The sequence below is a fragment of the Calidris pugnax genome, unplaced genomic scaffold (assembly GCF_001431845.1).
Source record: "Calidris pugnax isolate Ruff unplaced genomic scaffold, ASM143184v1 scaffold188, whole genome shotgun sequence".
In the NCBI taxonomy this organism is placed as follows: Eukaryota; Metazoa; Chordata; class Aves; order Charadriiformes; family Scolopacidae; genus Calidris; species Calidris pugnax.
This window is the reverse complement of record NW_015091257.1, coordinates 8,943,453-9,194,099: the sequence shown is the minus strand read 5'-3', so window position 1 is coordinate 9,194,099 and position 250,647 is coordinate 8,943,453. Positions and strand designations below refer to the sequence as shown.

General features: G+C 40.0%; 2 protein-coding genes across 3 annotated transcripts; one reads left to right on the top strand and one right to left on the bottom strand.

Moving 5' to 3' along the window:
• Nucleotides 1–16,751: 16,751 nt before the first annotated feature.
• On the top strand, nucleotides 16,752–30,051 carry GPR143 (G protein-coupled receptor 143). The gene is made up of 8 exons (XM_014960216.1): nucleotides 16,752–17,366; nucleotides 19,037–19,146; nucleotides 22,076–22,170; nucleotides 23,148–23,240; nucleotides 23,727–23,836; nucleotides 25,183–25,291; nucleotides 27,818–27,935; nucleotides 29,379–30,051. Exons 1-8 carry the CDS (start codon nucleotides 17,123–17,125, stop codon nucleotides 29,676–29,678), a joined length of 1,179 nt encoding a protein of 392 aa, XP_014815702.1. The 5' UTR covers nucleotides 16,752–17,122; the 3' UTR covers nucleotides 29,679–30,051.
• Nucleotides 30,052–44,871: 14,820 nt separating this feature from the next.
• On the bottom strand, nucleotides 44,872–189,951 carry TBL1X (transducin (beta)-like 1X-linked). 2 transcript variants are annotated; one of them, XM_014960319.1, is made up of 16 exons: nucleotides 189,874–189,951; nucleotides 139,182–139,289; nucleotides 104,968–105,075; nucleotides 84,787–84,932; nucleotides 81,814–82,063; nucleotides 74,753–74,885; nucleotides 65,369–65,510; nucleotides 62,445–62,508; nucleotides 62,244–62,341; nucleotides 60,607–60,667; nucleotides 56,303–56,424; nucleotides 54,796–54,870; nucleotides 52,428–52,555; nucleotides 51,099–51,264; nucleotides 50,610–50,711; nucleotides 44,872–49,218 (listed from the first exon to the last, which is right to left on the bottom strand). In XM_014960319.1, the coding sequence occupies exons 3-16, from the start codon at nucleotides 105,023–105,025 to the stop codon at nucleotides 49,192–49,194; spliced, it is 1,572 nt and encodes a 523-aa protein (XP_014815805.1). In that variant the 5' UTR covers nucleotides 105,026–105,075; nucleotides 139,182–139,289; nucleotides 189,874–189,951; the 3' UTR covers nucleotides 44,872–49,191. The 2 variants fall into 2 exon arrangements, with proteins under 2 accessions (XP_014815805.1, XP_014815806.1); XM_014960320.1 differs by lacking the exon at nucleotides 189,874–189,951 and adding an exon at nucleotides 158,999–159,248.
• Between the last annotated feature and the right edge of the window lie 60,696 nt (nucleotides 189,952–250,647).

Below are 250,647 nucleotides of genomic sequence, written 5' to 3'. Positions count from 1 at the left end.
CCCGGCCGCGCGTCCCCGCCGCCCAGCCGCTCCCGCCCGCTCCGCAGCCCCACGTCCTCCATGGAGCCGCCAGCGGCGCCCGTCGGGGCGGGGGGGGTGCTGAGGGCCGGGACTCGCCTGCCTCTCGCCGGCCTCTCCCCGCTGCGCGCCAGCCGGCGGCAGCCTGCGGAGCCACCTACCCGCCCCGCAGCGCCGTCCAGCCCGGCCCCATCGGCGGGGAGAGAGGGCTGCTCCCGCCCCCCCCCTCCCCTTCCTCCTCCTCCTCCTCTGCAGCCCACGGTATTGTCTCACGCCGAGGCCAGACCCCGGCGGCGGGGAAGGGAGGCGGGGGGGGGGACACGGCACCAACTTGTGGCAACTTGGCGGCGGGGCAAACGCCGCCGAGCAACGCGGGACGCCGGAGCCAAGCGCCCCCCGCCTCCCTCTCTCCCTCGCCCCGAAAAAGAGGGCGAAACCCGCTTGTCCACCGCCGGCTTCCCCCGCGGGAGAGCCGCTCGCCCCTCCCTCAAACGCGGGCAGCCCCGCAGCGCGATCGCCCCGGGCGAGGAGGAGGAGGAGGAGGGGGAGAGGAGAGCAGCCTGGGGCCGGCCGCCAGACAAAGGCGGCAGCGAAGGGGGATTCCGTGAGCCCGGAGCCACCCCGGGGGACCGTGCCCCCGGGTCACCACACGCCGGGGGGCGGCCGCCCCTCTCTGTCACCCTCCCGATCCCCAAACAAAAGCGGCGAGCAGGTGGAGGAGAGGGGAAGGGGACAGCGGGCAGCCGGGGGGGCTGCGGCCTGTCCCCCGGCCGGGGACGCCCCGCCCTGGCGGTGCCACAGGGGACCGGGGGAGCGGAGGAGAGAGGAGGGCCGGCTCTCCTCGCCTGGCCGCCGTGTTCGGGATGGAGGGGGGTGGGTGTGAGGGCGACGGGGCGGGAGGAAGCCGGGCAACATGGAGGGCAGGTCAGGGGGCAGCCGGGGGAGGCGCTTGGTCCCAGCCCCTCCCGGCCGTTCCCCCCCTCTCTCGCCCCGACCGTCTCCACCACCTGTAGGGCGGGAGGGGCCCCAGCGTGGGCCGAGCCGGGCCGGGCCCGGCCGCCTCCCTCCGAGACCCTCTAGCGGCGGCCGGGGGCGAAGCGGGGACGGGCTGAGGCGAGGAGTGAGCCGGGCCCGGGGGGGCTGGTGCCGCCCGCCTCGGCGCCGGAGAACGGCGGGGCCGGAGGCCTCAGGGGTCAGAAACATGGCCAGGCCGGGCGGTGGTAAAGGCAGGTGAAGGCAAAAAAAAAAAAAAAAAAAAAAAGGCAAGCGATTTGTTGGCACGGACAGCCCCAGACACAGGTTCAGCTGCAAAAAGACGGTCAGAAAAGGTTTGACGGATGAGTGTGAGGCAGGACTGGAAGTGCTGGCTTTAAGGCAAGTCTTCGTTTATGGATGGGAAATAAACGAAGGGTTTGGGGTTGCCCGATGCCTTCACTGAGGTGGCGGTGGGGCTGGGAGTGAAATGCTTATTTCTTGCTGGACTTCTTTCTCTCAGCTGAATTGCATCACTTTATAGAAAGGTTTCAGTGGCTTAAATCAGGACCAGATTTGGGCTGGAGTACCCGAGTACCAGCAGACAGGCCTCCTTTGCTTTTCCCTGCCATGCAGGTGGAAGTGTTGCTTGATCTAAGACACAGGAAAATCTGTATTTTAGTTTCTGAAAGACTAGTGAACCTCAGGGTACTTGGTCCCATGGAGGTGCTTGGTACGTGCAATGGGATTTCAAGGTTTTATATATAGGGTGACGGTTCACATATTTTGCTTCCGAAACTGGCCGTTACGCCATTCTGATTATGTACTCTGACCCTCAGACTCCTGTTTCAGCTGGTTTATTCCTCAAAAAACTCACCTGTCTTGCACTAAAGCAATTTGTTTCTACAGTACTTTCAATGTCACCTACAGTACTTTTCTCCAGTACCTAAAGAAAACTTTGGTTTCAGGATTGAGAGCATCTGAGGTCATCAGTCCCAACAGCAGATTGGTGGACGTATAGAGGTAGGAGAAAAGTATTTGATGAAGATGAGTGTTTTTCCCTCATGATTAAGGGACAGAGGGAACCGTGGAGGGGGCACCCAAACTTACAGATACGTCTATGAGAATCCTGCTAAATCAAACCTTACACCAAACGTATTTATTGTATCAGGTTATTTAAAGCTTTTAATGACTTGCAGATTTCTTCTCTAATTCTTTTCTATTATATAGACAAGTTATAATTGTGACACAAATAATTAAAAAAAAAAAAAGCACAGGTAAAGGGAAATGCAGGTAGTTTTCTCCATGTCCTGTCTTCAGTTGTTTTTGGAATCTGAGAGAAAGTCTTCAGTTATGTTTGTGTAAGGTGTATTGGGTTGTCTACAAAGCAATGCATACTCAATAACTTATAGCTGGAAGTTTTAAAGAGCTGCAGTATACAAGTCTGTTGTTTGTAAGCATGATATTAAAAGAAAGATCCAGAGTAACAGTTTGAACTTTAGTGTATCCCCAAGTATGTACATTGAAATGAAACAGAAATAAAACAGCTTACATCATTAATGAGAAGAGCAAATTACGCTTCCAAAAATGTCTTCTCTGTTTGTATCCCCTCCTTTTTCAACTGCCAAACATTCATTTTTCTTCATCTTGAACTTTTTGTTGTTTGTAAGAAACTGAAGATTTACATTACTGTTCTGGCTTTTGGAATTGATCTTATAAATTCCCCACTGAAGAATGATGCAGAAATCTGAGCACAGATTTTAAAATGGGAGTATCTAGAGCCAGGAACCAGCATCTATATTAAGAAAGCCAAGTGAAAACCATCAAACTGTAATTACATCAGTGGAAGATGTGGACATGTAGCTTTCGGGAAAGCAGTTGCCTAAAGAAAGAAGATCTGAAAGCTTCCATGCTCCCCATTAAGAACAATTTTCTAGCTGATGCTTGCTTGGAGCCTGGTGGTCTGACACAGTGATCAAGCAGATCCTCAACTTGTGGCTGACAGTTCAGAAATCAGACTTTTTTATTTTGAATGACACCTTTTTTGCCTTTTCTACTTTAATGTTACTAATGGAAAGCTAAGAGACCACTATGCCAAGTTCCTCATGCATGTAAGTTTGACAAGCCAAAGCAAGACAGGAATTCTCTTTTGTTGTATCGGTCACATTTCTCTTCACATCTTTTGTATCCTTCCTCTCTGTGGGATTTGAGGCTTGTTCAGAACTCAGCTGGAGACTTGTTCTCGTGCTCTTCTTAAAATATTGTGATAATTTTATTACTTGAATTTCTGCAGCTTCTGCCAGCCTTCATAAGGATTCAGATAGTCCTAAAGAACAAAGGATTTAGTAAATGTATTCTAAAATATTGGTTTTCTTTTGTGTGATAAGAAAAACAATGATTACTGTATTTGTCTAACAAAAGCCTCCGTGATCAAATCGTCAGTTTTCTTCCTTACCTCTTGTTTCATGTGCCAAGTGTTGTCTGAGTATACAGAAATTAGCAATAAAAGCTAGAAATGCAAGATACATCGGGGTGCCGTAAATGTATCACAGGAACTAATAGACTTTTTCACACTAAGGACAGAGAATGATGCTGCTATGACCAATGTGGTATAAAGTGTTCCCTTCTGTAATAACATCTGCCATTAATATTATCAAAGATACTTTACAGTGGTAGACAGAAGTTACCCAGACGCCGCCTCCTGCCATGCAAAAGGAACTACCAAACTTTATTAAGGGATTGTTCCCACAAATTCAGTTTATAAGCCCCTGCCCTGTAACAACAAAAGCTTTCTGCAGCAAACCAGACTTCTTCCACAGTATTTCATCTGTCTTCCTACCTTGGTACTTGAAGCTTAATTAACAATTTCAAGTGAAATTTTGTTCTACAGAATTTACTTGGCCTTCATTCTTTCTGTTGCACAGATTGCGTACCTGTTCCCTACTTCGTCACTGAGACTGCCAAAGCTGTGAATAAATTCCTCTCTGGCAGGATTTTGTTCAAACACTGTTAGGCACAGTGTGCTGTTAAGGCACAGCCTATTTCACCTTCGTGGCTGTGCACCACATCTCTTTTCCTTAAGACACCCTGCATTGAACTGCACAGGGTACCTGCAGAATGACCCTAAATTGGGGCATTTTACTGTCAGTCTAGACAGCATTCATTGTGCTGGACCTTATGATGCCAGTGGGACTATTTTTTTTTCCCCAACAGCTGAGACATCTGAAAGAAGTAGAGGGTTCTGACTCATAGTCACAGAGTAAAGAACTGAGGTGAGTTAAACCTTTACAACTTCCCACTGTGTGTTACCACTCCTTTCCTGGAGGTAACCACCAAACATCACAGTTCGGTGAAGAGGCAAAGTGCTTCTGCCTCAGCCATTTGAAATAAAAAACAGATGCCCTGGGGCATGCATAGTTCATCAACAATTTAAGTTAAGATGCTGTGCTACGAAATGGAGCAGCTGATCTGTGGCACACATTCTGCTCTGTCAGCGCAGTTACAGCAACCTCCGGCAAAGAGGCAGAGCAGACTCGTGCACATCCTCAGGGGCATTTGCCAAAATGACCTAGCTATTTGATAGTTGTACCAATGCAGCTTCTCCTATGTAATCAGCTGCCATATTGCTGAAAAATACCATTTTAGTCACCAGTGGCGAAAGAAATGTTGATAGATAGAAATGTATATATAGTGTGAGCTCTACTGTCATGATAAAGGACATTTCCTGAAAGGAGGTTGTAGAGAGGCAGGTGTTGGCCTCTTCTCCCAAAGGACGAACGACAAGACCAGAGGAAATGGTCTGAAGTTGTGGCAAGGGAGATTTAGATTAGATATTAGAAAGAACTACTTTACTGAGAGAGTGGTCAGGCACTGGAACAGCCTGCCCAGGGAGGTGGTGGAGTCACCATCCCTGGAGGGATTTAAGAAACGTATAGACATGGCTCTTCAGGGCATGCTCTAGTGCCCAAGGTTATTGGTTTATGGTGAGGTGTTGAGTGTGGGGTTTAGTTGGTGGGTGCGGTGTTTTTGGTGGGTGTTTGGTGTGGTGTGTTTTGTATTTGTTTGGTGTTTTGTTTTTTTGGGTTTTTTTTGTTTTGTTTTTTTTTGTGGTTGGACTCGATGATCTCAGAGGTCCCTTCCAACCACTAAGATTCTGTGATTCTGTGATTCTGTAAAAGGATTAAAAACATCCTTTTCTGAAGACTAGAGTTTTGTGAGTTTGTGAATCCGGTGAGAATACCGCCAGAATTCCGGGTGAACATTAGTTACAAGATACAAGTTATGGACTTGCATATCTTGTTCCCAGAGAGGTCTCTATAGACCTCAGTTCCATTAGACACAGCCGTCTGTTGAAAATCTGTAGGGCTTGTATGCATGTATTGTATGTGGAGCAAAAGTTAATCCCACATAGCGTTTATGGCACATTTAGCAAAATAAGTGAATCATAGAAGCACAGAATTTGGGTTTGGGTTGGAAGAGACCTTTAAAGATCACTTGAACTTCAGGAGGTTCACATGGGCCCACTCCTGAAGCCCGTCAAGATCCCTCTGGATGGCATCCCTTCTCTCAAGTTAATCAACTGCATCACCCAGCTTGGTGTCATCCCAACGTCTATGTCACTGGTGAAGATACGAAATAACATTGGTCCAAGGGACCCTTGAGGGACACCACTTGTTATGGGTTTCCACTTGGACATTGAGCCATTGACTATAACTTTTTGGACATGGCCATACAGCCAATTCCTTATCCATCTAACAGTTAATCCATCAAGCCTATACCTCTCCAAATTAGAGGGAAGAACATTGAGGGAGGGAACATGTCAAAGGCCTTATAGAACTCCAGATAGATGACATCCATAGTCCTTCCATTGTTCACTGATATGGTCACTCCATTGTAGAAGGTCACCGCGTTAGTCAGGCACGATACGCCCTTGGTGAAGCCATGTTGGCTGTCCCTAGTCACCTCCCTGACTTCTATATGTTTTGACATGTCTTCCAGGAGGATCTGTTCCATGATCTTACTGGGCATGGAAGTGAGGCTGACTGGTCAGTAGTTCCTAGGATCTTCCTTATTACCCTATTTAAAAATGGGCATGATGTTCCCCTTTTTCCAGTCACTGGGAACTTCACCTGACTGCCATGACTTTTCAAGTATGTTTGAGATTGGTTTGGCAAATACATCAACCTGGTTGATGGCCAACATAACTGCAGATGCCCTTCTTATTCTTTGCGTCCCTTGCCAAATTCAGCTCCAACTGTGTGTTAGCTCTCCTCATCCAGGTGTTGCTCCTGTACTCTTCCCATGATACAGGTCCCTGGTTCCACTACCTTTGTATTTTCTTCTTAGACTTTAGTTTGGCCAGAAGGTCCTTATTGAGCCACGCCAGTCTCCTGCCTTCTTTGCCTGCTTTCTTAGACATGGGAATCAAGAGCTCTTGCACTCTAAGAAAAATGTCCTTAAGGAGCTGACAGCTCTGTTCAGCTCCTTTTTCCCTCAGGCCAGTTTCCCAGGGGATGCCATCCGCTAATTCCTTAAACAATTGAAAGCTTGTGCTCCTAAAATTCAAGGCCCTGACTCTAATCTTCACCTGGTCCACATCCCTCAAGACTGTGAATTCCACCAGGACATGATCTCTGCAAGCCAGGCTGCCACCAATCTTGGCATCTCTAATTAGTTCATCTGGGTTTGTGAGCAACAGGTCCAGTGATGCTTCCCCTCTGGCTGGCTGTATATCACTTGGATTAAGAAATTATTCTCAATACTCTCCGAGTCTCCTTGACTGTTTACAGCTCGCTGTGTTGCTTTTCCAGCAGATGACAGGGTGATTGAAGTCCCCCAGCAGCAGGATCAGATGCTGGCACCATGATGCTTCCTGTAGCTGAAGTAAGAATGCTTCTTCAACATGCTCCCTTTGGTCCGCCAGCCTGTAGTAAACACCAGTCGTGAGGTTTCCTTTGTTGGCTTGATCCCAAATTTTTACCCATGAGCTCTCAACCTGTTCATCAGTATTTTTCAATTTCATCAGTATTTTTTCACCTAGAGGGTAACCCCACACATACACACACACTCTTCCTTCCTTGCCTGTCCCTTCCGAACAGATTATAGCCATCAAGTGAAGTGCTCCACTTGAGTGATTCGTTCCACCACGTTTCAGCGATGGCAATAATATCGCAGCCACTAGCTGCACAGTGTCCTCCAGCTCCTTCCTGTTTGAAAGTCTTGTGTCTTTGAAAATAACCATCACAAAGACTAAAGCAACTGAAATAGTGATAAGAAGTTCCTGTAGCAGAAGTGGATGGATTTTTTGATCCAGTAATTCAAGGGTTGGCAAACTGCTGACAGTTTATTGTGGAGTCTGAGAGTCCTGAGAACCTGGAGAAACAGGTTGGGTAGCAGCCCAAGAGACAGACATCCTGGCATGGCTGGGAACCAGGAGGCTTTACTTTGGAAACCTGCCATGTTGCTTGTGATGGATTCAGCATAATCATGCTCTTCTACAAAACACTTTGATTTCAACAAATTATCTGTTTTCCCAGAATGAAAAATAACATGTTGAAGAATTCCAGCTGGATGGCTTCTGTGTGATTTAGGCATTTTAAACACCTTTCCCAAGTGTGTCTTGTTTCTCCTGTACTGCAAATAAGGCTTCATCAGCTCATAATTAGTGCTGGAGAAACCCTTAGAAGTTTTCAACCTTTCAGATAAACACTCAAATATGTGTTGACTTCTTCAGTTCCTCAGGACCAGGAAAAGCTTCTGTGTTCTTTATCTAGGCCTTTTTATAAAGCTGAAATTTCAAAAAGAATAGCATTTCATATGATACTCTGGTGTTTCTATCCCCATGAAGGTTTTGATTGAAACTTTGTTCAATTCTTACATATTCTCACAGTATCACATATGCTTTGTGAGCAATATTGTGAGGGTGAGAGCACTCACTGTGGAACAAACTGTGGCTCCAAGTGACCAAGAGAAAAAAAGCTAATGATAATATTCTTGGCTCAGATCTTGAGACCTGTTAGACCTGTTGACAGAGAAAAAGGAGATAAGTCCGACACAGACTCCTGTAATACATAGCCCTCTTTGAGGATTTGTAGTTTTCAAGATTTTGCATGATAACAAGATGGGAAGTCAAAGAAAAGGGCAATAGCAACTCCTCATGTGGTTGTGGAGTCAGAAGACACCATACAGTGTAAGAAAAGGAGGTGAGTAGGTAACCAGCTGTCCCTGGGGATGGGGTTTTCAGCTGGTAGTCAAATTCAGGCACAAGTTAAGTCGTGCCTTGGGCCGTAGTCCCTCTGGTGTCTGTATACCTGCTCCTTATGCAGTTCCTGCATTAGGGCCCTGTGTCAAATTGCATTACAACATCTCAGACTGCCACTTTACAAAGAAACCAAAAAAGCAGAGTGAGAGAATTCAGGTTGAAGCACCAGTATACGGCAGTCCATGCTCCGTTGTCAGCAAGCTAGCTAGGCAATGCTTGGGCACAGTCTGGGGGCCAGTGCCTGTTACTATGAGACAGTATGGATGAAGCCACCCTTTTTTAGTTGTGGAAGAGAGTTCAGCAGTATATGCATATATATATGCACTATATAGCTATATTTGGTCATATGTATGTGTGTCACAACTTCATTAACCTGGCTTTTGTTTTTTTTGCTGCATGAAGTTCCATCATTTCAGTGAAGCATCATTTGTAATATTTATTCTTACTGCTGCATTTCTGATGGTGGTACATTAGGGAGTATTTTTCATTGCCCATCTTCTTGGATAACACACCTTATATGACAACATTCTCTATACAGTCTGTGCTGTGCCACTTGCTCTTATGTGCCCAAACCCAGGCACTGGCCCATTTTAATTACACGGGGACTTAGCCTCAGAGGCTAACAACAGTCTTTAATGCATTTAAACTCTGATGTCACAGCATGTTACATCTGAATTGTGTACTTGATGAAGATGATCACTGGAGCAGGGGTGATCAGAGAAAATGCCAAAGGGCGGGTTTCAAATGCTCTTTTTGCAGATAGTACTGTGAACGCTTTTAAAAGGGTAGATAAATAGCAAGAGGCCAGGCTACCCATGAGAGCAGACAAAAGCTTTGTAATCTGGTATTTTTCATTTGGACTTTGTCTTCATTTGCTAGCTAACCCCAAACAGACCTTCCTTTTTCTGCCTATCAGCAATGTGTAAATAAATCTTTCAGTGCATTCTATAAATAGACACAATTCCTTCATTACAAATGACCTTTCTACTCTCAGCTTTGTTACACAGAACATGGACCGTGTCCAGGTGGAGGTCAATAGGGTGTAGCATCTTGTGAGAGTCCACCTAAGCATGCATGCAGCGTGAAGTAAAGGTTCTTTTTTTTTTTTTTTTTTTTGCAGTGCTATAGCAATTTCCCCTACAGCATCAGGTATGCACAAGAGGCTATGGTCCAGCAGTGCCAGACCTGTGACATTATATGAATTTGGTGATATTAGGGCTGATAATAGGGCTGGGCAGAAACTTGAGTGTAAGAAGTTCCACTTAAAAGTGAGGAGGAACTTCTTTACTGTGAGAATGGTAGAGCACCGGAACAAGCTGCCCAGAGAGGTCGTAGAGTCTCCTTCTCTGGAGACATTCAAAACCCACCTGGACAAGTTCCTGTGTAACCTGCTCTAGGTGGACCCGCTTTGGCGGGGTGTTGGACTAGATGATCTCCAGAGATCCAACCCCATATGATTCTATGATTCTAGGATAAAAGGCTGGTCTGAGCATGCCCAGGAGTCCAGGGGGGCAGAAGTTCTTTCTGTGCATGCCACCTCCCCATAGACTGCTACGTCCCTTTATACTGAAGGTACAGAGGTGATCTCCCCTCTCAGGAGACCAAGGCGGAACAGTTAACAGTTGATGGGACATTTGAGGGAACCCTGCCGAGTCATACAAATGAGAAGAAATGCCAACATTCAGATTAGCTTTTCTTGGCTTCTGTTGGACTTAGAAAGGATAAGGCTGTGGGAGGTACTGCTTCATTAGCCTGACTTTTGTGTAAAGCATACTCATGTCAGTGGGGCGTTGTTAGTAACATCCTGAGGAAACAGCGTCAGGGGATGGGGAGTTTATTGCCCATCTTCTATGATAACATAGATCCTGTTACAACCCCAACAGTTAATTTCTTTTGAAACTCTGAATTATGGAGTATTAAAGGTACGCAGAGGATTTCTTTCAGAACACTGCATTTTCTGAAGCAGTTTTAGGACCAAGCAATTTCCTGGAGTTATGCTCCCAGGATGCTGCCTCAGGGGAGTAGCTGAGGTAGCCAAGCTATAATATAAATGTATAGTGTAGTGGTGTTGCTCACCTGAAGGGCATATCCAGTAAACTACTTTGGATACTGAGGGGTTGGTCTCATTGCTTTGTCCACCCTGGACCACAAAGTCCACCTCTGACAATGAGGTCATGATCTTTAGTCCTGAAGAACAGCAAAGTCAAAACAGTGGATCTTAAGTGCTTCCTGCCCTGTAATGTTTCTGCTGTTATTACTGCATTTCCCCTTGGTTCCTTGAACCAGCTAAGCCATGCTCTCGAGTTTTCTGCTCATTTCAGAAACTGCCAGACAGCAGTTTGTGGAGCAGAAGGTTGCAACTTTCCTTCACCCAGTCCCTGCAGGACTGACTGCTGGCCGTGCAGCCACTGGAGAGGAAAGAAACCCAGTGGTGCTCATGGGAGTTCAAAGGGGAGCATTGGCTGGTCTTTGTGGTCTGGACCTGGACTATACGCTTTTTCAGAATTCCCTTTGATACTTGGCTACAGAACAGGAGTGCAACAAGACCATCTAACTGGCCATGGTACACTGACATTTTTAGCCATTTAGTTAACAAAGCCTTGGAGAGTTCTTACGTTGTAAGAGCTGTGAAATTAGTGCTGTAATATATTTTGATTTGGTTATGTTGACAGGATCGGGAATAAAGGTTTTATGATATGATTTTCTAGTGCTAATGGGCTGTGAAAATACAACTTCTGGGTGATGGGAGATATACTCTGACAAGATTCCACAGTCTAACAATCTTAACAAGAATATAAGAGTATCCTATATCCTATAATTTCTCCTGAGGGAACCAACGAATGTAACCTCTAAAAGAGAATGCTAAAGAAGTGGGACCTAGGATACCTTTGGAAGATATTGGGGACAGGATAGACGTTCAATATCTTGTAGACCAGGGTACTGTCTACATGCTCACAAACATAGAGGTCCAATTTTCTATATCACTGTGTGTGGAGAGGATAATATTCTTTCTTTTCACCATCTTTTGCATCTGTCAGTTCCTATGCAAACTGTGTCTCATATAGTCTGTGTAGGTGTGGGACAAGGTCTCTTTATTACATGTATGCTGAAAGGAAGGTATCTTTTTGTTCTGTAAACTAATATAATGATGACTATGATTAATGGTGGAATTTTTCCAGAAATGTAGCCACCAAATCAGTTTTAATGCAGGTTCAAAGATGGCAATATTCTCAGCATTGGCATGGAGAATAGGGGATTTTTTTCTTTCGATCCCTAAGCAAAAATTGTTTCCTCCAGTTTATGGATGCATTTTTCTACTCAGTTATTTTGTACTTCAACCATATAAACCTTGTTTACTAATTTAAATGTGTAATAGGCTCAGTTTCAATAACTAATTTGTGTATGTTTCTTCACAAATGTCAGGTAGGATAACATTTCCCTGGAGAAAGTATATAAGAAGTCAATAAAATATGTGTAACATGATTGCATCAGTCAGATACACACAATTATTGAGCTGTTCTAATACACACTCATTTCATGTATTGATGTTTTCATTCTTAAAGAAAACAAGAAGAACTCAAACATTATTATTTTTATGCAAAGGAGATATTAATTCTCATCCTTTTAAATATATGTTCACCATCCTTAAATGTAAATTAATAATTTACAAGTCTATAATTATATTCAAATCACTGAGGGAAGGGAAGCGATACCTCTGCTTTTCTTCCAGTTCTTTTTAATGGAGTCTGTAGCTGTTACAATCGTGACAGATGTTACACTTTGAATGTCACTGTTGTTCCAATATCCCTGCCTAAAGAAAACTTGGAATAGAAGTAATAGTGCTGTGAATTTCCCCATTCATTTTAGTTATTCATTAAGTGAAATACCAGTTTAAAAGTAGTTTTAAAAATTAGTATGGATAATTAGGGGAAGGACGTATAGTTTCTTCAAAAGTAAATCTAATTGCAGGAGTCCTGTGTGGATAAAATGAAGAACCATGCTAAGCGTAGATAAGATTTGTATGTTAAGACCTTTAAGAACATATTGCAGGATTTGTTTGGGAGATCATAACTGGTTTTATTGCATCCATTTAGCTTGAAGACAGACCCAGCTTTCATTACTTTGGGAAATGTTATGTCAGGTAATGTGTAAAAGACTAGGAGATCATGAATCGTTGACAAAATGCAGTTTTTACATTTGTAAGGTAGATAAGATCTTCATTGGGAGCTGTAAATTCAGACAGTGATGCATTAAACTGTACAGATAAACAAAAATAAGTTCTTGTCTGTCTCTATATCCATAAATTTCCTTCTCCTTTGCAAACCAGTGCTGTAGTCCCAGATTTAATTAAAACAGTGATTAAAGTATCTTGTAACCGCACACTCAAGCATAAGCTATGGCACACTCCTTAGCAGCAGAAGTGCATGCCTGTCATAGTTTTGTAAATCTGCTGCTTTCCCCAAGAAGCAGGCAAGCCAGTGTTTCGTCTTAATGATGATCGTGGAGTGGACTGAAACATTATATCCCAGGTCCAAGGAGAGCGTGAGTAGGTATTTCTAAAAGCTGTGTGTGTAAGGAGTACATGACTCTTCTACTCCTTGCAAGGAACACAGTGTTTTTCTCATTCTTGAGCACACTATTGCTAATGTACAAAACCAGGACTGGCATTTTCAGTCTTGTGCAATGCTGTGAGTTTGATTGATTGGTATTTGCAATTTTTAGTTGTTTTTTTTTTTTTTTTTTTTTTAACATAAATTTGTATGATGTGAATCTGCGTATTGTCATTAACTTCTACTGGATATAAAGCAGCTTTGCTCTAAAGTATTAAAAGTATTTTCTGTGCCAGTTTTTTAATCTTCTTGACAGCAGTACATACTTGTTTGTCCCTGTCCCATAAATCACTGTTTCTACAGTGAAAAGACTTCTATTCGGGACCTTTTTTTTTTTTTTTTTTTTAACATTTCTTGTATGCGTGCTAATGGCTGTCTCCAGGCTACACCATTTGCTTAATTGAGATCCTGCCTTGGTGCAGAAACGAGGCATACTGTATTTGTGGATCTGGCAGCAGTGAGAACTGTGTCAATAATTTCAGAGGGGAGGGAATTAGGACCTGTAGAACATTGTAAGTTTTATGGAATGCTAAATACATTCCTTAACAAGACAAAATAACTCTTCCCTTACTTTCTTTCATTACTTTTCTGTTTTCCTTTGCCTTTGTCCCCAGCTTTTATCCTCTCATTTTCATAATCATGAGAAGCCAAATTAATCTCGGGTATAAGAATGCCAAACCAGCTTTGAATTTCTTTGACTCTTCTGACTCTTTATACTTTGAGGCCAACAATGAGGGCCAGAAACTACCTAGATCTTACCAGCTGAGATACCGTGTGGCTCATTGGTTTGGCAGATCCATCTCCCATTCAGCCGCAGATGTCCACATGTGAAGACACATCTACTTGTATCATGGCAGACACCCATTCACTCATGAGTCACTGTGTTTTCTTTTTGTATTAGGTATGCTACAGGTCATACGCTTTGCTTCCAGTAAAAATCACTTGCTCTCTCTGTAAGTAACCGTGTGATCAAATCCTGAGAGAGTGGGAGGGAAGGGACCCAGATGAAGAGGTTAAAAATCATCCTCCACTCAGAGAAGTAAAGCAATAAAATAAGGCGCGCAGCTGGCAAAACTGTGGGGAGAAAAGCAGAGAAAGATAAAAAAAAATTAATCTCAAGAGCATAAGACTACAAATGAGGAATGAATGTAGTTTGAAAGTGGCTCAACAAAAGAAAGGGAAAAGTTGAAATAGTGAAATAGGAAGTCCACATGGGCAAGCTAGAAGATCACAGTCAGGATCAGTGAAAACAAATAATAAGCAGAAAAAGCAAGACACACAAAATATTCTTATGTGTAAGCCAGAACAAATGATCAGGGTAACAACGTGACATGCTTTTCAAATTTTTGAAGGAAGGAAAATGGCAACAGAAATAGTGAGGGGAACAGTTTTAGAAACTGATAGTGGAGATGAAAGGCTTCTCTTCAACAGTTTCTCTTTCTGTCTAGTAATCTAAAAGTTTTACTGTTCTAAGTATAAACCAGGCAATACAAATGAGAGCAAACATCATTTATTTTAATTTATGTGTATTTGCATGGTGTATGTGGTACATGTCGGCTTTATTTTAGATGGTAATCTGTCTTTGTGGAATCTCGTAATTTTTGTTCTTTAGTAGCCAGGTAGATTGCAATGCAGCATCTCGGCAGAGGTGGCCACTCGGTGGGTGCACCACTGCTCTAGCAGAGGTGGAATGAAGCCTGAGGAGTCCCTACCTTGTACTACTGGCGACAGAGCCAAGGTGTTCTCTTTTACCTAATGAGAGTTTGTATTTCTGGAGCAGATCACTCTGGTTCTCAATCTTGCTGTCCTCAGTATATTTTTGTGTACATGGTAGTAACAAATGTAGGCTTGTAACTTCCAGGTCACTCAGCTCTCCTCATCCATGGAGCAGGAAAATCTCTTTGTGCTGGAAAGCAGCAAAAACACCCAGCAAAACCATTCAGCTTCAAGTTCAGCTGCCTGGATTTCAGAGGCATTTTTGATGCTGAGTGTACACCGAAGTTCCCGTTGTGGGCACTGGAGCCTACTCAGCTCACCAGGTACATTTATTTTAGGAAGAGCCGATCAGCTCTCTAGACTGAGCCTGGACTCTACGCTTAGCTGCCTAAGGTCTTGATGGACTGTAACAGGAGTTCAGAGGCCTCGCTGGTGTTTGGACACCTGCATGGAGGAGTCTGAATCTGCAAGCTGACGTTCTGCTCCTGGGGTGCCGCAGCCTGGGCAGGGCCCCAGGGAGCCCCCCAGGAGCAGGCCGGGTGGATGGTTGTAGGGAGGTGATTGTCCCCCTGTACTCAGCACTGGTAAGGCCACACCTCGAGTATTGTGTCCAGTTTTGGGCACCTCAATACAAGAGAGATATCGAGGTGCTGGAGCGAGTGCAGAGGAGGGCAACGAAACTAGTGAAGGGCCTGGAAGACAAATCATATGAAGAACGGCTGAAGGAGTTGGGACTGTTTAGTATGAGGAAGAGGAGGCTGAGGGGAGACCTCATCACTCTCTACAACTACTTGAAAGGACACTGTAGAGAGGTTGGTGCTGGTCTCTTCTCACAGGTAATTAATGACAGAACGAGAGGGAACGGCTTCAAGCTGCAACAGGGTAGGTTTAGACTGAACATTAGGAAGGAATTTTTCACAGAAAGAGTGGTCAGGCATTGGAACAGGCTGCCCAGGGAGGTGGTTGAGTCACCATCCCTGGCTGTGTTTAGATGCGGTACTGAGGGATATGGTGTAGGGGAGGACTTTGTAGAGTAGGGTAGATGGTTGGACTCGATGATCCCAAGGGTCTCTTCCAACCTGAATAATTCTATGATTCTATGATTCTATGATGCATGACATGCCTGGCCGCTGGGGCTCCAGCTGCCACCCCAGCCCTGCCACCACCATCCCTCGCTGGAGGCTGCTCAGCCCTCACCAGCAGTCAGCAGGCTGGGGGGCTCAGTGGGGCTTGTTCTTACGCTGGTACCAAGTGTGTAAGGTGTCCTGGCGTAATGAGGAACTCGGCAGGTGCCATCTTACTCTCGTCTGGCGGCGGTTTTCTCTACTGAGGGCGAACATACTGACTGAGGCCTCTGTGTTTTATAGCCCCTGCAATGCAAAACATCCCACTGTCATTCACCAGGCCTTTATAATTTCTGCTAAAAAAATAAGCTGAGCCATTGGGGGGAAAAAAAAAAAAAAAAGAAAGAAAAAGTTAGGTCATTTGTTCTCATAAAGACTAATTATAAAACCCATGACTCTGTTATTTAACATTCAGTTCACTTTAAGTCCGTTGGCAATGCTGCCTCCTGTATTTCCTGAACGTGTTCCTACAAACTAGTTTTCTGGAGGGGTGAGGGCTGACTCAGAGAGTTTGAAACTCAGCTGAGAGAGGAGAGTTGCTTTTCATATTTATGATTGTATTTGCTGCTGTGTCTAATAGGACCCCGGCTTAAGAGATACTGTCTAGCTTATAAAGTAAAAACAAATATTACAGGTCAAATTCCTGATTTCGTATTAAACCCTTACAAATAAAAAAATAAAAAAAAAGAAAAGAAAAATATTCCTAAGAAATCAAGTGTCCTGGAATTTTCCACATCAAGCTGATCCAACACAGAGAGTACAGACTAAAGGGAATACTTTGTGGTTTAAATAGGATGAGGTTAATATTGCCTTCCTAAATATAATCTCTTACTATACTGATAGGATATGGTGTTTCTAATTTTAATTACAGGGATGAGTGGGTTGGATTGCTACAATTGAGATTTGGGTTAGGGTGTGGATTTATAGCCCTGCTCCTCCCTGTAAAGGCTGGGACTGCTTCTGTCTGAACTCATCTTTTCAATTAATTTTCAGTAATTAAAGGGTGCTGTGTGGGATGGGGCTAAAGAGAAACACAATTAAAATGTAATGCTTCTCCTCTGGTATCTGCATCCTTATTTATTTTAAACCATCTTCAGTGCTCTGATGAGTTTAAGTCTTCCTGCATCACATACTGTGCAAGCAGAAATATGCGAGTGAACTGTTGCCAATGGCTCTGAGCAAGCATTGGGCATGTTTCAGATTACACTGTGTTTTCTTGTTCAGATCTGATCTCCTTGCTAGGCGAGGCTGAGAAAGGCAGCTCTAGGGGATTTACTTCCAGCAGCAGCACATGATCCGTCAATCGCGTGATTCTCACCACCGAGGCCTAATGGGGAGGGTGAAGAAAAAGCAAAGGCTGCCTTGGGGAAGCAGCAGCAGTTTCTTCTGCTCGTGGGGCTCCTCCGCCAGCCGGACGCTTCATGGCTTCTCCCAGGTTAGAAACCTACTGCTGCCCGAACCGGGATGCAGCTACACAGCTAGTGATGAGCTTCCAGCCCGACGTCTTCTGCGGAGTTTGCGTTGGCAGCGCCTCCGTCAGCCTGCTGCTGACCATCCTGCAGCTCCTGCCGAAGAAGGGACAGAGCCCGTGGAAGATGCACAAAGCCTCCTCCTCTTCCACCATCCTTCTCCTTATCTCTATTTGCGACATCCTTGGTGGCTTAGGTAAGCACCAGCTTGATGTCCCTCACCCTTGCTGTAGTAGGGCTCTTGTTGCTTTGAGGTACCACAGCCAAATGGAGCCGGTGAGTGGACAACAGAGATTTCTGAGGGAAACATGCTGTATGTATTCATGGGATGATGGGCCTTTGCGGGAGGAAGGTCTCATTTAATAGTTACATTTTAGCAGTAAAAGCTTGTGATAAATATACACCAAAATCTCTACTTCAAAACAAATTAAAATCAGAACAGTGCCTGGCTCTCAGAGGAAGGCATAAAAGTGAAGGTGAGGCAGCATGTTTAAAACTAAAGCTGCCATCAAACACTTTGCTGATCTTTAGGAGTGCATTTGAAAAATACTTCCTATATGTCTTTAAATCCCTCAGACCAAGTTTGCCATCTTGTTCGTGTGCCAGGCATTTCTCGGCACACCGTGTCTGCTGCAAACGTGTTTGAATATCAGCTGTACACACATCATGCTGGACACAGGCTTTTGAAATGCAAGCGAAGCTCCCTTATCAAGGGCAACCTGCTGCCCGGCCCCTGGCTGATAGGCTGGAGGAGTAAAACAACAGAGAATAAAACAATATGTATGAGTCAAAATGAAACTAATGTGTCTAAATCTGTCCCATCAATCTATGGCATTTACTACCAAATTAGGTATAAATTACCATGTCACATGGCATGAAAATACAGGATGAGTTTTTTTTTTCTACAATAACACTTTTTCCCTCACATTAGATAACAGAAGTGGTACTGGTTTGTAGGTCTCTCTCACTGCCTGGGGAGGGAGTGGGATGTCAGGTCTTTTCCCCTTTCATACCTAGCCAGGTATGAAGTTCTCACGTTGCATAATAAGTACCAATATTAAAACAAGCAATTGAGGGGGAAATAAAAAAGGAGATGGAAAAAGTGTGTGTGCATTCACCTGGAAGAGGTTCTGTCAGTCAAATGAGGCCAGCAATAGATAAAGTTATTTCTCTCCCTTTCACTGACAAACTCTAATCCATCAGTGTCTTGAAATTAGACACACCTTTGTGGGTGGGAAGGTGTTCTCTTTTGGTGGGAAACCTGGTGGTTTGTTCTGCTACATGTTGGTGCTTTAATGCCTGTTCCAAGCAAACCCAGAAAACTGCACTAACAAAATGTAAGTTCATTTTAAAAAATGGGTATTGTTCTCGCCTAATTCCAAAGCCCTGCTTTATTCAGTCCTGTGGCAGAGAGGAAAAGAGCTGCTTGTAAAAATGAAGACAGCGAAAAGTGGGAAATATTTTTTTCTGCAATGAGGGACTAAGAGAGAAATGAATATTAGTATATGAATATACGCTTGTAAAATTGTAAATAGTTTCTGTTTTTTGTCAATCTGTTAAATGATACCCGATTTATTTTAGGGAAGTGCGTGACAGTAAGTAAGTGAGATTTTAATCTACGTAACATTTCAAGTCCTGGTATCTTCAGACTCTTGGGGCTACCTTCGCTGGACGATTATAGCAATGTTTAAATAGCACAGTTGTTCCTCCTCTGCAGCCGTAGCCTTCCGGTGGACGCACAAAATCTGGGCTGCGATGTGAAATATGTAGCCGGGGAGAAGCATGTGACTCAAATCACGCCAGCAGATTCAAAGCATTAATACTTTTTTTTAAAAATTATTATTATTTTTTATTTTTTTTCTTTAGGTATGATCTTCAGGTCAAGCGTGTGGCTAGGCTTCCCGGGCTTCATAGCTAACATTTCTGTGGCGAACGGGACCGACGTGTGGCCTTCTGCTTTCTGCGTGGGGAGCGCGGTAGGTGCAGAGATGGCCCCCCCCTTCCTCCCGCTCCCAGTTGACAGTCCCTCGTGGGGAGTCTGAAAGGCAAACCGCTGCATCCAGAAGGAGATTTCGGCTGTGAGTCAGAGCCTGGATATGATGGTTTCAGCCTCTGCCACACCCCTGCAAGTGTGTTCATGCCTCCTGCCGAAAGCCTGGCTCGGGGCGGGCAGGGAGGGCACGGGGCAGCACGGTACAGACTGGCCCCATGCTTTTTGTAGTACTTGCTCCTTGCAGAGCGCTGGGATAGTGGAGGGCAAATCCCGTACTAAAGTCAGGGGTATGGAGGTGTAAAGGTGCTACAGGCATTCCCAAATGGGCCCTGAAGCCACCGGCTGGGTTCGCACTGGCATCGCTGGTCCCTCAGCACGAGGGTGTCTGCCCACCTTCTCCGGCAGAAATTACAGCCCCTGCAGTGGCATACTGTGGGGGCTGACCCAAACCAGCAGCTCGGGTGGCTTAAATTAGCTTTTGCGGTGTGAGAGTGTGTGCTTTCGACACACAGGGACTGCAGGATAAATATACCCAAAGAGGCAAAGCTGCTGCGGAAGTTCCGTCCCTGCCGTGCAGGACTACGGTTCAGACTGCTGTCTGTACGGGCATTCAGAAATGACCACGTCTGGCCTAGTCTAATTAAGTATCTTCTGGATTAAAGCACATGGAATAAGAAAACGTAAATGCATTACAGAAGTGCAGATTGAAACTTGGTTTCAAATATTACAATCAATTACTGAGACATGTAGTTTGAGTATATTGTACAAGAAAAAGACGTGTTTTTTTTCCCAAAACATGGAGAATGACAAATAAGACAGATCACCACTTTACCCAAATTCAGTAGGAATGCAGGGTGCCCAGTGAATTAATACATGAGCAATAACACTATGAGCTTTACAATTTGAAGTTTACAATTTAGAAGAGGATATGCTGCATGTAAACAAAATTATTCAGCTCCAGTAGTTTTTAAATAATTTGTGCTAAAATGCAACTCCTTATACGCCTCTATAATGACAATGTCAGTCATGATACTCTTGTGCCATAGAAGCAAATAGCAGTTGTATACATCTATCAGTTCTCAGTTCCATCATACATGTTTAAGTTTTGATTATTAGATGCAAATATTGACTTTTTTTCTTTGAGGAAAGGGAAACCAGCAACATCAATATCTTGTAGCAAGTCCTATTCAAAATCCGTGTTTCCCTATGGCTTAAATTTCACTTTCTGCCCTTAACACAAAACAAATAATATTTTTAAACAGTGACAAAGATACTGTATGCACACTGTTTGTTTTTCATTTGGATCTCAGGTTAGATGGGGAGCAGCATAGCGGTCTACCACAATTTTTATTTTCCCTTTCTTGGGCTCCAGCAAAGTGCTGTAGTTTGAGTCACTTGCTAAATTTAGATTTAATTATATTGGAATGAAGAATAACCCTCCTTCCACTCACTTCCCCTAACATATTCTCATGTGAGTTAATAAAATGTTTCTGATTCTATTTTATTTTTCTTTTAGTGCTATTGTTTGTTTTCACTTACCCACAAGCCAATACAAACTCCAAATAGTGAGGCCTTTAGGCACGCTACTCCTTGGGTTTGCAGAGGGGCACTCTCCCAGGCACTGTAGCAAAATGTGTCATTTTTCATAAAAGTGAGGTAGTGTATGGAGATTTTGGGTTTAGGTGCATCTAATTTGTATTGTTGTTGGAGTCAGTCTTGTTTATGCTGGATTTTCCGGTGGAAAGACCCCACAGTTTATTTGTGTGTGTGTGTAGTAAATTGTGCATTTTATAACTGTAAATATATAAAAGTGCACACGAAGTTATATGCTGAGTGGATAAAGTGCATTACAAGGAAGCCTGGATTTTTTTATTTTCTGACTCCTGTGCACTAGCAAAATTTTAGTGCCCTTCTGTTCACTAGCAAAAAAAGTGCACTAGCAACATGTTTCAATTAGATACTGAATAATTCATGTCACAAATGACTAGAGGCAGGGTCTACACCCATGGAGGAAGGAAATATTTCCCAGCTTGATTTACCTTTTGGAGGAAGGAATAGTAGATCTCTATTCACTGACGTTTGGCTCAGTAACAAGTATGTTGGTTTCCAGCTGTAAAAGGATGCTACTGTGGGGCTGTAACAAAGGATATTCAAATAAGAAATGAAAGAGGGCTCAGAGAGAAGGTAATCTGAATATTAAAATAATTCCAGACTATTACAAAGGGCCATCTCCTGTGGGGAAAAAATTTGAAGTCTATAAACAGCAGCAAAGAAAGGTCACTCATCTTATATAGGCTCATGGGAAAAATGCATAGGGTCAGCTCACGAATGCTGAGGAATTTAACTTGACTTGAACCTGTTTCCTTTGGATTTTTATTGAAGAAATCAGTCAGGGAGTTCAGTATGGATAATGTTCCCAGAGAGTGAGTGATATTTTTGTTAATGACCTTTTTTTCTTAATAACCGTTCCTGAATTGGATTCTTGTCCATGGAGAAAATGCCCATCACATGCCGAAGCCACGATGCACAGGCACTCTGTGGTGATGACTGACCTCAGTTATATTTTCATGCCTCAGCTACTGAGAAACTACTAAAATTTTAATCTAAAATTAAAACTTCCTTACTATAAATTTCTTTGGGCTTCACTCATGACATTGAGGGCTAGGACTGGAGAGGTAAATAACAGGTTTTCTAAACAACAGAGTAAGTTGTGAGAGCAAATGCTGTTCAATTTACCTATGACTACAGCAAGGCTGTTACTGTGATTTTGAGTAAGATTTCATATTTCATGATCTCAGCTGGAAAATACACACATTTACAGAAAAATCACCAGGCTAAAGGTTTGAGTCCCTTCCCTGTCCCCAGTGGTGCTTGAGAAGCAGCTGTGACATTTGGCATTTTTTTCCCCGCAGATGTGGATCCAGCTATTATACAGTGCTGGCTTCTGGTGGTTGTTTTGCTATGCCATTGATTCCTACTTGGTGGTAAGAAGATCAGCTGGACTGAGGTACCAGAGTTAAAGCTCTGAATTTGTTATTTTTCCTTCCAACACTATATGTCCATGCTTGCCTGCAGTTGTCTAAGTGTATAAGTGAAGCTTGTACAATCGTCTCATGTTCATACAGTTACCAGGTAATGATATAGGTGAGTGGTGTGCTAAGTGCTTAAATTGCCGGGGCAATTTAAGATTGGTTTGTTTATGTTCAAATGGAATTTAAATGTAACTGAACTCATTTAACCTTTGGAAAAATAGGGAGCAGATCGGGGTCTATAAAATTTATTGCAGTGAGATACTATTTTTGTCCTTCCTCTGCACCTGAAATTGATTCTTGTGGCAAGAAAAGTGTTATCCTGAAAGTAATATACTCCGTCCCTGTTAATAAAAAAAAAATACCATATGTACTTGGGCCTGATTCTAAGATCAGATTAAACAACGAAAGACTTCTGATACACGGATCTGAAGCTCCCTAAGATGGGAGCAGTATGTGAGTCTGAAGATAAGTATTACCTGGTCTAGTGGGAGGTGTCCCTGCCCATGGCAGGGGGGTTGGAACTTGATGATCTTTTAAGTCCCTTCCAACTCCAACCATTCTATGATTCTATAATTATCTGCAAATTACAGAAGGGTCATTTATTTGACTATTCAACTCCATTCAAATCCCTTAATTTGTTCTCTGCAGGTGAAATGAAAGATGTAGGGGTTCCTTCTGGAGATTTGGGCATAAGAGGCAAGTTCTCCACCCTACAGGATGGAGGACATAGGACTTCTGTGTGCAAGCCTGAACAACTGCTTTGGCTCATCCTTTTTCTGAAGGCCCCCTCCATCCCATCTGCTTTCCTTAGTTTAATGTACTACCAATGTTGTTCTGCACTGTTTCTTATCTGTAAAGCTCTTTTTCAGTGAGGGTCCTGTTTTTATGTTGCACTGTGAAAAGTGTAAGGTTTAGTGTCTTTAATTACACCTCTCCTCTTTGGTGCCTGCAGTACGATTGTGCTGTACCACATGATGACGTGGGGCCTGGCGGTGATGCTCTGCGTGGAGGGAATTGCACTGCTTTACTACCCTTCTCTCTCCAGGTAAGCAGGGCTCTGGGAACAACCTGCAAAATCATAGAGCTCTCTGGTCATTTGAATGTCTTTTGCTCAGCTTTAGAGACAGACAGCCAAATGTTGGCCTTTTTTGATCTTTGACAAGCATGTCCTGCTGAGTCAGTGAGTATTCTAGAAACACCTGCCTGGGTTTCAGGGGGCTCTGAAGAAATATGCCCAGCAATATGGGCACTTGGGTGTTCTGCAGCACTGATACAGCTTCTCTTGTGTGCCACTGTTCTCCTACTCCTGATTTTAGCTTTGTATTTGTTCTTTTAAATTTAAGAAAAATACACAGACAATGCATGTTAATAAATTTTGTGTCCCGTGTGAACTGGTGTTGAAGCTCTGTGAATTAAAAGTATAGCATCTGTTTGCATCGGTTAATTTTTTACATTAACGGTGACACAGAATAGCCAGAACTGTCACGTCAATAAAAAAAACCCACATAAGCTGTTAATGATTTTTTCTCAGCTGTGAAAATGGCTTGGAGCATGCAATCCCACATTACATCACAACCTATGCCCCACTCCTGCTAGTGCTGGTGGTCAACCCCATCCTGTTTAGGAGGACAGTATCAGCAGGTATGTTCCTAACGGCCAGTATGAATCAGTATGGGTTATTTAGCAACGTAACAATACTGTAAAAATTCGTGCCTATGCATTCAGTGATGTGGGATAGCTCCTCATTAAATCATAAAGATACAGCAAAGGGTGGGAGGGAGTTGCCTATTGAAACAAAGATACCATCTTGATGGGAAATTTGCCCTAGAGACACACTCTGGTGATGTACTCAAGCTATGCTGTTATAAACCTCTGCTGCAGATTGGCAAAGGTGTTTCTATGTTACTCAATTGCTCTTGATTTAAAGTATTTGAGGCAGTGTATAGTGGATGCTTAACTCTACTGTAGTATCGGTACCAATCTGGATTTTGGAATGTGATTTATTCTGGTTTAAAGATAACGTTGGTGAGATCTGATAGTTGATTTAACTTCTTGGCAGCCCCGGAGCTAAAAAAAATAATTAAATATGGTCAGAATTTTGTCATTCCTGATTCTGAGCTTATGAAACAAATGGGGATTGTACATAACTGAGTTGGGATCTTGAACTTCCCATTTAATTTATTATCCAGTGTTTTGAAGAAATGAGACTGAAAAAAAGCCACAGATTCAATACATTCTTTGCATGTAATATGATCTGTGCTAGATGTTTGCAGCATCTGAATTCATGCTTATTGTCTACACATTTAATATATGAAAACAGGAACAGAAGACTGTATTCTCAGTTCAGTCTTCATCCCATCTGTCCCATCTACATTCCTCAGTAATACTAATTTTCAAAGGAACAATTGTTCTGTTAAAAAGTTGTTCCTATAAAAAGTTGCTTTTTTATGGGAAAATACACACAGTATATTTGTGTTTGTGCACATGTATATTCCTTGAGATATCTGAACAGCATGTGGCATAACTGTCTATTTTTGCTGACATTACACCTTCAGGTTCTAGAGGTGTAGCCAATGCTATATCAATTACACAATGAAATATAATGTGCATAATAGGTTAGAATGTATTCTATTTTAGTCTAGATAATAAATATATGATTATATCACACATTATATAGAAGTTACAAGCGCTGCTTTTTTTGTTAAAAAAGTATGTTGACCATACTACTTTCTATTTTCAGTGGGAGTGAGAGAAGAAAAAACAGTTAGTGGGATATCACTTATTTTAGGAATCTATAATGGATGTACTTCTTTTCCTTTGGTATCAGGCTTTATGTGAGATTTATGTATGATGGTCCTTCCAGCTTCTGAATTTCTGCTGCCGATAAATCTGTCTGTTCCCTCTTAGATACCTATCTTCTGTACCCTTGTGCCTATCACTAAAAAGATACACATATATTAATGAGCATATAATTGTATACTTCCCAGTTGCCTCCTTACTGAAAGGGAGACAAGGGATTTACACAGAGAATGAGAGACGTCTGGGGACAGAGATCCAGATCCGCTTCTTCAAAATTATGCTGGTATTCGTTATTTGGTAAGAGGTGCATTATTTTGGTTTAAACTGCCTTTCGCCCAGCTGGAGAAGCTAGGGGACAAGAATAGAGTCAGTCTGACGGGTTGCTTCATTTGTTTGTCTTTATGCTTGGAAGGGAAGGTGTCTAAGGAAGAAGTAGCTCTAAACTAGTTCACAGAGTAGCTGAATCACTCATGTAGCATCACAAGGCTGCGAGGAAATGATAAAAATGTTTAACCGACAGGAAAACAATGACCCCAAGAAACAATAGTGAAAAAATAACCCACACAGCATCGGGCATAGACTAAAGCTGTCTGGAGCAGCAGCTCCCCAGCACTGTGGGGTGATAGCTTTCTGTACCCAAAATTTCTCAGAGTCTCTTGTCACCAAGCACATCAGTGAAAAGCTGCAATAAATGTGTTTCTAAGATAGGCTTCATGGACCTGGCTATGATTATAGACGATTATAGCCACCTCTGTGGTTTGCAGATCCCAAGTGTGTGAAAAAAGCATGGATATTGACTGGAAATACAGGGTTATATGCCAGAAAAAAAAATCTCCATGTGATCGTGTGTGAAATTTCTAATAATTTAATCTTTTTCTTAATATTCCATCTTCATCTATGCAAATAGTACTTTGGGGTAGGAAAGGAAAGAGATAGGGAGGAGAGGAGGGAAGGAAAAAGACAAGTGGGGAAGGAGGGAGGGTACAAACCCCAAATCCCTGTACCTCTGCTTCAGCAGCACCATCCAGTGTGAAAGATTCTGGAGTGGTACTGGATGCACCCAGCAAAACAGAACTGAAATAGGACCTGATTTTGAAGGAAAAGTTTTTACTGCAATCTCACAATTATCCTACAGCAATAAAGGCAGCAGCAGGAGTGGTGATCCTCTCTCCAAGAGTCTGTGCAATGACCTAGCAAGGAGGAGTCACTGCTATGAAGTGTTTACTACCTCCATGGGTAATACAAGCAACAGTGGAGGGAGAAAACAGTCCTGGAGCACTGAAATGACTTGGCCAAACTTATCAGTCTCTACAACTACTTAACTTTTTTATCCACAGGTACCTTAATGCACGTTACATTGCTTTAAAAGGCTGAGCAGGGAGAAAGACTGCCTTTTAATCTTCTCCTGCCTGCTGTATACTGGAGTGCTCTGAAGTGAAATTACTATCTTTTCTTGGCAAGTAACAGAGTCTGCTTGGCTCAGGAGAGAGGTTTCTAGTGCGAAGGGTGAGGTAGCCAGCAGGAGACAGGGGGAGAGACAGCAGCAAAGGATCCTGCAGCATGGCTTCCTGGAAATTGTTGAAAATAATGAGGAGCAGAGATTTAGCCAGGCTTCCAGGGCTTTGGAAAGAAAGAGCCCAGAGGCACAACAGAAGTGTGTTGCAACCTAAGGAATGGTGGCCAGCTTGCTGGTCTGGGAGCAAGCATGAAAGAAAGGCCTGGTTCCCCAAGGACACAGTGGGGACATTTGTTTATTTCCATTCTGTCTCATTCTGGGTTTTCCTATTAAAAAAAAAAATAATTGCAGCTCTAGTTTTGGATTTTGTTCTCCTAATAAAACAGAAACTTTAGAGTGTAAAAACTCTCTCAAAGGTTACTGCAAGGAAAGACTGAGGCAGTCCCATCTCAGAAGCTTAGGGAAGATTCCCTGCCATCCCAGAAGTCAGATATGAGATGAGTTAGTCAAAGACAGCAGGTTGGGGCAGCTTGGGGTAGAAGACATGTCTGCAGATTTAGGAGTGGAGAGCAGGAGGACACGTATAAACCTTTATAGAAAGTATGACATGGATGCTGATGGTTTTCTTTCTGCAGCTGCAATAGGACTGTATAGAAATGCTGGTCTGCCTGTTCAGACATCCTAAGAAGTTACAGACTTTACTGTAACCTTTATTTAGTGTAGAATATACTCAGTTTCTTTCACAGAATGAGGTTTGGTTATGCTTATCCTTCTTTGGAGACAGAAGTTACCTTTATTCCAAAAAAAAGATGTCATTTTCAAGGATTTCAAAGTAGACTTTGGTTTTAGTTTGTAGTTTTTTTACATACATTTTGAAAGTCTGATGTAATCTAAGCCTGGAATTCTAACTCCAGCTAGAGTTTCAGCAGCCTTTTACAACACCCAAGCATATGTTTGGTTTTCTTATCTGTGAGCACTACTCTCTTAAGACACAAGCAAAAGAAGTCAGCATGCGTGACGTGCCCATTATGGATCCTAGTTTTTTATCAATTTTGTCCTGCAATTTACTGTTCTTCAGCAAGATCAAATGGTTGGGGTTTTGGGTTGGGGCTTTTTGTGTGTGTGTGTGGTTTTATTTTTGTTGTTGTTATGTTGATTTCTTTGTCTCGGCCTGTTTTAGCAGGTAAGTGTCTGGTGTTTGATCTCAGAGACCTACTGGTCCCTTGAGATTGAGACAACATTAAAAAAAATCTCACTTTCCTTATTAGTGATCCTAATTTCTATAATTTGAAAGTATAGCATATTTTACATACACATTCATATATATATATATAACTGTCTTGTTCTCTTCTTTATTCCTGCAAAAGCTGGTCATCCAATATCATCAATGAGAGCCTTTTGTTCTACCTCGAAATGCAGCCAGATATCAATGAAATGCCCCTGAAGAACATCAGAAGCGCTGCACTGATCACATGGATTATAATGGTAGGTCAGCCGTGACATTGCTTAGTCTTAGAAATCACTTTTATAAGGCTGGTGGAACAGCACCAGTGTAGTGACTTGCTTATGATTTTTAGGGATATAAACACTCAGAAAATCAAGGGAGAAAAGCAGAAAATAAGAGAGAGGAAGGAGTGGTCACTAGAAGTGCTTTTCACATATAAACTTTGCCAAAAATGTACCCAAGACTAACTCTAATTTTTCTTCCATTTACTGGAGTATGCCTTCTCTTTGTGAGTGATTGCTACCCGTTTTAAGATCAGACAATTACAATGATTTCTAGTCTAACCTTGCTAACCTCTGCCATAATGCAAGCTACAAAGTTTTAGCTCGTGATTCCTGAAGGGTTACCCAATAAAATGGGCATTTTCTGGTAATTTCTGGTAGTTCTTTATTATAAAGAATAATTGCATCTTATGTCATGACATTTGGATAATTATTTGAGGACAAAGGCATGAAAAATCATGAAAGCAATGCACCCAAAAATAGCTGTAAGATGCTGGCCTCTTACTCCTATTGGAATATTTGACAAGGGATTTTTCAGAGGTGATAGTGTAGGTTCCTTTTCCAAGAGTTTATTCTGGAGCTGTTAAATACCTGTAAGGCCTGAGCATGCTTTGTGTAGTTAAACCCTTGAACAGTTTTGTATTGAAGGGTTAAGTGATGCAACTGATTTGATACAACCTCCTCCTCTGGCAAGGAGTGAACACATTCAGTGACAGGGACCTTCCCCTTGCTCACCTGGAGAGCAAGAGGTCAGGTCTAGGAACTGAGCTTTTTTTAAAATTGGCTGTAAAAATAATTGCTCTTTTGTCATGGGAAAAATAGAAATAGCTAAAGCCATTTAGTTGCCAAGTATCCCAAGGCACTGGGAATAGAAACAATTTTTTTTTTTTAAATCACTCGGGGTTTTCTTTTTCAGTGTCCCTCCCCTGTTTTTCCATCCCACTTTGATGGACATTTTCACTGGCTCAGGAATCTGCAGCAATTCCAGACGGATCAATTCCTGCTATTTTTAAAAATTTGACTGTGTGTGCTCGTGTCTACTCTCATATATTTGACTTGGCTTCTAGGGAAAAATATAATATTTGCTTTTGTGAATAAAAAAGTCTAGAGCTTGTGGGGAAAGTTAAAAACACGCCAGGGGAATGACCAGCTAAAATTCCTGCTAGAAAACCATTTGGTGCTTAGTGTTCACCGGGATGGCCTCAGCATATTGAAACAACAGGTCGTGGTATTGTCATTTCACTCCAATTTGTTTGCATCTGCAATGGGAACAACATACATTTCTATTTGCATGCATATCACATCTTTTAAAGACAGCAGTTTTTCAGTGGAAGGGAAGTTGTTTATTGCATGCAAAATGTTTAGCTGGAGTTCAAAATGAAGCCTTGCTGGTCTAACTCCTGTTGCATTTCTCTTTCCTAGGGGGTTCTTAATCCGATGCAAGGCTTCCTCTTCACGTTAGCTTTCTATGGCTGGACAGGATGGAGAGTGGACCTGAAATGGCGAAAAAGAGAAATACCCTGGGAATCAATGTCCTCATCAACTGCGGGTGAAAATGCCTATCCCTCACCAGTGAACTACCCAAGCAACATCCATGATTCAAAGAAGATATCGACAACTGACAGCCAGCAGACTGACGAGGCTATAAGCATGTTGTCTGAAGGTAACACTAGTGGTGATGACAGATTAACCAGGAGCTCTCCCATCTACCAGGGCTGGTAGTTCACAGGCGCAGAGCTGGATCCCACTTCTCACATTTTCAAGACTCATAAAACCACGTCACTGTGTGAACCGTTGCATACTCTGAAATTAAGTTTGTGCCCAATGGCTTGATGGCATTTCCTATAACTTGTGTGTGTGAGAGAGAGCATGTGAGACGCAGAGAAATTATGGTTTATGTCTTCTTTTGCCTTATAGGAGATGTGTTAAAAGGTGTAAAAGCTGATCCTTCTTCAGCAGGAGTATATCTCTGCAAAGATCTGTGTTACTTATGATTCATTGACATCCATTTTGTTTTAGTTTGTCTTGTAACTTCCATATGGTAGAAGAGTCTTTTCTTTAAATAAATGGACTATTAATATGTTGGGTTTTTAAATGTTGCCTTGCTTGCCTCGCTCAGCATAAAATTCCTTACCCAGAATTATAGCTCTAGGATTTCTGAGACACCATTTCCAGCCTTGACACTCTGGTAAAACATTAGTGACAGCAAACTTTGACATAAGCACAAATATTTCCTGTTTATGTAGAATCTCACTGACATAGTCTTCTTTTAGCTTGTTTATATGGATTTTCAGTTTGGTTTTATCTAGGGAGCTGAAAGGCTTTTTAAAAAAAATCAAGCCCAGCTTAGACTCCATAAACATTTCAGAGTAATGGTTCCAGTTCACACTTGGTTCAAGCAAAAATAACCCTTCAAACTGTTCTTTAGTATGGATTCCATTTGATCCATATAGGTACTTGTCTAACAGGATTATGACTGCTAGGGGCAGGTGCATTAAGAGATAAAGTTTGCAAAAAAACCCCTAGATGATCTAAGTGCTTATCAAAAAACAGAATAAGTAGTATTGATAGTCCTTTCTCTGAGGTGTGCTCTAGTTTATGTATTCATCTGCTGAATGAAGAGATATTAAATCCATTCTCTTTATCTTCTCAGATACATACCCCTTTTGGTGCAGTGCCCTAAGTACCTAGATCCAAACAATTCCCGGGATTGGTTGAAAGTTAAGAAGAAAATGTTGTCATGTCTACCCCAGGCTTTCAACTTCATATCAAAAGAAGTAGTATGATTTAAGTCTGGCTGTGCTGGAAGCTGTTTACGACACAGTTTGACTGATGGCACGGAGGGACCCCCTTGAGCCCAGGGAACCTCCCACCCTTCCCTCAGCATGTGGCCAGGACCAGGTGTAAAACAAAACCTATTTTATAAACCTTATTCACATCCACTTTGGCTGAATTTCACTGGCTGTCCACACCCTTCTTTTCTAATCCAGTTCAGTCCCAGCTACAGTAATAAAAAAATAAATATATATAAAGACAGCTGAAAGGTTAGTGCAGTAATAGCATGAAGCTGTATTACTTGGGGGAGTCCCAGGATGGCTAGAGATGCAGGATCAGCAACTATACAGAAAAATATTGATTTGCTATTTTAAATAAATTTCCTTCTTGAACTAATTGTTTGATGCAAAGATGTTAAACAATGATGGGATAATTATTTAGGCAGACCATTACAGAGCTATGGTTGGTTTGTAGCAAATCTTTTACATTGTGCCCTGTAGAAACCTGTGTGGTTTTACAGCTTTGTATTTCAGTTCTAGTTGTCAGAAATGCGGTCAGATCACCAAATCCTTTCTTGTCATCACAATCATTTTTTTCCTAGCCAAATATGAAGAGAAAGCACAGGGACTTGGGAGCAGATTATATTGATCCTTTTGAAACAAAGGCCACATTTTTGGTGCAACACTCATCACAACTGGGTTCAAAAGAGGAAACAAAGGTGGAGGTAGAATTGTTGGTAAACCTTTTCAGATGCTAGGGTGTGGGCCAAGGTGCCAAACCCTAAAACCAAATAAACAGCCTCTGGCTTCACAGGAATCCTCATGTGGCACAAAAGCAGCTGGGAGGTGACAGGCTGCGGCAAGAGGCCCTGTGAGAGGACTGAAGAGCCAATCCCTCCTTCCTTTCCCTGCTCCAGGGCACATGTGGGACACCGTGCCCAAGCCCCAGCTCCCCGAGGCCCTGAGCAGCCCCTGAGCAGTGCCGGGGGGCTGCTGGTGCTGGAGCACCCCTGCCCTGGGGCAGCCTCCCACAAGGGCCATGCTTTGCTCCCCTCCTTTTCTTGTTCTTTCAAGGTGGACCTTGGGATGTGTGGCGTGCCTCTGCATTGGGGTGTCATCATGAAGGATTAGGACTCGTCTGAGAGCTTAAAGACAGCTAAACTAATGCTGATGCACTGAGAACATGAAATGGGGCCCAGCAGAGCAAACCAACAGCAGTTGTTAACTTGCAAATGAAGTAGGTGTGAGGAGAGTTTCCTTACATGCTGTTCCCAGCCTCTTGTGAATGTACATGAGACATTCCTCCACGGCTTAAAACGGGGTGATAATTGGTTCTGCTTGTGTGACACCATGACCACATTTGATTTCACCCCACACAGACCTTGTTCTTGCCTCACCGTTCAACAATTCAGGCAAAGTGTTATCTTCTGCAGGCATTGCCAGCTGCACCCATCTCTTCCCAGCAGGATGGTGCTTTTGAGGTGCATCTCCCGATTGCCCCTCACTGCCTGTACTTGCTGCAGGCAGGTCACAGGGCAGCCTCGGGCTTCATTTTGGGGCAAGCTAAGTGTGTGCTCCAAGAGTGAGCGAGGGCATGCTATAGACACTGTGTCCAGGACAGTATAGCTGTAACACCGACCTAAACACTGCCTTCTTAAGTGTGCCACCCACTCTCCACTGAGAACAACCTTGTGCTTACCAGCACATAGAAGAACATCCTAGTTTTCATTCTGGTGTCAATTTGTATCTGTATAGTCATCATAGTGTGTTAATTCCAGATTTCTATCCTATCATCTCTTCAAATACTCCTGTTTTTAGGAGCATGCTGGCAGATTGTTCTGGTGAATGTGGGAAGTGCTTGTCTCTGGCCTAAATATTTGTTTTCTAAGGTGTGTTTCAAACATGGCTTCGGTTAACAGGGGAGAGATCTTGTCAGTCCTGAAGTCCATAGATGCAGTCAGAGTCTATGGTCCTCATCTTACGCTGTCTGTGGCAGCGCCTCTCTTCCACGGTCACACAGCTCTTCAGTTCACCAGCAGAATGCAGCTGTTTCTCTGGAACAGCAACATGTGACTCAGAGGAAAAGTAAATAGGGAGCAAGATCAGATATTGTCTGATAAAACATATGTAGCTACAGTCCTGCTTTAGGAGTATAGCAGTTGTGAATTTTAGCTTATTTTGGATGTATTAGAGCACAACAAAGCCTTTCTGAATTTATTGAAGGGGAAAAAATGTAAATTTAAAAAAGTAGTTGAATCCATGCGCTGAAATAAAATTGCTGTAGTGGATAAAATGGGTATCTCTGCATACAGGGCAGTGCAGCTGAATTGACTCTATTTAACACCCTCCTCCCCTCCCAACCCAGCATATCAAATCCAACCATTCACAGTAAGGGTTCCCTCTACTCACCAAAACTTATTTTTAAGCCCTCAAAGATAAAATGAAAACTTCCAGGAAAAGTGTCCTCTCATATCCTGTAATACTTTCTTAAACACTCCTAGCTGTTCTCTGCTGGTGGAAGAGGATGTGTGGAACTGCCAGTCTCATACATTTAATTGCTATTTAATTTGGCCAGATGTTCAGGCTAATTGCAGAGCTGAAATATGAGCACTAGTAAAATCATAAACTACTTGAATAGGCAGACTTCTTGCATACCAAAGCTCTGCATTTATGAGATCCACCAGATGTCTGAATACCAAAATCCTAACTACACCTCTCATTAAGCCCTTCCTCTAGTCTTGTAGACCAAATCCATGGAGAAAGCTAGAAAGTGAAAAGCTAAATGTCATTCCCCTGCCCCCTCCATCCACTGTATAACAGGGCTTGACTTGTAATTCAGAAGTTGTCCTTGTGTATTCATGATGAAAAGTTATCTGATCTTCTAAAATTTTCTTAATTTTCACGGATTCCTCAAGTTTACAGTAATCCCAGATGGAGATCACTAAACCACGTGGTAACTAACGTCATTTTAATATAGGTCAGATGATATCTGGGTCAGTCATCCTTTGAGGAGCAGGCTTGCATCTGTGTGGATAGGGAAGCTGGCAGCTGAAGAAGGTGCAGTTTTCAGAGTGAAAGACAGTCTTTCAGTCCTTACTGAGAGAAAAGTAGGGAGCACAGTTAGATCCAGGGATGCATTTGAATCTGTTTTCCCAGGCAGTTTATATTCCCTAGGGTATGCTCTGAGCTGTATGGAAAGTTGGTTCTCCCAAACCTCTCTAAGCAAACTCTTGAACAATCAGAGAGCTAAACTCATTAGGAGATTTCTAGGTGAAGTTTTCAAAAGGCTGAGAAGATCTCACTGAGTGATGGTAGCATTTGAGTTTGCACCCGAAATAAAAGCACAAAGCAAACTGAAGCACCTTCTTCCATGCAGCTAACAAGAAGGGGTGGCTTTCTAGCTCTCTCCAGCTTCTGTCTGCCCACACTGTACAAGATTGAGAGTCATAGAAAAGAAATCAGACCATCATACCTGGAAAAAGAACCACTGTAGCCATCCCTAGACCTTTGATAGCCCCGTGGTTTAGAGTGCTCCCAGCTAGCCTACCCTTGCTCCTGCTTGGTATGTTTAAATGTGTGGTACAACAAGGACCTGCTGGCCTGTGAACTTGCATGTCTCATTCTACAGAAAGGACCAGCATGGGTGGGGATGGCTTTTTGTGTGCTGTGTAATTGAAGGCCTTGAGAAGACATTTTGCTGATCATGGCAGGGCTAGAGTGAAGGTTGAAAGGCCAAAGGGATGGGTGACCTTGCTGGAGCCCACAGGGTTGTGTGAATTGGGTCAATCGCAATATAATGGAAACATTGGTGGGACTCAAAGGTGGCACCCACACGTCGAGAAGCCCATGTTTCTAATTAATATAGAAATGCTTATGTCTCAGAGGTAGAAAGCTCAGCTCTAGATCTCAATTTTAATGTCTTCGGGATTAGAGACTTTTTAGAGCCTTGGAAATTATTTCAGGCTTCTCTGCATTTTACAGGAGTGATTATTTTGTGAAGTGGTTAGCTGATAACAAAAAATAAATTTGATGGGCTCCTTCAATGCCTTATATGTCATATGTGTTTTAAAAAGTTAGTATGGGATAAGGCAGGTACAGGCCAATTGTGTTCATTGAAGCATTAGTTAACATGATCACTTACAATGCCATAGACTTGACTGTAGTATGTTTTTAGCTGTATTTGCTTCTACAGGACTGTGCCTACATTTACCTCCTTTTTTTTCTTTCGAATACATTTACCTCCTTTTTTTCTCTTTCAAATACATTTTACGAGCAGAATGAGAGGTGAAAATGCAATACTGTGTTAAAGAACCACTAGAAAAAGTTACCTATATTAGTTACCTATATTTCTATATATCTATATTATAGTTAGCTATCTATATTTCAGTACATTCCTTTTATGCCCAAGAGACTATCATGCCCTTAGTATTAGAAAACACTATAATGTATCTGGGAAGTTGGACTGATATGATGCCAATCCATGGAGTCAGAGCTGGAGTCTGGCTGTGTACAAGCCAGAAGCTCCATAGTGCAGTGGAAGTAGCATAAATATGTAGGACATGGGAATGCCAGCTTGTGTGGGTGTTCACACTGAGCATGCTAATTGATGTTAATGTGGACTGAGGATAACAAGGAAGAATTCCCAGCAGGGATTTACCCGTGTAGAGTGAGGAAACAAATACTTCAGAGTGGAATTGTCCTAACTTTCCCTTTCCTCACGCCAAAAAGCACGGGCTTCTGATGAAGGTGAAATGAGGAATCCCACTGAAATAATTTCCTATGATGTTGAGTGAGGGATGTATTCTGGGCAACTTCCGGATAAGATTAGGATTTTGCAGACAGAAAGTCTCAGCCACAAGAAACTACAAGAGTCCTTTTTAGTCCTTTAAAAAAGGACTCCAAAACTTGCTTGAGCATTTGGCAGGCAGTAGAAAGTATTTTGCAGTTACTTAGCAGAGGTGTAGAGAAACAGCCTAAGCGCTTGCTTTTCTCCCAGTAGACACTACCTCTCCACCCAGCTTGGAGTTTCTCTACTACTACTTTTTTTTTTTTTATGGAAAACTGTCTGAGAGAAGAGTGACGCTTTTACACAGGAAGCTGTGTGGGGCTGGTTCAAATTCACATTTCCGTGTTGCTTGATTAAACAGGTTAAAAACCTGGTGGCTAGGCAAGGGCAAGGCCCTGTTTTAAAAGGCAATGGAGGGTTAAGACCTTCAATTCTCACAGCCCTGGTGTGAATCCAGTTTTACTTAGTGGGGAATCGAAACCCGCTGTCATCCAGTGACACTTCATTAGCTTCTCTGAAAACAGTGTGTAGTTTTAATTTGGCTCCCAAAAGGCAAGCATCCATTTTGTGGGAGCTGCCCCAGGGGCAAGACCTGGAAGCACCTGGGCCCAATGTCCAGTGCCTGTATCACCTTATCACAGCAACCAGCTCCAGGTGGCCCTGCTGGAGCAGAGGGTTGGACCAGGTGATCTCCAGAGGTCCCTTCCCACCTCAACCAGTCTGTGATTCCAAGCCTCCTGTGATCTGGGCTCTCACCCTTGTCCTGGTAGGTCTTTTGACCAAGTGTTGGGCACAGACTAATGGATGTTAAAGTTTGCTTTTTTGTTTCTGAGCTGGGAGCGTGCACAGAGGGTTTTCTAGTCTGAGCCTTTTGAGGGAGCCGGAGACTGAACTCACTCAGGAAAACAAGGGAGCGGGTGGTTTTGCTGTGAGTCACACGATGGCTGTCATCTCCAGAAAGGAAGTGAATTCCAGCTGGAGATGTCAGTCTGCTGTGCTTAGAAACTATTATTTCTAACAGCCGTGCATGTTAGCGTGTCTCTCTATAAGGCCTCTGAATGAAAGGCCTCTGTCATTTATAGTTACAAATATGAGTATGGTATGTTCTTAATCTGAATAAATTCTTAGAACAGAATTCTTTGCCCTGTGAAGCTTGAACAGAAGAAATTGGGTATTCTTTGCTTGTCCAAAGGTAAAAAAAGTATTTGTATACAAATAACACAATCAGTTTAAGCAATAATACTAGGAAAAAAAAGTCAGTATGCCAAAAAAGCCCACCAAGTAATTTGTGTCACCTTAATGCAACGGGAAGACAGCCGTGAAATCTACCTAAGCATCCATTGGAAAAGATCTATGAGGTATTTAAGGACTCTTTATCATCTGTTTATAAATGAAAAGATCTACCGTTAAAACAAGCCTAAGTCAGGTTTTAAGACCCCACTTCTCTTTGTGACATCGTAAGTGGGGATGGGTCTTATTGCACATTTTTCATTGGGCTTCATTACTTTGGCAGGGTTTATTGCCAGCAGTACCACTTTCCCATCCCCAGCAGCAAGGAGGAGTGGGGAACAAGAATCACAGAATCACAGAATGACATGGGGTTGGAAGGGACCTCTGGAGATCATCTAGTCCAACCCCCCTGTCAAATCAGGTCCACCTAGAGCAGGTTGCACAGGAATGTGTCCGGGCGGTTTTTAATGTCTTCAGATATGGAGCTGGGCAGCCTGTTCCAGTGCTCTGCCAGCCTCAAAGTGAAGAAGTTCCTCCTCATGTTTCGATGGAACTTCTTATGTTCAAGTTTGTGCCCGCTTCCTCTTGCTGATGTGGTGAAAACTATCCAGGGATGAAAGTGGTGAGAAGACTTTGTGATGCTCCTTCATCTCTTGGATGCTGGGTCTTACTGTATTTGGGGTGGCAGGAAGCCTCTTAAGCTTCAAGGGGACATTTTGGTGCAAAGCCAGCGCCTTGAGCTGGGGAGGCTGGCAGCTCATTATCACTTGTGGCTCTGTTGTGTCATGAGTGGCAGTACCCAGGGGGACCGTGGGTCTCTCTTTGTGTCCTGGTGTCATATCAGGATGAGATTCACCCTTCTGCCCTCATTTCTGTGGGAAGGAACCTGGGTCTTAAGGGGTGGAAAAGAGCCATGAGGGATTGAGATGGGTTCCCTCCCTCTGGAGAGCAGGGCCGACAGCGTGTCTCTTAATAAAGACAACTTTTGTCAGCAAAGCCTTGTCCTAACCTAGTTTTTCACAGCTTTCCTCTGCCTCCTGTGACCTACTGAACACTTTCACACAGCATAGCCGAGAGGGACACAGAGGGTAAATGGAGGCCTTGGATCCTTGCTCTCCAGCTGCCTTTGAGAGGTACCCACCACCGATCTGTGAGCCTCCTGAAAAGTCTTGAAAATGTCTAAAACCAAACACGGCCTCTTTTATCATGCTTATTGAAAAGGTACATTTTAAAGATACGGGTTTAAAACAGTTCTGAGGGGGTTTTTTGTGCAAAGTAAGGAACAAGCTGTGCTGGCTGGGTTGTCCTTGCGGTGTCCTCCCCGCTCAGAGGGCACTGAGGCTCAGGACAGCATGAGAAACGCTGGCAGCCGTTCATCACAGCTGCATCCACCTGACAGCATCTGCTCTGGTTTTTCCTGCTGCAGCAGAACTTGGTGAATTTCCTTCAGGAAAAGAGGAAAAATTAAAAAAAAAAAAAGCAACACCACAACTTTCTCCTTAGGCTAAAGCACTGGACCGAGCACCACATTTTATGTGGCAGTGGAAATGGCTTCCTCCCACCCTGGCCCTGGTCATGCGCCTCCATGTGAGGGGGAGCACAGCATTCTTCTCACCAGCCCGTTCCTCCAGGCACCAGGCAGGACTTGCCAAGGATCAGAGGCATTCCCCCAGCCCTGCCAAGCGCTCTGGGTGACAACCTGGCTCCGAGGCAGTCAGCCACCCCCTAGGAATGCAGCTACACCCAGAACCATTCAGCAGAGGCTAGATAAGGAGGCTCTCTCCTTATTTCCCAGGGGTTTTATAGCCTGAAAGCTGGTATACCCAGATTCCTGCAATATAAGGTTTGAATTTAAAATAATAATAATAAAAAAATCACATCTACATAAACAAAATAATTTTTGCTAAAGACAAAAGGCTTTTTAATGAATGCTTTTAAACGTTTTTTTCTCCTTTGGGATAGGACGAGGAAATAAGCACAAACTTGAATATAAGAAGTTCCACCTAAACATGAGGAGGAACTTCTTCACTTTAATGGTAGCAGAGCACTGGAACAGGCTGCCCAGGGGGGTGGTGGAGTCTCCTTCTCTAGAGACATTCAAAACCCGCCTGGATATGTTCCTGTGCAACCTGCTGTAGGTGGACCTGCTTTGGCAGGGGGGTTGGACTAGATGATCTCCAGAGGTCCCTTCCAACCCCATGTCATTCTGTGATTTGTTTGCTGGGCTCTGATGCTGTGAGCTCTATGACTTAAATGGTAACAAGGCCAGTGTTGACTACCTGGAAACCTGTGAAAGGCACAAGTGGTTGAGCTGAAGACACAAAGGCATCCACAAGTGTCTGAGAACTGTTCCTCTCTTCTACACAAGTTTATCCTCCCATGGGGTGGTGAGACACACAAGTGCTCATGCCCTTGCCATCACATCAGTCCTGCTCTTGCCTCTTGGAGCCCCCCCACTGCCTGGATGAAATTAAATCTTCACTAGGTCCAAATGAGGGGAGAAACTCAGACGGTGCTGATCTTACAGCCTGGTGGCAGGAGGCCTGTATTCCACCTCCTTGCTCTGGTCTGGCAGCGTTAATTTTTACTGGGAGCGCCCAGGGAGCCATGGCCCCATGCTCAGGGCTCCCACCAAGGCTGTGAGGGATGGTCCAGGTGCTGCTCCCGGGCATCAGTGCCTGTCAGCAGAGCTGCCTCACCACCAGCCTCTCAGTTATGGGGCTGTACAACCTTAAAAAGATTTATTTTTTTTTCATGGCACCTGTTTCGGGTATTAGTTTTATTAGTACATGACAGGGAGACCAAAATGCTATGTATTGTTTTAGTTTATTAGGAGATGATACCCAGTTAATGGCTTCATTCTGTTCCGGGGGGGATGCAGATCGTACCTATGAAACTGTGGGGTTGCCTCTTGTCCTGCTCCTGTAGACACTTGTGAAAGAAGCTGATAAATATTCAGGCGTAATTACACAAACAGCTCAGGTGTCAGTGCACACGTACATAGGACCACACACACGCTCCTTAGGTTTTAACATTATAATTTCATCGTTTCTCATGATGGGTAAACTACAATTTTTTGTTTGTTTGTTTGTTTTTACAGCTTTTTTGGTGGTTCTCCCTGAAATGTTAATGTCTTTTATTAAAAAATAACAAGCTCCCCAGAAGATACTACTGAAATGATAAACAAATATTCTATTTACCAAAACTTAAATTTTTATTGAAATACAATTTCAACATGCAATTCACTACTGCCTTCAAAACCTTCAAAAACACCATCAAAGAAATTCAGCAACATATTCTCATAAATTGCCATTGCTTTGTCTTCTTAGTGATTTTTTTTCAGGGCCATTTTCCATTGATGGGTGGGGTGTTTGTTTGGGTTTATTTTATTTCAACCAACTCAAGTAAGAATCTCTTACATGGGCCTCCAGGAGCCTACTGTGGGATATTTGCTTGGGAGAAGCAAGTCCAATGACAAAGTCCATCTTAGAAATGAATTCAGATACTCAGCTCGTGCTATCTATCTTTCCCAGCCCAAGATACACAGGGCATAACAAGGAGAAAGATAGTATTAATGAATTAGGTCCAATTAGTAGAGCAGAAAGCAAGATGGTCTTCATTTTCTTAAATGAATTTCATTTTGGGAACTGATCAGCTCATCTTTCCACCGAAGGAGGAATGAGCACCAAACATTTCGTGGTTCAGAATGGGGAAAGGGGTGAGCAAGTGACAATATGTAATAAAATGATTTTTTTTCTTTTCTGCTGGAGGTGCTGCTGTGAGTTCAGTTCCTGCTGGAATTGATTTGGCTCAATAAATGGATCAGGGTGTTGGTGGGTTTTTTAAAAGTAAATTATATGTAAGATTTGGCAGGGAAAGCTGTGGGACACCTTCTCAGCTTGAAGGCGTGTGTAGACTAATTCCTCTCTCCCCATCTGAGTGCTGATAATTTCTGCTCGCTTCTCTGACACTGCAGAAGCAAAAACCGGGCAGAAATGTGCTGGTTTGTATTGATGGGAATGGGTTTTTTTGTTGGTAAGTGGTCCTCAGTGATGTATGTGGTTAATTTTCTATTAGCTTCCCCAGTCTCAGGAGGGCTGGGGGAGCTTCTGCAGTGATTAGAAAGGCTGTTTTTTCCCCAACACCTTCAGTTAACAAACATCTGGAGAAATCCACCTGAATCTATCGATCTTTTGGAGACTCTGGCACCAAGTCCAGAGCATTTTTTTTTGTACCAACACATTTTTTTAACCATTTTATCATCTAGGAGATCTAGGATTTTCTGTTAAAAGCTGATGTTTCTTGTCTGTGAAAAGATTTTTTATAGATCTTACTCCAATCTTCAGCGATGGCTCTGCACTGAAGCAGGCCTGACTAGGAATGGCATTCTAAAAGTGAGTAGATTAGAAAGGTTTTATTTATATATTTTTTTTAATGGCTTTGATGTGTATTCCTTCATCAAGTCATGAGACCTGGACCTTTAATGTGGATATGAAAAAAATGGGTGCTTCTGCAGGCTGAATAAACCACAGGCTCTCTGTGTCATTCTCCACAGAGGAAACCAAGTGGATGGATGATGAGACAAGGTCATCTTCTTGCACAGGAATTTATCACCATTCTCCTCAAAGGAGGCTTTGGGAAAGAAGTGGATAAACACCCATTGTCCAGGACTTCAAAGATGGCAACATCACACTGTGGACCTTTAGCATCAGATTTCTGCTTTTTTCAGGAGTCTGTGATCCCATCCCCCTCAAGTGTCCTCACTGACGATATTTTCTGTAGGGATTTGACACCTCTTCCAGTCCAGCTGGTAGGACACGGTGGTTGTAAGGACTGCAGAAAGTCTCAAAAACCATTCTAAGAGTTTGATCTTTCTGTCTTGTCCTTGAAGAAAATATTCAGAATTTTTCAGGGACTACATCACAGTGTGTAGGAACAAGATGCTCACTTGACACCACAGATTTTTCAGAAGCCTAGTGAGATAATTCTGAGTTTTGGAACTGCAGAATGGCAGTGCTCGGCAACTAAATCCTGTCTTGATGTTTTGTGTTTTTTACTGTGCTGAATTACTCTGGCATAGGATGAGGACTCCAACTTTGTCCTCGTTATTTAATGGGAAGGATTTGGAAAAAGATGAGCAGAATATTTTCTTTAAATTTGTATTGGCATAGATACTAATGATTTATATGGTGGAGTCAAGGCTGCTTCTGTTAAAGTAGATGTCAAAAAGAAGATGTCAGGCCTTGCAGCAGGAGAAAAGGATATAGCTCCTTTCCTGTGGCTATTAGGTTTTGTATTCTTTTGGGTTTGTGAATATATTTAAAAGGAAATAGAAAAAACCTATCTCTAAGGAAGCAAAGATCTTCCTTCCTGTTGGGAAAGGAGTCAGGCAAGAACGATAAATTCCTTGCCAAGTGAGTCATTTCTTCACTTAAGAGACTTCAAAGCTTTAAAAATTACTTTTTGGGCCATGGAGCTTAGATATGAAGTTGTATGCTCTCTTAATGGGCAAAGCTGATCTTTCCCTTGACAGGAAATGATAATAGAAAGATGGCAAGGAAATAAGTGACTTTGAATGAGATGCTGCAATATTAGATCTTCCCAGAACAGCTCTGACAAATACCCTGCTATTGTATCACACGCTGGCAGAAGCGAGAAGCGAGTGTTTAGGGCTGCTCAGTGCTTCCAGTGTTAGTTGTCAAATAACGTACAAGCTAAGTAAATACTTACAGGACAAATAAAGGAAAGCCAAACTACAATTTGAGTTTGACAGTCATGCATTTTCTTGAAATGCCTGGGAATGATGTGATTAAAAATAGGATCATTGCATAGCATTTATTGAAGTAAGAGGTGAAGTGAGGGTTTTTACATAGCGCTACCTTCTAAAGCTCTAGCCCCGCTGTGGCAGCCTCCTCAGCTCTCAGGTTCTTAGAGAAACTGTTACCAAGACCGTTGGTGACTCCCGGTCTCATGAGAGTGGACAAATGTATTTGTCTGACTGCTTTCAACTTGTGCAGTTACAGGGAATTAATTGTACATTAACACTGTGCAAATTTCAGAGCATGAACTGAGAGAAGTGGCACGAAAGGGCATTACTTTCTCTGAGTATTTGATGGTGCAGTGACGTGCTGATCACCAGCATACTGGTTTTTCTAGCACTTTACCCTGCTCAAACGTTGTGTATCAATCCTAACTTAGGGTTGTAGGTCCTTAAACACCAAAAAACTCGATGATGGAACATGTAAGACTCTGCTCAGTAAGAACGTTAGTTCTGTTTGAAGGCTTTTGGTGTTTGCTGAGCCTTAGCTCAGGTGAATGCTCAGCGTGTTACATGTTCACAAAGCAAAAATCCCACGTTTCTTGTTGAATCCCCCACAAAGTGATGTGGGTACCACTCCGTGAAATAAAACCCAGCTAAAAACCACACAACAATCAACTTTTTAAAGGTAAAAAACCTCCACTGTCTCCTTTGAGGTGTCAGTGCCATGAGTCCCAAGCAGAGAGAGGAGCCATGAGATGGTGCCCATGGGAGCTCCCGCCAGAGGGGACAACTGCAGGAATCCCCTTTCCTGGCGCCAGAGCATCTGTTGGGGGACAGGGCACCCCTCTTCTCTAGACACCTTTGATGATGCCTAAACAGAAAACAAACTAAAACCTCATCATGTGGCCTGGAATACTCTGAAGTCCTTCCAAAACCTCCAGCTGCTCAAGCAAGGTTGAATTTTAGGCCTTGATAGCTTACAGAAAAATTAACAGTTTAGCTAGACCAATCTATGGTTCAGTTTATTTTATCTGGAGAAACTTCCTTTTGAGGAAATTTTTTAAAAAGTACTTCAACCCAGTCCTCCTCATATTGGTTCCATACCAGCTGTATAGATTTCCAATAAATGCATCACGGAAGGGGAGGAAAGAAACCGAACAATAAATATGTGAAGTGAGGAGCCGTAAAGGTGACCTGGCTAGAAGGGGACAAGCATCCAACAGATGTCTGCTGAAATACCAAGAGAGAAATTGCCTGCTGGGCCTGGGTGCTGTGAGCCTGGGAACCAGAAGTGTCCTTCAGAAGCACAGCCAGCATCTCTGAAGTGCAGCCGGGTACCTAGGAACCGGAGACATCCCGAGATACCCTCAGTAAGTGCACAACGGAGGAACTGTAATAGTAACTTACAATCTGAAAAGCTGCAAAATAGTTTGGAAAATGGAGAAAACAACCTGAGAAAGCAAGAATTGGTAGCTGCCATTGGCTGTTCTAACTGCAAGAACAGGAAAAGTCCTGGAAAATAAAAATTGGTCTGAGAAAACAGAAATCATCAGCATCCATTGGCTTCTCCAAGTGATGGTGTCCAACACCTTCTTATGCCTCTACGATATAAAAGTTACTTTCTATCCAAAACTGGAGCTTCTCTCTCTCTTTCTGTGCTGCACATACTTGTCCATTTCCTAAACAGGTCTGAGTGAACTTTCTACAAGACCCTGGACCCTCATGGGGACTCCGTGACATGGATCATCTTTGAAGTGAGACTCTGCCTCTCGTTTTACTGTTCCTCCACTGAGGCCACATCCAGGGCTGGTCTAGTTTCTTCTCCCACCTGTGGGATGGCTGGGCCCATTCCAAGATGTGTCCAACGTGTTTGGTGCCACATGTAAGTTAACTGTCGTAACTACATCTGCTGTTATACATCATTGATAGATTTGCTTCACTAGTAAAAACTTTGTCGTAACTGGTAATATTTTACATATGTAGACTTCATTGCTACTATTATTGGGTGCTGCTGTCATTGATTGTCGCTATAATTAATTGCTGCTACATTATCAAGTGTTGCTACACTACTGCTTGCGGATAATACTTTGTAATAGCTTGATATACATATTTGCTTTCTTAACCTTAAGTATACTTGCTAGTGGAGATTTATGTGCTATTTATGGTAAAGCCAAGGATAAAGTCTCAACACCCTCGTGTATTACAAAATCCTATGAACCCCCAGTTGTGATCTTTGTCCCCCCATGGGCCGGGTAACCCTTGAGGCCGTGACACCGTGTTACGAGCGCAGTCACCCAGCCCCAGCTCTTCAGAGCAGGATGCAAAGCAGCCAGAAAAGAATAAGGAACAACACGCACAGAATTCTCTAATATCAAAATATAGCAATTTATTCAAGACACTGAATATGATCTGTTGATTCTCTCCTTAAAACAAATGAGCTACAATACACAAGGTGAATTTGAAGAAAGTGTGGGTGGGGGGAGAAACAAAATAAGGGTTGATGTTGTTTCAACAGAACCTGGGAAATGCTGAAATGAGAACCAAGTCTGGCTGCAAGTCTGACACAGACAATAAAAACTGCAGAAGCCAGAATTCAGAATTTCAGTGAGTGGCTGAAAGAACATTTCTGCAATTGACAAAGAACCACATCTTTTAAAAAGGCAAAAGAAGGAAAAAAAAGGAGGAAAAATTAAAAAGGGAAAAAGAAAAAAGAAACCCAAAAACAAAGCAGACCCTTACATTTGACAAAGTGCACTTCACTTGGCTCTAAAATTAGCTATTTTTTTCTTTTTTTTAAAACAAATTAAAAGGAAATTTCTAAGATGTAGCATGGGGTTAATGTGTGTATAACCCTGTAAGTCAGGCCCTTTAGTGCCCCATAAGGGACCCAGTGTTTTCTACATAAAAGATTCAGTATCCTTCTAACCCACAGAGTCGAGTGGTTTTTCAGAAACTGTCTTTTTTTCACTTCAAGGCCAGTTCCAGACAGCCAGCAATGATACAAATCCAGCAAGCCCCTCGATGGGTTTCACAACCCTGTGTGCTCACATGGGTGTTTCAATTTCTCTTCTGTTACAAAGAACTATGAAGAAAACGACCAAAAAATATTGTATGAAAAAAACCTGCTGAAATCTGTCAGCCTCTTGCTTGGTGCCGTTCTGTGGCGGGGGAGCTGGCCAGGGGACACCAGCAGAGCAGTGGAGGAAAGCCAGAAGTCCCATGAGGACAGTTCTGCAGGTCTTGGCTCAGATGTCCACGCTGAACTGGAGCTTGGAAAAGCCTCTCTCTCCCCATGGCCCACCTCCTGAAGCAACCAGCCCGCTAGGCTAGGATTAACCTTTGCAACTGCATCTTCTGCCTTCCTCAGTAGCTGCCCTCATATGAGCTGAAAACTCTCTACTACAGTAGCTGTGAGAATTTTCCAGTCTTTAGCATCTCGGGGAGGGGAAGAAAAGTGAATTTTTTCAGCTTTCCACGTACGCTGCTTTCAAATCTGATGGTCTGTAGGGAAAACTCTCCGGAGCAGGAGCCTCTCTCACACGTAGGCTTTGCAATCCCACTGACTTTTAAATTTTGTTTCTCTTGGCTTCTCACCTCCACGGAGGTAGGGCAGAGGTAAGGTGATGTTCCGACAATTTAAAGAAAGGATAAAAGGAGGAAGAAACAGGCATCATGGACACTGCCGAGTCATCCACAGTAGCTGTCCTGGGAAACACGGTGAAACACGGGCTGTGCACCATCGCTCAGCTCAGCGTCAGCAGCCTCATCTCTTGGAATCCTGAGGTCTGGCCTGTTCAGGGGTCCCTGGAGCTTCTGTGTGTTATTCTCAGAAATGCCACCCAAAACCAGCTTAGGAAGTTAACCGTGTACATGCAATGATTGTAATTAAATCATTGACCCAACCGTGCTTTATAAATCCACATTTAACTTTTCTGTTCAAATTTAAGCCTCCCTTCTAACAGGTACTCTTTTTTTTTTTTTTTTAAAGTAGTGACTTTAAATTAGTAGGTACACGTGGTTATTATAAACCAGTGCAAAACTGTCAGGGGATCATCTACAGCCCATGCTCTTGGAGCAGAAAACTGAAACCAACACATAAATGCATTTAACACTGAAAAGAATCCTTGATACCTTCCAGTGTCCAATTCTTTGATATAAATTATAAATGAGCCTAACTGTCATTAATAACTAAAATCCCACAAAACTGTTTTTACCTCAGGACTGAGTAACCCTTTCAGCAGTTGTTTCTTTTCATTCTTTTCTCCTTTCCAAATGTGTACCTTTAAGAAATGCAGCTGCAGCTGGCAGTGGCTGGTTCCACTGGAAGGACTAAGATCCTGTGCAGATGCAAGGATAAAGAGAGGAAAACCCAGGAGAAAAAATGAAGTATGGATTCCACAATGCCATGATGATGCCACAATGATGCCATGATGCCTGGAAGGTCTTGCACCACCTGGTGCAGGAGCAGTAGGGCTCTGGTTTCGGTTTTGGTCAGATCACATCACCACATCAGCAGCCGTGGTCCAACCAAAGGGAAGCTGCTCTGTTAAAGAAATGGTGACTTTGGGCAGGAAGGTTCTACGTGATGTTGAGGGGATTCTCTGCTTGCTTGTTTTTCTCTCCTGCAAATCCTCGCCCAGCCTGTGGGCTAGAGAGGGCACCTGTTTGACTCAGCTGCCACCACCCCAAGGTTGCCTTACAGTTTACAGCACTTTCAGTAAACTCCGCCTGTGCATCCTTCTTTGCATCCATCATCTGCTCCGGGTGTAGTCTTCAGCAGACATCCCTGCAGATGTCCAGCTTGCAGAGGAAGTCATGTCCAAAGTGGATGGGTGGTGCTTTGGAAGTCTTTATTGTCATTCCAATCATTTCACCCATCACAACTTTATACTAGTATATATGTTGAGACAGAATTTATATATCCTTTATCATGTCCTCACCTAATGGAGAGTTCTACATTGTCTTCTGAGCGCTGCACTGAGGACACCCACAAAGCTAAAGCTCCCTGGGCAGACCCAGAGCTTTCCTTGTAGCACGCAGAACACAGATGGCTGAGGGCGACAGCAGCACCATAGACTGCCCAACGTGATGGAAGAGGTTCCTCCAGGTGTGTGTCCACCATAGATGGACAGCAGCTTGGCAAGAGTGTGCTCTTCAACAATGACAGATGCAGTCAATAGATCTTGGTCCAACTGGTCCCATTAAGTCAGCAGTAAAATCCCATTGACTTACTGGAAGAGAAGCAGCTGAGTGGGTTGAACAGTGGAGGACAGCACGCTCAGCACCATCACGGGCAGCCAACCCCACGTTCAGTGTGACATTTGAGCTACTGATAGAGGAAAGAAGATCCACAATCGGTTTTCCCTGGTCACCAAGGTTATATGAAAGTATGGACTTAAGAAAATGAATGCTGTATTTATAGTCTTAAATTTATGAATCCCTGTTCCTGTGGGTACATCACCAAACAGCCACAAAAATGAAACGAGACTGTATCAATGGCTGGCTGCTGGAAGAGGACTCTTAGTAAATGACTGGCATTTGTTGTATCAAATGGCATTTTTTTTCTTACAGCTCTTTTTGAGAGAGAAGAGAAAAAGGATACTGCACCTTTCATGTTCCTTGGACTCCGTGTCATTCTTTTTGCTTGAATTACACAACTGGTCTACATTTGGTGGCCGTATTAGGCTTTTAAAACTGTTTAACATAAAAAATATTTTTTTTCCAAAAATACACTGGGTTCTTTCTGTTAAAAGTCATCTTTCTCCTGTAAAAATCTTCCCCAGCACTGCATTCTTATATAAAGCACTTATTACACAATTTGCTGAAAGTGCCCTTGAGACGCTAAGATCTGAAGCATGGAGGATTTTTTTTTCTTTTCAACGGAGAGAAAGAAAGGAAAAGGAAGAGAGAGAAGAGAGGAGAAGCAGTCTGTCAAAAATTTTCATTGTCATGTCCACCTGGCTGCATCTACTATGGGCATACAGGGAAAAAAGAAAAAAAAAAAAGGGTAAGAAGAAAGAGGAGGAAAAAAAAGGAAGGAGAAGTTGGGAGTGGAAGGGAGAAATAAAAGGAAAACAAAAGTTTCATCCTAAGCCTGGGATCCTCCAGGCTGTAATATTCCAGCTGATAGAAAAACCACTGAACAAAAAAAGTAGTCTAGAAAATAGAAAGTGTTGTGATTACAAAGTTGAGCATTTCATCAGTACAAACTGGTCTTTGAACGTCCTTTGGGAGAGCAACTGTAGTGTCCAAATTGGAAGGAAAAAATACAACACCGCATGGAGGAGGATTTTTTTTTTCCCTTTTGGTTTATCACAGCATTTTTCTTTTTTTTTTTTTATTAATTTTTTTTTGGCACAGCTTTTTTTTCCCAGCCATCAGAGCAAGTTCTCAGACGCAAACCAAACAGTGCAATGCCTAGCTGGTGGCTTCATGCTTCCAAGGCTGAATGTTCCAGGTGGAAACCATTCCCTCCCCCTCTGAAGTGACTGTGTTTTTACTCCTTGATGAAGGTTACGGACAAAATACTAGACACCTGTGGCCAGGGAGAGTTGGTTTCACGGTACACTCTAACTTTGTTCAAGTTCGTACAGTTCTGGAGCTGTTAAGAATAGTTTTGAAGAGTGCTTCTCCCCACACATTCACTGCTGGTCCATTTGAAATTTCTTCTAAAACATTTCACTTTTACTTCCGCAGGTCTAGAACACAAACCTGGAGAGAAAAGACTCAGCATTAAGAACCATTTCTGAAGGTGATGTGGAAGTCCTATTCATATATGTCTCCGCACACAGGCTGACCAAGCCAGCTGCACGTTGTACTCCCCAGCATCAAGTCAGCCTGTCTCAAGCAGGGGAGCAAGGGAACAACCCGACATGGGAGAAAACCTAAGTGAAAACCATACATTTAAAATTTAGCTGGGCTTTCGTTGGATTACAAAGAACCATTTTGGTGGCACGTCCCAGATAAGACTATGGGCTCTATTTAGTTGCTTGAATACAGCGTCCACTTCCATTAGGACAAGAGGTCCATTAGGATAAGAGGAAATGGCCTCAAGTTGTGCCAGGGAAGGCACACAAAAAGAAAAAATGTTTACACTGAAAGGGTTATCAAGCACTGGAACAGGCTGCCCAGGAAAGGGGTAGAATTGGCATCCCTGGAGGGATTCAAAGATGAGTAGATGTGGTGCTGAGGGACATGGTTTAGGGATGGTTTTTGTCAGTGTCAGGTTGACAGTTGCCTCGATGATCTGAAAGGTCCCCCCCAACCTAGGAGATTCTATGATTCCATTTCTGAAATACATCCAAACTAGATGCAGAGGCCTGGCAGGCATGGCACAGGACCTAGAGCAGACACAGGCCCATTTGGAGCAGCTGTTGGAAGCCAGGCATGGCACTATCTCAAATGGCACAACTAAGCTCAAACAACTGAATCATGTTGTAGGTGTACCCCTTGTTAAAACCAGTGGAAAAACACCACTCTAAAGTAGTTATGCCAGCCAGCCACGTAGAAAAATTATTTTAAAAAGCTGTAGAGTGTGTTATAACATCTGTGCGTCCTTCACAAGCTGATCATGCTACAAGTGAATTTTTTCTAAAGTAACATTAATAGCAAAAATAGTAATGAATAATCATGATCTCTCCAGCAACATTTCTCCTTTACCACATGATGAAATCTTTGGGCATCATGCTGAAAACTTCCTCTTTTAGGAACTATTCAAGGGTAAACTTCTGTGGGATAATACTTAGAAATCCCCAGGACAACTGCTTATTAGTGAGTTGACTGCTGTGACCTGAACTTCATTAAAAATTTGCAGGTGAGATACATAATGACAGAAAATGTATTTAAAGCTGCTCCCATATTCAGTAACACTCACCTATTCCAAAAATGTTCTTCATTTACCATAGGAACACCATCTCCTGGTATTCAAAACCTTCCAAAGCAGGAGCATTTTTAATGTACCCCACAGAACTACTTATTTCTGCCTTGAGCTGCCTACTCTTCAGCACTGCCCAGAGAAGGCAGTAGGGCATGTATGGGTTTTTGTTGGCCCTCTCCAGAAGAGCAATCTCCACTCAACATTCACAATGTGTAAAGCTCCTTACCGATCCGTCTGATGCGCTTGCTCCCACTTTGTCTCCTCTAGCGTTCCAGCAGACTTCAAAGATGCCCCCGGTGCCTCGGTAGCTATGTACTAGAGTTCCACTCTACAAGGCAAAAAAGCAAGCAAATATTTGATATACAAGTTCTCCTTTTCTTACTCTGTCTTGTGGGACTAGATTAAAAAGAAAAAAGTGGTGGTGGGGGGAGGGCTATTCACATCACCCAACTATTAGTATCCAGAATTAAAGCTACTTTCATGCATGCTGGTGTCTGAGTATACAATGAAGCCTGAGCAGAAATGTTCTGGACAGTCACCTCACTTCACCCGAGTGACTCAACTGTTCTGCTGGGATTTGTACCAGCCAATACAATCGGGTTCACCTTGGCCGACAGGTCATACGTTACAGGGGCACATACATTTTCCATTTAAGCTTTTCCTATTCATGTGGCATTTAAAACAGATGTGCTTCACACGAAGCAAAAAACAGTACCTGAGTATTCCATATATGGACACATTTGTCAAAGGACCCACTGGCTAGATATTTTCCATCAGGACTAAAAGCTACACTGTAGACAGGCTCTTGATGTTTTGTTAACGTATGGATGCAGACTCCTCGGTCAACGTCCCACAGCCGAACGGTGGAATCAAACGAAGCACTGCAAGAAGCATTCAATCACAAGCATGTCTTAATTTGAGTGTTAATCAATTTCTAGTCTGATACTGTAAACATTTTAAGAGAATAACACGTTTTTTTTTCCTTGGCTAAGCAAGAAACAATGTTTCAGACAGAAAAGCTAATATTCACTACAGCTTTGTCAAGAACTATATCTACCAAATTGAATTCTTGTATGTGGAACCTTTGACTTTATCTCAGGGTGCTGTACACAGGATCAGATGACTAGCTAGCCCTAAGAAGGTCAAGCTCCTGCTTTTTGAGATTCTACCTGATATTACTCAGGAAGGTAAAATATATACTGTCATTAATAGGGTAAATGGTTCCAGAGAAATCTTATTCCTAATAGTTTTGCATTATTTAATGAATTAACATTCTGTAATTCTCTAGAACTGTGATTCTTTTCACTTTGTTTCCATGATGTTTTTTAGATGATCCATCTAAATCCCAAACGGTGGGCTTAGAAAAAGGCAAGGGAAATAATTAGTATTAAAAATAATATTAAATAAACAACTCCAAGAAAGCAAAGTTCTTCTTCCCTGTCCAATTCCAGACTAAGGAGTAAAATAAATAAACCAGCTTTGATACAACTCCTCCCCAAACTGAATACACCATGAACTGATTTGATAATCCCACGGTACTACCATCCCTTGGCATTCTATAAGTAAACATATTTCCTAAACTCAAAAAAGAATTTTGAACAGATTTTCAAATGGAATTTTAAATACTATCCAAGCTTTTGTCTGTTATTTAACAGGGCCATAAAAACTGTCAGTGTCTGGCCCAGGTGAGTTGCATGACCCTGGTTAGAACACTTTCCAACTGGCTGAACGGGCTGCCATCTGCCTCATTAAGTACTTTCATTCATAACAACCGAGTGTCAGATGTGGAGGTGCAATGCCAAATTTACAACACTTTCATCAAGGTGGCTGTTAAATATGACATGACTCCATTTTCCTTCTTTTTTTTCTTCTTTCTTTTTCAAATATAATTCCATCCCTTTTGTACCCATACCCCTGACTCACAAACACAGGTACTTTTTAACTGGAACTGTCTGCAGGACGACTGATGGCAAGGCGACAGTGGAGTCACATGTCAGAAAGATGATCCTTCTTCATAGGCAAAAGGAAGAAGCATATTTTTTACCTTGCTAACATGATGTTGGAGTTTGGGTTGCTGGTGCCTGGTCCTGTAGGACTCCATTTGATAGTATAAATCTCTTTGCTGTGAGCCTGAAGATCATGTACACAGGTATCTTGCTTCATACTCCAAATCTAAGTCAGAGTAATTATGAAGGGAAAAAAATGGCAATGTTACTAATCTTTTCTCAGCTGAATTATTTCAGTTCTATGTTACTCTTACCACTTGTTCATTTAAGATCTTGACAGACATGCATACACATAAACATAATTTAACTTTATTAATGCAGCAGTTCAGCATCTACAATGTGCACACATGTTAGAATAATCCCCTTTATGGGAAAGAGCTATATATTTAAAAGTATTTATCCAATAGATAAGAACAACTAAATAGTTGCTGTACTGTCCATAGTCTGAAACTGTATTTTCATACAGAAACATAAGCTACTCCATCTAGAGAAATTTAACTTTGTCACATATTGCAACAGCAGTCATCTTAAAGAACAAAGTTTCAATAACTGCTTAGAACTTAATAATTTTCTCTTATGACAGTCAAGAGCCACATCAAATTTTCCTTTCCCTCCTAACCCCATTTGTTTTGCTGATGTTTTTAACAGTACTAACAATGGAACAAGACCATCTCTTTATGCACTGTTGTGTGGCCAAATACTTCAGCGTGAGATAAAGATTATGCTCAACAGAGATGACAGGTAATTTAATAGATCTTCTCTTCAGCTAACTGAGAAAACAAGGTGGAGCTAATTCACAACAGGGATCATAACACAAATGTAGAAAGTCAGTTTCAGAGAGACACCAAAAATGTAGTAATGATTTAACTCACTTGTTATAAGTCTGCGCTATGAGGGAAATGATGTGCTCTCATGACGAATTTTCATCAGCAGACCTGAGTCTGCTTTTGGAAATGCTACACAAAGCTTAGCTGCGTGCTACAGCTAACAGGCAACATTTTCCAAAAAGTTGTAGGAAAATATAAAGAATTCCAAAAAAAGAGAAAGAAACTAAGCCAAAGAGGAATGATTTCCAAAGGAGAAAGAATAATAATTGCCTGAAAAGGATTTGTAGTCTCCATCATTGAAGATTTTTAAAAACAGGCGAGGCTGAGGATAGCAGAGGGGCTTTGCTGTTACAACATACAGCTATTTCTGTGTGGACATAGTCTTCATAAGAGTGAGAGGAGCCTGGGCTGTTGGAGCGGGTCCAGAGGAGGGCCACAGAAAAAATCAGAGGTATGAACTCCTCTGCTACGAGGACAGGCTGAGAGAGTTGGGGTTGTTCAGCCTGGAGAAGAGAAGGCTCCGGGGAGACCTTATAGCAGCCTATATAAGCTTATAAGCAAGATGGGGACAAACTTTTTAGCAGGGCCTGTTGTGAAAGGACAAAGGGTAACAGCTTCAAACTAAAGGAGGGTAGATTTAGACCAGATATAAGGAAGACATTTTTTATGAAGAGGGTTGTGAAACACTGGAGCAGGTTACCCAGACCTTTTTAGCAGGGCCTGTTGTGAAAGGACAAAGGGTAACAGCTTCAAACTAAAGGAGGGTAGATTTAGACCAGATATAAGGAAGACATTTTTTATGAAGAGGGTTGTGAAACACTGGAGCAGGTTACCCAGACAGGTGATAGATGCCCCATCCCTGGAAACATTCAAGGTCAGGTTGGACAGGTCTCTGAGTAACCTGATCTAGTTGCAGATGTCCCTGGTCATTGCAGGGGGCTTGGACTAGCTGACCTTTAAGGGTCCCTCCCAACCCAAACTAATCCATGATTCTAACTTCAGGCACCTAAAAGAGGCATGTACATCAGCAGTGTAGCTGCCTTGGGCTTCTCATACAGGGAATGCATAAAGACAAGGGTCTTCAGAGAGCAATTCAGATTTTTGGTGGACTCAATTTATATGTCGTCTCCCATTGCTTAGTCCAAAACTATAAAAAAAAATAAATATCAAATGGCTCCAATGAAATTATTTTCAGAAAAAAAAAGATTCCAAAGGGAAAGAAAACTTGATTTTTATATTCTTTCCAAAGGGTAACCGATAGACTGCTTCTTAGCATAGGGATTGTGCTTCTGCTGACAGGCAAGCAGGTCTATATATTTGCATATATTTAAACTATGACTATTCTGTGACCATGACATATCAGTCCCTTAACCCTATTTGGATAGGATGTCTCACTTTTCCCAGTGGCTGCTTCTCTGTGTTGAATCTTTCAGATTAGCTTTAAGAAATATGGGGCAAAATGAAACTGTTGCTCATGCAGAGTTTTAAGTGATACAGTACCATCATCCTGGAGAAGATTAAAAAACAGGCATAATTTTTGTTTTTACTTTCTGAACAGCAGGAATGGAAATGATATTACCTTTAATGTCATATCGTCGGAGCAAGATGCTAGTAGCATGCCAGATGGGTCCCATTTGATTGCGTTAACCTCGTTCTGCAATGAAGAGTGATTTTATGAAATAAATATCCCAGTTACCTGCGCTGTGCTGGGCAGCCAGCAGAGGGCACTCAAGGCTTACACATGCAGAAAGTTCAATCACAAAGTGCAGCCCCGGCTGCTCTATGGGTGAACAGAAGCGGTGCTGCCTGACGGGCTATTAACAGTCATTTAGGAATGGGAACCATTTTGTGTTTGTGAACAATACACACAGTGAGTCTTCTCATACGTGTTGTCCTACCCTTTCTTCATATGCTAGAATTTAAATAAACCCTCAAACAAGACAGATTGATGACACAGCCTCAGCTTCTTTCTAAAATCGAGATATTTCTTCGGTTAATATTCTGAAGATCTCAGAGATACAGTAGAAAATACTGGTGGGGTGTAAAGTTTTGTGGAGTTTATTAATCTTAGTAATGCAGCTCTACAACAACGCTGGCCTCTCTAAACAGAAGTGTATGTGCAAATGAAATCCAGCACGCAATATTGAATAGTTTACGATGCTTTCTCTATCAATCTTTCTAGCAGTTTGTAATTAACTAAGCCTAGTGTATCCCTTTGGTAATCAGTAAGTTCCCCGTGCTTTTCTGAGGGTCATACATATGGGGAAAAAAAGCATTTCCTAAAAAGGGAAAGATTTTTATTTTAAAAAACATAAATTGGCTCAGGGTCTCAGTGAAAATAATCCTGGAAAATACTTAGATTTTGCTTTATCCATTTTATATGTTTCAGTCATAATTAAGATATTTCAGGTAAAAATTTTGATCATGTGCAAAATGGTGTGCTTTATATAATCATAAAAAGCACCAGTCCGTTGGTAGGAATATACAACCCATCCTGAAATATCAGTTTAACCACAGACCAGCCAAAGGTCTCCAAACGCATAATTTTTCCGCAGTGGGGAGATAGCAAGTTCTGGAAGTTAATATCTAAATTAGAGGTCAGTATATGACAGCAGTTTTCTCATCAATGAAAGCTAGAAAAAAATAGCCTTTGACAGTCATTAAATACCACCAGGAAAAGAGGGGGGAAATAGATCTTAAATAAATTTTATTAGATTAAATTGATTCTAATACTGAACAATGACTGGAGGTAAATTGTTCTCTCCTTATTCATAGTTCTCATTTACTAAAGGAAATTAAGCCAACGGAAAAAAATTATGTTATTTATTAATGTGCCCTTAGTCTGCAGCTCATGCTACTTATAAATAGTCTCACTGTTTAAGCTGCAGGTTTTGCCTCCTACGGTGATGGAGAACAGTTTATCCCTGCTCACAGGCAGTGAGTCACTCCCAAGAAATATGGTTTTAGGGAAGCAATGGGATGTAACAGCTTTGGTGCTAGAACACACCCTGCAACCACATCATCTGCCATCATCGTAACGTGCTGTTGTGCCTTTACCTCTAGCATCTTGGACTTCTTAAACTTACTGTGTGTCCTTGGAAGGTTTTAACGGGACGATCACAGCCAAGTCTGCATACGTGAATGCACATGTCAGTGCTGCAGGAGGCAAAAGTAGTGTTGTTCTGCCAGTCTACATCCAGAGCAGGAGCTGTGAAGTACAAACAACGGAAGGAACATCAGGGAACACAGCTGAGAAACAGTTATCCCAAATCATTTTCCTCCTGTCACCCACCTGGATCAAACGGACTAAAAGCTAGTTCTTAGCCTATCACCTGCAACCACTTCCAGGGATGACAGGGACGGCCCAAAGGGCACAAATTATTTTTTCTCTTGCAGCGGGTGATCTGGATGCTTTGCCTGGCACCTATTTATTAGAATCTTTTTGGGTAAAGTTTCATAAGAGGCAGCAAAACAATCTGCCTCCCCCCCCGCCCCGCTAGACCCTTCTCTACCATTCATTCCTCTGTAAACCAGCTCAGCAAAGAACCTGGAAGAAAACTAATCCAGAAAAAACATGGATAATTTCATCTGGGTTAAAAAACCTGTTCCTGTGAATGCCAGGCACAACACACGGGAGGGAGAAGAAGCAGGTGGCCATCACCCCTTGCACTAGCTTTATGCAACCACCGATACAAACCTACTGTTCCGTGCAGACATGTGGATTAGTAATACCTATATTTAGTTTAATTTAGTTGGGGATTGATTTAAGATAGAGACATGGATAAAGCTGATCTGAAATTGAGAGGATGAGTTTCTGTAGAGGGTTTGGCATTAACTAGGATTAAAGTAATGAAACTTCGTACACAGGTAGCACGTGAACATGTAACTAGTACCTGTGTGCAAGACACACACTTTGCAAAAAGCGTGGAAAAAACCAAAAAACCCACCCTTTTACAGCATGTCACTGCAGACTAAAAGCATGTGCAGGAGAGGGAAGGAACTCCTGACATACAGCTTGCTTGTGTTTGTGTAATTGCTGCTTGGTTTTTTGCTCAGGAGAGAGTTTAGCTGCCCTCCAGAGGATGACATAAGACTTGCTAAAATACAGAAATCTTAATTCTCAGCACACTCCTGGGAGAAGCAAGTGTGTCAGAGTGAGACCAGCACACAGGAAGCAAAGTTGAATCTCTTTCTGGCAACAATACAAGTTTAGCATTTAAATGAAAGCAAGAAATGCCTTATTCAAATACGTTCAGAGACATATTTTAGTAATACAGAGGTGAAAAGATATCTGTGCTGCCAAGTCTCTTACATTTAAGTATGTTTTTTCCTGCTATAATTTTTATGAACTGCAAAATGAGATCGAACCATCTCATGTTCTAAATCATCAGGTAGCTCCCTAAATGAGAATGGAGGGCTGAAATTGTTTCGAATAAAAATATTTTTTAGAATATTAATGAAAAAGCTCAATAATTCTGCATGACAGGTAAGGGATTTCTACATTGCAGAAATATAAAGGAAAATTGTGTGAGGAAGGCAAATTACTTCCAAGATTTCCAATGAACATGAATAAGGATCATGAAACAGAAAAGGATTTTGTTTCTCTAACTGCCTGTTTGTCTTTATTTTTATGCTGCAAGCCTCGTATTACTGTTTCAGAGCAAACAAAAATCTATCTTCATTAATAGCAATATGCCTTTGGGGCTAATATCTAGTATGATACGTCTGAGTTGAAAAGTAATTTTCTGAGAGCTACTGGCACCTAAAGCAATGGATTTGCATTGCAGTGTAATTTGAATCATACAGTGTTGATAATTAATACTGATTCAGTTATTAGTATATTTAATCATATGTTTACTGGATAGGTAACTACAGAAAATGGTCTGGAAAAAACAACCAAACATGGTTTTTGATGTAAGTAATCAAATTGCCAAAGTGTCTCCAAAACCACAGGATACGAGCCAGTTGCATAAAAACAATTAGAATGTCATCTAATAAAAACTGCAACAAACCCTTAAGAAATACAGCTAAAATAAATACCAACAGTAAGAGTGTTACAATCATTATCAGTTAATTTAAGCTTTTTCTGATCAAATTTAGGTGTGATTCAGAATTAGGAGCTCAGAAGTGGAGAGAATTAAGTGTTTGCAGGGAGTGATCTGGATTACTTAGATGTCTAAAACTGGGTCACACAAATACCTCTTATTGTATCATTTAACTGATTTGTTCCTGCATGCATAGACATCAGTCTGCATCTATCAGTAGATGTGAAAACTGGATTAATTCCACTCCACTTTAAAGAAATAAGCTTTGCAAATGCATATTTTGATCAAATGTCTTATGATGACTCATAGTTTTGCAAAGAATAATGAAGCCCTAGAAGCTACTTATCCACTTACATATTTAGACAATAAAACCTTAAAGTTACATGGGAACACTAATGATAAAGACCTAGACAGAGGAGTCTTCCTTTACTTCCTTACTTTAACATGACAGTGTTGTCCATATGGCTGTAAACTAAACAAGTTGTAAAGCAGCAGAGAGTAAAAAATTTATGTTATTGCCAGGCTAACCATCTCTGGACTTCAAAGAAGTCTACAAAGAAGTACAACACACAAGTATGTGTTAAAGGAACTGTAGTCTGTCTAGACTAGACTCTTAATTGTTAAAATGCCACCTTTAATCCTTGTGTAGACAAGATTTTCAGATTCCAGATATGGAAGGAAATTACTGTTACTTTGTTCTGGTGAGTAAGTGATGCAAGAAGGACAAGGTCTTTGTGGCTTTAGATTTATGTGAGAACAAAGGGTCCAGCTGATCTTAAAAGGCTTATTGTTGGACGTACGCTTTTGGCCTATCAACGGTTTCCTTAAGAACAAACTGCTTTACTTCCCTGTGAAAACATGTATGAAATTATTTAAAAAAATTAGCCTCTCCACATCCCCACTTCAATCATGTCTTAATGGTCCAAAGACAAAGAGCAGATGCAAAAATTTTCTTTAAAAAATGTACGAATGTAGATGGACATTGGCATATTGCGCTGGAAGACATAATTAAGTTTTCAGCTTGCTGAAAGGGGAATGGCGTGGTATGTCCTTGATGCACATCACTGCTAAGACAGTCAGTGAACATGATTCTGAAAGGGCAGCCAAGTTCTGAATCTGCAACAACTTAGATCGGTAGTTAGGGATTAGAAGGCTTAAGAGTTTCATTAACTACATCGCTATACAGTGCAAAGTTTGCTTTTGTGGAACAGTTATGAGAGATAAATAAATGTCACAGTGAGAAAATCTGTCAGCAGACACTGACTCCTCCAAACTGACAGTTGAATTAATAAGCAAGAAGATGAGTGACAAAAATGCAGAGTATGGATCTGTTGTGTGCACGGACATACTTCTTGTCTTCTGTTCAATAACCACTTCAATTGCTCCTGCATATTAGTAACATATGTGAAAATGTGAGAATGAGAACAACTAGAAACTGAGTTGAAAAGCACGAGCAAATTAATGTTTTAAAATGAGAGGTAAAATACATGTTTTTAAACACCATTAAGCACCTTGTGCAAGCCTGCTGTATTAAAAAAATGATTAGCAACAGTGAGCACACAGGAAGAGGAACATTTCTAGCATAAGAATCTAGAATGTTTTGGTGGTTTTAAACTCAGTTTGACTACACCCCTTAAAAATACTTCACTGTGACAACTTAACCAGTTTGAATCATGAATTCAGTCATCATCCTACAAGTCTGGTCTCAGGCGAATTTAAGATTACGTCAATGATTGTGTATTGCTTAAGATTACTCAGTATCTGTGACATCTGTATCCTTGAAACAGACCAGATCTACAGATGACTATCCAAGTCAGGTTTTGGTGCAGCGAGATTTTGAAACTCAAAGTTGGCAACTGACTTCTGACAATCGGAGAAAGCAAATACTGAAGAACTTCAAGTCAAAATGAAACGCTAAGAAATTCCTGAGGCCCCTCAAGCTTGCAGTGGTGAATGCAAGCTGCACGAGAGATCTGTTTGCCTCTCAAGTCAGCTTCATTGCAACGGGAGCAGAAAGAGTGGAAGAAACACCAGACACCTCTTCATACATCACTGGTACTATTCAAGCACAGAGAAAATGACAGAATCATTCAGAATTTTGGTAGACGTGGCTGGTGTATAAATCCTTTCCTAGAATCAGTTTGACTCTCAAAGCTGATTCCCACAGAAGCCAATCTTTCTGAAAAAAGAATGAACCCACAAGCCATGATACACAGGATAGTTAAAGCACAAAAAACTTTGTTGAAACTTCACTCTGACAGATAGGTTTTTACAAAAGGATAAATTACACTGACATAATTAGAAACTGCATTTCATTTTACCAATAAGAGTTATACAGAAATTACCTGAATGGAAAGGAAACTGCTGTTTAGCTTCTCCTGTGTGAGCATCCCAAATTATTGTTGTCTGCATCCGAAGGAAGAGGGAAAAAAAAGATTAGTGACTGTTCAGCTCAGAGAAAACAAACAGAGAGCACCCTCACTGAGAAGCAATTCTAAAAGATGGACTGATAAAATTATTGACTGCAGAGAGCCTTGTGTGCTTAACAGCTGAAAAAACAGAAATCACTTCCAAACATTACAGAATAATAATCTAAGTGTAGATAAGGAAGTATCACCCCTTCATGAAGTAATATAACTACTAAGGATGGGCATCCTCTGTCTGAATAATGCTAGATGACAGCACTACCCATTTTTAACACGCATTTTCTTACAGCTGTTTCAAGTTCTCTTTGTCAAAGAAGACTTTTTCCCCTTTTCAAAGATGCAAATTGAATTCTATTCCAAATCTACATGATGCTCCATTTCTGACAATTAAACCACCAAGTGAAATGTTTATCTAGCAGCAGAGTGCATATCACTTCTTGCCACTGTGGTGGGACGGACTGAAGTGTAATTTGTTTACTACAGGTTTAATCCATACTCACAGCACACATAAGCAACTACCCTGTAGAGCTCAGTACCACCTTCGGAGTGAACTGTCAATATATTAGGAGTACACACTTCCAGAAAATAAATGAAGGCTGCCTCATCTTCCTGATAACGGATCATCTAAAGAATCGCTGCTGTTATTGGGAAGATAAGCTTGCCAGAATAATGGAACTACCATTGGGAGACAAGTGTAGCTGAATATAATCCAGTATTAAAAGGAATAAAACTAAATACTAATTTTCACCAGTATGTGAAAGTAGAGGACTTCATCTAGCCTACAAATCAGATGTACAAGCCTGATCTAGTTTCCCTAGAGTCCCTCTGTCAGTTGCTGGAGGGGAGCCACCATCAGGGCATCTCACTGCTACACAGGCCATACAACCCATCTTGGCCACACAACCCATCACTCGGAAGTGCCGTTTTTCTCTCCAAATTCTAAAAAGGAAGCCAAGGATGACGTACAGGTCTAATTTTTAGACATCGAAAGTCAGGCAACACGAATGCTGTGTACTTTCTGGTTTCAGTTTTAATGGATTTGTGCTCATCATCATCAGTCATCTGTTAATTTTAGTCTCTAATATGCACTCAGCTGAAACTACCATGTTTTGCTTGATTTGGAGTTCAGAACTACCATTTTTTGCCTATTTGCATAGGAAGTCATATATATTTTATTCAAATACAAGTGTTTCAATAATTAAATAAGCTAAAAGGTCAAGTATCTTTAATATAATTTCCTTCCTGGAAATAGTTAGTCAATAAAACTATAAACAGTAGTAGTGGAAACAGTTCTTTTCTTACTGAGAAACATTTATGATGCAATTTTACACAGGGGGGCAAGTGGAGTCGTTTTTTTTAAGAAAAATATTTTATGTAAAAATAGAACACATTTATGCAGCCTCAAAAATGTAATCAACACGCACTAAAACATATTAAAGAAAAGTAAACTCTCCAGGATGCCTGGAGGAGAACAAAATAATCTTACGGAATTCAGCAGCACAAGTTTACTGAGTCAGCACATTTATATATTAGAATAATGTATTTTTAAAACTCACTTTATCAACACCAGCACTTAAAATATAATTCCCCTTTTTGTTCCATTTCAGGGCAAATATTGGACCTTTATGTTGACCTAAGGTGCTTGCAAGGTTTCCTGGAATAAAGAAAAGGTTAATATTACAATTTGTTTACAAATTAGCCAAATTATAGTTCACTGCTTTTCGATGATTAAGAACAATAAATGTTGATTGACTTACCATCTTCTGTCCATATTCTTGCAAAACCATCATATGAGCCTGTAGCCAATAGTGTTCCATCACTCTGTGGGGATATACAAAAATGGCAAAGGTTGATACTAGATGAAATCTGGTCCAAGGAACATTTTCCTTTTCTTTTCTTTTCTTTTTTTTTTAAGGTTTGTGCATTGTGATTTATGGGAAATCTGAGTCCACACATTGAGACAGCTAATATTATGATTTAAACTACAGGTTTATTACTGCAGTCAGCAAAGAGGAAATAAAATCCTCTAACATACTGTGAAACACTGGGCTAAACCGTCAGACAAGAGTAATTTAATCAAAAGGATTAGAAAAAGAAAATAAGATGTAACAAATTCCATGGGGTTCTTCCAGATAACAAAAAGATACTACTTCTTAGACATAAAAAGCCTACAAAACATCAACAGATCGTCTAAATCCTGACTAAATCCCATTTCAGTGAAATTTAGGCACCTATACTTTAAAGAAGGACCTAAACACCTAAGTCACCTCCACTCACAGTGAACACCTCGAATGCTATCTGTCACAAAGAAGCTGCTTCCTACTTGTCTAAACACAGACTCCCAGACGTGATCAGAGGCACAGTACCATGCTGGATAGCTGGAGAAAAGCTGGATTCATGGGTCCCAATTAGGAGCAAAAAAGAGCCTAGGAATTGTAAGTATCAAAGTAGATGTATTCTGCTGGAGGGAGCCCTTTACTGAAGGATACCTCCTCTGCAGCAGTTATTGGGCCAGAATGAGAATAATTAGAAAGGAACTCGACTCTGCAACCTGGTGACACGGGTACTGTCAGAGCTGGGCCTTTAGTCTTGAAACATTTCAGGACCTGGATTAGCAGTGAGATTCATCCCGTTTATCTCCAGACATCCAGACGTTAGGAGTCAGTTGAAGAGAGTAACCCAGTCTCCTACAGAACTAACAGCATCACCCACCTCTAGAGCGTAATTAATGACCCCATTTGCTTTAGGCTCTGCCCAGACCAGTACAAGGGCACACATCTCTGCTTCTGCTGACTTATCGTCTACATGGTTAAATCTAAGGGAGTTGAATCCTGCCCTTAGGACCAAAGGACACAATCTGAATATGGCCTCCAGAAAGAACCTTTCTTATTATAAAGTAAATCACATAAACCAGAGAAGAACCAATTTAATATCACTAGTGTTAAAATTGCACAGTGAAATATGATTAATATTGTCATTCTAAATAACAATAAAGGCAGATGGCATTTCCAGCATCATGAATAGAAAATTAGGAAAAGGCATAAAATAATCCTTTAGAACATATGTCCACTCCAACCCTCCAAAAACAGTAAGTCAGAGCAGCTGTAGATTTAACTCAAACGTATAGTGATATAGGGGGAAAAATACCAAAACCTAAACCAACTTCCCTGTAATATATAGTTATCTGGATCACAGATTAGAATAAAAGTGATAAGAGCAAAAAGAGAAAAGCAAAGGAAAGCTCAGGGACTAGATGTACAGTTTATCCAAATTTGTTAAGTGGTAATTCACATTCTTTGGAATACTCAAAGTAAGTTGGAAGCATTTCAAGTGTTTAAATTAGGAACATTTCCTTACATTAAGTACTAGCATGGTGCAAGTGAAGTATAAGTGATCAATGAAGTCTTGAAAGGTAAGGAACTACTGCAGGAACTACTAGAGGATGCCCTGTATGTTTTGGACAACTTCTCTCATAACTGTTCTGCACCTTTGCATGTTTTCCTCTTTCAATTACTCTTTTCCTACTCCTCAATTCAGTTTTTCCCAACTATTTTTCTTCACCATGATATCCACAGGAAAGAAGCAATGAACGTTCTTGAATTTCATGTTTATTTGCTTTGTTAACCTACCTCTGCTTTCTGTACTATTCACCAAGTTCTTTCATTGTTTCAAATATAAAATACATAGGGGAAGCTGATTTATGCAATGACATTATCTTTTACTTTTGTGAAGCACCTAGCTCATCTGACAGACAATAATATTGCAGTAAAGATTAAGCAAATCTTTTTCTCTGGCCAGCAACTGAGACTGCATGTAACTTCTGAGAATTCTGGCACTTAATTTTTAATCTGTTTTCCTACAAAAACAAGACTAATGTGATCACACTGTCTCTACTAATACCAGCAAAGCAGACTGAATGCAAGTGATCTCAAAATTAATTAAGGTTCCTGCAAGGTTTTGTAAGTTCTTTTTAAAATGCTTGGTGGCAGAAAGGAGATGTGAAACAGATTTAGAGCCACCCAAAGATACTGCCCAGACACTGGGGATTCTTCATATCTCTCCTTTCTGCTCACTTCCACCTTCTCTGTGCTGGACCATATTATCTAAGACAGAAGGTTTTGCAGGATGAAAGTGAAAAAAGGAACAGCAAAACAGTCCCCTAGAAGGTGGGTAGGGAAAAAGAGAATGACTATTCATGCTCCTACCAAGATAAAGACAATAATGTGAACATGTTTTGCTTTGCACAGCATAATTCAAATGCGAGAGGGGCTTGATCTTGATAGTCCAGCCTCAGAAAAAGTATCACTGGTACTTATATCTCCTTACATGCCAAAATAAAGTAACTATGGGATGCAAATAAACTATTAATCAGGCTTCATTACTACATATATTGCTTGTTTAATTTTCATGCTTAAAGTTGGCTAAGTTTATTTTTACTCATGCTCCTAAAACAGAGATATAAATATATCATTATTAAGCTTGAAGATGGCAACAGTCCTGGAAAATTATAGCATATAGGGGAAAGTTCAGCCTATTATGAGTATTTGAAACAAGAGGTCAGTAGGTTAGGACAGAGCTTCTGGCCACCTCAGATACAAAAGATACAGAGCAGCAGCTGTAATTGCCTCTGAATTAAATTTAGACAGTTAAAAACCATGCACAGTCTTAGAAGTTAGCTTACATTCCAGTCCAATGAAGTCACATCCTTATTGCTGGGGACATCGTGTCCTCCTTCTCTTATGCAGTGCCTCAAAACTAGTTGAGTGGAACCGCTGTTGCTGTTTTCATTGAGATTCCATATTCTGGCCGTTGAGTCTCCAGATCTATAAAAGCAATCGAGCAGAGATGAAAACTCCTTTTGGTGTCGACCGAGCAAAAACCTCCATTTCTGTTTTCATTGAGAGAACATCACAGCCTTTATAAAGTAATTTTCCTTTTCAACACTTCGTGCACCCTGTATACCTTTTAAAAAAAGCTAATATATATTTAAATTAAACAATCATCTAAATCCACATCACCTTTTTCTTTATTCAGAAAAGTTCTACCTAAAATACATTTGCTTGCTCTCTACATTTTGCATTTCATACCTAAAGTTGATACCACCATAACTGAGATAGTCCAGGGGAACTCAACATTGCAAGAGTAACACTGGAGATCCCAATACGGACGGAAACACAAAGGCTACACCTACGTGCCTCACATAAAAAGGGTGCACAGTCCCATTAGCTCCCAATGACTCCCCGAGACGCTGGTGTTCTCCTGGAGCTGCCATATGCTCTCATCATGGTGGGATGGGACCCGCAGGGTCACCCACCTGCAGAGTCACCCATCTGCAGAGGTGCCGGGTGTCACCTCGGCAGCAGCCTCAGGGAAGGGGATCTCTAGCCACGGGACAAAGGTGCTGCACCTCCACCTCCCTGGTCCTGCCTGGGTTCCTCTGACAGCCATGGCAGGAGCAGGGGGTGACCTTAAGGCTGCCCTGAATTTGGCCATGCCCCTTTCATCAGGTACTTCTGTTCAGGACAGAGCAGAACAGAGCCTCTGATAGAGGCTGTTTGCAAAACAGCCTCTCAACATTAAATCAAACCAGGGAATCTAAAGATTAGGAAAGCAGAAAGGTAATTTAAATTAATTTTTAAAATTCATCTTAATTTCATTTTTTAAATTCATGTCTACAGGGTCCTTTGCTGTCTGTAGCTTGGCTGCTTAGCTGACCTTGTCCGAAAAAGTGGCAAAATAACTATTAACATTATAGAGCAAGACAGAGACACCATCAGGACTTTAATCTATCTTATAGGCCAAATATTTTCTAGGTGTTTTTATTGCCAACTGAAGCAAGACTGATTTTATCTAGAAAAAGTTAAGAGGAGGAAGTGAAAAGGTTATCATAATCTTCTTGTAAATAATATATTTATTTTCACTCTGCATAAATCTTCCAGTGAAAAATGTCTCTAAGGTCAGAAATCAATTTGCAACAGGTGGAAGACATTATGCTTTCTAGTTGATTGGGATTTGTCTCTTGCCCTCACCCCCCACCATCCTCCCCTGCTTTTTTTTAAAGAATCAATAACAACAACCAAAACAATCAAAGTACCCTGGATTGCTTGTTTTGTCCAGAGGGTAATTTTCATTTACATGCAGCAAGTACAATCTTGGAGTAGAATTAGGGTCTCTCTTATATTTCCAATAACTCATACAGTCAAGATGAAATTTCACTGTTGGATATACCTGATGTGTTAGCTTTTACTTTTTTTAAAGTAATGACTAAAACTTCATTTCCTATGCCCTAACAAGGAGAAAAAGTCTATCTTTGAAGACTAAAAACCCAAGATCCATTTTTGCTTTGATAACCCATGTTTTACTCAAAAGGAAACCCATCCTAAAATAATATTAAATTTTCTATGGGTCTTTCTATTTAAACTTTTTAATTATTTCTACTAAAAATACCGGGTAAATTTTAAACACATTTCTTCCAGTGCAAATTTTGACCAATTAAGTATCAAACTTGATTGATCTTTGCGTATTTTTTTACCAATAATTTAGCCAAATTTTACAGGAACAACAGTTCAGCTGTAAAGGCAACAACCTCACTGCCTGTGTCAGTGGCTCCGAGCTCTGGTGGGTCACAGCATGCCTGGGGAAGGTGCCCCCCTCTCCCCTGAGCCCTTTGTGTCAAGCTCAGATGCCATGGCTGGCCAGGGCTTTGCAAGCCTAACCACAAGCTACTGCTGCACAACCACTCTGGAATTTTTGGCACAAATCTTTCACTTCAGCGATTATAAAATAATTAAAATCAGGATAATTTTTGCCACCGGACAGAGCTGTGACTGTAATATAACTCCTTATTTTTCAGAGGTCTGGAAAACTGAACAACAATTTTGCACATGCTGGCCAGAAAATTAACAAAGTAAATCACAAGGCACAGAAGTTAAGGAACATTTTTACTTGTGATAATTTACAATAACGAGAACGGGAATAAGTCTTTCATAGGCTTGGGTTACTGGTTAACATGCTAAGTAGGAAATTCCTTGAGCCCTGGCTTCTCCACTCTATAGGACTCTGGGCCACTCCTGCCCTCATTGTTATAATCCAGTTTGTTATTGGACCCTGTGAATAAAGTACTCAGCCACTTGGCTATCAAACACAATATCCTACTTGCTAGTTCTAAAAGGGTTATGTTTTGTTTTTCAACAGTTTTATTTAGTCAGTTTTCTGGTGATGCTTGGGCAATCTTATTTTCCAGTATTTTAATTTTGTTTTTCCATTTTCTTCTTCCTAAGGCTACATAAGCTATTATGTGTCCCTGCAGAGAGGCTTTATAAGCCTACCAGTGTGTGGCAGGGGTATTTGTGTGTCTTCCCTTTTGTTGCTGGGAGAAAAAAAAAGAGTATTCTCTGCTCTGGAAAGTATTCTGATTTCTGTTGAATGATTCAGTGAACCCTGCCTTATTAGAGGACCATAGTTCAAGCACAATTCAGAAAGATATTTAATCTCCTTAGCCCACAGAAGCATTTCTATCTGCATGATAAAGCAGCTCATTCCAACATGCAAGTCATGAACACTTGAGTAATAAGTATACTGTTCTGCCCTAGGGTAGAGTACTGCCAAATTTTAGGAAAGCTAGTTCTGAAAGAATTTTATTTCATGCTCTCCAGTCCCAGCGTAATCGTGAATCAAGGTGGACAAATGTTTGTAGAATTTTATTTGTGACATATAAAATCCCCATTCCACAACTATCAGCAGAGAGGTTAAAACAGCTGCAGTTGGGTAAAAAAATTTGCAAGATGATTGTTGAACCTCTGTATTTCTAATTTTCAGCTGCAAATCTTATAATCACTGTTATTTCGATAAGCAGTATTTAACACTTCTAGCTCAAACAGGTTAGACTTTTTATTATTTTATTTTAAAAGAGATTAATAAAAGCATAAAGTGAATGAAACTGCTCCTTATAACGTACACACCTAACTTTTCCTTAAAAAAGCAGGTCTCTTAAAGTAAGCGCTTACGTTTCCTAGGCAGTCAGTAGAGGGAAATGCCTCCAAGGTATGCAGAGGGAGATCTCTGTCCCACTGACTCTACAAGATTGCTACCTACAACAGGTTATTCAACCAGAGCTCACCTAATAGCTGACTGCTTTGCATAAAGTGACTTGATGCAATGAGGAAGCCGGCCCCAGTAAAATCACCTGCTAATGAATAGGCACTTCCAGTTAGCAGAATTAACACCTGGCACTGACTGGGGGGTGGTGTCTGAAATCAACCCACTCAACCTAGTAATTCAAAAGGCTCATTCAGGAAGGTAATTCACAATAGAAACTAAACCACTGGTATGAGGAATACAGTAACTCAAAATGTTATATAAAACCCAGAGATGATGACAGGAGATGGCCTAAAAACATCCTTTGCTGCTTCTGAGAGACACAGCCACAACTGAAAGACCTTGGACAACAGCTTTTACGGCTAATTATTTTGCTGACTAGAGAGAGCGAAGGTGCACAAAGCACTCTGCAAGAGACAAAGTTCCCCTGTGTGAAAGAGGCTGGCACAGATCAGCAAAGATAAGCAAAGAAACCTACTGCTGAGGCTTGGGAATGAGGCCAGGTCCCTCTGCTTCACAGCTAAGAGAATTACTTGAAGGGCACGGCTGGATGTAACAGAACAGAGCACGCTCTTGGAAGCAGCAGCTGAACGTGCAGAGAGAGCATCCTAAATTCAGCTAATAAAGCTTTTGGAGTTTAAGCCTCTGGCAACCTTGACATTCACAGTCCATCCAGTTCCATACTGGGAAATTCAAGCATGTGCAGGAACACTCTGGGTCACTGGACCATGATCACCTACGGTAGCCAACTGATAGGTTATTCCCTAGCCTGTTTTAATTAGCACTCTTGCTCGGGGCCCTAACATTCTCTCTGAATAACTCCTGGGCATGGCTTGGTGGTTACAATGGTCCAGGGACAATTCTCAATGTGCAGTTTGTTTGGCAGCCAGGACAGTTTGCTAGCACAGACACTGGCCCTTCTGTGCCAGTTGGACTCGGTGCCTAGGAATATTCCCAGGCATGGTTAGTTTACTAATATGGACATAGCTGTAATGGGGTTTTGCACTACCCAGGGAACATAACCATCTGTAATAATTTACATGTGTCATAAAATTAAAACTTACATATTGGAAGATATCTTATGGAAGAAAGCAGTCTTTGAAGAAGAGGACAATTGGATTTTAAGAGCAAAACTGGAATTATGGCCAGGAATGGCCAAATCTTCACATTTAGCCAAGCACCTACCTTTTTTTCTTTTAACCTGTCCAAAACAATATACGCAGTTACTTCTTTTGGAATGTTGATTTCCTTCATAAAGGGCAATTAACGCTGTTATACGGCTGTATGTATGCACCTTAGCATACTATTACAAAGTTTCTGTTCCTAGCATCTCAGCATTCTTCTCATAAGCATTTGGTGACAGTCATGCTTTTGATAGCCTTTACTGCTATCTCTAGTCTCCTCCATATTCCACTTCAAGGGTTATGGGTGTGGTGGAGGAGGAAGAGCAGCTGCAGAATATATTTTTTCTGGCTATTTGATCAGAGAAATTCCTGTCTCCACTGTTTGGTTTGTTAAAAATAGTCCTTTACAAAATCCAGCGAGCAAATATTCCTGTGCCAGCCATCACACCCTAAAAAAACATAGCAATTAAGTAGTAGATGTGACATCAAATATCAAAATCGCTTTCTATCAGTGGGATACTCACTAAATCTGGAAACCAATGCTCTAGTTTTGGATAAATCATTCTACAAACAAATCCCCTTACACAGCTTACTTCAGATTAGATTGTGAACCTGCATTATTCTTTTAGTGCTTTGAAGATTACATCAGGTTGCCATCTAAACTGCTGCTAATTGTTAGAAAAAATTACTGCTTGTATAACAAGGCTTGAAGAAAATACTTTGCCTCAAATTGAGATTCGATTGTGCTAGGCATTTTATAAACAGAACAAACGTGTTATTTCCTTTATTTAATAGTGAGGTTTTTATACATATCTTTTAAGAAGACAACAGATGGGTACAATGAGGCAGATGGGAAAACAGAAGAAAACTACAGACTGGGCAGCACAATATGGCTATTATAGAATCTAACAATTCGGTGTTCTCACATCAGACTAACTGCAGTTTTCTTTTTTGAAATATTACTTTGTAAAAGGCAAACAGAACTGCAGCATACTGTGTATCTCAGGGAATTTCTCCCCCTTGCTTAACTGCTGCCATAACACATAGTTTACCTATAGATGTTAGGTAGCACTGTTATTACACCAGACATCTCAAATGCTTCTTTGTGCAGTGGCATAATCAGACACTCCACTCTCTTCCTTTGGTTTCATTTTCCTCTGTGCATTCTATGCCATTCCAGTCATGTAAGCCTCATTAGGCACTTGCTGCTGTATTACGTGAAGGCTAACTGCACCACATACTTCGTTTCCTGCGAGCAGGCTAAAATCTCATCAAGATGCACGGTTCTAAATTGTTTGCATTTTCATTGCATTGCCATTAGTCTGTATGAGACACAGCACCTGACGGTACTTTCTAACCATGCATGAATTTATGTGCTTCCAAAATTAGTAGCGAAGCTTATTAAGGAAGACCAATTACACTGAAGGGTAGAGCTTAATTGAAGGGATTTGAAGAGATGGTACTCTCCACTAGACACCTCACTAATGGTTCTGATTATCATCCTCAGGGTTTACCTGAAGCAGTGTAAGATATCACTGTCCCAGGGATCCACCTACTAGTGCTTAGCACCCTGCAGCAAAGGTAAACACCCACTGGTTCCCCCGTCACTGCAGCACACACTCTGGCTTATTAAATGGTCCTCAGTTCAAACTACACACACACGGACTGTGAACCACAGGTCCCAGGGAAGCACTATGGTACGGCAACAAAGAGTGGTGAGTCGATACTGGGAACTAGTTACCAATGCTAAAGCCAACAGATGAGGTGTGAGCACCTATACATAAGAGTTTAACTCCCTATGTAATGAGTTGAGAGATGTAGGTACCTACAGAGGGACACAGCACTTTAGATGCCTAATTTCAGCTGTGCAGATATTCTCCAGAATAAAGCAGCATCTTCACTTCATCCCCCATGCCACCAGGTGTCCCTAAAGAATAATTCTGTATTCTGTCTTTTCTCCCTGTCCATTTTTCTTTAGATAATGTGGGTGTGCTACCTGATCACCTGCAGACTGTTCTCCACAGAATTCAAATAAATACCACAATGGACAAGTTTACTATCAACAAGTACACTGTTTAAGATGACAGGGCTACAGGAGATCTTTTGTATCAACAAATACAGTCCCTTCATTTGAATGATCCTAAATAAGCTGAGCTGTGATCTCAAGACAGCCCATGAAACTGTACTTAAGTTTGCCCCCACAATGGGAATGCTCTGCCAGATTTTATGAAACTTTTTCTAGATTTTCATCTTTAATTTAAAGAAACAACTACAAAAACAATTTAATGAGGTTAACTAAACTCTCCTTAGTTTTTGAGGTTTTCTTCACTATTTGGTCACGATTATCGATGGATAGTCAAAGCGTTTAGACGTACGTTGAGAAGTTGAAGAAGTACAGGTGCATGTTCGTTCAGGATCATTTGATGTTGATATACAAATCATTATGTAGGCAGAAACATTTCATGAACATCACATTCTTTGCATTCCCTTGATTTTTTTTTTTTTCCTTGAAAATATCCTCTTGGATTTGGACCAGGACAATTAAAGAACGTGCTACATGACCTCCATATTTGTCAATACTAATATTGATTTATTTATACATTAACTAAATCTCTTTTTATGACTCAGCTGTATGCTGGGAAGAGGAAAACCTTCATGAAATAACTGTTTTATGCTTGCCTATTTAAATTGGAGATTGATCATAATGATCAGGTCTTCCTTTCTTAATAATAATCATTTGGATGGAGCTTTGCTAGGGATAAGTAATACTGCCAAGCAATATTGCCTGAGACACTACAAAACTGAGTGGGTAGAGGAATACGGTTAGCAGAAAATACAGCAAATGCATGGCGTAGGAGTGTGGCTGCTATTACTGCTCCTGTCTATATCATGGCATCACCCAGGGACCCTATCACAAACCAGAAGACGTTCTGAGCCTATGGAAAAAAAGAGCTGAATACCAAAGTTTTTCATCCAAAACCCCTACATACAGTTTTCTCAAATTCTAATGCTATATCAATTTGAAAGTAATAAATGAAGACACTACAGATGCTAAAAGTACTATTGGGCCTGGACATTCCAGAAACAAGGCATATTCAGAAGGAATCGGTTGTCTGAAAATCCAGTTTGCTGTCTGAAATCGTTCTTTGGAAACTGTTGTCTTCACACTCTTAGAGATCTTGGTGCTGTTTATCCAACCTGGCATTTATTTTCCCTATTTATTCTTTCCCATTTGCACTCTAATTCCTTCCTTTCTCGTCTTAAGTCAACAAAGACAAGAAGACTATTCTGATGACCTTGCAAAAAGTTGGAAGGAAAATAAGGGCTCTCCTCTTCCTTGTAAGAAATGTGTTCCTGTCATGGTTTCATCTAGGACAGAGTTAACTTCCTTACTTGCAGCTGGTGTGGTGTTACGTTTTGGATTTGGGATGGGAGAGAGGGTTGGTAGCGCAGTAATGTTTTCATAGAATCATAGAATTGTCTAGGTTGGAAGGGACCTAAGCAATCAAGGCCTTTTTTGCTCCTCACACCCCCCTGCCAGTGAGTAGACTGGGGGTGCACAAGAAGTTGAGAAGAGACACAGCTGGGACAGCTGACCCCAACTGACCAAAAGGACATCCCACACCATATGACGTTATGCTCAGTATACAAAGCTGGGGGAAGAAGAAGGAAAGGGGGGACATTCAGAGTGTTGGTGTTTGTCTTCCCAAGAAACTGGTATGTGTGATGAAGCCCTGCTTTCCTGGAGATGGCTGAACACCTGCCTGCCCATGGGAAGCAGTGAATGAACTCCTTGTTTTGCTTTGCTTGTGACTGCGTCTTAAGCTCTGCCTATTAAACTGTCTTTATTTCAACCATGAGTTTTTTCTCACTTTTACTCTTCTGATTCTCTTCCCCATTTCAGCTGGGGAAAGTGAGCAAGCAGCTGCATGGTCCTAGCTGCTGACTGGGGTTAAACCACAACAGTTCCGATATTGCTAAGAAACTTTAAGTGATGAAGACCCATTTCTCTGCTCCAGCTAGTATCAGCTTTCCTTCATGTTCCCAGCTAGACTTCTTAAATTTAGCCTTCATTTAAAGGTTTAACTTTAAGCATGGTCAAACATAGATTCCAACAGCGTCTGTATATAGTTCTCGGGGTATGTTAACACTAGCATTTTTGTTTGGATCAAAAGCCCTTTTTATAAGTCAAAGTCCCACTTGCCATGCTTTAGTTGTAATTTCTGAGCAGTCCTGCAGAACACAAACTAGACTCCTTTTCAATGTCACTAAACTAAAACATGCCCTCAAACCACTACCTAATGTTCAGCTCATCGGACAAAACTAAGTCCAGCCTGAATCCCCCCTATCCCACACAAACAGTGGTGACATAACAGTCCTTGCATAATAGTTTTTGCTCTACAATCTACTCCTTTTTGTGCACCACGCTGACGCAGACATAGCTGAAGAGAACTCTGGTTTAGAGTTGCCATACTTTTAAAAAGTAAACTTGGATGGTAAAGACTTTCTGAGATGCCAATGTGAACCATTAACTAAGAGCAGTAGGAGTAGATTACAAGAACTTCAAATACCTGAGAATTATCCAAAGTTATTTTAAAAACCTTTAAAAAAACAAAAGTGCATTCAGGGCCATAGAGTGCACATCTTAAATGTGCAAATGCTTCATATTCTGCGTCACCTTATAATTACTTAACTCCTACATAGGTACATTTCTGCTGAAGAAAACAGTTGCAGGCTGAAAAAACAGTCGAGAGAACACTCACTCATCTCTAGTAAACGCTCTCATGTTCTTACATCTCTAAATATACTCTAATTGCAGCAGCTGTTTTCAGTCATGGTCTTACCCAGATGCTAGCAGGTCACTGACAGGGTTCCAGGCACAGATGAACACCTCTGATTCATGGCCCCGAAGGACTGTTGCTTTGTTAGGAGGAATTTCAACATCCCCGTCTATTTCCATTGGCTTTGAATGATTATCTGTAAGGAGATATATCAGAATAAGTAGTTTGCAAGACGCCGTTAAGTTTGCTTTAAAAAGAGTTGGATACCCATGGCCTAAAGCTTAAAGCAATGTGTACATTATAAATAACATTCTGTGTTGTGTCACTGACCATATTACTGTTTTCTTCCCTATGAGGGTTCAGTTATGATATTTCCTTAAAATGTACAGCCTTCCAAAATATTTTGTATAAATGCACGTCACTTCTATTCAAAAAATAGTATTTATTTCAGTATAGGTTTTTTGAAGCTGGCTTCATTAAAAAATGATTTACAGATTTATTAAAATAACAGGTTGCCATATTTGAGAAAAGCTTTATACTGGTCTTTTAAAAAAGTTAGACACAGCACATACCTTTTCTTATACAGTGTCCTGTAAGTAATATGTGTTCTACTCTCAGATGAAGAATATACTGAGTAAGGGCCTCGTTCCCTGAGCACAGCAGTGAAACAATGAGAGATCACCTTCTCAAGGATATGCAGAGGTACCAAGGCATAGATATACTTAACCTGCATGCTGTAATTCTGGGGTTTTTTTAGACTGCAGTCTAAGTAACCTTGTTTTTATAAAGCTTTTTTCTTTCCTTAAGGAAAAAAAGTGAATTTAAAATGATGAATTTCTTTTAGTGGCAGCAATTCATTCCAATTTGCATCATGAACAATGTTTTCACGCCAGATTTTCACTGCTTCAGTATAAATCTTCCTCATTCAGCTCAGACTACGCTTCCTGGCAGCAGCACAAGATTATTATCCTCTGCAAGCATGGCACCAGTCAAGGACAGGTACGGCGCTGAAACACCAGACAGCAGATGCTGCACACAGAAGTGTGGCCCGTTTTGCAGAGAGCCCATCCAAGAGCGGAGAGCTGGCAGCCTCGTGTCATCTAATCAATGCCTTGGCCAGCTGATCTGCTCTGATTGATCAAAATCCAAGTTCTCATTCTGGGTTAAGTCGTTTAGTTAGTCATTCTTTGATCACATATGGAGATCCATAGGTTTGCGAGTGGAATAATTATGCTTCTTTATTGCCACATGTTTATGGCATTTAAAAACAGCCATCTGTCCTTATACTCCAGCTCTGCTGAGCTATTGCCCATCGACTGGCAAAACAGACTATGACGTTACACAACTGCCATTGGAAGGAAGATCTCCAGATTTCCACCCTTAACCGGGCTTTCAAATACCCCATTTTGCTCTGCGTAATTATGCTGAGTCACATAAGTAGCACTTCTCACTGCATATTTGGTTAGGTACCCTATTCACTATGTCTGTGCCATATCCATCCCATAGACAGAATGAAATGGAATTCACATGCAATTCAAGGAGTTCAAGGAGTATCAAAATTAGACAACAACAAACTGTAGTTTCACAGCTCACATTTCTAATTTAAAATATCTGTATTTTTAATTACACGTATTACCTGCATCTATGCTGAGTCCCTATGTCAAGCATTTTCCTTGATAATTCCTTAGGTGCATAACTGCTAAAATTAATACTGTCAAGTACTCAAGATTTAGCCTGCCACTAGCAGCTGTCAACTTTGATACGATATTCTGAGCAATGAGGGCAATGAAGAGCAAAGCAGGACTAAAACCCACCAGAAGATATGAGTCGGGAACTCGCAATCCTCTGTTTCTCAGCACAGCACAGAATCATCAAGTTTAAAGCATATTTTAATGAGAAAAAAAACAGTATGGTAATTGATCTGTGTCCCATACACACTGTGAGTTGGAAGCTGGGGGTAAATCAAGAAGTAAGATCTTTCAAGCGTTTTAATTTGAAAAATCTAAATGAGACACTGCTCTTACCCCATACAATCCTGTTACCTGCCTGGCTCTGATGGCAGAGCTGCTTTTCACCCTCAAATTATGACAGCTTGGGAGCATCATTGCTCCAAGATCCCAGAGTCATGAGGTGCTATCAGAGTAAGGCCATCTGATACTTAAAAATATTCTGTGTTTGTACATGGCCAGACGGAGGAACCTAGATACACACTTCTAATGTTATTAACTGCTGTGAAGAAAACCCAAAGTACTCATGCTGTGAAAAAGAAACTTCGTCTGGCTGATACCTGCTTTAGTACAGGCAAGACTGACTGGCCTCTGGGAGTAATGAAATACCTGCAGGATGATTTTCTATTGTCTTCATTAATGATTTTGACACTACAGCTTTGATGGTTCAGGAGAAAAGGGAGGGAAGGATGAGGATTCTTTCAGAAATTGTTTGCAAATGTTGATATTCTATGTGTTTCTTCCTGTCTTCATCAGTCAGGAACATTCGTATTTAGAGTGTTACTGTTAAGCACAAAGCTTGAAATGCCTCATTGAACAAACAGGAAAGTTCATGCTTCTGTGACACTGCTTCGGGCTCTTCTCAGATTCAGATCGACGCTAGCAATATAAGGGAGATACGATTATGATAACAACAAAAACCTGCAGAAACCCCTGAGCACAGGACGACCCCTCATAGAAGTGCTGAGTTCCCCACACAGCTGGAGCTCTTGTGAGCCCTGGTCTCCTTCGAAAGTTTGGCTTTCTTATGGATGCAGCTACAATGTGTGCATGGGGAATGAGGATAAGTAGATAAGTAAAACGCAGTAACCATCAAGAATAGGCTTCTTTTTATTTCAAAGTATCTTCAGAGCAGAAAGCTCTCAGTTAATAGCCCATTTGCACAAAGAACATCTCTGAGGGGATCTCTGAAAGAAGACAGTTCTACCAAGTGCAACAGACCCTCACAGGTCTTAAGGTCATATATTAGAGAACTCTGCTCTAATGTTTAACACAAACCATTTTCTAAAGCCCAGAGGATCTCTAGTAAAGTCTATGCCATGTTCTTCCATTTTTTTTCTCCTCAAATGTATTAAAAAATCAAAATAACTGGAAATTAAAAGTCATATTCCCCCAAATTATTATGACTAAGTTTTTTTCCAAAATATATAATTCTAACATACCAGTGAGTAATATTAAGTCTCTGTTTCCTCCAAATTAAAAAAAGATATATTTTTAATATCTTACCTAACCCTGCCTTTTCTCAGGAAATGTGTTTTTTTACTTAAATCTTTGACAGGCGTTTCACTGAAGTTGTTCTTTACAGCTGTAGTTATAATAAAGGAACTGGGCTCAGCCTTTTTTCCAGAGCTTTATTTTTCTTAAACCCAAGCCAATCCTTGCAAATATAATGAAACAAATGACACTAAAAATATTTGAGTTGGAAAACAATCCAAAGTTTGGCTCCATTTTGACATGCCAATTTTTATTTTTTTTACTAATTTTTAAAGCTGAAAACATTACTCAGGAAGCAGCAATAGAAGGCAGAAATTTTATTTATTTAGTATTTGAATCTGCCCTCAAACTGCTGTTATTGTTAGATGTTTTTCTGTCTCTCCCGTCCCTAAATCAAATCACCCTATCACATTATATTAATAATAATTTATACAAAAATATATCGTATTATATTAAATATATTAACTCTTTTTTGGGAAGACTTACAATGTCATGGACCATGTCAGAATAAATGCAAACTAGGCCACTTCACAAAGATAGCTCTTTTACCCACTCCCCCCATCCTGCCTTTTTATGACAGGCTGATGTATGTGTGACTTCCAGGTTATGACTAAGGACTAGCCCACTTGTCAAACCCATCCCTATATATGCCAGTTCTGTGCAATCCAACAAAAGTGAAAATAAAGATTTGGGAAGTTTCTCACACCTCTTTTATCAGCAGTCTTCTCTACCCAGGAAGTCTCGCAGCCTTGCCTATCCTATGTCCTATCCTAATCTTTTGTCCTATCCATCCTAAACCTTCTGTACTTACGTAAGCCATTTGATGTCCCATCCTAAACTTCTGTCCCATCCTACCCTAAACCTTTTGTTATAATCTAAGGTCTTGCCAGATCTTTCATCTTGTCTATCTGAGACTAAACAGACTCTCTGAACACAGTGATAAGGGAAAAGGTAAGGCTGGATATAGTTTGCCCTGCATAAGCAATGAAAAGAAAGGGTATGACCTTTCTGTTATTTCATTAATGTAGTTAATCACTTGTCGAATCACAGTTGGCTGTTCCTGGATGTCTCAGCAGCTTCTCTCCAAAGCCTCTTTCTCCTTAAATTGCAGACCTCCCCTCTTCACCCAGGATGATCAACTGGCACAAGAGCAGCTGCCAACAACACATGCCAGCTGGCCAGCTACTCCTCCAGGACTTTCCATTTTCCCATTGCCACTGCCCAGTTAACTGGTCTGTCTGCTAGGCTGATTAGCCCCACTAATGCTTTGAAATTTGCTGTCCGGTAGAGTATCTCATTGGTTGACACGCATCCTACCTCTGTGAAATTTTCCGGGACAACACAGTGTCATGTTCTTGCAGGTTGCTCCAGACAGAGCTACTGGATGATAATAAATCAAATATTAAATCATCCAGTTTCTTCTTAACACTCCAAGAAAGGTCTGCAACTGTTCATGAAAATCCTTCCATTAAAAAAAAGCTGTGAGAATTACTATTTTTTAATAATAAAATGGCAGATCTGAGAAATCAAGGCTCATACATGTAAACTGATCTGCAAGGCTTTCCTTTTATTAATAAAACAGTATGTGTGTTTCTTCAGATCAGAAGGAATCTGAGTGGTTCTGTATTAGTGATGAACCAATACTCAGTTTTCTACCTTAAGAATTTGGGTTTTTTTGGTCCTGAGACAGGAAGACTTTCCCCTAAAATTTTCACAAAGCAGCTGAAGGAAAGCATCAACAAACAAAATGTCAGAATTTGATACATTATAAAGTGTTTTCATTTCTGTTTGCACCCATTCATGTATGAAATAAGTTCAATTTCAAAACAAAGGGTCAGTTGGAAGAAAAACATAAGCAATCCATAGTCTAAAATCAGATTAATATTTTCAATTTTTTCAGAACTTTTTTACAATTGCTTTTCTCATATGAAAAATGTTATTTAAATCATTGCAGTTTTATTGGGGGGAAACTATCCTGTCTAACTGGAATTCTCTGAAGAAAAACCTGGTTTGAAAGCATTGTTCTCACTGATTCACTGAGGAATCTATTGAGATCAAAGAGAAGATGGAGACTGATAAAGGTGTCTACACTGCAGAACAAATAAAATTAGTCACATGACTACAGTCCTGAAATGCTACGTGTCTCAGACAAAGAGCTGTTGGGGCTTCCTACAAAACCTGCCATGCATGTTCCTCTAGAATTTCCTCAGGAGGCAATCAGGCATTAAGGTCTCATTTCAGAAGTTAGCCAGTGCCCTAATATGGCTTGCACACAGAAACCAGAACCATTAATCATATTTGCCCCGCAATGTTAGCACAGTCATCAAGATCCAGTTACACAAGCAGGTATGTCCCCTCCTTGTTTTATATGTCTGACTTTAGATATCTAAGATATGAGCACAGTCTCCCACTGGCACCAATAAACAAAAGTGAATTCAGAGCTCTTGAGAACTGACTGTTCCCACAGACTAACGAAATTTTGGGAAGGTAGGACCTTCACTTAGATATCTGCAGTGGACTGTATGATTAAGCATGGTGCTATTAAGTTAAAAGGTGAGGAATTCTTTCCTCTGTGCCTTCAAGACAGATTGGCTGCATCCAAGATCACAGAATCATAGAATTGTCCAGGCCAGAAGGGACTTCCAAAGGTCATCTGGTCCGACCTTCCTGCAGCCAGCAGGGACACCCCCAACTAGACCAGGTTGCCCAGGGCCTCATCGAGCCTCACCTTGAATATCTCCAGGGATGGGGCCTCAACCACCTCCCTGGGCAACCTGTTCCAGTGCTCCACCACCCTCACAGTGAAGAACCCTCTCCTAATCTCCAATCTAAATCTGTTCCCCTCCAGCTTGAAGCCATTGCCCCTCGTCCTGTCACTGCAGGCCTTTGTAAACAGGCTCTCCCCGGCCTTCCTGTAGGCTCCCTTCAGGTACTGGAAGGCTGCTATTAGGTCTCCCCGGAGCCTCCTCTTCTCCAGGCTGAACAACCCCAGCTCCCTCAGCCTGTCCTCATAGCAGAGGTGCTCCATCCCCCTGATCATCCTTGTGGCCCTCCTCTGAACCCGCTCCATCAGGTCCATATCTTTCCTATACTGAGGACTCCAGACCTGCACACAGTACTCCAGGTGAGGTCTCACCAGAGCAGAGTAAAGCGGAAGAATCTCCTCTCTGGACCTGCTGGCAACACTTCTTTTGATGCAGCCCAGGATGTGATTGGCCTTCTGGGCTGCAAGTGCACACTGCCTGCTCCTGTCCAGCTTCCCGTCCACCAGCACCCCCAAGTCCCTTTCCTCAGGGATGCTTTCTAATACCTCACCCCCAGATGTCTGCTGGGAATGGTCTTTGGCACCTGTGACCCTATATCCTGTGCTTGGCAATGCTTGGCAGAATGGATAGCTGGTATAGTCCAAACTGGGCCAAGGACCAGGCCAAGGCTATGGATGATCATAGGATAGTTGGCACTCAAGGCTGTGCTCTGGCCATGCTTCATTTACACAGACATGGCTTGTAGGTCTCAGCCTCTCAACCAATATCCCTCATAGTATGGCCAAAATGACCAACTGTGGCTACAGCTTGTCCCAACCTTAATTGACTATCTAAAAGCACCTACAAAGGTGATAATATTAATGAAGTCTGGGTAGCCTGCTCCAAGGAGAGAGTATACAGCTCCACTTCTTCATACTGTCTTCAACTTGCAATTCTGAAGATATCTGAAGCTTTTGGATCAGCAGTAAAACACAGCACTGTGATGTGAAACATGATTTTTACTCCTTTCTAGAAATACCTCGCCCTCCTGGAACGATTCCCTTGAGTTCTACCTCCTTGCAGACACCAACTAAGTACAAGAACATTACTGAAACTCCAATTGCCCCGGAGCGACAAGCAGCTGCAAGGGTTGGCTTACTTATTGCATGTGCCCCATTCTCCTCTCCATTCACAGTGGCTTCTCCGTTCTTTGGTGTGTTCTGCTGGGAAACAGCAGTCGTCGTTGCTCCCGCTGTTGCTGCCGTTGCTGCCGCTGCCGCCGCTGCGCTGGCTTGTTGCTGAGCTAGTTTCTCTCTGAATGCTTGCTGCCGGGTCTGTACAACATCAGGCATCACCGCGTCTATCAGAGACAGTGACTCTATGGGCCTGCCGTCAAATACTGTACCATCCTGCAGGGAAAATGAGCAGAAGTGAAACTGCAAGCTTAGGATATTCACCATCGAGGTCGGCAAAGAGGTAATGATATAAAGAAACAAAACTAGGTTGCGTGAAGATACTGCACTTTGACTTAACCAACAGTGCCACATCAGTAAAGACTGTCTCTCTCTGACCCATGATGGTGGTACTGATGTTCTGTTCGGTGAGTAAGTTATTTATTGGAATTTTATAGAAAATTCAGGCATACAAACTCTATTTACAGATGCCAAAAAATTATACTGTGGAAAAAAAAGAAGTCTGACTGATCACAGAAAGTTTCTCTTTGTTTTGGATTTGGAAAAAAGAGTCATGGTTAAAGCCACAACGAAGGCAAATAGACTCTGGTTGAATTGTCTTCCTGCACTTGCAGGGGCATAGGAATGGAAGCAGCTGATGCATAATGAACCTGAGGCAAAACAAGACGTATGTAAAAATTCAGTGGTTTCTTCCACGGCGGTCATCAGCCCAGCATCACCAATTGTAGCTGATTATACAGGACTGCTTTACCATTATTTTTCCTTTATTCTGCTAGTTTTATTCCTAATAGTTATGGCTTTCATTTTGATTTCTGTAAATTAGGCTTCAGGTTTAAAATCAATTGAGTTAACTTTTAAGGACTATTTTTTAAGACTTAATACAGACTCAGGTCAACAACTGCTTTATCTAATTAGCTTTCCTTCACTTTCACTTTCCTATTATCTTAAATATAGGAAAAAGGTTTTAGTAGCCTCCATAAAGTGCCATTTTACTGATCTTTTCCAAACTCCCTCTAATTCTTTGAAATAATCGAGACCCAGCAGTGAAAGATTTGTGTTTGAGGAATAAGACTAGGATATGGGTAGATGAAGTAGCTGGGAAACAATATAATTTTCAATAGATAACAATAACTAATAAAGAAAAATAGTCATTTGGCTGACTAGTATGCTTCTGTCGGACTATTCGTTGAATTACTGCTTACAACTACAGTATTAAGATAATACACATTTGTTTCCTCACAGGGAAGAAATAGGAGGAAAGAGTCATTCGAGAAGAAATACATAAGTGCTCTTTCTCCTCAACATTTTTTATGCAAATGTTTCTACCGACATTTATTTGAATTCTGGCTCAAGTCCTTGCTACACAATGAAAAAAATGTTTGCCAATGGATTTTGGCATCTTACACTTTTAACTTTAAAACTGCTCACTGGAGTATTTCCATGATGACTGCCATTTCACAGACCACAAACAATACTTTAATTTTATACACATTAGTTTCTAGACTCACCGATCACTCACCACCCTTAAGCAATAGGCACACATAGAGAAACCGTATGTAGCCATTATTGGCGGTCAGCCATCAGAATGGCCTTTGCTTTGCTGTAACGTACTAATAAGCACATATTTGAACAGAATCAAACCATGATGAGAGCAACATAAATCTTAACGGTGGCAATAAGCATATTTTGGATTATTCTCTCAACTGAGGCCAATTCTGAAGCTGGATGCGCAGTCGTCATAAGACCTGAACCAATAGGTCCTGTTCATGGCTGGAAGTTTCTAACTGTGTAGATCCAATTTCAGGCACAGGGCAAAATGTTAAGTAGCAGCAAATTGGGAGAGATTCCTAACAGTGGTTTGTTATTACAACTGCATCAAAGTAAAGCTTGGCATGAATGTCAAATGTCATTGCCCCAATTAAAAAATAACATATATACAACTCTTAAACACGGTATCAAGTCATAAAAAGAAAACCACACAGAATGTCAGTGATAAAACCAACTGAGTTTCCGAACTACACATTGCAAACAACACAATCTTTTATCTATTTTATATTCCTTTGTTCTCACCCATGCTGTTCACATGCTACATTCAGCTATAGAAGAAAAAGCAATAGGTTTTCATGCATTAATATTTATTACAGACCTCTGTCAATTACGAATATCTATGGTAAATATTTTGTAATGCAGTACTTGCTTATCTGTCATGCTTCACTCCCTCTCGAAGCACCATGCCTTTAAGGCTGGCAGGGCAAAAATGCTGGCTTTTCCCACATCCCCTCTTTGTTTTCTCTAGCAGTTCAAGGAGAACAGAGACACTTTTGTGGCTGCTCATGCAATCCCCACAGACAACCCGTGCCCCAGCCAGGGTCACAATTTACACACAACCATTTCACCATGTACAGGAGAAGAGGCTGCCTGGTCTTACATGATCTGAGGCAAAGTCACTGAAATCAGAGAGAATGTCTCCAGTGACCTCCATGGATTTTTGATCAGGCTTCTCAAGGCTTGCAAGCAGTGCTGCCTGCTAGCAGGTGTCAGGGAGCGAAGTTTTAACCTACACTGCAGGCTTTTCCTGCCAAATTCTGCTTGCGACCTTGAAAACGCACGACTGTAAACACAGATGCATTTTCTTATCTGCTCCAAGAATCTGTGCACCCTGGATCTGTTGACTGGGAGAGCGGGAACACCATAAAATCCATTTAAACAGCGCAAAGCCGGCCTCGATGCCACAGCTAAAAACTGAAATACGTTTCTACCTCAGAGCTTTTCAGCTCTCTGCTGGGGGTGGGGCAAGCGTGAGGAACAAAAAATAAACCAGATCAAGAGAAAGCTGGTTGCTCGCATCTCCGCCCAGGCTGTTGGGACGCACGGCCGGGCTGTTGGGACGCACGGCGTGCAGGCCAGCAGCGGTGGCCATGGTGGCCAGGGGTACTTACTTCGTTGATGCTGATCTCAGCCTCCACATACTGGAGCCCCTTCTGGAGGATGGAGATGAGTGCGGCAGGTGGCACTAGTGTTCCGTTGATGTTGGACTGGCTGATGTGGCTCTCGATTCCGAAGGTGAAGGCCGAGTGGGAGAAACCTGAGAGCAGGAAAAGGAAGCCATGACATGAAATCTAAATGCACCAGCCAGATACACCTTCACGGTCTAAAAATAATACTGCTCCGAGATCTGAGAGACGCTGCTGCGTAAGCAGAAGGACAGGGGCTCGCTGCACGGAGCCAGGGAGGTTAACCAGAGCCATCCTGACCACCCTGCCACCGCCCGTCCCCTGCCCCTGCACATATAGAAATGGAAAATGCACCCAGAGAAAAATAACCAGAGAACTGTACTAACTGAAACCAAAACCAAACACATAAAAAAATATCAGCTGCCACAAGGGCAAGTCCAGCTAAAGAGAAGGTGCCGCAAATCTTCATTTCCCTCACTGCGTTTTAGTGTGGGTGTTTTCCAAAGACAAATACTTAAATCCCTAGAAGTTGTATAAAATCAAGCCGTAGATGCAGCTGACACAGGGGAGCCATTCCCTTATGCCAGCGAGGAGATTTCAAATCCTCTGCTCATTTATTGCTGAGTACAATATGACGTGCAGAACATTGCCATTAAAACGTGGAACAACAGAAAGGCTGCTCCCGAAAGCCTATTTTTTGAAAGTGAACAGTAATAGGAAAAGTAATTAATTGGGATCTGCCAAACAGCAGACGACAAGCCAGTGCAGCGGCCTATCCTTTCACCGAAGGCTTTCTCTGCCCCATCTCATTTTTGTCATTGTCCTAGAAATAAAGAGTAATGAAGGCGATGGCACTGAAAATTAAAGAATTTTGCTGGACGCATTTTAAAGAAAGAGCTGTGCCTTAAATGCTGGCTGAAGCTGCTTAAAACTGTTGCTGGGTATGAAGGCGAGCGCCGCAGAGTGACTGTACGTAGGGGCAGATGAGGGAGGGGGAAGGGGGAACAGGATGTAGATATAACTGTAGGAACCCATTTATCACCACACTGTCTCCAGAGCATTAATCTAACATTAAAAGCCTTGGGGAAACCACCCATGCACCGTCTCAAACAGGAAGAGCCCTTGCAGTCTCCACCGACTAGACAAGAAAGAAGAAAAAAAAAAAAAAAACAGAAGAAAAAGAAAGCAGCTCTCAAATGAAAGCAAAACCAGAAAAAGCCTTTAAAATCCCCACCAACTAGAAAAAAAAAAAGAAAAAAAAAAAAAAAACAGAAGAAAAAGAAAGCAGCTCTCAAATGAAAATACTTCCGTTAAATATAGCTGTGCCTCTTCCCCTTGTCAACAGTAGTTTCATTTATAGCTTTGTCCGTTAAGGGATTTCCCCCATATCACTGCAATGTCCAATTGTGTGTGGGCTGGAGGATGGGATTTTGGGCTCGCTCCACAATAATGCTTTCTCTCTCTCACTCAAATTGTTTTCAAGATCCTTTTTGCAGCTAGCTCAATTATGATCATAGATAGATAGATAGCAAAAACAAGCCGAGAAACAGAATGCCTCCCACGTTTGAAACCAAGGTATGTATTTCTCTGTGATTCTCTCCCCCTACACATTTTATTCTGGCACTGTTTTTCTCCTCTTCCTGGTGACAGTCTCTATCATCTCCTCTCCTGACCCTACCTTCCTTTCATTGCGCTACCCCAGTTTTGAGGGATGCTTGGGATGCTTTGGATACTTTCTAGCAAGTGGCAGGTCCATCTATGAGCAGAATTACGCAGGATTAGAAGGCATAAAAATAAAGCTCAGCAAAAACCACCTGAAAACTGCAGTATAATTTCTCTAATCCCTGGGTCCAATTCTTATCCTGTATTGCTCTTTATGTCCTAGTCTAGTTTATGAGCTGCTGGACCTCCTGCTGCATCTAAAATAGGCTGTTAAGATCTGCAGGGCAGTGTTTTTCTCCTATTACTAGTTTTGTAGGACATCTAAGCACATTACTGGGCACCACAATGAGGAAGAACTCAAGCACTGAGCATACACAGCCTGTGTCTGAGAGATCTAGGGTTTGACCGCTGACCACTGAAATCTTTATGTATATATAAATACATGGCATGCAACTAACCAGAATTAAGAGTGTAGGATCCCACTCAATTTATATTTATAAATATTTAAATTAATCATCAACAACAACAATTGACAACATTCTTGAAAAGGAATGGACTTAAAAATGCATGATGGGTAAATCAGCAAATCTACTTAATAATGGAGAAAAATGAGATAATTAAGCTGTTGTCCAGAAGCACTGAACTTGGCAAAAACAGGGGCTCTGCAAATGAAGAACCTCCCACAGTACAAGATCAGGTTCGAGACCTCTTAAGGAACCTGAAGGTGCGTAAGTCCATGGGACCTGATGAAATCCATCCAGGTCCTGAGGGAGCTGGCGGATGAAGTTGCTAAGCCGCTTTCCATCATATTTGAGAAATCGTGGCAGTCTGGCGAAGTTCCTGCTGACTGGAAAAAGGGGAACATAACCCCGATATTCAAAAAAGGAAAAAAAGAAGACCCAGGGAACTATAGGCCAGTCAGTCTCACCTCTGTGCCTGGCAAGATTATGGAGCAGATCCTCCTGGAATCTCTGCTAAGGCACATGGAAAATAAGGAGGTGTTTGGAGACAGCCAACATGGCTTCACCAAGGGCAAATTGTGCCTGACAAATTTGGTGGCCTTTTATGATACTGCCACACGTTTGGTGGACAAAGGCAGAGCAACAGATGTCATTTACCTGGACTTACGCAAAGCGTTCGACACTGTCCCGCGTGACAGCCTGGTCTCAAAATTGGAAAGTCATGGATTCGATGGATGGACCACTCGGTGGATAAGGAGCTGGCTGGATGGCCACACTCAAAGGGTTGTGGTCAATGGCTCAATGTCCAATTGGCGGCCAGTGACGAGTGGTGTTCCTCAGGGGTCCGTACTGGGACCAGTGCTATTTAACATCTTTGTTGCAGACATGGACAGTGGGATAGAGTGCACCCTCAGCAAGTTTGCCGATGACACCAAACTCGGTGGGTGTGGTCGACACGCTGGAGGGAAGGGGTGCCATCCAGAGGGATCTGGACAGGCTGGAGAGGTGGGCTCGTGCAAATCACATGAAGTTTAACCAAGCCAAGTGCAAGGTCCTGCACCTGGGACATGGCAACCCCAGGCACAAATACAAGTTGGGCGGAGAATGGCTGGAGAGCAGCCCTGAGGAGAAGGACTTGAGGGTGTTGGTGGGTGAGAAGCTTCTACATGAGCCGACAATGTGCACTGGCAGCCCAGAAAGCCAATCGCATCCTGGGCTGCATCAAGAGAAGGGTGGCCAGCAGGTCACGGGAGGTGATTCTGCCTCTCTGCTCTGCAGTCGTGAGACCCCACCTGGAGTACTGTGTCCAGCTTTGGAGACCTCAACACAGGAAGGACATGGGTCCAGTGGAGGGCCATGAAGATGATCAGAGGGATGGAGCACCTCTCCTATGAGGACAGGCTAAGAGAGCTGGGGTTGTTCAGCCTGGAGAAGAGAAGGCTCCAGGGAGACCTTATAGCGAGTGGCCTTTCAATATCTGAAGGGAGCCTACAGGAGAGCCGGAGAGGGACTCTGTCAGGAAGTGCAGTGACAGGACAAGAGGTAACCGTTTTAAATTGGAAGAGGGGAGATTTAGATTAGATACTAGAAAGAAATTCTTTCCTGTGAGGGTGGTGAGGCATTGGAACAGGCTGCCCAGGGAGGTCGTGGATGCCCCATCCCTGGAGGTGTTCAAGGCCAGGCTGGATGGGGCTTTGAGCAACCTGCTCTAGTGGAGGTGTCCCTGCCCATGGCAGGGGGATTGGAACTAGATGATCTTTAAGGTCCCTTCCAACCCAAACCGTTCTATGATTCTATGACCGCTAAAAAAGCCAGCAGCTACTTTGTGAGTCAGCAGCTCAGAAACCTGTAACATGGTCTCTGATTTCAATCAAAGGGTGGATGGCATAAAAATAGTGACCAACAAACATCAACAGAAGACGTAAAAAAGTGGAAGATCACTACTGTGGGCCTACAGTAGGCTTAATTTTAACTATGACTTTGTACCTCTCAGTATTGCATTTGGTATCGTGCAGACTTTTTAGTTCACTGCTGGCATATATCAAGCCGTACCTTTGCCAGCAGATAACTGTGGCACACAGCTCACCTCTTTGTCCAGCACTGAGCTGCCACACCCCCAGAGAGCAGCACATCTCACCTGGCTGCACATGAGAGAAGGAACTTCTCAGCACAAACCCCAGTTGCGTTATTGCAATCAATCTTGTTATTTTACTGATGCTAATAAACTATCACCTAAACACCTGTTACATGAAGAATCACTAAACTCCTGGCTACGCTGTCACTGAAGAGCAATGTCACTCACACGCCTCCAGTAGTTATGACAAACTTTCCTAAAATCTTATCTGGTAAGATCCAAATACTGAAAACCAATGGAGCAAAACTGCGTAAGCGGGTGCTGCTGGACACAGTGTTCCTCACCCCTCTTGGAAAAATCCTCCCATACAATTGTAATTAAAAAGAAATACAAACACAACAGAAACGACTCAACCAGACCACCGACCAACAGCTAATTACCTCCCAATTTCTTGTACTACTGTAGTATTTATTTAAGACTCATATGAAAGTAGACTGGTTTTCAGAGTTAACACACACAGTTAACAGAATCCTGAATGAAGCTGTATCTGTGTCAGGTTTCTGATAACACTGAAAAATCACTTGAGCTTTGCTTTTATAGATACCAGATGTCATCAGTTCTCTTTGGGGCTCTGCGTGTTAGTCCGCTGAATTATATAGCAATGTTGCAGCTCTACAGTTCAGTCTTACAAAAAGGTGATTTCCATTAAACAAAGGCGAGTTTTTTAAATGCTAGCTCGTGTTACAAACGTTAACTTGGCCATCCTTCTGCAGTTCATGAAACCACACTGGGGAACGCAAAGCCAAGACACGAGCGCCTCGTCCCCTCCTCCAGTGACTCTGTGCAGGCTGCCAAGGCCCTTGGGGAGCAAGGGCAGGGACAGAAGGTGCTCTGCAAGTAGGGATCTGAAGAAAAGATGCCGTGGGGATGACATGAAATTACACTAGATCCAAACTCAAAATGCTGTAGTAGCATCAAAATGACTGAAACCCGCAAATCTGTGTCCACATGTATATTTCTCATAAATTCTGTCATTTTCGTGACTGTACTAATCGTTCTATAAAACAATAGCTTCTATTCAAACAGCACCAATAAATGAAATGTTAACGTAGTAAACCCTTCGAGGACGGATGCAATGAGACTATGAGCTTTTGAGGTTAAAGACACAAACACAAAGGGCAGAAGGGGAGAGAGCACAGCTGTGCACTGAACCGCTTTCATGGCACTTGTGCCATAACATGACCAGTGCTAAATGGCACCTTTTGGCAGACTTAAGAGAATGGCTTCCAGGTTTTTTCTGCCTCAAAGAAAATGGGAAAACATAAACCATCAGACAATGTGCAACCTATAAATACATTGTCATACATGAAAAAAAGTATCCAAACGAACAGTGCAGAACTTGGTACAATCACCTTAATGGCAGGTGACCTACCCACTGTGAAATAGCTGGTCTCGAAAGATTTCACAGAGTGTGAAAGCACAGAGTATATAATAAATGCAGAAAAAAATTACTTAAATGACACCCCTATCCCGCCTCCCCCCCAATTGTTACGTGAGTGTTTTTGACTTGAAAATACTGAAATTCCTCATTGAGAGATTCCTGCACTTTTTTGTACTGACAGTGATAACAGGTCCTGGTTCTGTGCTGTATCTTTTCCCACACCGAGGTGTCTGTATATACTCTCAGTGGTACATACACAGCCATTTGGGAATTCTTGCCCTAGGCAGTGCCAAAAAATGCATATGTAGGGCTATGTTTTGCAAAATTTCACTGATAGATTTTGCTGTAACTGCAAAAATGGAGATGATTGAGATTGTCTTCCCTTGGCTGCTCCTTTTTCAGTTAAAAATGGCCTCCCCTTAAAAAAAGATTTGTCGTCAATCTTAAAATGACTAAGTTTTATTTCATGAACATAATGCTGCTCTTTGTGTGCTTGTTTGATCTGCAGGCTACGTAGTTTCAATTGTTTTTAATATGCCTTTCATACTCAGGTGCAGAAAAGGGCACCGGGCAGCCAGGCAGCTTGGGCAATGCCTTGTCTTCTCCTGAGATGTGTCTCACCTCTTCTGGGAGTGAAGGATTCTTCCTTTGAGGCACACAACCAGGGTGCTGCCGAGTATTCCCCACGCTAGCTCATCTGGCAATCACAGCTCCAGCTAACTGACGTTCCCTAAGTGCTCCTTTCATTTCCCGATCCCTTTAGCGCCGTAAAAAGCAGTCTTGTTTAAACTGCAATCTCAGATTGTAACAGCTACGGCACCTACTGCTGCGTTTGCACAGGTGGAGGGAATGACAAAGAGGGGTCTGTGGAAGCAATGACTTCTGAAGTGTTTCAGTCTTTACTGGTTATGCAGGAGTTACCTCGGGGATGCCCTGATTAGCAACAGTTAACTGATCTATTGACCACTGTGAAAGTTCTCTGTTTGTGAACTAACTGGACTTAAGTTTTCCCTGTTAAATTTAACTAGCATACTGTTCAAATCATTTTTAAAAAATCAGATGGTCTCTAAGTTATTTGCAAATTATTCAGTTTAATTATTCATACTATGTGATTCTTCACTGAAACATTTGTTATTGTAGAATGGAACAGGGAATAAAGAATTATGAACATCAAATTGCCTTTCACACACATCTCAGGCGTCTTTATGATGAACAGCCTCTATCTCAATGCTGAGTACAAGTAACAATCCATTTGTACAAATCTTTGTGTAACTAATGCCTGGTGTGGCCCTCTGTCCTGGAAAATAGTGAGATTACATATGGAGGTCTGCGTCATTTCCTTAAATAAATTTTCCTGTTTCTTTAACTCAAGCAGTCAAGATTGAGGGTTTTGAATCCAGGGATCTTAGGTTCAATTTCCAGAAATCGCTAAATTAGTGATATTATTACTTCAATAGAAAGAGAGAAAAAAAAACAAACAAGGAGGCATAAATCATCTGATAACCCCTTCTTTTTTTCTGTAACAATTTAACCGTCTCCAGATGGAAATAATCAGCATTTCTTATTTCATTGATTTCTCCTACATGTTGTTGTCTTTCTTTTTGGAAATTCCCAATACCAGCTCTTCCAATCCTCATCTCTGAAGTAACACACTGTTCTCTTTGGAAGTATTTGGCAGGTACAGGATACAAAAATGAGCAAGGTTTTAGAAATTATTAAAACTTCTGGCTCAGTAGAACCAACCTACAACTGTTATAATGGCATCCACTGGCAATCTCAAGCTTTCTGGCTGCACCACTGCCTGTTTTCTTAAGGTAGTCTTGTACCTGGGACTACTGCTGAGACTTTGACATTTTGACATTAAATAAATGTAAAATTCACGCATGAAGGAAGGCACGTAAGAGCTGACCACAGCTGTACAGGCTGCAGGGACAAAAAAAGATGGTTGTGAGGAGGTAAAGGAAAAGTCATCTTTATGACCATAAATGAGTATACAGGCAAAAATTCCGGGAGATTTAGACACATCAAATAGAAACATTCCACAGCGTAATGAGTCAAAAGAAAATCACACGCAGGAGGAAAAGATGTCCCCATACAGCTTCACCATGTTACCAAACCCAAGTAACTCCAAAGCTTCCCGCCCAGCTGCTTGCCAAAGAAACCAGATGCAACCAGTGGAAAAACATCTTCCCAAGTTTGACGTCTTGGTCTTGGGAGTGCCCTCCAAACAGAAAGGCAAGAAGGGAAGTGTGGTGCAATGTGGTGATCTGAAATAAATTAGAGCCCCATCGCTGCAGTTTAAAAGAAATTCCAGTGAAGAGCAGTGAATTACAACCATTAACAAAATAATTTCCTCCAAAGAGTAATGATGTACAAACAGCATAGTTTACACTAAATTAAGACTTGTGTAGGTCTAGATTTACCAGTGTAAAGAAGCAAGGGACACGTATCACTAATTTGAATGCAATTTCTGTCTGCAAAACCAGAAGTAAACACTGTAACTTAGACCAACTGTATTTTCTTAATCCTGGGCCTAACATGCTAATCTAGTTCCTGAGGCAAATGATATAATTTCTTGCCGGTTGCCCAAGAGAATACAATGATGTTCTTCACCGTACTTGACTGCAGCTGCCATTTTAGAATATAGTATTTCCCCCTGTATATGATGCACTGAGTGAGAATTGAAAATGTAACATGGATTCCAATCCTTGTTTCTCCTTACATTTCTGTCTAAATGTAATTATGTATCCACAAAAATATGGACATAAAACCCTAGTGTATAAATGCAGAGGCTTCACAAAAAGGACACCAGTTTCTCCAAAATAGGTTCAGTTGCAGTTAATAAAAGTCTGGTGCTTTAAGCCACTGATAAGATTCTACAAACAGTTAAAAAAACAGGTGGGCAAAAATCCTCTACCACATCTTGTTTATTATTCACAGCAGACTGAGATTCTTTTCTAGCTGAGCTTTTTCTTCCTCAGTAATACATCCTAGAGTGCCTCTCTGGTTTTGGCAGTGTCTGCTTATTTTTGAAGACTTACCTTTGCAATTACATAAAGGGCTTAACAAGGACACACATTAGCAATTTAAAATAGAGAACTGCAGTTGAAATATATTTTTAGAAAAATCAGCTGAACAACAGGGCTTGTACATTTGTTTCAAGATTAGGATTGCTGAACGATTAAAATTATTTCCAGAACCCTGGGAAATGTGTCCTGTGTTACAAGCTCTTTCACAGTCCCTGAGAAATATAAAGAAAGGATTCCTAGCTGTAGCTTGTGTCAGCTGCCAAAATTACAGTGTGCCTGGTTACCCGAAGTTTTGTAGAAGCGATTATTCACTAATATTAAATGTTACGCCCTTTTTCTTGGATATCTGACCTGTTCACCTTCTGCCAAGAATTCAGAGTAAATGTCTGCTACCCAAAATTATTTTATTACGTGCCAAAGAATTTTTTGGCAGGCTTTTTTTCTTTTTCATGCAGGAAAATATGTTGGAAAAGATTAATACAACTTGGAAATGATCTTTTGATGAGCAGTACTTGGCACTCACTGTTTAAGACTTTCTGAGGGCTGCAAATTAACAAAAAGAGAAATATGATACAGACAGAAAACAGAACACGAGCAATGGAAAGAGGAACTTAACAAAAAATCTTTTGAAAACCAGGTCTGAAATAATCCCCTTTTTCACTCACTCTGTGTAAATTAGATTGGCAATTGCAAATAAATATCAACACAGATCAAGCAATTTAATACAAATATGGGTAGGGTTTGAAATAACTTTAAAAGGCCACAACAAGGAAAAAAAAAATCTTTTTCTTCTAAATTAATGGGATGCTGTTCTCTTGTAGTCCTGTCTGTGGAACTACACATCCCAAGCGACGTGCACTGTTTTATGGATCACATTTATAGAAGAGACTTTCACAGACATACATACTTCACATTTTTTCCCCGTAAGCTATGTTCTTCTATCAGTTCTAATACACACCTATAAGCAGTGGCAAATAGGACACCACAGCTGACACCCAGTGAGCATTCAGGAACTTCAACACCTGGATGGTTTCTGCTGATGGCGACTACAAAGGGAGTCCTAACAGAGCTACACCAGTTCGGTGTAAGGAGGGGTGATTTGTAACTGCCATTGCTGTGCAGGCAGAAAGTCCCCAGCATGCAGGTTTTTAGCAAAACTTGCAAAGCTGCAAGATACAGCTTTTTTCACCAGGCCTGGGGAATCATAAGGAAAAGCAGTAAATTGACAAACGTGTAGCACTTCACTGGTTCTACTAGCAAAGCCATCTTGACCTACAGATATCTGCCTTCCACTCAGCATCCTATTTTCTTAATACCCCTATAATACTGCATTTACACAAACTTTAAGAAACAGGACATGAAGTGATCAGAATCAAAATCCGTGCCGTGAAATAAATTTGCAGAGGTGTAATTGTTTATGTTTGTGTAGCTTAAAAATCACTGTGTTTGCTCAGTGTCTGAGATCCAACACTGTACGGCAACTTTCAGGCCAAAGAAAAATCAGAATAGCCAAGTTTAGAAAACTGTGAAGAGACCTAAAAGGAAATACCAAGTAAGTAGGGTTTAGCAAATGGCAAAAGAACAAGATACTCAGTGTATTTTTTTATTCCTTCACAGGAACTTACAAAATTCTGCACTAAGTGTTGCTTTTCTTACATGGCATTTATATTGCTGTTTGTTATGCAACAGGGGCAAAAGACACGGAAAAAGAAGTTTTCAAAAGGACTTCTTGAACTAACAAAAAAATTCAAAACTATCGCTTATACATATGTATATAAAGTAAATATCTGGTCACAAAACTCTAAGTCTGTGAATATAAATGTACATAAAAACGGCCCTCATACAGCTTATTATATTCTTCTGAAAATATAACCAGAACAAAGTATGACAAAACCAGTAACTTCTGTAGCTGTAAAGATATTTTTTCCTCTCCATTGCAGAATTTGGATTTTTGGAAGCTGACCATCAAATACTGCAGTAGGTATTCACTGCTCTACAAAAAAAAAAAAGTGCACAATGTGGTTTTGACTCACACATTGTTTCACACGATACAGAGGTGCTGTCAGCTCTGAAACCAATTTGCTTATCTTTAGAGGAAATTGGGAAAAGTATTTACCTTTAACCTATCAGCTTCATCCTTCCCAAGATCTATGGCGTTGATAAGTTTTAAAAAAATGGTTTTGGAACTGCAGCCTGATAAAACTTGTTGTCTTCTAATGCTACCGTAGTATTTGCAAAGAGACTAAATGATTACTAGCAGAGAGAGAAACGGTGGATAATAATACAGTTCTTATTTAAGAAGTAGATTTGTCTTTTCATCAGTCATCCATCCTCCAACTATGAACTATAATTTCAAATTAAGAGTCAGTTTCATTGTGTCTGGAATCATACAGTCACTTCCTCCCTAGCTTAAAACAAATAGAGAAAGTAGGGGAGAGATTAAAAAAAAAGAGCAGCAGTTCATTAAAATCTCTCATAAACCCTTTTGATAGAACACTCTATTTTTACTACATACATATTATGCTGGGGGGAGTTATATATATTATATTATATGCAATGTATATAGTTACAGATGGTTTCTCATTAGATAGGAATGTTCATTCTGGGATGACTTTGAGGAAAAACTTTTATTTAAGACAAACCCATTTTTGTTAAATTTCTCAAGCACTCTTATCCAAGAATCACTATAACACATATTCCACTCCTAAAACAACACCGTGGCTTTTATTTATCTCAAACAATTCATGAAAGGTCACAAATGTTGGTTCTATATTCAACTTCCAGCATATCAGAGATTTGGATCATAAGCTTAAGCTATTTTATTTTGAGTAGGCTGCCCTTATAGAGGATAACATACCATATAAATAGGGCTGCATGCTCACAAATCAGATCTGTGCTAAACCATGAGAATTAAAAATGGAGTTTGCATTGCTCCAAAGCCTAGCCATTGTACAGTTGAAAAGGTGAAAGAAACCCTGTCTTCAGTCTTAACACAGAATCACAGAATCTTCTAGGTTGGAAGGGACCTCAAAGATCATCTTGTCCAACCGTCAACCTCACTGACAAAAAAAACCACCCACACAACAAACAAGGAGCATCATCACTAAACCAGACCTCCCAGCACTACATCAACCTGTCTTTTGAACACCTCCAGGGATGGTGCCTCAACCACCTCCCTGGGCAGCCCATTCCAATGTCTGATAACCCTTTCAGTGAAAAAATTTTTCCTAATATCCAGCCTGAACCTACCCTGGTGCAACTTGAGGCCATTTCCTCTAGTCCTGTTGCCTGTGACTTGAGAAAAGAGACCGACCCCCGGCTCTCCACAGCCTCCTTTCAGGTAATTGTAGAGAGCAATAAGGTCTCCCCTCAGCCTCCTCTTCTCCAGGCTGAATAACCCCAGTTCCCTCAGCCTCTCCTCATAAGACTTGTGCTCCAGACCCCTCACCAGCTTTGTTGCCCTTCTCTGGACCCACTCCAGCACTCTATGTCTTTTTTGTGGTAGGGGGCTCAAAACTGGACACAGTGCTTGAGGTGGGGCATACTGAATACCATAGTATCCAAGAACTGGATACTATAGTTAGCATCTTGTTCATACTGCACTTAGACATACACATCCATCTATAAAATCACAAATAGTACTTTGAAATGATAATTTTAAAAAAGTTAAGTAGTGTCCCAGCACACTTGTAATAGACTTTCCTCAGAGGATTTCAATACACTTTAGGAACAAAAACTTTCACCATCTGCTGCGAGGTATAATACATAGTATTAATCTCATTTTCAAACAGGAATATTGAGGCACAGAATTTTTAAAGCCAGGTTTAAATACCCAGTTTTTACGTATTTCCTCAAAAAGTGTATTGTTTTATTTTTTCAGTAATACCTGTTCAGCACCCAGTTACACTAACACAAAAGTACCTGAGCAAATAGATGCTAGGCAAGTACACAAGTGTCTTTATATCAATATGTTGATATAAAGCTCAGTTTCATCTATGTTCCTCTACACCGCCGGCAGACTACCTGAAACCCAAGGGCCAGTGAAAAGACGTATGCAGACACAAATAATGCAGCCATAGATTGTTACTGAAACAACACTAAAATGTGTGCTTTATCTTTGGCTGGCAGGATGTCATTTCAAGGATGCGTTTTTCCCTCAGCAAACAAAAGGTCTCCATCCTTCCTATCAGAGCACAGCTATGTACACAGCTTCAAGAGCATTCCAGTGACTACTGTGTTCAACAGCACCTTTATGCGTACGCTCTTTAAAAGATCTTTGAGGCTCCCCAGCTTTCAGCAGGAGGCTGGAGTAGTTGAACGTGAGCCAGCAATGTGCCCTTGCAGCAAGGAAAGACAACGGCATCCTGAGCTGTGCTACGAAAAGCGTTGCCAGTAGGTCAATGGAGAGGATCCCTGCTCTCTACTCAGCCCTGGTGAGACACAACCAGAGGGCTTTGTCTAGTTCTAGGCTTCCCAGTAAAAGAGAGAGAGGGACATTCTGGAGTGAGTCCATTGAAAAGACCATGAAGATGATCACTGGACTGGAGCATCTGGCACACAAGGAGAGGCTGAAAAATCTGAGACTGCTCAGCTTGGGGAATAGAAGGCTTGTGGGGGACCTTATCCATGTGCATAAATACCTGAGGGGGGTGTAAAGAGGATGGAGCCAGGACCTGGGGGTGTTGGTCGACAGTCGGCTGAACATGAGCCAGCAGTGTGCCCAGGTGGCCAAGAAGGCCAACAGCATCCTGGCCTGTATCAGGAACAGCGTGGCGAGTAGGGCCCGAGAGGTGATTGTCCCCCTGTACTCGGCACTGGTGAGGCCTCACCTTGAGTACTGTGTCCAGTTTTGGGCCCCCTACCATAAAAAAGACATTGAGGTGCTGGAGCGGGTCCAGAGAAGGGCAACAAAGATGGTGAGGAGTCTGGAGAACAGGTCTTATGAGGAGCAGCTGAGGGAACTGGGGTTATTCAGCCTGGAGAAGAGGAGGCTGAGGGGAGACCTTATTGCTCTCTACAACTACCTTAAAGGAGGGTGTAGAGAGGTGGGGGTCGGTCTTTTTTCTCAAGTCACAGGTGACAGGACAAGAGAAAATGGCCTCAAGTTGCGCCAGGGTAGGTTCAGGCTGGATATTAGGAAAAATTTTTTCACTGAAAGGGTTATCAGACATTGGAATGGGCTGCCCAGGGAGGTGGTTGAGGCACCATCCCTGGAGGTGTTCAAAAGACAGGTTGATGTAGTGCTGGGAGGTATGGTTTAGTGATGATGCTCCTTGTTTGTTGTGTGGGTGTTTTTTTTTGTCAGTTAGGTTGACGGTTGGACAAGATGATCTTTAAGGTCCCTTCCAACCTAGAAGATTCTGTGATTCTCAGTGGTGCCCAGTGATGGGATCAGAGGGAATGGGCACAAACTGAAACACACATGAATTCCACTGAAACAAAATAAAATATTTCTTTAATGTGATAGTGATCAAGTATTGGAACAGGCTGTCCAGGGACATTGTGGACTCTCCATCCTCAAAGATATTCAAATCCCAACTTGACACAGCCCTGAGCAACCTGCTGCAGCTGACCCTGCTTTGAGCCGCGCCCTTGGACTAGATGATTTCCAAAGGTCCCTGCCAACCTGAACTATTCTCTGGTTCTATCATCTCCTGAGCTATCATCCAGCCTGAACTCTCCTATCATCCTAATGAGCCAAATTGGAAAAAAACCACAAAAAACAAAAGAAAAATCATTATCCACTGACTCTACTATCAGTAAACATCATTGGTTTTACTGTCACACTGGACAAGTGCTTTAATTGACCAAGTGCTTCATTCTTCTAATTAATTATTCTTCAAGGTGTAAATTTTAGTAGTTTAAGCAAAATTCATGCACTGTACATTCCCCTTCTACCTAGCAGCAGCCTTCCTACGCAAAGGAAGCAGTTAGCTTTGAAGCAAATTTAGCTGACCTATATATGCCAATATTTTATGCTATGCTTAATCTGAATTATTTTCAACATGCACTTTTCTCATCTGTGACTCAGGAACTCTGTGCCAATACACAGTTGTTCAAAATTCTCTAAACGTACCTCACATCCAGAAAAAATGTGGACTTCAGAGAATAATTATATAGGCTTATGTAAGTAAAGACTGTTGCATAAGGCACGAATTCAAAAGAACAGAATATTGATCCTCAGTCATTCTCTATTGCCTGAGAACTTACCCAAGCAAATTGAAACATTTACATTTTGTATAAAGTTTCTCTGTTAAAAAAGAAAATAAGATTGGATACCAGAAAGAAATTCTTTCCTGTGAGGGTGGTGGGGCACAGGTGAAGCTGTGGATGCCCCATCCCTGGAAGTGTTCAAGGCCAGGCTGGATGGGGCTTTGAGCAACCTGCTCTAGTGGGAGGTGTCCCTGCCCATGGCAGGGGGGTTGGAACTAGATGATCTTTAAGGTCCCTTCCAACCCAAACCATTCTATGATAAAGAAGATATGTTCCTTCAAAATTTGTTGCTTCTTTTTAAAAAAAGTTGTAAATAACATTGGAAAAATTGTAAACTACTACTATTCCAACTACTAATATCTAGCTGGACAACATCACAATGATGAAATCCCAGAAGCTTCAGAATATCCATACTTTGGATTCTCTCGTAATTTCTAAAGGCAGAATGAGAGTAAGATGCCCTGGGTGTAGTTAACAGGAAAGGCCCATGTTTGCACATGCCTAACTCTACAAAGGATTTTGTGCTGTGATTCATAGAAACGCCTCATGCTGTATGTGCCCTTGAGCCTGTGCTTAAAACCTGAAAGAAAATCTTATCCTTTAGGAAAACAAGGAAAATGTGTCAACTATAAGCCAAACAGACCAATGCGCTGCTGTCATCCTGAATCTACAGATGGAAAACAGCTACATTATTAGCTGCCTTAATTTGTACGGTTGGGAAGAAAACAAATCACAATTCTAAAGCATAATGGTAAATTGTCCCAAGTTAGCAGCTTAATATTTCATTGACATCTTTTTAGCAAAAGCATCCAGCTAGTGTTTTTATTGTCTTGGACATGGTACGGATTGTACACTGAGGAATAGTTTATCAAGTGTATGTCATAAAACATGGAAAAATTAAAACTGAACAGTAAAAGTACAAGCAAAAATGGAAACTATTACACAATCTTAACTCTAAAAAGTCATTGCCAGACATCCACTACAATAAATGCTCTACTAGAGAGCAGCATAAGCTGCAGACAGCTGGGGAGCTGATTTTCAGATAAGGATTCTATAGTGCAAAATGCATGTAAGTACTGGAAAAGGAATACAATTAAATTGATCAATGAATCAAAAATACCAAATCTGAAAACGCTTTAATAACGGAATTGACACGTCAGGCTGGGTAAGGAAGGTAATGTATTGTAGTATTTGGACGTATAACAGGATTTGTCACTCAGAACAGATGGCAGCACATTTTAGATTAAAAGGTATGTAAGAGATTTGATTTCCCTTGGTTTTGTCATCCCCTCCTCACCCCTTTTCAATTTTCCTTGGAATCCTTATTACTCCCATTGCATTCTACTGCTTTGACCATCATTACAAAAAACAAATAATTATCTGTTTCTCTTTTAGGCAGACAAAGCAGAACAGGAAAAACTCTATACTCTGAATTCTACATGGTTTTGTAGAAAAAGTTCTGCACGCTGAAGAAAACCAACAGAAGGACTATGTCAGCAGTGAAGATGGCTGTTAGCAAAAGTATGCTTCTCAGGAGTCTGAAGAGGTGCAAACCTGAACCAACATAATTTGGATGCTAGAACTGTGGCTTCCTTGGTATAGCTTGTTTCACTGTTGTCAATGCACCTGCTTTTTTAGTATAACTACGTTCATCACAGGAGTATTTTGTACGCTCCTGTCTCCACACTGGTAGTAGACTCATAGTACAGACATAACCTAAGCCTGATTTTAGTAACTGAGGCCAACCTTTTCACTTAAAGGCAATCTTTCAATCAAGACACCCACAAATAAATGTAACCTGACATTTAAAAGTTTGACTCTGAGATAAACAATACTTGGAGGTACTCAGCACTTTTAAGAATTGGGCCACTTAAACTGTGCACCAAAAAGCTCATATTCAAAAAGGAGCAAACTGAACATTGCAGGACTTAACTTCTGGATAGGAAGTAACAATCTTAAACTGAAATTAAACACTAGGTTTCTTTATTCCTCAGTGGAAGTGACATTCATGGTCCTACAATGGAAGTGACACCACCTAGTGACCTTAGTGGTGGAATTCCTATGCCATCAACCCATGGAGCCTCAATGGAAATCACGCCTGACTGCTTTGTTTTTCTGGGCATAGGAAAGCCCTGAGACAGTCACCTATGTGAAGAGGCGATTATTTACTTACTTATTTTAACACAGCTAAGCAATTCGAGCCTTAACTTTTCCAAGTCCTGTCTTGTGCTGGAGGGATTTAAGCATACTGCCCCTGGACCAGGCATCTTCTCCAGCAGCCGGCAACTCAAAGCAGTCTCCCTGGCTGCATTTTCTTCTGTTAAAACACCATGATCAGCCAGTATAACTCAGAGACTGCCACAACTTACCACTCACTTAATTCCATCTGCAAATGTACTTGAGAATCATTTTATATTTCCTTCCAGGTAACTGATAAAGCTATTGAGAAGTATCATGCCAAGAACAGATTCCTGTGAGTTCCCACTAGAAGCAACCTGTGAGATGAATATTCCCCGACTCTAATCACTTTTCAGGATGTTTCTGTTAGTCCATTTTTAATCCATTTGGTAACCCTGGATTAGACTGATTTTACACACTGTTCTTTCGCTTTGTTTTTAACCACAGTGTCAACAAGGCTAAGTAAATGTCATAAAGTAGTCTAAGTGCATTATTGTCAGCACAGTTATCTTTGTCAACTTCATTTGTGATCTTGGAAAAAGCAGTATCAAGTTTGTTTGACAAGACCTATTATCCATAAAAACTTGCTGGCTGGCATTAGGCATGCTGTCATCTCTTCATTTTTTGCTGGAGGTATCTAGTTTCAAACTTCCAATGACTTTGCTTGACCTATAGTTACCTGGATCATCTTGTTTAACCTTTAAAACTTCTGGCACAACATTTGCTTTTTCCAGTTCACTGGAACTCCCCTTGGTATGCCAAGATTTGTTAAAAAGCAACAATAATGGTTTAGACAGTTCAAGTCTCTTGTGCAAGTTTTCTAATCTGACATAGAATTAAGGAGGAAATGAAATTATTGAATTTCACTTCTAACTTCAATTTTAGATGAGCTGTATTTCTACTAGAATGACCTGCCAGCATTTTCATAATGAAGTGTAAAGCACCCATCAGTACCTTTGCTATAATGTTTCAAATAATCTCAAGTGCTTCTGTGCCTTACAGTTGCAAAATACTTGAAATATTATTGGGACAGTTTGCTTTTTACATAGTTGTTCTGCCCTATATATTTCCTTTTGTCATTTCTCTCTTCCTCCCCCCATTTGCCTACATTTTATGGGAAAGTCTCAGGTTTTACAGGATAAGATTAAAGGACAAATACCTGAAAAAAAATTTGAACTTTTGTACAGTCTTATAAGCAACCTTTATGGCTGTGTTTGATCTAATTTTTAGAAGCTTTGGGTTCAGCTAACGTTAATAAATAAACAACACAATAACTCTGGTTTTTGGCAAACTCCTTAAACTGTAGGGGTGTGAACTTAAACTGCATTTAAATACTAGCCCAGTAAATTTGGCATACATTATTTCTGAAACTATTGATTATTATGCTGTTGCATCTTATGGCATTTATACTAGCAGGTGAAAAGGCAAGATGCTGTATAACGGGTTGTCTTACTAGTCTACTTGAAAACACAGATACAAAAACTTCTTTAGAAAAAACAATGACAGTGCGAACAAAGATTAAAACTGAATATAAGAAGCTTTTTAAAATACTGTCTGGTATATCTACTAAATCATCTAGATTTCAATATGCTCAGTTTCAGGCGTATTTGACTATTTCTTCAAATATTTAACCTCAACTTCTACTCTCCTATAAGGGTAAAATACAACAGAAACAGTGGAAACACAATGTTTTTGTGAATGCCTTTAGTATGTGCGGATTAAGTAAGAAAAACATTTGGCCCTTTACATAAGAAGTCAAGAGCAGTACAAGCTGCAATTAATATCAGAATTTGTATGTGAAGTTTCTCCCTAAAACAGAAAAGTGATTGCTTGCTTGTGGGAGAGGGGTTACCTAAAAGAACTTTTTCCTGACATTTGGCTGATACCACCATTCTTGTTTGACTTTGTAAAGCCTCCTTCTGAATCATTACACAACAATAACCCACCTACAGATCTTATCAAGAAGAATAAAAAAGGCTGGTTTTCTTTTTCCCCATCAGAAAAAGTTACTGTATTAATAAATTGTTATGTAGAATCTTCTACAACACAAATATAACAACGTAAAACAATTTCAGCACTCTTCAGGCTTTGGTTATGTCCAACTGTGCGCAGCTCTAATGTTCAAAAACCAGTGTGGTACCCAACAGCTTATTTTTAAATATAAACTTTGACTGGATTAAATTTTAGTTTTTAAAACTATCTTTCTTAATATAATTGCATGCCAGAACTAGACTATTTTTTTTATAACCTCCATTCTTAGAGAGAAAAATACATTGTGAGAAAACAGCTACTAACACAGGCCACATCTGGACTCTCAAAGAGCTGCTTTAAAAGACCAAACCCTGAAAAAACTATTATAGATCTTCTCAATTTCAGTGGACATTCCTTGCACAGGGTTTTGGTTTCCTGGGATTAAAATAGTCTTGGAAATAGAAGAAATAAGTCAAAATAACGTATCTAATGAATGCTAATTATAACGACCAACAGAAGCAGGCTAACCCAGTACCTTCTACCTGCTGGGATTTTGGTCCTCTGTCCATGACATCTCTCAAGTCTGGAGGGATTATTCTAAAACTGGCCTCAAGACTTATGAAAGGAAGACATGTATTTTTCACAGATTTTTTTTGTTATTATTTCAGTATATGAAACAACAACTATTTTTAGGTAATTCTACTTTCAACAACCCGTATCATAGGGCCAGTACGAAGTAAACTGGGATCCTGGCTATAAATCCTTTGTCAATGTTTCTCATGTCCCTTATCATCTCTGCACTAACAGAACATTTTCATGTTCTTTGTGCCTGTGCTGCCAAAAAATGACTTTGGCTGAGATGATATAACTCTACAAAACCATTTGTTAACATAATGTTATTTATTTCCTTTTTTTTTTGCCTAACTGCAATGTTTAATTTGTACCTGCGTATATTTGCACTTTTGTTATGCTCAAGACTGGTGATTTCAAAGAAACATGGGTTGGAGCAAGAAATATCAGTCTGAGTTTATCAGCATGAAACACTTAACCCAACATTCCTAAAGCAACACCATCCAAAAAGCCAATTTTCCCGTTGCATCTATGACCTGAAGTTGAGAAGAAAGACAGGAAATGTACCTGATTCCTGGAGATAGCGATACACCAAGAAATTCACTTCGTCACTGGTTATGCTCATCTTAGCCCAACCTCACTATGATGAGGTTTACGAGAAGTGTGATCCACGCTCTGTTCAAAAGGGAAGAAAAGAACAGGTTTTATTTTATCTTGATTTAGTATGTAATTTGTTATCAAAATAGAGGTGCGAATTGTTAAGATATCTAAGGACCTTATGTAGTTATTAGAGCTGTTACATCCCAATGTCAGTAACCCATCAAATGTTGTAGATCAAGTTCTCAAGCTGTACTGTACCTTTTATTATAATTAAAGAGCAGTATTTAACATATATGAGAGAGTCAGAGGGAACATTTTAAAACTTGGAAGCCTTTGCAAATGTCAACTCTTTTACTTCTGTGGATTTACCACAGGTTCTTCAGACACTCCTTTTTACTGTGTGAGCATTTCCTTTTCAGAACTGCTGGTGATTACAGTCTCATATAACACACCAAATCATAACCTTTTTGCAGCCCCAATTTTGTAATCTCGTTTTCTGTCCAGTAGTTCATCCACTGAAAAGACAAATTCTTTCCTTACAAAACCATGTTACTCAGAGAACTTAAATAAATTTCCTATAAAATAGAAACAAATCAAAACTTAAAATGAGATTACGAATTTTATCCTGGGGTGTGGGGGGAGAGAGAGAAACAAAAACAGAGAACATCGTATACCTTGTGCTAACAAGGAATACAAATATCTTGGCATTATATAAAGTTACAATGTTAAAATGTGTCTGCTGATGAATGGTGAGCAAGAATTCAACTTCACTTATTCACTTAAGTAATCATAACCTTTAGGATGACAGTTTTACATTACTATTTTGGGCTTATACTCTGATAATACAAACATTGGTTTTTAGATGATAAATTTGTTTGGAACATTTTCCATTAAATCCCGATGATTCATTTCTGTTTGGGAATCCGACTTAAGTAGTTTGGTTTGAAAAGCTGTAAGTGCTTCTCAGACATAAGCTTTGCCAGCCACACCATACCTACAAGTAATGGTGTAAAGATTTGGACGCGGAAGCACACACTAGGCGCTCGCCGCCTATCACCAATGAAAGGCCGTGGGCGTGTGCCGTTTGTTTCCATTTCCCGTATGGCTCTTCTTGGCAAGCGGAAAGGTCTTTGTTCATCGAAAACCTCTTCAGCAATTCCTGTTGCCTAAAGTAGCACCTGCTACTGCACCAATGCTGAGCGACTACAAGTTTCCCCCGCTGATGATTTAAACCAGCAGGTCACTCCTGACTGTAACAGATGTCTCTGCATATTTATGTAAATGGAGGTCTTTCAAACCCTGGTAAGCCTTTTATTCTCCTGGGCTGCTACGTTTCATCAATGGCTCGGATGTGGGTTTTCCATAAGAAACAACAGCTCGCCAATTTGGGAGACATCTTCCTCAAGTATTCCATTTTCTTTATTGTTCCATATTCTTTATTGTTACAGTTTTCACTTCATGGAGAACAAGAAGAAACAAAACATTGAAAATCGTGGAGTCTCAGTGGGAAAAATTTCATCCACTTTAGAAAGGATGATCACTTTCTGCTGGGATCCTGGATAAGGACAACACCAGCTGCATCCAACATCCAGTTCTGTCACGTACGTGTCACATGCCACATATCACCTTGGGAAGTCGTTTGGTCTCTTTTCTTCTCAATCCCTCATCTGTAAAATGGGCTCAAATTTCTCTGCCACAGGATCAGGAGACTGGAAGCACTGGTAGCCGTAAGGGCTTTAGTTACCAAGGCCGGCAACTGCAGGCAGTGAAAGCACTACGTCCAGTATAACTTTATATGTCCTTCCTCCAGATAAACAGACTTGTTTCTGAATAATTAACAAATCCCCATGCCCCCTTTTTTTTGCACAACCATCACCATACAATGAAGAACAAGACAGACATTCATGGCAACAGTTAAGGTTATTTTCATCCCCGTCTGAGTACTTAAAATAAACCCGTATCACTGCTATGGCCATGATATACAATAAATCAAGAAACTTTGATAGCTGTGGGTTTAAAAAAAACACCCGACGTAACATTTCTAAAAGCATTTTAAAAATAGCACTTTCGGTATTTGGTGGTAGGAAAGTTGGTAAAGATGAAACCTCTTACAAAAATTCAGTTTCAGCAATGACGTACTTTGTGGTAAAATGAACTTTATTAAAAAAAAATCAAGAAACTACAAATGCTGTTTCTGGATGCATCCTGCTAATTTAAGACAACATAATATTTCCCACATACAGAGGGTTGCTTTGGGAAAGGGAAGGGAAGGGAAAGGAGGAGCGTTGGGTTTTGTTTTTTTCTGAAGAAGACTTTTCTTAAATGAATTAAAACCAGAGAAAATCAGTCTGACTGCAAAATAAATAGTCTGACAGCCCCAGAAAAACCTCCCCAGCAGCTACCTTTGTATCAGAATCCCAAGCACACCGAGTGGCTGGATTTACAATGCATTTTCCCTGAAGTCAGTCAACAGGAATTACTTTGACATATGTGTCGGATCATATCTTTATACACATTGTTACCATGACATAAATAACCAGATGATCCCCACTCATACATTTAAGGTTTCTTCCCTCCCACAGATGCCAGTGCAGCAATCAGATACACAACTATAAAGCTTTCACCCATCCAAAACGATACACAGATCTTGGCTTTGACCCAGAGAAATCTATTCATTAGAAATTTGGCTGAGCTATGAAAGACCATACTCAATTTCATTAACACTCTTTTTGATTTCCTTCTTCTCCACAGATAAACACCTCAAATAAAAGAGGTTACAGAAGACATGGTGGGGAGGAGAGGAACATACTTATCTTTCGTGTATCTCCAAGTCTGATTCATAAAGAACAAACAACTAGCCTCCCCCTCAATACAATTTATTTTAATGTAGAAATGCAAATTTCTGTAGAAAATCATGGAAAACTTTAGTTAGCATTGTGATAGATTTATTTCTGCTAATTGATGGTCTCCTTTTGTTACTAGAGATCGGTATTACCTAGATTAATAGTCTGTAACAAGAAATAAATTATAGCTTATAAACAAGACTGATGTGCCTTTGGAGACATTTCACATCTAAACCAGCATTTTAATTCTTCACAATGTCAAGAGGATTTACCAAAAGCATTCAAACATGTGATTGAGCTTTCTTTACTTGCAACACTTTTTCCTGTACCAAATTACACATAACAGAAAGTTTTATTTACTTCGATCTTGCCTTAAGAATTTGGGTTGTGATCCTGCAGATATTTGAGAACGTCCAAACATGTGAGCAAAGCCCATTAAGACTTCCCAGAGTATAATGGATCCCAAACATTCAACCCTTTCCTGGTGGATGGGTTGCCAAGACCATGCAAAATTAAATTTAACACTCATTTTAAATAAACATTTGTCTCTCAGTTGTGCTGGGATAGGTTGGCAGAAACGCTTCCCATACAGAGGTAGAAAGCTGGATTATTAGCTCAGATACGCTACCGTTGTGCTTGTAGGGCTGCTTGGCTTTTGCTGAAGTAAGTTGTTCAGCTGGAGTTGAGCTGGCTCCAGCAAAGCTAACCCTGCAGCACACTCCTCCGTGCTCTGGGCAACTAGGGTAGCTTATTTCCTGGAGTACAGCACCGGACCAGATTTGGCTCTGTGCACCGACATACCACGGTTCTCAAGTTAAACCTTCCTGAAGCACTGGGAATCTTGCTAATGGGCCATGCAAGTAGCTCTGGAGAAGGCAGACTCTCGTCTAGCTATGGTTCAGCACAGTGCTAGTCAGGTCGACCAAGAACAGTTTATTTACATGCCATCCCCTTATTCAAGGATTGCTCTTCGCTCTTATTCCAGCTTATTTTAGCACTGTTGCCATAAATAAGGGAGATCTGGCTGAATCAAGGGAAAATAACTTTTCCAACTTCGAAATAGCATCTAAAGACACAACTCCTCCGCCTCTCTTCTAAATCGTGCTCACAGGGTCCTCCAGGGCCGTGTCCTGACCCCCGGGCTAACCGCGTGGCAGGGGACGGCCGAGGCTATTTCAGGAAAAGAGTTTACATTTGCTACTTGAAGCAGCATTGCCATCCACAGGGACTGGGAGTTACCAGTCCAATCTTCCCCTCAGGAAGGCAGAAACAGGTCAGACATTTAGGGAAAGCACCTAAACTAAAACCTAAATAGGAAGCCCGGCACTTCCCATTTCTGCATCCAGCCCCGCCGACAGAAATTCATCAGCTGGCGAGGCTGGCCCTTGGTCTCACCCCCTGAAGAAATCTGCAGGCTCTGCTCTGCTTTACCTGAGTGCTGAGCAGTCGTCAGCTTCTCGGGAGGACTTTTTGGGAGTCATTATTGTTAAATAAACACCCTCCCCTTTAAAAACTAACCCCAAACCCACAAATTTTCATATATCTCCTGGAGGGGTTGCACTATTTACCTACCTATTTGACAAGGCTAGGCCAAAATGTCTGTTCCCAACCAAGATTTTAATGACAACAAGATTGTCATTAGAATGATGGGAGGGGAAAAGAAATTGTAGATTTATTTTGGGGAAAAAAAAAAGGCAAAAATGAAAGGTTTCATAATAATGAAAACATTCCAGAAAGTTCAAACATTTGATGCTATCAAATTTGCCACGTGGAACCGGAGGTCACGTACTTGTGCTCCCATTTTCTTATCCAAGATGGCTCCATGCATGGATGGTCTCTCAGGACCCACTACAGTCTCCCCAACTCAGAGAAGAGAATGTGAACACGAGAACTAAAATAGACTTGAGGAAGGCACCGTGACAGCATAGCTAAATCAATGTGTTACTGTTTTGCATATGCTCTGTAGTTTAATGAAAAACAACGTTTCCCAAAGCCAGAAGCCACTTCTCACAAAACGAGTCATTTTAGTCAATCTCAGTATTTTTTGCTGAAAAATACTTTCATCAGAAACTTTCAGTGAGCCCTACGCTTCTGTATTTCTAGGCTGTGTCTTACCATAGAGCCAGAACAGAGTCAGCAGCCAGCAGTTCTTCCCCAAAGGCTAACGAGCTCTGCTTGGCCCACACCATTGCATTCCTCAGTCTTGGCTTTTAGCACAGCTGCCTCTTCTCGAGGAGGAATTCCAGCACGCTTCTTTCCCAAAATGCCAAAACCGAACTTCTGGAGAGGAAAAGAGCACACTCGCCCTCCTCTCCCCTCGCAGTCTCTCCTGCCGTTTCATGAAGCTAAAGAGTAAAACATCTCTTCTTTACAAGCGTCCTGACAAGGGAATGAGACCATTGCATTCCTGCTGATTACAAGGTATGGAGCACGTAGGACGGTTCTTTCCAAACTCCACCTATGCCAGTCACCAAAATAACAGCTAGCCTTGTTCAAAATCCAGCTTGTAGATGCATGAGTTCCAGATTCCTCCTTGTAAGGCCTGAACTTGACACCTTGCTCTAGAACAACTAAACTAAAATATAAACAGCTGCCCCTTCTGGAGATCATGCACTTAAGAAAGAAAATCAACACGTGCTCGCCTGCACCATATCTCTCTGGCTCTTCTTAATGAGGAGGCAAATAGTTAAACTATCCTCATTCTCTAAATGATCACCATAGGTCATCCGAACGACTTAATGACAAAAATGAGACAACTGAAACCTCTCAGAGCTACTGTCCCAGGCTCTTTACAGATGCTCACATATGTCTTTCTGTCACATACACTGTTAATATTTTGAGGTTTTTTTCACAAACACAGTAACAAATTTGTTGTTTGGGGGAAATGGAAGCTGAGATTCTGCAGAACAGGACAATCTCCTTCGAGAATGGTTATTGTGCTGTACAGTATGTGCTGTCTCACTTAGAGCTCTGTCACCAACTTTTATAGCAGCTATAGGGACTTCAAAGAGAAAAGGCAACAAGCTTGTCAGAAAACTTGCATTACCAAATGTTAAGGCTGGCTCTTCTTTTCCTTTTGGTTTTGTTTTCAAGTCTATTTATTTATACTGACCCTCTGGTGATTTTTAAAAGGCCACACTTAACCAAAAAAACCCCCAGAGAGCCTCAGCTCATCCCCATTCTCACTGCTGCCTGTAAGACCACATTCTGACAAAAAAGTAGTAACAACTGCATCTGTATCCGAGAGCTTCATGAAAAATGGCACGGATATAAAAAAGGTCTGGCTTGGATCCTGACGTGTTAGGGTATCTCATACAATTAATCACTGAACTCAGCCTTATCAGCATTCAAAATCTGGTGCCAACTGAAGAAAGAGGAGGTAGAGGGAATGACAACTATAGACACATGGCACTGATCAATGAACCTGCAATTCTGTCTCGAAGAGGTCACTCTTGAATCAAATGCCGTGTGGCTAAATCCGACAAATATGGAGTTTTCATTTAAATAAAATAAAAACTTAGTTCAGGGAAAAGGTCAGTTTTACTATGCAATACCTATAAAGACATGCTTTTACACAAATGAGTCTCTCTTTTTTTTAAAGCATAACTGTGGCTTCTGTATTTATCCTTTAAAAATCTGCAATAAATTATCAAAATGGTTGTCCTGTCCTAGGAAAAATGTTAACAAAAATAATACATCATCAAGTAAAATTTCAAAACATGTAAAGAAAAAATAAATCAAACCTAATAAAAAAAAATAGTAAAAATAACTTGGCCAACTAAACACTTTGGTGGACACCACTGCAGAAAGTTCTATTTCTGCATGAATACTTATTTTCTTTAAATTATAAATTACATTTCAAACTGAAAAGCCATTTGGAAACAAACCCACATCTATTTATTTACAAAAAAAGTGCAACAAGAGATATTCCAGCAATTTCTAAGAACTTTTCAATCAATCAACAATTTCCAGCACAAAATAACTAATTGTCAATAAAAGAGAAGCCTTTCATCACCAAATTCCCAGCAAACTCTAGTTCGTCTATCAAAAGATGCAGAACTATGCACCAGCTCTTTCATGCTTATAATCTCTTAGTTTGATCAGGTTATTTTTCAGTTCTCAGCTGGTTTACTTAATTACATCAGCCTCCAGCATTTCAGTTCTAAGAGTTCAAGTGGATCTTTTCCAACTCCCTTTGCTAAAGACTGAAATGGGGTTTCCTGTATTGATCTTTCCTTTTTGGCACATTGCTAAGGGAAAAAAAAAAGCAAACAAAACCAACTGCTCTTCTTAATTAGTGCAATTGTGTTATACCTCTTTTATAGCTTAGTTCTAAGAAGAGGCAACTTCAATTAATTTTTTTCTTTTTTTTTTTAAATAAACAAAAATATTGTTTACGCTAGTATATTGTATGGAAAGCTCCAGGAAGCCAAAAATAAGATTGATGGGGGAGTAATGGTTGACGGTAGTTATAGAGCTTGCAAATGAAATTAAATTAATTGTTTTAAAATAAAAAAGAAAGGAATTGCAGAAGCTTGAGAAATCAAAACACATGATTTGATTCAGTTTGAGAATCAAGATACTTCATCACTCTTGGAACAACTGAAGTCAACTGGGAATGCTGCCACTAAACATAATCAGAATTTTCTTCCTTACATGAGCACGAAATGGCAATTAGGACAAACCGGGGGACAATAGCATGTGTCCACTCATTTCAAACCAATTAGGCCAAAATGCATGATTGTCTGATTGTGCAGTTACTTCTGTGTGTGCGTGTGTGGATTTCCATGTACATAATGCAACAAGAAATGTGTTTTAAATCTTACAAGTATCACTACATGCTCAAAAAAGTTAAGGAAGGTTACAACTTTAAAATGATGGCACAATTACTCTATCATTACTTGCTTTCTTTGACCATATTAACACTACTTCAAATTTAACTTTTTGCTTCATTTACCTAGATTTTTACTAAAACCTCAACAAAACCAAAAGGAGCAAACATTAGCATTTACATTTTTCATCCGTGTTTCACATTCACAGAGGAACATGCTGGGATGAGATCCTACCAGAACTGGTTGTACCTGTTTCGTTTTCTTTCTGTGACCGCAGACATGAGTAAAATAACATAGCTGAACTTTTAGAACTAACAGTCCCCCAAACATTTAGAACAAAGTACAGTTTCTTTATCAGCTGTGGACAATTTCTCTGACACCTAACAGTAAAGATTCACTAAAACATCAGTGTGAGGTATCTGAGTCCCAAGATTGCCTGTAAGAATGGAGTTAGGCAAACGCCCAACTGTGATGGGATAGACCAAGGTCCAGTAGATAAAACATTTGCCTTTGAGGTGACACCATGCAGCTGGGACAGAAAAGGAGCTTCCAGAAACCTCCATAAGGCCTCAAGCCACCTATGGCATGGGCAATAGGGTTAGCAGGCACGATGCCCATTTTAAATGAGGCAACAGCATAGGAAGGAATGCAGGAGTCATGGGCCTGGAAGAAAAAGTTAGAGACAGCCTGAAGGCCTTGCTCAAAAATGGCATACCTGAATAAGGCTTTTTTAATTATTTCCTGCAACTTCACTGTTTAAAATGGCGCAACTCTGGTAGTAGGGGCCAAAATCCTGTTTTTTCCCTACACATCTAAGTGCTTTAATTAGGCTGCAGAATCAGGTTGTGTCTTGCTTGTGCGCCTTATTTTTGAAGAGTGAGATGAAGATAAAACATCCATGTGTGGCTTTTACTGTGTTCCCTACATAAACTACTTCCTATCCCACCTCGAATGTGAACCCTCATGTTAAAAACCACACCGCTATCACCTTACTGGTCGCAATGGTATTTGTGCCAGCTACAGCGTTAGAGGACTCCGCTACCCAACACGTTATGGACAGGCACAGCAGGTGCCTTGCATAAATGCTGTGAGACCAGGGAGGTGACCTGCAGAAGCATAAAGGCATTTGAGGTCTTCTCACGCCTGTCATCTCATACTTCATTCCTTTGTCCCAGAGCTGTGGGGTGCAGGAAACGCTCTCCAGGCAAGAGGCAGCAACACAAACTCAGCACCCACGCCATGCAGAAGGACCTGTTTGTCCACATACCTGTAGATTTGTGTGTTACTCCCTCTCTCCCACAAGGCACAGATATTCAGTAAAACCTGTGTTTCGAACCCATGTACATTTGAACTTCATGCTATTTAAGGACCTTTTAGGATGGCGTGACACTGGTGCAGCTAGAGAAAGCCAAAACTTGAAAGCCATTCTGGTATGCCACTGTCTCATGACAACACCTATAACTTGCGTGACAAAACCAACCCCTGGACTTGGCAAAGCTCTAGGTATAAGATGATATAAAACATCATGGGCTAAAAAACTACGTATTTTTAGCTGTGCAGGTTGTCCCCACGCAGCCGTTAGTGGACAGAAGAAGCACCAGTGTTGCTCAGCACGCGTGGGAAGAGGACAGGCACATCCCTGACCCCTCACAAGTTGGGGCTGTGTGGCTGCCCAGTGAGCAAGAGCCACACTAAGCATCTGCGAAGGTCTGGAGACCAGTTGGGAGCCACAGCAGGCCGGCTAGTTCACGTCTGGATGGCCTCAGGCAAGGGGAATGTGCAGCGACGTCATTAAGGGGGTGGGTTTTTATTAGTTTCTGCTAATAAGCTTAGCAGATGTTACTGGGAACAGTTTGATGTTATTTTTCCGTCATTTATGACTTTATTTTTAATTTTTCCCTCAGAGCAAGCAAAGGCAGTAGATCTTACCACATATGTCAACCTTAACTTGTTTTCCCTGTGGTATTGTTAAAAGTGTAGCTGAGGATTTTCTTTATTTTTATTATTATTATTATTGTACAAAGGGAAAAAGTCTTTTTCCCATTTGCCTTTAATTCCAAAATAGTTGAAAGGATTATACTGCAAGTTAAGGAGGAAAAAATACTTTTCAGACACACAACACGGAAAATTTCGCCCCCGAAAACAAGTATTTTGTAAATTTTAGAATATGTGAAAACAAAGAATTATAATGGAAACTATTTCAAACTTTTATTACGGCACATCCTATTATAAACTATTTATAAATATTTTAACTATGGCTATAAATACTTAATGTTTTCCCTTGAATAATCCTAAGAGAATGTCGATGCTAAATCCTGTAAGGACAAAGACTGTATAGGATAGCGCAGCGGAACAACAGAAAAATAAATACACAAATTTAGGGTATTTCAGTGCTCCCACATTTAGCTCTTAGCCATATAGACGGGGACAATCCCTTCCCTTGACCAACTGGCTGCCCTCCCGCTCATACAACCCAGATCATTCGTTTCTTTCAGTTCATACCACGAGAAACTACACTAGTGTTATAAAGATGCAAAATCTCCATACGACTTTAAAATGAACATCAGTATCGGTGTTAACTGAAAGGAAGTAATTTTTCCAAACTGGAACAGTCTCCCTCATTGTCCTCTTCATTAATTTTATTCAGAAAAAGAATTTTTATTTGGGAAAGACATGCAGGAAGGTAGATAGGGTAACGCTCCATACTGTCATGCCTACTGGATCTTCTAAGGATACTGTAACCAAGCGAGTATTTTAGTCATCCAGCTTCTGGAACATAATTCTCAAAGGCCAGTTAGCTATGAAATTCCCTCTACAAGGAATGGGGAAAGTTATGTGCCTGTTTCAAAGATTTATGTGTTTTCCTGTAGCCATGGATTAGACACTTGTCCGAGACTGGGATTCATTGCTTCAAATTTCCCCTCCAAATGTAGGCTCCAATTTGTATCTTTGGCTGTAGAGAACTGACTCAGTATTTTTATTTGAAAAAAAAAAAAAAAAAAAGGAGTATTGATAAGTAGCATTGGGTTCCTTTATTTTTTTTCTAGAAAAAGGTCTGTAGATTAAATCATTCTGAGACAGATATGTGGTTCTATATTAAAATGTGGAGTGAAACATGAGCCCAACAAACAAGTAGCCACCAGCATAGTCTATGACTACATATTTTTTTTTGAAAAAAAAAAAAAAAAAAAAAGGAGAAAAGTGGCAGTGGAAGCGGTACAAGAGATTTAAGAGATGGAAGATTAAAGTATTCGCTTAAGAATTAGCAGGTTCAAACTTGCATTTTCCAGCTCCCAGGAGAGCACACTTCACACCTGGTTACAGGTTGCTGAAATGAAAACTCTGTGGAGCAAAGAACGTGAAACTCAGCAGCCAGAAGGACGAGGGAAAGAAACAGAGCTCTGTAACCCCACTTAATGATCCTTTGCTTATTGAAGGTATCTTGCAGATGAATCATGAACCATATATGTTACAATTTTTTCAGCAGGAATGAAAAATTAGCATAGTAAGTATAAGCATTTGTGTATTGTTTACTCAAAGATGAATTTTCATTAATTTTTTCACTCTTCACTATTTTTTACATATGTTTTGCATTTTCTTATTAAGGGAAGATAATTTTGGTCTCTTCTTTTTTCTGCAGAAATTCAACAGTCTTTGAAGTATTACGAAAGGAGCAGACATCAACACCTATACTTAAGTATGACACATTATAAGCTTATATTATCACTTTGAATTTGACTCCATTTTAACTGTTGGGACTGTAAAGCTCCACGGTGAGTGTTTGCCTCAGGCTAAACTTTTTCTGGAAGGCATAAGCAAAAATAGTTCAGTCGTTTCGGAGTGAAGGTGGGGAAAACACAGTTTTGCAGATATTTATACAGCTGTTTCAAGGCGAATCTCTAGTGCTTCCACACTTCGGAGCAGGGACTTGACATTTGGCAGAGAGGTTGCTCTCATGGCACAGTGCCTTTTCCATCACAGTGAAAATCCACACAAATTTGACTAAAATAAGTATACGCTTTGCACGGGTTTCTTAGAGGGCTGCAACTGAATTATCAAAATATTTTCCTTGCATTAACTTTGCTTCATACTCAGGTGACAGGAGCTTAGAGTCTTTTTACACAAAGGCAAGCAGACACATGCTGATGCAGAAGAAAGGATGAGGGATGGGACAGGGATTAGGAAAGGTGAAGGGCCTCACGGCTACAGGCTGATGGACCACTGAGTTGGTTTCACTTACACAAGCAATTCTGCTCATCCACTCTCTCCAGAGAGCAGAGAATACTCTTTCTTCCCAACAAGTTTTTCAGAGGAAAAAGAATTACGGTCAAAACCCACTGATTTTGAAATCTCTTTGTGGTCCTTCATACTTTTTTTTTAATCAGTAGCTTATTCCTGCACATTTAGATCATTTGATATTTAATGCCTTGTAGCTGTATTTATTAACAATCTCATTTTTATTATTTTTACAAATTAATGATTTTTTCCCCAATAACTCAATTAAGAGACTTATCTAGTTTATGGAATTATTAAAAAAAATATATTTTCACAAGTATCATATTTTTCAACAGAAAGTAGATAACTTTTCCCTCTCCCACCGTTTTTTTCGCAGTTAAGAAGAAGCTTAAATAGCATTGTTGTTTACTCATAAGGACCCATGTTTTAATTTGTTCAAATTTAATTTGAAAATTGCAGAAATTTTCTGCTCTTAGTAAACTGCTAATATTAGTAAACTGCTAATAAACTCCTTCAATGCATGCTCATTCTTGGGGATCAGATACAAAGACAGAAAAGCAACAAAACTTCTTATCAATGCCACTTTTAAAATGTTGAGGTTTAAGGAAGTACATTTTTAAGTCTTTTTGGCTGTCACTGAGCAATGTTTTGGTACTATAAACTAGACAAAAGGTGACCAAGTAAAATGTGCCAGCGAAGAGTCATCACATAAATTTTTATTGACTACCAGCTTGTACAGAGCTGCTCTGGGGTGTGAGAAAAGGAATATTCTAAACCTTACTGTCTGCAAAGATTTACACATAAAACTTTCACAATGATGCAAAAAAAAATATTCCTTTCTCTCTTTTAATAGATGCCTTAAAATTTAACCTGAAGTTTAAGAATACTTACAACCCCCCAGGTCCAAAACATTTTTTCTCCCACCAAATATAGATTATTCCCCTTACCATAAAATATCTTGTGGAAGAAAGCTTAAAGAGGGAAAAGATTTGACCAATTTTGCATTTCATGCTAATGCATCACTGTTACCTGATATGATAATATTGTTTTGTTCTCTTTAAGAAAAGGAAAAAATTACTACTCAGGATATTTTGTAAAGAAATTTTACTTTTTAGCTGCTGATACTTTAAGTCCAGACGTATGTGCAAATCCTCCACAATTATTAATATTTGTAAAATATTCTGTCAGACATGTAGTCACTAAGATGCAATGGCTATCTATTAATATTAAATGAAAACCTTAAAATTGTTTTACTTTGTGTGAGCTAACCAGCGAGAGAATAATAGCACGTCTCGACACATTAGTTCTTATAATCACTTTTCTAAATGAATACTCAGTTGCAGCAGCTTTATTTTAAAATTGGGGCAATTGGTTTATCTACAGCACAACTTCTGTTTAATTTTTTTTAATAAGAATCTTTTTTGATTACTCTTATTATAAATTTTGTGCTCATAGAAAGTAATTTAAAACCAAGTTACTAGAATGTCTATGAAGTGAAGCTGAAGGTGTAAATAATTTACACATGACGCATATAGTCACCAATCCATAGGACACAGAACATGTAACACATGAATTGCCATAGAGATGTAGCACCTCACCAAGTCACCTTACAGTGGATGATTGTTAAAATTAAATTTGCAAAGGCTACTAATATATACGGCCTCTCCTGCCACCAGTTGCTAGAGCAGTCACCTTTCCTTCTGCAAAGGCAAACCCGCTCCCCAAGCTTCTCTCTGGAACCAGCCAGCCAAACCAGAGAACTCATGAACTTTGACATATCGCAAGGTTTGAGCAGAGTTTGAACTACAAGGCTTCAATTCAGGACAAAAGTAGCAAATTGCATGGTGAGAGAGCTGATGGGCAGGACCATGTGAATGTATCATACAATACCAGTTGGAAGGGACCTCAAGGATCAGCTGGTCCAACTGCTTGGCAAAAGCACTGTCTGGAGAAGATGGCCCAGCACCCTGTCCAGCCAAATCTCAGAAGTGTCCAATGATGAGGAATTCACCACTTCCCTGGGAAGACTGTTCCAAAGGCTGATTGTTCTCCCTGTGAAAAATTTTCCTCCTGTCCAATTGAATCTCCTCAGGAGTAACTTGTACCCATCACCCACTGTCTTTTCCATGTGACTCCTTGTAAAAAGGGAATCTCCATCTTTGTTGTAGCCACCCTTTAAGTACTGGAACATATATCTGGGGATGTGGAAGAAATGCTTCAAGGAAAGGGTAACAGCACACACACAGTGAAGAAGGAAGAGGCTGCCAGGTTCCGAGAAGGAGCCTAGTGAAAGCTGTTATGGGCAAGGGTGCTAGCTGAAGCGAGGCTGTATTCTGAGAGCAAAGAAATGATTTCCTATTTAATACCTCCTGTTTAATTTCACACTCTAATGGCATTTAGGAAAAACTATTTACTTTGACTACAGGTGAGGCTGTAAAATAGAAAACTTGCACAACTGCTTCTGCCTCAAGTCAATATTCCAAAGATTTCACAACACCTGAAACACCCACACCACATGACTCGACTGAAACCACTGGAAAAAAACCCCAGCCTTAATTTCCCCTTCCCCCCAAGATCATACATAACGAAGACGTGTGGAATAAATGGGTTTCAAACTCGTCAAACTGGTGCTTGTAACTATACCTCTAAAGTAAAATGACATTTTCGTCCTTCCAAGAAATCACAGAATCACAGAATCATAGAATGGTTAGAGTTGGAAGGGGCCTTAAAGATCATCTAGTTCCAACCCCCTGCCATGGGCAGGGACACCTCCCACTAGAGCAGGTTGCTCAAAGCCCCATCCAGCCTGGCCTTGAACACCTCCAGGGATGGGGCAGCCACAGCTTCTCTGGGCAACCTGTTCCAGTGCCTCACCACCCTCACAGGAAAGAATTTCTTCCTGAAATCTAATCTAAATCTCTCCTCTTTCAATTTAAAATCATTACCCCTTGTCCTATCACTACACTCCCCATCTCTCTTGTGGGCCCCCATTCAGTACTGGAAGGCCGCTATAAGGTCTCTCTAGACCCTTCTCTTCTCCAGGCTGAACAACCCCAACTCTCTCAGCCTGTCCTCACAGGAGAGGTGCTCCAGCCCTCTGATCATCTTTCACGGCCCTCTGCTGGACTCGCTCCAACAAACCATGCATATTCTTTAGGTATAAGGAAGATACTAACTCATGCCACTTTCAGGAGTAAGGGATTACACACAGAAGAATGGAAAACTATATTGTAATTAAATATTCCCAAGACAGGATCTGAAATATTACTAATATTAGATGTGAATACACTATTCTGAAGACTGTGTCTCCATTGAGATATAAGATCAAACTATATGCATGAAGAAAGAACACAGACTTGCACAATAAATACTCTTGCACCTCTGGAAAATAGGAAAAAAGTTCCTCATGGTACCAATTATGTATTCCCTATGTTCTTCTTCCGTGTTTGAAAGAAACGCATCATTCCTCTTTATACAATGATAATATTAAAAAAACCACACAGGAGACCAAAGCGCTGTGAATACATCTCTAATCTTGTGCTACATCAGATTATCATAGAATCATAGAATGGTCTAGGTTGGAAGGGACCTTAAAGATCATCTAGTCCAACCATCAACCTAACTCTGACAAAAAAATAAATAAGAAATAAGCAATAAAAAATCACTAAACCATATTCCTGAGGACAAACTCAGGAGATATCAAACTCCCTTTAAAGTCTAAATTCCTCAGCTGTTCCTATTTCCCATATATCAGCTTAAATTTTGGCTGAATCTGGAGTAAGCTACCTGGCTGACCAGTTCAGGTGGTTACAGTAGGGAACAGCATACAGATAAAATTTGCTATTGCAGGCACTGGGAACACAATGGCATGGATCTGTGGAATCTCCAATTTCAATTCAAATTCAGCAGTAAGTGTGAAACAGCACAGATGTAGCTAGCTTTTACTCAATGTGGCATATCAGACTTTCCTACCTGCACACACCACTCTTCTGGTAGGTAATATAAATAAGAGGCAGAACGAGCCATTAGAGGACTCACTATTTAATAGAATAGCATCCAGGTCCTTTGCATGAATATAAAATGGCAGTTTTGAAGTCACAAATGTATTGAGATAATTAGATGCTCACTGTTAAACAAACCAGATCAGGGAGGTGGTTTACAATTATTCTCTTAATAGCATCTCTTAGGCTTCCTGACAGCATCCAAAGCAGCACTTGGCCTGCCTGACGTGGCTGGAGAACCTCAATAGCTTCATCTAGCATATACATTAACAATAAAAACTGGGAGACAGACTTGTCACGGGTTACAGTGTTCAGGTTAAGAACATCAACAGAAGTTATTCTGGGATGATACCTCATTAAAATTGTGCTCAAAAGCTGCTAGTGTGTCACCTGTGACACAGAAATACTTGTCAGAAACTGAGTTTCACTGTTTTTGGCTATTTCTGTTGGTTTAGGACCATTCTTTCTAGAGCGGTCTTTTAAAATAAAAAAAACCACCAAAAAGTCTGGCCAAGTTACCTAGATTTAAGTTGTATGTCCTGCACTCCTGTAGGTTAATTAAAAAATTTCAATCTTGCTTTATAAACCATCTTCACACGAAATCATAACATAAACCATTTGCAAGATGGCTGAATAAAGCTGACTGGCATGTGGCAGAATACAGCAACCTGTATGACAAATTTGATATAACTTCATTTTAAAACTTAAAAAAATTACTTTTAAAGGTTTAAAAACTTTCTTTAAATTCTTTAGATGTGAATTAAGTTCTAAAGTCGCTCTCAACCTGTTTCAGAAATACCAAACCCAAAACTTTAAAAAATTAAGACGAACCTTAACATTTCCACTGCCTACACTAGAACACTTAAGTTCACATGAACTCCTACAAGGCATTCAGAAACCGTGTGGTCCAAAGTCTCCTTCTGTGTCATTCCACGAGATACCAGGCCATTCCCAAGGATGAAGAGGAGCCTGGTTATTTCCCAACAAGCTTGACATTGTTTTGTCATTTCCTGAATGAGCATATCAGTCCTTGGCCACCACACAAATCATCTAGTCAGGACAGGCTATTTTTATAGTTCCCAGATGGTCTTTATGTACTTTCATGCATGACATGAACTTTGCAGGATACAACCACTCTGGTGACCTTGGTACATGTGAAAACTGTTCTCTCCAAGCTAAGAAAGGTAGGAGCTGTCTTGTGCACATGGGTACATCTATTCATAGTTATGTCATGCACTTCAGCTAGCGCTGCATCATTTTATTTTCACAATGTACCTTAGCATTTGTCATTGGCAGGAGTTCAATTTGTGTCATAAAAAATATACTGTCTCCAGTTTCAGTTCGTTCTAGTTATCTGTTGCTCCCAAAGGGAAATCTGACAAGCCATTTGCATTCAGAAGTTGACTGGTACTTTTGACCCCAGCTCCATATTTTGACAGCAAACACTCAGCAATATTATCCATTTCTGAAATTACATTGGAGATACTATTGATATTCAGTGCAGCTGAATAAAGTCGTCCAAAAGATTCCCTTGAGGCTGTCTTCACATAGTCTTGGAACTAGTATGAAAAAAAAGTACAGATTCAAATATTTTCACCTTACTGTTATTAAAACTGTATGACCGAAGCAACCAACTACCTCTAGGAAACCCAACAGAAAACATGCCACAAATTAAATTCCTTTCTGGGGATAATCAGTTATCCATATAGCTTGCTGTTTAACAAAATTTGTAATTTACCACCTACACAGTGACTCACATAAATGGACATAAAATGGTGTTAGTTCCATGCAATAAACCAACAATTTTGATGTGGTCAAGATGCTTACAGCCTCTGAAGGCTCCTTCCACGCTACTGGGACCCTGAAGCATAACAAAGCATGACTGTAGTTCTGGAGACCACAGTGAAGGTGGAGCCTGTTTGTACCAATGACTGTTTATCTGCCCAAAAATATTAGTTACGGGGGAAGCATCTGAAAAGTGTCCCTGGTGTTTCAACTGCCCTTTTTGGCTCATTACTGTGTAGCTCCGGGCCATAACCGAAACCAAACTACACATCAATGAAGGGTACTGACACATGACAGAAAGGGCTTGTGGACTTGGACTTGTAACTAAGAGGACATATAATAACCTCTGTGTGACAGCTATTTCAGGCACTTGCTAGACCGGTCTTCATATTCTGCTCCAGTTATGAGCACAACATCAATTTAAAGAAAAGTTGTTGATGATGACGATGAACGGCATGCTAGTTTCAAATGAGTTTATATATAGAAGGTGAGAAACATTTCATGGAGCTGCAAATATAATGAAATAGTGACAGTATGCATAAAGCCACAGGACACACAACATAAAGGACACAACGAGCCTTTTTTCTTACACTTGGAACAACTTCTTCATTTTAGCACAGCGTTACAGCAAAATTCACCAAGGAACTTTATTTTCTCTCTCCATTAGGGCTTCCCGGGAAAACTCTGCTCTGGGTGCCTCAAGTTCAAATTATACCTTCCAGTACTGAACTCCTTTGTCTATACTTTGACAGAGAACTGACATTTTCCTTCTTCGCATTCAAAACTCTCTACAGTTTTAAAAGCAAGCCTGGTACTCAGTACAGTCACACAGAGATTAATCTCTCTGACCTCAAAACTAAGGAAAGTGAACGCCCGTGAACAAACTAAGAGAAGAAATGCCACTCTAGAATAGCTGAATTGTGCCCATAAAGATGGCAATAGACTATTATTGGAACTGTAGCCACATTTTTGTTTGGTTGGCTTAGCTACAGAGACCAGGGCTAAAGACAGAATGAAGTATGTGCCCCAGACATGTGCTCTAGACGTTCCCAGCTTGCAGCCTGGAAGGAGAAGTGGGTGCCACTCCAGAGCCTTGCTGTTTCTCCTGAGCTCTCACCCACTTTGGACGTCTAGAAGTCTGCAGGTGAGGACCCCAGGGTGCAGCCCCAGCAGGGCTGCCCCAACCCTGGCTCACTACCTGTGGGAGCAGCCTGCTCCAGAGCTGTACCTGCTCTGTGCTCAGGACAAGGTGCTGTGACAAGCCTCAGTCCATACTGGCAGGGGGTCAGCATCCCAGGTCCCCTGGTCTCACCCTTCAGCTGGTACGTCTGAACGCTGCATTAGGTGCTACCTCAATATGAACAGCAGCAACTGATATCAACAAATGGATAAAAACCAGGATGTCTGGCTCTGTATTCTGGCTCTATAGAAGATTTGTTTTCTGACCTTGATTTACACCTGAAAGGGCGTGCTTTGTCAGCTTCAGTCAGTGAGAGGTTCAGGTGGCTTTGGTAGGTGAATGATGAAATGGAGGGCAGCAGAAAAGACTCCTGCCATGGCACCCTCCCCTACAGCACCAGTCCTGTCACTGGAAATGTCTCTGCACAAGAGTGAATTGCAGAGGCAGCAATGCAGGTGGAATTTGTATCTTACAATCAAAGCAAAAAATTGTGTGATATATTAAGAGACCTATGCACACACTTATTTTCCCTGCTTTATTAAAGAGAAAATCCCTTTTTAGAAAGAATTTCACTCGCTTTTTACAATCTGTCTTTAGGTACCAGCTTAAATAACATAGTTTGAACACCGTTACAAATGAGTTGGATGGTAAACAGAGTTCATGGTACATCCAGAGATTAATTACAAATTTCTAAAGTCTGTTTATATCATCTAAAAGCATGTGTTAAAAAGACATATATTTGTTTTCATATCCTGTACAATCCCCCTTGCCTTAAAAGCTCAGAACTATCCCAGAATTTAGTAACAGCCACCTGCATCCATAGAGAAAAACAGTATTATCCAGAGATAAAATCCTCTGCTACGAAGTCTTATGTTTTGTCTTGTATAATCCCTAAGCCTTTTTTGTGCCAGAGAAAGAAAAACGCCTGTAGTACTGAAAATTACTACATTTATTTGGAACCACAATGTGCTTGTGAATAAAATCATCATTTGAACACTGAAATTAAGACAAAATATTTCAAGCTTGCTTCATAATGCCCTAATGAAGTATGTTTTATAATTCAAAATAATGGGAGAAACTAAGTAGTTTATACTGAAGACTGATTCCCAAAGATTACATTTGATTCTCCATTCCAACTCTGCAACCTTGGGAAATACAAATTAATCTATTTCCTTGCAGCCCACTGTAAATTGCTTTATAATATTTCACTTAGGATTCATCCACCTCACCAAAGTTTTGTGGTAATTAGCTGGACAAAATTTACAGGAAAAAATCAAACAGAAACCAAGATGATAATGCAAACCTTATCTAAGGATATAAATCACCATATAACTTCACTTTAAAAATTCCCTTCAAGATGCATCAGCATCACATTAATAAAAAAAAACCCAACCCTGACTTTGAATTCAAGGTTGATTGAATTTCGTCACACTCCCAACTTCCTGTTAATTCAAATTATTAATTGGCTGATATCCAGAAGATGCAGGGGAGGGGAAATCTAATTTGTGCATGTACTTAGACAACTAAAAACTCCCTTTACGATTGCTTATCTCCATATTCTCTCTGTTCATCTTCCAGAAAAGCAACAAAATAAAAGCAGAAGCACTTTCTTAGTGGGAGAAAACGAAGTGCTAAAAGCATAACCATTTTTCAGCAACTGCAGAAACAGACATCCTTGCCCTTCTTGCTCCCCTTGTTTTCATCACTGGTATTAGTAGTTATTTTTTAACTGTTTCACAATATGGCAAGTCCCTCTGACAGGAGATGCAAAGGCAAAGCCTCTTTCCCAAAGAACTCGTAGTTAAAGCTCTCAACTAAACCCACTGGAGTTATTAAAAGTAAAGGATGAGACTTTATGGCTCTCAGGTGAAGCAGGGTCATGACAGTGACCCTGTGGTACTTACAGAACCTCATCGCTTGCAGGTCTGAGGCAGGCAGAGTTTATGAGGAAGAAGAAGAGGGATGCAGGGGTCTACATGTAAGTGCACAAAAAATGGATTTCTCCACTTTCACAGCTTGCTCTTTCTTACATCACCTCCCACGATTATTTTTGTCTTTTATCGTTTCTTTGTTATGCCTTTAGAATTTCCCTATTTCCCCTCAGGGTTTGGGGTATTCAGAATGAAGGTTATCTTTACGCTAGAGTGGCTGAAACTTCGCAGTTTTCTATTTCCAAGACACGGCTGACTAAACTTGGCAACATTTACAGTATCTGCTGAAATCAACACCTGACTTCCTCTATACCAAGTAGCATCAATTAGATAACTGACATGAAAAAAAAAAAAGAAAGAAGATGATCACTCTCATCTGCCTTGTTTTGATATCAGTCATTTTTCAGTGCTACCAGTAAAAGAGTGAATGGTTAAATCTGGAAATATTTGTAGCATTAAAAATGCGTGAAAATTCAAACCCAGTTGTGCCAGCTTGTGCAGGCAGTAGAAGGGTTGGAGCTAAAAGTAACACATAGAATGACAGAATCTGCAGATTTTCTGGTTTTTGGACACCACTGCCAATAGGAAGATGTCTCAAAGTGAAATTAGCTCAGATCTTTAGGGCCAATACCCCAATACCCCTTTTTGCAGTGTTGTTGCCACAGATAGATACGAACAGCTGTATCTGACCAAAACTTATTCAACCATTCGACTGTTGCACAGGGAGGGCAAGTTACACCTGACTGTCTTTCATCAGTATGGACTCTGGCTAATAGTCAAAAATGCAGCAAACACTCGTTACCATGTGCAGCAGCACCAGTTCTCAGTATTTGGCGAAGATACTCAGATATGAAAGACAACTGAGCTACAAACGATGCTGTTACTTTCCAGAATCTGCACACAAACTAGAAGGCATAATTTCACCTTTAACATAATCAAATGCCCTTTAAACATGAGGGGAGCGACACTTTATTCCAGTAGGTTCAACACTCAATTAGAACATTTCAAAAGACGGTGCACCATTAAGGCCAACACACAGAAACTCGTTTTTCAATTGCTCTCCCCTCCCAAATCTTTATGCATCAGAGATACTTCAACTGTTCTGCAAGTTCCAAGAGGGAAATATTTCAGTTGTTGTTTAACCTGACTTGGAAAAAAGATGCACCCCGTCATCCCTTACCCAAGCCTGGGAGTGCTGCAAAAACCAGTGACATCTGCACTGCATACAGTGAGTAACCACATCTTGTTTTTAAATCTTGACCACATCCTTTTACCTCCATTTCAGCTTGGTGGGCCTAATTTAAGTAGTGGTTTACTAATTAGATGAAAAAGCATTAAAAATGTCTGCAAGCCCAATCAGGAATCAAGTCCCAGTGGCCATTGCACCTTCAATGAGCTAATTTCCTTAGTTGCCAGATCAAAGGTAACGCAGATGGCATACACACAAACAGCAGAATTCAAATTTGAGGATTATAGACAATCAGATGTTGCTGATGAGCAAACCAAAACTAATAATTGTAGCTTTTATAAAATGAATAGGAAGTAAGAGGTTCATAAGAATTCCACTGATAGCCCAGTTCCTTTTTGCTCCCAGGTCTGTTTACTTAACATTCACTGTACTGATCACATTCAACACAAATGGGAAGGAGTGAGCATAACGCCGCCCGGCTTTATTCCAATACTGGACTGAAAAGCCTATTAATTATGTGAGATTACACACCATCCACAAGAAAATCACTGTTGTTTTCAACTGTTAAATTGAAACTACATGGGAGAAGAAAGTCACTGTGCTTTTAAAGCAATGACCAAACAATTTATTATATATTTTCTATGAATATTATTTTTTACGTGTTATATCAGTTAAAAAATCTACATGCTAATGAAAAGCTATTCTGCATTGTTCAAAACAAAACTAAGAGCAGCTAAATTAATAGAACTATTCAAATAACAAGGTACAGTATACAATAAATTGTCAATTTTAGGGTTTCTAATGCCCAGTCTTCAGGATCAAATGACACAAAATACAACAGTAGGAAAATGTGATCACAGATGCACAAATTTATCTGTTTTATCAGTTCAGCTCAAGTTTAAAGCAGTTTAAATGAGCTTTGATAATGAAAGGCGACAGGACCAGATCAAATGATCCAAGTGATTTGATTAGCTCCATGTTAACCATCACGGGTAGATTTAATTTAGAAGGGAGCAATCACGTCTGACTGTGGTAAACAGCTCAGCATCTGCTTTCCAAAGTATAACACCTTCATAGGAGAGAGACTGAGATCTGCTGTCTTTGCACAGATTTTAGCTACATCCCCCATTTCATTTCAAGCTTCTGGTACCTTCTCAAGACAAACAACTACAATAAAGAGAACGATGCAAGTTTCTAGAACACCAAGAAAACACTTGATGAATAAAAGCTGCTGTGTAAACTCTTTCTAAATCTAGTGAAAAGTATAATTAAAATTATGTAAACAACCCCTGGGGCTGAGTTTAGTGGTCAGCTAGAGCAACTGGGACAAAGCCACAGCAAAACCCATCTACCTAAAATATTTCATCAACACATCAGCTCATTAGAAATGAACATGCTGCAGCTCCAGAAATTTTTTTTCCTCCACCCCTGTAAAAACAAGGCCGTTCCTATTTCGCTCTCTCTTTCAAATGGACACGCAATTCTTCCACTGCATAGCAACAGCGGTTTAAATCAATACAAATGCAATCTCATTTGTCTCCAATATATTTGTGCCAAAATTTCAGGATGCAAAACATAATATAATGATGCAGGCCATTACCTAGCGGTAAGTCCTTAATGCTAACTCTCCTGTGAAATCCCAACCCAAAACTGACTTAAGAGTCAAGAGAAGACAAGAGGCTCGACTTCAAAATAACCTCCAGTGAAGTTAAGATACTCTTTACTCACAGCACTGTGTGCGAGAACAGACATTGATTACACGACGAGTGACCACAGTAAGAAGAGAGAGCTCTAAGAGATATGGCACCATGAAAGCTTTGGGGAATGACTGAAATACGCACCATAAGAGAAGTGGATATTCTATGTAAGGAGGTTTTGTAAATTCTCAAAATACTGACATTGTTGGACCATCTGTCTTATGAGGAAAGGCGGAGAGACCTGCATCTGTTTAGCCTGGAGAAGACTGAGAGGTGATCTCATCAATGCTTATAGATATCTAAAGGGCGGGTGTCAAGAGGATGGTGCCAGACTCTTCTCAGTGGTGCCCAGCGCCAGGACAAGGGGCAATGGGCACAAACTGGAACAGAGGGAAATTCCATCTCAACATGGGGAAAAACTTCTTTACTTTGAGGGTGGCAGAGCACTGGAACAGGCTGCCCAGAGAGGCTGTGGAATCTCCTCTGGAGCATTCAAAACCTGCCTGGATGAATTCCTGTCTGCTGTAGGTGAATCTGCTTTTGCAGGGGAGTTGGAGTAGATGATCTCCAGAGGTCCCTTCCAACCTCTAACACTCTGTGATTTTGTGATTCTGTAAAAAATGATTAGTTTACAGGGGGGATAAAGGAAAACAGTTGGCAAATTTGTATTTATACCTACCACAAAACTGGTAATAGGCAATAACAACAGGCTTAATCTGCCTCAGAGATGTACCGATATTTTCCCAAATTTTTGGATTTTGGCCACACTAGCTAACCAAGCACCTACGGAATGTAGAAACGCAGAGGATCCCTAGGCTCCAGCCTCCTCATTGGGATTGTCAAACCATTCTTTCTTCCCCTTTCACTCAAAATCCCTGACCCAACTGCTTCTATTGATCTCCTTCCCCATCCCTTGGAGCATAGCCTTCAGATCCATGTCACCATGGACAGCATTGCTGTCTTGATTTTTGCTGCTCTGGACTTAGGTTCTTTTATTTATAACAGATATTGTATTTGTTACCTTTTTTTTTTTTTTTTAATGATCTTTGCATAATTTTAGACTTCTACTTATGGGGAGAATTTTCTTTTGCAAAGACTGTACATATTAACGGACTTCCACAACATGATCTAATTAGGATGAATTCAAAATATTTGGGCTTCGTCTTGAACAGATAATTTGTGAACATCTATCAGTATCTAGAGAGAAATGAAATGCATTCATAAAAAGGGAAAACATCTTCTATCTACTAACTTGTTGTACTACTCTAATTGCTGAAAACAGAAATCATCCCACTGTGATTAATGGTTTGATGTAAAACTAGAGTTATTTAAAAGAAGGGGATGAAAAAAAATATTGGAATGATATTGTATAATCTGGAAAGGTCTGAAGTAATGTTTTGGGAAAACATGGCTGGAAAGATCTCCTGGCATATCACATACCAAGTTTAGCCTTAGTCATATTTTATCACAGCTGAACTTTTGGCTCAAAAAATAAAGAATGTGCAAAAAATCATGAAGCTGGCAGTGTAAAATGAGGTTATTGTGCTAAAACCTAAAGTAATATATTTTTAAAATATGGGATTAATTTACATTTGAGGTCAAATTTTGAAGCAAATTACCAAAAGATATTTAATATCTGTATTCATGGAAAGGAATCACGTAACTAGCAAGGAGACATAGTTTCGTTTAAGGCCAAATTACAATGTTTATTCAAAAAGGTGTACTACACCCTTGTTTTGTGTCAGTAAAAGGATTATTGTTTTTGCATAATGATGTTAGATTTTTAATATAGAGGAAAAGACTCATCTCAATGTCAAAACTTATTCATGTCAGAATTTTTTTTGGAACAAAGTTCCTAACTTGAAAGCTCAAAGGACAAATAAGCATATTTTCTGCATTTCATTTCTCTACAGACATAAGAAGATACTCAAATATTAAGCAAGTCTTTAACACTGAACTTATTAATAATAAGGCAAGATGATTAACATGTTTAAAGTCTAGTTTGAGTTATATGGGCCACATGATTCAATTCCTGTATAAAAGCTAACAGCTACACTTCAATTACACCAAGATTTCCCCAAACTAATTTTGTTGTGCTATCATAGTGTTGAGCAGAAGAGGCAGAAACAGCATCATCATCCTTAAGTTAAGTACCAGAAGCAGCATTTGACTGCTCAGGATGTATTTACATATTATTTTGAAGCAAGTCCTTGCTGTACCTTGATCTGGAAGAGTATTTCTGAATCGGCAGTCCAGAATTGCCATTAACTAGTATGGTAAGAACATTTCTTGAGACAGATCGCTTTTTTCCTAATCTTGTCAACTACACTTAGTAGGACATATTCTGAACACATGTTTTTAGATAAACCAGCTAGACCACAAGTTTGCCTTAATGCCTTTTACAACTGCAGAAGGAAGAATAGGTTGGTAAAGGCAAAAGTACACAGCTGCTTAAGCAGCTGTAAAATACTACTGTAAACAAATTACAAGTTGATCTTTCACATATTATACATTTTCCATAATTGCCCATCTAGACGTATGTTAGCAAATGTTTGATATACTACATATGTAGACAATTAAAAGATCACAGACAATTAATATATAATATAGTGTTGTCGTGGTTTAACCCCAGCCAGCAGCTAAGCACCACACAGCCGCTCGCTCGCTCATTCGTCCTCTCCTCCCCACAGTGGGATGAAGGACAGAATCGGAAGAGTAAAAGTGAGAAAATTCGTGGGCTGAAATAAGAACAGTTTAATAATTGTAATAAAGTAAAATAGTAATAACAACAACAATTAAAATAATAAATTTTAATGAAAAAGAAAATACTTCCCTCCTCCAAAAAAGAAGAAATAAAACCCAAGAAATGACAAATGAACCAAATAAAAAACAATTGCTCACCACCAACCAGCCGATGCCCAGCCAGTCACCGAGCAGCAGCCACCACCCCCTGGCCAATTCCCCCAAAGTTATATATTGACCTCATACAGTATGGAACAGCCCTTGGCCAGTTGGGGTCAGCTGTCCTGGCTGTGTCCCCTCCCAGCTTCTTGTGCACCCCCAGCCTCCTTGCTGACAGGGCAGTAGAAGGAGCTAAAAAGCCCCTGATTTAGTGTAAACACTGCTCAGCAATAACTGAAACATCAGTGTGTTATCAACATTATTCTCATCCTAAACCCAAAACCCAGCACTCTACCAGCTACTAGGAAGAAAATTAACTCCATCACAGCTGAAATCAGGACAAGTGTAAATAGCTCAGCATAAAAGTAAAAGCATTATTTCATTTGCAGGCCAGTTCCAGTCCCATATGGGAATAAGGTACCTCGTAGCTAATCTGTTAAAGAGCCTCTCAAACAGTAACCTAAAGGGAAGCTTTAATTGTCTGGGGCTTTTTTCTAGTATCTTCCATGAAGGTAACCTCAAGTTTTGCTTGGCACGAAGACAGAAAATGCCTTGCCAGTCTCAGACTCACTGAAATCAGTAAGAAAGGTGCCAGCGGCCTCAGACCAGCTATTACTAATAAGGATGAGTATAGATCACCACAGCACAACTCTTCAAAACATGGTATCATTGCCTTTTTGGTTATGAAGAATTCTCTGAGTCAGACTGGCATCTTTTATGTGTTGTGGAGAATCAAAACTGTCTTATACTTTTAAAATTAGTTTTACAATATTGCATGTAATTATTCTATAAACATACAAACTAAAAAAACATTTTTTTCTCCTATTTTCTATCAAGGAATGTAAAAATGATTACGGTGAATAATTATATCCAGAGTCCTTGATTATGCGGGGAACCAAGTAGGGACTAGAGAGAAATTATATTTCCTTGATCAGAGATATATAATCATGCTATAGAAGAAGGCTCCTATGATTGATCATTCTGTTTATTAGGGCTGGAAGCAGGCTAGGTAAAAGGGAAATTCATTTGTGCATGCATCAGTTGAACTAAGCTTATTTAAACAGATTTAAGTTGATGATAAACACAATTCATGTTACAGAGATTTGGAATGCTTGCTAATTTACATTGTAGCTCAGAGTAACCAAAAAAAAAAAAAAAAACGTTAACCATCTCAGCTATAACAAAAATTACAAAAACACTTGGTTTTACTACAACGGATACATTGTTGTTCAATATCTGAAGGGTACGTATAGAAGAGCTGGGGAGGGACTCTTTGCCAGGAAGGGTAATGACAGGACAAGGGGAAACGGTTTTAAATTGGAAGAAAAAAGATTCAGATTAGATCTCAGGAAGAAATTTTTTACTATGAGGGTGGTGAGACACTGGAACAGGTTGCCCAGGGAAGTTGTGGATCCCTGGAAGTGTTCAAGGCCAGCTGGATGGGGCCTTGAGCAACCTGCTCTAGTGGGTGGTGTCTCTGCCCATGGCAGGGGGGTTGGAACTAGATGATCTTTGAGGTCCCTTCCAACCCAAACCATTCTATGATTCGATTCTTCCCCATATATTTTCTGAGTAGGTAACAGCTGTATTAGCCCAGTGGCCTGAATCACTTAAGAAGATACAGTGCTATACAACCCGGGGAAGCCACCTCACATCTGGAGGTCTGAAGGCAATATGGATTACTCTAAGAGAATGGGCTTTACCCAAGTCCATACAAAGACTATTTTGATACATACTGCACAAGCGGTTGCACCGGTGTAAAACTGGCTGCACTGCAGCTGTTTGCCTCTGCTCCTCAACTGGAGTTTGCTCCCTCACAGCTGACCCAGAGCAAGACACTGGTCTCTCCTTGCCCGCTTTAAAGCTAGAACATCCCGGTACGTTTGAACAAACTTCAGCAAGAGCTGGCTGGAAACAGACTTTGCACTGGAACAGCCAGGGATGTAGGTACAAAGCCAAGTGTGAACCTGTGACCTCCTAAGGGCAAACGTAGCATCAGTGATGACATGCTTGTAATGCCATTTTGATTAATTATACCTGAAATCTCACCAGTTCACACTGAAGAACTACATCTTAGCTCTCACCACTATGAATAAGGAAACTTTTTGAGAAAACTTAACATATTTATTTATTTTCACGTACAGCAAGCATTCAGAGTGAAGATTAGACAGTAAGCTATCATGTGAAAATGCTCACAGGTTGCTTTAGGACGGAAATTCTTCTGATGTTAATCTGTATACTGGGCACAAATCTTTATCGTGTACTATCTATATAATAGTATGATTATCCATAAATTGTATTTGTGTTCCATTAAATCAGAACAGTTCAGGAAGGAACAGCTCATACAAACACGTAAATAGCGATACCGATTCTATACATCTCCAAAGCTTAATTTATAGAGAAACAACTTACTGAAAGAACAGTTATATTACATGTTCAGTTCCTGTGTGGGATGACTGCATGAGACATTCAGATATTTAGGAGTACATTTAACTAGACTGCCTGTAGTAATTCCATTTCTATAGCATAATGTGGTAAAATGATTAAGTTTAAAAGAAAAGCTTCCAGTGAACCACCCTTTAAAAAGCAGAGAATTCTATTCTTATTCGGAAGAAAACTGTCCTAATTCCATTTAGGAAGCAGCAGATTTACTGCATATACATAGTCCCTTGTTACAGGTAATTTCCAGACGACACCGATGTCTCTGGAACATGCTACACACACACAGTGTTTGTGTGGTACGTGTACAAGGAAATACTTGAGTTTTCCAAGAGTGCCACAGCCTAGGCTGAACTCACTGACCAGGACAAATTTATAAATATATAAAAGGAAGACTCAAAGGAAGTATCTCAGAAGTTGGCCATGGCCAGAATAGTAGCTTCCTCATCTCTCCAGCACAATGCAAAGGCAGAAAAATTGTTATCTAATAAACAAGCTCATGCTCTAGCTAGATATATTTTCTTCTGACTTGGCTCAGAGGTCAAAAAATACTGATTAAGTAATATTTCATGAATAAAGCTGGAGTTCAGTTAATTATGATTCACCACGTTGCAGGAGAAGTATAAGGGATTATATGAATAAAAATCTGCTTTAGCCTTGAAACAACTGCAAATTTAAAGAATGCTTATTTTTATGTTATTTTAAAATATGCCAATTTTAAAAAATATTATGACAACAGTTCACTATTTTTCAGTGAACAGACACAATGCCATGTGACTTTTAAGAATAACCACACACTATGAATTGTTGAGTAGTCCAAGGGAATAGCTGATGTACAGGCTCACGGGTGCCATATTATTTGTTGACAATACTTGAAAAATAATTTTAGAAATCAAAATCAATACAGAGTTTATTAACTGAAACCAAGAAGTACATTATAAAGGATATTGTTTAAAAGTAGTTTGATTTTTCTAGTTCATCTGTCTAACTGACTAACGAAATGATTTGGTGGGATCTAGTGCCAACAGCATCTGTTGTTACCATAAAGCTTCTCTCCCTGCCTGTGCAATACCATTGATAAATTTCTAAATAAATTAAACCAAACCATTAAAAATCACTAATTGTAAAAAAAAATTATAAAAGTTGTAAAGGATCCAAGTATGCACAGGTATAGTCTAATAGTTCTCAAAATCACGCACTTGCAAACCAACTCTTTGATGACGGTTTCTTATACTTGTACAAAATGCAATGTTCTTCTTATGTAAATAAAAAGATGGCACCCATTTCATCAAAATCAACCATCTTAATGCTGACCTATATATAATAAAACATTCTTCTCAATCACACTAAATGAATGCTTCTGAAATGTTTTTGAAAAATACTGTTCTGGAAATATTTTTCAAAAAGAATATTCAATATTTTCTTATATCTGTGCCTATGCACTTCTACAAAAAATAGATGCAACTTGCACCACCACATTTCATTTGTGACATTTGCAAACTACACCCAAGCTCCTTGAACAACAGAAACCTGTTCAGCATATCAGCTGATATGTTTGAAATATCTTCCACTTAGATCCTATCCATCTAACTCTTAAATTCAGAGTCACTAATTCATCATTATACAATAAACATCAATCTAGAAAAGGTTGATCTGTTTCTTCCTAGGTATCATGTGCATACTCCTACTATTTCTAACTAAACTCCCCCCATTCTTCATGTTCTCACTTCTAATTTTGCCTCATCTCTCTGTTTCATCTTGCATTTTACACTCTAAGGTTTTCTAGCCAAGATACTACAATTCTCTATGCATTTATACAACATACCACATATGATCTTGATACAGTCAGCCTCCTGTCATTGCCACCTCTATCATATCAACAATAAACAAAGATAACAGTAAGAATGCATGGGACAAAATTAACATTTCCACTGGTTCAGATAAGCAACAGTTACAGAACGATCCAAGCAGATTTGCACCACTGCTCCTACTAACTCCAAAATCCACCAAGGAGTTTCTACAACATTTGATGTCAGCAAGTTCTATGAAATTTTCCTAGAGCTTCTCTCTTCAAAACATGCCATTTTCTACCTGTATTGTCTCTGTCCTCGATATAGAACGGTGACAGACATTCTCTTGCGCAAAGTCCCAGTGTTACTATGTGATGGAAAAGTGCTAAGGCATGTACTGTCACTCCTCCTTACAAAATCTCTGGCTAGCGTTAAGACCAGCTGCACGTTTCAGTAGGAAGAATGTCAAAGAGATCCTGGAGATCTACCCGATCTTCAGAGCGACAGAAACCAAATAGACTGATGATCAATTACTGGCTATGTATCTGATTAAAAGTTGAGAGGTTCTGGCCTTTAGAACAGCAACTTGCATCCATGGCGAGAATGAGCCGTATTTAGGGAATAAGCTTCATCTCACTGGTATGTTGTTACTCTCTTTGGACAAAGGTGACCTAGGGCTGGAAAAAGCTTCTAAAGTAAACTTGGAGCTGTTGCAGAAACAAATGCAGTACAAACGCAACTTTTCATATGGACACCTGAGTGGAGGCAAGAGTCAGAGACCAAGGAAGCAGGTAAGAGTGGCCATAAACTCTTGTTTAGAAGGAAGTAATTTGTATAGTTGTTATTGCTTTAAACTGGTTGGGAGATCTCCATAATTAAAACATTAAAATCATAATCTCTAACTTTTCTGGAAACCTGTTATTAAACAGAGTAAAGGAAATAGAAATAGAAGATGATACTCCACACTATAGGCACTGTTATCTTTCAGCGTTATTGATAAGCCAGGGACACAGGATCTTAAACACACAGAGGTAATATGCTAGCACATCCCAGAAGGATACACTGTTGGTAATATGAGATAAAGCAAACCACCAAACCATACCAGAGAACAAGGTGATCTGTTCTTTAAGTTGTAAAACATGAGAAGTACTATGAAGGACCTTCATCTAAAAGATGTAAGATAGAAATACCATGCAGACAGTAGAAACACATCAGGCACTCTTAAATTTTTCTTTTTCCTATACCAAAAGGATAACTATACTTTGGACCTGCGTTTAGTTAATCACACCAATGGAGTTCATTGTCCCAGTAAACCAGAAGAAAATTATACACTTGGGAGAAACCAAAGATTAAAGTGTTGAAGGACTCTTTCTACACTACTGCCACCAGGGACCAAAGGCCACTATTAAATAGTCCAAAAAAGGCAACCTATGATAAAAAAAAAAAATTACACCCTAATTCTGTGTTAAAGCTGTAATTAAATTGAAATATACATTACACATAAAAAACCCCAATCCTCAGCTAGAAATTAATTTAAATAGGAAACTTTGGGCTAAAGAAAACAGCCAAGAAAACAGAGGGCCTCCAACTTCTGATTCATGCTTTAAAAGAACACAAAAACACTATCCAAAAAAACCCCAAACCAACAGATATTTTCTTCTCTGTAAGTAGAAAAAAAGCAATTTTTCAGATAAGGAGGCCATTAGTAACCAAAATGAATGCTAAAAGACAACTTTAAATGAGCACACCCAGATAATTTGCGCCTTAGAGTCCTGAAAGTGTTTGCAAGAGTATCATTTCAATGATGCTAATTTTCAATACATTCTGGAACACCAAAGAAATTCAGTAAGACTGCTAGCATTTTCTGCTAATATTTGAAGATGGTAAGCGGTATGATCTCCGTAATTATAGAGCTCTAAGCCACTATTAATCTCAGGCAAAATAACCAGCAAATTGATAAAGGATAAATTCACTGGGAAACAACACGAATAAAACTGATGCTAGTCAACACCATTTTATAGAAACTTTGTCAGTGAAACACAAACCTTTGATTTAATCATCTGATAAAGTTACAAACTGTGGTCAATATTAGTTACTCCACAGATGAAACAGACAAACTTCTGAATGACATTTAGCTTACAGCCACACAGCATTCCGAGTAAGAAATTATTATCACTATCATCAAATGTGATTAAGATGGAGATACAAAATAGTAGCTGTTAACAGGAAATAATAATTGAAGAAGAGTGCTCTACGTTACCCTAATAAAATCATCCAGTACTAGCTCAACATTATCTAAGTGTACCATCAATGCTAAAGAAGTAAATATAGTTGATAGCAGTTATGGCACAAAAATGGTCAGGTTGTTTAATAAAGGTAGAAAAGTGATTATTCAAAGTAATATAGATTGCTTTGTAAGATGGCAACAGTGTATTACAGCCAAGTCCACTTACGTAGAGGGAAAAAACAAGTAAGTAATACCCAGAGAACGGTGCATAGAAACCAAGGACTTTAAAAAAACAACCACAAAAAACACAACAAACCAATTTTCATGGAACAGAAACAACTCAATACAAATGCCAGTGAAATGTCATGACAAAAAGGAGTAATGACTCCCTCCCCACACGCAAGTGCACAGGACCAGAGATACTACTTTCTTTCAGAGCGTTAGGGGTACTGGAGTGACGACTACAGCTGTATGGCCCTGACATCGTTTTCCCACAATGGCAAAGATCTTGGTTGTTCTTCACATTTTCTCCATAATTCACCAAAAAAGGGGAAGAATTCTGCACCTCCTAAATATGTTAACCAGAATGCCCCACATGCTGTTATTAGCACAGGAGGGAATCAGAAGGCCCTTGTATGAAAAGAGCACAGCATCGATTTGAAAAGGCTGCAGAGCACCAATGAATCACAGGAACAGTCTCTGGTCCTTTCCAGGAGGGTAAGAGAGCTCAGGCCTTATGTTAGTGACTGGGCAGTACCGACTGTGGTGTAGGTACAGCAGTAAGACAGATCTTGCCACCGATGTTTTTTAGGGTTATTTCCTTACATAGCAATTACATCACACCAAAGCCACTTAAAGAATCATACAGTACTGTTTTGCTTTGCTACACTGTGGCTCTCCAATCTGTAGCTTAAAAAAAACCCTCTGAATAAATGCAGACTTTTTGTCAAAGGTCTCTGAGAGAGCTGGACTGCCATAGCCTTCAATGACAGCACGGGTAGAAGAACATCATACATATGCCTAGGAACTAACTGCATGTGTGGCTTCACCAGGGAGAAACCTGAAAGGCAGTTGGACAGAAAACCACATACTGGAGGTAGGCTCCTGCTGGGTGGTTAATTTTGGCTTACCTGGTCGTGAGACCCTTGAGCTGCTGAATGCTGCTCCTCGCAGGCTGCTGTCGAGAGTCTGGGGGTTTGAGTTACCATGGAGATCACCGCATCTGACAGCTGAGAGGGCTGCAACGAGAGACAGAGGGACCCGTCAAGCTGGTTTCCATCACCTCATCAACACACAAGCATTTGACTCTTTTTGCTTTGGTACAAGCTCCCAAGCTAGGAGCTTTGGCAGAACCGCAGGGTGGAAAAAACCCAGCACCCATCACAGCAGGAATGAGAGAGGCAAAGGCAAGCCCCAACAACTCACAGCATTCAAGTACTTTGCAAAGCCGTGCACTTTTTTGGGAATCTGGAAGAATCCTAATACACCCTGAGCTTGCCTCAACAATTTTCAGCCTCTTTGGTCAAGTACAACATCAGCAAGCAACTCATCCAGAACCGCTGCTGAGAATGGGACTGAAGTACCCACGTGCTGCCCCAGAACAGTGGGGGGACACAAAAGTGCTCCCTGAGAAACCTTCCAGTGGGAATTGGTTGAGCATAAAGAAATCACCTTCCTGTGTGATTTTGGAGGGAACTCTTAAGAAAAGCACTTATGAAAATCAAACATGATTCAAACATGGCATTCTTCTGCAACAGTACATCTATTTGCATGCTTTTCCGTGCCTGCTATCAAGCATGATGAGTAAAGCTTTATTTCATGTTTACCTCTGCCATTCAACTGCCATGTATCTTGACTAGTTTCCTACTCCTGCATTTCAAGCTTTAAGTCTTATGCTCCGTTTTTGTCTATGTAATCTAATAATTAAATGCTCTAAAGTGAAATGAGATATTCATTGGAGACTTCTAAAATTAATTATACTCTTCCACACAAATGTCTTGCAGCTTTTAAAACTATACATTAAGGATCATTTTATGATATAATCAGTTAATAAATAATATGTTTAAATACAACATCAGGAGAAGCTTTCATAAATCCAGTTCTAATTTCTGTCTGCAGCACTACAACATGTTCTCATTTACAACACTGTGAGACAAGTACACCATCTAACCAAGTGCAACTACTCACCTGAGAAGGAGTTATACCTATTCTAATCAGAGGTGAATGACTATACAAGGGCGAAGAAATTACTATTTAGGCATCGCAAAGGATCAACAATACATCAGCTAGAAGACTGTAGTTCTTCTGAGTTTGTCCACCGAATGGTTATGAATGTGCAGCTACCTGGCCACCTATATCAGTACCTGTCTAATTCTCAGATGACATTCAGAGATGACTTAGAGGACTTTTTTTGTTACAACTTCTCCATTTCTTCTGGGAAAATTGTTAAGAGTATTATTATATTAAACTTACCACTGTTCAATACTCTGACATTACACTATACAACAGTAACTAACACAAACTGAGGCTGCTCTGATGACAAATACTAGGAAAATAACGGGCTCATCTGTGCTGACGGCTTCTGCGAGGTTCATGGAGTTTAAAGGGCACCGCAGAATACCAGATACTCATATTGTAGCACTGTAGACAAAAGTATTGTTATTGAAGAAAATTGTATTAATTCTTTCTGTCATAATTATACTCATAAATTGGTTGGGCCATCTTTTCATTTGTTCTGGTTACAAATCTTATATACTGGATCACTTTTATCAGTGACGGGATCACTTAAAGGCCATTCATCTTCCCACATTGCTACAGTGCAGGCAGAAGGTATCAGTACAGGCAGCACTGGCAACGCAGCCTGGAAGAGCTAATTGAATCCTGTAATAACACCAGCTTTAGTGACCTTGCCAGACAACTTTTTAGTAAAAACGTTCATACTGCCTCTCTACTGAAAAAGTTCTGTGTGAAGTCTAGAGCCAAGTATATAAATGATTTTCAAGAATGAAGCAAGGAAAAAGAGACAAATTAGAGATTAAAAAATATGATTTCTTTATTATTATTATTCTATTTTCCGTGTCAGTGACATTTAAAAGTTATATAGCTTTCCCTTAGAATTGGGTGAGAACATACATGTGGACGGTTGTTATAATTTGCCATGTTAGCAGATGCCCCAACCCATAAAGCTTTACTCAACAATAAAAGAGTTTATTAAAACCTAACTTCATACAGAAATAACTGCTAATATAAGCTTTGAAATAAACAGTATGCAAAGACAGAATACGTTTTTGAAACCTTCATTTTTAAACATTCATTGGTAATATTAACATTACAACCTATCACTACTTACAACACAATTAAGGTCTCCACAATTTATAAAGAAATTGAAAAAACCCCACCAGAGATCACAGAACACAGCTGCAGAAGTGATTAGAGAACTGCAGAAAATACATTAATATGAAATATTTGAAGAGTTCAACTTGTATAGTTTATTTTTAAAAAAGATAGATGACCTGACTACAGCACCTAAGTATTTTCATGGGGAGAAAATACTGAGTACCAACTGGCTTGTTAATCTGGCTGAGAAGGGTATACATAAAACAAATCAGCATCTGGAAGCTGACACCTAATTCAAATGAGAAATAAAGCACGTGCTTTTCATCACCTGTGGCTAACCATTAGCGCAGCGATCAAAAGGAGAATGCAGAGATTCTCCATTTGCTGATATCAAGGTTTACTGGGACTTTTCCAGAAGATGAATTTTTGGTGAAAATGCAAGTTACCATGTAGTCATATACAAGTTACTGGGTTTCATACAGACAGGCCAAGTCTGCAATACAGAGAAATTGAGATCGAGTGATCTAGTCCTCTCTTCCTGGTCATAAATTAAGTATATTATGATTCTAAATAATTGTCTAGCTTTGTAGCTAAAGCATTGGATGGTGATGAGCACTGGGCATGCTAAGCACACATACTTCATGACTATATGCACATATACATACACATATAGTGAGAGAGTGGGTGTGTGTTCAGGCCGTATGTGGAGGCAGAGAATTACAACCATCTTTCCAGAGGCAGGTGGACTAAATTCTGCTCCGAGTAATATTGTAGCTTCTAATTTAGGAAGCCTATTCTTTCTTTAATGAGCTGAAAGGACTGGGTCATAGGAGAGTGGTAGCAGGAGCTCCCTCCAGAAGCGTCATTCAGGCCGTCAGTAAGATGCCCAAGGGCAGGCAATGTGAAGGCTGCTCTCTGAAGCCGTGCCTCCACTCCACAGGTGCAGAGCAATGAGTAACAGTGCTTTGTGTTACTAATTACTTGCCAGTCTCATCCCTGTGGGCAGCAAGAACTTCCAGCTGGGGTATTTCAGTAGGCCAGACAAGCAGCTCCCCACTCCACCTAAAATCCAGGTGCTGCCATGGCCCCACAGCCCCACGCTCCCAGCTCTCCCCTGCAGCCACGGCCTTACGCTGGGCACACAAGCAGCACGGGCTTCTCACAAAAGGAGGAACAGGAGAAGAAAAGGGAACAAGAACGAGAAATGGCCTAAACGTTACACTGAACTGCTCCCATGGCTAGTGACCTGAAAAATTTTGTCCCTTAAGCAATGATAAGGAAAGACACTGGAAGTGTCAGTTTAGCTGGAGTCAGTGCTGTGGCTGTGCCTTGGAGTGGTGAGCTCCCAAGAGATCGAACCATGGTTAAATATCAAGCAAAAATAATAGTAAAAAAATTCATTAATTTTTCAATGATTGCAAATCTGGGACATACGGTTTGACTTTGGATGTTGCCTTGCTTTTGATAACACAAAAGCCAGTCAAACAACGCAAATACATCCACCAACCTCCTTATCTCTCAGCGGCTCCATTGGAAGCAACCTCCGTGGAGCAAAACCGTGGAAAACCCCGACACCAACTCACACGCAGGCAGTTGATACAAAAAACCCTGCTTATAACAGAAGTGCAAATTTAACTGAAGAATCCTAACACTGCCTTTCACCCCTGTCCCCACAGGGACAGTCAGAGAGCAGCTGCCTCCCGGGACACGGCAGGGTACAATTAGTGCGGTGTCAGTGCCGGGCCGCACAGCACCATTTACACTGAGCAGTCAATAAAGTAACACTCACTTAAAGGAGGCCTGAATCTGATGACCTTAGTAGGCCATAGATGAAATACTGCATTTATCCGCTGCTTCATATGTAGATTTCCTTTTGCAGGGACCTGCATAACTTCAGGAAACTGAAACCGGGGGCCAGATTTATAGGAGGCACTTGAAATTACCAGCTGTGCAGGTGGCTAGGGGTAAGAGCACCTCAATATTGTAAGTAGATTTACTCTCAATTTAAACTCGGAGTAATTAGTCACATCACTTAGGAAGATATTTTTGTAAATTCTACTGAATTCCTCCAAATAGATTTAGATATTTACCTATGTTTCCAATTTGGTTTATGTTTAAATACTATTTCTCCATAGTTTCAACAATTATTTTATTTCTTTTCATTAAACAACATAGGTGAGGAGAAATTAAATCAGTGATATTGCTGTTGTGTTTCATCACATTTCTCATAACGCTGTTCCATAATAAATAAACACTAATTGGGTGGCTAATTATCCCTCTCCTTTCTGGCTTTTAAAGGCACAGGAGAGTTTGAATGATAAACAGGCCATCTTCAGCAGACACTGAACTACAAAAGCACTTTTGAGAGATTTCACTGTATGTCTGGGAAAAAAACAAAAGCACAACATGAATATTTTGCTTTCTTTCAAAATGATAAACAGCTTTAATATTTTCAAACAGCCCCTGGAGGATTATACTCATAGTAAACCAGGACTATATGGAAGATTCCAATAGGACATTGATAATTATGCCACCCTTCTGCAAAAAATAACCTAAAATGTGTTTGGTAAAGCAATTCCTAAAAAGTGTATGAATCAGTGAAGCGAACATTCCAACATTTGCGAAACTTCTGCTGATGTGCTGGGTTTTTAGTTTCTCTATGGATTAACACCACACATAAAAATAATCACAGCAGTATAACCACAGCTGTGGCCACCCCTGGGGCATGACCAGCAATTAGTCTGTACAGGATCACGGAAAACACTGCAGTCACGTGGAGCCAAAACCAGGACCACCATTTTAAACACAACATAATGTGCTGGGTTTCTCTATCTTGTTTCCACAGAGCACCTAGGCACTGGAACTACAATCTCTGTTCAGAAAAACCCACACAATGCCTGCATATGAGTGCATTTGCCCTACGGTCTTATGGACTAAATAAATATTCTTCACTGGCTCACTATGACAAAAAAAAAATTCCTCTCTAGTCACTTACATATCTATCTTACCCCATAGCTGCCTCATCTAAAGGAAGATAGGAGAGTGGTTTTTTATTTTAAACCCACCACAGATGAATGCTCAGATTTGATGAAGGAAACAAAGCCATGAGTCAGTCAGAAATCAGAGATTCAACTTTGAAATAAATATTCATTATAGTACTAGTGCAAAAAGTTTCCCCATGGTAAAATCTGAGCCAAAGCAACAAAAAAACCCTGAGAAATAACCCTTGTCTTCCCAGAAAAAACTTAAAATACTTAGACTTGAGAACCTCTCCCCAGAATACATCAGTCTTTCAGGTGCACTTCACAGAACCCGGGCTGTGACTTTGAAGCAAGTGTCTCAAGGGAACATAACACTGCACATAGAAACTCTTTTCACATCTCATCTTAACTAATTCTCAAAACAGTGGACATCATGAACTTAAGAATTTCGGAAGCACGGTCTCCTTAATTTGGCTATATTCTGCCACCCCTTTTACACACGCTCCCCCAGAGATAAATGAACTCTTAGCATCCTGAACACTAACTCGATATACCCAGTCTTAGAGCCAGACTGGAAGCCGCAGTTACAGCATCAACTCTCCAAATCATTTACAACAGTCAATACTTTGCCTGCACAGATGCTTCAACAGCTTTAGCTTTTTTCTGCTTCAGCTGGGTATTTCAGTGTAGTAGATATTCTTTCTATCATGCATAACAGTTTCAGAGATGGGAGATCCATGAGCTATCCACTATTATTTGATAGGCCGGTACTTTCAGCAATAATAATGAATTTATGGAAAGCTTAGCTATTGGGAACCAAGGTGGGTACCAATACTGAAAATCCTTAGTACTGTAAGAGGATTTTTTACTTTACATGGATTTATGGGTGCTGTGGCCTACAACACAGCAATTCTGAATTTTTTTTTTTTATCAGAAAGATGTAGGTGTATCAAATAGCACAGCATTTATTTTACCAACCCTCAGGCAAACCGAATGCTATTTTTCTAATTAACAAGTCCAGATTAAAAATACTACTTCTCTCTTGACAGTAACTCGAGATTTCTGCTGAACTTTATAAAACATGAAAAAAAAAGCACAGCATGTCTATGACTGTTGTGATGGAAACATAAAGAAAAGCACTTAATGAATAAAGCTGCGATAGTGCAGGTAGGTGGGAAAGAATTATCCCCTTCAGAAGCATTGAACTGTAATTCTCATTTGTCTATTTAGCTCTACCTCAGGCAAAAGCATAGAAGAAGAAATAGAAAAGAAGAAATGTGGTCGCCTCTGCATTGCCCTAACAATCACCATCAACTGATTTAAAACTAAGTGCAAGATTAAAAAGAAAACCACACAGTTCAATCCCTGTAACTTTTGCCCAGAGTAGATCTATCATTCTAACCTAAGAGATGAACTTTCACGTTTTTGGCCCCCAGTTGTGCAAATACCGCATTGCTTTCAGCGTGCACATCTTGGAGGCACCCAACTGCAGAGCAGTTCCTGGAAGGATTTGTTGTTTCCCACATTTGGACGATGCAAAGCGTGTACAGTTTTCTCAAGATGCATCAGTAATGTGAATTGCAGCCTGCGGCAAAGACAGAGCTAGTACAATTTTCTTAAACAAGGTTTAATATGTGTAGCCAGTATCATCAGCTTTGTTTTGGATTAGCTGTAGTTTCCAAGAAATTCTGAAGGTGGTATATGATGGGCACTGCGGTAATATAATCTTGATGTTGGGTAGGCATAAATAATGGTTGCAAGGTCAGGCTGTAGGAGAAATAACTACAATCAACTTACTAGGAACAGAGATGGCAGGCACTCTGGCCGTGCCACAGGGGATTTGGGGAGCAGCTTGTCCCCAAAGGACCTTTAGTAACTTCATCTTGGGTGGAACTTAAACTACACATCACTACCCAGATGCATATATATAGGGTAATTAATATACTTAAGTCGCATTTTCCCCTTACATTACAGCAATTGTATGAAACACTCTAGGCTAGAAGCTGCTGAATCAGGAAATGGATCAGAAGCTAACTAAAATGCCTTTCTAGTTATTGATTCCTGCTTTCTGTTTCATGTCAGTTTCCTAGAATCCATCCAACACAAGCACGAAAGGGTAATGAGTTTCTGAACACACACTCTAATAGTGCACACTGCATCAAAGCTTTCAGTAATTGCCTGGATGCTGCTTCCCAGCAGTACTAAACAACTTAAATATAATTAGCTGGAAGCCCTATGGGCTGCATTTCCCCAATGGAACACCTCTTACACTAATCCATTTATCAGGCTGACAGATGACTGAATCACCGGTACTATGGACCCATTCTACTAATACTACTTCTCAAGCCAATGTTTTGGTTCATTCCTTACCTGGTACACTTTTGCAAAGAAAAAACCTGCATTATTTAGAGTGGGGAACAAACCAGACATATAACACATTCATCTCTTCCCAATACTGAACAATGTTCTGAAGAAAACTATTTTATCATTGTATCCCTGTGGCTTTTATTTCCAGACAGGTTCCATTAAGTGGACCTCTGCAGGGGCTGAAATTCTGGGAACTGCAGGCAAGGTCTTCCCAAATGTGCGACACCGCTGAAGTAAAATAATTGTAAAAATGCTAAATTCTCATCAAATTCTTTTAAATTATGAAAGAAATTAGGATGTTATACTCTTATGCTTCCTTTCTAACAAGTTGTGAAACAGGAAATAAAGAGGGACAAGTCTGGTAATGGCCAGTAAGAAGATCTAGAAAAAGAGGGGTTTTAAAAGGTGCCCTTCTTCTAGATGCGTTATACTGAGGTCAATAATCCATATTCTGGCTTAGAATCAGCAGGACTCAGCTAGAGTGCTAGCATTGTTTCACCTGCTTATTTCCCCTAGATGTTCTCATCATGGACAAAGAAAATCTTGATGCTGCAAAACAGTAAATCAAGAAATGACTCCTTGTACTACTACGTGAGCCTAACCAATATGCTTATTGTAAAGCTGACAGTAAACATTCATGAATTCTCTTAAAAATAGTACTGATCGTTCAGGTTAACTCATGGCCTCATCCTTTTACCCGGAAGGATGGCCATTCAGTATGAATTCAATTCCAAAGAGTGACTACAAAAGCTATACTAAACAATCGAAGAGATAATTAAAATATATTCCGTGATCAGAAACTGATTTAGCTTGTGAATCAAGCAGCAGCAAGATGAGGTAGAGCCAGAACTTCCCTGGATCAAGACCATCTCAGAACAGGGCCAAGGAACAGCAGCTACTCGGACATTAACAGACTTGATTTTTGAAAATGCAATTGCAGGTGTTTACACTGCCTGGTAAAGTACCTTGCAGGTTATTAAATACTGAGCTGTTTGAGATTTCTTCATGTGAATCCAGGAGCAGAAATCTCAGTTTCACATGCACTCTCCACCCACTCCTTCCCTCCGGCCTGAAACTGGAAAACTCATCCCAGAGACACTGACACTTGCATATCAGCCAGCCAAATTCCCTGTCATTCAAAGCCGGCCTCTTCCTTCCCAGATTAATCTCCTCTGTTTAGTGTATTTTCTACTTCTACAAAAGAGCAGACAGTACCCCAAGCAAGGGCTGCCCTAAACCATACGAACCTCAACACTTGTCAGTCATACTTTCACATGAAATGCAGAATTTCACACTCCTGTTTCCACAGACCCCTTTGAAAGGCAGTGGTATTGAGCAGAACAAACAACAGATCTAATCAAAAGAACATTCTGAAGTAAAAAACATTGAAAAATATTCTCCCGCTTTTAGCCATTTTTTAATAAAGAAACAGATCATGGTAATGAATTTCCTAACTATAAACCATCTTTGACAGGCAGGGAACGTAACATTACCTTCATTTGTATGTTTTATGAAAAAGCTTGCTATGTTGTCAGTGAAGCTGAATTTCCAGGGTGTTATTTCTCATTTCAGACAATTCTTTAATTCTTGAGGTAAATAATATCTTTTTAAAGCACTTCCAAAATTATTACATAAACAGATTCTTCCCTTTATTTCAAGCCGGGGGCAAGTACACAGCAGCTTTATAGTTAAATAGTTGCACTAAATTCTTGGGTTTTTTTAATAGAAGCAGAAAAAAAGAGTTTGAGGAGAAGACAGGGATCATCTAAGAATAAAACTTACAGCTGCAGTCATACTCTACTAATGACCATACTTCATATGGAAGGACATGGCATGCTAAGCAGTTAAGACACTGCAAAAATGCAGACGGCTTTGTGAGTGCAAATAAATGGCTGTTCTAAAAAGCATGGCAGAAGTGACCCAATACATTGATCCGCAAGCACAACACTTACTTGCAATACCTATTTGAAAATTAGATTTTCATATTCAGTAACAGCTATCTACAGCATTAAAAAGATACTGAATTTTCTTGCAAGATGACTTATGCCCTGTCTCCATCTTTGGACTCCTGCCTGGACCAAACCAAGGACAGCAGGGTCTAACCCCAGAGCTGGCCCTGCTTTGAGTCAGGCCTTGGACTGGAAACCTCCTGAAGTCCTTTCCAATCTGAATTCTCTTATGATCCTACAATAATAATCTTTCCTTATTAAAATTACATATGCTTGTTATGTTGTTTATATAGGAGCTTAATAAGAAATGTAAAGGCACAAACTTGCATATCGAATCCAGAGAGATCCAAGGTCTTAAAGGTATCAAACATGAGATATTCTTTGCCATCATACAAAATTTATGCTGGTTAAGCAACTATAACAAAGCTAAAGACTGATGACTAAAGACACTGAATGTTTTTGTTATACTGCAGATTGCCTTTTCCTTTTACCTAAATCACTTGTAGAGCTACAGGAGTAAAAACTACTTATATTAAATTAAATTACAGTTTAACTATGTGAATTGTAATCTTCCCCCAATTGAAATGCATGACACGCAGTAATAGGTTATACTGTCTGTATATGAAAAATGCAGCTGTGAATATTGGCTAGAGAAATACACTAAATAAAAAAAAAAGGGCAGGAAGATAAATTTATCTGCTGAAAACAGGGCTGTGAAGAACCTGAGTATTTCAAAACATGCAGATCAAAACACCCTCCAACAAATGTCACACAGATTCTGTGGTAAAGAGCACTGGTCTGGCACCTTCTTGGTCTGAGGAACCCAATTATTTGAGCTGGCCAGTAACCTAGCTATTTCACCCCATCTGAACTTTTAAATAACATATTGTAAGAGTCATCAGTAGAAGAGACATTAAAAAAAGATAAAATTATCACCTACTACTTGTTACAGGAAATAACTTCTCTAAATTTTGGTCTAGTTGTCTGGTTAATATGATTAATCTGATCGTTGCTACTAGCTGTCTCATCATCATATGCCTTATAGGAGTAAATGGGTATCCATACCTCTACACTGAGACCAAATTCACCCCTTTTGACTATCACATTTGAGAATTTTGACTGGTACATGTGAGAAAAGTTTGTTTGTATAATGAGATCGGGATAAAATCCTTTAACGTATTTCAGTAAATGAATTCAGTATTTCAGTAAATTTTAATGACTCTCTAGTCTGTACCTTATTGAAGGGACACACAAGAAGAGCAGTCAAGTACTTAGTGTTAGTAAATGGTTATCTAAATGTTTTACCCAATACATTGTTTATAGTCTCTCTCTATCTCATGGTATGTTTAGACATAGTAAAGTTCATAAAGTATGTTACAAAGCCATTACGAAAAATATTAATCAACTGTCAAAACTTAAAAGAACCCAACAAACCAAATGCAAAGCCACACCAAAGCTTGAAAATCCAACTAATTAGTTAAACTTGTTGAGGAGGGAAGAGGACTTTTGAAATGTGGAAAAACTGCAAAGTTAAGTTGCTTTCCTTTTTCTTGAAGCCTCATGGCTTGAAAGCCCAAAGGTCCTGATCCTGTTGCTCCAAACATAATTTCTTAAACCCTTGCAAGAACCAAAGAGCTTAAGAGCGGAAAGGGGAAAATGCTTCTATACTTCCAGCACCATGAAGAGTCTCACAGTGTTAAGTGCTTACCTGTGCATCCATTTCATTTAATAAACTCTGCTAGCTCTGTTAGTAGGTCTGTTTTTTCAAATGCTGGAGTAAGAAATTAAGAACATCTGAAAGTTATACGGATCAGAGCAATAATCCAAATTACAATGCAGACTGCTTAAACTCAAATGCATACGTGTATGTCCTAACACAACACTGCACATTCATGTACATTTTACAGCACTGAATTTTATGCAGCCAGTATGGGATGTTACTTTTAGTCAGCATTAAAAGGTGATTTTTCCCAGGGTCTCAAAAGTGCAATTACTATTGACTTCAAAACAAAAGGGAAGCAGCCTGCAGTTCTGGAAACCATGTCAGTCTTTTCATCTTGGAAACTAAACTCTCCTTCTGCAAATTGAGAAAAATATGAAAAGAGGGAGCAAATATTTGCACAGAAAGATATCTGCTTCTATTGTGCTGCATTAAATGAAACAGAACCTTTTATTTCATGATGGAACATGTCAGGGATGTTCATGCCACTTAACTTTGACTCCAATTTAAGTATTTGTATATGGATGCTGATGCCTAAAGCTGGATTCTATGAATATTCAGTTTTCATTATAATGAGTAGTTTTCTTGTACTATGTTATGCTAAATGAAGGACCTAAAAGAATTCACTGAAGTCAAAGAAGAATTATAGCAATGATAGCAGCAACAAAAAAAGGATCATTAAGAGTCTTTTGAATCTCAGTTTACAGATTTTATTTACTTTGCATCCAAGAGTTTTAGTGAGATGCAAGGTGTTACAGCCATTTTTTGCCCCAGCCTTTGAAATTATTTAGGAAAATTCTGAGGCATAGGCTTAGAGGATTATAAGGTCTGCTTAGAAATTCTGGAGGACAGGTATTAAAAAGTTCAATTTCATCACGGTAGCAGTAAGTCTAGCTATATTCCCCATTCTACCCACTGTAGTGTGCAATTTCAGGCTGCACTCATGCTCTTGTTCTGAGTGAAGCTTCACTGGTGCAGCCTTATTCCCTTGCTTCTAGTAATGACTCTTCCCTTACATTCCTGCTGAACGTGGCTGCCCCTCAGTATCTGCGGAATAACTGCTTATGTCAAAATTATTCTGATTAAAAGAGTTCCGAGAGTTGGTGTTAAAAAGTGTTTAAACTAACCTAGATTACAGTGAACAAATCAGGTTAGGGAGTGTCTACAGGATCAAGTACATCTCGTGGGAGCAATACTGAACAGTTGTGAACAGCGGGGGACAGGAGCCTGTTCAGCCAATTCAGCTGCTGCCGGAATAAAATGTGGGAGACACAGAGAACTACCCGCGGTCTTTGGGTTTGTTCCTTTATTTTCTTTTCCCAGTATCTAAAATTTTTATTCCTGACTGAGGCTGCCAAGTTTCCTCAAAACAATTACCTCTCCAGCAGTATCTGTGTTCAGGTGTTTAAGGCACATCAAGATGGTAGCTAAAAAAACCCACCCAAACTAAATGCCCCCACCCCCCTCCAAGCACCACCTCAATAAACCAGCAAGGAGTTTTTTAAAAACAGGCATTTTGGCGTCCTCAGTTCACCTTGGTTTTGCACCTCCAGTTGCTGCAGCACAGACGGGATGCAACATCTCCCACTGTTTGGGGACTGCCCCTAAAGGTGAGCCATATGTTTTGCAATACTTCCAAACAGCAGGATGAGATAAAGAAATCTCTGCAGCCTTAAGGCAGAGTTGCTTTGATTTCACTGCTTTGTGTCCTGCTCTTATTTATTTATTTATTTTATCGAGAGCTTTTGCAATTTAATTTATCTGGGTTAAGCCTACAGAAAAAAAAAAACAACAACAAAAAACAAACCCAAACAAATACTCTGTGTGTGTGTGTTTAATGCCTAGGAAATCTCCTGTGTTATCTGTCTGTGTAAGATTTTACCTTCCACTAGACAAATATATTTTTAAACAGTCTGGAATCAAAACAACATTCTCAGCATTCAAGACATTCTGTCATCACTGCCCATTTGTTGCCCTCTAGGTTTCTCTCAGCTGGCAAATTTCCCATTTAGGGAATTATCAGATTCATCTGCTTAGACAAGGCTGCAAAATAAAATGAAAAGCTGGATTATTCTAGAGAACTCATATTTTTCTTTCAGGGCAGAAAATCCAGAGCATGAGAGCTGAACATTAACAGCAAATGGAACCAATGTCTCAGACTTCACAATTCTACCTCACTATACTCCGCGAAATCTAATTTTGACTAAGATGCCACAACATTTATTTCACATTTATCCTTTATTTCTTTAAATACGTTTATTGCCACTTATTATGTTAACCTGTTTTGGAGCCCTAAATATTATGCTCATAGGCAATGGTTCTTTTAAACTGTAGTTCTAGTAAGCATGCTGCTAGTGCATACTGCTGCTTCTATGCAATTTTTCATAAAGAATTACCAATTGCTTTGCTACCATTTTCATTACACTATATTTTTTGCAGAGAGAAAGTGTAAGAAAAAAAGGAAGAAATCATGTCAAAATGAATAAATTACCAGTTTTCCACAGCAAGGTGGCTCAGGATTTACTTGTGTGATGGAGTAGCTTTCATGTCTGAAGCTGTACTGCAAAACCATGTTTGTGTTTCTGGGCCCACTGGCTGCAGCACCGAGATTTCTGGAAGCATATGCCATGGTTCTTAATATTATCATACAGTAAAACTCTACACAACCTTCTCGCATCTAAGTGTGGGAACATGACTTTCTCCCCCCTAAGCTGGAAAGAAAACTGTAGAAAGGTCTGGAGAAATGTCTCCACATCTTTTTTTTTTTTTTTAACTAAACAGCTAAAGCAGCTTTCGTTTCTTTGCCATAGATGAGTGAAGTAACAAAAACCCTGTGAAATTCGGGGTAGGATTTCATGTGCTGATTGCACACGCACATGCACGTGCATCAAGTTAAGCAGAAGATGAACATAAGAGAAACCCTAAATGATCCTAAAGTGATTAACATAACAGCAAACCCATTACCGAGCGAGAACTGCTTTATGGAACCCATTGTCTTCCAGTATTGATACTGAACCACTGTCTTACACTGTTCACCCAAGGAAAAGTCTATTTCAAGGTGTTATATTGTTGTAACACAGTGATTAATCAATTTCTTTTAGGAGTCTCCTCTGAGAGCTTAAAAATTGATGATTCACTTTATTAGTATTCTGTACAGCTTTCCATATTTTTTGAGTGGTATGATTAAATTTATCTGTGGTTGCTAATGGTCACAATATGGAAAATGCTCCAGACATGAAAGTCACAGTTACACATATACCCAATGGATCTCCTTAAAACACTCCCATCAAGGAGGACTGTAAGTGACAAATCCTTTTTATTTGTTCTCAAACAGGCTAACCTGAATACGCTGCTTGTGCAAAAGGCAGGCAGGAAGGACTCGTGAAGAAATACTGCAAATGGAACAGATAAAGGAGAGCATGATATTTGCCACATTTTAGGGTTGGAAATTAGTCCATAAACTCATTTGGGCTCAGGCCCTACTGATTCACATTTCACAAGATAAAAACTCATCCAAGATTTGATGCTATGAAATGAATACTACCAAAAAGCATGCTGAATTTGGAAATTTGGTGTATGCGAGTTCATCACTAAATTTAAAAGATTTTCTACTAGGTTTCAAGGGTCTTCATATTGCCTAATTTGTTTAGATGGCATGTTCTAGTAGCCCAGGCTCGGGCACCAAAAGACACTAAGTACTACACTTTGCCATTCTGGGCATAAAGTATCAAAAGTTTATCAAAGAAATCAAACCAACTGTTTAATAAGATTGCATCCATCATCCATAGAAGTTGCCAGAGATACAGACCTTCAAACACATTTTGGTTTTATCGGATGTAGCAAGATATAATAGCATACAATCTCACTAAGGAGCAAACAGATAAATAATTTTGTAGTATCCAAAATGATAGTTCATTCTAGAAACTGAAGTCATGCACCAAAGAATAGTAAGATATACTGTGATTTAATAAAAAGCAATGTAAGAGCACTCTATCAAGGTACCTATCATTAAGTAATACTGTTATAAGGGTCTAGCAACATAAACCATAGTTGATATCTGAGTGATTTCTCTGTTGTGTGAATTGCAATGTATACTCTGGAAGACCAAAGTTAGTTATGAGGAAGTTAAATGATCTTTTTTTGTCTCCTTTTATTTTTTCGTGAGCCACAAAGTTATTTGAAAGTAGGTAACTAAAGGGTGTTTTCAGATGGAAAAAGTACCTTGGTTCCAGAAGAGGCACTGGTGTGACTTTTCAGAAACATCAGGTTAAAAATAAACCATCATAAAAATTGCATTGTATTGACTCCGTGACTCTAAAAATGCACTCAAGACTGTCATTACCATTAAAGGTGATGAATACGTGCTAATTCACTGGTGATTTTTTGGGTACAGGCATCCCTCCACCAATGCACTTCACTTCTTCCTCCCCATGAAAAGGGAGCTCAAATGTTGTCATCAGATGGCAATGCAGACCCACCTCAGGGTTAGTGAAGGGGCACTTCATTAGGAGTCTGCTGACAGATGCAAACACTTTGCAAAATTGCAGAAGCATGCCATTAATTTCGGTATTTATTACTTTCTATGAAAGACAAGTGACTCAACGTTGGGAAGGGCTTTACAAAGCTAATACTTCGTCCCTGTCTAATGCTTTTTTGCTTCGTGATGCGCCCGCCTATTATAAGACTAAACTTATTCCAAAGAATAAATTAAGCAATAAGACATGACAAGCAGCGCATTTGTAGGCAATTTACTTACCACCTGAGGCGTGCTGCTACAGCCCAAGGCCAAAGGCTGAGTAACTTGAACCATTCAATAAATGAAATAATAATCGAACTGAAATGTGGGAGACTTATTTCTAGCATGACATGGAATTTATACATAGAACCAAGTGCTTCTGTGCATCTAGTGATGGTTAGTAAATAAATGATATTGTTGAGAAACTTTTTCTAACCATTGTTCTGAAAATGCTATCCAATACAAATTAATTGTAGAGGTTTATCTACATTGCTCTACGACCAGACGTTTTTTGTGAAATGACAGAACTACCTCCTGGACTTTAGTCCAGTATCAGTTTAAAAAAATCCATGCAGACATGTGTAAATACTAAAGGACTGGGCAGTACAGAGCAGGACAGATATCAGCCACTCTAGAGATTTGGGAACTGGCCTGCACTATCCCGATCACGTACCAATTAATTAAGGTCTAATTGTGGAAACAACAAAGATTTAACTCAAAATAATTTATTTTTTTCTAACAGCACTACCTCATCTCATTCTAAAGAGACTGTGCACAGACATGCAGCTGTGCTACTGTAACATTGTTTAATTTGTTGTTCCAGCTTTAATGAGTAAAACAATGACATTATTTCGGTTCATGATCTATTCGCCATTAACGGTAAAGTTCACCTCTTAAATAAATAGCGCAACAAGCTGACTTTAATTCGTACTCAGCATACCAACAACTGATTTTTCCCATAAACTCACTCTTTCTGCTCTGCTTTGTATCTACACAGTCTGATCTGGTTTAACCCTGGTGCAGAGAGCTGCCTTCCATCCGCATTCCTAAAAGCTCCAAAAAATTAACACAACTGGGAATAAAAGATGTGGGGTTGGACTACATGATCTCCAGAGGTCCCTTCCAACCCCATATCATTCTGTGATCCTGGGAAGTGGAAAGGCTGGGCAGTAAACTGTTTTACAAGAAAGTACAGCACCTGCTTGTTCCATTGTTTTCATTCTGCTCTGATGAGTCTTAATCTGTAAGGAGGGCTATTTTTAAAGACAAACATAAGAATTGTAATTTCAAAAACTGATAACTAGCTATTGGATCCTCTTTTCCTCTCTCTTCTACCCTACTCCCCCAAAACAAGGGAAAAAAAATCCATCCATAGTTGAATGCTGAATATGAACACATGTAAATAAAACCAAACCCCTTTAAACATCAGCACACTGGTGTTTTCTATGTTAATTAGTAAATGCATGATATCACATCCAAGATCTTGGATGTTAAAGACAGAAACATACAGCTCTGGGACAGGCTGCCACTGCTCCCTACTAGCAAAAATCCAAACAAGACTATTGTTATCGTCTGATTTAAGAAATCATACCCTATAAAGACGTTTCTTGCAGTTCAGTCCAGACAAAAGTAATTTACAATCTTATACTAGAAGTGCATTTGTGTTCCAATTTCTGTAAGTCATTCTTTCCAAGCATTTCAAAATTTTAATCTATTTTCCACAAAACCAATTCTGCATAATATACACAATATTTAATTTTTTAAAACACAATTTTAAAATTAAAATACCATAAACCCAGAGTTACTAGATCAAGTTTAGCCAGTGCCTCTTCTTTAACCATAGCAAAAGTAAATATCTAATGAAGAATGTATGAACAAAGAAAGGACACAGTGGTACTCTCCCAGCCCCCAACAGCCTACAGCTCTGGGACCTCCTGGTGGTTCCAGTATCGAGACACACCAGGATGTGTTTTAGTGGAACATTAATGCATACTCCCTGCAATTTATGACCAGAGAGAAAAATCCTCCCGTAGATTTTTGTCAGGTACCATTGTAATGTCATGGGACAAAATACCTAACTGTGATTTTAGCTATCTTAATTCTATTAGTTGATCACAACCCTGTCCTTAATTTTTATACTTCTTGTTCTAAGCACGAAAAAAATTCTAGCATTCAACTCCTTCTTGTGAACCCAGCCCAAATCCTAACCCAGACAAACGTGAATACTTCTACAATGAATCTTCATACTGAAACTATGCATGAGAACTGAGGATTTTCACAAACATTCATTCAACAAATGTGAAACCTTCACACACATGTGCAAAAGTACAATCTGTAGAGGTGATAGAGCTATCAAAAAATCAACCAGAGAAACGCTCTTGCACATTTCTTCCTTTTTGAAAAACTGACTTTAGGAATATTGTGCCTCTGGTAAAATGGTGTTCTTTTCATGCGAATGTAATCACTTGGCATTGCGCCTAAAAACATACCCAAAGTATGCAATGATCTTGAGGACAAGCTCATTGCTCATTTACATTCTCCAAACATTTAGTCTTTGGACTTCTATGAATTTCCTTCAAATCAGGGAAACAGAATTGCTGGGTTATTATTGAAGCATTCTTATATTTTGGAGATGAAGTGCCAAAGCCTTATGTTACAGCTGCTGCTGCACTATCTTCTACTTTATTCTAGCTGAATAATTAAATACCCTTTAGTCCCTCTGACAGTCCTAGACTCAGCATGGCTGTTAATCAATATCACATAAAAGGGAATTAGGTTTGGGCAACTGTTGCACAAGGCAGAACGGGTAAGGCACTAGAGAAAGAGATCTCCTCTTTAAAACTAATTCTGTGTATTACTACCAAATGTGCACACAGACTCGTGAACACACTATACATAAACAAATGTGCGGGGGATCCAAATTAACCTCAGAGATCCGTCACACAATAATAGCAACCAACAGCCACTTCTCCTTCCATTCTTTCCTAAATTCCCTATCTTCACAGATTTTGGGGAACGAAGAAACAGCTCAGCACCAACAAAATTAAAGTATTCAGTTTACAGAAAAAAAATGACTGCATTAAACCACTTCTGAAGCTTTTACCATATGATTGCAAGAGGGAAAGATAAACAAAAGAAGACATTTAATAAATACTATCTGAATTCTGCTCAGTGCAAAACACTTAGGAAGACTTATGCTTCCAATAATTTGAGGAATGTCTCCAGAATGTCTAAACTGGCCATAAGTTATGTATTTTTTCATTCTTTTCTTGTCCTGCAATGAATCAATAGGGCGTTAAGAGCAATCGTAGGCTGAGAGTCCCAACAACTGAAAGATTCACACAAGGGGTGTAAATTTTCCCCACACTGCCCTGCCACCGCGCTTACGCTCTGATCTACCCAGAGAAAAGGAGACGCAGCTCCCAAGTCTCTTCAACAACTCTTCCTTTCTGATGAAATACTCCAATAGCAAATTTAGAAACCCTTCAAACTTCCTATGAGGCCAGGAAATGAACTCTCAAGTCAAACAGCAGCAATTCCAGGTGGTTAAATACGTAAGTTAAAAGTGACAATGATGCCATCAAGCCACTGACACAGAGGTGGAAGACTCTATGTATTCTTTACACTCCTCTGTTCTGGATGGCCTCTTATATTTCATGTTTGAAGACCTGGTGTTTATAAAACACACTAATTCAACTTTAACCTTTGTACATTGTAAAAATGACAATTCTGAGTAAGGAGCAATAGACAGCACTTCAAATGGAAAACATTTACTAAGTAACTGATTATTCTTGATGTTATACTTTCTGAAGCCTTCAGCTGAAATTCAATTCTGCAAGAAGCTAGACCAGTGTTTTCCCCCCAGTCCTACTGGTAACATGAACAGAAACTGTATGTTCTATATCTAATTTATAACTTGTTTCTATTTTTTTTCGTCTCACCAAGATTTCCTTCGAGCTGTGGGAAGTGTGCTCCAGCTAGCACCTCCCTCAAAACGTCCCAGAAAACATCTTCCTTGCAGCACACAGTGGCACACTCATCAATCACAGAAATAACAGAAAAACAACTTCAAACAAACCTGGGCTTTTTTAGTTTCTTCAATCCCTTCACCAGAACTGCTTAGCGTCAAGGAAGACTAACCACCTTCTGGCTCCCAAGCTGGAGAAGCGATGGTGGTGTGCCAGATCTACGCTGCTGAATTGGCCAGGGAAGGCACCAGCTGGAGGGACAGGGGACCTCCGGGCACGAAAGGAAACAAGACAGAAGGGATGGCCATCGTCGTTGCTACATGGCCTGAGCCTTAGCTGTAGGCCCAGCCTTACCTCCTTCTGAAGGGGTGCAAACGGTGCCTTGCTGCTGTTATCTCCCCCTCCCAGAGCTCGCCCACTTCATTTCAGCCAACACCCTACGTGTTTTGTGGACCTTGGCCAAAAAGATTCTGGGGCTGCACAACCATTTACAACACTGATATTTTAGTTATTTTTTTCAGAATTTCTTAGTACACGGTGATTAATATACAGTCAAATACAATCTTTCCACCAACTCAATACCGCAACCTGCTTACCATGAAGCTGTGTTCCCGACATACCTATGGCATAATTTGTGCTAACCCACATTTACTGGTTTTACACACCATTTAGCTTGAAAGTAATGAATGATCCCTTCTTTTATACATGGCCATATTTTTTTCAAATGGAAATTAAATTTCAATTAACATATAAAAAAATTCCATCTTTTAAACACAGTAAGATCTTTTGAAACAATGTTCTACCAGTTATTAAAATGGATGTAAAATGTGCATGACATTTAATAAAACAGTTCTTCATTTTGAACCAATTCAATACATACAAGAGGAATTACCTATAACTAGTGAAATTAACTGAAATTCTGGTCCCTATGTCCTCCAAGGTTTTAAGACCAACAGATCTCAGCCTCTCTTTCTTGGTTTTCTAATGAATTGGGGTAAAGTAGGGGCTTTCCTGCCTAGTAATCTCCCAAGCAGTTTCTCATCTTTAAGCTAGTCACTAAATTGATAAGCAGAAATGAAGAGAAGCCCTTCACATGCTGGAAAGCCTACAGTTGAGAAATGTGGGTTTACTACTGTCATTATGCCCAGGTGCATAGGTAGAGACTTCTCACTGTTGAGTTGATGACTTGCTCTAAAACTCCAGCAGCAAATACTGTCTGAATATTATTTTCATTAGATCAATGAAAATAATAAATTCAAGACTCAATAGATCTCAATTTTGTGTAGAACTTAATAGGACTTACAGGTCATTAGTTTGTATTTCATATTAAATTGCAAAGAAAATCTGTTGCATTTCAAATAAAAATTCAAATATTTCACTTTTTAGAGATTTATATTGACTTGTGATTCAGCAGAATCTCCTCATGATGCAGCAATTATCTGGAGTGGATGCACTGTGTCAGGGAATACTGCTAGACTTGCAGAACATTGATTAAAAAGCATGTCTTGCAAAATGGAAGTGGTAAGTACAACTATAATGAAAGCATCCAGAGAAATCCAAGCAAGAGACTAAATAGATTGATACAGAAATAAATGCACAGCTCACTTCCCAAAATAGTTTACATCACCGAACTAATCTCTCTCTCTGTAGGGTCACAGCCAAGTGTCATTGTATTCGTAATCTAAACTGAAGCCAAAAATAAATATATACAGAAATAATATTTACAAAGCACAAGTATTCCACCTTCAAAACTTGATTTTCTATTAATACTTTAGAGGATGTCTAAATGCAAAGTAATTTCAAAAAACTACGTTTGACAGAAATGCTAATTCTTGCTTAAAATTAGACTTCCCCTAAATATCTTTATTTAATCCAACTCACCATAATGTCTAACAATTTAGGTCGGTTTAGGAAGACCTTATTTCTCCCTTCCATCAAAATGGACTGTGACACAGAGCAGTCTGTTAAATGGCCATCCTCGTCCCTCTTCCAGACAGTTTTCCTCTGACACCTTCCTCTTCTCTTTATTACAGAGGCTCTGGTTAGGATGGGAAACTGCATGAGACAAACCTTCCTTTAATTAGTGTGGATTGCTATGCCATGAATCAACAAATACACACCACCAGTGCTACCACTACAGTCATCTTTGCCTATTTGTTTGCCTCCAGTTTCCACTAGAACTCAGCTGCCTTAATCCCCCATATGCCACTCACCTTCTTATTTCACTGTGTGCCAATTCTTCACACTAAAAGGCAGTCTGTACATGTATGGAATTTTTTTTTTAATTATGTCTCCAACCTACCAGCTGTCAAACTCTACTTGACATTTACAATAGTGTCTGCAGAGTAATCTGTATCTTTTCCAGTTTTTTCCACCGTGAACTACTCTTGCTCTTACTTTATGAATTCACTTTCATTGTATACTTCTCATACAAAGCTTATCCTTTTTTGTATACATCTATATTATGGTTGAATACAAAATTTGAAATAGAGAAACAGTACATTCTTTATGACGAGGATGAATTGCCTAATACGTATTGAACAACTCCTCTTCAGTTTGGCAGGCAGAACGCATATTCTTCTCTCTTTGTTCAGGCATTCAACCACCACTTTGGAGTTGGGTAAAAAAAGCTAAATTAGGTTTTCAGTGAAGCTTTGCTATAGACCTCTGCTATAAAGTAAAAGCTATATCAAGCAACCAACAGTCAGCTTAAATCCCAAACGTTTTCATGTTTTGCATTTAAGGTTGGATGATAACTTTGCTCTTTTCTTTTACTGCAGCTCTCAAAAACAACGAGCAGTCTCAAGAGATGAAAATAGTTTCTTAGTCTGAAAATCATATGGAAAAAATCAACTGCCCTTTAAAAGAAGTTATAAATGTCTGGACAAACTTTTCCCAGATTTTCCTTCTTCAGTTATTTAATGAACATATGGTTATTTATAATGTGAGCTACACTTGTAGAATTTCAAAAATTAGTTATAAACATGCCTAGAGCTACGCAGCTCCGCCCAGGACTACGCTGACCTCACTCAATACCCTTCCAGTATTGTTTGCTTTGGGATCTCTTTGACAGTGAACCCATGTTCTTACTTCAGTCTCTTCTCTGCGCCTCAAAACTTACCTTAGTTTTCTTCTCTTAGCAAGTACCTTAGAGCAGGTTACTTCAATTTCAGAAAGATCATAACATCAGATATCAATTATGACAAATAAAAAACTTGGCCAGCGGTCACAGCTGATTAAAAATACATATAAAATGAATGCAAGCTCAGCTATATTTTAAACCAAGTATTTAAGGGATGATAAGGAGCCAATCATTTGGGTTAGTGAAATGTAGCAGAAGCTAATAGCTGTGTTGATGTCTTTTCAACAGCTACAATACAGACATGTGTCCGAGGGAGGCTCTTCCCAAAGTGAGGAGACAGGCACTTCTGGAGCACGATACGGCTGCTGGGTGAGACTCCACGCCTGGGGCAGGGCTGGCTCCGAGAAAGACCGACACTTCTGTTGCCTGATGGATGGGTAACCCAGGAAGACAGGTGAGATGACCCCATCCAAAAGACCCTATGTTACTTATTAACAGAGATACAGCCACGAGACTAGAAATAGAGTCTTCTATTTGTCTTCCTCATGTATATGCGTGTCTGTACTCATATTTTTTTTCAAACAAAAAGAGATAGGCAGCATCACCCTGAAAATCCAATGACTCTGCTTCCATGTTTATACGGTTTATTTTACTCTCTCTTAGTATCTTGGGCTTTAATGGAAATTCTCATGTAAATTACTGGTTTGGTCAAAATTCCTTCCTGTTTAATGGAGATTTAATTCAATTCAGTGTATCATTTAACTCAATAAATGGTAAACCGGCACTTCTTCCTTTGCAATCAACATAAACTGCAGATGTAAAATGTGTATCAGATGATGGTAGGCTTTTCCTCAAGTACTCTAGTATACTGTCTTTTCTACTTTTGAAATTTGATCCTACTGTAAAAAAAAACAAATACAAAACATTGACTGAAACATGAATGTTCCATATAACCATGACTTCAACTGAAAAAGAAACTGCTCATTTCTTAAATTTCTTCTTAAAGTATATGGAATTACTCTTTGTTTTAAATGTTTCTATCCACCGTTAATTATATTTTATGCTTCATGTGGGGATCCCAGAGAGCTCTGTCCTTGACTCCCTTATTTTCCACTCACAAGGGAATCTCATTCAAAAGTTATTTCAGTTATCACTTATGAATAGATACTCTGTGCTCCAGACTTGCCTCTTCTCCACTGAAAACCAGAATCCTTATCCATTTCTGATGTGATCAGGGCTTTCGGCTGCCAACTCCAGAATCATTTTGAACACACAATACTCTTTCTCTCCTTGCTCTGCAGCCCTTCTTGCTATCCCACTACATTTGTTAAGTATTGTCAACATCACAGTCATCTTGTTTTGTTACACATACTTTTAAGCCTTGACAACATTATCTTTAACCTACACATTATTCCAGACCTCCATCTGGAAATACCTCCAAATTTATGTAAGGATGTCTTTTTTTCTCTACAATCACAGAATGGTTTGGGTTGGAAGGGACCTTTAAAGAACATCTAGTTCCACACCTCTGCTATGGGGAGAGACGTCTTACACTAGAGCAGGCTGATCAAAGTCCCATCCAACCCGACCCTGAACACTTCAAATGATGAGGCATCCCAAACGACTCTGGGCAACCTGTTCCAGTGCCTATATAACACCTGAATGTAAGTCTCATTAATCACAAAATTTATGCATAACATTTCTAAGTAATCTACCACTAAATCACACTTTCACCTCAAATGCAAACTTTTTTTTTTCATTTTTAAGGCCTCTCATAGTCCCCCTGTAACTTCCTTTTTCTTACTTGCATGTTTGTGCCCTTGTCTTCTACTACATTTTCAAACAGTAGTCTTCAAGTTTCTTTTAATGCTAGAAATGCTTTTCATTAGGAAAATGTTTCCTATAAACATCCATTGAGATACTTCACTAAGGTTCTTTGTATTCTTCTTCAGAACTTTAAAAAAGATGAACGTTTTCTATGAAAAACCTTGCTTTTGGAAGAAAACCAAACGTGCTATTCTAATGAGAAAAAAATCACTCTTTGAATTCAAATAGAATTTTAAGCCATTTTATTCCTTCAGACATGCCTTCAAAAATGAATGGGAAGAAAGGCTACAGTTAAGGGACTCCACTGACTTGTCACTGAATCTGTTCAGCCTACAGTTACTCCAGATTCACATCCTGCAAATTCATTCTGGACTTGAAAGTCAAACAGATTTTCTCTGTTATGACTAACCAAAGTAATCAAGATTTTCCACGTAAAAAATTTTGCCACCACACCTGCTGTAATTCCATTAACATTACAGACGCAGCCAGGATAAGGTTTGGCTCTACACTTGGAATTCAGTTAACGATCTAGTTGATGTCTGAGCCAGAAAATAATTTAATTTACAATTCCATAAGCATTTTTGCATGAATAAAAAAGCAATACATAGGAACTCAGCACATTAAAATACAAAGAATGTGAGGATCTAATCCAAAGAATAAGAGCTGAACAAATTAATCTAGAGTATGGGCTTTTGGTTTTGTAAAGTAAAATTTTGTGTCAATCTTTTTGTACTGTATGCTCTCCTGAACACAACATGTTTCCTTGTTTGTTCATGTTCTTATTGTGTCTGATTTTACTGTATGTTGTTAAAAAAAAGCAAAAACTGTAATTATATCAGAGTGTATTCAGATGATGTTTTATGGCACAATGAAACCCTTTGAAAGCCTGATTTCTCCAACACCTCCACATCCCCCTCAGATGCTGAACCCAGGTGACACCACTCCTGGTTATTTCATGTTTACCGCACAACCCCACTACCACCAAGGAAGGAAATTCCAAGGTGTGCTTCAAGAAGCTTTCCAAACAAAGGGCTCTTCTGACAGATGTTTTATGTTTTAACATGTTTTCCTAAGAAAAGCTACACAGTCTTGAAAGCTTTCTAACTCGGGCAGCTATGAGCCCTGGGTGGAATTTCTGCAAACCCATGTGTGGCTTTGTGAGAAAGGCTTTTGATCACGGACATCGGAAATCCCAGGGCAAAGACAATAGCCTGCTAACTTTTTATTCTCTGCTGTTTCACAATAGCTAACAAAATCAAGATTAGTTAAACCCTCCTCCAAAAAAAGGAAGAAAAAAAAAAAAAGTGAGACAGGTCACAGTCAGAGAGTTTTCCTTAGGTAAACCTCTGCAATGCTTTTATTGGGTTACAAGGAAAACATCAAAGCAAGCTTTTACCATATGCACCACGCTTCTAAAAACCCTTTTGCCTCACTCTCAAATTTACAGATTATTTAAAAGAAAGTGGAGAAAAGGCATAGGAGCAAGATTGGAACGACACATCAGACTGAAAAAAACACTTAAAATAAAGATGAAATACCCCAAGAAATCACAATTGATAAAGCAAACTTTCCTAATGTGGTTACTGAGTTTTCTCTTTCCTCACAGAAGTTAGGGTTTTTTCCCACCCCCCTATTTGTGTACTTCAAATTCAGGCAGAACTGACTAAGCATTACAAAGGTGCACTGTTTCTTCTACTCTTTCCTCTCCATACGCTCTGGTCTATTTGTAAGGATAGTGTAGTACTCAACTGGCTTACATCCTCCTAAAAATACAGTGGCCAAGACGAAGAAGTAAATCCCTTGAGAAGACTGACAATAAATTGAGTATTTAATAAGTGGTGTGGGCATTATTAAGTACAGGAGCATACGATGAGATTGTCGTATTCTCATAATTGTAACCCAGCCACTTGGTTTACTACAGGTTATCACAAGATGTGCATGTGGGCAGGAGCTGTTGGACTAGGGGGAGATTTTGTTTTTCAAGGGGTCGGTTATGGAAGATCACACATAAGGAGAAGCACTGGGATGAAAACTTTCCCTAGAATTAACCCTATACACCCACCCCATCCCCACCTCCTCCAGGGATGGTCATTCTGGGTTTTAAACAGATCACTAAGAACTTACACATATGAAGATACAATAATTTGATGTGGGAAGTTCTGCTTTAATTTAAATTAGCTCTTTGTTAAAATAGAGAACATTATTTATAACTTGAGTTTAAACTTTTCTCTTACACCCAAGCTGTTTTTTGTTTTCGGCTGAAACACAAACTTTATCCTGTAAATTTACTCAGAAGAACTTTTCTTTCTCCTTCTAAAAAACTGTGTGCCATATTTTCAGTTCATGTATAAGGCTTTAGTTAACTGAATTGTAACAGCTTTTAGCATAGAAAAATCAAAGCTTTTTATGCACTATATTTCATGGTATGATATATGACATACATTGACAAAACAAAGGAAATTAACAATTTATACCCTGCATTGCCAACTAATGGTTTCTTAATGGCATTTGAGAAAAAAGAAAAGTAAAAGAAAGTGAAGGTTTAAATGTTAAACTATGCATCAAAACCACTGAACAGCAATTGCTGTGGCTGTACTGGAAACGGGGAAGATGACATTCCTTTTTTTCCTGCTCTGCCTCTAGCCCCCAGTGAGACCTGCACACGCATGTCAGATTCCTTTACTCTGGAAAGATAAGAGCAGAAATGACATGGTATCTCCTATACATGTGCTAAGAATTCACCAAAAATAGACTATCAGGTTCTTTCTGAAAAACTGAGGGAAAAGCGTTTTTCCAGAACACAAACGTGTTCTGGATGTGAACTTTCCCAGATTCAAACGGGGTTGGTACCTTGTCCTGCTGATTCTTCACTGCCCACTTACATTTTCTCCCAACTGAGAGATGAACACAGTCTAGGAACAGCATCCAAAACAATGTTATTTAATCCTGGTATTAATGGACAACAAGGGCAGTTTGGGGCCACATTGTTTTGTTTATTTGGATACACAGAAGCACACGCACACAGACCTCCCCCAGCCCAGCACCACTTCAAAACAACAATAGCATAAAAAAAAACAACAAACCCACCCAAGAAAAAACAAAGGCTGCAGAAAGTCAAACACTGTAAGAAAGTACCAATCAGTCTTCTCCCTCGACAAAACAAAACCTTAATCAAATAATAAATAAGTAACCTAATATCTCCTCCTGCCTTAAATCCTTCCCCATTCCTTGTCGACCCCCACTTCCCTTGAAAACCAGATGGCCCCGGCAATATGCCCTGAAGGTCAACAGATGCACCATGTCTTTGGATGAAGAAAAGGTATATAATATCTTCAATAATATTTCCAGATGATAAAACTGGAAAACATATAGTGAAAAAAGCACAAAAACATCCACAGCAAGGAAACAAACCAAGCACAGTCACTCTGTTAAAATATCCAAGACACCAATGAAAATAAAAGCCAAATAGTGAACTCTTATTAATGCTATGAATAATAAATAACAAGTAAAAAGAAAATTGATTTTAAAAAAAAATACTGTAAGAAATTACATAAAGAAAGGATACTAGATAACTCTGGGGACTGGTAATGGATATGGCTGCTTATTTGTCATGGCTGTCAGAAATTATGAATTTCAAGATTTCCATGTTTTTATAAAAAGTGCCCCTGTCTTTTGGGTTCATAGGAAATTGTGTCAGTGGGTGAGTAGATGAACGCGTGCATAGGTGAACAAACAGGTGAACAATTTAGCCTGGAGTGGGTTGGCTGAGGCTGCACACAGTTCCAGCAAAGTATGTCTGGAGAGAATCAAACAAATTACAGATTAAGCTATTCCAGATTTTCACTGGTGAATTTAAGGTCCAAATCCAGGTCTCTGAATCTTAATGTGAAAACTGATTCTAGTGACAACATTATTGTGCTCTACACTTTCTGTGTTTTGCTACTTCCAGATCAAATTTGTCCAATTTACGGATAAAAACAACTTTTTAACTGCCAACTCTATCAGAAAGTCAGGAAGATACCTTCCCTTGGAACATCCATAATAAAATATTGTATTCCGCTCCCTGTCGCAAATGGGAAAATGTATATTCTTTACCTTTTGTGCACGAGTACAGTTGTGATTATCACTGACTGCAGCATGACTCCCTAAACTGGAATGTGGCAGAACCACATTTTAAGGCTTAGTAACTTATGTTCCATTGACATCCTATAACTTACTACTTGTAGGAATAGAAAGGTTTATCTATGCAGATATTCTGAGCTCATGGCACATAAAACGTAGCACAAAATAACTTAGCACTCTTTCCTCGACATGAAATAACTTGTTGGCCCATGGTAACTTCCATAAGTGTCCTTAGTTTAAAACTCTTTGCTCCAGAAAAAATGCAATTCAGCTTTATTTCTCACAGGTTCAGGGCTACACAGAAGTACCAACAAACAAACAAAACCTCTCCTAAGCGTATACATTAATAAAATACCCTGAGTAGCTTACAATAGAAGTGGCCTCCTTTACTTAGATTTATGCTGCCTTTTGAAATAAAACTTCTTGTACTTGTACACAAACAATATAATAAAGCCTAATCCTGTCTGAAACCGCAACCATACAAGTCAAAAAGCCTTCAACTACCTGCTGCTAATAGCACAATGCTAATGTGGATACACTGCTGGGGCCAGAAGGTGTTAATAACCTTTAGCCTTGGACTGATACCAGCAGTGCAAAGTAGCTCCCACCAAAGCAAACGATGGAAGCCAGACAGTACTTTGCTGGCAAACAGAATAACATATCCACTTCAGCTTAAAATCTAGTAGCCAGACTTTCTAAAGTAGGTCTGACTTTCAGATCTGAGGACCAGCCTCCACTAGAAAGCACCTCTTGGCCTAGCGGAGATGCCATGCATATGATCTTCACTGCCAAGAACCCACCATCTTCCCAAACGGCACTAGGTACAATAACAAAAGCACCCACAGTTTGGCAGATGGGGCCTCTGCTGGCACTTTTCCTAGCCCTGCGGACAGCCCTTTCCTCTCTTTCCAGTCTACTCCTCGTCAGCAGAGCCCTGTGGTGTAGACCAAGACAGAAAGGAGATAGCGAACTGAACTGCAAAACACGGCAGCAACACAAGGTTGGGGATGTGCTGTCAGTCTCAAAAGCTAGACTGAAGAATTCAACACACGGGCAAACAAAATGAAGAGTAACTGAAAATCCCATAACCAAAAAAAGAGAGAAAACCAAACCAAACCACACGTGCTTTGCAATTTTGTTGGGGCTTTTTCCCATCATTTTAAAGACAGTAGAGTTCAAACTTGAAAGCAAGCTCCGTCTCGGGAGTTCTTGAAATAAAAGAGCTACTTGAAATAAAAGAAAATGCATTTGCAGACTGCTTAGGCCTCCCGTAGCCCTGTGTACACATGAGCATCGCTATGAAATTTACTTGGTAACATTAGTGGGAAAAACCATTTGTGAGAGAATATTAGCTAAGACAAGTTCTACTCTGTGTTGGAGCTGTCAACATCCTCATGACTTTTGGTCCTCTGCGGATGCTTCAGACTCCCTCATTTAAACACCCGCTGCCGATCCCCAAAAGTGGTGCCAAATGCAGGCAAGAGGACAATGAAATGCAGGGAGAGATGACAGTGACGTTTCCTTCCCCATGAGGGGTTTCAACATTGTGCTCACAGGTACGTTTTTCAACAAATCCTTGCAATTTATACATATGTGTTTTGTATTCAGGTGAGCATGCAAAGGCATCCTGACTTTCAGTATTACTGAAGATACAGTAATACTATACTCTTGATGAGGGTTTAAAAATCCTGAAGAGAATTTTATTTTTCTCTTCCCCTCCCTCAACAGAAGCCAGAATGCATGCAGTATACTACCACTTCAAAGCCCAGCTAACACAGAAGCCAGAGGGGGTATATAAGAGACAGGGAGACTCAGTACATCCTAAAGTAGTATTGTAAATGTATATTCTATTTCAAGAAAATGCAGAATAAAGTGCTGAGAAATTAAAGCTATTAATCTGAATCATTTTATTCATTTCCATAATCCCACTGTAAAGACTGTGAAATCTATAGAGAGACTTCACTAGATTTTTGGTGTGAATAAGGAGTAACATCATTATGTCAATGGAGCACCATTACAATCTGGGAAAAGCCTATTACTGATGAAATTGAAAAATAAAGCAGCGTGCATGTCAGCCCAGTAAAGCAAGCAGCTGATTTCTGGGTTTGATTGTGTGGAAAGGGAGAAGTTATAAGAGAATAAAAGACTGTGAAAGCTGCTCCATTTTTAGAACACAGAGAATGCAAAATTGTAAACATTTTACAGTAGGTCAGGTTCAGGGCCTAACATCAGCAGCCTAGCATTCACATTGTGTAACAAAAATGCCAGCAGAGATCCCTCCAAAGCAGCTCCACGTTATTAGTCCATTGAAATATTTACTTGGCAAGACAGAACATCAATAACATTATCTCGTAAGTTTTCTATTTTTAAAATATTTGGAATTGCATTAGGTGGGCCTAATGCTCAAACCACTTCGTTGGAACATTTTTTTAAAAGACAAACAAAAACTCTTAGCCTCATCTGAATTATTTATTCTTCTCTTCAGAATTACAAGCCAGTGAATCTCAGTATAAAGTTCAGAAGCATCCAATCCAGCCAGCCATTTTTAAGACATAACAGGAGACAGGAAGCCTTGATCAATAATAATGTATTGTTATTTGTATTAAGCTGCTGCCGAGGAATCCTAACCATGAGTCTTCCATGCAAGATTGTATTAAAATCTCGAAAAATCCAGGTGAAAAAAAGAGACAGGATGACTCTTGTCCCTAGAAGTTAAAATGTAAGAATAAAATCAGAGCTATGGGATGGACGTGATCTGGTAGATGAGAAGGGTAACAAAACAATGCATGCATCACCAAGACATGCTGCGAAGGAGACACTCAATACTAGTTTAAGTACTGCAAGACACCCTATGCTCCACGTTACTTATTTTCTCCTGTAGTAAAGTAAAACTGGCCCAGGTAAAGCAATGCCCTAAAGAAGCTGCACTGTTTTGCTAACCATGCTAACTTGGGCTCCTGTACAAAACCCCACACTGTGCAGGGCTGTTACAGCCAACAAACAAACATTGCTCAGCATTTTCAATGCAATAATTTGTTCTTCTTTGTTTTAAAGCGGATACCTCTTCGGGTCACCTGATCAGACTGCCGCACTCTGCCCGAATTCATGTTGTCGCAGACCTTGTGGGACCCATCCAAAACAAGGGACATAATGAAAGCAGGCAGCCGGGTAACAAGCCTGCTCCAAAAAAGCACTGCAGAGGAGCCTTGCTCAGAGGGAAGGAGCAGCTCTGCCAGCTTCCATGCTGGCACAGCAGTACCAAACAGGTATTCTTTCCAAAGGGCTTTTCACAACAAAACCTGCGGTTTTCTTTCCAGTTCCATTTTCAGACTCCTCTGCTCCAGTTGTTAAAAAAGAAATGACAGTGGCAGAAGAATACAGGTGAAGCAGACTGTAATACCTCCTACAAATAGTATCCCTCCTGTTCCTTTGATACACACACAATTTGAATGTGTAGTTCCTTGAAAAAGCCTTTTTTTTCCCCCCAATACAAAACAAGGTCATCTGGACAGCTCTAGAAAATACAAAGGAAACACAGTGAGGGTTTGATTCACAAGAACACATCTTCTGTTTGATATTGGCACAGCTGCAGTGATCTCTCTGAAGCATTTTCCCTGGACTTGCAGTGAGACTGAAGCAGCGCAGCCGACCTCTGAAGAGGGAATCGGCTACGTGGGCACCCTTGTGTGTTTCCAACCCATCCATACACTCAGAGGTGCTCTAGCATAGGTTTCACGGTGCTATATTTAACTGAGAAAAAAGAAGCCAAAACATGTCTCTCTCCAGCTTTGTTCACTACAAAATGAAGGGAGCACGCTACATTTTGCCTTCAACTGATTTGGACTGCCTAGGTTGTGATTATGCTCAAAAGCAACATTGGTCCTGCAGAAAAGGCTTATTGCACTATTGTGTTAAAGAAATGTCAGGAAAGAAGAGGAAAAGCCTATTCAAGAGAAGAAATGGGCCCTCAGAAACCAACGTGTACCAGTGCCACAATATTGATATTGTTAGTAGTTACTTGAAAACAACACTTTTGAAACACCTCTTGGAAGCTGGTAGGGAAGCCCACAGTTAAAGGCAACGTGCATGGCTCTGTTTGGGTTTGTTTGTTTGGGTGGCTTTTTTCTACTCTTTTCTTTCTTCCTCTCTCTTATGACTGTAAACAGATGTGGATGATTAGGAGCCTGGCTGTTAAGAGCTCTGGTAGTTTCAGACTGGAGAGCCCCCCTGCAGGACCTACCAGGCAGAGGGGGTTCCATGAGCCCAGGGCCACAGGGCTTCCACGGGAGCTCACGGGCTAGTTCACATTGGCTTCAGCAGTCGATGAAGGATTAAGCCCAGCAGATGAGTACAACAGATAACTGTCACATCTTAAACCACCACGCTAAATCTACCAGAGTTTATGAGACAGTCGTTTACATTAAAGGTCCAAATGCCAAAGGAGATAATCACTCTTTTTAAATGACTTCCCACAGTATTCCAAGTAAGTTACTTCCTTCGTCTCCTGGAGTTTAGAATTCCTTGTACAATTTCTGCCTTTTTCAACAGGGTATTGAGAGAATTAATTCATTAAAGCATTGAGATCATTTGAAGAATGGAAGGAAACAAACTGCTGCAAAAAGCTAGTACAATTTGCTAAAAATTGCTTTTATTATCCCACTTAATAATGGGATAATGCACTTGAATAGCAGAGAATTTTGTAGTGGGTTATTCAGTGGGTTATTGTTTTGTGCAGATCACTTCTGCATTAATATTAAAACCTTCTTGGCCGAGAGATTGTTCAATGTAACGGTTATATGCATTCCTATTTCACATCACATAATGTCTGCTTATAATGCAATGCTATGTCACTCAAAAGGTGAGAAAATTAAGAAAGAAATTTTTAGAAGCACTAAATACCCTAGAGAAGAACACTTCATTAATAGCATCACTAAAAAGCGAGTGATTACAGTTCCAGCACCTTAGAAGACAAACTTCAAGCCTAAAATCTCACCTTGTAGATATATATGCATAAATATGGTTATATAGAGGCAGGCACATAGGCACACACCCCTATCTCGGAAGGGTTCCAGAGGAGCACTGATGTGGGTTCGGAGTGGTTCCTTCCCACCAGAGTAATAGTGCTGTATGGCAAATCTGCAAGGGCTCGAGTCAGGCAGCTACCTGGAAAGAAAAAGGATCCTTCACAGTGTATTTATAAATGCTAAATGGCCCGGGAAACTGCTGAGCGATTTCTCATGCTCAGATCCTCATTTTCTCTTGCATGGTCATCCCTGGGACAGCTCTGGAAAACAAGGCAGCCATTTTCTCATAAGCTGTTACACTCAGCAAACCAGATTGAAGCGCTTGATAAGCTGCTGTTCTCTTCCGTGCCTGCAGCGATCGGAGGGGAAAAACAACCCATCACCCACAAGCAGGTACAACCACAGCCATTTCTGTAGGCGCTCGCTATGAGTCAGGGCGCAGATGGGGCCGGGGGAGGCTGGGACGGGGAGGCCGGGATGCAAACACATCCCCCAGCATGGCCAGCAGCACCTGCCTGACCCCAGCTGCTGACCCTGCCGTTCATCCATCCCTGCCAAACCTCACGGACCCTCCAAGTCATGCTGATTCCTCGCGGTCCTGCGTTTCCAAAAATTAACCGCCGCTGTTAGAAAATACTGCGCTTTTGCAGAACCTGTGGGTCTGAGATACTGCCTCGTGCATGGTGTGAAAAATGCCTCTAAACCTTGGGGTCAGTATGGGAAGAAAGTTACTTTAATGTGCAGTTGGCAGACACAGACACATGTATACATGTGCACCTGTATGCACATACACACATGACATAATTTTTGTAAGCAACATGGCTGTAGGTAACCTCTCTCATACGTAAGTAATCTGTCTCAAATAATTTGTAGGGGATCAGACTGTCAAAACCACTAAGCAACCCCACTCTTTACAGTGTACAGATATGGATATTCAAAATCGCTAGTTGCTTGAGAATATAAGTCTGTCCCCACATGTAAAGCAAGATGCTGTAACACCTACACTTATGCTTACGTCTGTTTTCTATTACAAACCTCATTCTCGTCATTTTCGTAAACAACCCTGGTTTGCAGCAGTGTTTTGAAATTTGGCAGCAAGGAGCCCTGGGCGCAGGGGGTTGCCTTTTCAGTCCCATGTAAAACGTGTTCAGACTTAGATATGCTCAAAGCCGCTGGGGGAAAAAAAAAATCCTACTTTGGTTTCATCAGCAGAGACGAGTAAAAACCGGCTGCTAAAGTCCCCAACTACCCCACACCTGCTGCCCGCCCAGCCCTGGCTCTCCATTTCAACACAAAGTCGAGCTGGAGCCAGCCCCCAGCCTGCAGGCAGCTCTCCCAGTTCACCCAGCCAGGCCTGAAGGAAGCCCAAGCGTTGAGGGGACACATGTCCCCCGCTGTGGCCACCGCTGTTGGCTTCTGCTTGGCTGGCGTGAGCGTGCGGCGCCGGGCTCCTTCTCCACCTGGAGAGTGCACAAACAGAAGGTGATTGCCTGAAGCCACAGAAGTCCCCAGCGCCTCAGGCTCAGTTCGACACACAGAGGGTCCCTCAAAACAAGACCAAACCTGGCTCGGTTCTGCTGGTGCAAGGCCACCTTTAACTCATTACACCCAACTTGGACATCTCTTTCCAGTAGCTGGTCCACAAGAGACAGCAGTACAGGCTGAGGGAGCTGGGGTTGTTCAGCCTGAAGAAGAGGAGGCTCTAGGGAGACCTAACGGCGGCCTTCCAGTACCTGAAGGGGGCCTACAGGAAGGCTGGGGAGAGCCTGTTTACAAAGGCCTGCAGTGATAGGACGAGGGGCAATGGCTTTAAACTGGAGGGGAACAGATTTAGATTGGAGATTAGGAGAAAGTTCTTTACTGTGAGGGTGGTGGAGCACTGGAACAGGTTGCCCAGGGAGGTGGTTGAGGCCCCATCCCTGGAGATATTCAAGGTGAGGCTCGACGAGGCCCTGGGCAACCTGGTCTAGTTGGGGGGGTCCCTGCTGACTGCGGGGAGGTTGGACTAGATGACCTTTGGAGGTCCCTTCCAGCCTAGACAATTCTATGATTCTGTGATTCCGCAACCTAAGGTACTTTTTTCGGTCAGCTTTAGAAGATTTTTGTCACACAGTGCCAACGGCCATGAATCCCAAAACTAGGACTGCTTTTAGTGTTTTTAGCATCTAGTTTAGCACACTTACTAGGTTTTAGAAACCTAGTAAGTTTCCTTTCTCCACAGAAAACAGCATAACAGCCAAGAAGATGACACATAAATGAAAATGCTGTTAAGACTGTGGAGACCCTAAGTATGAGAAAAGCACACCCAAGCTGTCAAAACCAAAGGCATCTCTGCCTTGCTTCCTCCAGCCACAGGCACGATCCTCCTCTGGCCTCTCCCTTCTGATTGCTCCCCCAGGCTCCGGGCAGCTCCCACCTCCACCCACCACCGCTCCTGCGCCGGGCACACGGCAGCAGCAGTACAACTTGGACACCACCAACAAGGACATTTCTTGGCCTAGTGTCTGCTCCAGCTCCAGCAAGGTTGGAGTCGCCCCTGCAACCTTTGCATTTGCACTTTCACACATGCTTGCAAAGGCCGTCGTTAAATCAAGATGGTACCCAACCCGGCATTCCTAATGCTGTAAATGCTGCAACTGTTTTCCAAAGTTACTACATTACTTTACACCATGCTTTCCAATGTAAAGGATAGCAGTACACCAGAGGTGACTCTCACTAGCTTTGCAGAAGCCCAGTAAGACAGAAAGTCTGAATAAACACAAGTAGAGCACCCGTATTCAAAAACGATACCCTCATTGGTCACCAAAACTACTGAAACGTACCCACGTTCTACATGATTCACTGGTGAAAAACACTCTCATTCTGTGACCACTGATTTTTACTGGGTGAAGTCATAAGTTCTGGTTTTCTGCCAAGTATACATGCACCCAGGCGTTTTTTAACATCTTTAATTTTGCAACGCGGGATAGTGTAAGTTTAAGAGTAGAAAGTCTCCTCACTCCACTAAAATGCAAAGTATGTAAACCCACAGCCCTATCAATCATGCCATCTGTGTGAGAAATGCCATTCTTTTTTTTTTTTTTTTGTGCCACAGTACTATTATATCATGTGCAGGTGGTAACATCTAAAAATACATCACAGAACATACATGTAAAGCCAGACGACCCCTTTTCTTGATCAAAACAGAAGTAAAAATGAACCCATGATGATCTAGCTCGTACTCCTTGGCACTGGAGGTTTTCTCACTAGAACTGCAACCCTCGTGCTGAAACGCATTTTCCAGAAGGGAAGCGCAAAGCTCCTCACACCTGTTTTACACCACAGAACCAAACAAAATGGCTTGATCTCTTCCAGCAAGGAAGGAAGGAGTTCAGCAGTGGAGTGAGGAGTCAGACGAGCACCATATGGCCAGAAGGGAGGGAAGACAAAAGCGAGGGCCGAACTACCTCTCTCAGCAGCAGCAAGAGTTACATTGGCTCAGCTGTGTTGTCTAATCCAGTATTCTAAATCAATTAAGACTGAAGCCAATTTGTACACATGAATCTTTGTATTTATAAATGAACCTAAATATTCCACAGTAATATTCCATACGGTTTAATTCCTGTAGTACATGGACAGAAACCAAGGACTGGCTGAGCTCATTAGCCATGAAAACACGCTGTTTTATCAGGCAAGCTTTTGTCCAGCAATAAAAAAAATGAGCAGTGAATGAAAGAGCCCCTTCCTTCCCTATTAAACAATGGTCCCCAATGCAGGAATGTTGGTTAATGTCAGCAAACAGTAGAGATGCTCTCTCAGTTGTTTGGAACTACCACCAGGTCTGAGCTCCAGCCTGCTGTGGTATTTCTATAACACAACAACATCACGAGAGAATTTGATATCATCAGTCATCTGGTGATAAGACAGCCAGTGTTTGTAAAGAATTCTCACACGTCTTCCCAGAATACTAAATTTCTCACAGGTTTTAAAGAAAACAGAAAGCATCTCTCCCTGCCTGGAGAGTATTTCCCCAGGTTTTTATTTGGGTGGTGATGCTCAGGCAGGGCAGCATGGCTGCAGACACCTGCTGAGGTAACTCTCCATGCGTGCCTAACCATGCCTCCCCACACAAACGGCCGAGCCACTTGTCACCCAGTGGCCCGGGACGGCGATTTATAGCCTGTCCAAGCCAGACCAGATCTGGCAATGGTTTGCTTTAAAAAGGTACACTGCAAAGTAAAGCATTTTCAGCAGTGACTCAGCATTGTGTATTAATAGCCATGCTAAGCTTATTTAAGACCCTACACTGTTGCCATGTGTCAGGGACAGAGGCTGGTCGGAATTGGTCTGGCTGGAAGCTCACCTTGCAAATAAAGCCATTTTTCAGCACTACGTGGCTGCGCAACAACAGAGCCAACAACACCCAGGGAGCAGGAGCACAGGGCAAGGAGAAGGAGAGGGAGGGCAGGACAGGCCCTTCTGGAGCTGCTGCATTTGAATTGGCTTGGGTCAACTATGAAGAGTGGGATGAGGGGTCTGGAGCACAAGTCTTATGAAGAGGAAATGGCCTCAAGTTGCACCAGGGGAGGTTTAGATTGGATCTTAGGAAAAAATTCTTTGCTGAAAGGGTTGTCAAGGTTTTGGAACAGGCTGCCCAGGAAAGTGGTTGAGTCACCATCCCTGGAGATATTTAAAAGACATGTAGATGTTGTGTTCAGGGACACGCTTTAGTGCTGGACTTGGCAGTGCTAGGTTAACAGTTGGACTTGATGATCTTAGAGGTCTCTTCCAACCAAAATGATTCTACGATTCTATTCTAGTACTCCATTGGCCCACAAGAGGAAGCAGAGGCTGAGAGGCTGCTGAAGGTGTGAAGAATTGGGCCCCACATAAGTCTTTATACCCACCACGCAAAGCAAATGGAACAGAAAACAGCATTTAGAATAATCTTGTATACTCATCCTGCATGCACATAAATATCTGTGTGCAGAAACGAAGGAAATAAGCGCAGGGTATATGCTTTTGGTGAAACTGAAAAGCACAGGAATGGGAGAAATAGAAAAAGTCACCATAATCTGATTAACTGTGTAATTAAGACTAAACTGAGAGATCAATAAGGAAAACTATAAGGAGGGGTTTTTCAGCACAGTATGCTGGAGAGAAAACGGGAAATCTGGTGGAAATCTAATGGGATAAAGTAACAGATGGTAGGTAGACACCCAGGGGACATGGAATATGTTTAAAGATAATACTGGCTAACAGTATGATTAAGAGTATATGCAATATCACAATGCACTGAATTGAACTAGAATGTAAGTAGTTAAGGCCGTAAAAACCTTAATATTCTAGGTTTGACTTACACACTTTTATAGACAAGACAAATTGGAAAAACACTTTAAAAAAGGCTCTACATAACACAAGTATCTGGGCTATTTAAAGGAATGGCTCTTGACCTTGTCTCGAGAAACGTGGCAAACAACTGTCTACAAATACCGCACAGGATATCACAAAGAAGACAAGCAATTAGATTAATCAGCAAAGATACAACCAGAAATAATGGACTCAAAGTACAGAAAAGAAAACTTGAGTTGCGTTTCTAGAAACATCTTGTAGAGCAGAACAAGCTACCAGTGGTGCTGTGCAAACCGTTGTCATCTGGGTGACCTGAAGCCTACCTGACAGTACATCATTCTATCAGGCCTGTAAGGACTTTAGGGAAAACAACTAGATCAATGCCCTTCCATTTTTTCAAATACAAATACATCAGTAACTTCCAGCAAAATCTTCCACATAACCCACCGTTGTTCCAGTTGGTTCACATGCAGGAGTATGGACTGTAGTCTATAAGCTGAACACACAAGAAGGTCAACTCAAGGAGGTCTTTCATGCTCAGGCAACACTTTCAATTTTCCTCTTGGGTACAATCAAGTTTGCTATATCAGTTTTATGAAACTATGGTGGTCCCATGCCTTCCAAATATTTGCCAACAGTTAAATAATACCTATAAACAATACAGTCCAGCTGTAGAACTGCTTATGTCTCCATAAAATAAATAAACATTATATATATAAACTCCAGATACATACAGATAGATGGATACATACATACATACAAGAGAGAGAGTGTTAAATGGAATAGATGTAAACAAATGATATAAAAAGATATAAACCAATGCTGCATTATTATAAGCCAGTTATTTATGTAGATTTATTTTAAAATATGTCTGATTGCATTCATAGCACTGATGAAGAGAACAGTAATGCACTAAACATCATTAAACACTTAAACTAAAATTCCTTCTTGATCGTCCCTTCACAACTACTTTGATTCAACTTTGCCACCCAGGACAAGAATAACCGCATGACCTAAAGGACAGAAAATTCTTACTCTGTTATGAGAGCAAACGAAATCATTTCCAAAAGCAGAGACCTCTCCCATGCACAATCCTGCTTTCGGCTCTCCCATCTCTGACTGGCACTAATTTAAATTAGGGGATTGGTAGCTTTAGCACTTCAGCTGATATCAATTACCATTATATCATGCAAAGCACTCCCTGAAGTAATCAGGAACCAAGCTGCTTATGGAAATAGTGGAAAAACTGCACCAGAAATTAAATAGAAGCCAGTACACAGCAGAGACATAACCAGCCCCTCTGTAAGAAAGAGAGATTTAAATGGGCAGCTGCATTCTGCATCAGCAGAATTACAACCATTTCTGTGAATAGTTTTAAGGTGCACAGAGAAGTCACTGTCTTCCATAGATTGGGTTACTGCAAAGCCAATGGATAATAACTATATCAAGGAAGTAACTGGGTACTGGACTGCCTTAAAACAGCTGAGGAGAAACAGAGTAAGCCGAAATGATGCCGACTCTGATGCAGCTTCAGAGCAGGCATCGTCCTCTATTTTACTCACAGCTAGCTCATGAAAACTTTGCAGTGTTTTTACAAGCATAAAATCCAATAAACCAAGCCCCAAAGCACAGATTTTTTTTTTGTCATAGTCCAGGAAAATGGTGAGAGGTAACGAGCTTGGGCCCAATTAAATGTGATGTAAGGAACCAATAAGAAACACTCACTTGAGAAGCCTAAGTTGTAACAGCCATCTTACATTGCTCTGCTTCTGTCTTCTTCTCGGTAACTCATCTAAATGGCCTTTGCCTAGGTACAAAGTATTTTGTTTTAAAGATGCTTAAAGCAGTCCTTGTCATATAGGGCAAGCTTGCTCAACTGAGGAGCCAGCTCAAGTCATCCAGGGCCCACCTTACCGCGTACTGAAAGGGCAGATATAGATAGGCTTCCTGGCACCCTTCCATCCTACAATTTCCCACTGCTATTACACTGATGATTCAAATCTAATTTTAACAAGCAAGCAAGCCTTCTGCTGTCAGCAATCATTGTTCCAAGACAGAAGGAAAATACTTTAAACACATTTTCGTGCCTTTCAACATCTGCATTTTTGTATTGCTTTTGTTCCTGGAGAGGGGCATGGAAAAGGAAAATAAGGGAAGCACTTCCCAAGGTAGGGAGCTAAGATATCAGTGCTGTCACTTATCATTTCCTGAACAAGCCTAATTCTTCCAAAAAAATACATGGGTAGAAGGGTATTATTAATATAAGAGCTAATGCTTTGAAAGTCTAAAAAACTTGCAACAGTAACAAAGGAAGTTTCAAAAACACATTCCCCTAAGATCACATAATAATAATGGGGTTTGTTTCAAACATACATAAACAGTTTTCCACTGTTTTTTTCCTTTGGTAAAACTGAGTCCTACACAGCCACAATATTAATTTTTTTAAATAACAAACTATATGCATCTCTTTACAGCTACGTTTGTATGCAAATGAAACTCCTCCACCCATTTAGAAAGAATCTAAAAATTTCCTTGCTTGTATGCGATCTCACAAGAGGACACCACTCACTGTGTTTCTAAGTGTTGCGTAAGAGATCAGAAAAAGCAAATTAATTTGAATATTCTTTTACCCATTTTCAGATGGCCTTCAAAAGCAAAGTCAACACAAAATAATGAAGAGCTGAGTTCATTTGTTGTACAGCAAAAGATGTCATCCCATATCATGTGCACTGTTAGTGAACTGAACGTAATTCGTTCTGAAGATTATTGTAGAAGAAGGAAAACATGGTTCCAATAACCAAGGCTAAGATAACAAAAAGCACAGAAAGTCTTCCTGACAAGGAAGAAACAGCCCAGTTTGTTCTGAGTTACAGCACAATCAAGTTAGCTATATGGCACATCCTGCTGTTTATATCATGTGATTTTAATAACTTAAAATAGAAGATTAAAGCCATCTGCAGGTCTCCTAAGCAAAACAAATGCTATACTGTGGTGCTGAAATATGTAAGGTGCTTCCATTACCTAGAATTCATATCATAAAAGGTTATTTATACATTGGAATGGGAAATATTTAATAGCATTTAACACTCTAACAGGTATGGAAAATATTACCTGTGTAACACACTGCCTTGTTTTTACAGCCTGTGTAAAATACACTACTATACTGTTGACTGAATGTAGTAGTCAAAATATGGGGGATCAAGTGTTGCAGTGCTCTTAGACAGGCATTATGGAATCCGCGCAAGGTATTTAATTTGATCTCTTTGTTCAAGACAGTGGTATTTGCATTCATTCACCTTCAGCAAGTTATTTATCTAAAAAAGCTAAGATGCTTTCACTTCTTTTTTTCTCCCAAACCCCACTTGTTCTTCTATATATTGCCATAAATAGAGTGTTGCATTTAGACCGTCTGTGATACTCTGAGCCAATTTCACTGCAGATAAAGGTCAAGGAAAAAAATTATTAAAAAGAAAATAACTTTTTTTTTTTTTTGAGTTCTCTATATAAAACATCAGTGCCAAGCATTAAAGCAAACTTTGAACATTCATCAGCCTCACTGGGCTCCTAACTGGGCTGTATGTTTTATCTGTCAGAACAGCAGCACTGAGCAGAAGGCATCATGAAGGCAAATTTTGGAGCAGGACAAATAACTGAACTAGTTCTTCTGTTTCTTGCACAGTAGCTACTGTGTTGCAACTGCACTCCAGAAATATGTGACCATGGTCTCAGCTAAGTAATCGGAGTGTATGAAAGCCCTAACCTCAACTGAAGACCTTCATAAGCACGACGACACAAAGAGACCAGTACATTATCTAACTGGGTTTCCTCAATAACACAAGTTTTGAAACTCAAACATGCAATTCTTGCATTACACGTAATTTTGAAATATTGAAAGAAATCTGTATTTTAGAAATTCATTGGAACAGGATATAAAAATTTCAGCGGAAGGACAATTTCTCATCTCAATTTCAACTATTTTCCAGCTTTACCATAGCTATGAAGACTCAGGGAAACAAAATCGGTCTCCTGTTTGAATTCTCCCTTTAGCTTATTTCCAACGCATCTTTTTATTTCCATAACTACCAAACAAAAGAGCCTTCTCATGTTATGAATCTTCACACACCTATTACCAGAAGATGACCAACTCACAATTTCAGTCTCTGTTTGACAAAACACGTTGGATTTTATCAGTTTCCTACCAGAAAGATGAGCTCCTCCGGAAGTCCCAAACTCTCTCCCAAGTATGTCCAGACACTTTGAGCTTCAGTTACGAGTACTGCACCTCCCTATCATCCATTTCATATGGACAGTAAACACACTTTTTATTTGTTAGTTTTGCAATCCTACATCAAAACATCATATCACTGAATGGTAGATTTATGTGCAATCTGTAGGGTATGGCCACAGTGCACCTCAAGATAAACAAATGACAACTTCTGAATAACAAGCCTCTGAAGGAGCTTTAGATATTACAGGGTTGCAGAGACCAAAACAAAAGACATCACCTTGCTATTCCTTCTCACTATATTTACAATTAAATAGTATAATGTGAAATAATGAACTGAAGAGCACAATAAGAAAACTAATATCTGAAATCACCTGGAGATCCGGAGTAGGGGAACGGGACTAAAATGCTGATGTTTAGTTCAGAACAAGGATGTTCAGAAACAGCTTGACCTAGCTCTTTCCAGTGACTACAACTGGAGCCAGTAACTGCTGGATTTGCTTACAAGTTCAGCCAGTGTTCTAGGGACAGGACGCAGGACAGGCTTCTGCAAAAGCAGGAAAATACTTAAGCATGTGTTAGGATTGTATACTATTAGCAGAGATACAGCCCTCTACATCTGGCTTTAAAGCACAAGAGATGCTGCATCCACTGCTTTCCTCATCGCAGATGTGCACACAAACCACTCAGCTATTTTGGACCGATGATTAACATTGACTAGATAGATTAGAAGTTGTAGAGACAAGAACTTGGGATTTAATGCAATGAAAAGGAAACAGAAATACAAAGGGAAAGTAACAAAGAGATACTACTTGGGAGAATGCAAGCTATAACTAACTTGGCACTAAAAAAATTTAGTAATAAGGAACAAAGGAAACGACAGAAAAAACTGCACTGAGCCATAAATGAAGTAGGAGATAGCATGGGCAGGCAAGCTACGTAGTAAAATTTAAAAAAAAGAAAAGCATCAGAAAACATGCTAGCAGAAAAAACATATATCCTCTATAAATTTAGGAGGACCTGGACTCCTGAATCTCCTGGTTAAATGAAGAGGAGTCTCCAAAAAGCAAAACTTTTAAGAACTGACTTTTGAGTAAAGACCAAGAGAGAAATTTGTACAGATGAGAAATGCCAAAGTGGGGCAAAGAGAAAGTGGGGTAATAGTTTACAAATATCTAAAGTAGGAATCTGCATAGCAGAAAAAGGAAGACATTTTCTGTCAGGTATGGAAACTGAAGAAGGGGTAAATGGAAAGATTCATTTTTCTTTTTTTTTTTTTTTTCAATGGAAAAATATTGAGTGACTAGCAGGGAAGGCTTTTTGGAGGGGAACAACTGTTGGCCTGTGAAAAAAAAACTGCCAGAGGGAATCCTGAAAAGCTACTGCTGGACAAAATAACAGAAAATGCAGTGATGGGAACAGTCCTGTATCAGCAAGGAGGAATGCCTCAGATGATGTAAAAGACCACTTCCCAGTCTGCCTATCTGTACACTGTGCATGCTGTAACTAAGATATATTACCTGAAAATTTGTGCTCCCTTTTTAATATAACGCTAATGTACTTTATTACTGATTTTAACAGGCTTTAATAGGAGGAAGCATATATTCAATTATTTTATTACATGCTTTGAATATAAATGGAGAGCATCTGCACTCTAGTTTACTCCTTCCGTCCTCACCCTCTCATAAAAAAAGTGCTGGCACATTTTAGAATTCAGAGCAGCCTTCCCCAGCCCAGCCGCTTTCTTGGCTGGTTTGCTGGGATCTATATATCCAATCTAATTATTTTGATTCCCATTTCCAACCCTATCAGTGGTGCAGCGGTGCAAGAAATCAAAATGCCAGTCTCCTGAATGTGTTAGAACCTAAAAGCTAACAGCTACTCATTTGCAGAGGCATCACTGTGTGGCCCAAAGCCCCTGTCATCATGCAATTTATGTTCAGCGTTCTGGATGTGAGTCGAGAGGGGTTTCCCAGTGTACCAATACTGAGCATTTCTCATTACATTTCAGATATCCTACAGGTTGTTGCATCATCTTATTCTGCCACAGTGTAACTGACTAACAAAACCCAGCAACACTTCAGTTTAGATTTTGTCTTTTTACAGACTTCCTTAGGTCCTTCTTCTTTTGTATTTTCCCCTTTGTTTTCTTAAGAAGGAAAAAATGGGATCATACAAGCTTATCTTCCCTTAAGTGATCAGAAGAGAGAGTCAGCAATACTCCTGCCAAAAGACCTACTACCCTCTCAAGCCAGGGGGATCATATGTTGCTCACTAGCTGAATTCCCTTGGGGGTCTTTTCCCCGACTCTAAGCTTTCCCCCTCTTGAATTACAGTCTTACTTAGATTACTAATGCCTCAGCACCACCAAAAACATTCCCATTCATTTCCACAGTTTTTACAAACACGATAACATGATTTGTGTTTAAATACAAGCGTCACCGTTTTACTTTTTATTATGAATATCATATGTTTGGCAAGCTGTCTGACCTTCCTTATGATGATGAATGCTGCAGCAAACAATTTGCTGTATCTTTAAAGAAATGGCCAATTCAATTACATTATGCCAGAAGCTTTCAAATCCCTCTCTGCCAAACGTCTTTGCTATATCCTGCCACAGACAGCCCATTTGTATTCCAGCACAGTAGGACACTTGTTTTATTGAAGCATACAGTTCTAGTTAGGTACTATCAACAGAGCACTATTTCAGTTCTCCAGCTCTGCGTTCCTTCCCACCCCCTCTAGCCTTGGTTATTAGGATTTTCAATTTTACTGACCAAACGTGTATGCATTACTAATTACATGCATGAAATCCAGTGGTTATCGACTGCTACAACAAAATACATTAGTGACCAATTACAGGAGTTCTTGGCAGCAATGGTTATCATTTTAGTGGATTTAATCATTGCACTCAAAGTGAAGCTCGAGATTCCCTTTGAGATTACACCACTAATTGCTTCTGTTTTGCCAGTTACTGCATGAGCTGGTTTGCAAAAAAGGATCACTAAAGATGCTTTCTAAATATCGAAGAGCAGCAAACAGATGAAGCCTCCCGTAATGAGTCTGCCCCACCCCCAATAAAACCACAGCATCAATTCATTCACATCACAATGCCCATCTCCGACACATATTCCCCTCGTCATCCCCTCTTTCCTTCTCATTTCTTGTTGTTTGGGCAGACAAGAGCAACACAGCTGCACTGCTGTTCACGTCAGTTGTACAACACACTATCATTTATTTAGATAGATAGTGAGAACATTACACTTAAAAAAAAAAAAAAAAAATCATTGCTTCCCCCCTCCCTTCTGTGTTTGCAGAGAGGATACTACTTGTTATTCTCATTATGACAGAATGTTTGAGTGGTCTTAGACCTTTAAGAAAAACAAAAAAAAAGAAAAAAAAAAACCAACCCCAAAACCCTAGGCAAAGTACATGATTTATTACATGCACAATACCACCGTCATAGGCTTCCACTCTCCAGGAATCCCTAAAAACAAACACTCCCCCTCCAAAGGAATTTGTAATATAACATATTGTTCTCTAAAAGCCCGTGTCTACCTCCAGATCCCCACTAGTGATGAATTAGCCGGTTTACAGCCTCATAAAGCAGAAGTGTCTATATATTTTAATGCTGAGGCCAACCACAGGACTTCAGTACCTTTCAAATTTAGTGATATACACCTTTCCAAACACCAATGAAATGCTGTGTCACTTGGCTTCAGGCAAAACAAGGAGATATAATTTCATCAACATTTTCAGTCTGATCAAAATAAGTTGTCTTTCAAAGACAGCTGTGTCCAGTTTTGGGCTCTCCAGTTCAAGAAGGACAGGGAACTGCTGGAGAGGGTACAGCAAAGGGCTATAAAAATGATTAGGGGCCTGGAGCACCTCCCTCAGGAGGAGAGGCTGAGGGACTTGGGTCTTTTTAGTCTAGAGAAGAGAAGGTCGAGGGGGGATCCAATCAATGCTTATAAATACTTAAAGGGAGGGTGTCAAGAGGATGGGGACGGTCTTTTTTCTGTCTGCCCAGGGACAGGACAAGAAGAAATGGGCACAAACTTCAATATATGAAGTTCCACCTAAATACAAGGAGGAACTTCTTCACTTTGAGGGTGGCAGAGCACTGGAACAGGCTGCCCGGAGAATGGTGGAGTCTCCTTCTCTGGAGACATTCAAAACCCACCCGGACAAGTTCCTGTGTAACCTGCTGTAGGTGGACCTGCTTTGGCAGGGGGTTGGACTAGATGATCGCCAGAGGTCCCTTCCAACCCCATGTGATTCTGCGACAGAAAATGTGGGGGGTAGGGTTGCAACTACAGTTTTGTTAGCCGTCTGAGAACAAGCTATTTTAACAAATAAAATAGTTTATATAAATGTTTGGTTTCTTTTTATTAAAATTTCAGCTACTAAAGCTTTCCATTACTCAAATGCCAATTTCTGAACAACAAAGAACCCCTCTCAAAAATATAAAAAATGAAAAATCCTCAATCAAAAATTTCTCATAAAATTAAAAAAACCTTCTAGAATTATCCTATTGAACATTACCTTTTTTAGGATTTCAGTATTTGCTAAGTTGATACAACTCTAATTAGAAACTTAATTGATCTCTGTGAGAGAGGTACTTTAGAGAGTTTTAAATCCCCAGAGACTTATAGACTATGAACAACAGAGCATATGATATCTTTAAAAACTGTCAGAAACTGTACAATATGATTTACAGAAATAACAACAATCTCCCTGACATTAACTTCAAAAAGAAGTTGAAGAGCTTCATCCTAGAGCATCAACAGGCTGTAGCAACAGCATCAGTTGCTTCAGCCACTAAATACAGTAAGGACTCTTACCTACCAATCCCTGAAAAAGAACATAATACAGTACACAGAGGGTTGCATCATGGATGCATTTTATCTTGTTTCAAACCCAGATGCAGATTTGTACAAACCCATCCATCTTTCCAGAGCACCAGGCACAAGAACTGCTACACGCAAGATGCTCTCCAAACCATGGCCAGTTCATTTCTATGCTTCACTAAGAAAATCTTGCCCCAGGGCACGCAATTTCAAGTCTGAACGAGAAAATCTGCAGGTGATGCAGTAACTACAGTAACTGGCAAATAATAAACTGGATAAAACACCTAAATTAGAGATCAATCCTATATTCATAAAGGAATAGACTACACAATTTAATTGGATTATTCCCAGCTCTTAGTTCAATAGTGCTTAACTTCCACCTTCCTCTAACAACAATTAAAGACAATTTTCAAGTAAAAAGTAACATTACGTTGACATGGAATCTTTGTCAAGGCATAAGTCACTACACCTACAAAGCCAGCAGAATGGCCACCTTTCTTTTGTATGGCTAAGCTCCCATCTCATGTACATGAGCACAAAATTTAAGCCACAATTCCAAAAAGACTGCAATTGCACCTAGAATTTCTAGTGCTGCCTTCCAGAAGAGGAAAGGGGAAGAAGACAGGGGAAGAAAATATTCTCGAAGAGAACAGCTGAGCTCATGTAGCACCCAAAATACAAAAGGTCAGGAAATACCTGTCTTTCATCACTGTCAAAAGCAATAGACTAAAATAATGCAGAGTGGGACTGATAACACAGGAAATAAATGAAAACATTTGCCGCATGTTAGTATAGAAGTTAAAAGAAACAAGGCAAAAACCTCTCTCAAAGGTCCTTGCTGGATTTAAAATAGAGCTGTTGAGCCAATTTTGATTTCAAAACATGCCATTATCATTTAAGAATACTGAACTTCTCTCCTTTAATAAACCTTACACCTGTTCAGTAGTCCACAGACCTAATTCCTAAAACCACGCACAATGACTGCAAGCACGACAAGGCACAGTATTTGCAGAAACCAGAACTTCACTGAGAACTACAAATGCACAGGAAAGCAACCAGTTACTTTAAATACAGTCTCAGGCACTATTTGTGATTCACCACCTAACTTACAAATCAAAGAATGATAATGGCAAATGATGCCACAGTGCACTTCTGAATGAATTAAAAGTCTTATGTGGGTATAGTTCACAAAGGCTGGTATATTTTTGTTACATACTTAATTCTCTTTAATATCAAAAACAATGAGAGACTTTTTTTTCTACTGCCCTGTCACAAAGAGATAAACACAGTAAATACTACAGAAAAATGACATATACTGTTTTACACAGTGACGTGACAGATATCAATTTATAAATTCATGCATTCAGTACTAGAATATGATTAAATCACAGCACAGATTTGGAATAAAATGCACTGATAACAAGTTCAGACCAGATTAAATCGAGAGCCTCTCAGCTGATAAGCAGAGTTTGTAAAATTGCATGTAGATACCAGTAAGGATATTCAACTTACTGAAGCCTTCCAAAACTAAACATAATTCTTCTGGCATGATAAATGCCAGCAGGAAGAAAGGCTCCAGCTCTGGCAATTGTTTCAGAAAACTCAATTAACTTGCCCATTATTAAAAATATGTTACCAGTAGAAAGAAGTTTCAGGCTATACTATACTTATCTGCTAATTAATATTGCATGCTTTTCATATATGAATAAGTATGAATAAATAAATACGTTAAATAATACAACAAAGTATCTTTTAGACATGTAAAATAATTGTTGTAACCAGAATAATGCTTGGCCTGACAAGAAAGGAAGCTAGGTGGGTAACTGAAAAATATTTTTCCTGCCTTTTCAGAAACCTGTGTTTGGGTTTGGGACTGGCTGGGGACCTTCAGATGCCTAGGAATGTCTGCCACATGCCTTGTCAAAGCTGATGAAGAAAAGCTGTCCTTGCCCTGTTTTAGTGGAAGATAATCCAACTATTTCAACGGAAGCAAACCCAACCAAGACAATAGCTTTTGTCTCAACATGAAATGAGCCCTTTCCAAGACAACCATACTAGGCCACCACGAGGTTGTCATCTGAGCCCTCATCCTCCGATGATGTCATGCTTAACCTGACCTCTTCTTATGACTTCAGTCCTGCTGAATCTCAGTGCCTTATTATGATCACAAAGCACCAAGACCGAGTTTAACTTCAAGAAACAGAGAGGTTATTCAAACTCAGAAATTAGTCTCAAGATAATTAACTGAAAAGGCAAACAACAAAATACCGAGAAATCCTGCCTATAATCTATGTTTAGTTTTATAGAAGCTTCAAGGGTAGCAATAAAAATCAAACCTAAGGCAAAGCACAGAAGGCTCTATACAACATTCCCTTTAACCAGCTCTAGTACTTCTAATCTTCTTCAATTCAAAAGCCAAGGTACTGTCTCAAGTTACAGATTGCAATTAGGCACAGAAATGCTGAAAAACATTTAACAGTTTTAACATTCTGTAAAGCTGATTTCCAGCTAAACATTCACTTACTCAGGTGCAAGAACAGTCAAGCTCCCCAGTTTCCCCCAGATTTTCCCTTCAGGCCAGTTTTATCCTTAGGTACCTGCGTACAATAAAAAACAAAGAAAAAAAACAATTTACATAACTCCTCATAAGTTCATCTCTTAATTATATCAATTCTTATAGCCCCAAATTGTCAGTAAGTCAAAAATTCAGATATCCAGCTTTTATAAAAGAATTATTTCCCATCAAATTGCTTAACCAAAAGTGAACTCAAAGCTTTTTTTCCCCCTGCAAAAAGACTAGGTTTTATTTGACCAGTTCTATATATATATATAAATGTTCTGTAGACTCAGCACAACCTTAAGTGAAAGAGTTTTCTGTGAGAATCCTCATGTAAATTCAACCTTCTATAATGTGGGATTGCAAGATTTAGGTATATTTCATCACTTGTTTTTAGGAGTACAAACAGACAGCAACACAGTTAAGGCTTTGTTAGCCACAGATTTAAGCCACCTTAAAACAAGAAAATCCTACATATTCAATTACCACTTTAAAAAGTGAGAGAAGGTTTGTGTACAGGTGCAGTGTCACTTAGTTAAGGAGGAGCTCAAAAAATAAAGCCATTCTGCTTTCTTCTGGCACTACTATGAATTAAAGAAACATATTCAACCATATGGAATCAATTTTTGCAGACATATGGAGCTCCAATTAAATAAGTGTGGCTTTGCCGACACAAAAGTCCACCTGCACATATTCAAATTTTCCAGAATTAGACCATGTCATTTAGAGCAGCCCATCTAACAATAACAGAGTAGAAAAGCAATGCATTTGATACGACACAACAACTGAACCTAGTCTCTCTAAATGTGACATTTTAGTGACATGGTTTAGTGATGTGGGTTTGTTTGGGGTTTTTTTGTTTGTTTGTTTATCAAAGTTAGGTTGATGGTTGGACTAGATGATCTTAAAGGTCCCTTCCAACCTAGACATTTCCATGATTCTAAATAGTAGTTGCAGTCTTACTTTTGACCATGGTCAGAGTATAACCAGATTAGAAAGAAAACAAAGATGAATTAATTTCCCTAAAATATAATTAAAATTACATCAGAACAAAAGAAAATTATTTTTCATCTTCTGCATCATGTAATTAAATACATAATTGGAAAAGTAAGCAAGGTACAGTTTTTCAAAGAAAATTTTACCCAAAGCCAACAGAAATTAAAAAACTGACTGTAACTATGCTTCCCAGCATTTCAGTTTTCTTTGCACATCATGCACCCAGATTTTCCCAGGATAAATATATGGAAAACATGCCATTTAAAAAGATGAAAATCAACAAGCTATATCTAAACATCAACATCCTCAACAACTCTAAAATTTTAAAGTAAGGAAGGTATCCTATGAGGTGGAAACTAACAAATTTTTAAGGTAAGCACTTTAGAAGTCCAATTTTTTGTTTTTATTTTTTAAGGATACGGAGTTAATCAGACCCCCTTGTTCATATCTAGTCTGACTGGTTTGTATTAGGTGATGACATACCATTTTTTTTCCACAGGATCCCGACCTCATTCAGTGAATACAGTAGCAAGAAGAAAAGAAAGTACTGAAAATCTACACATTAACTGAATTATATACGGTCACAGCACAGCTCTACACTTGTATCTGCTCCAGGTTATTCTTTGCTGTCTCAGAATAGCACTCTGAGGACACAAAAGCTACTTCTCACACAGAGCTCCTCTTTGGTGCTATCAGGATAACTACAGATTGCATTGCAGTCCCCTGTGAGGGATGTCCTATCATCCCCATAGACTGTGAACTTAAAGAATGACACTTTGGAATTAGGAGCATTAAAAACTCTAATGTTCAACCAGAGAGTCCTAAAACTCACTTATCAGAGTATCTAGCCTTATATAATACTTTAAACTAATTTTCTGGGGAAGTTGTGTTCATCTGCCTTAACTAGGCGATGCATGTTTCCTTTCTTGTAGCGCATTGCCCCATTCACTGTCTGTCTGAAAGTTTCTACAACAAATGAAAGCAAGTTTTCAAAGACTTGACTCCTTTACTGCACAGTCTTCCTACACTTCTGGTCCAGTTGAAAAGACCACAGAATTCTGAAATCGTATCATTTAAAACTATACCATAATGCAAATGTCCAAGGGAGCTCAGTTAACATGTTCTAGGCAACCTTAGTTCTTCACCTTGCCAGCTTTGCAGCACTTGCTCTAACTCAAATAGCATGCTTCAAGACAGCTTTCTGAGCCTGGTTTAATTTCCAGCTTTTAAACACAGTAACCATCAAAAAGAAGCTCCATCTTGTTCAATACAGATGCCCAGGAGTGTCCCTCAAAACTTGGCCACCTCTCTTTCTCACCTAAACTGTACCATTGCCAATCCTGGGGGCAAGTGCTACCACCTCCATCACATTCCTTCTTATCAGGCTCAGTCTCCTATTCCTGATCTCAGCCCTGTCTCCCTGCCTCTTTAGAGTGACTGCTTCATTCTCATCAACTTCATCACATGATATATTGCTCCTTCCCCACAACCAGAATCCCATTTCCCATTCTCATATACTATCTTCCCTTTTAATCTTCAGCATCATCTCTCAGCTTTGTGTCCCCTCACAGATCTGTTAGCTATAACGCATCCCTTCTTACTTTTCAATGTTTTTCCCACTGCTTTACTCTCCCACTCAGCCTCCTGCACTTGCCTCTTGCCCTGGCAAGTTTCAGATTTATTCTCAACAACTGACTCCTTATCTTTTCCATATTTCCCTTCTGCTTCCTACAGAGTCTTTGTGATTAGTGTGCCATAGCCATGGCTGCTACGCTTTGTGCTGAACTCATTTCCAATGATGAGCACTAAAAAGATCTGTACGAGGGCTAATGAGCAGGAACACTTAATTTCAGGATCCCAAAAGGACTTTGGAAGAAGACAAGCCAAACCAGCACTGCGGTCTGTGCAGAAGTAGAATTTTAGGCACTTAAATCCCTCACTACTGAAAAATATAGATGCTGTATATTTAGATTTCAAGGCAGCTGTATGAAGGCTTTGTGGACTGTAGGTTCTTCAGTCTTGGCGCAGATTAACATCATCTATTTTTTTAATTATTTTTTTTTTAATCATTCTACAAAGAACTCAAAGTTAGACAGACTCTAAATCTCAATTTAAAATCACTCCACATTTCCGTTAATACAGAATTACTACTACTTTTTTAAGCTGTTCTTTCTGACAGCCCTTGATTCAATCAAATATATGAAGTATTGGGAGGATGAGGGAGGAATGGCTTTTAATTATGAACAGGGTTTTCTTGGCACTGTTTGCCAAGGATAAGTGTGCTTCTCTTTATTCTACTGAAGAAAGCAAATGATAGCATACCTTCACCTATTTTTGCCAGAAAGTATGAGCCAACCAAAGACATTTTCCTGTCTTGTCTCAAACAGCCCCCTCCTTTTTGTGGATGAGGTGCTTAAGCACCTTAAGGCTGAATTTAAGATGACTGTATACAGTTGGGAGAGGTGATTCCCCCAAGATGTAAAATAATAAAGCAAATTAAAAGACACTGGATTTATTGCATAAGTCCTATTTTTAGAATAGTTTCAATATTTGGCTTGGTAACAATAGAGTTTGTATCAACAGAAAATGAACTAAATCAACACAAACAGAAGTCAGAATTATGTAATAAATTCAAATATGATAAGAATTTAATTAAGAACATTCTCCCTGACTTTCAATGCACAAAGATAGTTCTTTGGATTACCTCATGACATCACTCTTATTTATAACCAGTGTCTTAGAGGTAACACAAACCTTAATATAGATGAGGTGTCTTCAGCTTCTTGGTATCAATGAAAACTAACAGCTAGCTGTTCCTAACATGGATTTACATATCAGTATCTTAAACCTGTCAGCTTTCCCACTAATCTGCCCTTCCATCTAATTTTTGCTTTTCCCATATTTTATGCATACTCTTATCTCACACAACTCCTCCTCTTCCCACGTTTGTTCATTCCTTTTCCTCATAATTTCCTCACTGAAATACACCACAAGTTTCAAACAAGGAAGAATGCAGCCGCCTTTCTGCACAGGATAATCAGTACTTTGGGGGCACAACCCGCATGTGCTGCAAATGCTGCAGGAGCTTTTCCTTAGCTTTAATACCATTCATCACTCATAACTCAGAGAGGTGAATGTAAAACAAAATACTAAACTGATTTAAGTGAAAACTTTAGGTTAATCTTTCACATTACTTGTACAATTAGCTTCCTAAGATTTATGGTCTTGTTTGGTGTAACCTGTATATTGATTGCCCAGAAGATAGAAGTTCTGGAAAAATAACAATCTAGAAGGGTCGCACTGGATTCAAAGCCAGATCTGTTGTTAATTGTTTTTCTCAGCTTATTCTCAGTATTATTCCCTTTTCTTCCAGCCCCAGCTCATTCAAATACACACAGCATCACATTTTCATGGCACACTTCACATGCCATTTTGCTTCACACGCTGGTAAATTTCTCTGTGCTTAAGCTTTGCATTTCTTTCCCATGAACAGCATTTGCACTATTTCTAAATAGTGCAAGAAGTCACGTAGCTTTTCTTCATTTTTTCTTCTGAGCCACTATACTACCCCTTTTCATGATGATAAAACGGTAGTGGGTCACGTCGCTCCTTTTCTCTAACAGAGCAGCAGATCCAGGCTCCTCTTCCATCAAATGCAACCCCATGCCTTCAGGGTTACACCAGCGGTCTCAGTTCTCTCTCATCTACCTTTGTGCTCTGCTGCTGTCCAAAATCCTACTCCTCCCAAGCAACTAACGGGGTCTGATCCTGAATCCCTCAATGTGCCATGCACTGAGCTACTCAGGAGGCTGATCAGTGCGTGCATGCGTTTGCAAGCGTGTGTGACAGAACAGGAGCAAGTGCTCACTCAGGAGGGGTAGAGAGGCACCCTTTCTTCAGGGTGAAATTTTCACACAGCCTGGGAGGTCAAGCTCTAGGATTCTCACAGCCTGTAAAATAAAACCTGTGCAACTGAATCTCTTCTTGATTTAAAAATCCCAATCTCCGCTGAAATTATGTAGATTCAGTGAAGAAAGCACATATCCCTCCTGAGCTGCTACTGTATTGCTGAGCAGCCATTTAATAACAGCATACTTAATGAGTACAGATGAATGACTCAGTGCTACAAAGTGTCTGCTAAAGAGGAATTTCTATTATATCTTGATTCTTCCAATATTGAAACTAAACAGAAAAAACAGCTCTCTGATTATCCAAAATGCAGATAGTAGACTGAAGTTACATTTTATATTTAGACAACAAATGATGGATAATATTTATGTACAAGGCAGCCTTTCAACAAACGTCTGTGTGCCCAATATATAAAAATTAAGTATAAATGCAGTATCATCAATGAATGCACTGTTTACAAATAACTCATTCCACTGTTGAGCCACACTGCATTAAGTACACTTTAATGCTGAAATTGGTATCTAATTACCTTAATTTGACCCCAAATCCAACAGGGAAATAAAAATGTTCTAAATACTTGGATCTTGCTGATAAGCACTCAACATAAAATGGTACCTGTCAGGATAACGTAAGATGGTATTTATTCTTATTTCTCCTGAAGAGGTCACAAACAGTCACACCAATATATTTAATGTTGTACTATCTCTTTCTCTTCAATTTGGAATGCTGCCTGCCGGTGTTAAAGGTAGAATGAGATTCAGTCATCAGTATGGCCTGACCCTGCAAATCCACCACTGTCACATCCTCCAACCCACGGAGGAAGCAGGGCTGTTAATATGAATCATGCCCTTGGAACTAGGTTAAATAATCCAACGGCTGTAACTCACAGAGAAGCCAATTATCACTGATGATCCTAGACATTTCTCAAAACGTGGCACACTCAGTCTCACCTATTCATCAGCATGTTCACATTTGTTTGCTAGGTAGGGTAACGGTAACATAAATATCTGTAACATTACTAGTAGACTGATGTTGAATTAAAAAAAAAAAAAAAAACCAACAAAAGCAAAAGAACAAAAAAAAGCCCACTGGTAAACTGATCAAAAGGACATAAAAGAATTTCAGTATCTGTCTCCACTCACTTTAGGGAACCCTTCTCCTCTGTTTATTTTCTCTTCTGGCTCACAAGCTCCTGGCATCCCTCCTACCATGGTGTTTACATTCTAGTTTCCATCACCAGCAACATGAAAAAGGTGCTTCATTCACCCACACATACCTCCTTGCCACAAAGGTCAAGAGAATCATTTACAAATGAAGGCCCATCATCTTCCCTCACAAATGACCCGTACCAAGCCAAGAATTACCCCCATCCTGTGCTACTGGCTGTGTTCAACAGCCGCACCTCATCATGTCAACAAGTGTCTGCGCCTCCCTAGGATGCACACAATTGAAGGGAAAAAAATGATTCTTACCATCTAATGGTTTCCTGGCACAGAAAAATTGCCAGTATAATGGTGGCAGAATCATACAATGCACTAGTTAAAATCTTCCATGAAGGAGTCTGGGATGCAGGTTTTTTTTGGTAATGAATAGTTTTTTCGCTTAACAACCTTCATCCAAAAGAAGCCCAGCTCACTATGAAACAACTTTCTTACTAGAATAAGAGGATTTTAGTGTTATGGCTACAGCACTTATAGTCTGGCTGATGCTAGTTAACTGGCTCACACAGACAAGTCCTAGAACTTTTCAGCAAACAAGAGAACCGGGTTTATACTTTGTACAGCCTAAAGCCAATATAGTTAACATTTCTTTGATCCCTGAGCTTCACACTTCAGAGAGCTGCGGGAGAGAAAGGAAGTGCTGGAGGCCTGGTAGTTTCAGGAGCCATTAATTATAGGAACTCATCATGAAGGGCACTGCTAGAAGTTTGCTTCAGACCATCTGAAAGTACTGGAGATAATCCGATGGTTTAAATATAAACAGTGCAGTTGCTGTCACACAGTTGTCCATGAAACACAAAGTCTCAGTGCTTTTTTTCCCCCAGACTGACAATCTGTAAGGTTTTGAACAGGAAAGAAATTTACCACAGTATAAGCTCTTTCCATTAAAACGTGTTCCCTAGCATGTTTTTCATGTTTGATCTCAAAGCAATTTATAAATCACATCCATTTTTTAACTGTCTACTATTCTATAAATATTATGGCTAACATTTTCAAAAGGCTGGCTATTAAATTTAGTCAGCAAATTTAAAGTACACACTTATGAACTCAGTTTTGAAATAGAATTCATCCTAAATGGGAGTTACAGTCTTTTTATGGGAAAAAATAAAAGTGACATTCAGCTGGCCGCAATTATAAAATTAATAAGCTATTCAAAATTATTTCTGTCCTTTTCAAACAGTATACACAAAAACACATGGCAAGTTATTGGTAAAAGCAGGAGTAACATCATACTTAACTAGTTCACTTTCTTAAGAGTTCTCCACTGCCTAACAATGTATTTTATAAATACCCAGGTTTATATTATAGTCATTGCCTATAAGAATGAATTCTTCATTATGGCAATAGTCACCTAAAGCGTAGAGCCCTTTCCACAGTCAATTGAAAATCTGGTGGCATGATATGGCCTGAGCGTAAAAAGACCAGTAATGTATGAAGTTGGATTTTACTTTTTAATCTGAGCCTCCCCTGAAATGCTGAAAAGAAGCTTTCTCTTTAAATCCTCTCCAGAATTAAATCTAGAAAGCCGTAGCCCATCCTTTACCAGCTGCTTTTTCACTTACTAATTTAGGAACAGCACTTCTTCCTGTTGCACACTTCCCAGGAAGCAGCTATGCCATGAATGTGTTATAAACACTACCCGTCTCACAGGCTGCATGGCTTTCTGAAAAACAAGACAACCTAATGGAAGTGCTGCTCTTTATCATCCTCTACTTCCTGCCCACATTCTGGTTACTTAATTCAATACTAAAGTTGGAGCCTGTGAAAGAATTTCACATCTCATTTTCCTTCCGTACTTCCCGTTTCAGTCTGAGGTCTTTGATGATACAATGATTTCCCTGGAAGTCCACTTTCTCACAGAAATGCTGCAAATAACCAAAATTCAAGGCATCACTTACTGAGAACAAACCTTCTGGGGTACAGAAGATGCCAAATACATATAGTTTTCAAACAACGTGACAGGAAAACTTCCTTGCACCAAACAGCAAAGTTTGAGCAGCAGAAAGAATGCAACACCTCATCTGGATCTGAAACACCAACATGGTGTTTCAATGTGTGCCTCAGTGTAACTCAGAGACCATCCCTTTGGGATGGATGTGCAACTGCAGATAACCACACGATGAATGTTCAGTTCTGAAGTTTCCATAGTATATCCGTTCCATGTGCCCTAAATACCACTAAATGCTTCCCAATACCCTACCAAAGGCAAAATGGCTATAGGAAAGGCTATAATTATAGAATACCTTAGCCAGAGAGATGGAGCTTGAGGGCACTGGCTATATCCTATGTCTTTGCAATAGCTACATATTTTTTTAACAACTGCCAAGTAACAACTTCTCCTAAACAATCACAGGAAGTGGACCGTGCATCACATAATAAAAAGGGATAAAAATATCTATTTCATCCCCTGTTTCCCAAGGGGGAACGATTCATTCCTGATCCCAGATCTTGTAATTGGTTCCATGGTGAATGTGAGAAGATGGTGGAGAGAACACAGGAGAAGTAAAATCAGTTGTTATTAAAGGGTTTGGGAGAAAAGCAGAAAAAACATACTTCTTATCCACAAGCAACCACTGGAAACACTGAAGCACGCTGTTAGTGCCAAATAAATATAATGAAAACAAACAGTTTCAGTCTCCCCTCAGGCCCCTTGGAGACCTCAATACTTCAAAACCAAAAACGTGTCTCATGATTTAACTTTCTACAGTCATTTCAAAATTAAATCTCCTGTGCAGTTTACTAAACTCGGGCTTAAAACTGTTCAGGTTCTTTGCCCCAGTGTCCTGTTCAGAAGAAGTGGTGAGGAAAGTTCTTATAATTCGTCTAAATTCATTCAGGACTAATTTATAATATCAATAGCAACAAAACTGGTTATACTTCAGCTGAAACAGTTCTTTGTTGGTGATGTTTACTCATAATTCGTTTACACGGAATAACTACCCCTTCTCAACCTTCACTTGACTATACTAAAGGACAAAAGCTTTCTAATTTGCTCTTTGAAGGACAAATACTCAGTAACTCTGATCAGCCTAGTAGTCTGTCTTTGCACCTGTTCAATTTAAGTCCATCTCTCTGTTCAGTGCAATGGAAGAGTGTCGGACACAATACTCCAAATGAGGTCTCAGGAAGGCTTTATGAAATGCTATTAGCATTTCTCCCTCTCTCTACAAAATATGTCTAATGCATCATAGAAGCACATTAGCCTTTTTCACAGCTGCATCACACTGGTGGCTCAGAGCCATCTTAGTGGCATTATCACAGCACTTTACCTCATTCAGACTGCTACAACCATTAAATCATCTACACAACATCCTGTGATGTTAACAGATGTTCTTCTCATTGTAAATATTTGCATATTGAGATAAAGACTAGCATGACCTGTCTGAGACCAGACACTGGGGGCTCTCAGAGCTGAATTAGTAACTGAGATTTTCTGATTCTTAATCCTAAATATACACCTCGAAACACTTGCAGCAAACACATGAACTAGTGCACAGTAACAAGGGTACTCCTGTTACTCCACACCAAATGCCTGTGCCTGCACTCAAAAGCCATTTCTAAATGGATGGTTATAGATGGCCGCTTCTCTCCTCTACCATGTAACTGCATTGACCTGCTGAAGAGCCACACAGAAGATACCTAGAAAGGTCAAACCTCCACCCACTTTGACATGGGGGTGGCGTCCCCACTGCTTGCTCTCACCTTCATGTCCTCACCTGGCACTGAAAGTGCCTTTTTGTGGTGATCTATCTAGACAAGCCTCTAGGTGTTAGGCCACCTCCTCCCACACGTACTTGCTCTTAGCTGCCAGAGCAAAAGCTGCTCAACTATAATGACTTCTAACAGAGCTCGTGTTTACACTGATATATTCTCCTGAAAAACGTTTTCGGGATTCTGACTTTATAATTTCAGTACTGTTCTTGTTCTAAATTCAGATCATACTGAAAGTGATGGCTTACAATAAAAAGAGAAAAGAATTTAAAAAGCAGAAGCACAGATTCAAACAATAATGACGGATAAAGGAGCTGACTGGTACCAAGCAAACAGCTTGGTGGCTCCTACACAAGGCAGTGTGTTGTAGCTACTCACATCATAGAGTTAATTTCACAACCACAATGAAATACTCCTAATACTATCTTGGCGAAAAGTTTGCCCAGAACATGAACATTACTAGAACTAGACAGAACATGAATTACTTTCCCATAAAGCTCAAGATCTCTTAATTGCCTCAGAAATGCCATGCATGATTTGCAGTTGTGTTCCAAAATAATACTTTTTCTTCCAAGCAGCTTGCAGAGCCAGCACTGTCCTCTGAGCTAAGACATGGGAATCTTCTCCGTAAATAAAGCAAGCATTCAAGTCAAGCAACACCCTACCACTTCTTCTGAGAAAATAAATATCCTACTTGAACTTGGTTTCTCTTTTTTGTCCATTATCAGATGTACACCTTAACCATTTCCCATTCAGATCTGTAGTACGAGCTGTCCCCCACAGATGAATGTATTACTGGTAAGAGAAAAAGCTCACGAATTCCTAAGGCAGATGGGATGACTTCTGCTAGTGCCTTGTAGTGTAAAAGTCAATGTTAGTAACAGTGCTGCACTAAAATGAGACAGTGTAGCTGTGCAAAGCCTCAAGCATTACCTCATAGAAATTGTAGACTAATATAATTCACTACATAATTCTACAGATCAAATATATGTAGTACCTTCTAGATATCTGTTTTTAGAACACTTTCACGCATCACAGAAGGCAGGTATGGACCTGAGTTGACGTGACCAGGCATGTTACCACCAGTCAACTGAGCCAGGGGTGGATACTCTTCCCAGTTAGCTAACTGCCCAGCAGCAGGGGAAAAATAACTCCACAGTGGCTTCAGCACATCTCTTACTTTACAGCTGAGGGGATGGACCAGCCACCGCACAGCCAGTTTGCAAAGCCTGATGAGGACCCATCTCATACCAAGCTGCAGTAAGTAACACCCAGCATTTTCTTAATCTGCAGTAGCGCAATTTGCCCCAGGGTATAAAAATGTTTTTCTGTCCTCTGTGCCACATGCGCTCATTAGCTAGATGGAAATGTATCAATTTGGCCCTTTTGGGTTTGATAATGGGAAAGGTTATGCTTCACTGAAAGTGCAGATAAATATCAGGCACAATTTTGGTTAGGTTCTTGGTCTACGATACATGGAGTATAAAATGCACACACTTTTTTTTGAGTACACGTTTGACTTATTCTGATAAAGAAGTTATCTGAAAACCAGGACAACAATCTCCTCATGTCTGCAGTTGAGATCTACGTAAATAATATTTATATATTAAAATTTCTGAGTCCATAAATCTGATAAAACAGAAGTGCATTTTTTATTTCTAAGATGGAATCTCCATGTGGAAAACTGGCATGATTTCAGGAAGTTTTCAAATATTGCTTTTATTTGAATAAAAATGCATGTACGTCTTGCGAAGTTCTACCATCAAAATCCACTCACATTCTTAGTTGAAACATACACATGCCAAGATACATTTGCAAATAAGGCATACAGTTTGCATGTATACAAATACATACTTAGATCTTTGTGTGTATACATGGTAAAAGAAACATTGCAGTTTGCAAGCAAAAATGAGCAGGCAGTGTTTCAAATTGACAACGTGGTACAGTGTTAAGAGGAAAGACAAGAATTAAAGTAATTTACAGTAAATTACCCGTATTGCCCAGAGATGACACACAGTTACGAGACTAAATCAAGGAAGTTTGCTCTGCTGCCTTATGGTGCTTGATCTTTCAATTAACGTCTCAAGAATACTGAATTATCTGTATCTGAACACTGTTTGGTTTTGATGTTAGCATGAAAGAAATAGTTTTTTAAAAATCTCAACACACTTGAACAGATTCAATTATCACCAGTACTTCCATTTCTAGTCGCCAAGTCCCACTTCTGACTGACCTTACCACTTTACCTTTTAATCTTTAGAATCCTATCTATCAAAACTATCAGAGTAAGAAAAAAATAAAGTATAGGCCCTACATGGAGCCTGTGCCTATGTTAAAGAGCCTAACTCCCTTCAAATTCGGGGAATCTAAAGCTCCTAGATGTATGCTTATCTACAGCACACTCCTTTCTCATGGTCAGTACGTTTCAATGAATGTATTTTCTGAACACAGCATGTATGTGTATGATGCGAGAGAAAGTATAGGTGTGACATAGGATAAGGACTCAGCATATGCAAATGGCAGATGGGATAATAACCTGCAAACCAGAAACAATACAGTGTAGTTACCAGCCATAAAAATAAGGAAGCAAGAAACTACAGGAGGAGGACTCAAAAATTTTACAAGTGTTATTTTACCAGGTTTGCTAGAGGCATCACTTCAGTGATAATTTTGGCTTGAGTTTCCTAACTTTGATCAATTTACAGTAAATTTAGATTTGTTCAGAAGATCAAAAGCAAAACACACAAGACCAGAATTACTTCCTTCAGTTTCCTGTCCCGCATTGTGCATCAAAGCAAGAGCACAGGCAATTAAGATTTCCTAAAACTGCTCATGCCACACATATCCATTGAAGTTCTCCATACAGAGCCATCAGCTGGCCACTCAGACACTGAGCAGCGGACTATAAACTAGGTCTCTCATCTTTTTTTAGGACATTCACAACATCTCAGTGAAAATATTCTGTATTAGCAATTAAATTAACGTTACAGGTGACATTTGGCAAGGCTGCCCACATTCAGAGTTTGAAATCAAACCGTGCTTATGAATCTCTACACCATGAAGATCTAGCCTCTTCGGGACACATTGCAGGTGAATACAGGGAAACAGATTGAAAGTACAAGTTATTTTCCACAGATTAGAGTGACTGATATTTAACACACAAAGTTGGACATTGAGATACAAAGTTACAGCTTTGTGGAAAGAGCCATAGAAATACTTGCATCACTTAGAAACTGAGTAACTCCTAATATGAATTGGTTGTACGTAAGCACCTGCTGATATATTTCAACCAAATGGTGCAGTATTTTTTGAGAGTCAGAGTATTAAACTAAGTTAATCTAACGAAAAGCAGAAAGTATCAGAATGGAAGAATAAATATTTTTAAAATACAATTTCATATTATTCATGTAAGACCTACTGATGAAGAAATACAATTTTAAAAATAAGATAATTTCATCAGAATATTAGTATCTTTTATTTAATAGACTCCTGTGGTGCACATCAGGTTAAACAGCCCAGTCAAGACCTCTGAAAATTAGTCTAGACATGAGAAGAGGCATAGTCTGCATAGTAAGATTTCTGAAAGGCTTTGAAAAGAAACACTTTGGAGTGCATTCTCCTGAAGTATTTCTTTATAGAAAGATAAAACATATTTTAAAACATAATTGTCAGACACCTTCACACTTCTGAGAGCCAACAATTCTGCTCATGGATTTCTTACTACAGGCAAACGAGTTGCTATTCACCTCAGCAATCTCCATGTCAGTAAAAAAGCTTATCTGATCAAGTTCCACCCATGAGTTGGTGTTTGCAGGATTAGGTTTTTGGTTTGCGGTTACCTGACATATAGGTCAAATACCTATTAAAAAAAATACTGTCCAGAAAAGGTTATGTCAGAGCAACAGAAAAAGGATGCAAGATTCTCATTATTTACTTCAGGACCTCTATTCCTTCCCGATGATCAAGCATGCTTATGGCAGTCTGCATCATAATTATCCTAAACATCAATATAACAATAAAACAACCCATGCCATCTGAAAGAGCTACAATTCAGTGCAATTAACACCAAAGCTTCTCTTACAGTTACTAACTTCACTGAAAACATAGGTAAATAACTTAAGACACTTACACACAGAAGAGCTTTTTAAAAAGGAGGTATTTCCAATTTCCCTAAAACATGTCCTGCACTAGTGACTACTGCATCGACACTGCTCTGAGTCAATTCCACCCAATCTCAGATGCTAAGTCAATGTTACAATACTAACGTAGTAGCAAAAGACAGTAAAAAAACAAGTCAATGTATTGTTTTTGGGTAAATCCTGTTGAGATCAGGAAAAGGCAGATGTGGAGAAAAAAAAAAAGAAAAAAAGACTCTACTCCAAATTGCTTCACTGCAGGATATCCACACTCATTTCAACATTCGGAGAACACTGAAATTTTTCAAGGGAAACTTACTGAAGTAAAAGCAATTACTAGTGATATGATGTTTTTTTCCATTGAAGTTACTTCTTTTTAAACCTTTGACTATTTTTAGTGCATTATTTTTAATGGATTTTTTTCAGCTTTGGATTCACATCTTCTAAGTTTCCTCCTCTCAAAGACACAGAGAAAAGAGAAAGTAAGCAAAATGATTAGAAACGGAGTAAGATTGAAATTTTAATTAAGGGTTTAAAATTTCTATCCTATTAAGTCCCAAGGAAATTAAATATTTTTTTTTCTATCTTCAGCTATTTTATCCTTTGCAGAAAGTATTTTTGCATGTTGTCGAAACAGCTCTTATCGAAATATTTGCAGTCTAACAGTCATGTTGACCCCATCCAGTCTGAAGGAAAAAATGGGTGAGTTGACTTGTGTGCAGCACCCAAGCAGTGACCCTAACTGTGCACGTTCTCCACCCCTTATTCCATACCATGCCCTGGTCCCACATTATCCAATACACCCTCATTAACTACCAGCTCCCTTCCCATCTTTTAATACAATACACAGACCACCGCTGTGAAATGTCTGTAAAATGTCCATAGATGTCCACAAATGTCCACTGAGTCCATTTAGTCCGTGACTTTAGACTCCATCTTTTATGGTGGTCACTCAGGACAGAAGAGGTGGTGTGGTGCGTGGAGTTACTGGGCACCAAAGCCAGCTGAGGTCGGGGTCACTACTGCACTTGCACTGCTTCTGGTAAGGTTTGTTCTCCATTGGTTCAGGTGGCTCCTGCTAACATGCAACTTAAATCACAAGTTACAACAATTTAAAGGTATATCCATTACAATCTTCACCCTTTGGACCAGACCATATGGTTTAACATTGCAATGAACTTCTCCTCTGCCCCTGATCTGGCTACCATCAAAGGGTTCCTGCTATAGTAATACCCATTTGTACCATTCATTTTTCCTGAAGGTTGGTGCATAACAGGGGATGTGACACAGCCAGTCAACCCCATGCTCCTTAGCCCAGGTCTCTATGAGGTTGTTTCAGAAATGAGTCCCATTGTCTGATTCAATTCTTTCAGGGGTGCCATGACACGACAAGATTTGCTTTTCAAGGCCCAAGATAGTATTCCAGGCACTCTGCTGCCAGGGGGATCAAAGAAAACATACTGGCAATATCAGTTGTTGCATACCATTTGGCAGCCTTCAACTTTGGTTCATACTGGAGTTCGAGCATGTCTGGTACTGCAGTACTCAGCGGTGGTGTGACTTTGTTCAGGCCTCCATTATCCACTGTTAGCCTCCACGCTGCGTTAGATTTTTGCACTGGCTGTATGGGACTACTAAATCACAGAATCACAGAACGTTCATGGTTGGAAGGGACCTTTGAGATCATCGAGAAAGGGTGAAAGAATCTTACTGATCACTTCTTGACCTTCCAATCACTGGATCAACTTATGGATGAGAATCAAGGAGTCTCGATTGGAGCGATATTGTCACCGGTGCACTGTCACGGTAGCAACTGGAACCTGCTGTTCTTTAACCTGCAGCAACCCCACCATAGACAGATCCTCTGAGACAACAAGCAAGCTAGACAGCTGTTTAATATTATCTGTACTCAAGGCAGCTATACCAAAAGACCACCGGTACCCTTTCAGGTCTGTGAAGTACCTTCTCCTAAGGTATTTTATGCCAAGGATACACAGAGACTCTAGATCAGTCACAATAAGATGGCTTTTCCCGCTCATTCCCAGTTAGGCTTACCTCAGCCTCCAACACAGACAGTTTTGGGGATCCTCCCATTACTCAAGAAGTACAGATGGATTCTGTCTGTTTGTAATCTGATGGTATTATCTGACAGCACACTGCGCACCAGTCCCAACTAGAACTTTACACTCCTGTGGGCTGATGTGCCAGGCCACTGAATCCACACAGTCTAGTAAACCTGGTTGTCCCTTTCCTCCACCTGGACAAAGGCAGGGCCCCTCTATTCCTGATCAGAGTCTTCATTACTTGATTCTTGTAACTGCAAAACAGAGTCCCTTCATCAGGGTCAAAAATACGATCAGCCCTTGTACTCCACCCAACAGACACCAGAGCAGTAATCTTCCAGAATGGATGCTTTCTGACTGTTGTTTTTCCTTTAAGTTCCTGTACCCAAGCTTCCAGTCTCTAGGGAGGTTCACCACCCCACTTCCTCACATCCTCCCCCTGGTCATCCAGGAAGAACCACAGGGCTGCACATGGTGTGTGTCACTGGTACCCTTTCCCTTGAACAGAAAAAGGCTGACTCTTAATAGCTGAGGCCTTGGTTGGAGTGCACGAAGAAGACATACCCTTCTTGGCTTGCTCGAGCATTTTTTGGCTCAGTCTGTCTGCAGCCGAGACTCAGGGACACATGGAGGGAGTGAGATTATCTTCATATTCTCCAAGTTTTCTGTCCACTTCTGTCCACTTCTGTCCATCCATCCATGCCTGTCCAGCTCATTGTTGCAGGGTGTGGGTGTATGATGTCGGCGCACTTCAAACAAGCTTTTGCTACATGGACCACATTCACCAGATTTCACCTGGGTCTTTGGATGCCTGGTTGTTATAGATCACCTCCAACAAGGTTAATCCCCTCAGATACTCGATACCTCCCTCAACGCTGGTCCATTTGCGTCGGGAATTTGCAAGTTCTTCCTTGAAGGGATACCTGTCCTTCACATTTGACAGGAGTTGCCATCAAAGAATAAGGGCTTCTCCCTTTTTCCAATACATTTGTCAATAGCCTTATCCTTAGCAAGGGATCCTAGCTGCCAGGCTTCCTTACCCTCTAATTCCTGACTATGGCCCCAATATCCCAGAATTAGAGTAACCAGCTGAGAATTAACTCACCTGGTTGACAGCTAAAATCTTTTCACGTATCTCACAGCTCACTTCGGGATAGGGACTGAGTGGTTTCTGCCTTATCTACAATTTCAGTCTCTGCCTCCTCCCGTTCTTGTGACTGCTCTGCTGCAAAACAGGCTGCCTCTTATGATTCCTTCTCCTGCTCCCTCTTAGGAAAAGCTTCTTCATCCCTTACTAAATGAGCTGACTTCTGCTTCCACTGTCTTTTTTTAGTTATAGGGGTAACTGATACAGTGTTGGGTTTGGCCACAGTGTCTGTTGGTTTGTTTTCCCTCTCTTTTCCCTGAGGGTGCTGTATAATATTGAGCAGCGTTCGGCAGATGCTGGCCAGGGCCCAGCACAGAGTGGTAAGTTGTGCCTCTTTGGAATAGCCACGGCACTTTTTTTTTTTTTCCCCCAAACACTCTATCACTTCATCAGGATCCTGTAGTTGTTCAGGAGTGAAATTCCAGACCATTGGAGGTGAGAAGTTGTCTAGATACCTGCCCATATTCTCCCATAAGCTCTGCAATCCATGTATTCTCCACGTATTCTTGTGGAGCCAGGGTCATATTCCTAAATTGCATGTTAACCTCGAAACCAAAGCAATAATTCTAAGAAATAGAAGATTTTTAACTACCTAAGGTTGTTCAAGATACTGATAAGTTATTACATAAAAAAATCACATAAGAAGGTAGTGAAGGTGACATTCTGTATTTCCTCCAGAAAAAAACCTTTCAGAAAAAGAAGTATAATTCTTAATTGTCTCCATGAGATGGTACCTGAAGTACAGCAATGACTTCAGTACAGAACACAAATACCAGATTAAGCTCAAGATTAGTGTTTTAATAAGAAATCTCCCAGGCAAAACATCACTAATCAGTACAGAGCACAGCAAACTGCAAAAGCCAACACCAATCTTTAACAGATACAGCCAAAAAAAAAAAAAAAAAAAAAAGAGCATGGTACAGATCAGATAAACTAATATAGAGAACAGATGAATCGATATCGTGACTTGCAACTGTTAACAGATATAAATCCCTCTAATATGCTCTGGTCAATCTGTTATTATCTCAAACCCTTCGAGCCCCACATTGTTTGCCAAAAAGGGACTATCATGGTTTAACCCCAGCTGGCAACTACACACAGCCGCTCACTCACTCTCCCCCAGCAAGACGCAGGGGAAGAGAATTTTGGAAGGGTGAAAGTGAGAGAACTCATGGGTTGAGATAAGAACAGTTTAATAAGTAATAACAATAGTAATAACAACAACGATAACAGAAAGGAAAATAACAAAAACAGAGATAAATGAAACTAAGAAAGAAAAGTGATGCAAATGAAAAACAACTGCTCATCACCAACCAACCGATGCCCAGCCACCCCCAGTGCAGCAGCCTCCCGGCCAACTTTCCACCCAGCTTTATATGCTGAGCACGATGTCACATGGCATAGAACATCCCTTTGGTCAGTTGGAGTCAGCTGTCCCAGCTGTGTCCCCTCCCAACCTCCTCTGCACCCCCAGCCTGCTCGCTGATGGGGTGGTGTGAGAAGCAGAAAAGGCCTCGACTGTGTAAGCACTGCTCAGCAATAACGAAAACATCCCTGAATTACCAACAATGTTTCCAGCACAAATCCAAAACATAGCCCCATACGAGCTAATACGAAGAAAATTAACTCCACCCCAGACAAAACCAGCACACTAATAAAGGCAACCTCGCAGAAAAAGAAGTAAGATTTTGAACATTATATATGAAATTCATAGTTTTGCATATTTCAGCACCATTTTTATCAAGACACAGTATGTGTTTATGTGGGACCAATTTAATCCCAAATGGAAAGGGAAATATGAGGTACCTGTAAACATCATTGATCCTACGAGCTGCAACATAATGATTATGGACTTTAAAAAAGCAAAAATTATTCTGACCAAAAAAGCTATCCTGATGCTAAAGCTTTTATTTTCAGATCAGGCTGAGTTAAGAGCATACCTTTGTCTCACAGCAACATAAATATTGCATGTACATTCCTATATTTAGCCATTCTATGCACTATAGATTGAAAGAAGCAGCTAGGCATTGCCTGTAAAAGAGTAATTTTCTTGGTCTTAATAAAAAAAAAAAAAACAACAACAAAACAAGCCACGGAGGAGATAAGTTTTCATCTTCCAGTCACTTAATCCTTTGTTTCCTCTTTTCCTAGAACCTGCCTTGACAAAGGCAGTATAATATTATCCCATGATTTTGCGTGTAGGCTCTCAATGTTTTGGTAATAAATTATATGCCAAGGGTTCAGGGAATCTTGGAAATTGAAACACACACACGAGGTTTTTCCACCAATCTTCTCCAGTTAGCAATTCTTAGTGGACCAACAGCACAGGACGTCAGAATGGTGAGAGCCTACAATACACACATGATGCATTAAAGTGAAGCAGGGATACTGAAATTGCTAGGCCTCCAGGGCCGAAACTAAAATATAACCTGATCCCAACATGGAGTTCAAATAATAAATAATGGGCAGATTTCTAAGGCAAGTAGGCAACTGAAAACTCTCCTCCCTGCAAGACGACCCCGCTAAAGCCCGGGAACGGTCACCTTGACCAAAACTGACAAGGCAACCTTCTCCTACCCCTGCCAGTCCCTGGCCATGGGGGCAGGAATAGGTGGAAGCCAGGGCAAAGACCTCCCAGGCCACCAATCTGTCACTACGTTGCACTACCTAAGAAACATATCCTAGAGGTATAAATTAGAGTACACAGTAGGCCACCATGAGTTATGGTTACTAAAGAAACCAGAGGAGGAGTCTGCAGCCCGGAGTCCCAGCTCTCCATGTGGTACATCTGCTGCTCCAGCGAGGTACCCCTCAGTGGCAGGAAAGCGCCTTACACCAATCACACTCATTTTAAAGGGGAGATTAGAGACAAAATAATACTTTAAAAAATTATGCTTATTATGAACAACCATTAATTTGAAAATCTGTATTCAAACTACTGAAATTTACATTAAAAATAAAGGTAGTAAAGCCACATTTCTTTTTAGGAAGCTCTACAAGTGAAGAAACGGCATGCCTCCCAACTTTAATCTCCACTTTCACTACACGACACTGGGAAGTTCTGATGTATTTGGAAAAAATGCTGCTGTCAATTCTGTTTTCAGCAACTGCTGGAAGTTTAGGCAGCTTATCTCGGATCCCTCAATGGAGCAAAAATAATTCTTCATTTACTTGCTGCTTTGTACTTCTCTGATTTTCACTTTGCTAGTGCTGGCCCAGCACGGGGATGTTTTCTTTATTCTGGGGTGATGGGGATGTTTTGTTTATTCTGGGGTGACGGCACTGTTCCTGCATCACAAGTAACTCCCCTTTGGGCCAACAACCCACAGCAGCAACTGCAGGCAGCTACACAGCAATTGCTGTGCCAAGGCATGCCCTGCCTCATGATCTCTCTGCAGCTCCGGAGGGAGAAGTTAGGTTAAGTATTCCCATACCTCTGTCAGAAAGTAGCAGAAGGTGCTTGTCACCAACACTGGGAGCCAACTGCGCTCACAAAAGCTCCAGCACTTTCACCAGGGTTTCCTTGCTGTGGTAATCAAGGTGAAAAAGCTGGTGCCTGCTTAGCTCACATCTAATACAGGTCAGGAGACAGCTGGTATGAACCCAGCTACCACCTCATGGCTTGGAAATACTCCTGGGTCCATTATCTTAGCACAGAAATGTCTTTCCTTTATAATCCATGCTTATATGCTCTGTTTAATCACATTTTCACTCCTGTTTCCTCCCTAAATACACACCTTTTTGGGGGTCTAACTTCTTAATCGTCTCTTTTAGTTCATCGCCTTGACTTCTTGTTCCTTGCAAACAGGAATGATTATTCCTGCCAAGTGTTTTTAGCTTCTGTCACAAGCCTAAATTTCAAGTAAGCATCACTAAAGTACATTTGATTTGCTGGAGAAATGATCCTCTTCAGTCACTGAATTCAATTTCTCCTGTCAGAGGCAACTACATCATATGTTTACCTTCCTAAACTGATCAGCTGCATCATTACCAATGGTAAGAAGCCAAAATCTGAAACAGGGAGCAGGGGGGTGGAGTGTGGGGGTAGGGTGGGGTGGTTTTTTTGGGAGGGGGAGGGGGGAAAACACACAAAAAAAACCCCAATCCTTATTTTCAAGGATTTCATCTAGACTGAAAATGCATTGTTTCCAAAGGCATCTGATATTAGGTCAATGAGCTCTCTGCACTGTCTCCATTTCAGTGTCTCATTGACAGTAGTAACAAGAGCTTCACCGGAGAAAAATATTGAGAAATGTCAAGAAAATTCTCATAGCAGAGACCATCAAAAGAACTCTATATTAATAAAGATTGCTCACATGAGTAAAGCTGTTTGGTATCCAGAACCCAGGACAGAAGGAGAAAGCATACATACATACTCTGAACACCTCCCAGTCAGAAAACACAAAATTATTTCATAAATGCAAATCAATCTATATCATAAACTCTCAGAAACAAGTATTACTGGCAAAACTACAATTATCAGCAGTAACAAAATACATGTTTATACTGCATGTTTTCAATGTATCAAATACAAAAGTGAATTTTAAAGCCAATCAAAAAAAAAAAGTATCAGACATGCAGTTGAACATGTAATATAAAGAGAGGCTTAATAGGCATAGATTTTAGTATGTCCAGAAGAGTATTTCCCATGCTTTTTTGCAATTGTTTGTTTTGAGAGGGGATAAATATTTAAATAACATTAACAAAAAGCCATTATTTAACTGACGGTTATGAAATCATACGCTGAATGTAAAGTCTCTGAGATAAAATAATTCTGTCCTAGCATGGCAAATGCTTAGTGATGAGTGAACATATAGAGCAACAGCAGAACATTTCACACTCAGCAAAGTTTGGAATACCACTCTACTTCAGTAAGAATCTAGAATTAAAAAATGGGATATTTAACAAACTATGCAGGATTTATTACCTTCGAGATGATATTCTAATTTGCAAGATATAATCAGGTTTCCAAGGAACAATGCTAAAATGTAATAAAGGATCCAGATCTGATTCCTTAGCAACTCCTTCCATTTAATCATAAAAACAAGATAAATCCTTTTTACCAAAAATGAAAAGATGGACTAGGCAGATAGGAAACAAATCAGTTAAGTACAGACAACAGAAACTAAAGTATGAGATGGCATACAAATCCTGTGGTTGACAGAGATAAATCTGTCAGATAAATTCAGAAGAATTAGAACTGACACTAAAACTAAGGCTTGAGCAGAAGCTAGTACCAGTGCACAACAGGAAGACAGGAGAGCTGGTTCAGACTTGTCTCTGCTTTGAAATTCCCCTAGCTTTATTGATTTGTGTCACCAATTCATCATAATTTTTAAAATAGCGTATTTCAGAAAATACTACGTTCCTATAAAATAGGATTTTGAGAACTGATATTATTTGCATCGCCTGACAGTGCATTCTGAAAAATAACAATATTCCAGTGAAATATCATACATATCAAGTTCAAAGGAGACCTTCTATAACATACAATGAGCAAATGCAGCACTTAACTGTGAACACAAACTTACTTACTAGCAAGGGATGACAGTATAGCTTCCCTGTAGCTCAAAATAAGGTGCTCCTGCATTATCAAATAAGGACAATATTTTCTCTGTCAGAAGCGCTAAATAAATCAGGAGTAATACACAAACTGATTGCTAACGAAATGTTTTGTGAGCCTGTTGCACTTTCTTCTCAGGAGAGCAACAAGTTCAGAGAGTCTTGGGCAGTTGCTGCTGCTAGTGGTTGCCAAAGAGATGTTTTTCCATTCTCTGCAGACCACTGAAATGAACCATCCTCCAGCCACCCCTTTTCCCCCCTGAGCCTTCACAGACAGTAGCACATGCATCAGCCCGTCCTCGCTTCCTCTCACACACAAAGTATAACTATTCCTCTATGACTTGGAGAGCAAGAGGGCAAAAATTAACAAAGCAAGGAAGTTACCAACAAATTACGCCAATTCAAAAAAGGTCTTTCTTGTGGAATGCTTAACCATCACCAGGAATACAATACAGTGGCTACCACAGTTAGTAAGTCATTTTGTCATTCAATAATGCCCTACAATGCCTAAGGATGAAGACGTAAAAGATTAAACAGCTAAAACAGCTCCTCTCAATACAGTCTGATGATCAAGGGAGATGATGAGAAGGGAATTTAAGAAAGGCCTATTAACAATTATTCAGTAAAAGGGAAAAACTATCAATGCATGCAAAAAAAGAGTAAAAAAACCCAGATGCTTATGTTGATATACCTGATGTGATTACAAATGAAGAGTATACGTTCAGCATTTTCTACTTCTTCCTAAACACCACAGTTTTGTCACAAGCAATGAGGTATTAAAAGCTCAGCTTTTCAGCGTACCAGAGGGACTAATTAAGACTTATGTAATCTGTGAGATTTGCCAGACCAAAACAAGTACCTCTATATTAGACAGTTTCTTCAACTATCCTTCAGGTGGAAGACCCATTTATGAACTTCTTTGCACACAGCTGGTTGCAGTATGATCAGGTGATGTAAAGCAGCAATGAACACAAGTATTATTTATCAAATATTTAAAAGGCAAAAAACTGTGCAATAGCATTACTGAATATACTGAAACATGAATGTGTCACATAAAGAGTTAATGCACTCCTCTCCAACTACCTCAACTTATTATTTGCAGCAATAGCCTTCTGATTATTGCAATATTTCATTGTCTCAGGAAAGAAAAACAACCACCATGTGCTAAGATTTTTATGTGGTGAAATTCCTCCCTGTACCAGAGATAATCTTTAATTCAGTTCAACATACTGTTTTCATTACAACGAGCTACAAATTACTTCCAGCATAACCATAACAGGTAAGGATTATGTTAAACCACATTCTCAGCTGACGGCCTAGCTTTTCTTTAAGTGTTGTCATTACTTTCTCCAAATAAATTAACCCGTCCAGTACACATGTTGACATTTTATCTCAAAAGAGAGAACCACACTGTAAATAAAGCGTTACAGAAAAATGGGTCAGCAGTGACTTGGCAAAGTTCTAATATTGATGCAAATATTTCTGGTATGAAAAACAGAAGAGTGCTGTAGGTATGAAGAATGCTTCTGTGAAGAGGAAATAGGGCAGGCCATACCTTAACACTTAAGCAAATGTATTTGATGAGAATGCAGGAAATCGATACAAAAGGGTCAAAACCTTTGAGGCTACTACATTTTAGAAAGTGAAGCAGGAAGAGAATCCAGAAGAAACCAATTTTCTTCAAGGGTTTGGTCAGGGGTGCCTATATATGTCTGTTTGTGTGTGCACACATGTACACGTGTCTGCACACACATATGTATGTGTGCATTTGTGTGTGTTTATAGAAACCATCACTGGCTAATGATTTAAAATAGCCTGCAGAAAAAAAGTACCTTCCATTCTCTAAGATACATACTTCAAAGAACAAGAAATAAAAGCTGCTCAAAAACATTATATAGAAGTATGAGCTTGTATCTTCCCACTCTCCCTAACACACCAAAAAGGCAGAAGGAATAAAAATACTCAGAACAGACTTTACTTAAAAGATCCTAGAAAAATAAATAATAGATCTGAAGCATTACTAGTGCAACGTCTTAAACACGTAGCCCAGTCTTTTGCCTTGGGAGCTTGGGAGGAGAGCAACTGGGCCTTTCCACCATTCCCTCTTGTGACTTTCTGCAGGAGAAAGGCATCCAACCGAAGGAGCCAAGGAGCTAGGCGAGGTCACCCAGAGAGTTGTAGGCAGACACCTATGCCACCACCCTACAATTCCCAGGGAAAGTCCACAGTGTTGGATGGAGATGAAGGCCAAGGAGCAGAAGGCGGCGGCTGCCTAACCTAAAATGAGTCACTCAGGTTAAAACATTGGGAATACACTGCAGAGTATGTTTCCAGCTAGCTGCCCAAGTCCAAACTATTACAAAATCTCCAAGCTGAAGCTGAACTAATGCTTTAAAATCCAAATTGTTCTGGGTACCTCAAATCCATTTCAGTAAGTTAACTGACCATCTCAAGTGCAAAGAAAAATACAGAGCAAATACAGAAAAGACACAGCCAGGGGGTTTAGAACTGAAAAGCAAGAGATTTTCACTCTGCATCTAATCCAGTTAACCAGATTGCCACCACTGACTCAGCCCCAGTTGCTCTCCTGGTTGCTCAGCTCTTCCTCACTTGCCTCAGAGCCTGTGACCCCGTGGCCGCAGTGCAGGGGAGTGGGGAGGGAGAGAAGTGCAAGGCAGATCTATCAGTCTAACAGAAAACTACTCCCTCCCACACGCACTGAGTAATTTTCTGTTGTAAGAGTTCTTCTAATTCAACTCTCCATCGTGCTGTGTGATCACAAGGGCTTGCATGTTAAAGTCATCACGATGACAGCTACAAGGACGTCCCTTTCGGTACCAGCCTACAGTGACAGCAGGTAACATGAAATCACAAACCAAGGACACACCACCTCTCATCCCTCTCCTATAGCCAAGCCAAATTGCTAAGGGATAACTGAGAATTAGCAGCTACAGAATGGGCCCCAGTTACCCCCCTTCTGACCCAGAAAGGCTGACAGTTCCTTCCCAGTCCCAACCAAAGGAGGGAGGCACTCACACACAACTTCCCAGCTCTTTAGAGTAATCAGTTCTATTTCTAAAATCTGATAGCACCTTGAAGCTTACAAACTTTGAATGATGCACAAAATAGGGCAGGGTTGGAGAGAGCAAGGCACGGTGATCGCTATCTGTGGTTCTTCCACTCACTATCCTGTTCCTGGCTTAGCTGGGGTTAGGCTTCCTTCCACTCCTTGAATGCCCAGGGGCAGAAGACCCACAGTGGCACGTAAAATAGGATTAGACTGGATTATAGCTACCCAACCCTCATCTCCAAGAAAGCAATCTGGATTACCTAAACTCCAACTAGTTAATCTCAGGCATGTCTTCCTCTTCAGTCTATAAATTCTGCCTGTACTTACAAGACACGCACTAATAGCGCTGGGGAGGCTACTGCCCTTTCCATCCAAGACCAGAGACCAAACCTTCCACAGTTCAGTGATTCCCACTGCCTGGCCCTAGGTGGCTTCTTCCACAGTAGGTGAACTTTTTGTGGATCACTCTTTGGAAGACGCTTAATGTTTCTCTGCAACAATAAAAATAGCCCTGCCATGTACATGAGGTATGTTGAGCGACTTTGTGAGGGACAAGCGACTAAATGTTTAGATCATGCAACACCTACAAGAGAAGGGAGCCGACTATAGTATCTGGACAGAAAGAAATGCTCTAATTAACCTTCTAATTGGAATGAAACAGTGCAAGTGACTAAATTATATTCTGAACTTTATATCTGAAAAAAAGGGGGGCTACTAGTTTAATTTTTAAACATCACTTGCACATCTTTGATCACTGATTTGATATCCCTTGACGACACAATTACGTCAAAATTTAATTAATTCTTTACATTAGGTGTAGATCAATTAATTGACTAGTTTGGTCAGGCAGCTTCTACTATGGGAATTCTCCTCGGTCATTTATCATCGGTCAATAAAAGTATTATTCTGAAATTCATCTAAAACATATGTTACTAGTGAATTATATCAGAAACTTTCTTGGATTCACTTCAAAGCACAGAACTGTAATTGGGCTTATTTCTATTTTATCTTCTGGGAAGCTGATAGGGCATTTTTTTCCTGGATAAAAAAAGTTTTTAACAATGGAAGTGACAGACATTAAATTTCAGAGTAGCAAGAGGAAAAAAAAAAAACATACTGGTCATATATTCCCCCATGCCTGCAAATCTGTTCCATTAACAGCATGAGGAAAACCTTACAGAACAAGCTCTGAAACAAAACTGCATTACCAGTTGAGAGACACTGCCTGGTCTTGCACAGCACTGCCTACTGAAAGGGAGTATTAAAAAACCTCTTTGTAGTCTTAACAATAGTTGAGACCATTGTAATATTTGGAAAAGTGTCTTCAATCCTGTTTTTACTAAGAATTTTTTTGTCCTATTTTCACTGAGATACCTTGTTGCTAAATTATCCACCAAAGAAAAAGGCAAAAGGAAGTTAAATGGGTGACACAAATGGCACATTACTAGAGCTTAGCATTGGAAAATGGCCTCCCAAGGATGTAAGAAAATAGTTTGTGACTCACCCTGCTATTTTTTTATTAAAACATGATCCATATCTTTTCTAGAGATAGGAGGAACGCGTTGCGCCTCCAATTTTACGGGAGTAGGGAAGCTCAATATTGCCTCCCAAGTAAAACACAGCTCCAGACGCAGCGGAGATTGCTGAAAGTTTTTGCTACAGAACGAAAGTGGGTTTCCAGAACCCCAGTCTTCACAGTGTTTCTTGTTGGTTGGTTGGTTGCTTTTTAAAGATGGTTACTTATCAATTAGTTGTGGTAATATTGTGCCATGCAACTTGTAGACTCTCTTCTCTAGAAGTTTAAACGGGATCTACAAAACACACTGCAGAATGTTCCAACCAAGCCTTAACCTCCATGGTCACCTCTGTGGGCCCTGCCGTTCTAGGTACATGTGTGTGAGTTTCCCAGGGGCACCTGAGGTGCCCCTGGGAAACTCACACACATGTACCTAGAACGGCAGGGCCCACAGAGGTGACCATGTGAAAGCCACGGCACAAGTTGGACCAGGCCCGGTCTCTGGCAACACACCTCTCCTCACACCGCTAGGCCAGGCGGCACAAAGGCACGCACTACAAATTACCAAAATTACAAATTACACAGGGCCAGGGCTGCGGCTGGCGGACTGCTCATAAGCAGGGCTGATTAAGTGTAAAATCTTGCTGATTTTACTTGGGGGAAAAAACAATCTGTGGTAATTTTGGGGTTTGTCTTTCACACGTGTATTTGCATAACAAGATTACAGAACAGCAGCAGGCATTGCAAAACCTACTCTCATACAAACATATTTTTTTCAAGTGGTTTAATTGTGAACATTATCTTGACACACATTAAAATATTACTGCTGCTGCATTGTCACTACTGTGAAAATCCTTTCCATCACTATACAGGCTTCCATTGTTATCATATAGGCCCTAAATATTTCCTTTTTCGGTTGAGTTTCACATATGTGGTCTCTCGCAAAATGGTACTTATTTATCTTTCATAATGAATTACTAACTGGGAGAAGCTGGGAGGGGGGCCTCAAAATTTTGTAACATCAGGTTGGACTAGAAGCAAGAGATTTGTTTTATCAAATGATCTTAGTTTTGGTCCAATGGATAAGACAAATGAGGGGTTTCTACTAGGCTGACAGATTTTATAAATTTCAGCAGCTTGTATGAATTTAAATGGATTTGGCTAAAACAGTCAACAGAGATCCAAATGCCTAGAAATTTTACGTTGCATTGTTACAGAGTGCTAATTTCAGAAAATGCGTATAGCATAGAAAAGTTCTGAGTATCCTTCTGAAAGGCTTTTCTTCTTTAAAAACAAAAAAAGGAACAACAACAAAAAAACGGTTGAGTTTCACATATGTGGTCTCTCGCAAAATGGTACTTATTTATCTTTCATAATGAATTACTAACTGGGAGAAGCTGGGAGGGGGGCCTCAAAATTTTGTAACATCAGGTTGGACTAGAAGCAAGAGATTTGTTTTATCAAATGATCTTAGTTTTGGTCCAATGGATAAGACAAATGAGGGGTTTCTACTAGGCTGACAGATTTTATAAATTTCAGCAGCTTGTATGAATTTAAATGGATTTGGCTAAAACAGTCAACAGAGATCCAAATGCCTAGAAATTTTACGTTGCATTGTTACAGAGTGCTAATTTCAGAAAATGCGTATAGCATAGAAAAGTTCTGAGTATCCTTCTGAAAGGCTTTTCTTCTTTAAAAACAAAAAAAGGAACAACAACAAAAAAAATCAAACAAAAGAAACCCCAACAAACCAACCAACAACCCACAAAAGATAACTGGACATTTCTAGACCAATGCACAAATATTATTAGCTGTTTTTTTCCTTTTTTTTTTTTCTCTTTTTAAGGCATATCTGTTTCTATCTTGATTTGCCTAGAGCTGAAAACCCCACTGTAACTGTGAAGCACACCTGCCTTAATCAAAAAAGTAACTGACTGACCATTCTAAAGGTAGAAGGGGTAGATTGTAACAGCATGATGTTACCTAAACAGATCAGGTATCTTTTCTGTCTTAACAAAAGCAAAACACATTTCTCAAGAGCAGTGAACAAATTAACTGTATGTAAAAAAATCAGGTTTGTTAAACCACTAAAAGATGTGCTTACCCTTAAGCATGTGCACAAGTCTTTCCCTGTAGTGCTAACCCTATTTAAAATTAGAAATATTTGACTTAAAAATTAACCTCTTTTTTTTTTTTCTAATAATACACTTTTTTTTTCTAACCCGCTTTGATTTGTGAACTCTTCCTGCGCATCCATAAGACACACAGCAGTTACAGGGCTGCCATTTTGCAAAGCGCAGTAACCTTGCCTCCGGCTGTAGCTGTACCCTCCAGCTACACAACAGTGCAGCAAAGCTCCCCAAATTTCTTGCTACTTACCCGTTTTGCCAACCTCACTTTTGCCTGTAGATCAGATACAACAGTGCAGCAAAGCTCCCCAAATTTCTCGCTAGTTACAACCTCACTTTTGCCTGTAGATCAGAGCAGCAGCTAACTGCACCCACATGCATCTCTTGCCTATCAAACCATTTCTGCTCCTCTTGCTATGACAGAGTCTACCCAAGCCCCTTTTTGTCTCCGATCATGGGAAGATGAAAAAAGGTAAACTTTCTAGATTTGGAAGAAGCAGCAGCTAACTGCACCCACATGCATCTCTTGCCTATCAAACCATTTCTGCTCCTCTTGCTATGACAGAGTCTACCCAAGCCCCTTTTTGTCTCCGATCATGGGAAGATGAAAAAAGGTAAACTTTCTAGATTTGGAAGATGGAGGTGAGGCATAACACAGGTCCAAGGCTTGTTTATCTCCCTCCTATCCCTGCAATCAAGCATGAGGAGGTATGAACTAGATAGGGAGAGGACAATGGAGCAGAAATGAAGAAACTTGTTTTTCGTAAGAAAGAACTCCATTTTCCCAAATGACTGGCTGCTTTCCCTCTAGTCCCTGGACAAATGGGACATAATAGCTAAATCGGAGAGGCACCTTCACCTTTCTTGCTCCATCTGTACGCTTGGCTTAAATTCACAGGAAGCCTGGAGCATCCTGTACCATGGCAATACTGCTGGCTTCTGCAAAGAAGGAACACTGGATAATTCACCAAGAGGGCAAGACTGCTTTTTGCATCCCATGTTTTAGTGTGCTTAGCATCTTACTCAAGTCATTTCTGCCTTCATGGATTAAAAACAACAATATAAGCATACATCTATTTTGGTGTGGTAGCAAATGTTCATTCAAAAACCCATTTGTGAAAAGATTATGGAAAGATCGCAATTAAATCTCCCAGATAGCTGCACGCAACCACATAGAGCAGCCTTTTTACAGGTAAATCAAAAGATTGGAAAGATCAAGTTCCTCACCAGCACTTAAACCTGTTGTGCCAGCGACACTTCTTTCCAGCACTCAGAGGATGCCCTAGTGCTGAAAATGCAGTCCTTTATTATCACTACTCCGCAAGGATGCATGTACGGCGTGCTAGCCCCCATTTGGGGATGAATGGATCTACAGCACAGGAAGCCTTAGGCTTCTGCAATAGCCAGGCTCTTATGGCCTATGTTATGTAATACTTACACAATAATTCTTTCAAATTTTAAAATGAGCTTTGCATGTTGCAACTATGGAAATTTTACATGTTGCTATAATCATATAGATTTTTGTGATATTAAGTCAAATGACTTTCTATGGAAGCAGTCAGTGCATTACAGGATATGACTATATTCAACTGTACATCATGGATGTATTCTGGAGTAAGGATACATTTAAGAGACTTTATTTGAGAATTAAGGAAATGGACAAAACTGCAGCAAGCAGAAGCTTACAGTGCTTTGCCATTGCCACACTACATATTTTTTTTTTAAGGAGTTCTGTTGTTATACTAGTTTTCTGTGCTTTAATAGGACTACCTGCTAGAAGGAGCTGAAGAACTTGTGAACTAGGTGGAATAATTTTCTTCAGTGATTCCTGATAACTGAACGGCACCTATATAGCCAGTAAGGATGAATGGCCTAAAGCCACTTCCAGAACTGATATGGTTCACTGTTCAATCCACAAATAATAGTGTGCCTGAGACTAGACAAACAAAATTAGAAGTCAGATTTTATTATTTTTTTTAAAGTGCTGCCTACAGCAATACCAACCACAGCTGTGTGAAAGCCAAGCATATAATACAAAACAATCTATTTTTCTCCGTAACACATTTTAACATGCAGGAGACATGGAAATCACAGGACTGCTTTATTTACTGTGAACACTTATCTATAGCACTCATAAACATACCAAGAAGCTCCATGGTAGCTCAGTCCATAATGGAAGCAGATAGATTTTAGGAAATGGTGTAAAGATGGATAGTGCATGGTACCTTTTGCTGTCAGTAATATTTATTTTATTTTTGTTATAAATATGAAGTACTTACTCAATGGCCATAAAATGAGAAATCATTTTGCTGGTAAAACAATTGTAAGTACATTTGGTTAGGAATTTTGACACAAGAACATTTCCCAACAGTACATAGGAAAATAGACTGTTTTGGAACATAACCTGCAGAAATTTGATGGATTAAGTGCAAAAATAATTACAAAGAGGTATGATGCAAATTAAATTTAAATATATATATTACAAAACATCATGTTAGTAATAATTTAATTTAAATTAGTATCATACATGCTTAATGTTGTAGAATGGTCAAAGTAATCAGTCTGGTAATTGAGACTGATAACTTGCACGAAAATGAAGCATTTTGGTTGTCTCATTTTCAGTGTTGAATTTTAAAACATCATCTTTTCATTTCAGATCATAATAATAAAAGAAGAAAACAATATAAGACGTTAGCATTCCCCATGACTGGTCTCCCACTGATTTTGGGTTAGAAACACTGGTATTTTAAAATAAAAGTGGGGGGAGGAGGGGGCATTACTGTGCCTGGTCCCACTCTTGCTCCTCTAAAAAAGTAATGATGGGAAGCAATTCACTGGATAGCACTCTGTGTCATAAATCATGATTTTATCTCCAATCACCTTGAAATTTAGGATAGAGATCTTCAAGAAAAGTACATGGTTAAAAACAGGATTCATTTCATCTATGAGGGTAGCCAGCTGACAGCAGAAAAATTAGAGTTAGCCCCTAAATTCTGACCCAGAAAACACCAAGAGGAAAAATGGAAGAGAAGGTATACCAAAAGGAAAGACATCAACAATTATATATGATGCAGTATCATTGGGTCCTGCCATTTTCTTCATATACTGCTATAAATCACAGGAGGTTTGAGAAGGTATATCACCCTCCCTTCCCCCAGGCACACATCTCACAGAGGGATGCAGACTGAAAGAGACAGGTTAGTGCTGAACAGAAGTAGAATAGAAGCATAACTGTCAACATTAAAATATATCTGCATGTGAGAAGTTTTGTTTCAAAATACATGCAACATCAAATGAATTATTTACATGCGAAACTCTGCTGTGGTCTGAGAACATAAAAAAGGGGGAGAAAAAGCAGATTCTTTTCTGTTGGGTTTTTTTTTGTCCCCTTCCCTTCAAATAATGATACAGACTCTATGGAACCTCCCTGGTATTGCTCAATTTAAAAATCCAGGGGGGCTTGTGTATTTCGCTCCAGTGCAAAACAAAAAAAAAAAGAAAAAAAAAGTACTTATCAGTGAAAAAAAAAACCCAAAACAAAACACACATATTAATTCAGAAGTATTACGCAACTGAATATGGCATTTTAGAACAGACTTGTGCAACCACAGCCATAAATGTATTTACACATTCCACCTCCATTACCTGTAATACTAATGAACACCAATTGTTGTGGCCAGCACACAACATACACAATATATAGAGCAAAATTCAGTCAAGTCCAAAAGCACCTCTACACACCAAACCATCCACCACCTATGCACGTGTAAGAAAATTTTCCCTGTTGATCCCATCAGACAACAACATTACTGCACAGTTCATATCTTGGGTTTATTTTTTTAAGTAACAATGGCTGGAAAAGAAAAAGGGAGCCTTGTTTCACCTGGAACAAGTTAAAAAGGCTCTGAGCAATGACATAATTCTGACATGGTAGCTCAGTTAGTTCAGGTGAAACTGAGACAACTCAGAGACAACTTCTATGTCAGGCTGCAGGGCTGAACCCCCAAACTTCAGCACTGAGTTGGATCACCTGCCGAACATTTTTTATAAGCATGTGATCTCAATATTCTTATTATTTGAAAGACTATTTATTACCACTTGCAATTTGCTTGGAACTTTTTGCCCGGTTATTAAGAGTTCAGAAGAGGCTGAAGGCAGGACCTGGTGTTATTTGTTTGTATTTGTTGGTATCATAAACAGTTCTGGTTTTACAGCTCTCCCTGCACCAAAGTTCCAAGAGTTCATGTATATACACACAGCACTGGAATTAGTGGGTTTAATTTCTTGTCATGCATCTGCTGGGACAGTGGAAGGCTTGAGGGTTTTGGCATTAAAAGACTGACCTAATTAAAGTTGATTCACTCTTCCCAGGTATAGAGTAGCCAAGTTTTAAAGCACCACACCCCATCATATCATAAGGGTGGAAGCAGACTGGATCCTTGGAACATCTGCTGACAAGTTTATACCTGAAAAATAATTCATTTGACATAGGATAGCAAGTACTCAGATATCCTTGAGAAAATTCAAATTGAGAAGGATTAGTCAAACTCTGTTCAGATAAATATATAGTTATGTATGTACTAATATGAAAATTGCCTACATATGAACTTTCAGATCTTATTCCATGCCTTGTTCCTTTAGTTCCAGTCATACTTTTTTTCCCCCTCCACATTTTTGGGTTTCACTTATATTTTTCACGCTTTATGTAACCATAAGTGCTTTGCTTGAAAACACTATATTGTGTACTGCGTTATTTATTTATTTAATTTTTTGCCTCCTGCTACTTATATAGAAGAAGTCAGTGCATAATGAACATTTATGCAAAATCTACAATAATAATTCAGGAGTTGTATTATTTCTTCTTTAATATATATTTTAATGGTATCAAACTGCAATAAAACTTTTCTCCAACATCAGCATATTGCAATTCTTAATATAGAAAAAATATCTTTTAATTTCCACAGAAACAACATATATATTTATATACACACGGATATATATATACTGGGTGATATACCTATTCCATTACAAATAACTTTTAAAAATGCATACTCTTAAGAGCAGAACTACTTGCTCTTCCTGGAGTATATTTCCAATGTTTCACTCTGTCACATATTTCTTGACTTCACAGTTTTTCTCCATAATCTGCTATAGCCCATACCAGTCTCATCTGCTTTGATTTTTCTGAGTAACCCACATATGGGTATGTTTGTGTGTCACTGGACTATTAAATAAAGTATTTTAATATATTTTTCACTATGCATGCTACCATCCACTTTTTGCAGTTATCAGATAATTATCAACCCCCCGAGCTTTCACTTTCATCTTAGTTTCCACTGAATTTTGGGCCTAGGATCGCAGGTACTAATATAATTCCTCGAGATCAGAGATCATGTAACAAATGTAAATTCTCTTTAAAAAAACCCCAGGACTTCATTACCCAGAATTTGGAAAGTTCACAGAACCATTTCAATAGACAAAACAATTAGAAAATACCCCTACCCTGAGATTTCTGCTAATGTACTCCATTAAAAAATCTAGAGGCAGAACTAAAGCATGTGACTTTATCCCAGTTTCTGCATCTACAAAATCAGGTAATTATATTTAACTACTTCACAGAATACTCTTAAGCTGTTATTATATATAAAATTTGTGAAGCTTTTAAAACTGTCAAGACATGACAGAACTGGAATCAGAATAGAGGGACTCCATTATTCTCCCAGTTAGAATTAAACACCAGAAGTTCAGAGATTTATACATTATGAAGGCTCAAAGAGAATACCTTTTAGCTTTTTGTTAAGCTCAATACCTTAAACTCAAAGAATCTTTTTACTTAAGGCTTGTTTCCACCCTTTAATCATCCTTGTGACTCTTCTTTGAACCTTCATCTATTTTCCTCTTTACTTATGGACACCAGAATTAGAGAAAACAACTCAGCCTTAGTCCTCTTAGTGCCAGACCCTCATCTTCCTTCCCCTCCCCAAATCTTCTAGCTTATGTACACCGAGATCATGTCAGCCTTCTGGCCGCTGATGATGTTTTACGCAGGATGCAGTCTACTGCTCTAGAAAGTAGTACTATGTCTTTGTCTCTTGGTGCATAATATAATATTTGCTGTATTAAAGCAATGGTCTTGTTTTGTCCAGTTTGTATAATCACTCAGCAATTTGCTCCATTCATTATTATATTTTCAATCTTTAAATCATCTATAAACTTTGTAAGTGACTACTTTTACAAAGACACAGATTAAAATAAAAGTTACAGTGTGAAGGACTGGGAAGCCACAGATACTCAAAGACCTCAAACAACTGTGAATAGAATCATCTTCCTTTGGGCCTAATTCAGCTACTGCGGGTCCTCCTCACCTTACATTGTTCTTGTTTCTTCATGAAAATGCCAAGTAGAACCAAGGGATTGACCATACAGAAGTCTAAATCTGTATTTTAACACTACATCTTCATCAACAGCCCGACGTATAAGCACCTTGACAACACAGCAAGGTGTAACAAGACCTATTTTTAACAAATTCATGCTGACAAGCATTAGCTCGATCCTGTAATTCTCCTCTGTCCTTTATTAACTAAGTCATACACCAGTTATTCCATCACTTTACCTGGATCAGTATCCAGGCTTGTAATTACCTCCGTTACCTGGCCTACAACACTGGGGCTCATCAAGGTTTCTACCATCTTCTTGGTATGCCAGACTTTTATAAATCAACAGTGAGAGTCCAACATTAACTCCCTTGTCAGCTCTTTTTAGATTAAACTACCTGCAGATTTTAAAATAGGTGGAAGTCCAGTTTTCAGCTTAGCTATGTACCTAATGTCCCAGGCTACATGCCTCTGGAGAGGCAACAATATTTTCATTTCCCTTCATTCTACATTTTAAACGAAACACACTCTTCCTATACCAACCTTTAAGACACTCTCAAGTAGGAAAATCAAAGACAACCAACAAAATGTGCTTTTCTTTCTCGCCCAAAATTTTAGTGTACATAAGCAAAGCTACCTCAACAGAAAGTCATACCAGTGCATGAAAGAAAATAACTACACCACCAATATTCTTCCCACTGCAGGCTTGGTTTATTCCTTTTATACACATGTGATCACAAGGCCAATAAAAATGTTAACTGAGCAAACAGAAGAAGGGGCTGCTTTAATTTGTTTGTAAACCCATGAAAAACTAGAAGTGTTTCTGATCGGGGAATATGTATGCCAAAATTCAGATAGAAGACCTTCTTTAAAATATGCATCAGGAAAAGTAAGAGAGGAATAGGCTGCTACTTTTCAATTTGAGTAACTGGAGGTACCATAAATAACCAGGCAGAAAATTCATCTTCCCTTCTCTGTGATGTTCAGTGAATCTGAGAAATAAACGTTGAAATGAATCAGCTCTGGTATCCAAAGTAGCCAAGCTTTTGCGCTGGCAAGCATCAACATTTTAAAAATGGGAAAAGAAAAAATCCCAGAACAAATATTGATTGATCACTCTATCAAGCTGATGCTGAACCAATTATCTTCTTGGTCTCTAAAAATTTTATGTTGAAATGCTCTGCTTCTGAGGGTCCTCTTCGATATTTATTTTTCAAATAATCAGTAGTTTTGTTTTATTAGTGAGTGGGTTTAGTTGCTGGGGACTGGGATAGGGGGTGAGGGAAGAGAGGGGAGGAGGAGGGAGATTTCATGCCTATAAAAGAGCAATTGAAGATCAGACTAAAGCTCATTTAAAGACTTCCAGTAAGAAACTGTGACCAAGGCTTAAAACACACTAAAGAAGCAGCTTCATCTTGAACTTCAGGAGCAGCTGTGCTCTCATTCCCCTTCCCCCAACACAGGAAACAGACCTAGAAACAAAAATAAGACAGGAATGCTCCTGTGCAAGCTAATGTTGTTGGCTTCTTAAACATCCACTACTCTTGTGCCAAAAAAAATGAAACCTAGGAGGATTTAACACTTCAAAGGATAGTGGGAGACTGCTTTAAACATAGAATTTTCTACCAGAGACAGATATCCTTTCATTTTGTAAACAAGCTGGAAAAATGTTATCATGAGTGCATGTCAAGACAGATTTCATTTATATTCCTGTACTACTTATGCACAAATACACTCCTGCATATTACACTTTTACCTATTTTAGACTACAATTAATGCCGTAGCAATGTTATCTCCCATCAGGAAAAAAAACGCAGCAGTTGAATCTTCTGATACCTTCCAAAGCATTCTATTACAATATGCAGCTTGAAAGCTTAACACTACAGAGAAATGTTTGACAAAGAAGTTCTCTCCTTATTAAGCAATGATACATAATTATATGTTCAAGGAGAATGTGAATAACATCTTGCCAAAGGAATGTACGGCCACATATGCTACTCACAGTATTCCCAACTACAAATTATAGTTACGCTTTCACTTGTGTTATTAAGAACTTGGCCTTTGTTCAGTGCATTTCATTTTCCGAACAAAGGTAAAGAGAAGGAAAGGAAAGTGAGTGGTAGGCTAAGTTCTCTCTCTAACTTTAAAAAAAAAAAACTATCTAATTTTGACGAGTACAAATCATCTCAGTGGCTTGCTCTGCTTCACTCACCAAAAACAACTCATGTTTTCAACACTTAATTTAATATTTTGCAGGCTAATGGAAACTTTACATAATGCATTCTCCCTCATAAAGTTAAAATGTCAACGCAGTAGGATTGCGATCTTGATACAGAGAGAAAGGAAACCCTATCTTTAAAAAAATCTTCAGCCTAACAAACATGATGTGGAGGATGGGATGAGCACTGATGTGAAGACAAAAAGGAGGGGGAAATAACCTTACTTATTTTAGAAGAGTGTCTGTGTCTCTTTTTGAGCATAGCACCCCCAGCCATATCTCTCTTAAGAGTGCTTAATGTTTGATTAAAATAGTTGCTTGGCCCCTCCTATTTCTGCTAGTGTCCTCCCTGTGGTAGGACATGAAAAACAGATTTAAAAAAAAACAACAAACAGTTGATGTGATGTTAACAGTTATATTTCTTTCTAACTTAAAACCTAGCAAGTATTGTCAGATTAGTTCTCAGTCATGGTGAATTCCAACTCCAGTGGTTTTCTTTTTAAAAAAAGCAAAAAAAAAAAAAAGTACATTTGAACTTTTCTTTGTGCACTGAGATTTCATGGCCATGCAGCACTTGTGCCTTCAGCACCTGCTAATAATTCCTCACAGAAATGGATAGAAAGCAAAAGCAGGCGAAGGGAGGATTTCAAGTTTTAACCATTCTGTCCATCGATCACACCCAGTCCAACCACACAATGTTGTCACTTAAAGCACCGTTTCTTCACTGCTCTACATAGAAAGAGGGAAATAACTTGCAGCATTTCAAAAAGGGTGCAAAATAATGTAAATGATTTTTCAGTTTTAAGAGACTTCAGTCTAAATACAGATAATTACATCTGAGCATGATGAGAAAACAAAAGCAAGCACTGGTCACACGCTGGATGTGTCAGTTCAGGAAAGATCATCATCACAGATGGTGAGCTTAATCCCAGACAACCAATTTTTGTCTTGAGTTCTCTTCCAGTCCCAGTATAATCTCTTGTCTCCAGAATAAAAATCTGGCAAATTTTTTGCAGGAAGACCTGCATACTTTCAGAATGCACTGCTTGTTATACTTTAAATGGAACAAAAATAGCGGATCAGTTGTCCACCATACTGTCACTTCACAAACCCTTTTTCCCCATTCTGCATAATGTCATATATTTACGTCTATCACATTTTCTGTAATCACTGTTAAGAATAAGCACCTCATTACTACAGAAGTGCTTTATAATCCAATATAATGCCATTCAAACAACTTGATACTTGCTGGCTTACAACAAGGGGACAGGTAAACGGACCAAACTTTAAACAGATTATGACTGAACTAAAAAAAAAAAACAAACCACCAAACCAAACCCAAACACGTCAGCACGTCTAGCAGAATAGCCCCATCTACAGAGGTGGTACTAGACTGTCACACTGGTTTTTACACTGTCATCACCACTGGACCATAAAGCTTCTTATGCCTGGAAAACAATATCGAGAACAGACTGTAACAAACTCTCTGACTTGACTGCCAAGAGTGGATGTTCCAAAATGCTTGAACTGTCACGTCCCTGCACTCAAAGCAGGCTTTCTATCAAGTCCTGGTCTAAAGGAATGCCTGGGTGGGTTTGGTTTTTTTTTTTTTATTTTCTCCTATGCTTTGCATGGTATTGTATTTATGTTCAGTATGACACACTAAGCTCTAAAGATCTAGCAATAAAACTAACAGGAGTTCCACAACAAAAGGACCAACCTGGATGGCAATCATATCACAATTAATTTCAAAAAACGTACATACTGATGGAGGTAGGCATTTTCTTATATATAAGCTATACTTGGAAATGCCAGCCAGGTCATAATACAAAACAAACAAAAGCATAAAGAAAATCCACATTCCTATTTTGAGCTTGTGAAAACAGTCTGCAAACCAAGCAGTCTTTATGTATTGCATATCACACACCAACACCTCAAAGGAATTTATACATGGTTTTGTACATAGCATAGTAACAAAAAGTCCTCATGCAAGTGTTACAGAAATTAACTACATAAGAATTCTTAATTATCATTATAAATTTTCTGGTTGCTTGGTAAACAAATTTATCTGATGATTCTTCACTTCAACACAGCAATGGATTATTCTGCAGACATTTAGAAGTGTGTTACATTTCTGTAATGATATACAACATGACAAATACTGTACACCATTAAATTTCAAAACATCATATTGTAAACAGAAGGCTCCAAACTTACAACTTATAAAGCTGCTTCGTACCTCTAGCATGTGGTATACGCTCACTTCATCCATCTAAAAATATCTCATTTGTAAAAATCCAATCTCTGGAAACATGACTAGATAGGCTTAAAATAGTCGGTTCGCTGATGGATTTATAACTTTGTCTACATTTCACAATTACAGTCAAAAGCAGACTTTAAAAAGAGTAAGTTCATACCCCTTCTGCAAATAGGCATTTGCAACAGCCTTTGAATTAAGTTCATACCAGACTGCAGCCCACATAATGAATAAATATGTTGTTCTATAAGAAGATGAACTAAAAGAATCTGCTTTTTTAGTTTCATATCCCGTGTCTGCTGAAGAGCCTCAGAGCCTTACAAACTTCTGCTATAACCCAGACAATGATGCCCATGACGATGACAACCATGAACTGCCTGTCCAGTCAACTGCTAAGATAACTGCTGCCCCACAGAGTGAATCCAGAGCCATGCTCTTCCTACCTTGGTAGGGAGAAGCATGACTTTGGTCTCCTTCATCTCCTCAACCACTAAATAGTACATCTGTAGGAATCCCCTATCTTGAGCAAATTAACACTCTTGTCGAACATGGCTGACGTTTAACAAAGCCAAGTGCTCTACCATGGGAGGGATGGACAGACAGAGACAACATAAACCACACGGACTCACAGAATTACCAGAGTTGGAAGGGACCTCTAGAGATCATCTAGTCCAACTCCCCTGCTAAAGCAGGATTGCTCAGAGCACATTACTCGGGACTGCATCCAGAGAAGGGGACTCCACGACCCCTCTGGACAGCCTGTTCCAGTGCTCTGTCACCCTCACCGTAAAGAATTTTTTTCTCATATTTGAATGGAACTTCCTATGTTCCAGCTTGAGCCCGTTGCCCCGTGTCCTATCGCTGGTAACCACTGAAAAGAGTCCGGCTCCAACATCCTTCAACCCACCCTTTAGGACCTTGTAAACATAGATGAGTTCTCCCCTCAGTCTTCTCTTCTTGAGGCTAAAGAGTCCCAGCTCTTTGAGCCTTTCCTTGTAAGGGAGGCGCTCCAATCCCTTAATCATCTTGGTTGCCCTACGTTGGACTCTCCCCAGTAGTTTCCTGTCTCTATTGAACTGAGCAGGCCAGAACTGGATGCAGTATTCCAGTTGTGGCCTCACCAGTGCAGAGTAGAGACCTCCCTCGACCTACTGACCACACAAATTTTATTTCTTAGGAAAACTTCAGTAACACTTACACAAGTGAGGCATACCAACTTGACATCCCCAAGCTCATTAGTACTGCCCAAGGAAAGTTTCCACACTCACCTGACATTTAGTTTTCACCATACAAACCAGTTTTTGTTAATAAGTGCTCAAATCAAGCAGAAGTCACACTAGCTGTACCCATCAACATGCCTACGGCACACAAATCGATGATTTCAGTTTCTTTTTCCTCTCAACCTTTTCATAGTCTTACATTCAAGCAGTCCAAGTTAAGACCCATTGAAATGGCTATACTTGTCAGCTGAACAAAACACCTAAATAATGTAACATTTCACACCATGGTAGCCAGTCAGGCCATTTCATGAGGGAAAAGCACCGTGCTTTATATGTGCTTCCTCACTGAGGGGTAAGGAATGGTCATTGTCCTCTAGACCTCATCTTTGGCTATTCAGTTTCTACCGCTGGTTAACTGGGTACTGGCTGTGTAGAAATAGTAAATTCAAACAAATGGGCAAGAAAAAAGCTTCAGAGAAGCCTATAATAGTATTCCACTCTTAACAGCTCTATTTTTAATAGACAATTGGATTTTTAATTTTAAAGGCCATAACACTGAGTTTTTAATCAATGCTTAAATAGGATGAATCCATAAACAGATGAGTTATTTGAACTGAACACCATATTGTGCTGTTGACCCTAATACGCCTGTTCCTCTATCTATTGCAATTCTGAAGTTACAAAAATATACAGTAAATGAAGCTCTGGACGATGATATTTAGCTGCCTTGAAATTTCCTTTACGTTCTGCCAACTTCAATTCTGATTTGGACTAGAATGGTAACTGGTAAACGATAATCTGGCATGCACACATTAGCAGAAAAACAAACAATATCTTTTTAAAAGTACAATAAACCAGATAAATTTTCATCTCACACCAGAAGAGTTTAGCTTCCAGTCCAATGTTCTGTCTTTATTCTTTTGTTGCTGATTGCACAAACGGCAGAAAAAGATTCTGTTACACATTAAGCTTTTAGCTGTACAGTCTTCCATTTAGCGGTTGCTGTTCCTTCTCTTTCCCTTTTCCCCCATTTTAAGAGATACCACCAGTGTGAAATCTGCTCAATTTCAAACAAGTAGGGTAGAATAGTTTCACGGGGTGAATCAGTCCCAATTTTTATGTCTGCTTTTATGGATTTGAAAATGCATTTAATGTTATTTTTACTATCTAAAAAATATCCTCACTATTGGATAAAGCGCCCAACAGACCGGATGGGAAAAAGTGACCTCGGAGGACTGCAATGAAACTGACTCTGACAACAGTGTCACAAATATGCAAAATAAACAAAAAGGGAAGGAAAAATAAAGATAATTACATAGATTTCTTTTTTATAGTAACCTTAGCTATCGCTTGTCAAAACACTTTCACTGTTGTACGACTCCAAGATTGAAGGTGTAGTTTAAAATACGGACATGTATGAAAAGATGAAAAAAAGAAAATAAAGTATTATTTTAAAGCTTACGTTCCTTTTAGCTTCTAATTAATAGTATCTTTGTTATTTTAGGAGCCTCCTGGGTATTTAGAGGGCTAAACTGCAATAAAACCAAGGTACATAAATGAAACCTATTAAGGTCGTCTAAGTCAATAAAAACTAATTGCATCAAACAACAGCCGCAGCGGAGGGACAGTGGGCGGCAGAAGAAGAGGAGGACACCCCGTGCAGTCCCTAGCACCAAGAGAAGGCTGCTCACCGCCCCTTGAAGCGTGACACTTCCAACCCCCCCTCCCCTTGCTGCCCTCCTCACCCATCAACAGGAAGCCATTTGACAGTAACATTTCAACAGCCATATGGCTGTGCCATGCAAATCTGGCCTTGCTGCCTCATATTGTTGCTGTTAACCTCCTCCCCGGCTTCCCAAAACATCTCCTGACAGATGCATTTTGCCACAGTAAACAGCCGTGGTAATGTTTTCTTCCTCCTGCTCTTCAGGGAGAGGCACAGAGGCTCCATCCAACGTGTTCCACTGCCCCAGAAGATGCTTCATCCGAGTCAGAAGGGATTTGCACACATCAACAGGCATCAGCAGTGAGGAGCCAGCCGTGACACGGAGAGGTGCGATGCCCAGCACCGTGTGAAGGTGGCTCCTGGCCTGGCTGGCCTGCTGGGCCCCGCTACAGGGGCAGACTCCCCACAGAGACAGAGCCCAACCCACCGACCTCACAGCCATTCTGCAAAATATGGGAAACAACAGAACTTCACAATATGAAAACACCTACATTGTTTCTAAAAACGTGGTGGTAAATGAAGCCTAGTCCCTGACTTAGACAGAAAGCATTTGAAAAATCCTGTGTTCAGTGCATGACGGAAGAAGCACCCCAAATATTTGTAAACCACTCAAACTCAATCTACACACTGTCTGGGGACTACACGAGTTCCCTTTTTTTCCTACATTATGACCTAGACTGCATATTTACAACTGGTTCCCTCATCTGACTAAGGTTTCATCTATCATCTCCACACCTGTCTCTTCATTTTAGCCTTTGAATACCACTATAATTTATTTCATGCCTATGGTGACAGGCCTCCTTCATCTCAGAAGGGAAGCACTTAACTTCACTAAGGACTAACCTGGAGGAACTGACTGTGACTAGGCAATGTTTGCAATATGCATTTTTAGCTTTTTGTTGCAGCATGAGTTTGCATTGCTAGTGGATATGTAAAATTCAGACTGATATGGAGATCACTTGAAACTTTCAAAGCACAATTCCACATAGGTACTTCTCGTTAGCAATTAATAGAGTTGATAACTTTCTCATTACTAAATGCCATGTTATTTACACAGAAGCCTCACGGACTCATTCTTCCTTAAGAGCACTGCAGACAGCGGTCACATCCCTTCACCCAGCCTGGGCTGAGAAGGGATTGAAGGTGCACGGACAACAATCAAACATGAACCACAAAGACAAACCAGAAAGCCCAGCAACTAGCTGTTCGCTGCCCACTGAAAGCTTTTAGTTACCGGGTATTGTACTTAAAATTCAAAACATTTCTACTCCAGACAGGAAATTCCTAACGATTATAAACTAGCAATTAAGGCCAAGTCCTAAATACACACACAGTACGTTTTCTGCACACGAATACTGCTGTTTACTTCCATGAAGCTACTGTGTGTGCAATTATGCAGAGGCATAAATATTTAATACCTACGGCCATATCCTATATAAATAGAAATGTGTTTCTATTTCACAAAGATATTCCTTAAGTATATAAATACATTTGGAAGGGAAGTCTTTTTTTTTTTAAATTCAAACTCTTTTAAGATTCAACTTAAATACTAAAACCAAAGTGCTGTTTGTTGGCTGCATTTTGGTTAAGAAGTTTAAGAAATGGAAAGCTAAATATTAGGGGAGAAATTACTTGATTAAGTTTACTTCTACGCCGAGGCAAGTTCAAGGAAGAAAGAGACATATTTGTAACTGGTAATAAGATCAGTTCTTGGCTCTAAACACGGCTTCTTTTCAGATCAGTGTCAACCTGTGCAGTACTGGCAAATCATACAACACCTGAAATGGTCTGCAAACTATTACAGAAACAACTGGAATAAAGGCATACATGCCTATGGAAGGAAGCATGATGGAGAACATCAAAATTTTGGCCTAATTTTGATCTTATATCAGCAGGCATCATCAACTTCTTTATATAAATACTTTTTTTATCATCAGCATTTTAATTAAAATGCTTGCAATTATAATGACAAAATTACAGTTTTGTAAAATAAGAAAACCGTATTTACTGGAAAACAAAGTATATCTTTCCAGCAGCCAATCAACTGGATATGATCTTGTTGTGGTTTAACCCGGCAGGCAGCTAAACACCACACAGCCGCTCACTCACTCCTCCCCAGTGGCACGGAGGACAGAATCGGAAAAAAAGGTAAAAACTTGTGGGTTGAGATAAAGACATTTTAATAGGACAGAAGGAAAGAAAAACAATAACAATGATAGAAGAATATATAAAACAAGCGATGCACTATCAATTGCTCACCACCTGCCAAGTGATGCCCAGCCAGTCCCCTAACAGTGGCCCGTCCCCTGGCAAACTCCTCCCAGGGTTATATGCTGAGCATGACCTCATACAGTATGGAACAGCCCTTGGCCAGTTGGGGTCAGCTGTCCTGGCTGTGTCCCCTCCCAGCTTCTTCTGCGCCCCCAGCTTCCTCACTGGCAGGGCAGCGCGAGAAGGTAAAGTCCTTGGCTAAGTGTAAGCACTGCTCAGCAACAACTGAAACATCAGTGGGTTATCAACACTATTCTCATCCTAAACCCAAAACACAGCACTCTACCAGCTACTAGGAAAAAATTAACTCTTTCCCAGCTGAAACCAGGAAGGATCTAAAGATGCATTGCTTAAAAAAAGTGAGGCAATTCTTTGATTTAGAAGACTTGAAAACACCAATATGTAATTTCTTTTCTCCCCAAACACACGCGTACCAGAAGAACCCTGAATAGCAAGTGTTCTTATGAGAATGGTTTTCATGAAAAGTTCACTTTACCTCCCACATACATCAAGTTGACAATTGCGAATCAGTTCAAAATGTAAGCACCTACATCCTAAGACAACCCTCGGTGCTCAGTTAAAAAGTCTGTCATCTGCTTAATTTTGGTTTGGTGAGGGATACAGAGAGGTTTGATGTTTTGTGGGGTTTTTTGCTTTGGTTCACTTTCATTTGTTTTTTTTTTTTTTTAAAGATTCATCAGCGTGACAATTTGTAGCCGTTCATTAACTGTTGCAGAACCAATTTCCTCTTTCAGAAAGGCCACTTCTCAATGAAAGGCTGAAAACCAGCACTGTGTAAATGCTCACCTTCCAAGAGATCACAGCCTCTTACAGCTACTGGTTTGCTACCAGTCTCAAGCAGGCTTACCACTGGTAAGAACGCCCAAGAAGATCAAACTTGGGAAAATCTGGCATGCATGCCCCTCTGCGTGTGCCCCTCTCTCCAATAAGACCACGCCATATCAGCACTGTTGTTTACTTCTCTCTCTCTTCCTCCCTCCCCCTCTCAAAAGGAACATAAAATCTAATAAGTGAAGCAAGATCTGCAGGATCAAAACACAATTTATTTCTCGCCAGCGTGATGTGGCATACACCTCACTAAACACCACTCTTCACAGGAAGCAGACTAGCCTAGAATAGACTTTGAAACTATCAGGTTCAAAAACTGTGAAACCAATCGTCAGAGAAACCTTTCTGAAACAGCAACTGCAAAAGACCAACAAAAAAAACCTGTCAGTTGGGTGAGGTGTTCCTCATGCAAGGACCAAATTATACTCCTTTTCTCTACCTTACTTTTAAATGTGAAAGGTCTCTTGGGACAGTAGCCTGCTGGTATGCTACAAACTGTCTTTATGTTTTCACATATTCTGGGGAGATGGGCTTCCCTCCTCATTTGAACAGAGACTCGTAAAGATACAAAGGTAGATGCTGTACAGCTACGTAAATGCACATATTAGTCATTGATTGGCTTGGGTTGAAGAAATAAATGAAGTACAAAAACGACCTCTTTCCATCACAAGCTGCATGCTCCTGTGACAGGACGCTACTGTTCACTTTTTCTTTTTTTTTTCTAACTTCAGCAGCCAGATTCATAACTAAGATTTCCAGGAAATTTTGTGAAACAAAAAAATAATACGTACTAATTAAAAATTCTAAAGAAAATAATTACGTAGTGTATGCACTGTTGAACAATTAACCCCAGACTGTTTTGCTAGGTCAACAATGCAAACTCGTTATATCGTGATTAGCTGTAAAAGACTGCTGTCAACTAGCAGAAAAGATTATAATTGAAACTTTAAGTGTACATCTAAAATTTCATTTCGCAGTTTCTATGGCTTGAAATTAATTGTTCATATTTAAGCAACCTAGAGTATGCCTCATACAGGTCCATATTCTCAACCTAAAAGAAAAGAGAAAGAAATGAGATGGGAGTCTAAGTTACTGTTTTATGGGTCCATCACATTTTGGTTTTCACATTAGATTTCTTTTAATAAATATCTTTCACTAAACTGTCCTCAGGCAGCAATCAGATATCTCTAAAGTAATAAGAAGAAAAAAAACAAAAACAAAAACAACCCACCTCCAAACCTGTGCTATAGGAGAATTATATAGAAATTGCAACATTCATCATTTGATACTACTTATTTCTAGATATTCATACATATAAGTAATATGTAGGTGTGTTTAATTTTGAGAAGCATTTAATTGTTGTTGTTTTGGTTTTTTTTAATTAGGTCACTATACCTCATATTCTTGTTCCTTTAAGGGTTTTGCTGGCTTAAAAAAGAACAAGGTTCCCAGTTGCTACTATTTCAACCACAAAACATGTTTTCATGATTTTCAAGGTAGGAAATATTTGTAATAAATATTAAATCAAACCACTACTACATAATAGTACATCTTCCCACTACACCAAATGTTACATTAAACTAAACACATATGGGAAACAAACTTATTACAAATTTACAGTAAAGATCCCCTAACTTTAATACCAACCATATACCTTCACAGAGTGACCCGTATATTTTAAATAAGGAGCTGCTGCTGAAGATCAGGACCAAATTTTGCCCTTTCAAGAACCAAATGAAGACAGAAAAACAAAACAAAACAAAACAACACCATCCATACACAGAATGGTGGTAGTCACTTGGAAGGACCTTTTTAAAGTACTACGTTATTTAATTTGGGGGAAAAAAAAGAGATGGAGGTGATCTGTTCTTAGAATGTTACGATGCATTAAGCAGTCACTATTTCTTCGGATTTCAATTGGAGCTGTGCATACTCAAGGCTTCTGAAATCCAAGCCGCTTATTTAGGTATCTATATTCGAAAACGTTGGCCTCTTAAAGCACCCAGCTAGTACACACAGAGACACAAATTATTAACAAAATAATCAGCATGAGCCATAGCCAGTATACAAACAGTCTTGAGTGTCTGTCATAAAAGCACAGAAATAATGAGGTGCACGTAACCTTAGTGTTTACTGCCATTTAGGTTAAACTCAACAGTCTGTTCTCGCCTGACAGCAACCTCAGACAACCTCTAGCTTTAAATCCAGGTCGCTACATGATGAGAGCAGTACTTTGCTCCTAGAAACGTAGTCAGGAGAGGGGATATTACCATGTGTTTATCCAAGTTGCTGGTAGTCTAGCCGAAGCAGCCTACCGCTTTTCAGAAAATGTTTTAATGCCTCTAAAGGTCGACTAAATGACAGTCACAGCTATGCAAGAAAGTTTTAAGCAGTTAACAGCCTTTGGAAAAAAACTGTATAGTCTGAATTACCTCTTCCACCGCATGTGCTAGGATGGTCTTAAGACTGAAGGTAACAGCTGTTATCTCAGTGGGGCTGTCTTGTTTTTTGGTGTCATAATTACACACTAATATTTCTGGAGGGCAACAAATTTTGTTTAGAAAGCAGAAACAGTAACAAGTTGAGCCACACCAAGTCCCAGTGACAAAGCAAGTTGCTGGAGAGACTAAGTGGCATTACTGCACCACTTGGAAAAAAACAGTAATGGCACACATAGCCTATAGCTTTAAGAAACCCAAGATAGCAGGCTTCAGGGAAGAAAATCACATGTATACAAACATTGATAATAAATAATAATAAACAGAAGGTCTGTTCATTACATTATGCAGAACCTGGAAGAAATCATTATTCATCTGCCTGCCTGCTCAGTCTGTATTTTAGTGCAGTCTGCAGGAAATAATTTCCAATATTCCAACCAAAAAAAAAAAAAAACCAAAAAGGCATGAAGGTGGATGGCTTTGTGTACCTGATTTCATCAGAACCCTGAAAACCAGAATAATCAAATGAAAGACTACAAAGCAGACTAAATCCACCCCAAAATAAATGAAAAATGCACATAAATACACGCATTACATGGAAATCAGAAAGAGGGACTCGTCATCAGCTCCTTGAGCCAAAGGTTATCATGCTGAAAACAGAAAATCTAGTTAGCAAAAATATTTTGATTATGTGACTTTCCCTTTGGAAGGAAGGAGTCAAATTTACTTTTTCCTTTTATAGGCAATTCTTGAGGAAAGTATAGCAATAGTCGTAATTCTAAACGTAACTTCTAAAAATGTCATATTCCAATTGCAAAGTGCTGTTAATCCTTCTTCTTATGCACAAAAAGGTAGAATACAGTTTATTACATTTCAATCTAAGGGATTAACATATTACTATTTATTTTTATTGGCAGTGCGCCCAAATACCCCAGATCTGCAAGACTGATAGTGAAAAGGAAAATATTTCAGGCCTCAAAGAGAGCAGATCTATGGTCGCCTGGAATGTGTAAACAGCCAGAGCCTGTTTTACTTCCCACCCCCACTCTCACCATCCACACCTCCTCTACCTAACCCCTCCTTACATTAACATGGAGTGCTGCTCTCAGGCAGAGAGAATAGAAATGTAGCAACATCAAATAACAAAACTCTTGACATTTTAAGATGCAAGAATTTGGATTTACTGAAATGTGATGGTAGCAACATCAAATAACAAAACTCTTGACATCTTAAGATGCAAGAATTCGGATTTACTGAAATGTGACGGTACCGTATAAATGGCTGGAGTCTAAAACAAAACCAGTACTGCATAAGACCCCCAAAAAAGAACAGAAAAATCAGCTGAGCAGGCTTGCTATGCGACAGACCTGATAAACACAAACTAAAGGAATCCAAATGCTCCTCTCTAGATTATTCTTTGTGCAACTAAAGCTCAGACAAATCTGTGTCCTATAAGAAATACTGATCACAGCCTTACAAAAGAGAAGGGATATTTTCATAAAAATTTGCACAATATAACAAAACTGATGCCAACATTTAATGTTTGTATAAATTACCATCAGTAAAAACAAGTATTATTACTTGCATAATGATATATACACCCACAAAGCAGTAAGCCATAAAAATAGATATCATCACATCCTTAAGAAGTTTACAGTATAATTAGATCAGTGGTTTTTAATCTCTTTAAATTTGTGGACCTATAAAGATACCTTGTACAGTGAATTTGAACAGAATGACAATAGACTACCTTTTTTTTTTCCCCCACAGATCTCTAAAAAAACAGTTTGTGTGTCCCCTAGCAGCTTGCAAGCCACGGTTTGAAACTACTGAATTAGAGAACTGGTAAATAATACTGCTTTTATTTACCTAGTAGCTTTAGTCTTCAAAAACAAATCAAACAAGAATGTACCAAAAACAAATAAAAAAAGAAAATAGCAATTAAAACATATGAGCAAATAGCTGTGTATAGTGAGAAGCTCAGAAAAACTGAGAGAATAAAAATTAAAAATTTGAAACAAAATATATAGTATAATATAGAGTCAAACACTGAAAGGTAGTTTTGTAATGTTGTTTACAAATAATAGGTCACACAGCTCTCGTACTTTTTCTTTCTTTTAATTTTGCTGGTTTTATGAATGCATTTGGCTAACATTCAAAAGAACACATCCATAGACTAATGAGGGTAAAATGCTGGCTCAAAGGAGACAGAAGCAAACGGTCTGTCAGTAGACTATTTGCAAACAGTTGAAATCAATAATAAATTCAACCTAACCAAATGCAATGCATACAAACAGAAATTAAAAGACTGAGGCAATTGGCAAATACATAAATGATATTTCAGGCCACAGGGCATACTTTCTCACATACGTTAGCACATTAAATAGGCTGGCAAGACATTCACTCCACTTGAGACACCAGAGAAATAACCATATGTATTTCCAAAGACAAAAATAACAATCAAGACAATACTAGCAGCATAAATAATTATATATTTATGCAAAACAACTATTTGTAGAATGTCTGAGTCATCAAATGAAAAAAGTTTGAGTCACAAATTTATTTTTAAAGGTTAGAAAAATAAATTTAATGCTGCTTCTGCATAATATTCCACTGCATAATATCCTCTGTTGACATACACAGAGCGACTACCCCAGAGAAAAACAGTACATTAAAATAAAACACATACACAGCAACACCAGCACACAGACATTCCCGTTCTAGGGTTGGGGTACTTTTTGCATTTAGAAGCAGTGAAACCTTCATATTTATTTCATATGACCAGCATCTAATACAAAGGACGAAGTGTTGCACTACACGGTGTCAAGCCTTCTGCCTTCCAACTGAGCCTCCCTGGTGTCAACCAAGGCAGCTGCAGGACTCTTACCTGCAGAAGGCTTTGCATAGCTGCCATTAACCAGCCAGCTGAGGTAGGCTTGGCCCTGCGGTCTGTACAAAGCAATGAGAGCCAGACTTGCTGAGATGCATCGCAGAAAAGATTAGTGTAGCTCCAGCCTCTGGCCAACGTAAAACACGTGGGGTATACCCCTGGCTGCGTGGGAAGGCTGGCACGTGGTCTCAACAGAGGGCACAGCAGCCATAACCCTTATGCAAAAGACACGCATCGGATGCCGGACCTGACGGGTTGGGCTTCTGATAGGGTAGGGCACAGCTGGCAGAACAGTTTTGAGACTATACCTCATCTAGACAGGCAGCAACGAGAGCGTCCTGCCACTGCTCACCAGTTGCTTTACGGGTGGCTGCTGCTAGAGTTTCTTCGACCTTTTCATGTAGGCTGGCCTGAAAAACTAAGGGCTCTTAACTGAAAAAAGTCACAGGTTCCAATCATCCATCTAAGCTGGTAACTTTGCAATGTATGTGTTTGCAACCTCAAATTGCAAAGTCTTAGACTTTATACTGCAAAATATTAAGCCAAAGTAAATTTCAACACAGCTCCTGCACATTTTAAAGAAACAGCTCTAAATCTTGACTTCATCTTTGCCAGCTACGGAAACTTCAAAGAACATTGTGAGGATTCAGATAAGAACGGTATTCAAAATAGATTGTGGAAGTTATGCCATACAAAAAACTCTACTTATGTGGGCTACGGGAAAGGAGAGGGACACCACAATCTCTGTTTCTTTACAGGAACACTGACTGTCCGGACTAAAGCTAAAATCACGCACGTCATCCATTGCTTTAAAAAAGGCTCAGAAATGTTTACTTAATCAGTCAAGAATCTGTGCTGCCATCATATAAGGCCTGATCCTAGAAGTCTCCTTCACGTGCCAAATACATTTTTGCAATATCAGGCCATGGCTATAACTGGATTTGTTAAATGTTCAGAACACAACTGTACTGTGAACTGTCCTTGCTGGCGTTACCTGTGTATTGTGGAGCTGACAGAAAGAAAATCATAAAACAGAGAAAATGTGAAACACGTTAAAATGAAACAGCTTAAACTTCACTGGAAACTCCAATAGTTTTCACTGGGAGGGGGAGGGATGTTAATTAAAAAAAAAAAAACAAACTTTAAAAGCAATTATAAAAAGGCTAGAAAAAACTACCAGAGGCAACCTAATACTCTAAACCCAACTCTGTTAGCCAAGAAACTAACTTACTGCTTAATAGAAGATTAACAAATTAAAGCAATCATTACTTCTAACTCTAAACTGACCACCAAAAGGAATATGAAACTTTTTTTCTTAATTTTTTTCTGATACTTTGGTATCTTATGAATTAAGATAAGTTGGTGGAAAATGGGACTGTACTTTAGTAAGCAGAATTTAACATTCACACTTTTTAAAAAACTAGTAAAAAAATAAACTGACAGTGTGTTTTGATCTTTAAAATTCTTCAAAACCAATCATTAATAACATGTTCACAGTAGTTCTGTAGGATTGTAGGCAGATAAATCATTTACATAAGTGGAATGTAAATGATTTATCCAGCTGTGGAAAGGAATGCCCTATCAATTGCCTTGTAAAGATGTTAAGGAACAGATTTTTTCTTCTAATAGATATATATTCAAATTTACTTAAAAAAACCCAAGGAAAAACATTGTACTTCAAAATAATCTCATGGCAATATGAATACAGGAGCGAACAACTACAAAAGTATTCAAACTACAAAAGCATTCAATGTAATTATCTGAACGCTTTTTAAATATGTACAGGATACAGGTCACTATATTTTTAGTAAGAGGAAATTAAATTTCTTTCTTTCACACTGGACACCATGTACATAAACACCTGCTGTGCACAACAAACCTTATCTACAAAGCCACCATTCACTGAGTATGACCACACTGATAATGCATAATTGCATTTAACATGTTACCATCAGAGAACACAGAAGCCTTCCATATTTCAAGGGGTATGGTTTTTTTTAACCCAAAATATATGCTGCTGGTAGTGTAATAGATACCATGAAGAATATATTGTTTACCCTAAGCAAAATTTAAAATAAAAAAAAATTAATCCAGCAGTGAGCACATACGCCTATGAACACGCAAAACATTAGAAAAACCAGACACACACACAAAGTCATTACTGTAACCACAAAATAACACTAACATATTAGAAAATACCCACACAACATATATACTACCATCGTAACACTGAAGAAATACACAGGAATAAGTGTTTTGAAAGCATGTCATCTTAGCCAAGAAAAAAAATACAGTTCAGAAAATTGCTAAGAAGTTTTCATTGGCTACTTGACGGTCAGCAGGTTAAAACCAGTGGAGTCTAGCTTTTGAAATAACCTACTCCTGCTCCTCCTCCTTCTTGTAAACTGCCCATTGGGGCCTAAGCTACATTCTATTTTTTACCTAATCTCTGCCCAGCATTACCAGACTAGGTAGTAAAGACGTGATGTTGGTCTCCCAGAGAAGTTGATTTCATTCATCAGCAGTGAAAGTAATCGTTATGTTAATGCTTTAGTAAATTTGAGCTGTATGTAATAAATAGGATGTTTCCTTCCACTCTAATACTGCATTTATGGCCATCCTTTCAGATCGCCTTATGTGTTTTTCCAAGCACATAAAATCCTGTGAGAAGGAAGCTGGATGAATTTTTACTATACACTGTCATGCACTACTTTTAAACTAATTGTTTCTTCTAAATTAACTGGTTATGTAAGATACTTATTGATACAAGCAGATACAAGTATCCCAGCCAAGCATGTTTCGGTTTTTTAATATAAAAACAGATTCCTCAAATACAAATCAACCCCCAAAAAACACTAAAAGTCAAAATGGAAATAGAGAAGCCTTGAATACCTTTCACAGAATGACACAAAATCTGTCTTGTGAACACCATGCAATGTTATTAAAAGATGTACCTGCCTCTGTTCTTTACTTTCATTTTTGAGAACTGGGATAGGACGGAAGATATGCTCCTTATTAGAATAATTCTCAAGCCTGCCTTTCATACGTGCCTTCCAGATTACATTATTTTAGTCTAAAAGTCAACAAATTAAAAAGTAAATTACATTAACTACATAAAACTACAGAAGCTCTTATATCAAAAAAAGACAAAACTCAATCAAAAAAAAAAAACACAAAAAAAAGGCAAGGTTAAACTACGGTGAACTAGAGCTGAATGCATATAATTGGTAGTGTTACCAATACCTTCTGAAAAAATTAGAAAATGTTTGGTGTGTTTCAATCAATTCTATAATCATATTCCTAGAGGTCTAATTCATGTGTGCATGCTAAAAGGCATAAGAAGAGTTAAGTTTGTTTTGTGACTGTAAAAAACACCAGATAGATATCCTTGGAAACTAATCCCCACAATACGAACAGGCACTGTCTGTGCTTGGATTCTCTGTCCTACCCCGTCAGCAAAGCTCAACCCTATCTGTGGAGAACGCTCGGGAAGAGGATAATTTTGCCTTGATCTCTCTCTTTACCTCTAAGAGCAACCAAAAACTGAACAGAATTTAAAAAAAAAAAAAAAAAAAAAAAAAGAAGGAAAAAATGAAGAGATTGTTATTTTTGCATCCCCTAGCCACATATGGTACCTCCTCAGTTGGTCTCACCATACTGAGTCAGATGTACAAGCACAGTATCCGTCCACTCCTGACTTTGACACATTTCAGCAAGCACCTCTGCCTTCTCCCAAAACCTGACATCTGGCCTGGTCCGGTCCTACACACATTTCACTGGCTTTGCACCGCCTCAGGTGCTCCTGACAAGAGCCTGAAACCCAAGCATATCCTAATCCAGTTCAAGAGCCTATCCATCACACTCCAACACCATTCTCCAACCTCAGGGTGACAACTTTTTTCTCCAAAGCTACTTTTCGGACTACGTTAAGGCTAGCGACATACATGTATGTACCCCTGCATGCACACACATACAGCAATTAGCATAGTCATGTTAAACAATTATCATAGAATGGTTAGAGAGAATTAATACTTGTGAAATTGGAATTAATACTTGTGAAACTGATTACTAGTCAACAATCCCAACTGAGACAATACACTAACAAAAGTCTTGATACAAATGGGTCTCTGAATGCGCAAATATCCTCTGGCAGTAGCAACTAAACTGAACCCACTGGCATAGACAACAAGCAACTTGTAGCTGCTAAATGACACTGAAACTATTGTATGGTTATAACAATTCCTAATTGTAAGTTACCAACTATACATGGATTTGCAAAAAACCCGTATTTTCACTTTACTTTATAAGTCTCACGTATATATTAACCGTACACTGTGAAGATCAATTCTTTTGGAATAACATCTTTCCAACGATTTTGCTGTAGGGTAGAGGGTTGTGTTCAAATTGGCACAAATTCATCAGTGGACACTTTCTAAGCATGAAACACAACAACAGCTGTATACATGTTAATCCTAACAATGCAACAGCTTCCTTTCAGCGGAGCTATTATAACATGATTATTCTGTTCAGAAATATACAACATAAATAGTTGGCTTCACTTATGAACCACAAAGAATATTCTGCAGAGTCTCCGTTCAATGGCAGAGGCTTAATGAAGAGCTGATAGTGCTACCCAGCAAAATACAGCAGAAGCCAAAGTTGTGCATCCAGTGCAGTTTGCTGCCTTCAAAACCGAGCACAACAAATGTGTTACTCTGCAGAATGACAAAGGGAATCTATCCACCAAAAGAAAATCCTCTTTGTTTTCTTGAAGATTATGTCAAAGGATATTTTCCAACTATTTTTAATGCCTAAGGGAAAAACGTTGCTTCTTTGCTATATCAATAATTTATTGCAAGTATAGGAAAGCTGTGTTTCAACCAGTAAAAAAAAAATTAAATCACATTTGATGTTACCACATCTTTCCACCTAACAAAATTATGATTTTATGTGAGAAAATGCATTCTAAACCCACTACCTAGTATTAAGGGGTTAAACTGTAACTGAGACTCGGGAGATCAAATGAAATTTAGGTCAGTAAATGCAATCATGTTTTGAATGGCAGTGGAGCAATGTATAGAGTAACTGTTACATATTAATTGTGAAAACTGCTTTTTAAAAAAGCCTTGTTTCACCTTCCAATAGCAAAGAGAGTCAATAAAACACAGCACTTAATTAGAGAAAAGTATTTTGCTGAGTATATACATATATCATTATTGGTGCTACTTGTGTGTTCATAAATAGGCTGCAAGCAGTATCATCTAAGCATCAAGAGGCACCGTTTTGTCCACGTGTTTAGCGTACTGGGTAACTTCTCATAGCAAATGAGTAAGATTCAGCACCCAAGCCAAACTGTATTTATGCAATGGGCTTAGCTAAAATATTAAAATAATTACTTCTTCATACTACAGTACTATTGTCATGATTTTGTATTGCACAGATTCGGATACTAGAGGGTTCTTGGCATAAAATTCCGTTACAACTTCATATAAAATTATGACTCTACACGTACTCCAATTTAAATAGGACACACATTGATTGTCCATACTACAAACAGAGAAGGTCAAGAAACGGGGTTAAACACTGTGATGCCCCTTTTATTACATAAAGTCAACAAGATTATAAAAATGGAAGCCAAATGATCAGATGTGCCAAACCTCAAGCCTCTTTTCCTACTGCAGCCATACCAGTAACCCCAAGTAAAGGGACTGGTGGCTGGGACCTGGACAGAGGATTACAGAGACAATATACAGACTGCATGTGCACCCACATACTCTTCTCTCCTCAAACAACAGATGAAGAAATCCAATACCTGCTGCTAGAGTCCAATATTCTTATGGCATCAATATCACTTAAACTAAATACAAATATGCGCAAGAAAAGCGATGCAAGATGCCTGTGCTCCTTAACCTTCAAAAACAGTCATGTATCCATAGTTAAACTTGCTTTCAGTTGAGCTAGCAGGAGCAATTTTTTATTTCTATTGAATTACTAAATATTAGCTGTTATTATTATTTATAAATCTCCATCTGGGGTAAGATCTCTATGCAAGAAGAAAACTGGTAAGAAACCATGACCTTTTTTTATGAGTTTGAACACACTTCTTTGATTCCCCCTAGCTTTTACACAGTCCTAACTTTGGGAGGTTTCTTGTGTTTGTAAAACTGGATACTGTCAGTCATTCTTGAATGAAATTCCGTTATATTAATGACCAGACAGCCACAAAAAAAAAAAAAAAAAACCATACCCAAAAAATCCCAACAAACCACTTTAAAATATTCTGTTGTCTACCAAAGAAAAGAAAAATAACGTAAACCCTATTTTTCACCTTCAGACATTTGTTTCAGTATCATTAAGATGACAAATTTCATATTGACAGGAAGGCTGCTATTCCTATGTAGAGCTGTAGTTCCAATGTTTTTGTTTAATTTCAACCAACTTGTCCAAGTAGGCCATTTGGTAGAAACCTATAAATGGCACCCAGGGGGTCTGGGTTTTTGCTGTAAAGAGGTCAGCTATTTCCTCCTAACTAAAAATAGGCAAGAGGCGGGAGGGGAAGAGGGAATGGAGTTTAATTTAGCAGCTGAAAAAGAGTTTACAAAATTACTTCCATCTTGCCTCATAATGAAGATTATGAAAAAAAGGAATCTGCCCTCAAGAGTTATAAAACCTTGATCGTTTTATAGGCAGGCTGGTGTACATAATCTAAAATAATACTAGGCATTAAAAGAGTAATAGTAAAAAGAATGCAGGGTATGGATTGCACGTCGCAAAGGCAAAGGGATGCCCGCACCCTCTTTCCACAGATTTATAGGCAGCAGCACTGCCAGGTGTTAACAACTCTCCTCTCTCCTACCAGATGAGGTCACACTGTTGTCCTACTGATAAGGCACTACAATCAGCTGCTGTTCCCCTGAGTCAGTTTTTTCCACCATTTACCCTCCTGGCTTTTTGTCTCCCTCACTTACTCACATTACAACCTTTTCAGGGCAAGAACCATCGTCTACGACATTCCCAAAATGGCCCTGATTTGAATGGGGGCCCCTTGGCACTACTAAAATACAAACAACATCGGTTCAATACCAACTACAGCATGAGTTCTAGCACTGGCCTCTAACAGAAGCCAACAGAAAATAGCAAGAGCTAATGGCACCGAAACACTCAACCACCCTCTGTCTACAGCAATCGCCAGGCTAAAGCCCTAGGATGGGTTTTCCAGCCTCCTCTCCACCATGAACCATATTCAGCATATCGCTAAATCTTAAGCGTATGGCACTGCTGACATATCTCAGCTACCAAGAAAGAACATCCCATCCATCCTAAAGGATGTTCTTCTCTACTCCTTCCAAGATCAGTGATGTAGGCCTTTAATAACCGCCACTGCCAGAGGAGTATCCATTGAGGAAGTTCCTCCAGGAGGCACAGCACATTAAACATATCAAGTGGACAACAGGTCTACTCCTGGTCCCGCTGCCACGGGAAGGAGAAAAGCCTATCCGTAAATCAATGGGACAACCAAAGCGGACAAACTGGTGGAGCAGAAGCCTGACAATTCCAGGCACACACATGTACCCCTTCCCTTATCAAGGATTTAATTTATTTTTGCTCTTTCGACATGCTTATTGTGGAGCACGGAAGAATAAGCAGCATAACTCACAGCAGTGGCATGGCAGAGGACACAGGAGCTACCTTACTTAATCGGGTGGGGGATGGGCAGTGGATGTATTCAGATGACAATTTATCTGCACAGGGTTGGGGTTTTTTTTGTTCTATGAGACTTGGACAGTTGTGTAGTTGCCAGTGTTTACATGCATGTGCAATTTTTAATCCTCTTTGCTTCTGAAACACACTTTTTCATCTTAGGGGAAGAAAAAACAGCCTTGGTTGGTCGGTTAGCTCACTGAAGGTGTTAAACTGAGACGACTTCAGCAGCTCTGCTCAAACCTCCACCATTTTTAGCATTACTGCATGTAGTCCAAGAAAGGTTTAATGTATTTTTAATGTGATAGCATCCTCCCCCTCTCGCTTTCCTTCTTCCTCCCACCCCCTCTACAAACCTTCTGTGGGAAAGCTTCCCTTTTTTACTATCACTGTCGTTGAGATGTTGCAATTATTATCTGTAATTCTAAAAAACAAACAAACAAAGAAAAAAAAAACAAAAAACAAAACAACACGAAACACACTAGGACAATCCTGCTCTCTTGCCAACAACATCTGCTATCACAGAACGAACGTTATTTGCTTCAAAACCTGCCTAGTGTCTCTGTATTTGACAGTACCCTGTCTGTAGGACAGGAAGAGGCCTAAATCCAGCATGTGCAGCCACATGGTGAGCAAGGTATATCACGTTAAATCTTGTACACGCCACACCAGCGGTCTCAGTCAAAGGATGGCTAATAAGTGGGCTAAGGAAGAAAGATAGGACACTGTATTTGTCACGAGGAAAGAGTTTGTATTTATTACCTACAATCAGATTTCCCTCTGACAGGATATATTTGTTTTCATACCATTAGCTTAAAATACCAGTCTTGAAATTTTAATTTTACACTCCATTTTATTCAAATTATCACTTGAGCGCTTTTCAATGGATTATTTCAGTTTTCTGCAACATTATGCTGCAATATTTTCTTTTTTTTTTATGAAACACTCAATGAGCTCCACCAAGCAGACCACTTCCCCTCCCCCACCAAGACACATATAGACACTTCAAGACTTGCGCGTCGAGAAAGGAAAAAGGCCGTGCAAGTCCTCGTGGAGAACCGCAAGAGACATGTTAAGGCAACATAAAGGAAAGCCTTTATTCAGTCTAAACATCGACTTTGAGAAATTAACGTGCAAGCCTAACTTTCAGGGTGTGGCTTTTGTGTTTTTTTCCCCTTTTTGTGCCGCGCAGGATGTCTACTCCAGAACCCAACAACATATAATTAAATAGGTCAAGGGTCACTCGCTTTACATCACACCACACCAACCCCGGAGCCGCACACTGCACCACCACACCGACACCCCCTACCTCACCCACCCCCCCCCGGGATCCCACCG

Bases quoted from the DNA above. Each gene is read 5' to 3' on its own strand.
- GPR143 (XM_014960216.1), top strand. From the start codon at position 17,123: ATGGCTTCTCCCAGGTTAGAAACCTACTGCTGCCCGAACCGGGATGCA. The intron at 17,367-19,036 runs GTAAGCACCAGC...TTTTTTCTTTAG, and splicing joins CGACATCCTTGGTGGCTTAG to GTATGATCTTCAGGTCAAGC. The intron at 27,936-29,378 runs GTAGGTCAGCCG...TCTCTTTCCTAG, and splicing joins TGATCACATGGATTATAATG to GGGGTTCTTAATCCGATGCA.
- TBL1X (XM_014960319.1), bottom strand. From the start codon at position 105,025: ATGAGCATAACCAGTGACGAAGTGAATTTCTTGGTGTATCGCTATCTC. The intron at 60,668-62,243 runs GTGAGTTTTAAA...CTTCGGATGCAG, and splicing joins TAAGTGCTGGTGTTGATAAA to ACAACAATAATTTGGGATGC. The intron at 50,712-51,098 runs GTACTGTTTTTT...TTTGCCTTGTAG, and splicing joins TCCATATATGGAATACTCAG to AGTGGAACTCTAGTACATAG.